The sequence below is a fragment of the Podarcis muralis genome, chromosome 1 (assembly GCF_964188315.1).
Source record: "Podarcis muralis chromosome 1, rPodMur119.hap1.1, whole genome shotgun sequence".
Lineage (NCBI taxonomy): Eukaryota > Metazoa > Chordata > Lepidosauria > Squamata > Lacertidae > Podarcis > Podarcis muralis.
In genome coordinates, this window is record NC_135655.1 from 80,386,304 (window position 1) to 80,670,805 (window position 284,502).

At 44.6% G+C, this 284,502-nt stretch overlaps 14 protein-coding genes across 22 annotated transcripts in view; 2 read left to right on the top strand and 12 right to left on the bottom strand.

Annotated features, from left to right (window-relative positions):
- Positions 1-9,674: 9,674 nt before the first annotated feature.
- CD6 (CD6 molecule) lies at positions 9,675-52,371 on the bottom strand. Of its 2 annotated transcripts, none has more exons than XM_077932662.1 (11): positions 51,658-52,371; positions 31,839-31,907; positions 26,832-27,140; positions 21,691-21,999; positions 19,281-19,358; positions 17,516-17,656; positions 15,377-15,505; positions 14,138-14,239; positions 12,913-13,029; positions 12,679-12,792; positions 9,675-11,934 (listed from the first exon to the last, which is right to left on the bottom strand). In XM_077932662.1, the coding sequence occupies exons 1-11, from the start codon at positions 51,713-51,715 to the stop codon at positions 11,831-11,833; spliced, it is 1,530 nt and encodes a 509-aa protein (XP_077788788.1). In that variant the 5' UTR covers positions 51,716-52,371; the 3' UTR covers positions 9,675-11,830. The 2 variants fall into 2 exon arrangements, with proteins under 2 accessions (XP_077788788.1, XP_077788785.1); XM_077932659.1 differs by having other exon boundaries at positions 12,679-12,795; positions 51,658-52,370.
- Positions 52,372-61,705: 9,334 nt separating this feature from the next.
- SLC15A3 (solute carrier family 15 member 3) lies at positions 61,706-78,496 on the top strand. The gene is made up of 8 exons (XM_028737528.2): positions 61,706-62,447; positions 65,524-65,822; positions 67,366-67,528; positions 70,761-70,871; positions 72,826-72,994; positions 76,387-76,545; positions 76,728-76,886; positions 77,215-78,496. The coding sequence occupies exons 1-8, from the start codon at positions 61,884-61,886 to the stop codon at positions 77,346-77,348; spliced, it is 1,758 nt and encodes a 585-aa protein (XP_028593361.2). The 5' UTR covers positions 61,706-61,883; the 3' UTR covers positions 77,349-78,496.
- Positions 78,497-79,590: 1,094 nt separating this feature from the next.
- On the bottom strand, positions 79,591-103,543 carry TMEM132A (transmembrane protein 132A). Of its 4 annotated transcripts, none has more exons than XM_028737494.2 (11): positions 103,085-103,541; positions 91,636-91,847; positions 91,317-91,535; positions 88,726-89,126; positions 88,093-88,242; positions 86,910-87,102; positions 86,666-86,809; positions 85,679-85,884; positions 83,250-83,526; positions 82,264-82,455; positions 79,591-81,633 (listed from the first exon to the last, which is right to left on the bottom strand). In XM_028737494.2, the coding sequence occupies exons 1-11, from the start codon at positions 103,155-103,157 to the stop codon at positions 80,437-80,439; spliced, it is 3,264 nt and encodes a 1,087-aa protein (XP_028593327.2). In that variant the 5' UTR covers positions 103,158-103,541; the 3' UTR covers positions 79,591-80,436. The 4 variants fall into 4 exon arrangements, with proteins under 4 accessions (XP_028593327.2, XP_028593318.2, XP_028593336.2 ...); XM_028737485.2 differs by having other exon boundaries at positions 91,636-91,850; positions 103,085-103,539; XM_028737503.2 differs by lacking the exon at positions 82,264-82,455 and having other exon boundaries at positions 91,636-91,850; positions 103,085-103,543.
- Positions 103,544-116,203: 12,660 nt separating this feature from the next.
- On the bottom strand, positions 116,204-121,551 carry TMEM109 (transmembrane protein 109). Of its 3 annotated transcripts, none has more exons than XM_077932691.1 (4): positions 121,105-121,551; positions 119,869-120,137; positions 119,144-119,246; positions 116,204-117,516 (listed from the first exon to the last, which is right to left on the bottom strand). In XM_077932691.1, the coding sequence occupies exons 2-4, from the start codon at positions 120,103-120,105 to the stop codon at positions 117,134-117,136; spliced, it is 723 nt and encodes a 240-aa protein (XP_077788817.1). In that variant the 5' UTR covers positions 120,106-120,137; positions 121,105-121,551; the 3' UTR covers positions 116,204-117,133. The 3 variants fall into 3 exon arrangements, with proteins under 3 accessions (XP_077788817.1, XP_077788821.1, XP_028593387.2); XM_077932695.1 differs by lacking the exon at positions 121,105-121,551 and adding an exon at positions 120,898-121,075 and having other exon boundaries at positions 119,869-120,132; XM_028737554.2 differs by lacking the exon at positions 121,105-121,551 and adding an exon at positions 120,898-121,073.
- A 1,002-nt stretch (positions 121,552-122,553) lies between these two features.
- On the top strand, positions 122,554-135,844 carry PRPF19 (pre-mRNA processing factor 19). The gene is made up of 16 exons (XM_028737541.2): positions 122,554-122,732; positions 127,727-127,876; positions 128,849-128,925; positions 129,302-129,443; positions 129,547-129,620; positions 129,711-129,773; positions 130,180-130,221; positions 130,385-130,459; positions 131,425-131,500; positions 131,924-132,033; positions 132,305-132,460; positions 132,800-132,869; positions 133,487-133,572; positions 134,691-134,861; positions 135,125-135,230; positions 135,382-135,844. Exons 1-16 carry the CDS (start codon positions 122,714-122,716, stop codon positions 135,477-135,479), a joined length of 1,515 nt encoding a protein of 504 aa, XP_028593374.1. The 5' UTR covers positions 122,554-122,713; the 3' UTR covers positions 135,480-135,844.
- A 1,518-nt stretch (positions 135,845-137,362) lies between these two features.
- ZP1 (zona pellucida glycoprotein 1) lies at positions 137,363-155,796 on the bottom strand. Its single transcript, XM_028737575.2, has 12 exons — positions 154,872-155,796; positions 152,829-152,944; positions 147,210-150,885; positions 145,410-145,553; positions 142,612-142,796; positions 142,426-142,523; positions 141,650-141,777; positions 141,370-141,559; positions 141,125-141,275; positions 139,557-139,641; positions 138,710-138,832; positions 137,363-137,526 (listed from the first exon to the last, which is right to left on the bottom strand). Exons 1-12 carry the CDS (start codon positions 155,056-155,058, stop codon positions 137,405-137,407), a joined length of 5,205 nt encoding a protein of 1,734 aa, XP_028593408.2. The 5' UTR covers positions 155,059-155,796; the 3' UTR covers positions 137,363-137,404.
- Positions 155,797-159,017: 3,221 nt separating this feature from the next.
- LOC114600844 (acyl-coenzyme A amino acid N-acyltransferase 1) lies at positions 159,018-165,134 on the bottom strand. 2 transcript variants are annotated; one of them, XM_028737588.2, is made up of 4 exons: positions 164,852-165,134; positions 163,215-163,686; positions 162,296-162,498; positions 159,018-161,262 (listed from the first exon to the last, which is right to left on the bottom strand). In XM_028737588.2, exons 2-4 carry the CDS (start codon positions 163,675-163,677, stop codon positions 160,666-160,668), a joined length of 1,263 nt encoding a protein of 420 aa, XP_028593421.2. In that variant the 5' UTR covers positions 163,678-163,686; positions 164,852-165,134; the 3' UTR covers positions 159,018-160,665. The 2 variants fall into 2 exon arrangements, with proteins under 2 accessions (XP_028593421.2, XP_077788834.1); XM_077932708.1 differs by having other exon boundaries at positions 163,215-163,565; positions 164,852-165,132.
- Positions 165,135-168,656: 3,522 nt separating this feature from the next.
- CCDC86 (coiled-coil domain containing 86) lies at positions 168,657-173,047 on the bottom strand. Its single transcript, XM_028737597.2, has 4 exons — positions 172,739-173,047; positions 172,131-172,260; positions 171,012-171,086; positions 168,657-169,228 (listed from the first exon to the last, which is right to left on the bottom strand). Exons 1-4 carry the CDS (start codon positions 172,969-172,971, stop codon positions 169,109-169,111), a joined length of 558 nt encoding a protein of 185 aa, XP_028593430.2. The 5' UTR covers positions 172,972-173,047; the 3' UTR covers positions 168,657-169,108.
- Positions 173,048-173,669: 622 nt separating this feature from the next.
- Positions 173,670-184,915, bottom strand: LOC114600859 (membrane-spanning 4-domains subfamily A member 15-like). Its single transcript, XM_028737608.2, has 7 exons — positions 184,778-184,915; positions 181,632-181,804; positions 181,281-181,400; positions 180,162-180,218; positions 179,350-179,502; positions 176,936-177,055; positions 173,670-176,519 (listed from the first exon to the last, which is right to left on the bottom strand). The coding sequence occupies exons 2-7, from the start codon at positions 181,800-181,802 to the stop codon at positions 176,511-176,513; spliced, it is 630 nt and encodes a 209-aa protein (XP_028593441.2). The 5' UTR covers positions 181,803-181,804; positions 184,778-184,915; the 3' UTR covers positions 173,670-176,510.
- A 5,189-nt stretch (positions 184,916-190,104) lies between these two features.
- Positions 190,105-194,325, bottom strand: LOC114585141 (olfactory receptor 9G4-like). Its single transcript, XM_077932715.1, has one exon. The coding sequence runs from the start codon at positions 193,856-193,858 to the stop codon at positions 192,908-192,910; it is 951 nt and encodes a 316-aa protein (XP_077788841.1). The 5' UTR covers positions 193,859-194,325; the 3' UTR covers positions 190,105-192,907.
- Positions 194,326-200,530: 6,205 nt separating this feature from the next.
- LOC144328663 (olfactory receptor 9G4-like) lies at positions 200,531-206,936 on the bottom strand. The gene has a single exon (XM_077932729.1). It carries the CDS (start codon positions 202,747-202,749, stop codon positions 201,799-201,801), a length of 951 nt encoding a protein of 316 aa, XP_077788855.1. The 5' UTR covers positions 202,750-206,936; the 3' UTR covers positions 200,531-201,798.
- Positions 206,937-212,079: 5,143 nt separating this feature from the next.
- Positions 212,080-224,047, bottom strand: LOC114584119 (membrane-spanning 4-domains subfamily A member 12-like). The gene is made up of 7 exons (XM_077932809.1): positions 222,572-224,047; positions 221,305-221,543; positions 218,398-218,517; positions 216,958-217,014; positions 214,146-214,283; positions 212,976-213,098; positions 212,080-212,558 (listed from the first exon to the last, which is right to left on the bottom strand). The coding sequence occupies exons 2-7, from the start codon at positions 221,509-221,511 to the stop codon at positions 212,445-212,447; spliced, it is 759 nt and encodes a 252-aa protein (XP_077788935.1). The 5' UTR covers positions 221,512-221,543; positions 222,572-224,047; the 3' UTR covers positions 212,080-212,444.
- An 8,131-nt stretch (positions 224,048-232,178) lies between these two features.
- LOC114584123 (uncharacterized) lies at positions 232,179-278,349 on the bottom strand. The gene is made up of 23 exons (XM_077928567.1): positions 278,026-278,349; positions 276,262-276,511; positions 275,167-275,289; positions 274,833-274,889; positions 273,420-273,533; positions 271,971-272,084; positions 270,658-270,750; positions 269,610-269,699; positions 260,981-261,032; positions 259,896-260,158; positions 258,780-258,902; positions 257,524-257,580; positions 257,018-257,146; positions 255,060-255,167; positions 253,357-253,445; positions 252,277-252,352; positions 249,316-249,487; positions 247,779-248,011; positions 245,736-245,858; positions 238,342-238,398; positions 237,034-237,171; positions 235,399-235,518; positions 232,179-232,317 (listed from the first exon to the last, which is right to left on the bottom strand). Exons 2-23 carry the CDS (start codon positions 276,487-276,489, stop codon positions 232,204-232,206), a joined length of 2,673 nt encoding a protein of 890 aa, XP_077784693.1. The 5' UTR covers positions 276,490-276,511; positions 278,026-278,349; the 3' UTR covers positions 232,179-232,203.
- Positions 278,350-283,330: 4,981 nt separating this feature from the next.
- The window catches only part of LOC114600877 (membrane-spanning 4-domains subfamily A member 8-like), a 13,296-nt gene continuing 12,124 nt past the window's right edge, over positions 283,331-284,502 (bottom strand). For both annotated transcript variants that reach the window (XM_028737648.2, XM_028737658.2), the window contains exon 7: positions 283,331-283,981. In XM_028737648.2, coding sequence (XP_028593481.2) covers positions 283,853-283,981 — 129 coding nt within the window. In that variant the 3' untranslated portion in view covers positions 283,331-283,852. The remainder of the gene's footprint in view (positions 283,982-284,502) is intronic.

Genomic DNA, 284,502 nt, shown 5'->3' on the forward strand with positions numbered 1-284,502 from the left:
CTGGATAGTAGGAAGAGTTTGGATTTGATATCCCGCTTTATCACTACCTGAAGGAGTCTCAAAGCGGCTAACAATCTCCTTTCCCTTCCTCCCCCACAACAAACACTCTGTGAGGTGAGTGGGGCTGAGAGACTTCAAAGAAGTGTGACTGGCCCAAGGTCACCCAGCAGCTGCATGTGGAGGAGCGGAGACGCGAACCCGGTTCCCCAGATCACGAGTCTACTGCTCTTAACCACTACACCACACTGTCTCTGTCACTGTAGGGAGACTTAGAGTGTCTGCGACTGAGAAGAATTTGAGAAAATGCTGCAAAGTTTTCTTCTTTTTCAAGGGGGGTGAGGAAAAGAAAAATATCAGAACTTTTTTTAGAAAACTACACCTCCAGGATAGGCTCGTGCATGAAACCTTGAAGAGCCACTGCCAGCTAGCACTGTGCAAGATGTTCCAACTCAGTATAAGGTGTCTTCCTGTGTTCCTGGATCTAATGAGAAATGTCAGCTCAGCTATCATTTGAAGGGCTGTACAACCCAGATCCGGTTTAAAGATACAGAACAATAAGAAGTGAGAAGGTCTTGAAGTTGAACATCAGCAGTAATCCCCTGGACAGCAAACCGAACAGGCACACAGGTCACCTGCTCAGTCTTCTCTGCTGAGTTGTATATATTTATAAATTATTAAGTAATTAGGCATTCCTAAATTTTCATCCATAAGTATAAATTAACAAATGCAAATCTCTGTTATATTTGCCCTTCTGTTGTTGTTTTTTAGTGATGCATTTCTTCTTCTTTTTTTGATGATATCTAAATGGCCATCTTATGCATACCCCATTAAAAGTGATAAAGTGTGGATGGACAATGTCTCTGTTTGAATGTGCATCTGAATTTTGACCATCTGCGTAGCAATATCCTCAGTAGGATGTGATTTTTGGATGCATATTACATTCCACAACTGCCCCAGCTATGCAACTATACTTGATTGGATGAAGGCAAGAGAAGCATCAGTTTGTTGCATCAATTTGTATATTCCATTTCTGAAAATCTATTTCCATTTACTATATGGTCTGGGTGTTTTGTTTTGTTTTAAAATTACTAGCTAAGAGCGAAGGCAAGATACGAACTGGGGATTTTGCAGCTGACACTCTTAAGCTGCTATGTTAAAGGTAAAGGTACCCCTGCCCGTACGGGCCAGTCTTGCCAGACTCTGGGGTTGTGCGCCCATCTCACTCAAGAGGCCGGGGGCCAGCGCCGTCCGAAGACACTTCCGGGTCACGTGGCCAGCATGACATCGCCAGAGCCGCACACGGAAACGCCGTTTACTTTCCCGCCAGTAAGCGGTCCCTATTTATCTACTTGCACCCGGGGGTGCTTTCGAACTGCTAGGTTGGCAGGCGCTGGGACCGAGCAACGGGAGCGCACCCCGCCGCGGGGATTCGAACCGCCGACCTTTTGATCGGCAAGCCCTAGGCGCTGAGGCTTTTACCCACAGCGCCACCCGCGTCCCTCAGCTGCTATGTTACACTAGTGCTAGTATTTACTGTGTGGGAACTTCATCACCTTCTTCTGAATCTGAAACCATTTCTACTTATTGTTGTAGCAGAACTCCCCCTGAATTTTACAAGGAGCTTTTTCTTTCAGCTTCAGGTCCCTTGAATGCAACATGCTCATTAACATGCACTGGTTGGAGTCAGAGTCAGGGTAACCATTTGCAGGAGTTGTTTCTGATTGATTCCTGTGATTTATCCTAACTGAAGCTCTGGCCTGCTGCTACATGGACTTGCTTGTTAATCTCGTCAGCCTGAATTGCTCACTTACAGCCAGTGCACACAAAACAAACATCTGTCACCACCAGGAGACCACTTTCAAATGGCTCTTTGCGGCACCTGCTTCCTTCTGGGCGACTGCTTGTGTACAGAGGTTGGTTCGCCACAGGGAATGAGATATCTGAATGGTTGCAAAAGCAGGCATGAAAACCTAAAAATCCCTGTGTCAGGGCACTGCAAAAGTAGGGAGGGAGGCATTCCTCATAAGGCCCAACAGGGAAATATGTTACATTCAGATAAGGTCAGGAATACTGATGCTCCAGAATACCTGCGCCTTTAAAAAAAATTTAAAAAAATTAAACTGCAGCACTTACAATTTATCATGGTGGTAATGGTGGACCGAAACAAAATGGCTCACATGACCAGGGAAGGAGCAACTGAATGAGAGTGGGAAACCGCCCACCAGATTGGCATTGCCACACCCATCAAAACCTTAGCTGTAAAACTGCTCTGGTGCACCCACATCTAAGTTTTTGGTGCTGCTATTCCAGATCTTTCCCAAAAGCCACATTATCTGCAATTGGGGGGAAATGGATGGCAGCAGGAGGGCAGAGGTAAAGGATGAAGATGGGGATACAGATGCCTTGTTAAAAATAAAATCCTGTCAGAACTACTGGGAGAAATGCTGTAAAACAGTCTTCACCAATCTGGTGCCCTTCAGGTGTTTTGAACTACATCTTCCATCAGCCTCTGCCACTATATTGGCCGGGGCTGATAGGAACCATAGTCCAAAATACTTGGAGGGCACCAGGCTGACAGAGTCTGCTATGGATGCACTCTAGTTGTCTATTTAGCCCTCCTCTGACCAACATGTAATCTTCCAAGGGTAGAGATGTCTTTCCTACACTTTTTAAATGGAGCTGTGGAGGATTGAACCAAGGACTGCCTGAATGCAAAGGAGATAATTCAAATGTGCAATAGCTTGCTGCAAGTGTGGCAGACCTAATTTTCCTGTTCTGATGGAAGGTTATTAACTCCACCATCAAAACTGCGGAGGAGGTGAAACCTGCTATTTTCAGTCTTTCTGGGAAGTGGTGAGAGAACTGAGTAGCTGATTAATCAAGCTCAGTAGCAAGGCTTTCGGGTGTGCATTAGACGTGCAGCATGCCAGATACATTTGCGTTAGTTAATGTACTGTATAATGCATATATTTTAAACAGTGGCAGTACAGACCAGTCGTACTTTGTTCTGCTACAGAGCGTAGGGGGTTAATAAAGTCTAATTGTCATAATCATGTCGCACACGGAAGCACCATGAGTTACAGGGAGCAATGTGTGCATCAGGCACACTTTATATTAAGGCTGTGAGCCCCAACGATTGAGCCGTTTGATCAAATATTTGCATGAAAAGGCTGCTTTGAAAATTCAAATAAATATTCATAACCAATTTTTAGCTGCGTTCGCATGGATCTTAACCAGATCAACGGAATCTCCCGGAGTTGCTCTTAGCTCATTTCCGCAGCTATGCTGGAGTCCACTAAATGTATTGGTTTGCCCCACATTATAATCTGAAAACGTCAGAAGCGTGAGCTTTCTATATTCATGGCCCACAGCTAAGGCACAGGCTCTTTATCGATTTTCTGGAAGCTTCTGCCGGCTGAAGCGTGTGTCTCTCTCTCTCTCACACACCCACCCACCCACACACACACACCCATCTGTAGGCTTGACACCGTCATTGCTAAAGCAGGGAGGAAAATGAATGCTCTGTAGAAAATAAAATATTTCCCACACAAAAAAATCCTTACTAATCACAACAGTCCCCACTATAAGCCCATTTAAGCTCAATGAGACTCCGGCTCATTCCCATTGTAAATATTGCGTGCTTGAGTGCTGGGAGCGCAGAGCTGCCACATAAGAAATTATGCAAAAATAAAAGAGGGAGGGGGAAAAGTAGAAATAAATTACAAATTGCAGATCATTCAAAATTGCACAGGTAGTCATGGGAGAGAATTGCGACACATCAGAAAGTGGCGTGATGGGCTCTGTTTCAGTGGTGTTCTTTATTTATTTATTATTTGTACTTATCACTCCCCCCTTCCCTAGATGGTCACAGGACAGGTTACCAAAAAAATAAAAGGGGTTACAATTAAAACTAGTGCAATTTATACTGAAATAGTAAAATCAAACCACATTATCCCAATCACCCATCACACACACCCATTTTAAAATTGCACTTCATGTAAGAATTTCTGTTTCCTAGCAACTAGGGTTAGTAGTCTGAAAACTGGAAAATGGAGCTTTCTGCAATGGAACTGCTTGCTGGTTTGATGTCTGAGGTAGTTTTGTGATGGTTACACACAGAGCTGTCCCTGCTATTAGGCAAATTGAGGCAACTGGCTCAGACAATGTTTACTGGGAGACTAAGGGGAATGGCAACTCCCTGTCATTTCTTCTGAGCATCCTAGCTGTTCCGCTTCATAGGAAGACAGAAATGTGTGTGCCCTGCAGCCTGCTCTGTGTCCCCACAACCAGCCTGATTTCAGGTATGGTGGAAGACGGTGTCCCATCACCACAGTTAAAGTAAGAGTTGACTTCCAGTCCAGCCAGCTTCCATTTGTGGAATTGGGGTGTGGGGGCATAATTTTGTCCTTCACCTCAGGCAGCATAATGTCTTAGATAAAACTGATACCCTCCAAGATTTATCTGATGAAAATAGGGATATCCTATCCCACACCCTCCAACAATTCTCCAATGAAAATAAATGTCCCCTCCAATATTTCTCCAATGAAAGTAGGGACATCCTACTCCACATCCTCCAACATTTCTCCAATGAAAATAGGGATGTCTTAAGGAAAAGCGGGATATTCCAGGATCAAATCAGAAACCAAGATGGCTTCAGTAAATCCAGGACTGTCCTTGGAAAATAGGGACACTTGGAGGGTCTTGAATGAGAGTTATTTGTTCTAATTAAAAAGTCTATTTTTGCATATATCCTGTATAGATAATATGAAAACACATTTGAAGATCTTACATTACATAAACTAGGGTTGCCGTATTTCAGAAAGTGAAAATCCAGACACAAAAGTTGTTCAGCTTTTTTTGGCAAAGTTGCTGAGGATTTTACTTTGGCAAAGTAGTAGAGGTTTTTGTTTTTTTTAGTTTTGCCCAAAGTTGTTGAGCTTTTTTGAGCTATATTTAAGGAAATTCACTAAAATCTAGACTTCCAGCATGGGACATTGCAGTGATTTCCACTTGGACACTGTTTCTGACTGCTGTATTCCAGCTATGCCCGGGAAGTCCTGGACGTATGGCATCCATACATAAACTTTAAGGATTTTTCAAATGAAATGTGATATTAAACACTTGTATGAATTAGTTATAAAGATATATTATTTATTTATTTATTTATTTATTTATTTTTAAAATACGGTAGGTGGCAGAGTGATTTTAATAAAATGATTTCTACCTAAGACAGGATATTGCACCTGTGTTGCTTGATAGGATTTTTTATATATATATAGTGTGTATGTGTGTAATTACTTATTTACCAGGACTAATAATTGTATTTTTAATAAAAGAGAGTGTGTACAACTGAAAGAATGAAGTAGGCCAATCTTCTCCCACCCAGTCCCCTCCAGATGTTTTGGGGCCTACAACTCCCATTATCTTCTGACAGCACACCACTCGCTGGATCCTGTCCATGGTGTGGAACCTCCTCTCGGCAGTTAAGACATCAGTTGCTAAGAAATTGAAAATTAGTAATATTCCATGTCGTACTGAGACTGCATTGACCTGTTATGTTTGCATATGTCAAAGAGAAGCAATGAGGCAACCATTTGTTGGCATGTGGAATAGTTTAACACAATACATAAGTCTACATGGTCATGTCAGCAGTTCAGCCTAGCAGTTTGAAAGCACGCCAGTGCAAGTAGAAATGGCGTTTCCGTGTGCTCTGGTTTCCATCACGGTGTTCCGTTGTGCCAGAAGTGGTTTAGTCATGCTGGCCACATGACCTAGAAAGCTGTCAGTGGACAAACGCCGGCTCCCTCGGCCAGAAAGTGAGTGGAGTGCTGCACCCCATAGTCACCTTTGACTGGACTTAACCATCCAGGGGTCCTTTACCTTTTTTTACCTTTTTTTAGCTTGTAATTATATTTGAGGTGTGTGTCTGAGAGAGCTAGAGAGCAATGTAAAAATGGTATTTACATCACTGAAGAGAAGAACCGTATTATAGCCTATTATAGCCTATTTCTTGGTGGTTGTGGGTGATGCTGAGTTTTTGAATGGGCACTTCCTATCCTTTACTTTTCTGGGCTGCAGGTGTTCTTTGGTTCTATTTCAACTCTTCCTCAGGCTTGTGGTTTGGGGGCAAAGCTTCTTTTGCTCTCAGTCTATATGAGAACCCATCTGAGCTGATAAACAGCTGAAGGATGTGGGGCACAAGGTGGTGAATTTTCCACTGAAGCTGGTTTGCACACATGCGGCCCTTTCTCAGCACCCTGCCCTTGGCTCCCTCCCTCTTCTGGTACGTGCGTGCGTGCGCACATGCACACACCCTTACAGAACGATCTGGTAGATGCCAGCGATTCAGATGGGTGCATAGGCTTAATTGAAATGAAATAACCTATTTATCCAGCACACAGAACAGGAGGTGAAGGAGCCAAAGGAGGGAAACTGTAACCCGCAGATGGAGATGATAAAAAGGGGCAGAAGGTTTGAGGAAGGAGATGCAGATCAGGAGTTGAGTTTCAAGTGGAAAGAGGCAACCTTCATTTATTTATTTCCTTTGTCATTAAGATGTCATTTGATGTGGCAAAGGAAGCAGCAGCAGGAAGAGGAGCACGCTAGGCTAAAAAATGTCCACACTGTCCTGGACTGAGAAATCTGGAAAGCAAGCTAATTGGAAGTGGCTATATGAAATGGTAATGTAGCACCCAGGTTCACCGAAGTCCCCTGTCAGGCTGCCAATTGTTTTGTAGAGCAACGTGAGCCCTGAATGAGTCCTGTCCTTGTTATAAGCTGAAATATGCCTTCTATCTTCTCAAGCTCTGATCAGGCATGTGTCAGTGTTTTCACACAGCCTGACGTTTAAGTCAGCTGGGCGTCATTTTAAAAAGTCAAATCTCAGTGCTAGGCGATGGGCCATTTCAGATTTGCTGCATCTAAATGAGCTCAGATTCACAAATGACCAATTATAAGTTGTCCTCCCCATCACCACCCTGGTAAGCCACGGCAGCACTTTGCATTGTAAATTCCTGCAGTGTCAACTTGTCGCAATCGATTTGAACGTGACACCAGGAGGGTTAGGAAAACTGACCCGTACAGCGTATTGTGTAGCTGACGTCTCGTATAAACTGAGCTCTCCTGCTATGTGTGCAGAGTTAGCATGCTAACGCAATGCCTGTCTGGGCCACACATCCTTGGCATTATATGAACTCATCTGGAAACAAAGAGACCTGGTTTAAATGAGACACCAGTTGCTTGGAGTGCTTGCAGTAGCATCAGCGGCGTAGCGTGGGTTGTCAGCACCCGGGGCAAGGCAAGTAATTTGCGCCCCCTAACCCGTGGATTTGTGCCCCCTAACCTGTGGATTTGCGCCCCCTAACCCGTGGATTTGCCCTAACCCCAGATGTTGCGCCCAGTGCGGCCGGCCCCCCCTGCACCCCCCACGCTACGCCACTGAGTAGCATAGGACCAGCCCAGTGCCAATAGAAAATGTAGCACTCTGCAATGCTTGCACAATCACATCTCATACAGTTCTTGCAGTGGCAATGGACATACTAGCTGGGGGAAGTGCTGCATGTTCTCAGGAGCAAAATATTGTGGTTTGACTGCTGGGTAAATGCCATTTCATGCACAACACTTGTGATTGCAATGGATATACTTGCTGGGAGGGCCGGCAACCATATTTCCCCAATGACAACATCAGTTGAGGGCAGCCCATGTGGAGAACAGCTCAGCTGCACTGAAGTTAACTCCATTTGTATGTAATGGCTTCAGCACTTTGTTTGGGTGCTATTCTCAAAAGTAGCAACACAGCAAAATGAGTGATCTCTCCTACTTGGTGCAGCCCCACCCAATTTAGCATGATCATCTTGTACCAAGTGTCTAGTTCCTTGTCATCAGCAGAGGTGGGCAATTAGCCTTAATGCTGTTCTGCACCGAAAGTTGCTTGGCTTAACCTGGACCACTAGGTGGCAATACGGGCTGCAGGACATCACAGGACAAGAGACTCTGCTACAATGGGAGAAAGGAACCATACCCAAAATCTCAGAATTCAGAGTGGCGTTCTGCTACATTTGACTCAGAAGAGACCCACTAAAATTAATGACCATGACTAAGTTAGGCCCATTAATATCAGCAGGTTTACTCTGAGTAAAACTTAATTGAATCCTACCCTTAGATTAATTTTTAATGCACTATAAAGCACTTAATTGCTTTAGGTGGAGGATTGTCTTAAGCACTACCACACACTTTCAGTAAATCTTCCATGTTTAGAAGCATTGTGCCTCTGATTACCAGATACTTGGGGACTCATAACAAGAGAAGGAACTCTTGCTTATGAGCTCCCCAGGGGAAATTTGCTGATTATTGTTGGAGACAGTGTCCTGGATTGCATGGGCATCCAATCTGATCTCCAAGGCAATGGTAGAATCAGTGCAGGCAGTTCATAGCACCTTATGATGCTTCGATGCACTGAATCAGTATCTCAGAAGTGGGCACAAAATCCTATCCCATCAATATGCAGGAATTGTTAAACTCCAAACAGGAGGGGGTTCTGTGCTTCTCTTTTCTTTGTCTTCTTCTTTTTCTGAGCAGTGCCTTCTGAATTGCACAGATCCCTCCTGTGTATCATCTCAAGAGACTTAACTAGTGGAGAAACTCTCTCCCTTGGGGGAAAAGGTGATGCTCAGCATAAATAGATGTGAGGCAGTATGTATATTATTATGCTGGACAGCATCACGAGTCTGCAGTGCTTCTGCTGTGGGGGATATGCAGCACAGCTCTGTTCTGGAATGCAACTTTGAAAAAGGTATATATATTTGTACTGACTTGACATCTGCTCCCTGTCCATAGGGAATCTTATCCGCTGGCATTCCTGAGCATTCTCTTCATTTGGAGTAACTCTCTTTGCCAGGCATTTACAGTCCCCTTGTCACATCTGTTATATCAGGGCTGGGGCTTTGTTTCAGAGAGACATGTAGAGGAAGGTGGGAGAAATGGGTGCATTCTAGAAATCATCTCATGCATTTTGCAAATACTTATATTTCTTTCGATCCCTTTGGAATATGTAAAATTAATCCCAATTTAGTTCTCATTTATTTCAGTGGGAACGAATTCATGGTTAATTTTGCATAGATCCTAAAGGGACCCAAGTGCAACTTACTTATCCTGGATCTAATCTTGAGCATTTTAAAGATTGGAGTTATATTTCTTGCAAATATCGGACACGACATGTGCTGGCCTGAGGAGCATTAAATGCAAGAGAAATGCCACTCAGTGCTAAAATGCCCCTAAGTCAGCCAATCATGTCTCCCTGCTGAGTGCATATGGGGTAAGAGTTGACCACCAGTGAGAGCAGGGCTTCTTTGGCAGAAGCTCCAATTTCCTAGAATTCCCAGGACAGACTCACACAACCTCTTCCCTCTTCTCTTTCCATGGAAGCTTAAAACCTTTTCGAATTTCAGATTGCATTAACTAACTGTTAAGTTTTATCGATTGGCGACTGCTATTTCTAACACTCTTTAAGTTTGTTGCTGTTTGATTGCCTCTCTCTTTTTAAATTTTGTGTGTATTTTTATTGTTGGTTCTGTTGTCGGTTGTTATCGTTTGGTCCTGTTGTAAACTGCTGTGGAATCCTTTTTGATGAAATGCAGCATTAAAAATATTTTTAATAGAAAATAAATAGCATGCACGGTACACGTTTGTTGCATTCACTCTTTTCATTCTTATGCGTAGACATCAAAATATTTTTAAAAAACGACTTTGTTGAAAAATGAAATGTGCTAAGGGAAGAATCCTAACCCCACCCTAGAGCTGGCTGAGGAGCCTTAGAAAGTGGCATAGCATTACGTATCTCTGCTGGCAGAGACAGACGTTTGCTGGCAGAATGGCATTACATTGCTAGAATGTCCCTGGCACACCAGTGAAGAGCACAGATGTTCCACTGGTGGGAGTGGAAACAGGGCAGGTTGGACATAGGCACAGATATGCCACCTTTCCCCCAACCACAGAAATGGAGAAAATCCACAGCAGCCCCTGGGGCTGGTGCAATTAACCCCCTATAATGTAGTTAATGGGAGGGAAGACGAACAGGCTGCCCCCATCTTCCGCACTGCCCGCAGCAATAATGGCAAAGCAATGGATGTGGTTGACGACTCTACAAGCCAATCTCTGAAATGCCTCCCTGCTCTAGCATAGATGTAAATTAGGGTTGCTCTACTTAAGACCCTCTTATGAAGATCTGAAAGAGACAGGGACCAGACAGGGCCCTTGAGAACCTCACAGACAATGAGTGCCAGAGACTGGGAGAGCTCAAACAGCAGTCGCTCCCTGGCTCTTGATTCTGGCTTCTGGGTGCCCAGCAGCCCCCTCCCCCTCCCTCGCAGGCTGCACCTCCAATTCCAAAATCTGTAAGGAGAATAAAAAGCAGATATTCAAATCGCCATCATTACAAAAGTGCCACTGTCTACCTTACCATGCTGGGATGAGTAATAAGAATTTGATCCCCGCTTCAGGAGAATGCAACTCTCTTAATAAATAGAAGATGCTTGTGCTTGGGTTTCATCAGATACATTCATTTCTGCCATTAGATGCTTCCGGTCCTGGCTACAGTGCAGCACAAAGTGCTTTGGGGGGGGGGGGAGCCTTACAGTTAACCCAGACAGTATACTCCCAGACACATAGAGCAGTTGTCATTGCTGTGTGTGGCTCTTTGGAAATTGCAGAATTCCCATCAGCCCCAGCCAGCATGGCTGACAGTCAGAGTTCTTCGGTGGCCCACAGGTTTCTCAGCCCTGGCCTTAGAGCATATATGAAGCTGCCTTATATCTAGTCAGAACGTTGGTCCATCTAGCCTAGCATCAGCAACCCTCCAGGGTGTCTGGCCAAGGTCCTTCCCAGCCTTGTTACATGAGATGTTTTGAACTGGAGACACCATGGACTGCATCTGGGCCTGACTGCAGGCAAAGCTCTTTGCTGCCAGTTGAACTCTGGTTCTTCCCCAAATTTGCTTCTGTAGCAGAAGGAGCTGCTGTCCTCCTTTCATCTCAGGAGCTCACAGGCCTTCACAAGCCCCAGAGCGGAAAGCTAAAACTGCTGTGAGGTGGGGCTAGTCCTGGCAATCAGTGCTCCATTCCCCACACTGAGGAGAAAGCAGAGCCCCTGAAACAGCAGTTCTGGCTTTCTTCAGGTGGAACAGCCTTGACTAATCCCATCATAAAAGCATCCCACCCTTATCCAAGCCTTGCATTTAACTGAGAGCTCTCCCCAAGGAAGAAACTGTCAGAGAGGCTCTGATTCCTAGAGCAAGGACTTTGTTTTAGATCCATCCTGGGTAGCAGCTATGGGGAAGTCTGTGTTGGTGATGTACCACCATTCAAGGGGACTGGCCAGTGCTTATTGCCAGAAGCTTCTGCTCCAGCTGCTTGGATTTTGAAGCTAGAAGTCAGCCTGCTGGGGTGGTAGGAATGTCAGTGTATCAACTGCTTTGTGACAGTACACTGCTGGCTGGCCATACAAACTGGGGAAAGGAAATCTATCTGAGACCTCAGTTCTTTTCTTCACCCCCATAGTTATTCTCACAATAGCACAAGTTGGAAATCTCAGGCAGAATAAACACATGGCTCTGTGACTGCAACAAATTTCTAGTTGGTCCTGGGAATGGAGTTGGACACACACGTATCTTTGTGGGAATTGGTCTTCTTCCAAAATGCTGAATCCTTGAGGCCCAGACTGTGGGAACAGGTAGGTCCCTTTCAGTTCTCAGCCTTGCCATCACCCTTGGCTGTTTCTGATGGAGGCGTTGCTGACGACAGATGAAGCAGCAGCATCCCAGCTGCTTCCCTGCCCTTTAGGCCCACATGTCATCATAATCGCTGCTGCTGCTGCTGTCAAATGAGCTGTTCCCAGGCCCAGCCTTGCAGTTCACCAAAGGTCTGGGGGAAGCTGTCGAACCTGAAGCAAAGAAATGAGGGCATTTCAGGTCAGCTGCCAAGAAGAAGGAAGAAGCTCAGAAGGAAAAGATGCTGAGGGGAAAGCTGAGGTGCTTGGTGACCTAACTATCCAGCTGCGAAGCCTCTCTCTGGAGGTCTTGCTGGGTAATGAGGGAGAAAACTATCGGCTTCTCAGGGTGGAGAGCTCTGGCCCCCATGCTTCTCTCTTCAGGCGATCTTGCTCTGCTTGACCATGACTAGAGCCCTGCATTGTCGGCTGCAGTAATTGGCAGCCCTATATTTAGATGAGGATGTGTGGCACCCACAGCCCTTAACTGTCCCACAATAGGAATCCATTTTGTCTAAGCCACAGATGGCCACCTGGCTGCCTAGAGGTCAGACATGCACCCCCAAGCAATGCTATATGGCCCCTGTCAGCTCTACTGAATTTGAATCAAATGCCTGGCCATGGTTTCATGTGGAATATTTTTCTTTAACGTTGCATCTCTCTTTTGTATCTAACATGCAGGTACATTAGCAAACGTGTGTGTAACACAACGCCTGGCCACACATGCTCCATAACCGCAAAGCCTTAATTACCAGATGGTGTCAATTTCATTACAGAGAATGACCTCACTTTTGAAGGGATCAGTTTGTGCTCGTCTCTGACGTTCAGAGTAGATACAACCTTGTTTTATTTTGCGATGACCTTTAAATGTGCTAGCTGACTAATTAAAGTTCCATTGATAACAATCCTACGCTTCACCTCCAAAGGAAGGCTCGTTTCCTGGATGGCTTTCCTGTTGCTCTGGTTTCTGGATGTTCTCATACCAGTCTGCGTCTCCAGATGAGGTGCTGTCACTGTCTTCAGCCGCAAGTCCTGCTGGAGAAAACCATGGACTTCATATGGCAGTGAGGAACTGGATCCAGCACAAGAAAGCAGCAACAGCATCACAATTACTATGGTCCCCCCCCCCGAAAGATACAGAAAGGCCCTCACCTGCTTGTGGATAGGCCTCTGAGGTGGGGTGCTTGTTGTCCCCCTCCTTGTGCATAGCTGGCATTGCAAAATTGTAACGGGGAGGGTCTTCATCAGTCACTCGGTTTCGAAGAGAATCTGAAAGCAGGGGCCAAACAGACTTCATCATTCAAAACATGGGTAGGAGGATCCACAGAATATCACTGTCACCCCCCCCCCCCCACCAAATGACTTAGAAGCACAAGTTGATTTGTCAGGAAAGTAGGCTATTATATATGCTGTATTCAAACAGCACACCTCTGAACCCTCAGCCTTGCAGATCCTTTAACCCTAAGTTCCCACAACTCTTAAAGTTTACAAGGTTTGCCCCTTGTGGCTTTTTGTGTCTCCCCCCCCCCCTTCCGGGCACACCAAAAGGGCAAAATTCCTCCTCAGGTCTGCCTGGGTGCCTTCCTGCTCCCTCCTTCCCCAGCCCTCTCCTGCTGCCTCTCTGCCCTCTCTCCCAACCTTGCCCCAACTAGCTGGGAGGGGCCAGTTGAACCCATGGGCTGTCCCTGCAGAGCATTTTCTGCTCCCTACCCAGTCCCTGCACGAACCCATTGATGGGATTTTATTGGGGTGGGGATGAAGAAACACACTGGACACATACTCAGCTTCCTAAATGCAACCCCTGCAACAGCTAACAAACATTCAATTGCCTCTGAATGTGGATTGCATATAGATGTGGGGCACAGAAGTCTAACTTGCATCTCTCAGTAGAAAACCTGCACTTAATCTGCTTTTAAAGTTTGCAGTGGGAAAATCTTGGGGACTGTGGAGGGAGGGAGTTAGGGAAATAGCAGGTAGGCCAAGTGGCACCAAGGAACAGTAGTGGTGGATAAGGAAGTGTTTAAAGAGCTTAACTAAATATTAAAATCAAAAGTGTGGCATGCAGTTTTGTCTGCATTTTTCCTTTAATACTGATCTAAGTCAGACTTCTGAAACTGCTGCTAGTCAAGCAGAGGGGTGTGTGTGAATATATACTGGGATATATGGGGGGGAGGGGAGTGGGTGGAATTTTGATTAGGAAAACAGCACAAAGGAAAGGGTTAAACATCCCCCAGTCCTGATCAAATCCTTTTGGCTCCCTTAAAGTAGAACCACAAAGGATCACGAGGGATTATCATGGATGTACAGCTTGGTCCAAAGAAGCTGGGAAGTTTCTGACAAGAAAGCAGTGTGTGCCTGGCAGTGGTGAGATGCTCACTGTAGAAGGTAGACAGTTGCACAGGTGGTTTGCTGCTGAAATCATAGTGTTCATAGTCGGAATCAGAGTCTTCACTAAGGGGTGTAGGCAGCACTGCCGTTGCTGAAAGGGAGAAAGAAACATGAGTCCACTCGGGGAGAACCAGCTAGTGGAGCTATCAGCCAGGACTTCAGGGCACAAGTCCAAGGTCAACTCAGGAATGCAGCAGGACTGACTTACTCTGGGCTACACCCAACCTTCTCTATCTGCTACTGCCAGGGCTCTTGTGCCAGGGGATAGGAGAGTTTTATTGTTGCACAACAGAGGAACCCAACACAACAGTTGCACTAGTTGAAACTCACATCACGGCAGATTGCATGATCCATCGTGCAACAAAGCTGCCAGCAACCTGCTTATGAATTCTCCAGCATAATAGCATTTCACTGGCACAAAATATTTCAGCCATTTTATCAGATGCATGAAATGCTATCTTTGCTTGGCAGAGTAGATAGATAGCTTGTAGATAGACACAAAGACAGAGAGACATGAAGGAGAAATGTAACCAGTAAAATCAGAACGAAACAAAATTTTAAAAATTACACTCTCAGACACTTACATTAGGTAACCATTCACAGAGCATTATTGATGATATACACAAAAGTCTTGGAATGGGTACTGGCATTTATACAATATTTAAAGTACCGTACAGTAGATTTTCTAGCTGTAGGCTTTTTTTGGAGTTATATTGTCTATTTAAATGTTGTTGGTTTTTTAAAAAATAACTATTTTTATGAAAATAAAATGGTTAAACTGAGAGGAATCCTTAGGGACAATGTTATCAAAACAAACAGTCACTGGTGGTGTGAGGCTGGTAATAACTGGGGTTCAGTAGCAAATACCAGCTCTGAGGTAGGGGCTTTCCTCGGGAAAACTGCCTGTTGTGATCCTGATAATTATAAAACACATCCAACCAGCAGCATTATTGGATAACTGCAGCAAAGAAGAGATTGGAATCGTTACTGTGTCTCAGTAGCCATTATGAGGTGGAGACACATGAGAGAAGGGATAATATAGTGCTACCATTTCGCTCCCAGCAGCCCATCAAGGACAGCCTTATGGGCTACTGTCTCGTAGATTCTGGTCCAAACCATCAAACATGGAAACTAGTAACTGCCAGGAAGACAGGAGAGGGTGGGGAGACAGGTGGTCGGTGGAATAAGGGAGATACAAGTGATGCCAGCAAGCTATAACTTCCCATACCTTCTTCTTTGGGGAGGTTTGTGGGGACTTGCTGATAGTTGTTGCGTGTTCCAGTGGCTGAGACTTGCATGATGTGATTTAGAAGGATGGGGGCAGCAGCTGAGGCACAGGGATTGGCACTATCTGCAACTGAAAACAGATATTTCATTCTGTAAGGATTCCCTTCAAAGGGACTTTGCACGCAGATAGGAGTTTGACTCCCGCTCTGACAACAGTGGAACTGGTGAGCCTGCGGCTTTCCAGATGTTGTCAGACTACAGCTCCCATCATCCATGACCACTGGCTGGGCTGAGCTGATGGGAGGAGTCCAGCAACATCTAGAGGGCCACAGGTCCCTCATTCTTGGCCTATACAGGCTTCCCTTCCACTCCTCAGAGGGTGCTGAGGTGGCATTCTCACAACCAACTTCCACATGGTAATTGTATGAGTAACTATTGCGTTATCCAGGGCAGGGGGAAACCAACACCCATGCTGCCAACTGAGCAGTGGAAAAGTGAAATATTCCTCCAACAGATGTGCTCTGTAAGAAAAGAATAGCATCTGCACATATTTATTATGGAAAGAGATGATAGTTTGGAAAGGTCCAAAGGAAATATAGGCCCTCCATAGTAACTAAAGACAGTTTAGACATGACGTATCTGATTTTGCCGAATTTCCTTGCTTGCTCAACAACTTTGGGCAAAACATTTCACCCTGCTCTTTCTAGGTACAGTGAATTTTTAAGAGTGGGGTTTCGCAGGAAAAGCTCTGAAGCAAAAAGAAAAAAGGGTGTGGGTGCTCAGACACTGAGCTTTAAATTGCAGGCTGTGGCTGGAAAAACCAGAGGAAAGTTAAGTGTTTATAAGCCCAAAGTTGCATGCCCGGGTAACATCATTCATTCACGTAAAAGAAGTAAACATGAAAGCATTTTCTGGTCATCGTACATAGCAAAATGACAACAATAAAATCCAACTGCACCCTCCCCCCAAGAAATCGTGATTTGACACAATTTCCATCTCATATTAAAAGCTTGGGAAAACAAAGAGGGTTTTGCCTGGCACTAAAAGGACAACAGAACAGGCACTTAGCGAACTTCCTCAGAGACAGCACCCTAGAAATGGGGCACCACAACCAAGCAAGCCCCTTTCCCCTGTCTCAACCTGCCTCACCTCTGATGACAGGGGCACCTAGACAGGGCTGTCCTAATACCTTTTGGCCCCTGAGACAGACCCCAAAATGGCAACCCCATCCCTGCCAAGGAAGGAGGAGTGAGAGAAGATTGGAAACAATTGGGGTGGGGGTGAGGAGACAGATCAACGTTGGGATCTGCTGCTCCTGTGGATCCTGCCACCTGAGCCAGTTGCCTCACTTTACCTCATGGGCCAGACCTGCACTCAGAGGATGGTCTCTGAAGGACATTATAGGTGTGCACCAGCACTCTGAACTGTGTCTGGAAACACACCTGGCATCAGTGTGGCTTTTTAAAGCAATGTGGAGATATGTTCTGTTCACCTGGTTGCAGTTAGCAGCTTTGCGATTGTGTGTAGTACATAATAATAATTTTTTTGCATGTAAATGTTTCAAAAGGGGGCCAAGAAGTAGGGGTATGCTACTAAACTATAGGGGCAAACATCTGCCAAAATGATAGCCGGCAGGCTGGCTGAATGTTGCATCTTTAAAGCAAACGAAATGAGTTTCAGACATGAATCCATATACTGTAACTAAATGCCCATAACAGGGTAGAGATAGAGCACCGAGAGATAGTGGCTCAATTATGCACTTTTCTCTGAGAGGCTTCTAAGTCTCATTTGCAATCAACCCTTCTTCTTGAAATCTATCTGCACTCTCCTTCAGATTTCAGGAAGCATTATAGACTTGTTATAAAGGAGACTTCTGGAAGTGGCAGGGATACACTGAGGCTGAAAAACATTTGACAGCTCATGACAGCTTCTTGGTGGCAATATGAATTCATGGCAAGGACATTTTGCAGCATTTCTGATTCCTGCCAGGAAGGAATCTGGCATCTGTTTCGAAGACTTCCTATAGTAGCTGTCCAAAACACAGTATATTATATCCACTCCACCAAATTCCCCATAGCATTATTTATACGTAGGTTTCCTCCCTCTGTAGTGCTGGTGATGCCCAGCATACAAATGGTACCGTTTTTCCTTCGCCTGTGTCGCAAAACGGTGATAATTAGAGTCAGAATGGCCAAAAAAAGGAGAAGACCCAGGACGATGCAGAGAATTTGCAGTATCTGGTATGATGGTCTAACATCTAAGTTCTCAGGTGCAGTCCAACCTGCAAATGGAAACATTAGCAATTGTGGGTAGGTAGTAAAGATGGACAATTTTAGAAGAAGAAGAAGAAGAAGAAGAAGAAGAAGAAGAAGAAGAAGAAGAAGAAGAAGTCAATTTCAGTTTCTCTCCATTTTCCCAGTTCAGTTCATCCCATGATGATTTTTCCCCCCAAGTAGGCATTAAAATATATAAGCATTTTGTGCAAAAACATTATCCTAATATAGCTATTTTTGTTCACAATTATGCATAGTGGATTTATGTTGCATTTGTGATGTCCTATTATGTCCTCTTATGTTATTGTTATTTATTGTTTGTAAGGTGTTTTGGGATTCATTTGAATGAAAAGTGGAATAGAAATACAACCAGTCAATCAGTTTCCCCCAGCAGAATGCATTTTGCATGCTATTTTCGGTGAATAAGCACATTTTTGTATGCATTCTTTGGTTTGCGAACTGCATGTCAAAATTGAAAGTAGTGCAGATTTCAAAGGAGAGCTGTATTCTGATTTGCTAATTGGTTCAGGACATGTGAATTTGGAAAATTTGCATTAAATGCAAAATAAACAAATCCTCAAGCCACCCATCCAACCCCACCTCTAATGTGTGGAAGGGAGAAGGGCAAGGAAGAGGGAAACAGCCTTCTAAGCTTGTGTTTGATTTTGTGCCATTTCTGTGTTTTCTTTGTTCTTATACCATAAATGTGTTGCTGTTATTGTTGTTGCTGGTGCTGTTGTTATGAGTTTGGGAAGGGGGGAGTAGGCTGTATGCCAAGACGCTTCCAATGTCTGGGGCCCCTTCTAATTCCTGGAATAGCCAGGCTTGCTTCCTGGTGACGTAATGGGCCACTAAGGAGTGGATCTGGGTCCCCCCCCTCCCTGAACTCACAAGTAGTTAGAAAAACAAAGGCCAGAGTTGAGAGTGGAGTTATGTGTGCTGGAAGCTGGAAGCAAGGCAGCCGGCTGGGAAGGCAGAACATCAGAGCCATGCCTGATTTCTCCAGGAATCCAAGGCTGCAGCTATGAGAGAAGCAAGGCCTTATGGGGAATGTTAATGCTGAGAACCCCTCCATTGAAGGCTCTGGTTGTAAATATGTGCAAATAAACCATATTAACTCTCCAGTCTCCACTGCACCTCATTCCAAAGGACACACTGAGTAAGTGCCTGGAACCCCCGGAATCTTGCACCACTCAAGAGATTGGGGTGGCATGTAACATCATCACAATGATTATGATTATGACTATTAAATTTATTAACCCTAAGGTCCCAGGGCAGGTTGCAATGTTAAAGCACAACACAGTATGGAAGCCAATCTAAAACAACTTAGTAGCATGGCATCACTGTGGATGAAGACTAGTCTTACTATGGTTTCAGTTACCCAGCTGTGCATAGTCCCTATGTCACCTAGAGGACACAGACCAGGAACAAGGGCTATATAAAGATAACAGCAGGTGTGGTGTGGAAAGTTTAGAGGCTGGGTGTTTGTTCAGATGGGTACTGATCACACAGGCAGACAAGACCAAACAAGCTGAGATCATGATTTTATGCTACCTCCTTTTGTAACGCCTGAGCACAGACGGAAGATGCAATATTGTCTGCAGGAGAAAGTGCCTTGAGGCTTGAACTTACGTGGACTGGTCAGGTGGGAGACTGGAGTCACTGCTTCTGTCGCTTGTGTGTTTGCAGGGCCTGCCAAACCCTGTGAGCCTGAAATCCAGAAAAGAGCACAGAAGAGTAAAGAACCACCAACACCTAAGGACCATATTAGTTTTTGGGTTAGAGAGCAGGAGACAGAGAAAGAGGGTCTAGATTGCATCTTCTTAGGATCCTGGGTGGGTGAGAAGGGACCCCCCAACTCCTGCTTTTTCCTCTTATTCGTTCCCCCCCCCCGCCCGCGTAGTTCTTACGATTCTGTTTTATTGTATTTTAATCATAGATTTTAAGCAAATCAGCAGCAGCACAGGGAGAGCCAGAGACCCTCCCTCATTTGCAGATACCTTTGTATTGAGCTCAGGCAGACTAAGCAGCCTGTGCTGGTTTCATGTCAGCACCCGGCAGCCATGCACATCAGCAGGAAACAGTGTTGGGTAAAGCACATCGAAGGCTTGGGGTAAAACAGAGAGAACTGGAAGCTCCTTTAGACTGTGAGACATGTTGTGACAGCGGCTTCTGCACCATCAAACCAGTTACCTAGCTACTCTGCAACGCAACCAGGGCATTTTCAGGTGGTGGGTGGGTCTGTTGCCAAGTGACATCTCAATCACCCCCTTCAGAGAAGCCAAACAGCATCATGGCATGAAGTCCCTGCTGAAGCAGGGAAACCAGAAGGGACCCCTTGCTTGGGCCCTGTGGCTACTATCTGTATTGGGCTGGCATGGCATAGATTTCAACCACTCCTCTTTCCATGCAAATCACTGCAAATTGTGGTGAAATGAATTCAATAATGGAAAAATGAGAAACCAAGAAAACGGAAATTGACAGATCCTGCTACAGTGGAAGCTTGGTTGTTGAACGTAATCCGTTCTGGAAGACGGTTTGACTTCCGAAATGTTCAACAAGCGAGGCACAAAGGGCTGTTGGAAATTTCCACTGAGAAAATTGAAAAACATGCAGCGGAAGCCATTCGGCTTCCGAGGTGTGTTTGAAAACGAAATCATTTACTTCCGGGTTTTCGGCATACAGGTTCCAAAGTATTTGGCTTCCAAGACACTCAAAAACTGAGGTTCCACTCTATTGCTATGTGTTGTTCACTCATGTCAGCAATTGACACCAGCCTGCTGCTGTAAAGGGTTTAATGGTGTGCCTCGTTAAGCTCTAATTATCACTCGGTGAGATTTCTGCACCTGATTGCTATTCAGCTCCGGCATTGCCGTTTTTCTTCTTTATATACCTACCAATTAAGATTTTATTTTATGCATCCAATGAAGGGGGCCCGAGTTTATGAAAGGTTACGCCATAATAAATTTGCTAGTCATTAAGGTGCCTCATGGAAGCACTTGGATCATTTTTTGGACCGGTAGCAAACGGGGAACAAATGGCCCAGTTCACCAACATGATTGGCTATGCCTGCAGGGGGAAGAACCCCAGGCTCCAGGTGGGATTTCTGTCTCCATTTCAGCTAGTGATCTAAATCTGGCCTGTCTTTACTCTGGAATACTTTTAGGCACGTTATCTATTCTTGGCTTCACCTTCTGCAGATTGTCCACAGGTGAGAATGTGTTAAATGGATATTAATGTCTGGCAAGGCAAAAATGCAGGCAAGTCCTTAATCTTGAAGGGAAGTGGTGGTGGGAAAGCTCCAGGCAGATGGTGGTGAGGACTATTAATGGACAATCACTTGTCCCTGGGGATCTTGTAACATCAGAACAGGACATCCAGGGAAGCTTAATGTTGAAAAATTCGGGACAGACTGCACCCCCAAAGCAGTACTTCTTCACGCAGCACATAGTTAAAACTATGGAACTTGCTCCCACAGGAGGCAGTGATGGCCACCAACTTGGAGGCTTTGAAAGAGGATTAGACAAATTCACAGAGTTTATCAGTGATGGCTACTAGCCATGATGGCTATGTAGTTGGAGGCAGTAATATGTCTGAATGCCAGTTGCTGGAAACCACAGGAAGGGAGGGTGCTCTTGTGCTCCTGTTCTGCTCCATGGTTTCCTATGGGCATCTGGTTGGCCACTGTGAGAACAGGATGCTGCACTAGATGGGCCATTGGCCTGATCCAGCAGGATCTTCTGATGTTCATATCTGCCTGTTTCAGTTGCTCTCGGTTTCTCTTTTCCCCCAGACTTAAGTTCAGGACTTGGTCGGAGAATGGCATCGCAAAATTGAATTCCCAAGGAGGGTGGCATTTTGGTTCACACGGCACTTTGGAAAGTTCAGATGACATAGCTTTGCCTTTAAACGCCAACTGAATCAGAGTTCTCCCCTGTCCTTACCTGTCCTTACCATTAACTACCTCTGTGGTTGAAATCTGCACCAGAGAGAGGGAGAGAAAAAGAGAAGGCATACTGGAGACACCAGTTAGGGCAGTTACCATTGCAGATCACACCAGCAGCTCCAAACTGGGCAGCGCACACATTGCTATTGTTGTAGAGCCAGCTGCAGCTGGCGAGCGAGTTTTCTGTTCCGGAGCAGTCATAGTACATCTTGCCCATCAGCGTGTGGTTGAAAGGCACTCTCGGGACTGAGGCCTTCTCACTGCAGTTCAATGAGTGACAGAGCACATCAGCCTCATCCTGGTACCAGTTACCATCACACACAGTGTTCCAGGTGCCCCGGTAATAAACCTCCACTCGGCCGGCACAAGCATCTAGTCCTTCTGACAGCCGCCACTCCTGGTGCTCTGCGGAGGTGATGGGAGTGAGGGAGAGAAATAGAATCAGAAAAGATAAAACAGATGGGGAAATGCCACTCTTATGCTGTAATACGCTGCTACATTATCAGCACCAGTGATTTCCTTTTCTTGTAGGCCAGAGCTATATCTGTAACATGGAAGGCATTTTCATGTGTGATGCTAAGAACTATAGTAGAGCAGTTTCCTGTATTTGAGGACTGAGATTGCCACGCTGATCAGAACATGTCTTCAAGTTTAAAATGTCTCTCTTCTGTTTGCCAAATCATAACATTCAGAAACAATGGACCAGACGGAGGCTAAGGACATGGTAGGATGCCCATTTGGTTTCAAGGCTATCATCTTCCATTTTCTGTCCCACAGTAATAAATGACATTTTCCCTCCTTTGTCTTCTTATGATATTTTTAAAAATGAGCTCCCATCCAAAGCAGGGCGTGGGGAGCTTTTTGATGTTTCAATTCAGCAATGAAGAAGTCAAATGCTACCATGTGTCTCAAAGTCACTTTAGGTGTCATGTGTGAAAACAGCAGGGATGTGCTTAGCATAACTTATGCTAATGTGCTTTCTGGGAAACATTCCGAGAGGAGATTCCATGGGAGGTGTGGAGGTCAGCGCAGGAGATCTCCCCATTCTTGCTAAGTGCTGACACCCTGGTGTGCAGGCCAGGCATTAGGAGGAACAGGGCTACATGTTTTTCAAGGGAGCTACATTCAGTACACATGGTTCTCAAAACACTTACACTACTTGCTTGGGCCTGGGGTTTCATCAGAGACATAAAGTTTGTTTCACGGTTTATTACTGAAAAAAGATAAAGGTGGTCCTCCTGATGTCTCCAGCAGCCCCAGAGAAAAATCCAGGACTTGAGGGACATTTGGCCTGATCCAGGAGGGCTCTGCTTCATATATTTCTACTGATCTCTATTAAAAACAAAAAGCAACACAACCTGCAGGGAGCAGCAATTTCTCTTGAGATGGTACTGAGCTCCAACTGATAAATATGTGTCAATCTTTGAGGAATAGATTTCTGCTTGATCTTTCCTATAGCTCTGCACAAGAGATGCACTTCTGTCACACGGCTGTCGTAAAATATATGCACGGGTTTGGAACTTAACAGGTTAAGAAGTTCCCAGGATGCCTCAATTCTGACGTCAGCTTGTAGAAGCTGGGAGGAGCCTGGGAGGAGTTTCTGTTCTGTTCCCCTCTGGTCGTTGAGGGAGAAAGACGTAGCCGGTAATGGCGGAAAGGAGCCCAGGAGATTCCTGGGGGAATGTCGGAATAAAGAGCTGAAATGGACAAACCTGGACTCTGTGTTTGTTTGGAAGCTAATTGAAGGACATGATAGTTTCACCGCTGTGCTCAACTCTGCTACTGGCGTGACTGGAGCTGACTGAGAGCGTGCGCAGGGGAAGTGTGCCGGGCGGCCATAAAAAAGCTAATTGTGGACCAATAAATCAATTAGCGGGGGTCGCGGGGTCGCGCCAATATACCAATTTCGCCACAGGTTATGGGTACTAATCACCGCTTGTAAAACTGTCACTCAAGAAGTGCCGGAATGCGTTTGAAGTCGGCAGGAGTCTTTGCCTGGTGCTAAGAGGCGAAGGAGCAGCTGCGGAGTTTAAAAGCGGCTGGCAAAAGGCCACAAAGTGGCTGCCTGTGTTGCTGAGTGCTGGGACCAGCTGGAGCTCTGGATCTGAGAGCTGAGAGCAGCAAGGAATCGTTTCTCCACGGAAGGGAGTGCCAGAGGAGCTGTAACTGACTGTAAGTACAGCTTGGGGCCCCTTGGGAGAACGGAAGAAGATGGCAGGCTGCCAGGTCTTGGAGGACATTCCATGCTCACTTTAAGAAGTTGGGCAACCTGGCTGCTGACCTGAGGTCTACTGTTCTGGGTGCCAGGAAGCCAGAGGCCGTTTGCCTAGTGCTCCAGGGAGTTTTGTGAGGCTGGAAGCGGAAAGCAAGGGCTGGGAGATGGCTGCTTCAGAACAGAAGGCAAGATGGCGCTGACCACCTTCGTGAGAGCCGGTGCACAGCTGGGAAGGGCTGTGGGCCCCAGAGGGGGGGCAAAGGGACTATTGGCACTTGGAACTGTGCTGCATTTGCTGTGAAGCTTCAGCAGGAGGCCAGAGCCTGGAGAAGGAATACAAAAGCCTAAAAAGGCTGGAGCCCCTGTCCCTGATGCTTTAGCCACAAGGAGTGCTGCTGAGCAGGTGGGGGGGGGCGGACTTTTCCAAAGGCACGTTCAAAAAAAAGTTTCCGTTGTACGTGCTGGAATGCACTGGAGGTTCAGAGGGGGCGGAGCTGGCAAGGAGTGCTTTTCCGGAAGAAGGAGAAGGAGGCCAGCGGGAGCAGCCCAAGGCAAGCTGCTGGGAGCCCTTTACCTACCACTGGGGGTGCAGGAAAGCGTCCTGGGAGCCCTGGGAGCAGTGGGGGGGCGGTGAGCAGTAAAAGCACAGAAAAGCCTCTTTTTCCAAAGGCTGCCAAGAGATGTTTGCGTCGAAAGTCGAAGCCTGGGAAACAGGACACAGCTACAGGCTTCAAGGCCGGCCATCTGCTGCAGCGGGAGATACGTGCTGCAGAGTTGTCTGGGAACTCTGAGATAAGTCCAGTCTTCAGAGGCAGCGGGACGTTTGTTGCTTCTATGGCAACTGTGGAGAACAACTCCAGCCAGGACACAGTGACACGCTGGGTGTTTTGGTTTCTGCTATCAGGCAGCACCTGATAGGCAAACTGCGGAACTGCAGGGCTGTTTTCGACAGGAACAATTGTTTTGTTCGCAGACGGAATTGTTTTGTTCGCAGACGGAATGAAAAATCAGTCTGTGGTGTGGCTAACGTGTTTTCTCTCCTTTACAGGAGGAGCAAGAGGTCTACGTGGTGCCGGGACTGAATTGTTGTCGGTTATCTGTATCTGCTCTAATGACGCAGGGGTTCAAAAAAGTACTTTGAAAATGATACCTGTTCCATTTTCAGAGGGGGGCGACAACGGGTCAACATGAAAAGGGAGAATAATTTCTTTGTTCTGGAGACACCTCTGGAGGGTGGTGGGAATGCTGGAAAAGGTGCAGTGTGCTAAGGTTCCCAAAGATGTGCAAAAAGTTGCACAGGTGCACAAAAGGGTACAAACTCCGGAAATGTGGGAGGTCCCAAGGGTGCAGGGCATGCAAAGGTGCAAAGGTGCTTGGTTTTCCCGGGTTTGGGAGGGTAGCCAAGGAAGCTTTTGAGCTTGTTTACACAGATCTGTCAGGACCCAGGAAGTGTGAGAGTCTGGGTGGGGCCAGGTTTGTGCTGACGCTGACAGATGGCCACAGCCAGGTTGGCTGGTGTCTCTCTCTCAAATCACAGGGGGAGGCGGCGCAACTGATCCAGGTTTGGGTTGCGGAGGTGGAACTAAAGTTTTCCACCAGGGTGCAAGGGTTCAAGAGCGACCGAGGGTCACAGTTTACTGGGTCTGCTCTGGAGGAGTTTTTCAAGGAAAAGGGAATACGTCACCAGGTGACGGGTGCAAAGTCTTCTCAAGGGAGAAGGGAGGCTGTGGCTGAGCCCGGTGATGGGGATGAGGTCCAGAATCAGGGTTCAAAACCCGGTGATGGGGACCAAGTCCAGGGTCAGGGTTCAGGGCAGGTTTGGGCATCTCCAAGGGTTGTGAAAGGAGTGTCCAGGTGTGAGGCTTCATCTCCGGTAATGGAGAAAGCTCACAAACAGGGTGTCAAGTCAGAGGGGGAAGAGTCTGACGGAGAAGACACAACTGCTGGCCTTAATGGGTCAGTAGGGTATCAGGTCACAGGTGCGTGGAAAAGTGTCGCACAGTGTGATTCTGGGAATGTTGAAGGGGTTCAACAGGTGCCTGGGAAAGATGCCGGGAAGTGGCACAAGGCAAAGGGGAAGGTGTTGAACTCAGAAGGTCTTGCCAGAATGTGAGGCATAGAGGGGGTGTCAGGTTTGGAACTTAACAGGTTAAGAAGTTCCCAGGATGCCTCAATTCTGACGTCAGCTTGTAGAAGCTGGGAGGAGCCTGGGAGGAGTTTCTGTTCTGTTCCCCTCTGGTCGTTGAGGGAGAAAGACGTAGCCGGTAATGGCGGAAAGGAGCCCAGGAGATTCCTGGGGGAATGTCGGAATAAAGAGCTGAAATGGACAAACCTGGACTCTGTGTTTGTTTGGAAGCTAATTGAAGGACGTGACAGTTTCACCGCTGTGCTCAACTCTGCTACTGGCGTGACTGGAGCTGACTGAGAGCGTGCGCAGGGGAAGTGTGCCGGGCGGCCATAAAAAAGCTAATTGTGGACCAATAAATCAATTAGCGGGGGTCGCGGGGTCGCGCCAATATACCAATTTCGCCACAGGGATGTCCCAGTGTCCACATGCAGTTAACATTAGGCCAGCAACATCACTTTATCTGGTACTATACTGGGAATTCCTTTCTGTACTAGTTCTTGGCTGCTCCACCAGGGTCAGAATACAGACAAAAAGGAAAAGGGATTGAAAATGCCCTGGCTGCTTCTTCTGACATGTTTTAATGAGGTCAGTGGAAAGACTTCTGCTTCCCCTTGCCCTCCGTTACCAGTCTTGGAATAGAGGGAAGGAAAGCAATGGTGTCAAGCAACTTCTACCCTGTCTCCTCCCACCTCCACCAATACTTCCACATTTGGTGGAGTCTCCAAGTATTAGCATAGCAATGTGAGTCTGGTCATTAAAGCCTGATCATGGGATAATGAGAGTTTGTCTCCTCCAGGATCAGGAAATGGACAGTTCTTTGGGTCATCTGTATGAGTAGACACTTGTATGCATGCACATGTGCACACACAGAGAGAGGAAAATATCTGTGCTGACCTGAACATATTACACCGGCATCTTCCTTGTGTCCACAGTCATGGTTCCTCTCAAATGGACAGTCCCACAGAAAAGACTCATTCCCCAAGCATTTCACTTCATCCAAATAGATGGGGCCTGTCCCCTTCTGGAAATGAGAGGCAATAGGAGCCTGAAGAGCCCAGCCGCAATGCAGTTGCCGGCACACAACTCCAGCATCAGCCAGGTCCCAGTTGTCATCACATATGGTGCCCCAGGTACCGTTGTATTCAACCTCTACTCTGCCAGAACAGTTGCTTCTTCCATCCACCAAACGTAGCTTCCGTGTTTCTGCAGGAAAGATGCAGAGAAGAGTTGGATCAGAAGTCACACAGTGGGAGAACAAAGAAATAGAAGGATGGATGGTTGGATGGATAGATAGATAGCTAAATTTACAGATCTAAATTTAATATAGTACAACTTGCTAAAACAGCAAGGCAAAGAAAGCCCATACATTCCAAAGCTCCAAACATCCTTATGTTACTTGGGAAATTCAGATCTGGCGTGGATAAACACATGTATGAAGCTGATGTGTTGAGTTGGTTCATGCATGCATGTCCATCACTTGATGACTCACATGTAGGAATGGTCCTCACAGATATATCCATCTTACTATACATTTACACAAGTGCAACAACTTTCGGCTGCGCAATGTAAGTTCCCCACCCTCTCCTCTCCCCATGCAGCCCCACCCAAATCTTCTTGGGTTTTCCCCCAACTCGGGGCTGCATGGGGAAAGGAGAGGGTGGGGAACTTACATTGCGCAGCTAAAAGATGTTGCACTAGCGTTACTGTTTAGTTGGATACCTCCCACAGATAGAACTTTCATATCCCCTCATTTCCCCTCACTTTGCAATGAGGGCTTCCTTCCCCACAAATGAATCAGTTTGTCATATTTAGCTGCCAATTATTCAGGCCCAGTTCACACACACAGCAGAATGAGATGGGGGAGTCAGGTGATTGCATGGACTGTAGCTCAGTCTGCATGTATTAAAAAAAGAAAGAAGAAAAACCAACAACACCAAAACAAATGCTTACTGACAGAAAACCAGTGCAAAGTTCTTGACTTAGAACCATTCTCCTCAGTTTGCTACGTGCAGGAAGTTAAAAGCAAATGTGTGGAAAAGCCATTGAAAATGGTATCCCCACCTGCAATTTGAGGATTCTACCAACTCGTTCTGTTGCATAGGTAGAGGCAGCCACATTGCTAAGTAATCAAGGTCTGGTGTGCACATGCAGCAGAATAAGGTAGCAGAATTCTGGAGGGGCAAGGGGGATTGTACCACCTCAGACAGTAGGCAGAAGGATGGCATTTTTGTTTGCTTTTCCATGTATCAAATTTCCTGCAAGTAAAACAACAACAACTAGATCATCAGGGAGAAAGGTCTCGGCCCTACCCTCTGCTGTGGCACTTTCCTGACTGCAGAGTGTTCAGGTTTGGGATTTTTTTAATATACATATTGAAAAATATGGTTCCCCCACCTGCGGTATGAAATGATACAGCTCATTCTACCACCTCAGGACACTTCCAGCTCATTGCCACATCATTCTGCTCTGCATGTACAGTAGGTCCAAGTTATGAGAAATCAAGTGATAGAATTGCATGTGGGAATGTTACCAACCCTGTGATGTTTCCAATTCTGTAGCTAATGAGACAACCAGAATCCAAGAGTTGGGGAAATACAGACTGGTCCACCCACTTTTTTTTCTATCTGAGAGGCATTCTCAGTATAGCATGGCGAAAGAGAACGCTGTAGCTCAGTGGAAAAGCATCTGCTTTGCACTCAGAACTTCCCTAGGTTCAATCTCTGGCATCTCCAGGTAGGACTGGGAATTATCCCCCTGCCTGAAACTCTGGAGAGCTGCTGCCAGTCAGTGTAGACAGCACTGAACTAGATGGACGGGCAGCCTTACTGTGTATAAGACTGCCTCCTCTGCTCCTATGCTCCTAAGGCATCTCGGCCTGAGCCTGTCCGGAGGGGAGGCCATTTGTTTCCTTCAGAGCTCTGCACACAGATACATCTTTCCTCCCTCAGTCATGATTCATGAAACTAGTATGGGAGAAAAGTATGTGTGGGTTGAACACTCATAAAAAATACTATTGGCCTGCTCTCTGTACTGTATTCAGAGATTTACAGTATTTCCAGGATTAAAACACACACACACACACACACACACACACACACACACACACACACACACACTGATAACCCTAAAGCTCACAACTGTCAGTGGGGCCTCAGTATGGTACAGGCTCATTGAAGACAGTGACAATATTGGTCCTGCCAAAAGAGCCAATCCTGGCTTATGTTGCTACAGAAATCGCCTGAGATTCAGCCAATCAGTTCAGGATCGTGGGGTCCATATGCCTTTTTTTTTTTTTTACAGTCCTCCGTTTGAAGGCCTGTCAGAAGAGAGTCCCCAACTTGGTGGCCTTCAAATATTTTGGACTACAGGGATGGTCCATGGTCAAGGGCGGAGGGAGTAGCAGTCATGCAACATCTGAAGAGCACCAGGTAGGAGAAAGACAGTCCTCTGTTTGGCTGAGTCCTGTACATGAAGTGCTGTCTGGTTTAAAAGAACCATAAGAAGGGAAAGTGGGGGTGCGGGAGGCTTGAGGTGGCTCCTCAGCAGTTAAAGCCCCTGGACACCAGAAACGCATCTCACCTGGTCACAATCTTCCCCACAGTGGTGAGATGTACTTTTTTTCTCTTTAGATTATACCCCTATAGATGAATTAATATATGCAAATATTAGGCAGATTTGCATCCTCTCTTTTTTTAGTGATGAATAAGTGACTCCCCTAGTCCAGGAAGTGGGTGCTAAAGGAAAAAAAAAAGCACATCAACCTCAACTCCGCTCTATCTGTGGGATGGGTGCAACACAATTTGCCACCCACACAACTTCCTGCCCCTTTGATGAAAATGTCACTGAGGTGAGTGCACACGGAGCTCAGGTAACCTCAAAAACCAGTGATGAGGTAAGCTCTGCTCCCTGGAAGGAATCCCAGCAGGTGGGGGCTGGCCTGGGCCATTTTTGCACAGCCTGGAGACTGTTGTAAGTTGACTGCCCCACCCCGTCTCTGCCCTGCATGCAAGCAGGCTAATGGGAACTGAATACAAGACCATCCAGACTCCAAGACAAAAGATGCAGCATTATGTCTTAGGGTGGTGTCTACTCTGAACCGTATGTGTTCCATCATCTCCCAGATCCAAGAAGTGGGGTGAAAGATGTGCTGATCAGAATCTGTACATCCTCATGTCCTTATCTTTGTGAAGAAGCCAATCCACTCTGAACATCATTCCTGCAGTTCTTGATAGATGAGCCCTTCAGGATATCATGCTTGCTCTTCATATGTAAGTTAAGGCGTCTGACATTTGCAAGCAGAGTTAACATGCCGCTGTGAGATGTAGTGTGTCTGGTTAATAAGGCTGTGCTTTTTGTGAACCTGACACCACGGGCACATGCAAGGATGTATGTACAGAAACACTATTCCTAATACTATGCCCATCAAACGATAAATCAAATTGTTTACTTCCTAATTACCTGGCCCTTCTCTAAGCAATCCATTGCTTATTCTTCTTCCTCGATGTACCTGTTCTTGCCGACTTGGCAGTTAGACTACCCATTGCTCTGCCCATCAATATCTGATTCAGTCCCTTCAAATTCTAGATAAGACTTGGAGTAAAAGAAAGATTCAAAAGCACTTGCTTTGGATCAGGGCAGTGTTTTGTAACCACGGTGAATAGAACTGGTTAACTTATAGCCTAGGGAATAGAGAGGCTAGAAAGTGGAGAGGCATAGCTCTCTTAAGAGGGGTCTCTCAATGCAAACTGTCAAAAGGTGAGTTACCTTTCTGTTTATCCCCCATAGAAGCAATCACAATTAAGAGAGTTAATATGGATAGACAATGGGCGGCCTACAGGGAATTGCTGGACTTTGCAAGGGGCAAACCCAGACTGAAACCTATGGAGAACTTAAGAAGTCATGTTACGGATTGGTTACAATACCACCAGATATATGACAGGTTTAAATTAGACCCCAAAAAGGGGGAGGGGTTGGGCCAAAGCTCACAATTTGAAAAAGAACTGTTACAAAATAAGGATAAATATCTGTCTAAAATGTATATTTTCTTATTAGAATGGGAAACAAAATACGAGCTAGTTAAAGCATCCATGACACACTGGGCAATAGATATAGGACACAATATAGACCTAAACCTCTGGGAGAAACTTTGGAAAAGTGATCTGAAAATTTACTGCGCGTTATTTGCTGAAAGAGAATTATTTGAAAATGATTCCTAAATGGTATTTAAAACCAAGTAGGCTGGCAAAGGTGTATAAAGCAGAATTAGAAACATACTGGAAATGTAAAGAAATGGGAGGAACATTTTTTCTTTAGGGGTGGACATGCAGATAGGTGAAAGAATATTGGGAAATGATGTATAATGAGCTGGAAAAAAATGTTTAAATTTACCTTTCCCCCAAAAACCAGAGTCCTTTTGTTGGGAATAACCCATACAGAAATTCCCAAGTGCCAGAAAAGTTTGTTTATGTATGCAACAACAGTGGCCTGTGTTTTGTTGGCCCAAAAATGGAAAGTGGGTGAGGTCCCTTTTACAGAGGATTGGCAACTTAAGATGGTAGAATATGCAAAACTATGATATGTAATATGAACCATGGAAAGAGAAGAAAGGAAGTTATTGGATATTTCAAAGTTTGTAAAATGTTTAATTTGTTATGTAGAAAAATGAAAATTCAATAAAAAAATTATCTTTAAAAAAACACTGTCAAAAGGTGAGTTGAAGGAGGAGGTGATTGACAGTTGATCCTGGTGTGTTCACCATGTCATCACCCACACCAAATTGGATCTGCCCAGCACCTGACACTCAGCTGCTACTGAATAAATATACAGTATTAGTAGTAAAAATGGCCTTTTACTACACACCACAGATAGAAAAGGGCTTAGCCTACCCTTTCGTATTCTTACCTGGCTCTGCTGTTGGGCTGCCTTCAGTGCTGTTTCCAATGGCAGGAGACCCGGTTGGCTTTGCCTGGACTGAAACAAAAACAGACAAGATTTGGAAGTGAATAATCACAGGTATCTGATTCCAAGACTCCAGCACAGAAAGCGCACATCATCTGGGTGGGGTGGGGGGAAGAACCAGGGAGCAACTCCCTAGGTGATATGAAGTGTCTCTGCTGAATATAATTAAGTGCTAGTTAGAATTCGTATGACTGGTAAATACTTCTTGAGAGATCAAACTGTGCAGCTGGAATGTTTTTGGAGGCTCTTTTCTAGCTGGAGAGCTAGTTTTAGGGCAAGCTATCCATTTCAAGGTCACTCAGTTCCTCAATTTTCAATTCTTCAGTTCATCCACATCAGTACAGTGGTGCCTCGCAAGACGAAATTAATTCGTTCCGCGAGTTTTTTCGTCTTGCGATTTTTTCGTCTTGCGATGCACGGTTTCGGAAAAGTTTTGGAAAAGCTTCAAAAATCACCAAAGTCTTCAAAAACCTCAAAAAAGACTACCACACCGTGTGCTATGAATTGCTCCTCGAAGTCAAGTCACAACTGTATTAACGGTTTTAAGAAAAAGGAAACAAACTTGCAAGACGTTTCCGTCTTGCGAAGCAAGCCCATAGGGAAAATCGTCTTGCGAAGCAACTCAAAAAACCAAAAACCCTTTCGTCTAGCGAGTTTTCCGTCTTGCGAGGCATTCGTCTTGCGAGGTACCACTGTATGTGAATTATCCCCACCCCCACTTCTCTCCAGGCCTCATGAAAATTTGTCAGCACTTTTGTGTTCATTTCTGCTAACATAGACACTTCTGGGTGTAATTTTGCCTAATATACATGTTGTTGCAAGCACTTATATAATGCATTTTTGTATATTATTTTCACTGATATATGCATTTCGCCTTATATAGGCATTTTCGTACACCTTTTTCAGTTGAAGAACCGCATCGCAAATTTTGAGAAGTGTGAATTTCAAAGGATGGCTGTGTTTCAGTTTGAACCACTTTCTGCCCCATTTCTATTCCCTCAGCTGATACTGATTAAATGTACAGTAGTTGTAAAAATAGCCTTATGAAACAGCCCTGGAAAAACTACCAAAGATATAAAAGGGTTTAGCTGTTCAGTACGTAATACAGTGGTACCTCGGTTTACAAACTTAATCCGTTCTGGAAGCCCGTTCTTAAACCAAAACTGTTCTTAAACTAAGGTGCGCTTTCCCTAATGAGTCCTCCCTTCCACCGTTCAGCTTCTGTTCTTAGACCGAGGTAAAGTTCGCAGACCGGGACACTACTTCTGGTTTTGCGGAGTTCGTAAACCGAATAGTTCGTAAGCAGGACTGTTCTTAAACTGAGGTACCACTGTATCTCTTTTCATAAATATCAAAAGTTCAGTATCTTCTTGCATTCAACAAGCATATAAAACCCATAGGGATAAAATACAATGCTACCAAAATGCAGTTCCTTGTGGAAACTGCACATAAACTGTTTGTTCCAAAAATCAATCTTAAAAGTAGAGATTGCAGCAGGAGGAATGACTCTTAGATACCCATATTATTAACACAGAGTTAAAATACAGTCTCAGTGGAATCTGATTTTTGATACATTTTTCTTTTCATTTTTTTCTGGAAATTTATTTTTTAAAGTATGTTAAGTGATCATATTTGTATTAATAAATGAAGTTTTCAATTTAAACGAAACTGCCTTATAAATACAATCTTATTCTTGACTATTCAAATCCTTTATATTTATTCCAGCAGATTTGAAGCCAGCATCCTGTTCTTTTATTTTGTCTGTTGCTGAAAATCAGAAAATATTTTGTAAAACAATATTTACAGTTTACACCAGCCCTGAATTACATGAAACGTGAAATGACAACATTAAGCAAATCGGCATTGCGAAACTCAAGTGCAAACAGCATATCAAGACCATCGGTGAAATTATCATATCTGTATCAAATGCAGCTTTTAGAGCCAGTCTTCAATTTCATGCACTACCACCACAAAATTGAGTCTCACAATTTGGGGAATATTTAAAATGTTATAGGACATCTATTAATATTTACAACTCAGTTACCCAAGATGCCTTTTCCTTTTGTGACATTTCGGCCATTGTCAACGAGAATGCCACAAAAATGGCACCACATCTGTTTAAACCTCTGATTTGATGAATGATTTCTATATTCTTCATGAAATGTAGATGGATGGTAACATAGGCTGCTTCTCGACAGGCAGTTCTCAACACTATGCGTTCATTGCTCTTTGTCTACATGCAGAATTGCAGCAGTGTTTCTACACTTGCAAAGTTTTGTGCGTGCTGAACTTCATGCGATGTCCTTCTACATGTTTGCAAGGTTCCTTCCCACAATTGCTGAGGAAACAAGGACTGATCATAAAAAGATTACTATGTTGTCTGGACACCCTGTAAAAACTGTGAATTAATGACGCATGACAATTCCAAAACAAATACCTTGTCTCAATGCAACTATAGTCAGCTTTCTGTGGTCCAAGCAGATGCCCTTGGAATTCAGGGTGAGATTTATTGGCTGGTTGTGTGTGTGTGAGAGTCCGTGCATGAGCGCACGCACACACATATGCGCAGAGAGGGGTCTGGATGTAAGATTTATCCATTTATTTAAAAATTAAATGTGCGTGTGTGTGTGTACACAAACAAAAAAACACACATGTATGCTCAGCTGAATTGTACCCTTTTCTTCCCCAGCCACAGGACTATGTCACATCCACTAATGTGGATGGAACATTAGATGATGTTCACATGCAAAGCTGTGACACTCCTAGCAGATAGGCAAGTCTGTTGCAATTCTGCACAGAGCTTACAATGGAAGAGTAATGAATGAATAGTGTTAGGAACTACCCATCTGGAAGGAACCTACATCATGTGGACCACCCCACCACTGCTGTAAAATATGAGTGAACAAGGTACAGTGGTACCTCTGGTTAAGAACTTAATTTGTTCTGGAGGTCCATTCTTAACCTGAAACTGTTCTTAACCTGAGGAACAACTTTAGCTAATGGGGCCTCCTGCTGCCGCCGCGCCGCCGGAGAACGATTTCTGTTCTCATCCTGAAGCAAAGTTCTTAACCCGAGGTACTATTTCTGGGTTAGCGGAGTCTGTAACCTGAAGTGTCTGTAACCCGAGGTACCACTGTATAGCAAATCCACAATGAACACCTCATCTGGAAGCAGTAATAGACAGCATCGCTTTTCTGTATAAACCAGCGACAAGGGTGATTTGGGGGTTGGGTTATGTATTAAATTAAGCTAAGTCAGGAGTTTAACACTCCTGTTTTCAAGATGTTCTGGGGCAAATGCCCTTCTTTTCCCAATCAAAGTGCAGAGAACCCAAAAGGTGCAGCAGATCAATGAGAATTGACTTATTTTCTTTGGCGTTTGGGTCCACCAGAATTAGAATGGCTAAGTTGTGTTCAAGGGAGAAGCAAACAGAAGTTGGTGTGTGACAGTATAGACTACACACAAAAACGGCATCATATACCGGTACTTGGCAAACCCACTCCCAAAATGTACAAATCAGTTCTAATACACAAGCAGTACCTGCAGATATAAAACAGGTAATTTTTTACTTATCAGATTTTCTGCAGGGAGGCAAAATCCAGATCATTTTTTTAAATAAAAAGAAGTTTGGTTAGCACTTTGATAATGACATTGTATGGATGCTGAAAAAACTTGTGGGCATGAGTACTACCATTTTCGCAAGGAGCTCCCATCTGAAAACATCCCAATTTTCAAATACAAACTCACAGATGAAACTGCAAAGAGAAATGCAGGCTAAACAACAAGATTCTCCTTGTGTCAATGTCTTTTACTTTAAACTTATACTAATGAAGCATGCTAGGAGCCAGCTGTAGACCAAATTTCACAAGGACAACAGGTCATTTGATTCTACGCTTGCAAGTTTTACCCCCTATTTGTATGAATAACAAATCCAACTATTCAGGTGCCACCACTCTTGCATAGTAATCAAACCACTCTAGGTCACAATGGGAATTAATTTTTTATGTGGTTAACTGTTGAACTCATAGCCCCCCCACCCCATGACCTGAAGAGTGTTTAAAATGACTGACATGAACTGAGTGGCATTCTTATAGAATATTAATATATGTATGGATCGGCTGATGGTGGATTTTGCTTCACTGCTGCATAGACAGAATAAGAAATAAGAACAATACTTTTTCAGAACACAGGTCAGTTTTATGAATTTATAGTGGTGCCTCGCAAGCTTCAAAAATCACCGAAGTCTTTAAAAACCTAAAAAAAGGCTACCACACCGCGTTCTATGAGTTGCTCCTCGAAGTCAAGTCGCAACTGTATTAACGGTGTTAAGAAAAAGGAAACAAACTTGCAAGACGTTTCCGTCTTGCGAAGCAAGCCCATAGGGAAAATCGTCTTGCGAAGCAGCTCAAAAAACAAAAAAACATTTCGTCTAGCGAGTTTTTTGTCTTGCGAGGCATTCGTCTTGCGAGGTACCACTGTATAATGTACCATAACCTGTTTGAATCAGTAGCTCCTGTTGCAAACAAGGAGCTCAATCCACCAACCACTGCTGATTACACAGATCTTTGTGTGAATCATCCCACACGTCTTTCTGTCCATGCAAACTCCACTATAATAATAATAATAATAATAATAATAATAATAATAATAATAATAATAATTTATATCCCGCCCTTCCCAGCCGAAGCCGGGCTCAGAGCGGCTAACAACAATAAAAGTGACAGTTTACATAAAATCACAATCAATTAATTGAAATACATTCTAAAATCAATTCATTCTAAAATCAATTCAAAATCAAATTAATGACAACCATTGGGCTAGAGTTCTGTGAGGATTACTGAAGGAGGGGGTCAGACTGTGCCTTAGCCAAAGGCCTGGTGGAACAGCTCTGTCTTGCAGGCCCTGCGGAAAGATGTCAAGTCCTGCAGGGCCCTAGTCTCTTGTGACAGAGCGTTCCACCAGATCGGGGCCACGGCCGAAAAAGCTCTGGCTCTGGTTGAGGCCAGCCTAACCTTGCTGTGGCCTGGATCTCCAAGATGTTTTTATTTGAAGACCGTAGGGTCCTCCATGGGACATACCAGGAGAGGCGGTCCCGTAGGTATAAGGGTCCTAGGCTGAACTGAAACCGTACAGCAGCAATGCCAATCACCTAGATTCAAGGAGGCCAATCCACATAATGGATACTTCTACACACAAGTATCAGCTCCATCCCGGTGGTCCAAAATACCACTGTAGGAAGGACCTGCATCCTGCATCCCGTATCCCAGACTGCAGGACAAGTGCTTCTGCTCCATATGCATCCTAAGCACTTTAGGCTCAAATGTCTCTGATCACTTAAGGACCACTGATATGACTGACATGGTCGCTCCTCTAGTAGTGTCTGGGCAGTTCATCACTGATGCCATGCTATGCCCAACAGGAAGCAATCAGAGGCACAAGTTGCAAGGAGGCAATGTCTATTTAAAATTGCAGGGGGCTTTGATGACCAAGACTTGCTTCTGAGAAGGGAAATGGGCAAATATGTCAATTTCAGTTTCTCATTTTTCCAATCTTAAGCTCACTTCTCCACATTTCTACAGGAGTTTATGATTATTAATATTTTTAAAAAGTATTCATGAAAATTCATCAGCTTTTGAGTATAGTTTATTGTGAAATGTGATCTCGACTGTCTTTTCTGATATGCTGTTAATTATTAGTCCATGAAATCTGGGATACAACTCATAGAATTGTAGCCTTGGAAAGCATCCCAAAGATCATGTGGTCCAACCCCCAACAATGCAGGAATATGCAGCTGCCCCATACGGGGATCGAACTTGCAACCTTGGCATTATCAGCACCATGCCCTAACTGATGGAGCTAGGTAGATCAATATTTTTATACAATGCTTTCTGGGGTAGAAAATGAGGTGCCGATACCCAGATATTCAGAAAAGCGCCATGGACGCCAGAACAAAATAGCTGTCATGGTCAGCAAAAAAGGAAATAGTGATACTCCATACTGCCATAGAAATCCCTGTCTTTAAATATATCTGCTGTAAGAAGCAGTGAATTGGACTTGTTTTTCTCGTGATATTGATTATTTTTATTGTTTCTTTATTATTTTTTCAGTGCTGTTTTTCTAGAGAACGAGGTGCCAGAACTCACTATGAATACCTCCCTCGTTCTCTTAGAATCGCAATGGCACCCACCTGAGAGGTGCCGTGACTGAGTTCCGGCAGGTTCTGGCTGAGAAAAAGCCCTGATTTTTATCACTGCAAAATAAAATCCAATAATATTTTTTTTTTAAATGATAGAAAGTCAGATACAAAGTCAATGGAGAAATAAAGCCCACCCTACTGTTTGTTCTGGCTCTCTGCTCAGCAGGTGTATTAGCAGAGGATGTGGGTTTCCTGGGAAATCACTTAATTGGGCATGTTCAGCATCAAGAACGTTTTACAAAATCATCATTAAAAATGAGTCGGAAATGCACAAATGGTGAAAAAATCAGCGGGACTGATCTGCTGCAGACATATACCACTGAAGAGATGCTGTACCCCTTTTGTCACATCACCAGCAATCGCTATTCCCCTGTCAATTGATTCAAAGCAAGTAGATTGGATAATTGAGCTTCAGATAATGAGAGTTGTGCTATATATGCACCTTTGCTAGATATATGCTGTCAAACACTGAAGGAAACAACAGGATAGGAAGGAAGGAAACCTTTTATTAGTCTCTCCTTATTTTACTTCTTCTTTTAAAAATAATACTAATCCTGCTATTTTAAAATGATTCATAGCAGCTTGCAACTAACTCACTACAAACAAGGAAACAATCAAAATCACACAACAAAACCAAAACTGCACATCTGCAGAAACAGAAAAATGCAAATCAGTACACTGTAATCAAAGCAGCAAAAAAACACAAGAAAGTAGGAACAAATCGGTAAGTGTACACACCATACAGCTAAAGCACATTGCTACATTGTACCACTCACAGTGCTACAATTCCCAGCACCCTTATCAAATTATAGTTCCCAGGACTCTTCGGAGGAAGCTACGTGCTTTAAATGTTTGGTGTGTACAGAGGCAAAGGCAGGATTCACTGACCACAAAGCCTCCTTCAAGCGTTAAGTTTTAACCTGGAGTCTGAAGACTTTCTTGCCTGGGCCAGGTAGTGTCGTGGGGAGGGAGTGTGTTTAAGGCTGGCACCACTACTCAAAAGTCCCTGCTCCTAGTGGGGACCCACTGAACTTGATGGGAGCACATGGTGCAGCACCTCAGATGTTGAACCAATTGCACAAATGTGTTACTCTCTAATTTATGTAGTAAGGAAATGTAGCACGCACACAAAATGCAATCCGTGGAATTAATGAAAAATTGTCAGCTTTGTACAAATGTTGTATGATCGTTAGATTAAAGATCAGCTCCCAGTTGAATTCACGTACTGTTTGTAGGCTTTCCAGAGGAATTTGGAAAGCCTTATTGAAAACAGGTGAAATTTACTAATCCAACAAGTCTCTTATGCAGATTTTGTCCCAGATTATTATAGACCAAGCTCTCAGTGAAATACTGACTCAAAAATACTTTCAGAATTAACTTGGTATCTCTTGACTGATCACTTCCTTGCACCACTGTGGGGTAATGGTTTGAATGTCTGCCTAGGAGGCTAAGGTTCAAGTTCCCACTCAGCCGTGGAGTTTGCTGGGTGGCTTTGAGCCTGTCACTGTCTCTCAGCCTTCCTACCACAGCGCTGTTGTGAGGACAAAGTGAGGAGAGGGAGAGCCATGTAGGCCTCCTTGAGCTCCTTGCAGCAAAGGTGAAATGGAAACGCAACAAATAAATAATAAATCATATCAATGTGGACCAAAATAGTTTTCTGAGGGAGGAATTTCCTTCTGACAATCAATTTTGGGAGGGGGCGACCTTCGGCCTTCAGGATTTTTGCACTTCCATTTCTTGTGTTAGAATCATAGAGTTGGAAGGGACCATGAGGGTCATCTAGCCCAACCCCCTGTAATGCAGAAATCTTTTGCCCAACATGCGGCTCAAACTCATGACCCTGAGTTCAAGAGTCTTTTGCTCTACTGACTGAGCTATCCCAGGTTATTGCTGGGCACCTATTCCCATTTACCAATAACTACTGGAGAGCACCACACTGACGGCCTGGGCAGCAGAAGATAATTAAATACTGGAGTAAAATCAAGAATAGCTAAAAAAGATCAACATCTATTTTATTTGAGATGCATATAAAGCATTTGAATAGATTATAAAATGGTAATTCTGTCCGTATTTATTTGGACATTGAGTCTTAATGTTTGTGTCTAATGTGGCTTTCTCTTGAGCCAAGTGTGCTTAGGATTGCAGCCTAAGGTAAATTATCAGCAAGGGACTATCCTAGGATCTGGTGTGCAGCCCAATCCTGTAAATTCTTATTGAGAACCTTCCCTCCCACTTTTTTCCAAAGAAGAAGAAGAAGAGTTTGGATTTGATATCCCACTTTATCACTCCCCTTCAGGAGTCTCAAAGCGGCTAACATTCTCCTTTCCCTTCTTCCCCCACAACAAACACTCTGTGAGGTGAGTGGGGCTGAGAGACTTTAGAGAAGTGTGACTGGCCCAAGGTCACCCAGCAGCTGCATTTGGAGGAGCGGAGACGCGAACCCGGTTCACCAGATTACGGGTCCACCATTCTTAACCGCTACACCACACTGTTCACATGTTCACATGACTGCTACTTAACAAACAGCGCAGATAGTGTTCTACTTTACAGAGAACACCAGTCTATTTCAAGGTAACCACTATTTAAAGGGCTGTTGAGTCCAAGTCTGTTTTAAGAAAGGAGAGCGGGGTGGTGGTGGTAATTGCTCATCCCCAGTCAGCACCTGGGCAACAGACTGAGTAGGCACTCACAGGTCACTTGAACATAGCCTTCCCCACTATGGTGAGGTGTATTGTTCTTCTATTTAAATTACTATAATTCTTTCTAAATTTGCATTGATGCACATAAATTAGCATATGCAAATTCTACACACATCTATGCCCTCTTACTTGGCAATGCATGTGCTTATTTGATTTGCAATTTTCACTGATGTTCACTGAGCTAGAATTATTCAAATTGTTTTCGGTGACAAAGCAGTAAGCAAAATGGCCGAGGATGTTCCATTAACCTTCATGCTCCCATTAAAGTCAATGTCTATCACAATTAGACAGGAGCAGGGGATATAATAAAATGTAATCTCTTTATACGCTGATAATGCGGCTATTCCATCTCTGATCCTGTTGTATCTCTTCACAAAACCCTACAGATTATCCCTAGTTACAGCCTTCATCACCCAGGGCATAAAATCAATGAGCAGAAATAGAGATTATTGGGCATTAACTATATCTGCTCACCATACATATCCATGTAAGCAAAATTGCAATTTTTATCCATTCCTTGGAAATTTATTCTCATAAAATACTTAGGACTAAAAATATATGCAGACTTGTTAGTGAACGATATAAGCTGAGTAAATAAAACAATAAAAAAGCTCACAAACCAAAAGAAAAACCACAGGTGGTTAGGGAGGATCACTATAATTAAAATAAATGTTGCCTCAAAATTAAGTTCTCAATGAATACTATACCAATATTTATCTGACAGAAAATTTTGGAATTATTTGTCTAAAATAATTTATACTGGTGGGGGAGAAAAATCTCAGTGAAGGAAAGAAAATGATTGACTAGGGGATATATATATATATAGTGTGTGTGTGTGCGTGTGTGTGTATGTATGTATGTATGTAAGTAAGTAATTACAACTCTGAATATTTTCATTAATATGTTTTCAAAATGAGAGCAGAAGACTGGACAGCTATTCCATTGCAAGCTCCACTATGAATGCTGAATAAGAACAGATTAGCCTCCATTACAGATAAACCAATTCTTTGGCTAGCAGTGTGAACTCAAGACAAACAGAATCATTTTAAGCTCCATAATCCCCTCATTTGCATCCATGCTTTATAGTACAAACTTTAATTGGCATGAATAGCATAAGAATAGAATGTTACTGGGAGCATCAAAGCCTTTTTACAGTGTAATCCAATACATTTCTGCTCAGAAGTAAGAACCCACTGACTTCAATGGACCATACTCCCGGGTACGTGTGAAGAGGATTGCCGCCTGAAATTCGTGATTTCCCTCCCTCTGCTTGTAATTATGTTTTAAAACAAAAACTCTAACCAATGAATCAAAGCCCTCCTCTCTTCTATTTTTCCCACCACAACACTTTTTGCATGAAATAGATAAAAGAAAAGCTTTATTAGGAAGCACACATATTGGGGAGTTATTTAATTCAGAATATTAAAATAATTTTATGTTATAAAAATGCTTTTCCTAACACAATTTGGAGTTGGATGTTGCAAGGGAGATCTACTCTTATCGTTATAAGAATAGTCACTCGTTTTATGTTTGTTCCAGTTTGAAAGACATAATCAAACTTTCAAGCTTTCATATATAGGAACAACTAGCTTCTGTAATCTTGGGTGCCATTCAACTCTCCAGATAGTGATCCAAAAATCAGAACAATATTTGGATGCACAACCTAGCCCCCTTATGGGTAGTTAAGAACAAAGTAGACCAGGGATAGGCAACCTAATCGCCTTCTCAATCTGGCCCGCAGATGGTCCAGGAATCAGCGTGTTTTTACATGAGTAGAATGTGCCCTTTTATTTAAAACGCATCTCTGGGTTATTTATGGAGCATAGGAATTTGTTCATTCCCCCCCCCCCAAAAAAAAATACAGTCTGGCCCACCACATGGTCTGAGGGACAGTGGACCGGCCCACGGCTGAAAAAGGTTGCTGACCCCTGAACTAGATGAAGTCCCAGTGTGTGTGTGTGTGTGTGTGTGTGTGTGTGTGTGACTGGGGATGTAATGCTGGGGTGTGTGGTTAAACACTATCCATGGCATTTTCCTGATTTCATATCCCCCCCCCCACATTGACTATTAACTGCAGGGGGGAAATATAAGTACCGGTACCTGTAGGTCTAAGAGCAGCTACAGTATGTGTGTGGTTTAGATCAGGAAAATAGCCTTGGCAGGACATTTAAGGTAACTAACTAACTAACTAACTAACTAACTAACTAAGTCAGGAGATCAGAAATGGATTTAATCTGTTTTGGCACTCAGAAACTTCAAAATTGACACATTTGGTCAGACATCATAATGGACAGCAAAGAATTAGCTACTTCCAGGTGAGATGAACTTATTTTCACTTTCATAATAATTATCTAGGACAGCATAATAATGTGGTTGCTCTTTCTCAGTGAAATATCAGCATCCATTAACTGAATATTTTAAATAATACATACATTGATTTTAAGAATAAAATGAATTAAATAAAAGATAGCCATCACTCAAGAAAAAAGTCCTAGCAAATGGAGAAAGTGCTTCAAGAAACCATGAAAACACAACATCAACCCCAGTGGGTCAGACACTGGACCATCGAGTCTAAAAGATCCAATCTTCTACAATGTTTGGGCTTTTTGTTCTGGCCTGAGCAACAGCTGACACTGAAAGGAAAAGGCTTTCATCTTCCTTGGTCACTTATCCACCGGTTTCTCTTCTTATTAACCATCTATTTTAGTAATGGGTGTCATCTAAACCTCCGCGGCTGCAAAAATAACCTGCAGGCGGGCAAGGCAGGGAGGAAGAAATAACACTTTCTGTTTTGGTGTGTCTTGTTCTGGAACATCTTAGGCCAGCATGAAGGCCTCTTTCTTCTGTTTTCCGAAAAACCATCCTTGGGTGATACAGGAGCGGGATGCTGCTGGAGGGTAACAAAATGTTAAGATGGATCAAATCCCATCAGCAAAATATCAGCTTGGGAGGGTGTTCCCCCTTTGGGGTTAGTAGATTAGCTCTTTAGCTGTTGTAAATAAAACAAGTAGTCAGTTCTGAAACAGTCAAATCAAGGACAATCAGGATGTCTACTCAAGGAGCTTTTGGTCTGCTTAAGAATGATGACACTTGAAGCCTTCTCTGCCAAGAACAGGGGAAAGGTCAGAAACCAAAGGTCTGATGGATCCAAAGTCTAAGGTCAGGAATCCAAACATAAAGGTACTTGAAAAATGAGAGTGAACCATATTAAACTGAAGAACTCAAAGCACCTGGCAATAAAAACAGCCTCTGATATATTGTGACCATGCACATTGGCCGACAGACAACCTTCCAGGCAGCTGCTTCAGTTTTTCCAGGCTGCAATTGTTTGCACCAAAAGGAGGGCTTGGCTCCAGAAATCAGGTCACTGTGTCTGCCCGTCCGCTGCACACTCGGGTATTATTCTGTATAAGCCACTTAAGTCCAAGCAACAGGGCACCATCCCTGCTTTCCTACAGCCTAAGAGAACTCATTGTTACAACTGGGTTATTTTAGGCTAAACATTTTTGTCTCTCTCCCCACCCCCTCCCCTGGAAGGCTGTGCCCTGCGGGGCTTGTGCCATTTTAGTCTCTCACTCTTTCATTCTAACCTGACTGTCTCTCTGCTGTAGCCTATCAGCTTTCTTTCAACATAAAAGCAGCATCTTTTCAGAACAGGAAGTAAATGGCCTCGGCATAGTATGGATTCTCCCCAGCCCTGAAGCGCTTCAATGTTTATCATCATCTAGCATCACATGGCCTGAATTAATTACCCCAGTTCCCATTTCTGAAGACTTATCCCACTGAATAAAGCCAAACTGCTTCCACCATGATATGAACATAATCATGTTCTTTTAGGTTAAATCGTACCGATTTACCTGCCTCGTATTTTCAAAAGCGAAATCGCAACCACAAAGTAAGATCTGATCCCATATGGCCTTACACGCACAGAAGCTGCCAGCCACGCCGCTCCTATCAAGATAAACTCACAGCGTTTGGAACCTATTACAGCTCATCTGCAAATCCCTTTTCACTGATGTGCTACAGATCAGCCAGAGGGCAAGATTCCTGGCACACCAGGAGGAGGGAAATACCATTATCTTGTTCACCCTGACTGAAACTTGTTCCTAGCAAAGGTTTACTGCCATCCCAAAAGAACTGGCTGCACGTCCTTAGAAAAGCCCGATTTCCATAATCCACCAAAGAATGAATCATATGGCCAGAGGTCAGGCCCCTGGCTGATCTAAACTGGCAGAGCTTGACTGCTGCTTACTTAGCTGTACAAAAACAAACCGGTAAATGCGAGACAGGAACCTTGAAACAAACAAAGCATCAGGGATGGCAATTGTCTGCTGTTTCAAAATGCTCCAGATCTATTTGAATCTCTCGGCTCCTGGACTACACAGGCAAGGAGAATAAAATGTACTGTGCCAGTTCGGATGGCGGGGAAGGGATGCCTTTTTTCTATTGCTCTGCCATGTAAAAAAAACGATTGAAAGTCGAAAAGAAACTCCTCCCAGAGAATATTTCAAGCCTAGCCTTGGCCCTGCTTTGCTAGCTTTCTACTTGTGGTGAGTTTCTGGACATATTACATATCCTCCAACATTCTCCAATGAAAATAGGGAAATAATAATAATAATAATAATAATAATAATAATAATAATAATAATCCCCTGTCCATCTGACTGCGTTGCCCCAGCCACTCTGGGCAGCTTGCAACATACATAAAAATGTAATAAAACATTAAGCATTTTTTTAAAAAACTTCCTTATACAGGGCTGCCTTCAGATATCTTCTAAAGGTTGTATAATTACTTATCTCCTTGGCTCCATACCCTCCAACATTTCTCTGATGAGACTAGGGATGCCCTAAGGAAAAGCGGGACATTCCAGGATCATATCAGAAACCGGTATGGCTTCTGTAAATCCGGGACTGCCCTTGGAACATAGGGATACTTGGAGGGTCTGACATTAACCTGTATGATTCTTCACTTGTAGTGGAGTATCCCATTCTGCCATCTCAGGGTTCTGCCACCTCATTTAGTGGTATCAGGGCTGCCCTTACCATTAAGCAAAGTGAAGTGACCACATCAGGCGACGGGTGCCAGAAGGCAGGGGGTATGTTTTGGAGGTGTGCCACATAGCACACCCCATAAGGCAGCCTACCACCTTCAAGTACAGTGGAGGACCTTGCCTCATCATCGGTGTTGAAACTACATTCAATGGCTTGTTCAGCTCACTTCTGTACATAGAATGTGGGAGGAGGGCGCCATCTTGTTATTTTGGTCAGGCAGCAAAATGCCTTAGGCCGGATGCAGGCCACACATGAAGTCCCTACCTGCATAAGCTTTCCAGAGGCACAAGGTACATTTACATGTACGTTGCATGAGCACTGACCTGTTCGTCTCTAATGCCATCACTCATCGATGGTGAGACCATAGGTAGAAGGCTGTGTGCAGTTCTGGTCTTCGCCTCGCCTCAAAAAGGATATTTTTAGAGACAGAAAAGGTTTCTTTAAAGGGCAACCAGAATAATCAATGGGTTGCAGAAGCTCTGCTTTGAGGGGAGATTTACAACATTTGGAACTTTTTTAGTTTAGGACAAATGATAGAGGACTATAAGATTGGCTACAGAGGTGTTTTTCTCTCACCCTCGTAATACTAAAACCCAGTGATGCTGAATTTTGAAAGGCTCAGGACAGAGAAAACAAACTACTTTTTCCAAAGAGTGCTCTCCAGCTACTGAATTCACTCTGACAAGATGTAGTGATGGCCACCAACTTAGATAGCTTTCAAAGAGGACTGGACAAATTTGTGGAGTAGAAGGCTCCCAGTGGCTAAATAGCTGTGATGACTATATCTTATCCCCACTGTCAGAGGCACAATGCCTCTGAATGGCAGCTGCTGGGAATCACAAGTGGAGAGTGTGCTGGCAAACTCAGATCCTGTTTGTGGGCTTCCCATAGGCATCTAGCTGGCTGCGTTGAGAACAGGATGGTGGACTTGATGGGCCTTTGGCCTGATCCAGCAGAGCTTTTCATATGGTCTTTCATAGTACTCTAGTGGCACACACACCTAGGCCACTGATCACTCTTAGATATAATTACTATGTGATAATGCACATATATGTTAAGTGCATTTAAAAGTGACCAGGCCCATGTAGGAAGCTTATATAAGTAAGGGTTTCCCCTGTGACCTGCTTCAGGCCATGGCCTCACCTAGCATAAATGGACAAAACGATAAATGATTTGATGGCCTTCATCAAAGAAGAAACGACTAACCTTCTTGCCAGGAATAACTGCACAAGAATGTTAACGGAGATAGTAGAAAGCAGGTATTCCGCTACTGGTACGGTACACCAGGGCCCAGCCCTACCATAAGGCAGAGAGAGGCAGCTGCCTCAGGTAGCAATTGTAGAGGAGGGGCGTATGGCTCCAGCCCTTACCATTCCCCTGAGTCTGCTAACCTGCTACCTCCAGGTGCGGTGTAGAAAACACTGTACTATCACCAGTGATGAAGCAAGCTAAAACTGCCAGTCCAATTGGATTTTATGTATGGGATGGGAGGGTGCCATTTTGTCCTTTGCCTCAGGCAGTAAAATATATTGGGCAGGACCTGCTGTGCATTCTGCATATGTTGACCATCTTATTCAGGGCCAAACTAGTCAGTATAGGAAACGTATGAGCACATTCTCTCCCATGTTGTTTTTTTTAAAACAAACAAACAAACAAACAAACAAACAAACAAACAGCAACCATAAAAAGTCAGGGAGCAGAATCAGACCCAGGCAATAAAAATGTCCCCATGCATACAGCAGCTTTGGGTTAGCGATTTTCACCAGGATCATAGCATAAGACGAAGGTGTTACACCTTCTTCACCACGCTGAGAGGTCCCGATCCTGACTGCTGTCTCCCCCTGCAATTGCTGCTTATTTTTAAAACATGAAGTATATTTGTACATTTAACTAATTGTCTAGTTTGTCTGGGCTTAAAGTAGCTGCACAACAGAATGAACTCAAAACACAAAAAGTAAATAAGCCTCAGCTAATTAGCCAGAGCTCCAAGAAACAAAAGACAATGGTCAGATCATTGGCTTGGCGGGTGTTTAAACAAATTTCAAGGAAGCTGGGATTATTTACCCCTGTTGCAATTGAATCTGGCCCACCATTTCCCAAGGAACTTATTTTAGAACAATTCAGGATTCATCACTACCCCCCCCCCACGCTACACACAAGCCTGCAACTAGGTTCAGTTATGGATTTTATTATAGTGTTAATTTAAATGCTCATTTAAAAGGAGATGGAGATGGAGGCTCAAGCAAGGAATGTTGTCAAAAGACAGTGAGCAATAAAATTAAGCAAGTATATTAAATTAAAACATGAGTTTTGTATTGGTAGAAATAATTGTATTTACAATCCTGGAGATTAAAAAACCCATTTATGTACTGGAAAATTGATCTACTTTCTTAATGCATTGATCAACATGCCCTTGTAGTTTATGTTGCAGGAGGGATTTTTCATTTCCCTGCCCCTTCTCTTATGTGGCCCCAATCCAGAGAAATATTCCCAAAGACTTGTGCACGATGTTGCACTTACCATTTCAAAGATGGATCTAGTCTGGACTGCAGAAGTTTCTGTATGGGTCAAACTAGACAGGACACTAGAAAATGCTTCATTTTTTGTAAACCGCTTTAATGTATTTTTAAACAATCAAACGGTACATAGAATTTTACAAGATAAATAAATTAAATGTATCAGAGTAGTTTAAAATTTGTAGTAATAGACATGCCCCCCCCCCCAAATTTCATTCAGATTGCAATGTATAGGGAGAATTTAATCCTTCCCTCCTCACCCATGTTCCTGACAAAAACTGCTTTTCATGCTGCTATTTGCCTTAGAAAACACATTTAATTGGTCCAAATTAGATTTCTGTTGAGATCATGGCTGCAGTGGGAAGAGCTAAATATCCCCTCCCTGCACTCTAAGATTCCAATGAGAATCCACCCAGCCATTATTACAATTTAGAAATTCCCGGACCTGCTTCCAAGTTTGGCCGTCACCCTTAATCAGCTCTCAGGTGAGACAGGTATTAGGAGAAAGGTGTGTCTTGGACATGAAACAATGTCAAATGCAGCCCTTCAGTCATGTATGGAAGCCCACTAGGGACAGTATAGGTGTTTTGGGTTCTGCTGCTTGCCTGAACAACAGACACTGTCAAGTGTCTGGCAGGACAAAATACATGACTGTTGCACTGCAGTTGACTTGATGGGTCATAAGTTGTTCAGGCCTGCATTTAAAAAATCAGTCAAGACCAGATTTTCAGTCACTGTAAAATGGGAGTTCTGCATTAGTTGGTGGCTGGGGAGTACTTAAAAAAAAAGTCTTAATCATAAGCTCAATGAATAGAATTCCAACTAAATCTCCATAATTTTGGGTGCTCCCAGACTGCTGTTATTTTCAGGTGGGATTTACTCACATACCAACAACTTCAGGTTGTGCAATCAAAGTTGGTTTGGTACTTTTGCTCAACAAACTCCCCACCCGCCCACCCCAACCCGCAACTGGATTTTTCTGCAATGAGGAAAGTGGTGTGAAAATGCCACAGAAAGTGGAGGATAACAATTGCTTGAGGCAATGTTGTATAAGCTCCCTACAAATAAACCAGAATGAATGCTTCATAAACAACCAACATGAAAAAGAGCTCTAAAAGCCAAGCAGCAGTGTGATCAAAATTTTCCTTCTACTCTGGATGAATGAATCTGTAATAATGACTATGCCCTGGTTGGGTGTTCACAATGGCTAGTGCTGTTTCAAATCATTACTGTCTCCCCACTTCCCCCCATACAGGCATCCATCAATAGAGTCCAAGGAGGCTAACAGTAAGCTAAAAACAAACAATCAATACAACACAACATCAAAACCAAAAATCCAATAAAACAGTTAAAAGAACAGTGCTAGCAATAAGTACAGTGCTAGCACTAAGTCCAGCAACAGTCCAAGACATTTTGCTCCCTGAGGCAGAATAACTAATGGCGCAATATCGCTCTCCCCACTTTTAAGGTGCAGAGTGCCCAAAATTGGCTGAGTAATTTGGGCACTTTATTTCAAACAATGCAGGCAGAAAATCTCATAGGCTTTTCCTCTGACGGTCAAAAATAACAATAATAACCTTTTCATGACACTCAAAATCAGCAGCCTGAGACAACTACTTCACCCCACCTAATGTTAGGGCTGGTTCTGCATCAGCCACCAAAGGCTCAGGAGAATAAGAATTAAAGGACTACAAGATTGGCTTGCATGAGTGTCACTGAGGAATTTATTCTATAAACAGGGTACAATCAAAGAGAAGGCCCTGCCCACTGTTGCCTCCTGTGTTATTTATATAAATGGTATTAAAGTGATGCAGTACTTAATTCTGTTAATATGATGGTCTAAGCCAGGAGTGGGGATGGTGTGGCCTTCCAGATGTTACTGGACTACTACAACATCTAACCATTGGCCACGTTGGCTGGCGCTCATGGGAGTTGAAGTCCAAGAATGTCTGGAGGACCACAGCTTTGTCACATCTGGTTTAACCAGGCTAGTAATATGCATATATGATTTTTTTATTTTTTATTTGAACAGCACAGTGTTCTCCTGGGACTACTTTTATGTCCTTTCCTGCCCCGCTTTTTCCAATAGGCTTTTGCCCTTTAATCTTCATAGTGGGTTCACTTTACATGCAAAGCTGGATAGTAGTTATTAAGCAATGTAGACTAGGAAATTTAGCAATTATGGGGCAAGAATTTAGATCACCTTATATATTGGTAACAGGCTGAAAAAAGGCAGCAAAGAGTAGGACTAAAATAACAGGCCTTACAACGGAGGGAAGTAAGCAGTGGTGTTCCTCAAGGGTCTGTATTGGCTTGGGAATCCACAACTACTTGTTTATACATGATATAATGTTTGGGGTGAGAAGAGAAGTGGTCATGTTGTGGCCAGCCACCCTTGGTACAAGGTGCTAGACTAGGTGGATTCTTAACCCAGCAGGGCTCTTAAATTCGTAAGAAATCTCTAGTCAATTCCCTCCTTCGTGATTCAGGCAGTGATAATTGGAGACATAAAGCTAAATTCATGAGCTAAATTTTCAAAAAATGGCAAACAGCTCCTATGCTGAGAGAAGGAGGAATTTAAGACAGATTCTAGTATCCATCTGTTTCTACTAAGCTGAAAGTGGGCTTCTGAGTTCAGATGCACATCTTGGGAATAAATGGAAAGGTGTCGCCTTTTCAAATTACAGCAGGCATAACCGCCGCCCCCCCAATGTTTCCCCATATTTGGAAAAATAGTGAGAACAAGTGGACATAAAATGCCAGATTGGTTTCTGAATAATGAGGACACGGCTGTTGGTCCAGGACCAGGACAGGAGACCTGTCATCTGTAGGCCACTTGGTCTGATATGTCAACTTCACATCTCAAAGATGCTGACATTCATTGTCATTTGATGTCCATTTTAGAGATGTGAGTAATGAGGGTGAAAATTATTTTCTTTTCCCATCCTTTTGGGTATGGGTATTAACCAAAATCCCCCCCTCACTGCTTTTCGCCAGCAGAAAGTGGGATCACAAATGAATGGTCTCTTCTTGACTTGAGAGCAGAACAAAGAAAACAGATACGTGGGCACCTGAAAGCCTCAGGTGCTGCAAACTGGTATTGGCCTCAAAGAAGGCAGCACCAGATGAGTATTCATCTACCACAGAAAACCGGTCCAAATGAAAGGACGGCAGAGGGAGAGATGCACTGAGCTGTCATCACATCTAAAGGACTTTCAGAGAAAGCTGAACAGAGCCAGAGAGAGCCAGCATGGACAGATATGAAAATACAGAACCAAGCGAGAAATCGAGAGAGGTACCTTTTCTGATCACCATTAAGGAAAGGGTCATTAGCAGCACATCCATCAGGTCCATCATGCATGAGCGTGCACTGAACAGCAATGATCTTCAGAGCGGGGGAGAGGAAAAGGCCCAGCATGCTCTTCATTTCATTCTCCTCCTGACGTTGTGATTAGTTTCCATACAGTAGTTTATTTCGTTTGCTTGTGGTTTCAATCGTCAGGAAACTGTCAGTACACTCTTAGTCCTGGTGGCAACTCAAGCAGACTGAAAAGTGCAGCAATGTGAGAAAATGGTACTGGGGGTGGGGAAGGGGCAGGAAAGCAATATGAAACCCATGTGAAATAATACTGGCGTGTAAGATACCACAGGCCACCAGCATTAGGATGCCCATCATCATGGCCAGAGGACACACACAAAGAACCAAGGTCCTGGTAGTTATACACATCATTCTTTGTCTCATAAGTAGATGCTACTGGAGTTGTCTTGTTATTTTGGCTCCAGGACCTTCATGTTCCTCCTCCCTCTAGATGCCTGTCATATGAAAGAATAGTGTTTTGGTTTTTCTTCCTTTCAAAATTAAGATATTGATTTTTTTAAATACAGAGCAAGAAACAAATCCCCAATCACCACCTTCCTGCTCCCTGGTCAAACCAGCTAGCGATATACAAATCATCCCAAAGTGCTTTCCCACATATGTCCCTGTGTGCCAGGCAGGCAGAAAGCATGTTCTTTCGTTGTAGCATATATAATAAAACTGGACCAAATGATATAGAATTACAGATGTGTATCAGATTTATTTGTATACGCAGCTTGTGGGTCAACTTTTCCATTAATGCCAAGATCCAAGTTTGGATAGTCCAATCCCATAACAAGTTTCCAGCCAGGGTTCTCCTGTACTTGGCAATCATCAGTCTAGCTGCTATGATGGGATATATAACTAAGTCTTTACGAAGCAATATTTCAACCTTGGCATAAAAAACAGAAAGGAGAGGAAGCCTGGTGTCAGGTGAAAGTTTTTGTTTAGCTATATGTTCCATTTCCTGAAAAACTTCACCCAAGTAAAGCAACTTTGGAGCAAGACCACTGCATGTAATTTAAAAAAGCTGGTGGACCTGCATTCTCTCCAGCTGCTGTTATATCCGCTACTCAATATCCTGCTAAGCCGCTGTAGATAGAAGTGCCAAGGATGGGTAGGTTTAATAGTGCTTTCCTTGACCCTAGCTGAATCTGACCAAAGAAGCAGAGCAACCCAGATTGCCTGCCATTCCTCATCAGATATAGGCATCCCTGTACCACCTTCCCAAAACTTTTTCAATCCATAATTAAAACCTGTAGGAGTCTGAGCAAGCATTTTGTAAAGCTTCTTTTGAATTCAAAAGAAGATCTAGTAGCATGGCTTTTGATCTCAGGGTGAGTTATTAAGTAGAAAGTATGATAGATATGTATGAATATTGGTCACTGACCATAATGAAGAGATTGATTGATAGACTTATGGATATGTATCCGATGAAATGGAACATCTTTTAATTTGGTTTGAATCACATCACCCTTCAGAAGTGCTGGCCTCGTTTAAATCACCACTTTCCCATTTCCTGAAAATTTATCTATCTGAGTTCTGAAATAAAGGGTGTTCAGTAACGGGTCATGGAAGAAATGGAAGGTCCAAAAATCTAACCATGAGATCTGCAGATCGCCCTGGATCATTAACAAAATATTTTTAAAATGAGAGCCGTTGTGCTATCACTGAAGGGTTGGCAAGGCCAGATATTTTTAACGGTTGGAGCAAACCAAACTGCCTTTTGAAGTCACAGCTGCTTTTTACCATTTATTGAGGTATTTATTGTGTATTCACAGGAGAATGGTTTGAAAAAGAAAAAGTAATATTGGAAACCACATCATTTTTATGGCTGCTGTCTAAGCCAGGCAGGGCCAAGTGGCAATTTTCTAATTTTGTGATTGGAGTTTGAATTCTGAAATCAGCCATTTGTAATTTAAGGTAAAGTGTCCACAGAAATGCATGTATTAGTGAAAATAACATAAAATATATTATATTAGAGCAAATTACTTGCAAAAATATTTACGTTAGGCAAAAATGGATACAAAAATATATTTAATTAGGAGAAATTCACACTAAAATGCTGACAGATTTTCATGAGATTTTTTAAAATCACAAATTCTTGTGGAAATGTGGAGAAGTGATTTTTTAAGATTGGAAAAATGAGAAACTTAGGGGACTGAAATTGACAGATTCATCTATCCCTAACCACAAGCCTCTCTCATCAAACCAGTGTTTTTTTTCTGGGGGGAATGCAGGATTACGCATACCCCTAAACATTTTGTGAATCTTTGTACTTTTGTCCATTTACTGTATTTCTTTTTCCTGATTTGAACTATAAAATGGTGATTTTCTTGAGTCAAATTGAGAGTACCCCTAAACATTTTTTAAGAAAAAAAAGCACTGCATCAAACCATTTGTTACCTGTAGTAACATTTCCATTTGAATGGACAGCACATCCTGTGGCCTTTAATCTGGTGCTCTTACCCAGATAAATTAGAAGGAACCACAGACAGGCAAAAGTATCTCACCTCACCCCACACTTTTAAAGTTACTTCTGCCCTAAGTCCTCTGCACAAAGAAAACCACCACATGCAAGGCCCATGAAGTTTGACTGCTGCCCTCTAATGGAGAGCAGTCAGCACTACAGAAATGCATTGGTGCATGGGGCTGCAGGATTGGCATGATATCGGAGACATATCAACCCACAGCAAATCAATATCTTGACCTTACTTTGGACATGATCTAGGAGGAGGCTGCCACACTGTTGTTTATTGTGAACTTCTGTGCAGTGTCCACACAACCTTGTACTCATCAGAATGCTCTCTCTGCCTGTCTGTCTCTCACACGCAGTCCGTATTTACCATTTCTGCCTTTTTTCCTTTTTGTCCCTTATTGATTTCCTGCAGATATGGTAGACTTCTCACATTTTGATGAGGATGTTGTGTGGACACTGTGCAAAACATGCATGCATTAGCAGCGCCAAGTCCACTGCTGTGAGGAAGTCCCCCAAAGTCAAAATAAAGTAATGGTCGTTTCCCTTAACCAATGGAACTTAATTTGAGAAGACCATCTGAGAATCACTTGTCACTGTAAGGAAGCAGACAGTGTGGCTTCCAAATCTTGCGAGAAGTGCTGGCAAGTGGATGTGCTTCTGCTTCTTGCAGTTCCATTGTACTATCCAAATGGAAATACATGGGGGCGGGGGGCGGGAATGTGCAAGCCATATGCTTGAGCCAGTGCAAGAGAGTGGATTTTGCGCCAGGAGACACATGGCCCCAGTCATACACAAACACAATCTGTTGCGGGTATCAAGCTGCTTGGTTGTAACTCAGCCACAGAGGAGAAGAACCACTGCCATTTTTTAATTTGGAATGAGATTTCCATATCAGATGTTCCCCTCTTCCTCTTTATTTGCTTGTTAAATTAGTGCAGGATACGACTGCCAGGCAGAAAAGGGCAACCCAAATAATCCATAGGCTGGAGAAACAGATGGTAGATTTCTACAGGCACTTTCAAGCCTGTCTTCACAGACAGAAACAAAAGATGAGAATTCTGCGCTCAGAAAAAACATTGTTCTGCAGACCTTTGGTACTGTGGCTTTCATTCTGCCCTTCCCTCTCTAGATGTATAATCTAGATTAGACAGGCAAATCTGGAATAAAGGCAGGAGGTGGAGGATAAATCTTTCCACCTAGCAGCACCGTGATTGTTCCTCCGGTATGTTCAAGGCAGACATGGTGGATCTGTAGCCCTACAGATGTTGATGAACTACAACTGCTATCAGCTCCAGATAGCACAGTCAGTGGTCAGGGATGATGAGAGCTGTCATCCATAAAGATTGGGGGTCACACAGGTTGCTCACCCTTAGTGTAATGTTTTAATAGCAAGGCTGGCATTGGGGTAGAGAGAAGACATGTGACAGCAATAGCCATGAATGACTCCCACTGCAAGCTACATGATGACCCAAAGAGAAGCTCTGCCTATTGCACCTGGAGACTAGTCCCTCCAGAACGTCCACCACAGCTATAACCTCGCAGCTGCCTTGCACCCCCTGCAGCTTCATTCACATCAGCATTCCTCCCTCCCCATGACGCCCAAAAGGAAATGTCACTCTTGATTATTTGTTAATTACTCACCACCCAGAGCCGATTATTGTGGAGGCACAGTAGTTAATGGCTGAGTTGATTTATACATCTTTCAATTTGCCACTTAACAGCCCCTAGCAATGACTGTCTTTACAAATGCCTCATTAAATTTCATTTAGTTAAATGTCTTTTGCCTTGTTACAGAAAGGATTTTTTAATATATTTTTTTAGAAAATAGTTAACTCAGCTGGTCGGTACCTATTTTTCTCGTTATGTCTACAGGTAACAAGTGTATATGGGATTTGTAGAGGAACCTGCCAACTTTGCCTCTCACAGTGCCTTGTTACTTGGAAAGAGGATCTTCTTGGTACATGTTAAATGCTGAAATTGTGGAAATTTTAGAATTTGTGGAGTGGGACACCCTGAGCAACCCTAAAAGACACCCTGAAATGGAAAAAGGAGAGGCAGCCTCGGGAATGTGTCTTTTGAAGGTCACGTGTATTTCAAAATGTGTTTTCTTTATGTTTTCATGGGGGCGGGAACTCTGATTCTCTGCCCTATTAGCACAGCTTCCAGGGTGGTTAACAACCATAAAAGCAATCAGAGCAATGAAACGAAAACACCAGCACAATGTAATTGGCAGTACAACCCTATGGATGTCTACTCAGAAGTGCACCCTGCTGAGGTCGATGGAACTAACTTCCAAGGAAGATGATTATAGAATTGCAGCCTAAAAGAGCAAAATGGAAACAGCAGGGGAAGATAAAAATAAGTGAGCGTAACCAGCAGAAGACCCACTCAGCTGGCATTTAAGAATGCTGGGGGAAATGGAAGAAAGCTCTCTGACTGGCAAAAGGAAGGTGTGAGAATGAGGCACCAGCCAGGCCATCCTCTCTGAGGAAAGCCGTCCAGAAGTGAGGCAAAAAGAGAGAGAGAGAGACTGAGAATGATGGGGGTAATATGTTTTAGCAATGGGATATGTACAGTCTTCAGAAGGGAAGAGGATAGGATTACTGACATATATGAGACAGCTACTGTACTAGTTTCTATTTTCATTTATTCACAGTATTAATAAGCTACCTTTTGAGGTCAAGTAGTGTACAAAAGAATGTATGAGACATGTCATAGTGGTATATATAAGAAAGCTTGTCTGAATTACATAAGCCCAGGGTAGGGAACCCTTTTTATTTCAAGGGCTGCATTCTCACAGGGTAATCTGTTGGGGGCCACATACAAGAAGTATGTAGGGCCAGAGGCAAACTGCGGGTGGAGTCAGAGGTGAGTAGCATTTGTAGAATTATAGGATTGCTTGGTCTCTCTCTGCCATCACATATTTTTTATGGGCTTGCTGAGTAGCCTTCTCTCTCTCTCTCTCTCTCTCTCTCTCTCTCTCTCTCTCACACACACACACACACACACACACACACACACACACACCACAGAAGAGGGATCCAGCAAGGGAAGATGGGCTTCATTATGGGCTGAGTGAGAACCAATTGACTCAGAAGGTATCAGTGGGATCTGTTGCCTGGCAACTACCAACATGGAAAGACTTGCCTTCACTGAGTGAGATCCAGCTGCTCAGTCCCACTCTCCTGAGGAGAAATGTCAGCAGTAGCTCTGATGCCTAGTTGGCAGAGGCCAACCATCAAGGAAAACAATGGATATGAACAAGAAATGCCACCAGTATAATCCTTACACCCTATAGAAATCATGTTAATTTTGTTATTGGGGTGGACAAATCTGTCAATTTCGGTTTCTCTCAGTTACTTATTTTTCAATAGACAAAGTTTCATTCATTTGTTCATTTTTCTGACCATAAGTTCAGTTCTCTGGATTTCTAGATCTGTTTGCTTTTTTTTTTTTAAGTCCCAATGAAAATTCACCAACATTTTAGTGTGAATTTTTCCTAATATACAGGTTTTGAACCTAATTTTGCCTATCATGGACATTTTTGCAAAGCAATTTCTTTTACAGTGCATTTTTGTATGTTTCGTATGCATTTTATTCATGCTTCTTCCCAATATTTGCATTTTTGTACACATTTGTCGGCTGAAAAATGTTGTTGCAAAATTCGGAGAAGTGGCCATTTCAAAAGATGGCTCTAATTTGGTCTGCATATTGCTTCAGAAAGCGTGAATTAGATAGAATCACCTGTAAACTGAATCAAATTTCTCCCTAACCCTACTGACAACAGACTTGAATGTGATTTTCATTGTGATAACATTTTGTGAGCTGCCCTGAGAGCTTCTGTGTGTGGCAAATCTGTATATTCTTATCAGTATGAATAGATAAGAAGTAGTGATTCCCAGTCTGCAGAGCAAGAGGGGGCCCACAGGCTCCTGAAGGCCTCATGCGACCTCCCAGCCATGCCTCAGGTCCATTGCCACTGACACAGAGAAGGCCTTCTGTGCTATAGAAAGATAAATTTTACCAGGTGCAACGTCTCCCACCACTGATGTATTAGGACAGGCAAAGAGGTACCCATTAAAATCTGCTAGACAACTATTAGAAGACATCTGAATGCAGCCTTGTTTAGGGAAGCTTTTAATGTTTGATGCATTACTGTTTTTTAATATTTTGTTGGAAGCCGCCCAGAGTGGCTGGGGAAGCCCAGGCAGATGGGCGGGGTATAAATAAATAAATAAATAAATAAATAAATAAATAAATAAATGGCACAATAGTCCTGCTCTGTTTGACATCTGACCTTCACAAAGAAGGACATATGGGGAATCTCTGTGTGTCTGGTTTCTTCACTATACAGCTTTTGGCAAAAGCTGAAGACAGAACCCTTTAACCGGGCCTTTGACCCCTCAGATGTGCGCTTCCAGGGCCCACCCTATTCCTGTAATTTGACTACTTTTGACTAATCTGTTTTGACTACTTTTCATTTGCAATTGTTGTAATAAATGGCAGCAGCAGCAGCTGTGATGTGGATCTCCCTTTGCTTCCTTCAGCGTTGGATTTTCTACTGCTCTGAAGGAGGAGAGGAGCAACCTCCTCCCTTCAGCATCATGAAGAGTAGGAGAGGCTCTCCCATGGCACTTGTGCAAGTATTTTGCCCTAACACACTAAGGAATGAGAGAAGATTGTTTTGAAGCGCAGCAGACCACATACTAAGCAGATAACACGACCAGACAATTGAAACAATACACAGAGGACTCTTAATTGACACATGAGGATTAGTCAGTTAAAACCTGTGGTGATTCCAATTGTCCAGCCACATTATCCACTTTAAAGACAGTTTATCTTGTAGGGCTACTTTAGTATTGCTTTTCAGAGAGGAATTTCCAGCTCCAAATGTTCATTGCTTTTAGCATTTAATCCATACACCTCTTTCAGCTACTTTAATTGGAACATATAGTGTTTTGTCCATCAGCTACTGAAGAAAATTTGTGTTTGAACATGCACTTTACTAATTTAACCACAATAATTTCCATAGGAATTATGCTTAGCTTGGTAGATCTGTCATTTTGTCAGCAGGAGTTGAGGAATTTAATTCCTGGGTTAAATGATGCCTGCTTCAAGATGGACAGCTCCTAAAACTATTCATTTATTCTCTTTCTCTGTGTGCTACACATGAAATTGCAATTGACTCTCCGAACTGCTGGGGGTATTGCACTTTTTGCATGTGAACATCTTATGTTCCATCTATCCTAGAGATGTGAAATCACCATGTGAATGGGGAAGGGGAAGGTACAATTCACCTCCTAAGCAACATATATTCTTTTTTCCCTTCTTTATTTTTAAAGGCAAGCATCTGTCTAGGTTTCTCCAATATGGTTCTGCTTGGGATGTGTGCTTATGGCTGCAGCCTTTTCTCAGTGACTAGCATAGCAATCTGAATCAAACTGCTTCTTCAAAATGCTATTTTGGCTTAACATTGATAGAAGGTGCTCTGAGTCTGCTGGGAGGATATGGGGTTAGGGGCAGTATAGAAATTGAAATGAAGTTCAGCACAAATTTCAGAGGGGCTTAAATTGCCCAGGAAAGGTCCCTGGGATCTGAACAACTTTGTCCAGGTCAGCTGGTTCCTCCCAACCACTCTGCATACAACTCCTTTATTGGACTGGACTTTGCTCGTTCACTTAAAAAAATACTGTAGTTATGCTGTTGTGCAAGAGGAAAGAGCTCTTTAAGAGCTCTATAGGAACTGTGCACTTAACTGTACAAACAAACGTCTGTGAGGGCCCTAAACCTTGTTTTGTTTTTGGCGTCAGTTTCCAAATATGACTTGAAGGAATGCAAATATTAAAACAGTTGCATTTGGAGGTTTTTGTAAAGTGTTTGGGACAGTCCAATGGGCAGAGAAAGAAGCAGATTTCAGAATGAGAGGAAGAATTTTTTTAACTTAAAAAATAAATGGGAAGGAACACAATTCTTTATACCACAGGCTCTTGAAGTAAAATGCCAGCCTAGAAGTGTCTCTTGGCTACCTCCCTAATCCAATGCTTGTGCAGTGCTGGACAGAACAGTAATCTACCCTCTTCCAATTGGTACAAACCACACCTGCCTCACTTGTTAATTCCGTGCCTCTTCTGCAGGCCAGTGGTGAATAACCCTTTCCCCGACATACAAGTTTTTAGATTCCCTAAAAGTCCATCTTTCAAGAACATTAATACACATTGCTGGTGTATATGGGACCAATAATTCCTCTCTTTCTTTCCTTTGGGGTCACTTGCGTTCACAGGTTAGGGGTGAAAGTGAGCATTGTCCCACTCTGTTGATTTCCATCATGCAGCTATGAGGAAGCTTAATGGATTGATGTCCCAATGAGGGATGTCCCACTGAGAGAGCTCTTGTCCAGAGTGCTGCAATAAGGGTGTTTTGCTGACTCATCAACAGAGGGGAAGGAATGAAGAACATAATCATTTCTAGGCCTTGTTATTGAGGCAGACCACCTCTCTTTGGCCTGCCATGAGCTAAAGCAGATGTGCATCACCATAGGTAACACTGAGCCCTCAGGACACTTCCAAACCCCTCTCTCCAGCTACACACCCCTTGAGGTTTTCTGCCTGATTGCAAATGTCTCCTTGAGGTATGATAATGACTCTTGCTTGTCTGGATGGAGAGCAGAGAGGGGCAGGTGAGTGTGTACAGTAGCATCCGTCAGGGCTGCATGGGTGCCTTGCTCTCCTGACTTCCCTATGCCATGCATTGCTGCAGGTTACCAAGAGGTGAAGGGGGAAGTCAGTGGGGATCTCCGCACGGTGCAGTGTGCATCGGATTGGCTCTGCTGCTGCACCGCACCGTGCCAGGCTCCCTTTACCTTCTTGGTAACCAGCAGCAACATGTGGCGTTGGGAAGTCAAGAAAGGCATGCAGCTCCACTTGTCAGCCACTACTGTGTGTGTGTAGAAACTAGCCTGCTGTACAAAGGCACACATTTGCATTAATTGCTCTGCTCACTTTGTCTGTCTCTGGCCCTTCCCATCACTGGCTCCCGGAGGTTTGCTCAAAAACGAATTCTGCCTGTAGACTGAAAAAGGCCCTGCATTCCTGGGACACAAGGAGAGACAAATATGGAGATCTGGAGGGAGCTGCTTATTGTTGGTTCCCCCTGGGGATTCCCTGGGTTTGGGAAAGCCTTGAGCAAAATGCCCTCATGTGTGTGTTGGCCGGGGCGGGGAGGGAGGTACTGTTGTAGTTGCCCATTCTCCTTCGTCTCATCTAGTTGTGAGAGCCTCATAGAAAAAGGCTAAACTTTTGGTGGCTGAGGGAGCCAAAGAGCAGTTTTGCTTTGTTTTTAAAGTCAGATAAATGGATTAAAGAGCTGTTGTTGTTTCAAAAACCGCTGTGAGAAGGGATGAAAGATTGTAAAGTGGGAGGGAAGAAAATATGATTGTGACTCATGGGAAAAGGGAACCAGCTCTGCCTCGCAGAAAATGAAAGTTTCCTTTCAGAGAAAAGAGCTGTCATATGACATCTGTATTTGAGCAGAGAAATGAGGAAGTGCAAGGAGCACTGAGAGGCTCTGGAGTAGAAAGAGGATCCCTGGGAAGAAAGACTCGGAGGAAAAGACACGGGCAAGAAAGGGAGAGGCCGAGAGAATAGGCAGGTAGCCAGGCTGATAAAGAACTCGGATCCCAAGGCAGGGCTTGCATGGCCTCGCTGGGGGCCCGAGAGGAGCGGAAGCCCCTCATAAGGCAGGAGGAGGCCCCTGACAGGCCTGCCACATCTCCCTTTGAGGGCAGGAAGACTGCCTGTGCTGCTGTGCTGCTGGTGGAGATTCTGGAGCGAACCGCTTTTTTTGGCATCGTCTCCAACCTCGTCCTGTACCTCAATAGCAGCAACTTCAACTGGGGCGGCGCCCAGTCTTCGCGTGCAGCGTTGCTCTTCTTGGGGGCTTCCTACCTGTTTTCGCCCATCGGGGGCTGGCTTGCAGATGCTTACCTGGGCCGCTACTGGACCATCGCATTCAGCTTCCTGCTCTACTTGCTGTCAGCCTGCCTCCTGCCAGCTGTGGCCTCGCAAGATAGTCGGCTCTGGCTGTGCGGGGAGATGCCAACTTACCCAGTACAACCCGCCTGCAAAAATGGTAGTACGGACTGCAACCAGCAATTGCCAAGTCAATATTGTGCCCCTGTTATGTACAGTGGTCTACTGGTCCTGGCCCTGAGCATCAGCTCTGTCAAAGCCAACCTCACACCATTTGGCGCTGACCAGGTAAGCAGAGATCTGAGCTCACATCTACCCTTCCTATTTAAACAAGAAGGATACCGGTGCACTTTGCTCCTTGTTTCATGGGCTCCTTCTGTCTTTAATATACGTTGTTTGAGTAAACACAATACCTCTGAAATACATTCGAAATGGTTTGGGTTTTTTCCTTTTAAAGAATTCTGGGCACTTTGATTTATTAAAGGTAGCTGGGAATTGTAAATCTGTGAGGGGGAAACCAGAGAACCCAGAATTCTTTGAGGGAAATCATGTATTTTGGATGTGCTTTAAAGGCAAAGTATATATGCAGCCTTTGGCTCATTGTCTCCTGACTCTTGTTCAAAGCAGAATGCATTATTTTAGTTTATTTTTGCATATTACATGATATCCTGCTTTTCAGTACAGATTTTCAGCAATAGCAATACAGTATAAGAAAACGCAACATAAACCTAAATGAATTAAATCAAAAATAGAAAAGGCCTCCAGAAATTGACAAAGTTTTTACCAGCGGCTGAAAAGATAACAGGCTCAGTGTAAAACAAACGTCTCTGGGGAGGGACTTCTAAAGTAGGGGCCCTGACTAAAGCATCTTTTTCAGTATGCTGGCTTTTCTTCTTCTTCAGTAGTTTTTCAATTAAATGTAGCTTTTATCTTTCTATGTGATATTTTCTGGAAAAAAACAATAAAAGCGTTTTCATTTTTTAAAAGTAGAATTATTGTTATTATTATCATCAATAATACTAACAACAATCCACCCTTCACCCTAAGATCCCAGGGTGGGTTATAACAATTAAAACACAATGTTAAAAACAACTTGAAACAACTTGCAATCACAGAAATATAGCAGGTCTTCAAAATAAACATCTAAGCTGTGAAAAGGCAGAAAATCCAAATTCAGGATTCAGCAAAAGTTGTGTAATGAAGAGGCCTCCTCCATGATAAGGGAATTCCTTCTCCTGGGTCTCCAACCCCCTCCCCCCCTAAAAAAAACCTCTGAGGGAAAGAGGCGTTCTTTCAGGTATTTGGGGGCCCAGATTTAGGGCTTTAGCATGAGAATGGTTTCTGATGTCTGTACCAATAGGGTCAGTACTTCTGCCATGCTCAGTTTCTACCCAGAACACCATTAAAACCAAACAAACATGTGTAAAAGCATCTGCAGCCAGGGGTCTTTCAAATTTGTAGGCGATTAGGCAACTTCCTGACTGAGCTCCTTACAAAGAACGAGGAAGAGCAGTTTCTCCTTCCCCCTTGAGAGCGAATTGAATTTCCCTTATCCTGGTCCTAGAATGGAGCTACTTGTCTGCTTGTGGCAGAACTAGAGCTAAACCGGATTATTCTCCCCAAGTTCTCCATGCTATTTGTGGGTTGCAAAATTGGGGGATGGGGGCAATATTACCAAATATTATTGGTGGGTTTATTTATTTGTTTTATGACCTGCTTCCCAGCTTTGGATATTGGTGGGTGAAGGAAGCAGTGGGCTAAGAGAGGACTGGAAGGAGTAGGGGCCAAGCCCATTGCTTCCTTCAACTATATTAAGCAACACTATTTTATTGTTTAATAAAATCTTAAATGATAGAAGGGTGTAGCTCAGTGGCAGAGCATCTGCTCTGCATGCAGACGGTCACAAGTTCAATCCTTGGCATCTGGTAGGACTGGGAAAGACCTTTAATGCTAGAGAGGCATTGCCAACTGGTGTAGAGACAATACTGAGCTAGATGGACAAGTGGCCTTACTTGGTATCGGCCAGCTTGCTGTGTTCTTATTAAAGCTAGATCCACGGCTGTGCCAACATTTAATGGATAACAAAATTCAGGAGGCCATTTTGGTAAATATCCTCCAGAATACAGCTGAAATTCCCCAACAAAACACAAAAAGAGCTTGCTGGATTAGGCCATTGACCCATTTTAGTCTAGCATTCTGTTCTCACAGTAGCCAACCAACAAGCAAGACTGGAACACAACAGTCCTGTCCTGCAGAGTCAGAGCATTGCCATCACAAACCCTCCAAGTGTCTCTATTTTCCAGGGACGTCCCTGATTTAGAGAAGCTGTCCTGGATTCTGATTTGATCCCAGATTGGCAATCCTGTATAGAGAAGGTTTCTTTTAATGTTAATGTTTTATTGTGTTTTTATATATGTTGGGAGCTGCCCAGAGCGGCTGGAGCAACCCAGTAAGATGTGTGGGGTATAAATAATAAAATTATCATGGAATGGGACATCCCTATTTTCATCGGAGAAATGTTGGAGCGTATGGCATAATGGCTGGTAGCCTTTGATAGCTCTTTCCTTCGTGAAAACAAAAGGGCCAAGCTTCAAAAGGAGTTTGAAAAATAGAAACCATGTAAGAAATTTATTTTCTGAATAAATCTGGCTTGGTAGACAGACCAGTAGAATGGCTTTGCCCCCCCCCCCCAAAAAAAAAATAATGCAGGAGAGGTTCAGTGTAGCTCCTGCAGTACTGATTGTCCCACCTTGTCCAGAACATTCGAGGTTAACCTTTCATCACCTCTAGTTTTTAGATTGCGTCTTCACAGTTACTTGGTAGCTCCAAAGCCAGCACCCTCAAAATGTGGTATAGGGAGATGCTAAAGAGACGATATAGTGCTCTCCTCCTCAAACTCCCACCCACCATCCAGTTTTTGTGCATCTTCATCAAAGCTGTCCTACCCCACCCACTTCCCCATAATTGTTCACAAGCCAAGAAGAAGAGTCCTTGCCTCCCTTGCAGTGGATAAGTCTTCTCCTCACCAGGGTTTGGTGTGTCAGGATACAGCTGCCTCTGTCAAAATCGACCTCAGGGCCCCCTTGGTTTGCACCTCATTCAAATATCTTTTGTGGTATCCCACAAAAGAGTTTTCCATGTGTGCACATCAGCCTTGCAAATAAGACCACAACAGTTATCAACCCCTGTAAATGTTTACTAGTCCTAGTCCACTTATACTTGGATGGAAAGGACCCAATGTCTTTCAGGTTTTAAATATATCCCTTGTTGGTCACATGGAGACAATTCTTACAGGGATAAGTCACACAAGCAACTTGTCTGTCAGAACATGGTCTCACTCCCCTGTGCTTTTAAAAATTTGAAGGTGACGGACCGTGGCCGGGATGCCACCCGACGTTTCTTCAACTGGTTCTACTGGAGCATTAATATTGGGGCTGTGATCTCTCTGCTGGTGATTGCCTTCATCCAGCAGAATGTGGACTTCCTTATTGGCTATGCCATCCCTGCTGGCTGCCTGGCCCTGGCCATCATCGTCTTCCTCCTGGCTGCCCCCACCTTTGTCACAAAGCCTGCGGCTGGCAGTCAAGTCTACCCCATGTTCCAGTTGGCCCTCCAGAAAAGCTGCTGTGGCCAAGCAATCCAGAAGATGACCACCAAAACCAGGTAAAGCAGAGGATATCTCTTTCGGCTGGCCAAGGCCATTTACCCTATGGAACTTTCCTCTGAACAGTGCTGGATATGCGCTTGGGACTGGCATGAGCACCACTCAAAAAGCATGTGTGTAGCAGCTGGTTTAAAAAACAAAACAAAACTTCTTTAGATCAGTCAGAAAGGGTTAAGCATTACCTTCCGGCAAGGAGTTACCCTTTACCTAGACGGCATTAACACAGTGCAGGTGTACAGATACAGCAAATGAGATGGCAGAATCTTGAGGGAATTATGGACTTTACCACTTTAGGATGCAAGTAGGGGGTGATATTAAAAAAACAGGGTCCACCAGATAAAATGGTTCTTGTTTGGTCTGTTCTCTATGATGCTAGCTTTCTACTTTCAGAGAGTTTCTTAAAAACACACACACACAAACAAAATAATTTTTTTAAATGGCATCCCCTGCTACAGTCTGAAGTAATACAGCCTATTTGACCTCTTTATTCTGCTGCATTTTGAGACAAGGCCACATAAACTTATCCTAAGGGAATAGCTTCTTAATTAATTTAATATTCTATTTTTTTCCATAATCTAGTGGAAAAAAGCACAGTGAAAATGTGACTAGTGAAGCTGAGCCCTGAAATCATTGGGAGCTCTCATATTATTTGGTTGGTCCACTTGTGTTGTGTGGAAAGGGACCATATAAAAAGACCCCTCAAGAAGGGTGGAAAGTATCTTCCAGTTGCAGTAGGTGAAGCAATGCATGCTTCTCACTCACCAAGTGCACTGGAATCTGCCAGATAAGATACTGAGTCAGGCCATTAGTCCTTCGAGAGCAAGGGTTCTCCAGATGGTTCTCCAGATGGTGTTTGAGTTCCCATTATTCCTTACTACAGACCATTTCTGAAGGGTCTGATGGGAGCTGTAGTCCAACAACACCTGGAGGGCTACAGGGTTCCCCATTCATGGACTAGCCCAATATTGTTTGCACTGACTGGCAGCAGGTTTGCCAAAGTTTCGGATGGGTTTTTCTTTGCTCTGCCTAAAAATGTCAGGAATTGAACCTGGAACCTTCTTCATCCAAAGCATATGCTTCACCACCCACAGAACTCTCCTTACAGCAAACATGGGAAACATGTGGTCCTCCAGATGTTGTTGAACTACAGTCCTTGACCATAGGCCGTGCTGGCTGTGGCTGATGAGAGTTGTGGCCCTCTATGTTATCTGGTGCCAAGTTTCCTATCCCTTACAGCAGGGCAGGAGAAGCAACAATTCTCACTCTACTTCCAACCCATAGGAATGCACTCCCAGGGCCAAGGCTGAAAGGGACTGTGGTCTTTGTGGGAAATAGATGGGTGCTTTGTCCAACGTTGAACAGGTTGTTGAGTTCTGGGAAATGTCACTTCAGGCTCTGTAATAACAGTCTTGATTCCTATAAATGAAGTGAAACTGCTATTTGGGGATAAGAAGCCCACAAGAACTCATTTGAAGCCTGGAGTGTGACCCTGGTCATGTTATAAAAGCCCTGAAACACTTTTGCTGTTCCTTTTATCTACAGAACACACAGTAACCAGTCAGAAGCCGAGGCTAATGGCTCACTTCCAGGCCCAAGGACCCAGCCTGTGGGGATGTCACATGAGAATATTGCCAACTTCCAAGTGATCATGAAGATCCTACCTGTGTTGCTCACTCTCATCCCGTACTGGATGGTCTATTTCCAGGTAGGGCATGGCACTGTTTCCCAATTCTGGTCTGAAGCCCTGATCCGTTTAGTGCAGGTATGGGGAAGCTGTGGCCCTCTGGATGTTGCTGAACTACAGCTCGCAGCATCCCTGACTGTTGACCATGCTGGCTTGGGCTGATGGGAGTTGGAGTCCCAAAACATTTGGAGGGTTACAGCTTCCCCATACCTGGTTTAGTGGCTGAAGTTAGAAGGAGTGGAAGGTTAAAGGATGTCCTTTCATTGCCAAAATGTTCTTAAACCATGTGTGACTTCATACTTTCATAATAATAGCACATAATAGTAATAGTGTGGTACAGGAACTCTCTCCATTTGGTCACTTTGCACTAAGCATGAAGCTTGGTCTTTGGCCTACATAAGCTCTGCCCCATCCTTAGCAGGGAAGCAAATTCAACTAGGATTGCAACCCACTGTGCATTCATGTGGGCTCAAGTCCAAACTTAGTTCCAAGCAAACTTGCATAGGGTGATCAGACTGCAAGGTTCCTAGCAGGGCTAGATTTGGACCTTTAGAGGCCCTAAGCACTTAAAGGATTTGGGTTCCCTCTTCTATATCTAATTCAAAATATGAACAATAAAAAACCATAAAATAAAATTTATTTTTTGAAATGAAATGAAAGATGGGAAATAACGTTTAGTTTTATATATTTGTGTAAATAATGTTTGTGTTTGTTCAGCTGCACCATATGGTCCATGGTAAATCTGGCAATGGGAAATTTCTGTGGTGACCCCCTTCCCTTGGTGCCCTAAGGAGGGGCTATAGAAAAAACAGGGTGTCTGCCTGTTTCATTTCCCCCTTGGTTCCTGTTGGCTTTTACAGCACAGCTGTAAAGTTGACAGGCAGTTACTATAAAGTGAAATGAAATGCACATTAAAAGCAAAGCTATGGAAGCAGAGGTGTTTCTATTCCCGTACATTTTTTCCAACAAGGTCATAAATCCTTGTTTGTAGGTGAGTAGGTTGCCAGGAAAATGTGAAACCATTTATCCCAAAGAGATATTTGCGAGGGAAAAGGAGCAAGCGTGGCGACAACAATAAAACAGATTATTCTAAATGTTAAAAATTGCTTAGGAGGATGTCTGTTTTGATACAAGCTCATGGTGTTTCCATACTACACGGTTTCGCTAATCCACTCTGAGGTGCTATGGCACTAAGTCAGCTGTTGAGAGAGGTCTTCCTTCTCCAAGTCACCAGGCATCTCAGCAGAGATAGGGAACTTCCAGGTGTGGCTGGACTCCATTTGCTATCACCCCTGACTGTTGGCTATGCTGGGTGGGCTTAATGGGAGTTGGAATCCAACAACAGAGGGCTACAGATTACCTCCCCCTAGCATTCTTTTTAATGAATCCGTTTAATAATATGCCTTTTAACTGATTAACCAATTCATAATTAAAATCAGAGTTGCACCAAAATGGGACGAGGATACACATTGCACAGAATACATGGCCTCTTATGTAATCAAACACACCTGGACACACTTTCACTGATTGCTGGGGATAGGTCTGCAAAACAGTGGGGAAATGGTACCTCATTCTGAGTAAAAGTAGGTGCCCTTGCTGTGGTTGGCTTTGTGATGTCATCATGTAGCTAAATCTGATTGGCCAACTATAAGGCAACCAATCCCTGAGGTGCTCAGATAATGAATTTCACTGTTCCTGCAGCATCTGCCCTGCAGATGGCTGGGAGACCAATGTGTATTGAAGACCCATGGATGGATAAGGGCACATCAAATAAAACCCTGTGCATCTGTTTATTTATAAGGACTTTCAAAGTTTGTTAGTTTGTGTAGGCATGTGCTACATTTACATCCCTGACTTTGCTCTATGACGGAACTCACGGTGGCATACAAGGGTTCTCCCCAGATGTTCTCCTCCAGGTGTTCTTCCCATCCAAGCACTGACCAGACCCAGGCCTGTAAACATAGCCACCAAAATTTGGTGCCTTGGTGCCTTGGTTCTCTGGGTGACTCCTGGGGGCCAGGGCATTTCGGGGCTCCTCAGTGGTTTTTTTGAGGGGGTGGGACCCTCAATGTTCAGAGGGCCATGCACATGACATCAGGAGATCGCATTGGGCCCCCTCAAATATCTGGAGAAGCTGGCCCTTCTGCCTGCAAAGCTTCAACTAAGTGGCTGCATAATGGGACTCAGACCAGAACTTGGGCCCTACGTTCCTGTTTTCCGTACTTTATTAGTGTTTCAGGTCTGCAACATATCCTTTGCTTGCAATGGATGAATAAGAGTTTATTGCAAATTCAACTAAGTTGTTTTGGGGTTTGTTTGTTTTTTGCAGTTGTGACCCCACTCCTGTGTTTTTGTTTCCCTTACTTAAACCCTCTTCTGGCCTCAAGAGACATTTCTTCATGGTTCTGGCTGCTTTATAGGACAGAAGTTAGGGGGTTTTGTACCATGCACAGGATTTGGGTGATAATTTCCACTTTTGTAGCAGAGGCAGCCGAATATGCAAATACAATCAGATCTGCATATCTAGCCACCAGGGAGAGAACACATTAAATGTTTCTTATTGGCATTTAATATGATCAGGGATTTAAACAGCTCTGGCTGGCTTTATTAGATGCATTATTTGTGAGTTTCAGGGAGACTTGTTATCACTGACAATGATTTAAGAGTTCCTGAATTTTACAACAGATTCATCTGTTTGTAAAGTTGGTGCGAAATTGTTTCCTTATTTCTTCACATCAAGGAATAACACAAGAATAGTTGTCTGTATGTGGTGGGCATTGCCAATGACGTCCAGACATTTGATCACCACAGAGCTTATACCAGTGGTTCCCAAACTTTTTTGGTTCCATAAACTCACTCCCAGTGCTGCTTACTCTACCATAGGAGAAGCTTTATTAGTACTTTGCATGCCCCACTAAGGAAGATAATAACACAATAAAATTGAAAGCAGTAACAATTATTTGCAAATTTATTAAAAATCCAGTATTAACTATTTAGTTTAGTTAATTCAACGAAATTGATTAGCTTGATCCAGATATATCAGCTGCTCAAAATCTGATTGTCATTTACACTTCCAGTGCTTCCCTGCTGCCCCCTTGCCTCTTAACACCCCCCCACACACACTAATCCCCCCCTTTGGGAACCACTGGCTTAGACCTTGACAGTCAGCTGGGTTGGGGTCAATCAAAGACTCGAGATCTTTCTCGCTGAGCATATATACCTTTAATGGCATTCCTCTTGTCTCGCGTTTTAGATGCAGTCAACCTACTACCTGCAGGGTCTGCACCTCTACATCCCCAACATCTTTCAGAAGAGTCAGCAGAACAACAGTGCTTTCTCAGTGGCCACAGATGGTCACTACACGGTAGGCCATGAAAACAATGCTGTGTGATTTCGTTAGACCTTGAGAAGATGGTGTAAGACTGTCCAGCCCAGACGACAGAGCTTGTGCCAAGCTCTGTGCTTTAAGAAGGGGACAAGCTGTGGTGACTTGGGTCACATTGTGACAGATGTGGCACCCATCACAACAAATGTCTCTTATAAGTGGAGGAGATATGGGTGCTCAACAGCTCCAATAAAGAGGCTGATCCTGTGGTGAATGTGTTAAGGAACAACAGGGCTTCTTCAGGGAAGGGACATAAAGCAACAGCCTGGTTCTGCCCAGAGCAACATTCCTCCTCCTCTGCAACAGCCCAGGCACAACCCCTGTTTTTATAGGCAGAATAGCTGCTGACAAGCTGCATGTGACTCTGGCAATGATAACAGGCCTCAGACACCACAAACAGAAGAGAAATTGTTCCACTTCCCCTCAGGCCCCAAACTGTGTTGTGCTAAGCTAAGGGGAAAGTTGAGATAGGAGTAAGGATGGGAGGCATATGCAGGAGAGAATGAGGGATTTTGGGAACAGAACTCAGGCATTCATGTTGGCTTTGGACTTCTTTCTTAAGGGAATGCCCTTCTATTTCATGAATAGGAAGAAGTCTCTTTTATTTGAAGGACTTAAACTGCATTGATTTCTCCCTCCTCCCATCCTTTTCTGATTTTGCTTGCCCATCTCCTCAGCTTGGTAGCTGTGGTGCTTTTATTACTGTTTCTCAACTTCATTCTGGGGAAAGCAACCTTAGAATATGCAGCCATGATCCATATAGTGGTCTCTGGAAATCTGTTGAAAAAATGTATGTGTGGGTCCATTTCCTTCTTGCAGGGAGCCAACCATACGCAGAGATTGCCATGAACAGGACTCTGCTTTTTGCACACTCTGTAAAACACTCTGTTGTGGGGAATATGATAAAAGCATGATCATGTAATTGGATTGCTTGTATACAACCAACCCATGATAATCAGGGGTGAGAAAGCACACAGTGATATTGGGCAGCCACTACATGTTTAAAAGGGATGCGGGTGGTGCTGTGGTCTAAACCACAGAGCCTAGGGCTTGCCGATCAGAAGGTCGGCGGTTTGAATCCCCGCAACGGGGTGAGCTCCCGTTGCTCGGTCCCTGCTCCTGCCCACCTAGCAGTTTGAAAGCATGTCAAAGTGCAAGTAGATAAATAGGTACCGCTCCGGCAGGAGGGTAAATGGCGTTTCCATGCGCTGCTCTGGTTTGCCAGAAGTGGCTTAGTCATGCTGGCCACATGACCCGGAAGCTGTCTGCGGACAAACGCCTGCTCCCTTGGCCTATAGAGCGAGATGAGCACCGCAACCCCAGAGTCGTCCATGACTGGACCTAACAGTCAGGGGTACCTTTATCTTTACCTTACATGTTTTGAAGGTTGTACCAATAGGCCACGGCAGTCGGGGTCAGTTGACACAACCAGATTAGAGCATTCAAAAATGTTAGTTGAGCAGAAGCAGTCCTGTGGTTCCTTCATCAGTTTGCAACTCAACCCACTTACCACAGCAGGGCAGCCATTCCTAGCACAGTAAATAATGGTGGGATTGTGAGGGGTGAGCATTTGGGAGAAGCAATGACACCAGGTGTTGAAAGTGTTGCTGAACTCTGCATGGACCCACTCACTGTGACAGTATGGTGGTGTGTAAAGTCCATTTGCATCTCCATAGAATCCAAGCCTATTGCAGGACATCCCATCAAACAGGTGTTCCCACATCCTCTAGCTCCATAGAAGTGTCAATGGTATCTGTAAGCAGAGCTTTTTTCAGCTGGAACTCACTGGTACTTAGTTCCAGCACCTCTCAAGTGGGCACCATAGCCATTATAAGAGAATAAGAGAGGCATTCATGGTGAGTTCCTGCACCTCCTCTTCTAGAAAAAACAACACTGTCTGTAAATATATCTGAAGTGTGCTCTCTCTCTCCAGTTCCCAGATGCCTGGCTCCTTCTAGCTAATGTGGTGGTTCTGCTGGTCCTGGTCCCACTAAAGGACCGGGTCATAGACCCATTCCTGGCAAAGAGGAAGCTATTGCCTTCAGCACTGAAGAGGATGGCTCTAGGCATGTTCTTTGGGCTTGCCTCAGTTGTTGTTGCAGGTGAGTCATACATTCATCTGTATCAATCCCAACCGCTTCCAGACAGGCAGGGCCATAGCTAGGGGGTGGTGAGGAAGGCCCCTGTCAGGGGCACAGGCAAGGGGGTGCACACACAAAATTGGCTAAAAAATATGTCCATAAATAAAAATATTGATTATTGCCTCATAAGAAAAGATTTTAAATAAAGGGTCTTTATATGAAGTGTGGGGCCCTGTTTTCCCCTATTTTTTTCTGTCCCACATTCCTTTTTCTTTAAATTTCTGTGGCTAGGGGGTGCAATCTGGACAGTTCTGCCAGGGCCACAAGATCACCTAGCTATGGCTCTGCAGGCAGGTAGCTCCAGGGGTGGAGGAAGGAGGGTGCTGTAGTGGTGGACCGTCCTGGGTGTCATTACTGAGGGGGGTGACAAAATGCCAGGCACCACTCACCACACGGCCTGCAGCGTGCCCGAGCCACGCATCTCTCCTGGGAGAGACACGGTGGCTTGGGTGCACGCAGGCTCCCACACTGCCCAAACGGTCCGCCCACTGTGGGGCAGCTGAGGGGGAGGAGGCAGATAGACTCCTTTGAGGCCCCACAGAGTGTCCTGCCCCGGCTGGTCCTGCCCCATGGACGGAATGCACGCCGCCCCAGGCACCCAACTGGCTTGCTCCACCGCTGGGTAGCTCCAAGTGCCACCCAATCATTGCTCTTCCATTGTATCTACCACTGCAATTGCAATGGACTTTATGTATCTCACTGTGTTCTGTCCTCATCAGTGGGCATGAGTTTTGTGAATGGAACCATTTGAAACTTAGCACACATTCACTATAACCCTTGTGGGTGCCATTATAACCCCATGTTACTTTTTAAATTGATGTTTTAATTATATCACTAAAACACCTTTCCAAGTTTTATTAAAAACATTGAAAGAGATAACAGGGGTAATACACCATACTGCCGCAATTCTTCAATAATGTTCTGACCCTACATTACAGTGTTATAATGCTAGATCTTTCTTTCCTGGATCCCCCCCCCCAATGTTATCCCTGGAAACACATTTTAGTGATAATTAAAACAAAAACAAAAACAGAGTAATAAAATGGTCTCACCACAAATATTATAAATAATAAATGAATGTGAGCAATGACAGGTTCAATCTCTCAGTATGTTACTGTCCCACATCAAACCCCCACTCTTTAAGAAAGATGGAAGAGTAGCACTAAACGCATCTGCACATGTGGAGATTGTGCTGCTTTCCCATTCTTCGGGCGGGGTGGGGGGAGCTTGGCATTCTGTGTTCTGAGGGAAGATGGAAGAATAACAGGAAAAATAGAGGAAGACAATAACGGGATGGCAATGCTTCCTGCAGAAAGTGATTGACTAATGCACGGCAATTCTAAAGTAAATGCCTCATAAGGGAAGCACTCCCCCGTTCCTATTTTTAGAGTAAAACCAGTTGAGCCCAAAGCATAAAAGATAATAGGTTTATCAGCCACCTTGCTCCAGTAGAATCAGAAACAAGGCTTCAGGAATAAGGAATGCTATTTTATCAGTTCCAGGAATCGATTTGTATTTCATGAAATAGCATGCATTACAGTTGTCCTGTGATTATACTACTTCACAATGCAGATGGGAAATTGTACTCAGTTACCAGTACTTAAAAAATAGCACCCTGGGGAGAAAGCTAGGCTGTAACCCTGCATTGTGACATGTTATCCTTCCTTGGGAAGGGAACCTTTGTTACAAAGTGCATTCAGTCATGCCTTACACACACAAATACATACTACTCACTTACTACTAGAAGGACTATACAATCTGATTTTTTCTGAAGACCTGCCCCGAGCGTTGCAGTCCAGATGTCCAGGTTGCAATGCAAATGTCAGGATGCTTTAGCCAGTGCTGATTGCCCACTAGGCCTGGCAATCATCAGCACAGGCTGTGCAGTCCATATAGCTGCTTCCTTACAGTGTGCGCAGGGGTGCCCCAGGTCAAAGACGCCAATGTTACCCTAGCACATTTTCTGCCTAATGAGCATTACTGTGGCCAGTTGACATCATCAGGGCATGCTCACAATATATAGATATAGATTCATTCCAAACCCTGGCAAGGCTTTGTAGAGCAGCAGGGCCATCTTCCATGGCTGGAAGATGGAGAAGGGCAGGACAATTGCTGCATCAGCCCAGCACAAGGGGAGGGGGAATTAAATTGCTCTCCCCCTTGTTAGAAATGCCCGACCCGGAGGCCAGTTGGAAATTCCTGCAGAAGCATCTAATGACCCAGTTCTGGACATTTGCAGCATCTGGGAAACTCCTCTAGAACTTCACGCTGTTGCTGACATTTAATGTCTTGACTGGGAGCGAGACTGTACTGCTTCCCTGGTTGTCTTATGTAAGCCCAGTTTAGTCATGAGATGCCTGGCATGGTCTGAGGAGTCAGGAGCCAGGTTTGCCCTCACAATGAAAGGACAATTAGGAACGCCTCCGTATAACTGAAACACCATGTATGTTCCATTCTTCCCTCATGCTAACGAGTTTGTGGGTGCCAGGCACCTCTAATCCCTGGATCCAGGGTTCAGGAAACTTGATTAAAATATAAGCCAGGCTAGCTTCTTCGTGAGGTAATCACCATCAAGAGAGAACAAAGGAAAGGCGACGAGCCATTAAGAAAGCAGTGGAGAGGGGGCTCTGTGCTGGATTGCAAATGGGTGGGGCTCTTAGATAGTGAGAAGGACAAAGCCTGTTTCTTAGAGAGCAGAGCTTTTTGAGGAGTGACCTAGAATAGGGAAAAGTTGCAGACTGGAAAGGCAGAGCGAGAGAGAGTCATGGCTGATTTCTGCTTGAATCCAAGGCAATGGCTATGAGAGAAACAAGACCCTTTTGAGGTGTTAATGTTGTGAATCTCTCTATCGTAGGCTCAGGTTGCATATATGTGTAAATAACTATATTTCATAAAGACACCACAGTCTCCGCTGTGCCTCATTTACAAAAGGAAACAGAGGCACCAGGTAAGCACATGGAACCCCTGGAATCTCACACTGCTCAGAGATTGGGGTGGCATGCAACTTTATGTTCCATTCTTTCCTGATCCCCTTTTGTGCTACACTCCCTGTCTCTCAGTCATTATGACCCTTAAAGAACCATTTACACCTCTTGCAATTGTGGCATGATAAGGACTCATTGAAACAGCAATCTGAGGAGGAGGGGAGATTCATTTGAAGCATTAATTGGCAAATGGGAAAGTGCACAGAAGTGTACCACATGGCTCTCTTTTAAGCTGTTAGCTGGTGGAATACTCTCATTAAAGGAACAGCAAATGGTCCTGTACACACAGAGGCATGGCCTATGATTAAATATATCCCATCTGTGAAATGCATCATTCCTATGGGTCTAAAGGTTGCTTCTGCTCAATAGGTGTTCTGGAGTCTGAGCGTCTGAAATACGTGAACAACAATGGGACCATCTCACAGAGAATTGGGAAGGATGTTTACAATGCAGCCCCGCTCTACATCTGGTGGCAAATCCCTCAATACCTGCTCATTGGAATCAGCGAAATCTTTGCCAGCATTCCTGGTAAGCAGCACAGAAGAGTTTTCTATGGCACTAGCAAGCTTGGAACTGCACACAAGGGGAAAAGCTGCTGGGAGGGGGTCAATGGAAGCCTAAATACTGCTGTGGTTTATGGAGCCTTGAACAATGGTTTAAAAATAGCTGGTACCTTGCTCTTCGGGTTAACCAACACTCCTTTCTCCCAGGGCTGGAGTTTGCCTACTCAGAAGCTCCCAAATCCATGCAAGGAGCCATCATGGGTCTCTTCTTCTTCATTTCCGGTGTGGGATCACTTTTAGGATCTGGCCTCCTGACATTGCTCTCTTTGCCGGCCGATGGCTGGATGCACTGCCCAGAGGATTTCGGTAAGTGATACAACATCTGCTGCCCTTTAGCTACAAGTAGCGGGTAAAATCTGACTGCAAGGAGAGTTAAAGGGCCTCTTGACATGCCCCTCCTAGGGTCTGGGCTTTGGCCTATGTCCGAGTTATAACGGCAGGGCAGTGTAGGCAAGAAAGGAACCTGGTGTGTCTGAGAGGTTGCAAAGAAGGTATGTTGTCAGGAGGCTGCTGTAGACAGAGAATACGAGGAAAGAATTGCCTGGAGTGGTGAATGCTGCAGTCCCTGGCAATGGGACTCCCTGCTGCTAGCCTGCTTTGTATACACTAATGGGTCTCCCTTTTTCTCCCCTAGGGAACATTAACAACTGTCGGATGGATTATTATTTCTTCCTGCTGGCCGGGATTCAGACAGTAACCTGTGTCCTCTTTGTCTGGATCTCCATCCGCTATGAGCGCCTCCGCTCTGCTGGCCGTGAGGGCAACTAACATCCTCTGCCTTCTTCTTCCACCGGGACTGCAAAGAGGCGCCAGAGTCCCCTGGATCTCAGCATGCTGCAGAATCCCCACCACTGTAGCCTATATGGTTAACTGCTGGGACGTTGCAGAGGCCAATGGTATATAAAAGGATTAGAGAAATTAATTGGGGATAGAGCCGTCAGTGGCAACCAGCCAAAGACGACAACCGCACGTTCAAAGTGTCATTAACGTCTTAGTCCTTGAAGCTGAGCCCGGGGAACCCAAATTAATTATCCCGGGATATAAGCCACTGTGACTAAGTCCCACAGACCTGTTCTCTGACCTGGCAAAGCTGCTCTTGCTGCTGTGAGTGCTTAACATTCCTTTTGCAGCTCAGCTGTCCTTTTTGGTGGCAGGATTAAACCCAAAAATAAGAGAGGAGTTCTCCCTGTATCTCTCCTCCCTCTACCCCCTCCCCCCATGCCCAAGCCAATGACAAAACCATTCTGTCTTTAAGCCACTGTGCAGCCTTCTTGAAAGTCACCTCCTCGGGGAAATTATTCTCTCTGGCCAAGGGTGAGTATAGCAAATGGAGATGTGGCTGGTGATGGGTTAAGACATCAGATATATACAGCAAAGCTTTTCAGGCAACGAGATCTGGTGTGGAGGGATCCACAGTCCTCTTCTGAGAATGGACATGGCCTTTAAGGTGGGTACCATCAGTTACTAAGAGCCAGTTTTGTCACAGAGAAAACAACACCGGTTGCCCTGCTTCTGGGGGGCATGGCTTCTGTTGCATGAAAAAACGAAAGTGGTGGGCCTGGGATTTGAAGAGCACAACAGTGTTCATGGGATGGGCCCAGAGAAGATGGAAAGGAATGGCACCTGTGGAATGGGGACTTCCTGACTGCTCCCTCCCACCTCACGGCATCCCTTAGACACAAACATCCAGCAATGGCAGGGACTGCAATGGGACACGGAAATCAGAGGAACCTGACAGGGGTGTCTTGGGGAAGCTTTAAGTACTTTAAGACCTCTGTGGATCCAAGCACTTGTATTTTGAACTTTTGCAATGTGAACCTATGTCACTTCATTTTACATGTGGGGAATACAGGGATAGATTTATATTGTGGAATGGAAACATTGGTCACTTTCAATTAAAAAAAACAATCACCCAATGTGTTTCTGATCCTGTCACTTGCAAACGTGAGCCAGCACAAAATCTATAATAATGTTTCGATAACTGCTTTAGTAAGCCTTCTTGTGGCCTTTTAAGTCCATCTCAGCATTCCTTTTGGAATGCAAAGAAGAGTAGAATTATCTTTGCAATGCCAACCCCAAAAGTGGTTTCTGTGTGGAAGAAGCCTGGCATAGATGTGGGTCAAAGGCGACAGGTTGTTCCTAGTGTGGCATCTTTAACTTAGCAAGGGCTTTGATCTGGACCACAGTAGCAATTGCACCCAGCTGGGCTGGATTCCGCTGCAGCTTGTGTCAGCTCAGTGTGTTGGATTTGCTCTTCAGCTGTCGTTATGAATTTTTAAAATTAAAATCAATGCCAAACTCCCTATAGAAACATTCTGTGCTTGACAAGACTCCCGTAGAATCCCAGAGAGAAGTTCCATGGGGCCTCGTCTTACTTTTCCTGGTAATATGAAATCTAATCCTAAATGATTTATGACCAGTGGGCCTGTAGCTTATTGGCATATTTGAGGAGTGACAGGAGGACGGAAGGTGGCAGTTGGAAGGGCCTCCCACAGAGACAAGTTTCAACAGCGCAGAGGAGGAGGGGGCTCCTGTCAACTCAAAATGCATGGAGGAGGGTTTTTTTGGCAGGTGTCTCCTGCAAGGATGGGGAAACGGTACTTGCTGAATGTCCTTCCATACAGGGAAAAATTGGTGGTTGGATAGCATCAGTTCTAGGTTGGGCAAGACACCCCTTCTGCATTGAGTCCAGCCCCTCATCACAGTTCTCACCAGCTGCTGCCCCTCTTCCTCTTCTGCCTCCTCCTGCTACCACCTGCTTGTTAGCTGCAGAAAGCCAAGGAGCACCCAGGCAGGTGAATAAGCAAGTAGGTTGCAAAGCTGGAGAGGAGGAGGTCCTCTGGCCACAGAGGTGTGGCCCCCTGGCAGACGACTGACTGCGCCGATCCCTCAATGCCGGTCCTCCTCCTGAGTGCCTGACCTGAATCTGGCTAGCAGGGAGTGTTGCCCATGACCAGCCAAGCAAGGAAAGCACAAGCAAGCCATCAAGTCCAAAACACAGAAACCTTCGTCATTTTCAATTATCATTTATTTTTTATTAACAATGTAAGAATTAAAAATCTTCCATAAATAAAAGGACTTGCCTGGCAGCCTCCCAATACTACAGGTATAAAATATGAGCGATTGTACAAAACTGTTAAAAGACACCAGGCACACAGCTGGGGTGAAAAAGGACCGGCCGGTGCTTGCTGGAGTTCTGCCCTTGCCCGGCTTGTTTTTCTTTTTTTTGGAGGTGGGGTGTGGGAGTTGCGGGGAGGGGAAGAGCCCCAGGCTCAAGACCACAGGAAGGAAGGGACACTCGCTGTTCAAACCACCACAATGGACACAAACTGGCAATGAGGGTCAAAGCAATAAGGGAGGTCTGGGGGAAGGAAGGCACCCCCACTGGCCCCCAGGAACACATTGCAGTTGGCTTGCTCTGGACAGCTGATTTCCAGCCTGCAAAGTCCTCACCCCCCCCACTCTAGTTAGAAACCTCCTGGGGTGGGAGTAGGGGAGAAGCAACGAGGGCAACCCAGGTTCTGTCCCCGCGAGGGAGAGGTAGCTCCACTGAGGTCATAGCAGGAAGGGGAGGACTCCAACCCAGCACATCCCTCTCCGGCATGAAAAGAGAGCGGGCTTAGAGGTGCAGCCAAGGAAGGAGATCTCTAACATAGAGAGAGCAGCCAAGTATCCCTGGCCGAGTAACCCAAGGCTGGTTTCCTGTTGTGTAGAGCCCTCTTCAGAAAGGGGGGGGGGGGAGAGAACGCCCAGCTGGATGACCCTAGGAGAGCACCCGGGGGGGGGGAGCTTGCAGGTGCCAATCCCTTATTGGTTTGCCCCTATGGGTACAGGTGGGGCACGGGAGAGCCAGAGGTCAGGAGCTGCCCCGGATCCTCTCCATGTAGCTGCGCAGCTCGTCTGGGTCGTGCAGCCCCATGTCCTCGCACACCCAGCGGATGTCGTCTTCGCTGGCCACCAGGATGGACTGAACGGCAGGAGCGGAAGGCGGGGGGCTGGGAGCGGAGCCAGGGGGGGACGCGAAGGTCACAAACTCCACACGCTTCCGCCGGCCACCCACCTCCCTGCCCTCCTTCTTTCTAGACAAGGTGGTGGTGAGGGCTGGGCTCCCAGGGGCAGGCAGGCCCAGAGTGCTGGCAGAAATGCCCGTCTCTGGCCCCGGCGGTGGCAGTGGCGGCGGACCTGGGCTCTCCTGAGCCACAGCCTCCAGCTTCCCTTCTGGACCCGCACAGCAGCAGCACCCGTCGCTGGTGCCAGAAGGGCCCAGGGGTTGGTCCTGGCAGTGCTGGTGGCGCAGATCCAGCTGCCGGCTAAGCTCCTCTTGGTCGGTGCCCAGCCAGACCCAGTTGTGGGGCTGCGGGGCGGAAGAAGCCAGCCCCGAACCAGCGTCGGGGGGCTCCTTGCGCTGGTAGCGGAGGACAAAGACCACGCAGTTGATGAGGAAGATGAAGATGGCGAGGCAGAAAACCCCCAACAGAACATACATGCCTATCTCCAGATCTGTCACCTTGGCAGGGGCCTTCACTATCTCGTCCTCCTCCACCACCTCCACCTCCTCGGGGTTGTTATAGGAGCTGCCGCCAGGCTCCTCAAATTTGGTCATGGGTGGCCCCACTCCCACCGGGCTGCGCCTCCGTGACCCCCTTCCGCTTTCGGTGACGGTTGCAACCGTCACTGCTTCGCCTGACATGGCGCCTTCCGCTCGCTGGAAAGGGGGCTCGCCGTGGAGCCCGGGGTCCTGCTGCTGTGGGCTGCCTGTGGTCGGGAGGTGTTGGCCAAAGTTCACTTCCAGCCACATGGTGCCCTGGGAGAGGGGGGCCCTATGCTTGCCCTTGCGGCAGGAGTCTGGGGGGTGCAGGCTCAGCTGCAGGAGGGATCCTCGGCCCGGCCCCTCCGCCACGGCCACGGGGCGAGCCTGCTCCTCATTCAGCCGCACGGAGACCACGCGAGGGTTCAGCGAAGAAAGAGAGAGCACCGCATCCCGCCAGCCATAAAGCTCTACGGGGGCCAAGGTGTGGTCAGTGAATACCAGCCAGATGGTCAGCACTGCTTCCTGCAAGGAAAGGGAATGTGGGATCAGGAGGTGGAGGAGACCACACAGATTAGACACAGCCCTGAGTTTAATATGAGGTGGGCTTGCCATATCTGGAGCAGTGCATGCTGGGACTGACCCCCTGTAACCTGGGTAATTGCCCCCTCAGGGCTGGAGGTCAAAAGTCCTTAAGAGGCTGGCTTTTATATGAATTCATGCTCGCCTGATTTGTGCCTCTTTTTTTGGTGTTGCTTTGGTGTTGATTCTGATGTTTTTTAAGTCATTTGTACTGAAGCTTTTTTATTTATTGAATTGCATTTTGCAAATCTGCCTGGAGGACTTTGGTTGGTTCCCCTTTTTCAGGTCCTCATTTGTGGAGGCAAGGAAACTCACAGCACAACTGTGCCAAGCCACATGTCTGTACAGGTAGATTTTGCCAGACTGGAGGAGGAGACACAAGGCTGCAGGTTTCAGTGGCAGCCATGAAATCCAGCTCCTACCTGGGTGGACCACAGCAGGATGGGGGCTTCATCTTCCATGTGCACCCTCCATCACTTCCTTGGACCAAATGGCTGATGAGCCTTAAACTTGCCACACCACCAACTGCCCAATAGGGCCCTTCCTCTGCTACCTACTGCAGCATCTTCTCACCTGCTTCAGGGAGCGCAGAGCAGAGAGTCCCTGACACGTTGCAGTGAAGACATTCAGGTGTCCTGGCTCCACAGAGAGTGTCAGCGAGAGGCCTGAGACTAGCTGGGCCTGCAGCTCTGAGATGGAGACCTTCTCCTCCGTCACTACCAGGGTCTGCTCGCCCAGGATAGAGTCAGAAACAGGAGAACGCACCTGAACCAGGGGATAGAGAGGACCTGATGACCCTCAAGAGGAGACTTTTCGCAGAACCAGTACCTTTATTCTTTGATATTCTTTTGAATTGCTTCAGCTTGTAAATAGATGACTAGTACCAAGCGTCCTCTGGTGTGTAAGGGAAGCTGGTTTCCCACTAGTGATTGACAAATATATGTAAAAGGAAAATGCTTGTGGGCTATTTGCATGACTGCCATATTCCCCTTTCTTTGTAGCTTCCCTGCATTCACCACTGGGGCATTCACACATTACATTCAACAAGTGTAGAGTATGTGAACTCAAAACAGTTGAGCTGCATACTTGCATAATTATTCACATGTAATGTTCAGCGAACGTACCATTTGTGTGCCTGTGTACCCAACAGCTGAGCTGTACAAATAAACAAGTGTACACAGGTAACGTTTCACACAAACGCTTGTACATGTGTCAATACAGCTTGTGCTTGTACTTGCCATCCTACCCTGGGATCTTTCCCACTTTGTTCCCCACTTCAGTGTCCTGTCTTCTGACTCCCTCCTCCCACAGCAAACCACATCACCTATCCTAACTGTGTTCAGATCACATCCACCTGTTCCTAGGCGTGCACTCTTCCCATTGCTCCACCTTTTCCCCAAACACCTCTGCTATCCCGTAACATCCAAAGCACATGCCCAGACTTCTAGGCGACCCATCTGAGGTTACCATCACACATCAAGCAAGCTTCTCACCCCACTTCATCTCAGCAGCCAACAAACAGCACCCCCGCCTCTCTTCCCCCCCGGCCAGCTCCTTACCTCCACCGATGTCATTCCTGGTTCCTGGCCAACCACTACATTTCCACCTTCCAGTGTTGCCACTCGGGGGTCCTGGATTCTAGCGTGCTTTTGCACCAGATGAGAGACATCCAGCAGCCAATCAGAGCTTGGCATATAGGTCAAGTGCCGGCCACCATCTAGTGGGTGAGCCACGAAATGGGCAAGGAAACGGACTCCGGCACGCTGGTACTGGAGGCGGCAGCCACGAGCTCTTCTCTCGGCTTCCTCTCCACCGTCTTCAGGCTCTGTTGGGCTGCTGCTCGGAAGAGGAGGGACAACTTGTACTGAGCATTTATAATGGCACATTTCAAGCAATGCACTCGAGGTGCATTATCTCAGTAATCCCGACAAAAGCTTTATAAAAGAGGCTGGATTTATCCCCAAGAAAACCCTTACATGAAATTAACATCTAATCCACCTTCCTGCAAGAGTACCAAGTGCTCCAAGTGTGCACAATGTAATTCCTACCATTTTTAGATTTTATTTTAGCAGTCTGTATCAACACAAGACCTCTAAGAAGTTTAGCAATGAAAAATCCCAAAATATTCATTTGAAAAAAATCGATAAAAAGCAAAGATTAAAACCAAGTAAACATAACAAGTTAAAATTAAATCTGAACTTTTAAAAGGTACGTAGTAGAATTACATGCTAAAATTATATGCCTGGGTAGGGTTTCTGAAACAAATAAAAGTTTCAGCAGGTGCTGAAATGCGACAGCAAAGTCACCTGCCCACATCAATGGGCGGGGAGTTCCAAAGATTGAGATGACATTTCCATTATAACTTGAGTCAGGTGGCCATCCTGCTGTGTAACTTAGGTACTTTGCACCTAGGCAAAAAAAAATTGTCTCCTTGCACACTCTCATGCTTCTCTTCCCTTCTCCTCCCTTCCCCTTTCCCCTCTGTGTGTTATTTTAGATTGTGAGCTCTTAGGGAGAATGATGTGTAAAGCACCTAGTAGTTTGTAGGCACTATATTATACCATAATTAACATCATCATCTCTTGCTTGCTGTGCACTGGGTATTAATCAAGGCACCACCACCAGCCATGCTTTGTTTGTTCGTTGATCATTAAAGATGTTCAAGGAACTTCCAGACAATACAATATGTCTGGAGCACTGTCGCCATTAATCTCTCTGCCAAAATGCAAATGGAAATAATCAATTTCCCAAGTTATTTTTCAGCGATTTAGGTATCTCCCCAGCAGCCACCTGACAGGATAACAGGAACCATTTATTAAAGAACCGTAGAGGGCAGTGCCAGAAAAGGTACCGACACAGGGGAAAGCCTCCATGAAGAGAGGAATCAAAGGGGAGGGGAGCAGAGCAGTGCTCTGTCTTGCCTTAGAGGAGCCATGTATTCCCACCATCAACCAACAGGTTGATGTCGACAAAGACTATGGTGCATTTTGAAACCATGCTCCTAGACCATCCATGAGCAGAAACTCAGATATATAAGCTAGGTGCCAAATGGCACCTTAAACCTAGGTTACGGTTGCCACAAAGGAATGTCTATTCGCCAGAGGGTTGGACTAGATGACTCTCAGGGTCCCCTCTAACACTACATGATCCTACTATCTCAACTACACTGCTTGACTGTAGCTTGCTCTTACAACAATTCACTTGTCTCGGTATGCAAGAAGGAGAAAAACACACAGTGGAAATGGAAAGGGTATTAACTACAGACTAAGACAGAGGTTTTTAAGCTGTGATCTGTGAGTCCATTTGGGGGTGTCTGTGGAAAGACTGAAGCACAGTCAAATATATCTGTACTCAGCCCTGCACTTACTTTCCTTGATGTGAATGATGGAGGACTAAGATGCCCAACAAGGGGGCCATGATTTGCACAGAAGAACAAGACTTTGCTACGCACAAGTCAAGGCTGGATGGAGATGTCAGTCACCAACCTGGCGCCCAGAAAATCTCCAGGTAGTTGCAACTTGATCCGCGCCAGTAGCAAAACGTGGCTGGGGAATTTTGAACACTGTCCATGAATACATCATTCTGTTTTGCATTCTTTGTTCTCTTTGGCCCACATGACAATAGCTGTCTATACAGAACCACTGGGTTTGCATGGAGGAATGAGAAGTTGCCCACCCTACAAGTATCAAAGCTCTGGCCGTTGACTAAATCAGAGATGGGGATCCTTTGACAGCTGCCTGCCAAGATGTTGCTGGATTGCAACGTCCACCACCCCTCACCACTGGGCATGGTGGCTGGGGCTGATGGGAGTTGGGAGTCCAACAACAGCTGGAAGGCCACAGGTTCCCCATCCCCATTCTAAACACTCCCTTGAGATTATCCCTCATATCTTCCCTCTCCTCTTGCTTAAGCACCGAGAGCACACAGACCTCACTCTGTGGCGTAAACACGGGGCTCAGTCAACCCAACTTGGTTCCACAGCACTTACCCATCTGGGGCCGGACCAGGTACCCTCCAGCCTCGCACCTGCTCTAGAGAGGTGTCTGTCAGCTCAATGCGCAGGGGCAGCAGTGGGGCCCAGACAGTAAAGAGCAGTGAAGCGTGCAGCCGACGGTACCAGAAATCCACCCGTACGCCACGTGCCCCTCGGCTCTCTTTCCCCCCTACGTAGACAGCGTCACACACGTCGGATACCTGAGGGAAAATTGAGGAACACATCAAGAAGGTCCACAAATGCAGAGACAAGCGCCCAGGTATATGCTGGAAGACCGCATAAGGGTGCAGAGCAGGCGAGAAGAAAGATGTTCAGGTCCCATTTCTGATTATGGACCTGGCCATAGGCCTGTTATATGCTTCCTCTTCCCTCCCCCTGTTGTGCAGTTCATTCAGCGACTGTAGCCAGGAACTCTTATGGGGCTCCACCTTCTTGTAGCCTCTGATGAAGGCAGATCTGGCAGGGGCCCAAGATTTGTGGTAGGGGAAAAAGGAGAGTGGGGGATTTGAGGGGGGCAGGGAGAGGTACATTTGTCTTTCCTGTGGCCCAACATTTTTCACAGTCACTTTAGCCCAACCCATGAAAAGACAGAGGAAGAGGACAGAGTAAGCTCAAGACCCGTCATGGAGGCAACTAGAAGGCTGAGGCCTACATTAAGGAATGGGACAAATCCATGGTTTGCCAAGTCTGAAGCTGGGAGGCAGGAGGAAGGATACTGTGTAAGAACAGATGAAACAAAGAGGAGGCTTACAAGGAGCATAGGAAGACAGGTGCATAACAGCACTGCATGTATAAGGGGGACAGATAAAAACACCAGATTTACACAAAATGGGCGCCTGGTCATTTTGGGGGCTACAGAGACTTGTCCCAGAGATATGGACAAAGAATGAAGCCTGGAGTTAAGACCCCTAGGAAGCAGATTTTAATCCTGTGGCCACAGAGAGGGAAACAGACCCTTTGTGAGGCATATTAGCTTCTCACCTGCAGGACCTGCTTGTTGGAAGACTCACAGCCCATCTGGTCCGTGACCTCGGATACTGCTCCCCCAGTCTCTACCACAACCAGCTTCACAGGCACTGAGTGGGGGATTCCTGTGAGGAGGGCAGTGTTCACAATCTCCTGCTCCTGAAGAGGGTCAAGGGGGGAAAAAAAGTGAGGAACCAGTGTTAGATGCCCCTCAGGGGTACCTTATGAGGAGGGGGAGCACAGCCCTTCTAGGCCTCACCTTCACCAGTGGAACCAAGGCCCGCACATCTCGCTCCGACACTTGGATCTCCCACACCATCTTGTCCTTCTCAGCCTCGGGGTCCTGGCCAGGATACTCCACTTGCCAGGTGACAGGACGGTTAGAAGCTAGGCCCCCTGTGCCATTCTCCACGGCAAAATCCAGATACAGGAACTCTGGGGAATCTGCTGCCCTAGATGGCGATAAGGATAGGCAACAACACACTAAGTGTAAAGCAGAAGTAAACACAGAGCCCAGGAGAAGCTGAGTAGATCATAGAACTTCACTGGGCCTGTTCAACTTAGATCAGTGACGGAGGCCTTTCGAGATTGTCCTGCTACTATCAGAAGCACAGTTGGAAGAAGCAGGGGGTGGTGGCCACTCTCTTCTGTGGAGCCCAGGAGGTGGAGCACTTTGCCCTGGGCCCCCTCAGTCTTGGTTTTCTGTCATGACCTGAAAGGTTTTTATTCCAGCAGGCATTTGGCTTAACCTCTGGAACAATGCTGAGATTTATACTGTCTCTTAATGCTTATGTGACTTGTTCTCAATTTTTGTTCATTACAGAGTGGAAAGGTCGGATAGGAAGAAAAACACCCAATGATTTTTTTCAAATAAATTCCTGAATTTCTATTTAGCTGGCTGACCAAGCTTACAGGGGGACAAACAGTTAAGTTTCACACGTCACCAGACCCAGTCTTTTATTCAGGCTACAGCAGAGAATAAGGAGGAGACACTATAATCAAATATTTCTTAGAGACAGTCTGGACCAATGAAAGTTGCTTCAGTCACCTAGTTGACATTCCTTTATTGAGGATAAGGAGAGGGTTTGGTGTGTTTTTCTGTCTCAATGTTCTCTTATCTCCCTACTTTCTTCACAGAGAGAGGTGAAGGGTGAGCCTCTCAAAACAAGACTGACTATCTACATTACTGTAGCTAAACAGTATAGTTCTCCCTCAAGAGTCCCTTGTATAGTCTTTGTGTTCAGCAGACAAAACAATTCCACTGAAAGAGATATAGTAAGGGCTGTGAGTATATTGCAATTCCACAAGAACTTCAAAAAACAAACACCACAGAAGTGATACTGGGTACAGATTCCTATTTCCTGAAAATCTCAGCTTTCATTTGAAATAAACAAAAAGTTTCTAGCCCTCATGACGCCAAGAGAAGTCCAATGAGCACCTACCTCCAGTCCAAGCCACTAGTAAGGGAACGCCGACAAGTGACCAGAGCGGTGTGGTGTTTGGCACCCTTGAACTTGTCCAGCTTTGCAGTCCAAGCCTCTGGCCTGGTAGGGCGAGCTGCCAAAACCTGTAACCCTTTCTTCACCTTGATCCTGAAAGGAAAAGCAGCGAAGTAAGGTGTGTAGACAGGAAAAAGCCAGCAAAACAGTTTCACAGCAGCTCTGGTGATAGGCTAAGGAATAAGGAGGGCCAGGCCCCAGAGGAATGAGCACCCCAAGGCTTGAACTGCCTATAATTGAGGGAAGACGGCACCAGCCAGCTAGTGTAACATAGTGGCTAACAGAATGAGCTGTGGATCAGGAAGTCCCCAGTTTGATTCTTGCCTCTGTCATGAAGTGAACTTAGATAAACCGTATTGAGGGATAAGAATACTGATGCACAAGTTTTTTTTGTAAGGATCACAACTAAATAATACATGCAAAGCGCCTGAACACTTGAAAGTGCTCTCTGGTTGTTAAGAATTAACATAACCACCGTTGACTAGAAAGCTCCCCCTAAGAATTCAGATTCCTTTGTCATTCACTGGAATGAGAACGTTATGGCTGGAATCCCAAAGCCTGGCTCCCCTGACTCACCGGAGGATCAGCAGGTCGGCCGTGAAGTTCTGCTGCAGGATGAGGGTGGCCGTGAAGAGCTGCCCCGGGCGAAGGGCCATGTCGGGGACGCGGACCATCACGTTGTCATCCAGCCGCACTTCCTGGCGCCGCGGCAGGCTCATTACCCTGATATCGACGGGGCCCACGTAGTGCAGTCGCTCCTTGCCGCCCTCAGCGCCCGGACGCGGCCTTTCCCGGGGTCGGACATGGGGGCACTCTCTCGGCGTCCTCCCGGGCAGCGTGGGCTCCAGGGTGTAGTACAGCTCAGCCCGCAGAGGAGTGATGGTGGAATCCTCTCCCTTCCTTTGGCTGCTGGCGGGTGCAGGAGAGAACCAGCGAGGGGGGAGCTCGAGTTCCACCACACACACACCCAGCGGTGCCTGGTCAGGAGAAGCAGAGAGAGACAAACCATGTGCTCCTTTTAAGTCCCTCCTCATGGTATGTGAACCCATGAAGCAGCCTTACACCGAGTCAGGCCATTGGTCTGTCTAGTCCAGTATGGCCTCCTCTGATTGAGTCTCAAGGATCTCAGGAAAGGTCTCTCTCAGACTATCTCTCTGGGGTGCTTATAATTGGAGATGCCAGAAATGGGCCTTCTGGACGTGCAGCAACAGCTCCACCATTGAGCTATAGTCCCTTACTTTGGGAGTCCAAGAAAGCTACTCTCACCTCCCCTTACTCTACAACCAGGGTCAGCCCAATACACTTTGATGACTGAAGCAGACCAAGGAATGTCGCCCGGCAGCTGCTCTTTCTCCCCGCCCCTCCTCCCAACCCGCCTTAAGTGGCAACTGCCACTCTTTTCCTCTCAATCACCTTGGTAGGGCAGCTATCCCACCTCACTTTGAAAGACACATTGGGTGACTGACCAAGAGGGCCTCAAGGGTCCCACATTTTGCTGCTGTGGTGCAAGGGCTGTGGTGCAAGCTCTTTCTGGGCCTATCTCATGCCATAATACCTCATGCTGCTGAAAGGGGATTGGGAGCAGGGTAGCTGCAGGAATATAGCTGCTGTCCACTTTGGTCCAGTGACCAGAAATTAGCTTTTGTTTTGTTCTTGTGCCACTTAGTTAGGTAGTGGTCAGTGATGGTGGCTCTGTGGCCTTGGCTGACACACACAGGGCCCAAATTTGCCAGAGGGTGGGTAGGTGACAGCGGGGTGGTGGGTGGGACTGTGGGAGGCCAGCCATGGGGGACTGGGCAGTGAGAAGACCATCTGCTGCCCTGCGCATTCTGCCACCTGAGTTAAGAGGCTCACCTTGGTTCATGGAAGGTGCCCATCCTGCTTGTCACCATATTCCATTTCCACTAGTTCTGGCTCATCGTCATTCTCTCTCCTTCTGTCCCTGTCTTTTCTGTCTCACCCAGCCCACAAATCTTCTGGTGGGGATTTGAAGCCAGAGTAGTCAGTAAAGCAGGCCCAGCATGCAGCAGGAAGCCCACGTCAAGGCGGAACTTCACAGACTCACTCTGACATTACCAGGCCACCAGCTCAAAAAAAGGCAGATCTGACAGTTACCACATGCTTGGCCTCAGGGTGCAGAGGGAGCTCTCTGCTGAGCTTGGCCACCACTCAACCAGTTGCCACCGGTAACTGACAGGGGGCTCGGGGAATAAAGCTAATGGGCTACTACAGGGAAGGCCAAGTTGAACTGCTGACATTTTGCAGCCCTTTACAAGTTGGATGTTAAACCTCCCAGGCTTCAGCAAGAGCAACGAAATGGCTTGAAGAATCACTGACTTGCTCACAAATGCCTCTCCCATGTTAACAGATTGAACTATCCCCCGCCACCAAGAGAATGCATGGAAGAACAGAATATGCACCCTCCCTTCTTCATATGAGCACCCTGAGGGCAGCTTCACACATTACAGAAAGTCCTGGTAAGTAGAGCTGTGAGTCACATTTGATTTCTGCACTTCACCTCTGGAGAACTATAATGACAAGCTTCCTCTCCTGAAATTCACTCTCCTTTGCGAACATTACAAGTGCGTGAGCCCTAATGTCATAGAATCACAGAACTGTAGAGTTGGGAGGGACTACATGGGGCTTGAACCCACAACAATGAGATTAAGAGTCTCATGCTATCCATCTCTGCTCTAAAAATCACAGTGCTGGAAGGAGCCTCATGAGTCCTGCCACCTGGAAGACCAGGGATTTGTAGACTTAAACCATAGCAGATGGATGTTTGTCCATTCTCCATTTCTTAATAATTAAAAAAAAAAAAAATCCAAGGAAGGGGATTCATATGACATCCCTGGCCAGCTTTGACATTCCACTTTCTAGTTTGTTGATAGATGCTTACAAAAGAATCCTTACAGTGAATCATACCAGAACTTATTCTGTGGGCCTGAGTCAGCCTGGTGCCCTCCAGATGTTTGGGACTACAACTCCCATCAGCCCCTGTGAGGAGAGAGTGCTGGTAAGAATTGCAGTCCCAAACATGAGGAGAGCACCAGGCTGGTGAAGACTATCCTATGACATTTCAGGGTCATGTACCAAATCTCTCCCAAGCAAGGCAGTTGGCAGGGGCGACGACGACTACCCAAAGGAGTGGCATCTCATTGACCAACCTGGAGGTGGCAGGCACGATGAACCACTTGGGCCTGGTGGAAGACATGTAAGGTGACGCATGGCAGGGCCTGCTGTCTTGACATCCAGTCCTGCCCTTGGAGGTGGAAGAGCACTCTGGTGTATGGCTCGTAAGGGGACACTGTGCCCTCAATGGACACAGCCCGGATGTCCCAGGCAGTGGAGACGTCTGTGGATTGGGAGTCATCAGCTGGTATTGCCTGGGGAAGAGAGAAAGTCTTGAGCTCTGCTGAAGCACCTCACAGCAGGAATCAAGAAAGGAAAGGGAGTCCCCTTGCACAGCTGCATGTGACTATTTACCTGCTGAGCTGTGAAAGGGGGGTAGCCAGCTTGGATGGTGGGCTTCCCTGACAGTCGACGGTGGAGGAAGAGGAAGGTCTCTGAGCGGGAGCTGAGGGAGGCATTTCCTGGCATGTAGCGGTCCGTACGCTGAAGACGGAAGTACTCTGGGCCATTTAGCACTTTTAGTTCGGCTGGAAGGTACACCGCATCAGGAGACTCAGATTCACAGTCTACTGCAAAGAGGAGAACCACGTCCATCAACATCAGCCTTTCAACCTCTCCCCATACCCCAGTCCAGATATACAAGTGCTGTTCCACAAAACCCTGACTAGCGATAGGAAAGGCTGAAATAAAGGCAGTGAATACTTGCCATAGTTCAGGTGTCCCACCTTCCGTGTGTTCAAATGGGTGCAGGGAGCATGGGTTCATATGGACTAGTCATAATCCCCACAGACACGTGCAGCAGTCATGGCCCCTGGTGTCTGCATGTCTGCCCAGTGTGAGAAGGGGCTCCATGTGCAGACCCAGCTCCTTGATGCAATGGAGGGCTCTGGCGCCCAATCAGGATGCTCCCCTCACATGGGGGAGTCCTAGACATGGTCACCAATCAGTAAATCCCCTTCACACGCTGGCTGAATGTGTGGACAGATGTGCAGCTGCTGCATGCATCAGTAACACCAGCCCTCACATGCTATTTTAATGCATTTAATCTTGCATTTAATCTTGTCTGAACCAGGAAAAAGTCAAACCTCATGTGTTCCAGTGGCCAGCCTCAGGCCTAGGATTCAAGAGCCAGAACCACGCTGACTTCCTCTGGCCCCCCTTACCCTATTACAGTGGTACCTCAGGTTAAGTACTTGATTTGTTCCGGAGGTCTGTACTTAACCTGAAACTGTTCTTAACCTGAAGTACCACTTTAGCTAATGGGGCCTCCTGGTGCTGCCGGAGCCCGATTTTTGTTCTCATCCTGAAGCAAAGTTCTTAACCTGAAGCACTATTTCTGGGTTAGCGGAGTCTGTAACCTGAAGCGTATGTAACCTGAAGCGTATGTAACCTGAGGTACCACTGTAAACTGAAATCAAGGTGTGGAAAAAGGAAAAGCAGTGACAATTCTCTACATAAATTTCACGCACATGCTGTTGTAGTACTCATACACATTCTGGAAAGCAAAAACACGACTTCCAATTTTTCTCTCGGGAAGATATTTCAGGAAGTTTCTCATCTCTCTCCAATTGATGTTCTAATAACTGTGGAGCCCTGATACCCACTCCTATTACAGTCAGATTATAGGTTTGGCCCCCAGCACAGCGTCTCTGATTCATGGCTGATCTTGGATTGTCTTATTTTTTATGATGGTGATTTCTTTCCCTCCTTAGAAACTCGATGTTCAGCTGTCTATGCAGCTGCCAAATGAGCACAGAGCAATGTGTGTAAAAAACTTAACCGAACCAAGAAAACCCCAACAGTTATTTGCATATCCCTGTATATTTTAGGATTCAGAGTTTAGCATTTAGCTATCCCATCTGTTTAGTTTAAGTGTGGTAGATATGCCACTAAAGGGGAGAAAGGGCACAGTTGTCCATATACAAAACTAGAGAAAAATAACAAGGAGAGCCACCCAAACCTTGCATTCATTTCTAGCTAAATAGTTACAGGAATTGGGGCCTATCAGAATAACTCAATTTAACTACAGTATATTGAGCCTGATCGATAATAGGTGGTCTGTCTGTAGAAGCTTAAAGAATGGGCTGCATATGGTACACCACAAAAATGGGCTGCGAGAAAAGGCACACCACAAAAATTGCCAAGCAGTTGTTGCTTTTGAATTGGGGTTATGGACACATAACCTTGGTTAAAGATTCTAAGCAGCGGTCATCATTTATTTGGTGGGGGTGAACCTAAATCCACTACTGGTACGTTTCCGAGCACAATTGAAAGTGTTGGTGCTGACCTTTAAAGCCCTAAATGGCCTTGGTCCAGTATATCTGAAGGAGCGTCTCCACCCCCATTGTTCTGCCCTGACACTGAGGTCCAGCACCGAGGGCCTTCTGGTGGTTCCCTCACTGCGAGAAGCCAAGTTACAGGGAACCAGGCAGAGGGCCTTCTTGGTAGTGGCACCCGCCCTGTGGAAAACCCTCCCACCAGATGTCAAAGAAAACAACAACTACCAGACTTTTAGAAGACATCTGAAGGCAGCCCTGTTTAGGGAAGCTTTTAATGTTTGATGCATTACTGTGTTTTAATATTTTGTTGGAAGCCGCCCAGAGTGGCTGGGGAAGCCCAGCCAGATGGGTGGGGTATAAATAATAAATGGGTGTGATTCGGAAGCAAAGTTAGTAAGAGGGACTTGCAACAAACATGTCAGTGCAGAGTGCTCCTGTTCAGAGTTCCAACCAAACCATCAAGCACTCTACCAGGATACTCCATTCCATTTCCTCTCTCCTGACCCCATTTTCAGCCTTTTCACTCTCAATAGTCAGTCCACATTCTATGTCCACTGAACACACTCAGTCCTCTATGGGCTGTTTTGAGATTCCCCTCCCTCAGCAAATATGATTTGTACTGAAAATCTTGGGGTCTGCCCAAGCCTGCTGATATCTCCCTCATGTACGGATTGTACTATTTTGGCTACATAACAATCCATACTCACTCACTATTAATATACAGGCTACATCACCTTTTAGCTTCAAATCAGTTATTTAAAAAACGGGACCTATAATTGGTAATCTAATAAACTCTAACACAAGGACAATGCTACCAATTTTTTAAAACTGCTCAATAAGCATAACATTTCAAGGTTCTAAAAGATTAAATATACAGGATTTTTTTTTAATGGTCTGGAAAAGGAGATTAAATTATGCCACATTCACGGAGAATTTTCTACGTCTCTTTGAAAATCCCACAAAGGTAGCACGGAAATGCATGCAACCAGAAAATGCATGAATGGCAGTGTGAGATGCATGACATTTGGCAGTTAGATATGAGCCAACCTAGTTCTGTTTATGGGATCAGACAGATTCCTAGCCCAAGGCAGTGCTACTCCACCTCCTGCCAAGGTCCATCTCAGGATGTCTGCATGCTTGAATGGCAGCTAAGACACAGAAATCCTACCATGTGTGTGTGTGGTTTTAAAAAAACAAAAACAAACCATATTTCTGAATGAATCCGAGAGCCTTTCATTCCAATTTACCACTGCAAACTCAAGCTGAGCTGATTTGGGCATCTCACTGATTTGGAAAAAATCAAGCTCTATGATTTTGTAAACTGCACTTCATGGTACATTATGCCTAAGAGGCCTGAGGAGGTAGAGCAGAGTATATGAGATGATAGGAAAAGTAAAGATTAGGTCATTATTCAGGATTACGGACGCCTTAACTGTCTGTATTTTCAATTCTCGCAGAGATTTTGTACCATGCTTTGGAGAGACCTAAGAAACAGATCCTAATTTCACTTTCCTCTGGCTTCTTACTACTGGTTCTCATCAATCCATTAGCTTCCCACACACCCTGTGGATTCGATTTCAAGCTCATTCAGGGGCAGAATTACATGTTACGTGTCGACCCATGATTCTTTTTAGTGGCATTTCCTTCCTCTTCTGTACACTGCAGCCGACAAAACTGAGATTTGAAGGAGAGCATTGGCACAGAAGGTGAGAGTGGCTTCATAAACCCTTTCCCTTGTGCTGCTTCCCTGCCAAAAATACCCTAGACACACAAAAAACTTACCAAGGGAAAAAATGTGTATACACCTCTCCTTTCTTCAGCTGAGGTAAGAGCAGTTAGGGAGGTAAATTTTCAGAAGTAGCACAATTCATTCATTCATTCATTCATTATCATTATTGTTTTCAATCTTATGCATTTCAATAATTTTACAATCATTTTAACATTTCAAAACTCGACTTCCTTCCCCCTCTTTCTGCAGTTCCTTAAATTCATTTTTAATATTTTCTGCATATTCCAAATTTGCTTAATTTACTCATTTATACATCTACTTTAAATAAGTGCGTATGGAGTTCCTGGGCTGCCTGGACAACAGGACTCCTCTCTCGCAGGAATAGATATTTACTAAAATGGAATAGTGCCAGGGCTCTTTCAACTAAAGACTTTCTCTCCCAATGCAGCAGTACATCAGTTTGCAGACTACTGCCCCCAGTCTTACCTGGGGCTTGGTAGACATAAGCGTACTGCAAAACGAGAGCATCGAGTTTACATCTTTTTAATTTCTTCAGTGTGTTAGTAATCCTAGGGCAGCACTCACCTGGGAGATCTCCTGCACAAGCGCCGCTGAGATGAATGGAAGCTGTGCAGGAGCCCTGCCGCACTCTTGTGTAGCTAGCCCCTGTTGTTTTCAATGGAGCCTGAACAAGAGATCTCCCGTGGTGGATTGTGCCATGAGCAAATTTAAAATCCTTAGTTGTCTTAATGTCAGGCTGTTATCTGAAACCGTAGCTGCCTTTTGGGAAGAGAAAATGCTCTCGTTATGAAGGATTTTAAACCAAGGAATTTAAAAGAATCCAGAAGCACAAGACAAATACAAAATAAATGGAATTGTAGAAGGAAAATGACATCCTTTTTAAAGACACATCCAATTATTAGGAGTACCTAGAGCTAGCAATTCTGCTTTTGTGTTCATGAAAAGCCTGGGGAGATTTTGTGTGTGTGTGTTAAAAAGTCTAAGGTGTTTGCATTTCTGCTTGTTTCCCATTAGAAATGCAAACCTCATCTTTCTCTGAATTCTCTGGACACCCAGAGAGCGGTACAAACACATCATCAGATGAGAAAATGGAATGAAAAAGCTCAAGTAGCTGAGAGAGAAAGGGATTTCAAGTCAGATCATTTAACTCTTTGGACCACACATCATAGTTGTCCATCGCCAAAGAACTGAGTGACAGTCAGCAAAAAAATAATTTTTTAACAAGCCTCATCTTTTAATCTTCTCTCCCTGGAATTAATAAACCATGATCAGGTCAAACATCAGTTGGGTGGGTGAATATATCAACTACACCAGTGTCAGAAAGACACCCCCCCCCCTGTTTTTCTTTATGAAGAGTAGTACTCAGAAGGTGGCCAAAGACCAGCATTAATTAAGCAGGGGAAAGCAGGGATTAGGGAGAGCAGATAAACATCTTTTTAAGGGATGTTCTTTATTTCCACACAAAAGCTCTGTCAAACACAATGGATGCCCCTTATTTCAAAAGGTCCAGAGAATGGACACCACAATTTTGCTCTGCCCTTTATTTTTAATTTTTGCGATTTGATAGAAGAACGGAACAAAGCCTTGGCATTCTTATAATCAAGTTTGTGCAGTCTTACATCGCATCTGTTTGGTGGGTTTCAATAAAAAGAGGGGGGGGAAACAATATGCTGGTCAAAATTGGTTAACGAGGGGTCATTTTAAGGCAGGTGTGGAACCCACCAGAATAAACCAGTAAAGAGCTCCTTTAGCACCCATTGTATCTAATGAAACTTCTGATCTGTCCGCTAATATGCTTTGTTCAGTTTTGTTAACATTTCTATCCACACCCCAGTTCCACCTGGGATTTGAGGTTTTCCAAAGCAGCCATTTTAATGCTGTAGGATGTGTGAGGGAGGGATTGCTGTTCTGTTTTGGTGAATGTTGTTTTTCTTCCCCTAGCAATTATTTTGTGTATGGGGGGAAATATTCAAATAGATTTTAGGGTTTAGCTTTAATTTGGGATTTCTCCAGCTCCCAAACAATGTTAAAAATGATAATGATGCTGCTCTTAATTAACTGAAACCTAATTAGAGGCTCCGCTGAATTATCTATCTGGGAAAAAACGGCATCATGATCCTAGCTTTAAAGGAGCCTGAGGGGGAGGGGGCACGTGTGGTGTGTATTAGCAGGCTGCCCCATTGGGAGGACAGTTGTAGCGGTCCATCGGAGGGGGGGGGAGGCGGTCATGGAAATGGCATTCAGCACATCACTCGGGATGAATCTTTTGAAGGCTGCTGCCTTGAGGTTTCGCTGTTTTTCAGCTGCCCTTCAAAAACAAGAATGACATCTCTAGCTGTAAAGACAGCCTTCCAGCTGCAACCTCAGTAAGATACAGAGGTGCCCACTTGTGTCCGAGGGGTTAGGTCAAGCACTGTTGCTGCTACAGCCACTGGGGCAGCGGATGGTAAAACTGGGCCAATGAAGGGTTGTTGTTTTTTTTTAGCAGGCAGAAAGTCCACCATCCCCTCCCCTCCAACTGTGAAGTGCCAATCATCCAAACGCCATATTCTAGCATGCAGGGGGCGGGGTGCTCTCTCAAAATGACGCTGCTCATTTCCCCAACACTAGAATATTCCTGTCCCACCATTCCTCCAGTGTATCTATTCTGGCCATAGATAGAAAGAATCATAGAATTGTAGAGTTGGAAGGGACCACAAGGGTCATCTAGTCCAACCCCTTGAAACGCAGGAATATTTTGCCCATCATGGGGCTTGAACCCACAACTCTGAGATTAAGGGTCTCATGCTCTGCTGGCTGAGCTATCCCAGTATGATAGATAGATGATAGATGATAGAGAGAGAGAGAGAGAGAGAGAGAGAGAGAGAGAGAGAGAGAGAGATAGGGTCTTTATGTACGCATTTTCAATAGATTCTGGTCACAGTTCTGTAAAATGGGTTCACACATAATGCCCTGTCCAAATGAAGCCCAGTAGGTGAGCTCCTTCTGGCTGGGTGGAGGTTTGAACCCAGGTTTCCCTGATTCAAATCCAACCTATTAACATTGTTCTGGCTCGGTCCCCCAATGCCAGAAGCTAATGTACAGCCAATTCTTCAGAGGGCACCACATGCATAGAAACTGCACACAAAGGGCGTATAAGAATAGGGCAGTTTGGGGGGACTGAATGCATCTTCCCGGTGTCCCTGATCTTGCAAGTGCCATAGAGTCCAGCCCTGCTCCCCTACCCATCTGCACTGCAGACAAGAGCGGAGAGATCAGAATGATCTATATCACCCATCTTTCTCTGATATTATCTGCATATTTCGTTTTGTGCTTGTGGTTATCACATGTTTTGTAGGGTTGGGTGGCGTATAATATCAATATGAGTTGTCACATCCCTGTTTTTTACATGGATTCCACTCAATTCTTCAGGGTTAAAGTGAAAGCACCAAAGCAGGATGTGTCCTGGCACAGCTGTGTTCGTGGACATGTTAACACCGCACCTTTTTATTTGCTCCCGCGTGCATCTAGAAATAAGGGTACAGCACAAAACAAGCTCAAAGGAGATTCTGGATGAACATCAGGAAGAACTTTCTGACAGTAAGAGCTGTTTGACAGTGGAATGGACTTCTTTGGAAGGTGGTAGACTCTCCTTCCTTGGAGGTTTTTAAGCAGAGGTTGGATGGCCACCTGCCATGGTTGCTTTAGCTGAGATTCCGGCATTGCAGGGGGTTGGACTAGATGACACTCAGGGTCCCTTCCAACTCTCCCATTATGAGCTCAGTGTGTCACATGGGTGCTGCCGTGGAGGACAAGGACCAAGCCATAGCCAGGGGTGGGCTTGAATGCATTGAATGAAGAACAAGCCCTCCCACTCCCCCATGCTATACACATTCATGCTCTGCTAGAGTTGGCCAAGTGATGTTGGGTGAGAATCGTAGAATGACAGAACTGGAAGGGACCTCAGAGGTCATGTTAGTCCAACCCCTGCTCAAGGCAGCACCAACAATGCAGGGTGCAATGACATCATCCCTGACAGATTGCTATCAAGTCTGCTTAAATGTGGAAGAGATCCCCACCTCCCAATGTAGCCTTCCCGCTTTTGAACATCTTGTACATTTCTCCTAATGTTTAACCCAAATCTTCTCCCCTACCATTTCTGTCCGCTGGTTTTAGAGTTGCCCTCTGCAGTGGCAGCAGAAAAAAAAGTCTGCTCCACCTTCCACATGGCAGATATTCAGAGTGCCCTATCCTGTATCCCTTTAATCTTGATGCTGTCCTGGGCTCCTTTGGGAGAAAGGGCAGGATATCAATTTAATACATAAATGAACCTTCTCTTCTTCGGGCTAAATAGGAGAGTCAGCATCAGTCAGATTCTAGGCATCAGTGGAGCAACCAAACCAAAGATACTGGCTGTGATTCAGGGAAAGCAGTAAGATTTTAAAAAGACTAAAAAGCCAAATCCCTAGATGGGAGCTGGCAAGTAATTCCCCACCCAAATCCTCTTGCTCTGCATATGCCATCCCAGCTCAGGGAATTAGGAACGCCCCAACCAAAATATTACAGTCTGCCATGCAGCACTACAAAGAAAATGGAAATGCAGGCACAAAAAGGGCACACACAAAAAGAAATCTTCAGAGGAGATCAGATTCCCTTAAGCAAGCAAATAAAAGACATGAAGGGACCAAGAAAGTAATAGAGAAAGTCAGAGACTGCAAAAAATAAAAATAAAATAAAAATTTGGAGATTAGGGTGACTTACAAAAGAAAGTTTATTTTAGGCTTTCTTGGACATTTACCACAAAAGTGTGTGTGTGTGTGCACGCGCTTTAAAGGAAAACTTACACTCCCCTCTTTTTCCACAAAGATAGTTTTTTTTTAAAAAATCACATTTTTTGAAAAACAGAAAATTTAAATCTACTCCTGAGAACATGTACAACTTTTTACAATTGTTGAGCAAGGATACCCTTCACTCAGACTTGGAACAGCACATTTTAATTGTGTGACAGCCATGTAGAAGTTACAAAAATTTCTTTTTGACCTAAGAAAATCCTATATCCCACAAACGGACAGTGCAATCCTGTCCTCCTCATCTTATGTTTGCCAGACAAGGACAGTATCTTGACTATATTGCACTGATCTTGTTGTTGTTTAGTCGTTTAGTCGTGCCCGACTCTTCCTTACCTAGTGGGGATGTAGAAGTGCTCTGCCCAACAGTAAGGGTCCTGTGGCACCTTAAAGACTAACTAATTTTATTATGGCATACGTCATTCTAAAAACGGCTAAGACTATAAGATGCCGCGAGACTCTTTTGGTTGTCTTTGCTGTGACCTACTAACAATACAGCTGCTCCTATGGAAACTGCCTAACAATGAAGCTGACACAGACGGAGCTGTGCATCCCTGGCCATAATGCAACCTCCGTTAACTTGAGCAGTTCTGCTCTCCCCACTCAATCCTCTGTATGTGGAGCATTAATGATATTGAGCCCTGCGGGGGATCCCCTTATCGCACCTCCCACAGGCCCTAGGTCGGGTCACAGACTTTCCCCTGAGGAAGCAGCAGATGGCTGAGAGATACCGTGACATCACACCCTGCCCCTCTAGGTTACAGAAGGAGAAAGGAAACAAGTGGTCTCTTTACAAATTTAGCTTCTTCCTCCCTTAGGGTGAGACCTCTTGTCACCTCTGCTCCCCCTCTCTGCTAATCACTATTTCTTCCATCAATTTCCCCCTTGTCAGCTTGACAACATGATCCAGATATATAACCTATCCTCTTCATTCTTGGATTGATTTGAGTTTCCCCCCTTTCCTTCCATTCAAACCTCAGTGGGTGGGTGGGTTGCTACACCTTGATCCAACTATCTCTCATCTATCTATCTATCTATCTATCTATCTATCTATATCATCTCCCTGTGTTTCTCTCCCTCTCTCTTTTGACCATCAGGAGCCTCTTCCTTTGATATGCCATCTTGTACAACAGTTTTTCTCCAGGGATGCTCCCATTTAAAGCACCCACCAGTTCTGCAATCACTTCAAAAGCAGCGGCTGCAAACAATAAATGTATCTACCACCGCTTTGAGATATTGCAGGCAATAACCATTTCCTGGTAGCCTCACAGGCTCCCCTTGAATGAACAGGACCAAGGGGAGGATTTATTCGTCACTTTTTAAATGCTTCCGACAATGACTGATGCTCAGAAACATCCTTTGCTCCAAGGAGACGAAATGAGCTTTCTGTCAAGAATTCAACACAGGAACAATCTGATCAAAACAATGTTGGGCGCCTCTTCTTCGGCCAAAACCATCAAAGATAACGTTGTGAAGGATATCATGCATGCAGCCAAAAGCCATCTGCGTTAAGGGATCGACTTAGGTCGTATTCCTTCGTCAATGGCTGTGCATATGGCTCTGGAGGCAGTTTTTAAATCAGCCAGGCACACAGTTGTGCAGTTAACATTAGTGAAGGGGCAGAAGCACTGCTTGGCACCCTCTGCTTAATAGGAATTTATACTAGAGCTGGGAGAATTGGTGCTATAATCTCAACAATTGTGCTTAAAAGAGGAAATGATGGAGGAAATGCTCGCTCTTCAGCACAGCTGAAAAGTGCTGCTACTCACTACAAAGGTATGTGGTCATCTATAAGCCTTGATACCAGATTCTAAACCAATGCAAGACTAGTGGCACATTCTGACTACAACAAATTGCCTGTGGAAAAATGACTGTAGAACATCAAAGTCAGAGAACAGTAACAGTCTCAGAGCAGGCGCAAATAAATCAGCATAAGGACCCATATTGGGAGAAAAGCTTCTTCAGAAGGCTGAAGTGAGGACTGGGGAATAGGGTGGAGCATTTGAGGGGAGAGGTTCAGCCAGAACAGGTAGAATTCTGCTCTCTCTTTCTCCACACAATATACAATTTCATCAGCTTCAGCTTCCCAAGGGAAGAAGTATCAGCTCTAAGGCTGGAATCATTTGCAAGTAGCCTACCCATCTTGCAGGCTTGGAGGGTGGGGGGAGAAACACTGTGGGGAATAATCATGTCTTGCTGAAAAAAAGGGGTGGGGGTTACCAAAAGCTAATTGAATTACAGCAGCAACTGAAGAGTCATTTGCATTTCCAGATAAGTCCTGGGGAAATCTGCTTCTTCCCTCACCCCCCCCCCCTTTCAGCAGCAGGTAGAGGAAAGACGCATAAAAGATGCGATAGCAACGGCAAAGCACACGGGGGGGGGGTCCTATAGGGTGCAGAGTGGGGGGGCCCAGAGCTGGCTCGGTTCCGAAGCTACCTTGGGGGAAACTTCTGTTTTGAAAGCCGGCATGTAAATCGGTAAACAAATAAACGAAAACGCGGGGTGGAGGGGGTCGAAAGGATGCTCCACTTCAACCTGATTGTCAGTACGGGGAGATCGAGTGGGGTGGGGGCATTGCTGGCCCGGGAAACAACTGGAGGGGCACCTCCTTGGGGATCAGGGAGCAGCGCTCAAGGGTCCGGAGAGGGGGAGCAGGGGGAGAAGAGCCCATTGGCTCCCCACGCACACAAACCCCGCGGACGCGCAGAGGTGTTCAGCTGTTTCCATGGAGATCCGAAGTGAAGGCAGTATAGTTTTTCAAAACCCGCTTTTTAAAAGAGGGTCCCTACCAACCAGGGGGAAGGGACGGCATCGGTTTCTGACGGGGGAGGGCGGTCCATCGCTTTAGGAACATGCGAGACCCCCACATCCACACCCCCATTTCCCAGCCAGGGGCAAAAAAAAGCATCTGGATCGGCGAGGGGGCTCCAGCCCCAGCCAGGACTCACCTCCGGGGGCGCGCAGGTGGAGCAGCGCGACGGCCAGCAGGAGCCAGCGGGCAGCAGCACGAGGGGACTCCATTCTCCAGGAGCAGATCCGCTCCCAACTCCGGCTCAGATCCCCACTCCCGGCGCTGTGGAGCGCATGTTCTCACACACACACAGACACACGCACGGTAGCCCGGCTCCGCTGCGGCGCCAAACTCCAGGTGCGAGCGGGTAGTCAGTCAGCGCCGCCAGCCGTGCGCGCTCGCCGGTGCGCTGCGAAAGCCGCGCATCCCTGCCAGGGCCGCCGCCGCCGCCGGGCTGCTCAGCCTCAGACAATAGAGGCAGGCAGGCAGGCAGGGGGAGGGGACCGGAGCACATGGGATCAGCGCCTTCCCGCTGCGCCGCTGGGTCCTAAAGCGCCTCTGAGAGCCCCCTCGATGACGGGCGACCCAGTGCCCCACTAGCCGCGCCGCCCCGGGCCGGCGGGCGAGGCGCGAAGCCGGCTCCGAACAAGGCGGGGCCGGGGCGCGGCGGCGGCGGCGGCGGCGGGAGAGGGCGAGTAGCTGAGCGGATCTGGGAGGCCGAGGGCAGCGAGAGCGGCATGGTCAAAACGCGAAGGAGAGGAGGAAATCCAAGAAAGTGGATTCCCGCGAAAGAGCAGGGAGAAGGAAAGGGCGATCGCGGAGGGGACTCTTCCAGGCGGCTGTTTTATTCGAGCGCGTTGCATTATCCAATACAGTACAGAACTCTTCGCACACTTCACTTCTGCTGCCGTTTCCAGTGGTTTCCAACTTCCACCCTTTCGGACCACAAAGCGGCCACGCGGATGATGTTTTGAGATGATGAGAAATTCACCGTAGTTTTCCTGAAGGTAGCCTGGGAAAATAAAATAAATAATAAATAATTTTTATTATTTATACCCCGACCATCTGACTGGGTTGCAAAAGAAAAATAAGGTGCTATTTCAATATTAATATTTTTTTACAAACCACAAAAAGCGGCTGGATACTAATAAATACTTCACACTGGTTAAGTTTCCTTAATGCCGTCTGCCCCTCCAATGTGGTTAATTTTGAGGCCTGAAGTAGATTTAACAGTTGATACAGGGTGGATTTCCAAACTTTGTTCTTTTGAACAAAGCCTTATGGAGGCATGCAAATAGTGTGCCCCCCCCTTTAAATTTTAATTTTGCAGGTGACATTATTTCCTATTCACATTAGTTTACAACATTTAGAATTGCTGTACAGGGAAATTGCCTGGAGAAGTAGAATTCAGGCAGCACACAAGGGACCTTTTAAATTCAAGACTTCATGCAATCCTAAGAAACAGAAAGAACTCTTGTCAGGTTTGATCAATCCCTCATTTACAGATTTTGACAGCCTGTCAGGCAACAGAGGAGAATCTACCTAAAATAATTCCCCAGTTCACATTAGTCTGACTATATGGAACCACCACTGTTGAACACATGAGTAAAAAACCAACAGTCTGAACCCACTGAAGTTTGGTGTAGTTTCAGCCAGCTAATCGAATGCCAGTTCAAAAGGACTGTTGTTGTTTAGTCATTTAGTTGTGTCAGACTCTTTGTGACCCCATGGACCAGAGCATGCCAGACACTCCCGTCTTCCACTGCCTCTCAAAAGGACTAACTAAAAGATCAACAGATCCCTCCTCCTTTCTACTGGCTGAATCTTCCACAGGATCTCACTTCTGCCCATGGACAGAATGAGTTCTTGCATTCAAGGAAGCCTAGTTAGCCTAGTTAACACTTGATGCACTTCCCCAGTATGTTGAAATCCACACACACCCCACATGAAATCAGTGGAACTTAACATATGAGCAAATGTCCATAGGATTGCTCTGCACAATTTCCTTTTTGCAGAAGGGAAAGTGAGGCTGACACTCTACTGCAGTGTATGATTTGTGGTAGAATAAGGGCTCAGGATTTTGTTTTCAAAACCACTGCTGAGTCCTGGAGCAGGCAAAGCAAAAATGGAGAAAATACCTCTGAGTGTTTGGATACGATACGATAATCTTTATTGTCATTGTCCCATACAGAACAACGAAATTGAAAAATCTACATAAGACATTCAAAACCCAATGGAATGCATCTCTCTCACTACTAAGCAACCTCTGCCATTTAGGATTAAGGAGTTTAGAATTAAGGAACAGGATTTCCAGAGTTGCTGAGATGGTTCCCAGGCAGACTCTATCACCATTCCATTTAGTCTGAAAATCAGAAAGCCATCAAGTGAGTTCTGTGGCGTGTAAGTTGAGACCTGAATGTCTTTCAGAAGTCAGGCATGCACCAAAATGTGAGAGTCCTTCTGTTCATATTGCCAGCCAGCCATGCTCTTTGCCAGGAAACACTCTTCCATTCCATCTCAATAGGTTTCTGTAAAGAAACCTCAGAGTCTCCCTGAACTTGCTAATGCCTTCCTTTTATGAGTGGGTTGTGCCATTTTGGCTAACTAAAGATAGGCAGTCAGAGAAGGCATTTAGGATGCCTTCATTTGCTCTGGTAATACTGGCTCACTTACCTCTACTAGTCCTTATAAACAAAAATGGAATCTCCTTACTCAGAGGCAGTAGATCACATCCCCACCTGCAGGGAAGAAACAAAGAGGTATGGCTGTCCTAAAATGGTCTACTTCTGAGTTTCCTTGGGGCAAGAGATTGGCCACTGCTGGAACCAGAGTACTACTAGCCACAATTGCTGTGCTTCACCTCCACTGCCAGAGGCATACCCATTGCTGGAAACTGCAGGAGGGAAGAATGCTATTGCACTCAGGGTGCTGCTTGTGGGTTTTCCCTAGCTCAGTGTTTCCCAACCTTTTTTGGGCAAAGGCACACTTGTTTCATGAAAAAAATCTCGAGGCACACCACCATTACAGCCCCGTGACGTCAGCGCGCAGCGTCACGCCGGGAGGGACATGAATTGCTAGCAAATTACATAATCACCTCCTTGAGGGCTGGCTCATCTTCTCCGAAGGCAGAACCCCATTAATTAACAGCACAGACTCACACCATAGCCAAGACGAGGGGGGAAAACCTCAGTCATGCACAGTCATGCACATGTGGGGGCTAAATGAGGACGAAGACCGGGCAGAGAGCAGGGTTCAAATCACCCCACCTGGCCAGGACAATCCCTGGGTGCTCCCTTGGGCCACTCGCCTGACCCACCTCGCAGGGCTGTTGTTGTGAGGATAACACGGGGAGAACCACGCGCGCCCCCAGGAGCTCCTTGGAGGAGAAAGCGGGCGATGAATGCAATGCACGAAATATATGAGAGGCGACCAGGTTTTGCAGGTGAGGGGCCCCCGCCAGCCTCCGCTTCCAACACCCGGCGCAACGACGCCGAAGTTTCCCCCCGGGCTCGGCTCCCCTTCGCCCTCCCGGCTCTCTCTGCCGCCCACTGGGGACCCCCCTCACCTGCCAAGTCCGGAGCGCCGGTGGAAGTTGCATGCATGCATGCAGGGCGCTGCGTTGCCATTGCATTGCACTGCACTCCATGCAACGCCTGCACGCATGCATTGCCTTGCACGCCCGCCAAGGGGTCTCCCCGCGGTCCGATGCGTCCCCTCCGGCGCGGATGCAGCATTGCAAAAAAAAAAAAAAACCCCGACGCAGCCCTACCTGGGGGGCAGCCTCCGCCTCCGCCGCTCCGCCTCCGCGGGGATCCCCGGGCTCCATCCTGCCGCCCGATCTCCGGGGGGCGCAGGCAGGCTGCGCGGGGTCTGCGCAGAAGAGCCCCTGCCCGCCCGGCCGCCGCCGCTGCGCTCATTCCATGGCCGGGAGAAGAGCGCTTCAAACAAAACGCCCGGCCCGCCAGGCCACGCTGGGAAATGTAGTTCGCGCACCCCGCGCGGACGCGGAGCCCAAGGGCGAGGGGACTACGGATCCCGGCAGCCCCCGCGCCGGGGACGGAGGGGGAGAGGCCGGGTGCAGGAATGGAGGGACGGGTGGGCGAGCGAGTGAGTGAGTGGCAGCCGCCAAGCCTTGGCCGAGAGCCAGGAAGGGCCTCCCCGGAGGAGGAGGAGGGAGGCGCAGAGCGGGAGGGAGGGAGGGAACCCCAGGGGTCATCTAGTGACGGCGCCCCAATCGAAAATTTGACTTTAAAAAAAAAAATCTTTCAATTTTTTAATTTTTCCCGCGGCACACCAGGCAACATCTCGCGGCACACTAGTGTGCTACGGAACAGTGGTTGGGAAACACTGCCCTAGCTATCTGGTTGGCCACAGTGAGAACACAGTGCTGGACTAGGCAGGCCATGAGGGCTAATGTTTTTATATAGTATGCAGCCCCAAATGTAGTTCGCTTTGTAGAATTGTGTTGATTACCTCAGGGGATGCTCTAGCACAAATGCACATCAAATCACAGTGCAGAAGAACTTGGCTAGCCAATTTAAACCCAGTGGTTAAGAAGGCAACCTGTTCTGTTGTTTAATATATATATATATAATTGCAAAGAAATGCAGTAAGAATAAGTCTTAAGTAGGACACATAGTAAGCAAATAGAATGTAAAATAGAGACGTCTGTACAGCAAGACAGATAGGGAAACAAATCAGTCTCTGATATTAGATGCGAATCAAGCAAATATTTATTCACTTGGGTATCTGCCAGACCAAGAAGATGAAAAGCCAGGAGTGGGGTAGGAAATTTGCATTAAAAGGAGAATTTCCACCAGTTGCAGCTTCACCTAGTGTTCACACTGCCACAGTTACCAAAGCAGTGCTGTGTTACCCTGTTAGTGTTGCACGAAAACATGTAAGAGAACAGAATGTTGGTACTGTCAGATTTCTGCTGGGGAGAACACTGAATTGAGCCTTTTATATTTTCCAACTTCCTATACCCTCTTTTATAGGATGGGGTTGAGCAGAAGTGGGTTTCATTCTCAAAAGAAAGGCATCCTGATTCAATACATGCTCAGGGACCCTGTGCCCTCAAATCCTGTTTTGGAAAATATAAACCTTTGCTGTCAAGACAACGACACTCAAAAGCTGAGTCTCTGTGACACACACACTATGCAAGATGCCAGGTTTAAAAAATCACACCAAAAGTTAGAAACCTGGAGTGAGATGGAAGACTGTATGAACCAAAAGCCACAGAGGAGCTTTTAATGGATTTCAGCATTTAGAGAGTTGAAGAGGGTATTTCCTTTGTTGAAGAGCAGCGGAGGGGTCGTGTTGCAGCTTGTCATGAACACTGAGGTTCCCTAACACCTCCCTGTGGTATTATCATCACCTCTGGGCTTTCATACCCAAGTGACAAGTTCCAGCTCGCCTGCCCCCAAGAAAATGAGTGAATGTGTTTCTGGGCCCAGCAAGAAGAATTACCAGCACAATTACATTGCTCTTAGAAAAGTTCCCCATCCTTTCAGCCTAGAAAAAGGCACTGACTGATATATTTTGGTGGTGGTGGGGCCCTCCCTGCCCTCTTTCACGTCCTGCATTCAAAACGGAAATCCAGATTGCAGAAATGACATCATGGCTGCCATTTTGTGGCTGTTGCTGCTGCTCTGGTGTACAGCACTACCAGCACTGGGTGTTGAGGACTGAGGGAAGTGAGAAGTTCACAATGCAAGATAACTTTAAATCCCAGTTCACACAATGCAGGCCGAGTGCGAATGGCACCTGCATTCCGGCGACATGCGTCAAACACGCTATGTTAAATGTGGGGTTCCATTTAACATGCCTGTGTTTTGAAAGGAAGGAAGAAGAAAGTTGCTGGGGGGGGGGGGGGGATCAGGATCCGATTGCAGGAGCTTCATTCCTGAAGCAAATACACCAAATCCTTGAAAATGTGCAATTATTTTTGAGCCCACAATTTCTAGGCAGGCTTCTGTTCAAATTTCTAGACTGGTAAATGAATTTCAACCTCTTATGTGGCAAATAAATGTTTTCTATTTTGCAATAAGCTGTCATTTGCATATCAAGTTGCGCAGAGAGGTGGCAGCGTGCAGCTGTTGCTTGTTGGAACTCGCCTGTCTGATCACCGGCTACCGCACTGCGAGTTATTCACTCATTTAATGAACACGGTTGCTGTATCGCGGCCTCACAAATCCAGGCAGCCTCATTTACATAGGATGTGATTTATTCATGATGAATAGCAACCTTATGGATGTGCACAGTGCACATGCTAAATTAGCATACTTTACTCATGCTATTTCCAGCAGATGGTTTCTCTCTGTACCAGCTGCAAACAAGGAGGAGTGAAGGCACATTCAGTGGAAGGACTTATCTGACCATTTCTCAATGTCAGGGGAGATAAAAAGCCCCGAGAGGAAGCACAGAAATGCCTGTCCACAGGATTACCTCTTTTACCCGCTCTGTCATTACGTCTCCGTCTGTTAAAACACTGGCAGCCTTATTCTCACAGTTAAAATGCAGAAGATCCCCATTATAGATAGAGGCTCAGTGCTGATTTAGCATGCTTCAGCTCATTGACTTTACAAGGTTGAATTGACACCATTACATATTGTACAAACTGGAATATACAAGTAGAGCCTGCAACAAAATGTTACAGCACGGATGCTTCTGTTCCAGATACAGTGGTACCTTGGGATACAGACGCTTCAGGTTACAGACTCCGCTAACCCAGAATAGTACCTTGGGTTAAGAACTTTGCTTCAGGATGAGAACAGAAATCATGCAGCGGCGGTGCGGGACGCTCCATTAGCTAAAGTGGTGCTTCAGGTTAAGAACAGTTTCAGGTTAAGAACGGACCTCCAGAATGAATTAAGTTCTTACCTTGGTTTACGAACTTAATCCGTTCTGGAAGTCCGTTCTTAAACCAAAACCGTTCTTAAACCGAAGCGCGCTTTCCTTAATGAGGCCTCCCGCCGCTGGTGCCCTTCCACTGTTCGGCTTCCATTCTTAGACCGAGGTAAAGTTCTCAAACCAAGACACTATTTCCAGTTTTGTGGAGTTTGTAAACCAAATTGTTCTTAAACCGAGGTAACACTATTTTATTCCATTGCCAATCTGTTTTCTGCCCCACCACCCAACAGTTAGCATTCTGTTTCCACTGAGGAGCCTACGTAGCCTTCAGTATTTTTTGTGTGTACATCTATGAATTTTATTTCCTATTTGAGGTTTTTGAATAACCGTACAAATCAGCAACAGATTAGCACACTTATTCAAAGACAGGAGGCAAGATATCTGTATACAGTATATGCAGCTGCTCTTGTTTTGTTTCTTGGTGAGCTTCTCCATCAATGCAATTTGCCATGATTTGATGTATCAACAGTCCAAATCTGCCCCTTTCAAGTCTTTCTAGTAATGTGCCATTGTCACTCTTGCTGCTAATAGCTTATGACTGATTAAAGTTTTAGAATGTAACATTCTCATGTTCTTGAGCAGGGAGGGTTTGGGTTTTTTTGTTTGTTACAATATGGGTACCAATTACCGGTATTTTGTCCATTTCCAGAAGAAAAAAAAAATCCCAAAATTTTGCTACCTCACCACAGGTTCTCCAGCACCATGCTGAAAGTGTGGGATTGAAGTATTGCATTTTCACAGGGGTTTCCCTGAGTCAGCGACATACAGACCAGCCGGTGGAATATCTGTGATTGCCATTAGCTTATAAGATAATACAGTGTGGCCCTCCATATATCACTGGCCTACACCTCCCATCACCCCCAACTATTGGTCATGCTGGCTGCAGCTGATGGGCTGCAGGCTCCCCATCTCTTCTGTACTGTTTGTGTCAAAAGTGGAAACAAAGAAAGGGAAACAAAGAGGGGGGAATGCAAGCAAATGGAGACTGAGAGCACAACCTGTTTTCTGTTCTGTGGCCTCAAATGCAGGGCATTGTGGGGAAGTTAAATTCTTGGACACTGTGCATAGCTCAAACAGTTGCAGCATCGTAGCCAGAGAAACATTTTCCTTTAACGGCTCAGAAGGATTGTCAGTTTGCAGTCCAGAGGTCATTTTCCTCATCTTTAGCTGACCCTGCACTGCAAAAGAGACATCTTTGCTTGCTCAAGTACTTTCAAGTTGTCCAAAGCAGGTTCAGAGGCAGCCCAAGACATTTTGCTGCCTGAGGCACTGCAGCAATTTCCTCCTCCGGAGGTCATAGTGCATCAGTAGCAAAGACAGGTCAAGTTATTTTGACGCCTGAGGCAAAGAAGACAAAACAAAAGCTCATAAGCATCTTTCCTGCCTCTTCTTGTAGGTGAAAAGACAACAAGAATTGTATTTTGCAGCCTTTTCCATAGGCATCCGTTTGGGCACTGTGAGGAAGCTAGCTCACTAGTTAATGCTAAATTAACTTAATCAAGTTAATTAATTAATTAATTAATTGCTAAATGGGGTCTGTTGCCTTTGGGACACAGAAAGTAACCTGCAATTTTTGACATTTTATTATTGTCTGGTTTTGCAACTTTTTATTGGGCATCAAAACTCTGCCAAATCCGATTGACCTGAGACTGGTCTTACGCTGTGCCAAAAGCAGAGAACTGACCCCATGGGCTCTGAGACACTCATAAGAACATAACAGATATGCAGGATCAGGCTAAGTCCAGCACCCTGTTCTCAAAGTGACCAACCAGATGCCTATGGAAAGTCTGCAACTGGGACCTGAGTGCAACAGTAGTCGCTATAGGTCTGATTCCCCAGCAACTGGAATATTCAGAGGCACACTGGTAGAATATAGAGAGAGAACATAGAGGTTAGTAGCCCCTCTTCCCTATGATACGTCACCTGTTTCACAGCTGAGCCCTGACATTCGAAACAGGGCAGCTTGCTAGATGCTTTGAGGGGTGACTGTAAAGTGGGCTGTACTGTACAGTCTTCCTGTCTAATAAGGCACCAGACACAGCTATGTGTTTTTGAAATGGTACAATCAGCTTTGCACTCGATATGTAACAGCCTCAGTGCAGCAAGATGAGATAAGGAGGCGCGGGGGGGGGGGACACTCTAGAACTTGCAAGCAAACTGAACACAAGAGGACAGTGGCTGCGCAGGAAAGCAATTAGAGACGGATCCGGAAAAGAGAGCAAGACTGAACACAGAGAGGATTAGAACATAAGCATCTTTTAAGATCAGAACATCCCAACCGCTGTCTTCCCAGAGCCTGTCCCTAGGGGATGGGCCATATGAGTGGCAGCAGGATATAGAGGATAGAAAGCTTTTTATCTGTGGGATGCTAGTTTAAACCCAACAAAAGCTAAATCAATATTTGAAGCCATTTGTATATTCAGCACATTTTGCTTGTTTGTTCCTGCCTCCGTTGCATTTAGAATCCATTTGGAAATGAAATTCACAAGGAGACTGTGACATTTGGCCTCAGCCAGATGTTTCCCAATAGTTATTATTTTGAGTCTTATTAATTTGCTATTTTTGTATTATGGGATTGTCTCCTCGCCATCACAATTCACAAGGCAACCTTTTATTTGATGGATGAGTGAATAAATAAGAAGTGTGGGGTGACACGACTCTAATGAGCTGAGCTTAAATATTTGACTAATCAAAGGATTGGTTTTGATTTATTCATTTATACATTAATTAATTCATTTATTAAAAACAGACAAACAAACATCTGATTTGTTAAAGGTCTGCAGAGCATGCAACATCAGTTAACATATTGTTAGCTGATTAACAACTGGAAGCTTAAAAATCCAATCTACGAATGAGAAGACGCTGTAAACCCAAGGTTGCTAAGTGAACAAAATCACTTTCTATCTTGCAAATGACCTCCTGCGGTCTCATTATTAAAAGTTGAATTGTTGATACAGCAGCGCCTTCATAGGATTAGGTCAGGGAGTTCCAGCACTGGCATGAGGGCAAAACTGGTGCTGGGAGCCAAGATCTGAGCTCAGTTCCACCCCTCCACTCCAAGCACCAGCAATATGTTCTTTGTCAGGAAACAGTAACCAACATGACTGTGGTGCATCATAGGTACAATTTATATGGTATGGCAGGGGTCCCATGTAATAACCTCCAAAGGTTGTTGGACACCAACTCCCATCATCCCTGCCCATTGGTCATGCCAGCTGGGGCTGATGGGAGTTGGAGCCCAACGACATCTGGAGGGCCTCACATTGACTGCTCCTGCAGCAGGCGATCTGGTGTGCCGGTTGGGGATGGGAAGTCTGGGTCTTCTGGCACCTCATTTAAAAATAAAAAAGACTGTTATTATTATTTAAAAAATAACCGCAAACTTGCCAAACTTTAATTTGAAACCCCCCCTCTCCACCCTGGTAACCTGAAATGTCCTCCTGATGCAGGATTTTTTAAAAAATGGCTACTGGATGTGGAGGCAGATTCAGTCCTATTAGGGTTAGCAGAACAGGGCAAAGCTAAGATCAGGAAATGGGTGGAGGTTGAAGAGCTTCCTAAACTTCTAATAAGCTATAGAGTCACAGATAAAAGTGGTTCATGGGCCCAAGGTCTCACTTGGTAGAAGGCCATTCCCTATGTTCCTAGTGTCTGCTTTCTCTTGCTGAGGTTATTCAGGTTCGAACTTGTGGGACTGATTAGGCTTTAAAGGAGCAGCTCACCACAAGAGCTATTTGCTGGTGCAGATGTGTAAGCAGTTGGGTTGCTGTATGAATGGTGGGGGCGGGGGGGGGGGGAGAAAAAAAAAGCTCTGGACTGCTTTTTAATAAGCCCAGGGATGCTGCCCAGAGGTGCCACTGTGCAAATTGCTGTTTATGGCGTGACAGCTAAAGAGAGGCTTCTGCAGCAGGCTTTGAGCCAAATTCATATTTATAAAAGGCAAAAAGGCAGGGATGAGAAAATCATTACATAACAATGAGAGGAGCAGGCACGAGAAACGAAACCGTTGAAAACTCTTTGCGTCTTCAGCTTACCCAGGAAGAGCAGAGAATTGCCAGAACTAATCTCTCATTAGGTCCTTAGAATACACAGCATCACCCAGAGGAAAGAGCTCAGTTTCTGGGCCAGATGATTTACCGGCTGGCTGGTGTTACTGACTATATTCATTTTTGCAATTTGTGGATGTGAAGCAGGTTGGCTCTGCTGAATATTACCTCTTAGCTCCCAGAGAATGGCAAAAATGCTTCCCTTCTGTGAAACTCCATCCCCTGCCCACCTGCACGCACCCCCCCTCTAATCCAGGCAAGCACACAAAAGGCTCCTGTGCAGGATGATAAAAGACACAGCATCTCTGCCTTTGACTCTGTTTGGGTCCCACATGCAGGGACTCTATAGATTTGGATGGCAAGAAATTGGGCATCCATATATTTACAGTACATTTCTACCTCACAGAGGAGGCATCTGGAGAAGGCTTAAGTTGGCAGAGTGGGATATGCATTTCAATGGTCTAATGCGTACCCTGCACAGCTCCACATTCAGATCCTGGGAATACCGGGCACACAATCCACCCAAGTGTTATCTGCTTTTTAAGTCCCATTGAGCCAACTGCATGCTGTCTGTCCAGATTCATATTCTGGCTTCACACCTGTATGTAGTAGTTTCAGGTATTTGAGGATTCTTGAGCAAAGGAATGCAGTCCCTCCCCTCCACCACCACTGTCCATTCAAGGGTCCTCTTCCCCTGCGTCTAAGCTGTACAGCCACCTGGGGAAAACCCATAAAGTGAGCAGCAGCAGCAGACAGTGACGGCAGAGCAGCAACAGGAGGGGGACCTAGAGATTGGCACAAGGCTCCAGCAAATGCCCACTCCTGGTACTAAGCCTGTCTCTATGGCTCATGTACCACACCCTTGTTACTGCAGTGTAGTGGAAGTATAGAAAGCACAGCTATTCTGCTGCAGAGGCAATGTAGGGTTCCCATAGGAATTTATCTACGGCTGACCACTGCCGCTCTAAGTGCAGATTTTCAATAATCAGATACCCTGATCCTAAGCAAATTACTCATAAATAAAAGAGCAGGGTTCAGATCCCCACTCTGTCATAAAACACTGAGCAGACCGTGTTTTCTTGAATAGTTAACTTCACTTGTGCCATGTGATTTACTGCTGACCTGCTCCTGATACCCACTCCCAACAAAGTCTCAAGGTATCAGCGTCTGCCAACATTTCAGTGCATCAAAGCCTGGAGAGGAAGCATCCGGGAGAATCCTGGTAAAAATGGACTCGGGGACATGCTGAAATAGTTATTAGACACATTCACCAAAGCAGCCCCAATATTTTCAGCTACATTGCAGTTTGGTATGAACTGTGAAAATGCACACCTCTGTGTTAGAATAAGGTTGCAATACTATGCAAACTTAAAAACAAGGGCCATTGAACATGCATCAGAACATGGGGTTTGATCAATGAACATGATCAGATCACAAGATAGCCCTGCAAACATACACATAGGTTCACCCATTTTTAAAATATTGCCTAGTGACTGGGTCAAACCAAGAACAGTTCCCGCTCATACTTTAGACATTGCTGCTGAGAGGGGCTTATAGTGGTCTAGCTCAGGGATTGACAGATTGGCAACTTTGAGGAGGTCTTCTGCAGCAAACATGAAGTCTCTGAGCCCTGCTTCCCTAGTCACTGCCCCTCTTAGTCATGTGGCAGTAGGGGTGGTTAACGTTTTATTTCTCGAAGAGTAAGCCAAATGAAGGAGGCAGCTGACATCCCATGTCCTCTTCCAGCTTTATATGCATTTCAAGGCTAAGTTTAATTCTACTGGATCCAACTTTTAGTCAGACCCCTTGGCAAAGTGGTGGGGTGTGCTTCTCTTACAATTTCTCTGGGAGGGGGCAATCTGGGGGAGAGATGCAGCCAGAAGATGCTATTCAGAGAACATGCTAAACAAAAATTTCCAAAACAAAAAAATTCCTTCCAGTAGCACCTTAAAGACCAACTAAGTTAGTTCTTGGTATGAGCTTTCGTGTGCATGCACACTTCTTCAGATACACATGTATCTGAATGTATCCGTGTTGGTCTGTGTATCTGAAGAAGTGTGCATGCACACGAAAGCTCATACCAAGAACTAACTTAGTTGGTCTTTAAGGTGCTACTGGAAGGAATTTTTTTGTTTTGACTATGGCAGACCAACACGGCTACCTATCTGTAACTAAAAATTTCCAAATGTGCCAATGGCCCTAAAAGGCTGCCAACCCCTGGCCTAACAAGTCACAAACACCTCATAGCAGATTCTGCATCACCTTTGCTTAAAAAATGAAAAGATGACTGGAAACACACACAATAAAAGCAAAGAGAAAATGATTAAATACACTTTTATTTAGAAGTGTGTAAAAATACCCCATTTGTTTAAAAACTGGCAGTTTAAAAATATATGTTGGCAAAAGATATGTGGCTTATACCATTGAGTGAGTTATATCTCCAAGCCAAAACAAGCAGAAAAAGTACTTGAGTCTGGGCTTGTGATTCCATTTGGTAGAGGTACAAATTCTGTCTGGAGGGAAGAGCTACAAACATTCACTTTTGTCTATGGCTTATTTCTGCCCAGAACAAAGCAGCTGAATGCTACTTGCCATTGGTTCTACATGAGTATCTTTGGCTTATAAGGAGCTGGAAATGAAACACGCTTTTCCAGCATATGCATGCACACACACACAAAAAACCACAACATTGTGGTTTGTTCTGTTGCCATCACAATCATGACAACCAGCTTTAGCTTTCAAGAAGGCACTGGCCTTTACTGTCCGATATACATACTGGCATGCTGGTGAAACATACGAGACCGAGATTCTCAGAGCAATCTCTTCAATACCCCATTCTTCTATCCCGATATGCAGCACTATAGAGAAACTGATATTAAAAGTAATAATTGAGTGAACAGCACCCTCACTTCACCAGCAAGCTCATCATCCAAGAGTAAGATGAAAGGTAGAGGTCTAGAAGGAGGTCTCTGAAAGAACCCAGAACAAAACACAAGACAGGGAAGTCAAGAGATGGAGAGAGCTTTTAACAGGTCACTGGAGTGACAATTGGTAAGATAGTATCCCAGAATCATCCATCTCCTGTAGAGAAGTTCCATTAAGTATTTGCATGTTCTTGCTTAGCTATGAGTGAAAGACTCACAAGAGAGCATCAACCGTCTAGGAGGGAATCAGGGAGTAAGTGAAGACAGGCAGAAAACAGTTGCCTCTTATTGAAGGTACATGGAGATAATAAGCTTCCCAGAACTTCATTCTTCATCCAGGTGCTTGGCAGAGCGCCTCTGCCTGCGCTGCAGCTCTGCCACTTGACACTTCAAGCTGCGCACTTCGGCTTCTAGTCGGGCCCCGGAGTGGTTTGACCCACTCAGCCAACCAAGCAGGACATACAGCGTAAGTAAACCTGACAGAAGCATAGTTTGCACAGAGCGATCAGGCACTGAGGTGACAATAAACATAAAGCAGGCCCCAAAGAGGACAAACTTGAGGCCCCACATGATGCGGCTCAAGATGGCGACCAACACACTCAACAGCAGCGACAACACCCAATAACCAAGCAGAGCAGCCAGGCCCCAGAGCAGCGCTGTCTGCACCTGTTCAGGGTTTAGCTTCAGGAACTGAGTTGCACGCTCCCCTGAAACACAAAGGAGAAAGGGAAAAGGTTTACAAAATCATTCAACCCAGTGTGGCACTACACCATTTCATGACTACGGCATCACTACATTCCAGAAGGAAGCATCCCTCCCACAATGCATCAGTAAAGGCTCCGCTACTAGTCCTAAGATGCTGCTGCTGCTAATAAATAATAATAATAATAATAATAATAATAATAATAATAATAATAATAATAACAGTTTGCTTGTTTTTGTTTGCTTGTTTGCTTGCCGCCCATCTGACTGGGTTACCCTAGCTACTCTGGGCGCTTCCAACAAATTAAAACACAGAAAGACATCAAACATTAATTTTTTTTAATGTGGGAGTCCACATTTTTGTCTCAATGAAAACAGCTGAGGTGTCAGAATCAAAGGGAGAAATTCCTCTGCCCAAGCAACCCAGTTCTTTCTGGGCATAGCATTGCTCAACTCAACTGTGCAGACAGAGACACAGGGCTGGCTCATACAACAAATCTGTATTTACCAGTGCACATATGCTTGACAGCACGTAATACACCTATTTGTCAAAAGGATACTGACAGACTACTCCTAAAATATATGATGTGGGAAATAGACTTAAGGCTGCAATTTGAGCACACTTGTAAATATTCTCCTTTGAACTCAGTGAAGCCTACCTCAAGAGTTCTGAAGCACAAAGTGGAGGGGGGGGGGTCAAAACACACTTTTGTTGGAAGGATGAAAGACACCAAGATATAAATTTATAAGCACATTAGTTCTCAGAAAAAATTGAACTGGGAAACTAGCTAATACCAGATCAAACTATTTAAAAGAAACTATGTGGCCCAAAATACGTTAAAATTAGATAATAAACGGCTTTTGAACAATATTTTCTGAACACTTTTTACAAAATCCATTTCACTTTTGGTGCTGTTGTCACCTTTGTCATTTTAAAAAGATCAGATTCAATTTGAAAGCTTTAACCCACTGACCCTGAAAATCAATTTTATACACACAGACAAAACACGGGGTTGGAATCTAATTAACCACTTCTGGATGCTTAAAGACTTGGATATGCCTAGAGGGATTTAAATCTGTACAACATTATCTGCCACAATCAAAAACACCATTTGGAAAGTGACATCCAGTTCACAAGCAGGAAGTGTATGTCTGAGAAATGCAAACACCTCTTTGGCAAACATGACTCATGCTGCATCCCTGAGCCAAGATAACAGTAACAACAACAATAATAAATTAGGAACCAGTATGGGTTCAATCGTATTCCTATATGCCAATCCCAGCCCTGCTCCATCACCATCACAACTGACATAAGTTTAACATCACAAACCTATGCTTTATTTGCTTGGAAGACAGTCCCACTGAGTTGAGTCCCACTGAGTTGAGTAGGGCTGCAGCCTAGGTTAGTTGCTCATGCTTTAAAGACAAATAAGTAAGAAAGGGGGACTGAATATGCGACATCTTTTGGACTCCTGGGGTGGTATTCAGCTAAGTTTGTCACAGAGTAAACCCACTGAAATGAACAAACATGGCTAAGTTATGTTAATTAATTTCAATGGGTCTGCTCTAAGTAAAATTTAGTTGAACAATACTACCCTGTCGTTCCATCCAACCTATCTCCTAGTCACTTACCAGCTATTCCAAAGGAAGTAAGGAGCTGCCCTGTAATTTCAGCCACAACAAATAATGCTGAAGAGATCCCAGAGGACACCATCCAGACCAGGGAAGAAATATTCTGCAAGAAGAGAAGATGCACACATGGGTGTTTCCTATTCACTCCATTACCAGCCGTCAGAATTCAAAAGGGCTGTCCCTTTTGTCAGAACCCATCTGCTTGGGTACCGAAATGTAGCGATGGATAGCTCCCTTAGCTGATGAAATGAGTGGGAATTAAATAAATAGCAACAAGATGACATAAAACTGGTCAAAATCAGTTTTGTCATAGATTTAATTTAGTCATCTAGAAAAAGAAGGTGGTACAACTCTCCTTGGACTCATACCAACTCTGAACAAAGCTAAAGGAATTTATGCTGGAAATGTTCCCTCTTGTTCAAAATCCCAACACAAAGTAAACTAGCATGTCAAGGCAAAACTCTGACTGGTTTCCCCATCACCACCACATAGCAAAGTGTTCAATTATGTAATCCCCAACTGCATTCTAAAGTGGTTCAATCCAGAAAGACCTGTTCACTGTGCTTTCTCCCCTAAACATTTAGCTTATTTGTCCACCAGTTAGCGACTTGCCACAGATACATGAAAACCACTAAATATCATCATCATCATCATCATCGTATTGAATTTATATACCACCCTATACTCCCAGGTATAGCAGCAGTTCACATGAACTTCTTTCTTACCTCATTCAATATTCTAAAGTTCTCTCGTCCAATCAAATCCTCCATTGTCTCGCTCATGGCACGACCCACTTGGGATAGAAAGTCCGGTTCGGCATACTTTGCTCGCTTTGGCTCACTCCGGTACTGCTGGGCATTGGTTATTCCTATGTGAGTGAGCACAAGCACTGCTACTACGGCCAAGATTGGTTTTGGCAGGGGCTGGAAGCAGCTCCGTAAGGCGAGGCCCCATCGAGTCATGACTCCAGCTGTTGTCTTTGCAACCAACTTCTCTGCAAAATAGGAGAGATCCCTAAAGTCATGTTTATCTAGTACTGCAAGCAATCTAAGGAGTGACAAGGATGACATTGTAGCCATGCAAATGTATGCCACCTCTTCTCACTACAACACCCACTACATAAAGAGAAATTAATAGAAAGATGAGCAGAGCAGACTACTAAACTAGATGAAACCTTTAGTTCCATTGCCCCATGACAGAGTCAATTGCAAGCAAGATGGATTCTGCATACCGTACAAACAAAAAGTCGAACTTCATGCAAGAGGATGACCTGTACTAAGTACATTTTGCATGCAACAAGACAAACTGTGTTGAACAATAGATGTAACTGGATGAGGCACACACCCTCTGTACAAACACTAAGCCAGGGGTTGGGAACCTATGGCTCTCTGGATTAAGTTGAGCTCCAGCTTCCTTCAGCCTGCAGATCAAGCAGCTCTCTAATGAACGCTAGAGACCATCGTACTCCTGTCTGCTCTGCAGTATTTTTCTAGCAACCTATACACAGAAGGAAGCAGGGGGTCTACAAAGAGGAAGGTGAGACTCTCTCTTGCGGGTGCAGGACTGACTTGGTCTCAAGTCACTGGGTGAAAAGTCTAAATAAAGGGCCACGACCCCACATCCCCCTCTCGTTTCTCTTACAGAGATACAACCTCACTCCGCCCCCCAAACACAATTCCCCCTCCCCTGTTTTTCTCTCCCCACTTTCTGAAGCTCCTCCTTAGCCTGACTTATTCTCCCCCCCCCCCCCGCACCTGTTTACAGAAGCGCAGGGAATAGCCTGCTGCCGCCTTGAAGTCGTTAATGGCACGAGGGAGCTCTTGCTCCTGGCTGCTCCCGAGAGATTCGCGCGAAGATTCCCACCAGCAGCGCCAACCTGAGCTGGAGGGCGCACGCGCCGAACGGGGGCTGCTGATTGGCCGCCGCCGCCGAGGAGAAAAAGCAGAGCCGGGGCTGCTTACCTGGGTACTTGGCCTAGAGGGGAAGTCCGGAGCGAGCAGCTTTATCGCCCCCCCCCCCCCTCACTCTCTCTCCCCATTCAAATATAGCTCCAAGCCCCGTTGCACTCTGGGAAATGCAGTCCAAAAGGAAGGAGCAAGGCGCGCCGCGCTCGATCCAGGAGCATGCCGGGAATTGCAGTTCTTTACAGCGACGTTCACACCAGTTAAAGCAACCACGCGCTTCCAATTATAGATACAGATACACTTTGCTGTCTGCTTCCCACGAGAGTCCTTCCCGCCGCAAATAGTGCGCCGGATCCAATCACAATTAGGCTCGAGGGTCGTTACTGGGATTTTACATTGTCATTCGGTGGGTGGTGCCGCCTTCAGGCTCGTAATTGTGGAAGATATCTAGGTTCTTATCTCGATATGAAACTTCAGGGCTCCTTAAGGCATTTCTGCTGCCGCTTCTCTTCCCTGGGATGGAAGGGGAGATCTTTTTACGAGGTCAGGAGGGAACCTGTATTGCAGCGCATGTAGCTTTAATTAACAAGAAGAAATAGCAAAGAGAGCGGCTCCCCTCTAACTTGGGGAGTTTATATCACGCGAAACCTGTGATCTGACTTTTGAGCGTTTTCTGCACGCTTAAAAAAAGGGGGGGGGATTTACGACGCTCCTGCGGTGTATTAACATCACAGGGCAGAGATGGAGTTGAGACTGGGCTGGATTTTCAGCAAAACATTCTCCTTACCAAACGCGTATCGGGTAGCACTACAGTGGTACGCTTCAGGTTACAGACTCTGCTAACCCAGAAATATTACCTCGGGATAAGAATTTTGCTTCAGGATGAGAACAGAAATCGTGCTCCAGCCGCGCGGCAGCAGCAGGAGGCTCCATTAGCTAATGTGGTGCTTCAGGTTAAGAACAGTTTCAGGTTAAGAACTGACCTCCGGAACGAATTAAGTACTTAACCTGAGGTACCACTGTAGTTACCTCGTTAAACTGCAGAGGACAGCAAAAACCACTTCTGCTCTCCTGTACAGCGTTCAGGCAGGTGTCTTTGTGCCCCGTTGCCTTGGCGTGCGAACACGCCGCACTTCCCAATACTTTAAAAACAAAATACCCACGAATTAAGAGCTAGAAGGAGCAGCAGCTGCTGCTCCATCTGCTACTGCAACCGGATGGGTGCATTCAATGGATGGGTGCTCTCCATTGTTCTCTTGAATTTTGCCGCGAGAAAGAGGGGCGCGGAGCAGGAGCTGAAAGGCTTCCAAATACGGATTAGCACGCGCGCAGCCGAACGCGGCTACTCCTCGGTCCCAATGCATGCCGGGAGTTGTAGTTGTTGATGGGCACGGCTGGAGCCCTCCGGATCCGGAAGGTGGTTGCCTTTCCTGGTCCGTTTGGCCTCGCAGCGATGCCTTTGCTTTCCTTCCTTCCGGAAGTGCGGGGGCGGGAGGAAGAAGAGGAAGATTCCGCTTCCGGCCGACTGCTGGAGTCTCCCGCGCGCTGGCGTCTGGCGCGCGGTACAGTTTAAAGAAGCTGGCTCCGGCCACCGGAAGTAGAATCCTCCTCCTCGATCTCGTGGCCCGGAAGCGGCCGTGAGGCAGAGACCGAAGAGGCGCTCGCCATGTCCCTCATCTGCTCCAGTGAGTGACTCGCCTTCGCCTTTTCTCGTGCCCCTTTCGGCCTTCCGGCTCCTCACAGCATTCGGGGGGAGGAGGAAGGGGAGGGAGCAGCCAGTGGCCTACAGTTGGTGGGGAAAGCGGGGGGGGGGGGAGTTGAGGGTTCCAGCCACAGTGATGCTGGTCATGAGGATGTGTTCAATACATTGCTGTGGGCGGTTGCATGGCTCTCTGCCGTGTCCATAGAGCTCCACATGCCCAACATACTTGCCCCAGGCCTTTAAAATAACCCAGCAGTACAATCCAGCAACAGTGCTGTTCTGGCCCCCGGTGGAGATGCTGAGGCTGAGAGTGTGTGGTTTTCCCAAGACTGCCTGGCGAGTTCCTAGAAGAGATGAGGTCCCAACAGGGGGGCTTCCTGCTTTGCAGCTCTGTTTCTTAACCACCACTCAAATCTCCTCCGCTTGCGCCACTAGGGATGGTGTTTGTGATATTTCCCAGTTTGGTTTTATGCACGTTCACTCAGGAGTAAGTCTCAACATACCTGAAGTAGCTAAATCTTTAGTAAGTATGTTAAGTTTTGCAGCCTCAACAATTGAGCCTCAATCTTGAAGCACAAAACGCTGGGTTGGATCTTTTAAGATGAATCTTAATTGTCTTTCTGAGGGTCCAAAGATGTTGGAATGGCGGGTAAATAACATTCTTATGACCTTGCCTTTCATTTCTGGTAACAAAAACAATGGGTTACCCTGATCTGACAGTTCAGAGATGAGAATGGACCCATTGGGTCATATAGACTGATCTCTGCCAGAAGACAAGATGGCATATGCTTTTATGCTGTATACTGCTTTGGAACATTTTATACAAAAATGCAGTCTGTAATCATGTAAATAAATAAAAAGATAGCAAAATTTGGGCCACTGTTATCATGGACAGGTACTTAAAAGATTCGCTTGGCAATGGGCACTGTTGTTAAATTGTATTTATTAACCATTTAATTTTCTTATATTTGTAATTCTTAGTAATTAATTAAAGTTATTAATTTATGTCATATTAAGGTGATGGAGTGCTTTACAGAATTTGGTAATGATATCAGAGCAGCTCTGCAGCTGTTCCTATTTTTCAGATAAGCAACTGGGAATATGTGGGGTGCCCAAAGCTGCTGAGCTATAATGTGAAACTTGGTTATTATACATTCAATAAGCAAAATAGTCTATGATCGTATAGGCATTTCTTTGAACAGGCACCAGCCTCTGATTAAACTTTTTAATCAAACCAGAATGTAAATTCTAGTTTACCATTACTTCATAGTCTGTAATGAGAAAACCTTATTTGAGTTATTTTTAGTGCAGGAAATACATTATTATAAAGAGGTGTTTGCACACATCTGGTTAGCACTTTAAAAATACTCTAGGTGGTGCGCTATTCCTGCCCCCCCCCCCGCCCCCGGGTTATGCAAACTTGTATAGTTCTGCAGAATTAGCAGGTACAACAGAGTCGCACAGACGTCTTGTATATATGTATATCACCTCCTGCTCATTGTATCTAGAAAACAGACTTGTTGAGTTAAGTGGATTTAAGATTTTTCTTTTAATTACTCTTTCGGCTGTTTTAATGCACCTGTAATTGTGCATTCAGTTATGTGGGTGTAATTGGAATTCTGCATCTTGAGGCATTGAAAAAAGCCTGTGGGTGTGATTTGAATGCATGACTTCTCTCTCTCTAGGACTTCAGGCTTTCTCAATCATATTCTGTCAGATTCAGAAGCTCTTACTAATTCTCTTTAGAGACTATGACAATCCTAACTGAATGTTAACTAATTTTAACTTTGTGCTTCACAGGTACCACATGCCAAATATTAAAAGACATTCTTTTTATGATTAAGATTATGGAATGGCCTCCACCATCAGCTGCTTAGGTTTAGTTATAGCTAAATATCTGGATTCTTTATACTTTAGGCCAGAATTATTTAGGCTTGACTTGGCTAAGATGGACGGGTTTTTTGACTATCAATGGGAAAATCTAAATTATAACCTAAACTGTACTAGATGGGAAGCAGCAGACAGTAAAATTTTTGGTAAAGGAGTAATACTCCCTCCAGGTCTGCATTAATGGGTGGCCCACACTTACAGTTCTTACACACTTGCAATTTATTGCACATGTAGGGGATTTTAGTCCTTTTTTTATCGATACAGCTATCAGCTGCTGATTCCTTACCCAGTCACTAATCTAGTTTAGAATTTACACATTGCTCATTAGGGTGTGTGGGGAGGAGAGCCCCATTATGCTAGTGCATTTGCTTCTGCTAGAACACCAATTACAGTGGTACCTCGCAAGACGAATGCCTCGCAAGACGGAAAACTCGCAAGACGAAAGGGTTTTTGGTTTTTTGAGTTGCTTCACAAGACGATTTTCCCTATGGGCTTGCTTCGCAAGATGGAAACATCTTGCAAGTTTGTTTCCTTTTTCTTAAAACCGTTAATACAGTTGCAACTTGACTTCGAGGAGCGACTCATAGCACACGGTGTGGTAGCCTTTTTTGAGGTTTTTGAAGACTTTGGTGATTTTTGAAGCTTTTCCAAAACTTTTCCGAAACCGTGCTTCGCAAGACGAAAAAATCACAAGACGAAAAAACTCGCGGAACGAATTAATTTCGTCTTGCGAGGCACCATTGTAGTTGAATTCTGGCCATTAGTTTTTAATCTTTTATTTGTACGCCACTTTTCCAAAGTTAAAACCATGCTCAAGGCAGCTTACAGCAACAAAAAATACATAACTAGAAACATAACAAAAGTAGTCATAAACACAGTGTTAAAAATTAAGATATATAAGGTAGGTGCCAAATAGCTCCTTAACCCTAGGTTGAAGTGACCAAAATGAAATGTCTAGTTGCCATTTTGGGGCAAGACAGTTCTAAAAACTTATTTTTCAAATGATGGACTGATTGATTCTCAGTTATACATCTGGCATGGTAAGATGACAACCTTGAGCTAGGTTAAGAGCATTGAGAACTTAAAGAAGAAAAGTCACTTGATCCAGGGACAGTGCATATATATTGGCCTATTTGGCCTATTCCGACCTTTCTTTTTTTAATGATGACTGCTCCTGCTCAGGCTGCACAGAAAAAGGAATTTGGTTCCAGAAATTCATTCCGATTGTGCAGATAAAATATAACTGATAGAATTCTACAGGATGGGGTATTCGGGTGCGGAAACAGTCCAGATCCAGTGATCCTCAGATGATGGAGATGTCAGGTGCCATCCTGGCCCCCAAGCATCTTCACTTGGTCACAAGTGGTTGAAAGCCAACTGCAAGATGTGCCTGGCTAATTTCGAACACCGCATAAACAATATACACAATATCAAAAAGAGCACGACCAAATCGAACAATTTCCACATAGGTCATAAGATACAAAATAAAGCTACAAAAAATTAACAGCAACAACCCCCTCTAAACAATATCCCAGCCCAGGATTCTATTCTGCATCCTCAGCTTTTGTAACTGGAGTCATTCAGGGCCTCGCCCTCCCAGGTCAGGTAGAAAAAGGCTTCCAAGGCAGGGAGCAGGTCTCTAGGGATGGGTTCACATTATGGTCAGTTTATGAAAAACATTCCTATATTGAGTTCTCACCGGTAATGTCCAGGAATTGCTATCCATGTTGTAACATGCTCCTGCTCCTGCTCCACATAATTGGCTGCTGCTTGTGGGTTGGGGAAATGGGCAGTGCAGTGATGTCATGAGGCAGGAACAAATAGATCTGTGACATCCAATGTAACCCTTCAGCATTAGGCTGCTAGTTGGCAGGATTTTCTAATACATGTGCTTCCATGACTGAAATTTAACAAGTGGAAGGGCTAAAATTAAGCTTTGACCATTGTGCATTGATGTCTAGCAATTGTGTATTAGACATCGGGTTGGATCCATACCAAGTTAGCTCAGCTTGGGTCTTGCTGAAATCAGTGGGACTTGGGTCCAGCTAACTTGATGCTGACGCAACCCATGGTTGTGACATACTGTGCATCTCTGGTTGGTAGGCTTTGTGAAGTCTTAGAATCATTTAATTGTAGAGTTGAAAAGGGACTCTGAGGTCTTTTGATTCTGTGGTTTTGCTTTTGGTGTCAATTTACAAATATGACATGAAGGAATGCAAATATTAAAACAGTTGCATTTGATTTTTTTTATCACTATTGGGACAGAAGAAGAATCAGAAGAAGAAACTTAAATGTCTTCCTTTTTAAACTTAAATAAGTAGTAGGAACACAATCTTCTTCAAAACTTATACATGCTGCAATTTAAAGAGCACATGAATGTGTTTTTTTCTGTGGCAGGATCTGGGCACAGCCCAAATTGATTGAAAGATTGTGTAGTTTAGTGCATTGTGTTATGGCTCAGGTCAGCTTAGGCAAGGAAGAATAAGTTGCACATGAATACATACTGGAAGTTATGCCTGTCAGGAGTTCAGTGGTGGCTGATGCCCATTGAGTTTGGTAGGGCAGAGCAAGAAGTCAGAGGCCAAGGGTAGGTGGAGCCAGAGGCAATGACTAGCAGACTCAGATGATTAGAGTTTTGTCCCCATTCTCCCTGCCGAGTTCTACAAGGGCAACACAAGAGTCTAAAGTGGAGGAGGCAACAAAGGCCACCACCTTGGACTGGATGTAAGAAAGAAGGCATATGTGGTGGGGGAAGCACTGGTTGAGGGCAAACATAGGCTGCTGGTGCAGTGCTCCATTCTCCCTGCAAACCAGCCTCCATTGTCAGGGCCAGTTCTTCACACAATGCCTAAACTAGTAATTCTGGAGCTTGATTAATTTTGTAGTTAAGGTGTCATGTTCTTGTTTTGCAAAAGAATAGATAATCAAAAGAAGCACGATGTGCTACAACATTTTTACTGTAGATTCCATTGGGCTGGGATACTTCATTTCCCCTATTACTTCTGTACCTCTACTTCGTAAAGTGCTGTGAAACATGGATGGTTGAATGACTTTTGCCAATTCTTTCTATTGTCCCTTTTCTTGCAGTTTCAAATGAGGTGCCTGAGCATCCCTGTGTGTCTCCTGTCTCAAACCATGTCTATGAGAGAAGGCTGATTGAAAAGTATATTGCAGAGAATGGGACTGATCCAGTGAACAACCAGCCACTGTCTGAAGAGCAACTCATAGATATCAAAGGTGAGGGAGGACAGAAGAGTCAGAGGCACTGGAGTCTCCCTTGTGTTTGAGAAACAGTTGAGTGTGGAGTTGCCAATCTTAGTCTTCTCCTTTTAAGACCTTGGGTGGCAGGGAATTCTTGAAACCTGATTGCTGACTGATAAAGGGTGTTGTGCTTGAACAAATGGTCAGAGATGATAGAGTCTGACAATACTTGAAGAGCACGACATTAGTTACCCCTGTTCCAGGCTATGCTGAAACCAGGATGTTATGACGTACTGGTCTAGTCTAGCATATTGCACAACAGGAAAAGCTAAATCAAATATTAATAAGGATAGTTTCTCTGCCTTGCTATTTTGTTGTCTAATATGACTGTTCCAAACACATCAGGGCCTGGTGAGGTTATATATGGGTCTAGATAAAGGAAGGGTTGCTAACAAAAGTATTCGGTGGTTTAAGCCAGGGGTAGGGAGCTTGTGACCCTCCAAATGCTGTTGGACTACTTCTCTTACCATCACTGGCCATGCTGGTTGGGGCTGATGGAGTTGGAGTGTAGGACCATCTAGAGAGGGCCACAGCTTACCCACTAGTGCTTTTAACCCAAGAGCAGTCTGCATACTCGCCTCAGTAACGTCAGCATCTATGTCCTCCCACTTGTCTTCCCGCTTCAGCAAAACTCCCTCTACCCCCAGCTCTTTCTTCTCCTTAGCTTGCTTGTGGTTCCTTCCATCTGACCCACAATCCCTGTGGCCTTCTGCTCCCCCCACAGTTCACCTTTTTGACTTCTCAATGCATGGATGTCATGAGCAATGGATAAAGGCAAATAGGTGGTTGTTGATTGCAGCAGTTAAAAAAGCTTGCAAAAGGCATGTGCCTTTTGAACCATTCTTCCAAGCAGCCTTGATTTTAAAGGCGTGTAAGGCAGGTTTGTAAGGATAATAATGGACGGCTCTTTCTGGAAGTAATTCTTTCTTGTGGCTTTGTAATCCCCAGTTGCCCACCCAATTCGGCCAAAGCCACCATCTGCTACTAGCATTCCAGCCATTCTAAAGGCACTTCAAGATGAATGGGTAAGTATCTTTAAAACATATATATTGGGGGGCTCCTCCTCTGCTTGCTGAGATGATGGAACTGGAAACCATGAACGCCTAAAAACTTTTACCGCTTAGCCCACAGGATAGCAGCTATTACTTTGTTTCAACCATAGACTTATTATACTTCTACGGACTTTCAAAGATTGACAGACCTGTGTTCATTTGTTTTCAAATGTATCAGAGAGTTTACAAGTATACACATTTTGTTTTTGTTGTACTAAACCATGTATATTATGCAATAAGAACTACAGTGCTATCTGGTATACTGGTCTTTGTGTTGTTGTGTTAAGTTTGCAACACAGGGGTTTGTTGTTCTGTAAAGATCAGTTACTATGCTGATGTACTTCCTTAGGATGCTGTCATGCTGCACAGTTTCACGCTACGCCAGCAGCTGCAAACTACACGTCAGGAATTGTCCCATGCACTATACCAGCATGATGCTGCTTGCCGTGTCATTGCCCGTCTCACCAAAGAGGTCACTGCTGCGAGAGAAGGTAAAGACTCAGAAGATGATATGTTCTTTGGGTGGTGTCCAGGGAAGCAGTCTACAGTGCCAGCTTTAACCTGCCAAACCACCTTTTCTCTCTCTCTTCCCAGCTTTGGCAACTCTGAAACCCCAAGCTGGCCTCATCGTTCCCCAGGCTGTACCTTCTTCACAACCCAACGCTGTGGTAAGTCACACACATGTATCGGTCAATAATTCTCTTTGTGCTCTGTCTTTCTTCTCTGGGCTAATCATGCTCTTCATTGTCTTCCTGCAGGGTGCTGGTGAACCAATGGACTTGGGAGAGCTGGCTGGAATGACCCCAGAGATTATCCAGAAGGTAAGAAATATCCCTGGCTTGCTATTTGCCATCCAGATCATGCTATAGCTATACAGTTATGATCTCCCAATCTGAGCTTTATAGCTGGCTTTGTCTGTAGGAACATGCCACTTCCACACTGTTGTGCCTTCCCTTTCTACATTACGGCTGCAGTGTCTAACAGGACAATCAGTTGCAGCTTCTTCCGCTCTCTTGCTTTTCGGGAATCACTGATAGCACCCTGGCTGGCAGAGCAAGCAGAAAAGGGTGGGCAGACAGATGCAATAGCCTCTTCTCTGTCCTGGGGCCATTCCCCAGCAGCAACAGGCAAAAAGTAGAGTGAGTCAGCAGCATTGTCCCCTGCTTATTGATGTGCTAGCATACCATGTTTGAAGCTGGCTTCTCCTAATGCTGTTCTGTTTTGCAGCTTCAAGACAAAGCCACGGTGCTGACCACGGAGCGTAAAAAGGTGAGTGCCCTTATCTCAATATTTGCTCTACAGGTGGGGAAGCACTGAGTTATCCAGGGGTGCTTGCAGTATGTTTGTTCTCATGATTGCTGCAAAGGTGCAACTCCCTGTGCTAGGATGTTCCTGTTACAAGGAGTTTAGTTCTATGTTGTCTTTTTGGCAGAGAGGGAAGACCGTGCCGGAGGAGCTGGTGAAGCCGGAAGAACTCAGCAGGTACCGGCAGGTGGCTTCACATGTGGTGAGTATGGTGATCATAATTGATTGGGAAGGCTACCATGAAGGAATCATCTCATCTAAGCCAAACACTTCCTAGGTTTTACCAAAAATACTGTTGAGCATCCTCTCTCCATCTGAACTACTCTGCACTAGCTATCCATTGATCTAAGCCAGGGGTAGAGAACCAAGACAGGCTACTTTGACAGATGGGCAGGATTCTACTCACCTGTCAATCACCTGATGTCAGGTGACAAGCAAGACTTGAAATCACCACTGACCGGTGCTGACTTGAAATCTGCTTTCTGTAGGGGTCACCCAATGCTGGAGGGTGTGCTGTCACCACCTACCATCTGATACATGATGACAGCAACCCTTCTTTGCCAATGAACAATTAGGAGTACACTTTAAGGCTCTCTATTGTGAATTGGAAGCTGCATCTCTGCCTGCCTCACACCTGATCTCTTATATGCCAGGCTTGGACTGGAGGTTTTCCTTGTCTGCTGGAAGTTTAACCATATTTTGCAACATGCTGGCCTGGAGTGTGAAGGCTCTGAGCTCTTGGACCTCTGTTGCCTCCTCCAGCCTTTCCAAATTAACAATACTTGCTGCTTTTGCTGCCGAAGCCAAACTGGTGTTGCTCTTTGCTACCAGCTTCTCTCTTGATTCTGGAACAGCTTCAAGCTCATTTATCATTTGATTGCACAAGGAAGTAATCGATCTTGTTATTAATACCAGGATCACCACCGTTCTTTCATTACTGTTGCTGTGGGCTTGGAGCCGAGTCTGCAGATTCCTGTCAAATCATGAGGAAAGACTGTTCTATCAGGGATACAAACTGGGAAAAGTTTGGGATCAAGCCAAGTGTTTGCAGACACTCCTCTTGTATAAGATGAGTCGTTTTGCTTGAGTCTTGTTGAGGTGAAGCAGTAGGCCCTCTCTCATCCTTTGCACTGAAACGTTAATGTCAACAATGTTGCTTTTGCACAGGGACTACACAGTGCCAGTATTCCTGGCATCCTTGCTCTCGACTTGTGTCCTTCTGACACCAACAAGATCCTCACAGGTATGTTAAGACTTCTGTTTCAGTTCCTTTCCTGAGTAAAGTGTTAGGACAGTTTGAGCCAATGGGGTCCTTTGCTCTCTTCAAAAGCCACTTCTTCTCCTTTGGTTCCATGCTTAGGTTTGCATGTAGGTATGGGCAGATCAACCTATTTTCATTCCGGGTTACTTTTGCTTGTGGTTGATCTTGGGTCTATCCTGTCTGGGGTTTTGTAGATTAAAATGAAACTACAAAAACATTTCGGATATTATATACATTTGTCCTGTAAAGTACTCATTTCTGTATGCTTTCCAATGCATTTCTCCCTAAAATACTCATTTTTCTATGAATTTTGTTTTTGCAATGCATGAGTCCCAATACTAGATGTGCTGAAGGAGTGTAGGGTGCTCTCCTTCACTGGGCCTTTGTGGTCTCTTTGTTTTCCAGGTGGAGCTGATAAGAATGTTGTTGTTTTTGACAAGACCTCAGAGCAGATCCTGGCGACGCTGAAAGGTCACACCAAGAAGGTCACCAGTGTAGTCTTCCATCCTTCCCAGGTAAAGACTGTTGTTTGTTGCCTGCCTCATTCCCTCCACCCCCACGCCCCTTATACTAAAATATTTAATATAACTTTAGCGTGTTGTTGAATTTCCTCTGCAGTTGCCTGAAACAATTGTATGATCTCCCTTGAGGTCCCCTTATAGATAGAGAATGCACTCCGTAGGTCGCCTCTTGAGCTGATGATTAAGGACACAACTGTTCTGAATTCAATAAACAAAGCTCTTGTTTCAGCCTAACTCTTTGGGCTTTATTCACTCTCCCCTGCAGGAACTGGTGTTCTCGGCTTCGCCAGATGCTACTATCCGGATCTGGTCAGTCCCCAGTGTTTCATGTGTGCAGGTTGTGCGTGCCCATGAGAGTGCCGTGACAGGGCTGAGTCTCCATGCCACAGGCGATTACCTACTGAGCTCCTCTGATGACCAGGTGAGATCGAAAGCAGAGGTGGTCAGGGCCAGATTGTGTTAACTGTAAAGCTCTTCATGCTAAAATGACATCTGCAAAATGTGAAGCTGCACTTGCTTATTTGCTTATTAGCTTTATTTTAAACATTTCTTTCTCATTTTTTAACATAACAATTCTTCCAAAGTGGTTCACACTTTAGAGATAACAATTAATAAAACAATCTAGTTCACAATGAAAAGGTACAAACATTGACATTTTTTAAAAAAATCCAAAACATAAAACAGTGAGGATTAGTCAAAGCAAGCTTCCCAGAAGAGACATTTTGCCATATACAAACCCTCCACCTTTCCTCTCTTTCAGTATTGGGCTTTCTCCGACATCCAGACCGGCCGTGTTCTCACCAAGGTCACAGATGAAACTTCTGGCTGTGGTAGGGGCTCTACATTTGGTATTTTGGTGAAACCTGCTTGGGAGAGGGGAGAGTCTGCATGTTTAGTGTGGTCTTGTTTCGCCATAATGTTAAACCATAGTTTAGTGTTCTGAGAACAAGCATAGCTTTCCTCCAGCCTTGTTCACTCCCCCTCCAGTACAGCCTCAATAAGGAATCCAAAAACTGCTGCTTCTGGTTTTTGTGTAACCACAGCTTGCAGTATTGGCTGAATCTGGACAAACTGAGTTGTCATGACTGTGGTTAATGGAAACAAGTTAATATCAAGTAATAGTTTATTTGCTTATTTAAACTGAGCTTATTTAAGATTAATCACAGTTTAGCATGTTGCACAAACTCTAAACTGTGGTTAATCTAAACCAGAAGTGGCAGCTTCTAGTCTCCTTATGATTGCACTGGGGAAGAAGGGAGACTTTAGATGAGCCTTGTGTGGAGGGCTAGGCTCATTCTCATAAAGCTGAACCATAGATTAGCATCATCCCCAAGCACAGCTCATGTTTTGATACATGGGTGGGAGAAGGCTGGGTAGGGACTTCATTTCCCTATAGGAATGGCTTACTCTCAGCTTTGTGATGATTCACTATCTCCTTTCTCTGCAGCGCTGACCTGTGCCCAGTTTCATCCTGATGGGCTTATTTTTGGGACAGGAACAATGGACTCTCAGATTAAGATCTGGGACTTGAAGGTGAGAAAAGGCTTGGAATATTGAGCTCCTTCATGATATCTACCTTAAGGATAGCTGATAATGTTGTGTGACACATATAGAATATTCCAAAGTGCTTTATAAATGCTGACTCCTTGGTCCATATTATTGAATGAGAAATTGCATAAAAGCTAGGCTTGCATAGTCATTTGAGATCTCAAAAGCCTGTTCTGCAATAGCTCAGAACAGGGCTTTTGGTGTGACTGTCTCAGTTCTGTAGAAGAGCATTCCTGTTGAGATATGACAGCCACACACTATCTCCACTTTTTGGGAAAAATGGAAGACATTTGTGTTCCAACAGGCTTTCCCAGGTGGATAAATGGGTATTTGCCAGGAGTGTCTACTTGTTAGGGTTTTAGTCTTGTTTTAAATGTATTTCTTGTTTTTGTCGTTTTAACTGCTTTTGATTATATTATATATAAATTGCCTTGAGACAGTGGTTTAGAAAGTAATTAATAGACATTGATTATAATGGTACTAATATGAGCAAGGAATATTCAAGAGGTGCTACTACTGCCCATTCTAGAGCTGGAACTAGATTTAGAATAGCCAAAGATTCTACTAGTATCTTCTAGATATCTCCTGTAGTTTTTGTTAAGTGAATGGTGCCACAGATGCCTGAGTGGGTTATGCAAACCCTCCGGGGTCCACAGACCACCAGTTGGGAACCACTGAGTTAGAGACATCTCACACGGATGTCATGAGAAAGTGGTGCTTATTAACATGCTTAAATTTTCTGTACAATTTCAGCAAGAGTCTTATAGGGTCCCTACTGCAAGTTCCCCCACATCAAAAGATTCGTTTTCGTTTTGCCACTGAAAACTCTTTGGAAGCACTTCATCTTTTCTTTCAGTGACTCTTAACCTGTTTTGGGGCCCACTATCGAAAGACCAGTTTTAATTACCTGTCTACCTGAAAGTTGCTATCACTTCCTAAGAGGAGCCAGACTCAAAATGCCATGCAGAAAGTATGTCACAGGGAGGATAAACTCACTCTTTTATTCACTGTGCAGGCAGGGAAGGTGTAGAAGTTTTGCATCCTTTGGGAAGATAGGATCAGGCCTAACATGTCTCTAACACATACTGACTTGTTTTTCTCAGGAAAGGACCAACGTTGCAAACTTCCCAGGACACTCTGGCCCTATTACTAGCATTGCCTTCTCTGAGAATGGGTACTACCTGGCCACTGCTGCTGACGACTCCTCTGTCAAACTCTGGGATCTGCGCAAACTGAAGAACTTTAAGACCCTGCAACTGGACAATAACTTTGAGGTTTGTGTGACCCTCTCTTGCTAGTAAGCCTAGTAGTAGGCCTGTATTCCTTCCCCTTCTTTTCTTGACAACACTTGGAATTTTCTCAGGTTCCTCCCCTTCATTTTAAAGCCCATTTTCTCTACACTTTTGGCAGCTCTCTGAACCTTGCACAGCTGCCTCCTTTAAATGGACAGAGGTTGCTACTGCCCCAGCCTGAGAGGACTGGGCATAGCTACTTCTGAAGTGGATGTGTTCATCTCAAATACCATTTTTCTCTTTAGGTGAAGTCCCTCATATTTGACCAGAGTGGCACCTATTTGGCCCTAGGTGGCACTGATGTCCAAGTCTACATCTGTAAGCAATGGACGGAGGTTCTCCACTTCACAGGTAAGGGGGGTTCTGGGTCCTGTGTGCCATTCTTGAGGGGCTTTATATTCAGACATTTGTACTGTTGGCCAGTATCACTGTTTGTGGTGTGTGAGGTGACAAAACAATGAAATAATTTCTCACTCAACTGTCTTTGTTTCCTTTCCTACAGAGCATAGCGGCCTGACCACAGGAGTGGCCTTTGGGCATCATGCTAAGTTCCTTGCTTCGACAGGCATGGACAGAAGCCTGAAATTCTACAGTGTGTAGTTTCTCCTACCAGGATGCGTTGAGAGCAGAGCCTATTCTTCACTGTAGTGTTAAGATAATCGGGGCAACCATGGGGCACATGGGTGGGGGTGGTGGGAGGGATATGGGGGAAATAGGGTGCATCATAGCTTTTTATCTTGGTTCAGGCTACCTGTAGAATGGAAAGTTGAGCCCAGTACTAAATGGATTTGTTTTCCTCTGTTCCTTCAGCTTTGTCTGTGCTGTGATTGTAACAATACTGAGCCAAACCCATCCAGTGTTGACCATCAAATGAGGGTTGGTGGCAGGAATTAAGGCTGAAGAAAGGGATGGGGAGATGTGCAGGTTTTTTGTATGCAACTCTCTAGTTTCATTAAAAAATAATATTAAACTATTACCATTTAAGTGTCTAAATAAGCAAATGCACAGGGAAGTTGTACCTCTCTCACACACTCAAGCATAAAAACATTTCAGCCTCACTGACTTAGGTGAGGGTTGGGTTTTTTTTAAAAGTACTTTCATATCACTAGAAACTTACGTTAACATACTTATCTACCTGTATCAGCAAATGTGGAGGGCAAGACACTTTAGAGAGTGTGGTGTACAGCTAGGAAACTCCCCACCCCCAGCTGGAAAGCTAAGATTTGCTTCACATGTAATCAGGTGTACAGGTTCAAAAAGTTGAAAATAAATTCCTTGATAGTTGAGACAAAGTATGTTATAGCCAACACTAGCTCTATGAAGTAAAGACACAATGGAATGAAATATCAGGCTCTCACTTTCCCCTTTATGCACAAGAAAGTAAACGTAAAAGGGATGAGAATGTATAGTGACAGACCAAAATCTGAAAGTGGGACAGACGGTCCCCTTGCCATGCTAATGAGCTCCCGGTTTGGATGGGAACTTCTAGCTTGTTGTAGCCCCTGATGTTTAACTGGAGAGTAATGGCAAGAATTGTAAGACACTGGAGGGTTGGCCCTGCTTTTATTGCAAGCAGTACTGTGGACCAGTTGTGTTTTATCTTTGGTTGTCACCTATAAGCTTTTCTCTAAATAATCCATGCAGTGGAGAATAACTTTCAGGGCTACAATACAATTCAACTTCTTGGGAGTAAGCCCTTTGAAACAAGTGGGACTTCTATGTATCTTCAGTATACACTGATCAACATGCATGGAATGCACCATTACCCTCAATTGTTATTAGTCTACATAAGAAGAGGGCTGCTAGATTAGACCAATGTCCCATCTAGTCCAGCATCCTGTTCACAGTGGCCAACCAGGTACTTGTATGAAACCCTCAAGCAGGATCTGTGTGGAAATGGTTTTTTTACTTCATGTTCTGGATTTGTTCTAGATATTTACTCATGCTTTTATTCAAATCCATTCTGTGGAGAGGCGTTTTTGTTTCCTCTTGCAGCAGAATGGAGGAACTGGGAATAACAGTTCTACAGATCCAAGTATCTACCATGATAGGCACCATTAAGAACACAAAATACAGTGGTACCTCGGGTTACATACGCTTCAGGTTACAGACTCCGCTAACCCAGAAATAGTACCTTGGGTTAAGAACTTTGCTTCAGGATGAGAACAGAAATCATGCTCCAGCGGTGCGGCAGCAGCAGGAGGCTCCATTAGCTAAAGTGGTGCTTCAGGTTAAGAACAGTTTCAGGTCAAGAACAGACCTCCGGAACGAATTAAGTACTTAACCCGAGGTACCACTGTATTGTATTTCCAGGCTTACAAGCACAAGAAGGGGTCATATGAAGCACTGTCACCAGGGATGGTTCCACTAAAATTATGTGGGTGATGGGGAGAAAGTGAAGATGCCTTTCACTTGTCAGCAAAGAGACGGCATACCTGGTCATTGAAGCAACTGGTATGTCAGAAGAATTACTGGAAGCAATGAAAGTTTACAACTCTTTAATTCTATGCATTTTCCCATCAGTACTAGAGTTTTGTCACTCTGCTTCTCTTTTTCCAGAGTACGATCACAACAACAAACAAGATTACACCCACTAACGGCAGTGCCACCAAGCATATCAGGGCCAGATCTCCACTGGAGCTCATGTCTGTGGAAAAGAAAAGAGGCTTGCACTTATTTTGCAAGATTTATGTACAACTTAATAAAAAAAAATCTTAAGTGGTTTCCATAAAGTGGTATAGATAATTAAAAAATAGCAATTAAAACTCTAAAAACAGTAAACATAATAAAACCAGTAGATTTTTAAAACATACATGATAAAATTACAAGTTCTGAGTAGGCTTGCTCAAACAAAACCTTTTCAGCAGACATCATAAGCAGTACAGTGAAGGGTCTGCCCAATATCAATAGGCAATAGGTACTAGAGAACAGAACATAGGAAGCTGCCATACACAAAGACCAACCATTGGTCCATCCAGCTCCGTATTGTCTACATTGACTGGCTGCAGCTCTCCAGGGTTTCAGACAGGGATGCTCTTCCAACCCTACCTGGAGATGCTAGGGTTTGAACCCAGAACCTGCATGCAAACAAGCTCTGCTACTGAGCTAGGTCCTTCCCCAGCAAATACTGCTACATGATAAAATGTCATGCCAAGTGCAGAATGAACACTATGTGGCACTTGTAAGGGTGATAGTTACAGATCAAAGCTGGCACATTTGGGGTATGGCAGTCCTTTGCACCTCCTGAAACACATTTGTGCCATCCATGACTTCCCTAGCCAAGGACCCATGGTATGTTCTATTGGGACAAAGCTAGTAGAGTGTACTCTGGATAAAACCGCATTTGTGAGACATGGTTTATTATGTGCATGTTCAAGAACTGCAGTGGTCAGGGTAGGTGCTCACCTGAGACCATGTTGCTGCAGCTTGTCAGCAGAAAGCAGCATGGTGACAGCAAATGGTGTGAATGCACTTTGCTAATGCCCCATGCCCCACTGATAAGCCATGGTGCCACTAGCGATGGGAGGGCAGATAAATGCCACGTGCCCTGCTGAGTAGTACTCCTCACGAGCTAAAAAGTTGTGACATTGGTAGGAGGACATTGGTAGTCAAGTTTATAACTTGTGACCCCCCACCCCAAGTTTTAGTTGGCTGCTTCAGGCATAAATCCATACAGAGTTTGTATCTTACAAAGGACTATATATAAGATGACTGAAATTTAGTGTTGATGGCGAAACTATGTTAATACCTGTTCAAAAATATACAGCATTTTCATCATTTCAACTCACTTACTGGTCCCATGAATTATTGCTGTGCCAACCACCAATTACCTTTCTTCCATTTGACTTGTTTATCTTGAGTCTGGCTGCTTTCTTGAAAGATCACACCTCCATAAGTGCTTACTAGGTCCAAGGATTCTGTCCCATTGCCCGTCTTCAGAAACCGACGACTTCCTAAAAAGGGAGTTGAAGAAAGAAAGCAGGTATAAACTCTACTAGGCCACCTTGTGCCATATACAATTTTGAAGGTAAGAAGGAAAAGGAGCACCGCATTGATCATATTGTTAGAGCTGGAAGCCTGCAGGAGGGCTATGCCCTAGAAACCCATTTATACACCCAATGACGAGAGACAGATACAACCCTTAACATAAAGAGTATTTGCATTCTGAATGCTTTACCCCAGTAAAGAACCATAGTCAGACCCCTACACATCAGGACTGAAGCTTTATTTGGGGGGAGTGTTGCTGAGCCCCAGCATCACATCAGCAGGCCAGCACTGCTAAGTGGGAAGATTCTGCTGAGATGGATCTTCTTTTGAGGTTAGGAGTTAGCACCTGGTTGTTGGAGTGTCCTTGTAGATGGGCTGTTAGAATTGGTGGTATGTGCTAAGGTTTGTGGAGAGAGGCAATATGCTGTTAAAAATAGCACATAAGAGCCACTTGAACAGGGAGTGTGTTTATCAGGTACCTATTCATTCATACTTTGTCTCTAGTTGCAGCCCATCAGCTCTTAGTGCTCTGCATTTATGCCCCCAGTTCCAAGTTCAGTACCAAGATCTATTTTTGCTTACTAGTCATGGGCAGTAAGTGCCATTTGTGCATGCTGGAAATACTGGTGGCAACCTATCTGGATTCAAATAAGCCTTTTACGGTACGACAGCAAAGCCATTTGGACTTACTTGCAGCCACTGGCATTTGACACGTGTTCCTGCAGGGCTGCAGGTGAGAGGGGTGGCAGACAGACACACTGCAGAAGAGGTACACCTAGGAAAGACATTGCATTAGATAAGCTTGTTAGCAGAGGAGTCAACCCAAGTGTTCCAAGATATTTTAATAAAATCCTCATGGTCATTGATGTAAACATTTACAGGTGAAATCCAGTATGATTAAATGGGCACAGGATATTGGACATGACATTGAACTTGCTGACTGGGAGCAGTTATGGACCACCGGTGTTAAATTTACGGCATGTAATGCCTTAAGAGAAAACATTATGAAAATGATCTATAGGTGGTACATGACTCCTGCCAAGTTAGCGAAGATTTATCATTTGCCCAACAATAAATGTTGGAAATGCAATGAAACGGAGGGAACTTTCTATCACCTTTGGTGGACCTGCCCGAAGATTAAGGCTTTCTGGGAAATGATCTATAATGAAATTAAGAAAGTTCTTAAGAGAACCTTTTCCAAGAAACCAGAAGCTTTCCTCTTGGGTATGGTGGGCCAAATGGTGCCAAGGAAGGACAAGACTTTTTTTATGTACGCCACAACAGCAGCAAGAATTCTTCTAGCAAAGTATTGGAAGACACAAGAACTACCCACGTTGGAAGAATGGCAGACGAAGGTGATCGATTACATGGGACTGGCAGAGATGACTGGCAGAATTCGAGACCGGGGGAAGGAGGCGGTGGAAGAAGATTGGAACAAATTTAAAACATATCTTAAAAACTTGTAATTTGGATGAAAATTAAGGGCCAGAGAGATAAGAAACAAAGAACTACAGCTGTCACTAATAAGTTAAGGAAGTTAATATATGAAATGAGTAAATGATGTTTATGACTAAAGGGTTGCTGGAAAAATTTGAAACAAGGATGTAGAAAAGGGGTGGTATGGGGAGGTCCATTTTATGTTTGTTTATGTTTTTGTTGTGTTTTTTGTTTTTTATTTATGGAAAATTAATAAAAATTTATTTAAAAAAAAAATGATGTAAACATTTACAAAGTACATTATCTCCTTACAGTTAAAGCATAATTCTAAATGTGCATTAATAGGAGTGGGAGGGGAACCTCTGGCCCATGGACCTAATCTTTAAGCTTGCCAAGCCTCCTAGTTTTGCCCCACTGCTATGCCCACCTGCCGCTCACCTGACAAGTGAGGGGCATGTAAAACATGCTGCAAAGGAACATTAAGAGTGTTCTCCTGATGGTTCCTTTGCCAGCATGGCTTGCATTCAAGTAGAATTAAATTCAGCACCATTTCAATTTGGCACCTAATGCAAGCCATGCTGCCTAGGGTCAGATCCACTCGGGGACTCTTGACTGCAGCTTACAGGGGGATCAGATATCTGCCCAGAGCAAGATAGCTTGCATTTTGAGATAAATTTAAATAGCTGAATTCAGCATTCATCCTACTTCTGCTCATGTGCCACAGAGCACCTGACTGAAGCTCATGGACCACTTAAGGTCTGCAGACCACAATTTCGGAGCCCTTACTCGAGCTCAGCTGCAGTAGGAATTCTGTCTCTTACCAATCCATCCAGCACCATATAATGGGCAGAATCCACAAATGTAAACGTAGCAATGGTGAAACGCTGGTAATGGTCTGGAAACTGCAGCTGAGACGTGGCAGGCCCCATAGGAACCATCTGGGTTCTGTAGTTATCGCCTTCAAATGGGCACCTAGGGAAGAGAGGCATTGCCATTTGAGCAGAGAACAGTAGGTGGCCATCCATAGAGAGAAACCAGCAGAATTCCTCCTTCCTACTTGACTCACCCATCTATCAGAATTGGCCACTGCAGCTTCTCAAGGGGGTTAGAGGTCGGAGTAGCCCAGCATTCATGCAGAACCAGAACCAAGGACGGGTCCGTTCTCTGCAGGACGCGAACCTCCACATACACAGGGTCTCTCAGTATCTTCACCACAGGATAGTCTGCATCCGCGTAGTAGGAGCTGTAACTGTAGTCTGGGTACAAGAGGCAAAGCGAAAGTTAGCACCTATATGGGACTTCAGAGGCAGCACTGTTGGAACCAGAAGCTTTGGAAGCACACCTACCTGTAGCAATACGCAGTTCAAACCGGAGAGGCCCCATCTCGATAACCGGAGCAGGTGTGGGAGGAAAGAAGACTTCAACCTGAACTGGCAAGAAGTCAGTGGCGTTGTAGATGCAGCGAGCATTGAGGCTGCATATGGAAGACAGGATAGTGGAATGATGCATAGTCTTGCCATGTTTGGTAGCCTTGCCACATATCTGAAGTTCTCAAAAGATTCTTACGTTTTCCTGGCCACTTAGGCAGCACATCTTTTTTGATGCGTATATCCCTGTTAACACCCCTTTCAAACAATACTGGATGTGACTTAAATTACTGTCTTCCAAAAGTACTGTTGATTGAAACCACACTTTTAAAAAACCACACTTTTCCTCCACATGTCTCATTTTTGAAGCAAGATTCCTCACTTGAGCACCTGAATTATTGTGCTTATGCACCTGAAAAGTAGTTTGCAACCAACAGCTGTTACCCTACTGGAAAATCCAAATTACAGCTGAATCTTGGAACTCGAACGTCTGCTGCAGCTTCCGATTGGCTGCAGGAACTTCCTGCAGCCAATTGGAAGCCACACCTTGGTTTCTGAACATTTTGGAAGTCAAATGGACTTCAAGAACAGATTCCGTTCGACTTCAACAGATACCACTGTATAGAAGACTGCTATTCAAGCTTAGCGGTGATATGAACAGTAGGCCTGCCCTGATTAGGACCAGCATGACGCCTCTTAGGCATAGTATAGAGAGCAACCACCACCTCAGTAATGCGTGGGACAGATCAACTTACATGAAGGTGCTGTCCCGGGTAATAAAACCATCTGGCCCCCTTAAGATTTCAACACCTGAAACCAACTGGTTTTCATATATCAGTCTGCCACCAGTCATCTAGGAAGGAACAGCAGCACATGTATAATTCTTTTTATCAAGCTTCAAGGTCCAGATGAAGGGACACTCGCCTAAGATGCGTCCTCACCTGAATCGTCGTACCACAGTGTGTGAGAGGGAAGTGGAAGACCAAGAAAGACTCCGTTTTCCTGACAGGGTCACATCCTCCTTGGGCATAGGACAGTTTGACACTGTCAAGGAAGATGGGGTAGTCCAACATATCCCTGGAGACAACTAAAATGAAGTGGCCATCTCGAAGGCATTGGACAGTGACTGCAAAGCACAAACACAACACAAGAGTCACAAGCTGGAATTTGCCATCTTTTGCAGGACCTGAAACTCTTAAGTTTCAAAAGAATATGAGCTTTCTGTCTTCTCCTTGCACAAATCTGGGGCAGGCTCTATTCGGATTGAGGGGAGGACTTCATTTTTCAGCTGCCCTAAAATGTCAGGAGACAAGTTCTCTATTTGCTGCTAAGTCACACAATTCCTATTAGGAAATGCTCACAGGACTTGGTTTCTCCATGTGAATCAATATACAATTGACACTGCCAGTAGAGGAAGAATTGGTTTCCCAGGACAGAGAGAGCCCTAACCGTGACAGCTCTAGATACTGTGAACCTGCAGCATGAGCCCAGGTTCACAGGTTGCACCATAGCCATATTAAGCTGTCCACTGAATTGCAACATCACATTTCTCCAGACGATGGACATGCAATGGTACACAATTTGTTTTCAGAATTGTATACCTTCAGACATCGCTTTGTACACCAGCTTGTTAAAGTTATACACACAGCAGTGTTACAATTGCACCATTGCCCACTGAAAAATAAAAATAAAATTGGTCTTTCAAGAAAAACAAAACAAACAAAACAAACAAACAAACAAAAACAAAAAAAACCAGCAGGTACAGGAGGCAAGAAAGGGGAAAGAACAATAAAAATATTCTTCAAATCCCTTCCCTCAGGATATGGTCTCCATATCCTGCCATGCCTATGTGTGGAAGGTACTGTTTTATGTTTTTCTGAGATGGACCATGGCTTTCTGTGTTTGGGAGGCAAGAGGAGGGGTAGAATCTGGAATTTGGAGGCAACTCTCCCCCCTCTGTCATCTGGCTGTTTTTGGCCCTGGTGAGATGCTCCTCAGAGGGTTGGTGGTTCTCTGGTGGGGTAGTCACACACAATTTTTGAAAATGTGGTTTTGGCAAAATGGGTAAAAAACCCCACACGCTGTTCAATTAATTAACAACAACCCCACACATTTTGGCTACTGTGAAACATGCTTAAATGTTTGTTTGGTAGAGGTCTGTTGTTGCACAATTTCACAGACAAAATATTTCTTTATAAAATATCTGCATGCATGCCCCAAATGACCTAAGATTTCTAGAGCTTCCAGAGAATGAATGAATCTTTATTTGCATCAGCCACCAGCCATAGCAATAAAACATACAATACAATATACAAAGGGAGCAGGAAGTAGAAACAGAGGGAACCCCATCCCACAGCACAAATGAATCCCTTCAAGCAGAGTTTAGAACCCTGAAGAGCCTGGAACGGGAAGGTAACTCAAAGTAACCCCAGCTAGCATGGTATAGAAGCTGTTTCTACCCCACTTAATAAGGACCAATTTAGATGTTATTGTGCAGTCACGATGATTTACACTCATGATGCTACTGGAGCAGTCACATGCAGCCCAGCTTTCAATACTATTTGTGCCAAACAAAAATGTTGGGGGGGGGGGCAGTCATACTGCTTCATTTGCAATCATTGCATGTCCTGTAAATTCCTGTTGAAATCCCGGGTCTCTCTTCATACCATAAATGTTAATGGTTTTGTTGCTGCTTTATAGGCCCCTCCAGACAGCAATAATGTGGTAGCATCAGGGAAGCACCACAAAGCAACATGAAACCATCACTAGTGCACTATTATTGTGTCAAGAACATGTTACAAAATACACCCGTAATAAAACACTAGCCTGGAGGAGCCTTTCAGCAGTACTATACAGTGGTACCTCTGGATGCGAACGGGATCTGTTCTGGAGCCCCATTCGCATCCAGAAGCGAACACAATCCACGTCCGCGGGTGCATGGGTCGCAATTTGCCGCTTCTGCGCATGTGTGATGTCATTTTGACCGCATGCGCAAGCGGCGAAACCCGGAAGTAACGCGCTCCATTACTTCCCCGAAAACACTTATCCCGAAGCAACTTCAACCCAAGGTGTGACTGTATAGTATCCTGGTTCGTGATACCTGTACTTCGAACTGTGCTGGATACATATTTATCCTGCTAGCCTCTGGATTCTCAGCAGTAGCCAGCACAGGACAGAATCCCAGTGTGGCTTTTAGTGTCAGGTGTATTGAACTCAGCATAGCTGGGAGTTCATCTGTAGGAGTTTTTAAACCATGATACTGGGGAGGAGGAGTTAGAGTGCTCTGCTCCTCCCCCCAGCCAACCTGCTGTGCTACCTGGAGCTAAGCCATGATTTCGCTTAGCATGACATCTAAATGCAGGCTCATGGTTTCTGTTGATCTAGAGAAGACACAAGCTGTAGCCAAGGTTTGTTCCTGGCTTGCTGCCTGTGGGTTGGGGCAAACCATGAGCTCTGGTTCAGATGCAATGCTAAGCCACAAGCCATGATTCAGTAGCAGCAGAACAACTAGGGAAGGAGTGAATTGGCTGCATTTTTTTACTGTGAGCAACCGCTTATACATCCATGCTTAGCCCTTGTTTGGTTTAGCATCATATGCAAACCGGGCTATTATTTCCTTAGTACAAGCAATAAGTCCCCTTGGTAAATGAATCATTACCATGGTTGCCAGCCTAATTTACCACCAGCACGCCAGACAATTAGCAGGAAACTAAAAGAAACAAAGTATTTTGCCCTTTACCTGTGTTGCCATAGTAACATGGAGTAGTTTGGTCCCTCTCATCATAACAGCATCCAGTCTGGTAACATTCAGCTTGTCCTAGTGAACCTGCACAGGGAATCTTTCCAGATGAAACCTGGCACTGCTCCTGGGTTAGAGGAGAACCTGGGAGGGCAAGAAAAGAGCTACAGCATTATCTGGAGCATGATAAAGTATGCCCTATTAGGACTGGCTAGCATGCCACGTTAAGCCAGATTTTAAAATAAGCAATAGCTTGATGTGAATGTGTAGTGGGTCAGTCCCCGCAATGAACAAGTGGGAAGCCAAGAACAAATATTTTTTGTGTCCAATGAATCTTTAAAGGAAGTAGAATGCTCTTTTTAAAGGAACTAAAGGTCTCTCCTAGAAGCTTATCAGATATTCAGAGGCAGAAATAGATCACATTCTTCATACACAGTGGTGCCTCGCAAGACGAAATTAATTCGTTCCGCAAGTTTTTTCTTCTTGCGAGTTTTTCATCTTGCGAAGCACGGTTTCCCATAGGAATGCATTGAAAATCAATCAATGCATTCCTAAGGAGACCGTCGGGGACAGTGGGGAAGCGCCGCACGCCTTCCCCTCTGTCCCCGGACCTGTTTTAAAGCAAGGGGCAGCGGAGAGAAGATTGCTTCTCCCCGTTGCCTGCCCCGCAAACTCCGGGGACAGAGGGGAAGGCGCGCGCCTTCCCCTCTGTCCCCTCTTTTAAAGCAAGGGGCAGCGGGGAGAAGATTGCTTCTCCGTTGCCTGCCCCACAATCTCCGGGGACAGAGGGGAAGGCACGCCTTCCCCTCTGTCCCCTCTTTTGAAGCAAGGGGCGGAGGGGAGAAGATCGCTTCTCCCCGTTGCCGCCCCTTGGTTCAAAAGGGGTCCGGGGAGAGAGGGGAAGGCGCGCGCCTTCCCCTCTGTCCCCTCTTTTGAAGCAAGGGGCGGCAACGGGGAGAAGATTGCTTCTCCCCGTTGCCACCCCTTGGTCCAAAAGGGGTCCGGGGAGAGAGGGGAAGGCGCCAGCATTTTAAAAAACCTCGGGACAGCGGGGGACTTCTCCGCTGTCCGGGGCGATTTTAAAATGCTGGCGGGCGGCAGCGAAGCCTTCGCTGCTGCCCGCCAGCATTTTAAAAAACCTCGGGACAAAGGAGAAGTCCCCCGCTGTCCCGGGGTTTTTTTAAATGCTGCTGGGCGGCATCGCTGCCGCCCGCCAGCATTTTAAAATCGCCCCGGACAGCGGAGAAGTCCTCCGCTGTCCCGGGGTTTTTAAAAAACCTCTCCGCCCCCCCCCCCCGCCAGGCTTCGGAGCAGCCTTCCGAAGCCTGGCGGCGGGAGGAGGTCCGAGGACAGTGGGCAAGACGCGCTGCGCTTCCCCGCTGTCCCGGAGATTTCCCTATGGGCTTTCGTCTTGCGAAGGAAGCCCATAGGGAAATTGGTTTTGCGAAGCATCTCCAAAACGGAAAACCCTTTCGTCTAGCGGGTTTTCCGTCTTGCGAGGCGTTCGTCTTGCGGGGTACCACTGTACTTGAATCCATGCTTCATCCTTGCCCATGTGGTATAAATATAATACAGTTTCCCTGACACTCCATTTGCGGAATTAGTATGCAACACTAAATCAAGAAAGTCAATGATCAATTAATAGTCTGAATTTTATGAAGAACAACTATTACACAATATCCATTACTATTACACAATACCCATCAGTATTATTTACTTAGTTCAGAATGCTTCTGTTTTACTTAACAGCACAGATCACAGAGTTGTGCTTAATGATAACATAGCAAAATGATCACATACCTATACTGTAGAGGCCAGAAGGGTGCATGAGGCCAGGATAGAGAGGAGGCACTGGTTGCACTTGGCCGGGCTGTGGCTGAGGCAGCGGGCGGACTTGGCCGGGCTGAGGCTGAGGCAGAGGGTGTACTTGGCCAGGCTGAGGCAGCGGGAGGACTTGGCCGGGCTGAGGCTGAGGCAGCGGGCGCACTTGGCCAGGCTGAGGCAGCGGGAGGACTTGGCCGGGCTGAGGCTGAGGCAGCGGGCGCACTTGGCCAGGCTGAGGCAGCGGGAGGACTTGGCCGGGCTGAGGCTGAGGCAGTGGGCGCACTTGGCCGGGCTGAGGCAGTGGGTGTACTTGGCCAGGCTGAGGCAGTGGGCGCACTAGGCCGGGCTGAGGCTGAGGTTGAGGCAGCGGGCGCACTAGGCCGGGCTGAGGCTGAGGCTGAGGCAGCGGGAGGACTTGGCCGGGCTGAGGCAGCGGGAGGACTTGGCCGGGCTGAGGCTGAGGCAGTGGGTGTACTTGGCCAGGCTGAGGCAGCGGGAGGACTTGGCCGGGCTGAGGCTGAGGCAGTGGGTGCACTTGGCCAGGCTGAGGCAGCGGGAGGACTTGGCCGGGCTGAGGCTGAGGCAGTGGGTGTACTTGGCCGGGCTGAGGCAGCGGGAGGACTTGGCCGGGCTGAGGCTGAGGCAGTGGGCGCACTTGGCCGGGCTGAGGCAGTGGGTGTACTTGGCCAGGCTGAGGCAGCGGGCGCACTAGGCCGGGCTGAGGCTGAGGTTGAGGCAGCGGGCGCACTAGGCCAGGCTGAGGCTGAGGCTGAGGCAGCGGCCGCACTTGGCCGGGCTGAGGCTGAGGCTGAGGCAGTGGATGTACTTGGCCAGGCTGAGGCAGCGGGAGGACTTGGCCGGGCTGAGGCTGAGGCAGTGGGCGCACTTGGCCGGGCAGAGGCAGCGGGCGCACTAGGCCGGGCTGAGGCTGAGGTTGAGGCAGCGGGCGCACTAGGCCGGGCTGAGGCTGAGGCTGAGGCAGCGGCCGCACTTGGCTGGGCTGAGGCTGAGGCTGAGGCAGTGGATGTACTTGGCCAGGCTGAGGCAGCGGGAGGACTTGGCCGGGCTGAGGCTGAGGCAGTGGGCGCACTTGGCCGGGCTGAGGCAGTGGGTGTACTTGGCCAGGCTGAGGCAGCGGGCGCACTAGGCCGGGCTGAGGCTGAGGTTGAGGCAGCGGGCGCACTAGGCCGGGCTGAGGCTCAGGCAGCGGCCGCACTTGGCCAGGCTGAGGCTGAGGCAGCGGGCGCACTTGGCCGGGCTGAGGTTGAGGCAGCGGGTGCACTTGGCCGGGCTGAGGCTGAGGCAGCGGGCGCACTTGGCCGGGCTGAGGCTGAGGCTGAGGCAGTGGGTGTACTTGGCCAGGCTGAGGCAGCGGGAGGACTTGGCCGGGCTGAGGCTGAGGCAGCGGGTGCACTAGGCCGGGCTGAGGCTGAGGTTGAGGCAGCGGGCGCACTTGGCCGGGCTGAGGCTGAGGCAGCGGGCGCACTTGGCCGGGCTGAGGTTGAGGCAGCGGGTGCACTTGGCTGGGCTGAGGCTGAGGCAGCGGGTGCACTTGGCCGGGCTGAGGCTGAGGCAGCGGGCGCACTTGGCCGGGCTGAGGCTGAGGCAGCGGGTGCACTTGGCCGGGCTGAGGTTGAGGCAGCGGGTGCACTTGGCCGGGCTGAGGCTGAGGCAGCGGGCGCACTTGGCCGGGCTGAGGCTGAGGCAGCGGGCGCACTTGGCCGGGCTGAGGCTGAGGCAGCGGGTGCACTTGGCCGGGCTGAGGTTGAGGCATTGGGCGCACTTGACCAGGCTGAGGCTGCACTTCGCCAGGCTGAGGTTGAGGCCGTGGGCGCACCAGGCCAGGCTGAGGTTGAGGCTGAGGCAGCGGGCGCACTAGGCCGGGCTGAGGTTGAGGCAGCGGGTGCACTTGACCAGGTTGAGGCTGCACTTGACCAGGCTGAGGCCATGGGCGCACCAGGCCGGGCTGCGGCTGCACTTCGCCTGGCTGAGGCTGAGGCAATGGGTGTCCTTGGCTGGGCAGTGGCTGCGGCTGAGGCAGCGGGTGCACCTGGCCGGGCTGAGGCAGCGGGCGCACTTGGCCAGGCTGAGGCTGAGGCAGCGGGTGCACATGGCCGGGCTGAGGCAGCGGCCATGGGTGCACTTGGCCAGGCTGAGGTTGAGGCAGTGGGCGCACTTGACCGGGCTGCGGCTGCACTTCACCGGGTTGAGGCTGAGGCTGAGGCAGTGGGCGCACTAGGCCGGGCTGAGGCTGTGGCTGTATTTCGCCGGGTTGAGGCTGAGGCAGCGGGTGCACATGGCCAGGCTGAGGCAGCGGGCGCACCTGGCCAGGCTGAGGCCATGGGTGCACTTGGCCAGGTTGTGGCTGAGGCAGTGGGCGCACTAGGCCGGGCTGAGGTTGAGGCAGTGGGCGCACTTGGCTGGGCTGAGGCTGTGGGTGCACTTGGCCGGGCTGAGGCTGAGGTTGAGGCAGTGGGCGCACTAGGCCGGGCTGAGGCTGAGGCAGCGGGCGCACTTGGTCGGGTTGAGGCTGAGGTTGAGGCAGCGGGCGCACTTGGCCGGGCTGTGGCTGAGGCAGTGGGTGCACTTGGGCAGGCTGTGGCTGAGGCAGTGGGCGCACTAGGCCGGGCTGAGGTTGAGGCAGTGGGCGCACTAGGCCAGGCTGAGGCTGAGGCTGAGGTTGAGGCAGCGGGCGCACTAGGCCAGGCTGAGGCTGAGGTTGAGGCAGCGGGCGCACTAGGCCAGGCTGAGGCTGAGGTTGAGGCAGCGGGCGCACTAGGCCGGGCTGAGGCTGAGGTTGAGGCAGCGGGCGCACTAGGCCGGGCTGAGGCTGAGGTTGAGGCAGCGGGCGTACTTGGCCGGGCTGAGGTAGTGGGTGTACTTGGCCAGGCTGAGGCAGCGGGCGGACTTGGCTGGGCTGAGGCTGAGGCAGTGGGCGCACTTGGCTGGGCTGAGGCTGAGGTTGAGGCAGCGGGCGCACTAGGCCGGGCTGAGGCTGAGGTTGAGGCAGCGGGCGCACTAGGCCGGGCTGAGGCTGAGGTTGAGGCAGCGGGCGTACTTGGCCAGGCTGAGGTAGTGGGTGTACTTGGCCAGGCTGAGGCAGCGGGCGGACTTGGCCGGGCTGAGGCTGAGGCAGTGGGAGCACTTGGCCGGGCTGAGGCTGCGGCCAATGGCGCACTAGGCCAGGCTGAGGCTGTACTTTGCTAGGCTGAGGCTGAGGCAGTGGGTGCACTTGGCCGGGCTGAGGCCACGGGTGCACTATGCCAGGCCGGGGCTCTGGGTGTATTAGGCCAGGCACCGGAAGCTCCAGGCCAGGCTGAGGCTGGGCCTGAGGCTGTGGGCGTACTATGCCAGGTTGGGTTTCTGGGCGTATTAGGCCAGGCACAGGACGCTCTCGGTCAGGCTGGGGCTGAGGTTGTGGGCGCACCTGACTGGGCCAAGGCTGAGACAGCGGGAACTCTAGGCCAGGCTGGGAATGAGGCAGAGGGCGCACCACGCCAGGCTGGGGCTGAGGCACATGACGCATGTTGTCCTCTGGTGCTGGGACATATTCTTGTGGCTTGGGGCATATTATGTTGACATCATGGGAGACAACAACTCTTCTGTTGCTTGTTAGTTCCTCTATCCGGACTTTCAAGTTATTGCTGTTATCCTGCAAGATGCATTGAACCAGAATGTTATAGAGTAGTTGCAAGCTTCTGTCACATTGATGAGTCAGGACGGATATAGAATACTGAGGTTTTAGAGTCAAATACCAATGTACCTGTTACAAGGCATTATCATAGTCTTGCTATGACATATGAATCTTGTTTTGATAATAAATTTAAATTTATTTGGCTGAATACCGACTAAGCTAGTGGACTGGATCGCTAGGTACCAGGTGAGAAGCATCCTCCTAAAACATCTAAAAGCTCATCTTAAATGTCTATACAACAGAGCTAATTTTCCTGACAGAGGATTTCTGCTGCAGTAGTTGGCCAAGATCATGGGCAGGATACAACTAAGCGGCGTGCATGGCATGAGGTCCAATTACTCAACAGGACTTTGCCTGCTCTCCTTCCCCTCGTGGATCTTGTTCCCCTTGGGCTTCACTGAGTTCTACACCCTGGTTTTAGGCTGTTCAGTTCTCTACTGCACATGTTGCTATACTTTGGAAAACAATTCTACCCTTTCTTATACTTGGACTTTCTGCATAGCCAGCTATTTGCAAAATCACTAAAGCAAAAATCAGAAGTGACCAGGGAACCTGGTGAACCTGTGCCTCTCAAATGTTGCTAGGTTCCAGAGGTAGCTATAAATGTAAAAACTAAACCCAGCCAGCATGTCTGATGGAAACTGGCAGTTGGGTAACAGGCTCCCTACCCCCAAGTTAGGCCTATTACCTGCCTTACAGCAAGGTTTCCTGAAATTATGTGCTTAGAAGAGTGGGCGACTCAAATCCTTGCACAGTCAAGAAGTTCATGGGCTGACCCTGGGCCAATCACTCCCTCTCAACCTAAAGTACCTTACAGGACTGTTGGAAGAACAGAAGGAGCTGGGAAGATCAGCAGCCCCTTTCACATGTGCATCACACGTGAAGGGGACTCATACAGAACAGGGCTACTTCTCTGCCTTTGGAGTCCATCTGCCCAAGCTGAACATCTGCAAGCAAAAGCTTACATTGCTCTTTTCCCGAGTCCTAGAACCCCAAAGAACCTTTTCATGAGGGTGAAAGAGGAGAGCACAAAATATGATCTGAAGCTCAACATCAAAAAAACGAAGATCGTGGCCACTGGGCCCATCACCTCCTGGCGAACAGAAGGGGAAGAAATGGAGGCAGTGAGAGATTTTACTTTATTGGGCTCCATGATCACTGCAGATGGTGACAGCAGTCATGAAATTAAAAGATGCCTGCTCCTTGGGAGAAAGGCGATGGCAAACCTAGACAGCATCTTTAAAAGCAGAGACATCACCTTGCCAACAAAGGTCCGTATAGTTAAAGCCATGGTTTTCCCAGTAGCGATGTATAGAAGTGAGAGCTGGACCATAAAGAAGGCTGATCGCCAAAGAATTGATGCTTTTGAACTAAGGTGCTGGAGGAGACTCTTGAGAGTCCCATGGACTGCAAGAAGATCAAACCTATCCATTCTTAAGGAAATCAGCCCTGAGTGCTCACTGGAAGGACAGATCGTGAAGCTGAGACTCCAATACTTTGGCCACCTCATGAGAAAAGAAGACTCCCTGGAAAAGACCCTGATGTTGGGAAAGATGGAGGGCACAAGGAGAAGGGGACGACAGAGGACGATATGGTTGGACAGTGTTCTCGAAGCTACAAACCTGAGTCTGACCAAACTGCGGGAGGCAGTGGAAGACAGGAGAGCCTGGTGTGCTCTGGTCCATGGGGTCACGAAGAGTCGGACACGACTAAACGACTAAACAACAACAGAACCCTAAACATGCTCTCAGAAGGGCTGCTTATACAATTCCCCTGAGGTCTTAAGGGCACAATCCAGATGTCCATATAAAATTATATTGTGTTATTCAGAATGACAATGTTGGCCATGCATTATAGGGTTTCCAGGGAAGCCTGCAACACAAAATCCAGAAGAGCCTCACCTTATTTAGTACGTGACAGCCACCGTAGCCAGCAGAGAAAGCAATAGCCCCATTAGATGTGATCCAGTGGCGGCAGATTGAGCAATTCGAAACTTCAAAGGCTATCCCAAACTCATCTGTTGAGAGGTTAATGCATTAGCCACCAAGAGATGCAACAGCTCAAGAAAACTTATTTGCATTGGTTAAGACTTCTAAAGTTCTTCAGATGTGTGTCCCTTATTATCAGTTGGTGCCTGAACCACACAGAAAGAGTGTGAACTTTTCACTTGCTTTGATATCCAATAATAAGGCCAATTCAAGAGCTATGCCTCCAACAACAGGTGCTAGACCAGGCACCCCCAAACTCAGCCCTCCAGATGTTTTGGGACTACAACTCCCACCATCCCTAGCTAACAGGACCAGTGGTCAGGGATGGTGGGAATTGTAGTCCCAAAACATCTGGAGGGCAGGTTTTGGGGTGCTTGTGCTAGACCAACATGTTCATTACTGCTGCAATTATTTCAGTGAGTATTCCCCATAGGACCAAGGAAAAACATTTTACAATAGTTAATATGCCTGTTAACTTGAGAGGGGACTCTGCTGGAATTCATATGTGCCAACAATTGCAGGCTTAATCAGATGCCAGACTAAGGCCACATTCACACCATACATTTAAAGTGGAATCATACTGCTTCCCATCCTCCAAAGAATACTAGGAACTGTAATTAAGCGTGCTGAGAGTTGCTTGGAGACCCTTCCAGAGCTACAGTTCACAGAGTAGTTGATCAATCCCTCTTCACAGAGAACTCTGGAAATTTTAACTCTGATGGGACTAGGGGGTACCTTAACTCTACATGCCCTTAAACTACAGCTCCCAGGATTCTTTGGGGGAAGAAGCCATGGCTGTTTAAAGTGGCATACTGCTGCTTTAAATGGGAAGTGCAGATAGAGCCTAAATTATACTGTTAAGTCTCCTATTTTTTTTAACAAGTAGAACAATTGTCTTAAAACAAGCTGTTTAATAAAGCCTAGTTTGGGGAGAATGTTTGTCGTTCTTTGAGTTTCTATTCTCACCACCACGCCCTCCAAGCCTTAGCTCTAGCCACACGTACAGGAACTGCAACTCTCCCCATGGCCTCTCCAGTTTCACAGCTTTGAGCATTTTCTTCAACTAAACTAAACCTTCTCATTCTAGATATGGATATCCAAAACCATGCAAGAGAAAAGCTGCCATTGCCACAAAGCTGTCGCAGCCTATCGCAAAGGAGGTGGCTGGCAAGGAGCATCACTCCCATTACTAGGAGTGTGGGGTACACTCTGAAGTGCTCCACTGAAGCAACACAGCTTCAAATACAGCTGAGCAAGGCAGCTGCTGCAGCATTAAAAAAAATTACTACTGTGGGATTTAATGGGAGCTAAAAGCCTGCAGCTTCAATAGCTTGCCAGAAATCTTTTTTCTTGGTCATTTAGACGGCCAGAATAAGAGGGCAGCTACATACCTCTGCTTCCCTGTGACCTCTTCCTTTGAGAGGTTACTGAATCCCCTCTCCCTGGCCAGTACTAACACAGAACATACAGAGACCTGCTGTTTGGCATCCACCTTCCAAAGAACCATTCTGCCATAGGTAAGCATAAAGCAGGGGTCCTACCACTCCAACCTTTTAAGACCCAGAGACACATTTGAGAAGCCAAGGAACTATTGTAGGCGCCACAAAAAAATGCCCATTTCACAGAGGAAAGACTGGCAACGCTGGAGAAACTCTCCCCAAAGTGGAAGACACCTACACACATCTCAAAACAAATCAAACAAAAAGGCAGGCAACCATTCCACCAAATAACCCTTCCAAACCCTCATAATTAAAACATAATAAAAATAAATTGAGAGGAGCAGGAGTCTTGGCAGACACCAAGGGAGGCACAGTGGGACCCCACTGAGGAGCCCAGATAACGTTTCAAGGATTTCCCCTATATTTCATGCCCCAACAAACACACACAGCTGACCCCCCCTTCTTTCTAACAGACCAGTCTTATCATTTCTTCAAGAGGAAAGAGAGCCTTCCTTACCCACAACTTTAAAGCGGACATCTCGGCCTGGGCTAGGAAACACAAGCAGCTGCATGCTGTACTCCCCACAGTTGTAATGATATGGGGAGGGTAAGGAGCCCACCCTCCAAACGTCACCTTGCCCTTGGCACAGCCCCAGAATCACCAAGATTGCTAACCCCCCCAAATCTCTGAAGCCCCATTCCATGGCTGCAGCAGCCAAAGCAAAACAGAAGCAGAGCCCTGGCAGCCCCTCCCCATAGGAGGAAAGCTGGTAAAGACGCTGGCATTATATAGGGTCAGTAGAGGTGGGCTGGCTGAAGCAAGAACTCATCAGGGAGCAGAGCCTGCACCTGGGGAGCCACCCGCAGGGAATTAATAGGGGACCGGGTCAAAAGTGCAAAACCCGGCCAAAGGAGAAAACGCCTCTGCTCTCCCAATAGTAATCTCTCTTCCACTTGCTCTGAATGGACACGAGGCAGCAGAAATCGAGAGAGACTTGTTCTTTCACTTTTTTGGGTCACATTTGTACCCCACTCTTCCTCCAAAGAAAAGCTCCCACACCAGCCTTCATACAGTCAAAACAAGACAGTCCCTATACGCCGGCTTGCAAGCCCCACCCCCTCCAAAAAAACCTCCCAAAAATAAAACACGACGTGCAAAGAAAAGGAGACAAGGAGGGTTCAAGTCCTATGAACACTTATGTACTTGGGACTCAATCGATCTCACTGAATTTAATGGGTCCTGTATCAAGAGTTCCCAGGTGATAGCTGCCCTTTCCTAATTTTCCATCCATCTGATTGCCCTTCTGTTTTTATCTTTTGCCCCTTGTTCTTCCTTCACCTCTTTCCTTATGCTTCACTCTTCTTTTTGAGATTTCATTCTTGCCCTTCCTGGCAGAACTCTTGTATCTTTAAGGGATGTGGGAATGGGCTATGCTAGTTTTGCACAAAGACACTTCCCAAAGTCAATTAAAGGGTCATGGCATGAAAGTGTGCGCTTAACCCCATTCACAGGGAATTCAGGGCAGTTTGGTGGAACATTTATGGAAGCTCGTGTTGTCCAGAGTCAAGGGGTACTTCCCAACTGTGGCTTTTAGGGCTCCCTCACCCATTATTACTCTTCCTCTGTAAGCTACATGAGAATCTACAATTGACACTTTGTGGGGGAGATTATAGTGCTTTCTGTGTGCATGTACATCAGGCTGTGCTCTAGCTGTGATATAGGATGCAATCAGGGCTTTTTTTCAGCTGGAACTCACCAGAACTCAGTTCCAGCACCTCTCAGACATGCCCCATTGCCATTCTAAGAGAACAAGGAAGGTGTTCATGGTGAGTTCCAGCACCTCTTTTTCTAGAAAAATCATTATTTTAGTGATTATTTTTTTGGATAAAGACCACAATTTCACAAAACAAAACTGTCATAATGATTGTCTTTTATTTGAAAAACAAATTTGGAAGCGAGCAGGTGGCGCTGTGCTCTAAACCACTGAGCCTCTTGGGCTTGCTGATCAGAAGTTCGGCGGTTCGAATCCCCGCAATGGGGTGAGCTCCCGTTGCTCTGTCCCAGCTCCTGCCAACCTAGCAGTTTGAAAGCACACCAGTGCAAGTAGATAAACAGGGACTGCTGCAGCAGAAAGGTAAATGGTGTGCTCTGTTGCACCAGAAGGGGTTTAGTCATGCTGGCCACATGGCCCAGGTAGCTGTCTGTGGACAAATGCTGGCTCCCTCAGCCTGAAAGCGAGATGAGCACTGCACCCCATAGTCGCCTTTTAATTGACTTAACCGTCCAGGGGTCCTTTACCTTTTAACCTTTTATTTGAATGTTTCAAATACGTCAGCACCAAGACCTTTTGTCCTTTTGATCATAAGAAAAGCTAGCGAACACCATTGCTGCTGCAAAAATCAGCTCCCTGGGGGCATCTAGTGGACAAAAAAGGGAAATGCTAACACTCAGTTAAATGCCTGATACTTCTGATATGACTGGGGATGAAAACTCTTTAAAGTACAAATTAAAGCAGTAGTTGCTAGGCAACAACTATTAATAGTACAATCCTATGGGTCCCACTAAATTCAATGGGACTGAGGTTCTGGTAAACAGGATTAGGACTGCAACCTGGGTGTCATAGAATCAAAGAACTGAAGATTTGGAAGGGACCCTGAGGGTCATCTAGTCCAACCCCCTGCACTGCAGGAATCACAGCTCTTAGCTTTCTTTGAAACAATAAATGAAAACTGTATAAATGCAAAACAGCATCCATATAATGATACCAAAATGACAGCCCTGCTGCCCCATTTGATCTGCAGAAAAGATAAGGTGGAGGCTGGGGAGAAAACCTGTTGCCAATGACTTGCTTGCATTTTAAACAGAAGACGTCATCATTATGGGTGCTTTTAGTGTGGCACTTAATCTTGCATATTCTCACTCTTTGATTTGTTTTGTCTTTATCCACCATATAGTATCGTCTTTCCTATATCCCATAATTCACTGACACTCTTCAGCAGCACTGCTCTGCATTCCATCTTTACTTTTTCCAGTTGCTAATGCTTGCCTAAGATTCTAGTCATCCCTGGGGGAAGCCATTTGTTTGTACGTCTTTGAAAAGACCGTGCAATCTCTGCAAACTGAATTAAATCTGAAAATGGTATGCCTTCGGAGAAGGAACCCTGCATCTTATTAAGACTGAAGCATAATTCATCACTGTTCCATCAGAATCAAATTCCCTTGCAAGCTTGTTCATCGCTGGCATGCTAATCACCCACACTGGGAATATTTTGTAGCTGCACATGGCAAAATTGGCACATGTACAGTCAACGCATTTGACTGTGCACACAAAATGTATACGCTTGTGACTTCGGACTTAGGGAGGCTGCATGTTGTTATGAATATGAATAGGATCACCAAAGGTGGATTGTTAAAAAATGGGGTGTTGCTCTTTGCCACTCACTAGAGGAGGGTTTCATGGAGTTTGTTTATCCTTGTTCTTCCTTTAGCTACTTTAGTTCACTTGAAGGTTCCATGTAATTAACAGTCTAGTCTTGGTAGCCTGCAGCAGATATTTGCACATAAATAGCGGCAGTTCATTGTACAGTGCCAACACATGCGGACAATAGCTACTCTTTGCCAAGTCTTTTTCGCTACTGCCTTGGCCGTTTGTCCCTCCTCCTTGCGTGCAACAAGTAGCCACAGATTTGTTCTGGCTTCTGAAAATTATCAGGCTTTTCTGGTATTGCTAAGCTCCTAAAAATGGTCAGAAATGGTTCTACTGAGCAAGGCTGAACTGGAAATAGTTTTTGGGTGGGTTGACTGAAACAGGTAGTGCTTAATTGGGAAGAGAATTTGCCAGAGCCTTGGTAGATACTTTTTTTTATTCAGCAGAGGTGAACCAGCAGAGGTCTTTCTGAACCAGTGGGCACAATTGGAATTTAGAGAAAGTGCTATGGGCACCAGTTACAAAAATGCAAGCAAACCACCACTTCCCATCAATGGTGAGGAGAGTGGAAAGGTACCTACATCAGCCACTACCGTGCTTGCAGAGAGAGAGAGAGAGAGGGGGGGGGGGGGAGGGAAGCTCTTTGAACCTGACCTGTTCTGAACTTCCCGGCGGTCAGGTGGTGATGTTTCTATTTTACTTACTATATGTAGGGTTTGGTGTCAGCATTGCTTGTGCCGGTTCTTTGCTGTTCACTTGTGTTCCTTTGGTGGTGAGAGAGGTTGGGGTTGGCCTAGGGTGTGGTTGTTCATTTGTGGTTGGCTGTGGTGGTTTTTGTTTTCATGTGAGTGGGGTAGGTGGGTGTTTTGGATCAGGTTAGCCATATTGATTTGTATGCTGTTGGTGGATTTTTGTCGTTGTCTTGTTGGGCTGTGTATGTGATAAAGGGGAGCTATACCGGGGTGAAGGTGTCTCCTTCTATTTGTCCCCGTGTCAGTTTCAGTTTGTTGGTTAATTTTTCTAGTAGGGCTGTTTCCCATACTATTTGGTACCATTGCTGAGGCATTATGTAATTGCAACTGGTGGGCACTAGTGAGCACGCTGGCACCTACAGGAACCCGTGTGGCAACCTTATATCCCCTTCGGACACAGCCAAGTGAGAGCTGCTTTTCCATGGGGCCACCCCACATGATAGAAGGGTATACATACTTAAGATATGAATGACTTCCCTCCTGCTCTTTACATAGTTCATTTTGCACATCTTATATCCCTGCATATTTTACAAAAACTACCAGTCGGTTTTCCATTATTACATCCATCAAAACTTATTTACACTGCTGACTTTACCTTAATGGTGCCAGCGTTTTCAGCCGTACACAATTATTTTCCACATATTCAATAAACATTTTCCAATATTCTTTAAACATATGTTCTTCTTGTTCTCTTATTCTGTATGTAAAGTCTGCAAGTTGTGCATATTCTGTTAACTTCAGTTGCCATTCTTCTTTGGTTGGGACCTCGCTTGTTTTCCATTTGGGGGCTAGCAAAACATGGGCCACAGTTGTTGCACACATAAATAACCTTTTCTGACACCTGGGAATTTCAGTCTGAATTATCCCTAACAGAGAGGACTCTGTTTTTTGGGGAAAGCAATTTTAAACATTTTTTTCCAATTCATTCGAAATGATTTCCCAATACTTGTAATTATTATTTATGTAATTTCTGTGGTTTAAGAAAAACACTGTAATTCTTTTAATTTTAAGAGGTGTCATCAGGGGCTGTCATATAACTCAGTGCATGATCTGTGATCCAAATCCAGATGTTCACATTCTACAAAAACAGAAGTATGTATGCAAATGCAGAGACATACTTCAGACAGAAAGAGAAACCTCAGCTTTGCTGGTTTCTTTGTATACAGCACAATTTTGAGGAGGCTGCCACAATGGGAAGCATGACAAATGGTTTTTCTGTCACTAACACCTTAGTTGTAGCTAGTGTGCCGACATACAGGCCTAGGGACCAATCCAAACCCATGATCTACTTAGCTGTCCAATTCAGCCAGCTTCTTATAGTTAGGATTGCTTTGCATGGCTTCATATATTCCCCATGGACCATCTTGGGTGTTACGAGCAGCAGAGGGGGCCCTTTGGGTAGTTTCACTGCCCTCAGAAGTTTGGGGAGTGGCAGCCCACTCTCGTGGGCTACTTGGACAGATTGCCCACCTGCCAATCACCTGACAAAACTTCAAACGAAATAGTCTGGAGTGCGCTCACAGTTCTTCTTCATTTCTTTGCAGAGGTAGCTTGGCTTGAAACTACGCTTGCAGAAGAAAAATGATTCCCCCCACCCTTTGTAGCCCAGCTTGAATTCAAGACAGGGATGTGAAGGAAGATTTGGGAGCGCAGTGTTAAGTGCTGTACCCATAGTTCCTTTGTAGTCAAAAGTGAGTGTTTTTTTGAATCTGGTGCCTTTTCCTGTCACCTTGATCTTGTCAATCACCCTTTGTGTTTTGTAGTTTATTTTATTTCTAATGTGTTAGCTTTGCAGAGCTTGAAATGTCCCTTTCACCCAAGTGCTTAAGATCAGACAGAACGGGGGGGGGGGGGATTATTGTCCCCATTTGACAGATGAGCAAGTGTAGCAAAGGGGCCCCAATCACCCCCCCACAAAGAAGCATGAGACAGGCAGAAGGACTGGATGCAGTTCGCAGAGACCTAACACTGTCACAGGCTTCTGACCACGCAATTGTCTTTCTGATGAGTGCTCTCGAAATACCATGTCACAGGGATATTCTCACTCCGACGGTCTTCCATGTGTGGGATGATTCATTGGTTCTGGAGAACTAGAATACGTCACCTGAGCTGGCTTTCCTTCCTTCCGCTATTAGAAATTGCTCTTTCCAACCGGGCCAAGATGAAGCTCGAGGAACTTCTGGATCTCCTTCCAGGAGTGCTCTTGGGCTTTGGCGTGCAGTTCCACTTCACCTCCCCATTGGTTAGGCAAGAGGGTACTCCGGAAAGAAGAGCAGTAGCAAAGCGGGGAACCGGGGGGTTCTAGGAGGTGCCCAGCCCCCGGATACGATAGCAAAGCACAGTTCCTTTTCCCATGCTGCTTTGCTCTGGCTATGGCCGCCTCAGCAAATAACTTGCTATTTAGGCTTTGGTCGCTTTCTGACACCACAAAGAGCACGGGCCCTTGGGCCTTCTCTAGAGGGATGGCAGAGGAGTGATGTCTTTCATCCAAAGGATCTTCCATGACGTGGTAAGAGGACATTGTCCCCATTTCGGTGATGAGAACCTTCTCAACAGCATAAGGGATGGCAGGGATATAGACGTCACGAAAGCGAAGTGAGGCGCCTCTCATACCTGTGGCACCATTGATGCACACAGCAGCCACAATCTGGTCTAAGAAGGTAATCATGGCCAGTGCGATTTCCGATCCTTTGGACAGCCCAACGACTCCAAGGCCTGGGCCTCTGACCTGGCGGGGGGAGGGAACCACACATAGCTATTTCATCAACGGCATGAGAGGCAGATGCAAGTAGAGTTTTGTAAGAAGGAAGGCTATAAACAGGTTTGTTCAGAAGGAAGAGTGATTCTACACATGGTGCAGGGTGAGTTAGTAGACTGAGATGGCTGAATGCTGGATCGTACATCAGACTGCATGTAACCCTTTCTAACTGGCTCCTTCCGCACTGGGGCCCTTTCACACAGCATTGAATATAGTGGAATATTATCTAGTGGTGCCCTTCCTTACAGCCAAGCTCTTTCTAAACGGTTTATACACAACTGAGTTCTGCTCAGCAGAGATCTCCTGCCAGGCTAATGAGCAGCTTCCTCTCTGCAGCTCCTTCCCCTTGTATGTATTGCTTCCTCTTCAGCAGGGCTGGGGAATTAGCGAGGAATTACCCCTTCAATCTAACCTGAGCTCCAGCTCATGTCCTCCTACCTGATCACTGGCTGCGCTGGCTGGGGCTGATGGGAGACCGAGTCTGGTAACAAGCTGGAGGACCACAGGTGTCCCACCTCTGCCATACACAGTCAGCTTCTGCTCCCCACAAAATGTGTGTGTGTGCGCGCACTGTCTTATGCGTGTCCGTTTTTAGCCAGATCAATTCCATACAAAGACAAAATGATGCTTGGGAGATCCTACTGTACTGTACAAAACCTGGGAACTACCTAGCGATGCCTGTGTTAGTCTAGCTTTGTCTGATCAAGTGCATATCACTATATATTACAGAATCCTGTTTGGTGCCACTTTGACAGTGCATTCCTTGTGGGGACCCAGGCTTCTCCTGCACCCTCTGGGTCAGTTTTGACAGGTGGGTGGGACCACACACCTACAAGTCACTTAACATCATTATGATGTCAGATGATTGAGAGGTGGCTCGCCCGTCAAAGTTGGCCTGCCAGGCCAAAAACGTTCCTCACTCCTGATCTATTTTAATCTCTGTTGTCCCACTACAGAGTGCCCTTGCAATGAGATAGAAGAAAATATACCCTCTCAGACACACCTTGGGATGTTTTAAGAGTAGTATGGATGCTTCCTCAAAATATTCCAGGTCCACTTCTTCCAGGCTCTGTGGGAGGTCATCATAGCCAAAGAAAGCCAGAGCTAGAACAGCAAAGCCTTTATTGGCCAGCAGGACGGCTCGAAACTCAATGAGACCTCCAGACCCACCAAATAGGTCAATCACCCCTGGAAATGGCCCAGGCCCTGCAGAGAGTCCAAGAAAGGGAGAGCAACTATGAGTGAAGGTATTTGTAATTGTCTGGAATAAGAACCTCTCTGAGACCATGCAGGGTGGGGTGGAGGAAGGGGGTGACCTTGGAGAGGACAATAAAAGCAACCTGGGCATGTGAGCAATGTGTGTCCCACAATGAGGGAAGAGAAGGACTGCACAATTGTAGGGAAGGTTCAGAAACAAATGGAAAAGTTGCCTACAGACATGTGGGAAGAAGGAAAATGCAGTGAAGAGGTAAAGGAGAGGGGGCACTTCTCTTTATTCTTATAACCCAGAATGTATTATAGGACTCTCTCATCCAGGTACTGATGAAGCCCCAGCCCACATAGGTTCATCTATGCATTAAGTGCTCGCAGACCATCTACTGAGCCCACTAGGCCACAGCAGGCCCACTGATGGGGTGGTGTGAAGCATCTGCCTCACCCTGCCTGCCCCACTGCTGGTGGAATGCCCCCCTGTGGCTAGTGAGAGGGAGGCATTATGGCATGTGGTATTGCCGTTCATCTTCTCTGCCCCTGAGAAGATGCTCTGACAACAGCGGAAGTGGGGTGGGATGCAGCAGCGAGGGTAGCCCATTTCCATTTCACCACAAGTTGCGAAACAGGGGTGGGCTGGCACTGCGCTAGGCCATTCCTCATTGTAGTTAATCACCCAGGAGGGGAGAGAAAGCACAAATCAGATTTCTTACCTGGTGGCAAGAAAAGGGCGCCCCGAACTTTGCCTTCTCTGACCTGGACACGTTCCACTCCATGGGCTGCGTACCATCTCTCCACAGTGCAAGTGGCCAGTGGTACATTGTTGGGTGAAGGAACTAATACCACAGAGCCAAAGAGGCTGACCTGGACGCGGAAAGGGCTGCCTGTCACGTTGCGTTTCATCAGCCTGCGGAACTTTTTCTCTGGCTTCAGGGAGGAGAAGAGGCCCATGGGCCAAACACCTACATAGTCCCCGCCTAGAGCAGCCGCCTGCTTCACGTCCACCTCCCCAGACAGATTTGCCCGGAAGTGGGCTCTGGATTGAAACTTCTCTCCCATGTCATCTGTAAGCAATGCATGCAGGGTTACCAGCTGGGAAGGGTCCAGGCCAGAGGCGCGAATCCACACGGGTGAGTCGGCTAGTGAGCTTTTTGGGGTGACAGTGAGGCAGGCCATGGCAGCAACCTGAGGAAAGTGAATCAGTGACATTTCCAGTAAGTTTGGGAACTGTAAGAACGAATGGAGGAGGTGCTCAGCTTCCCTACTTCCCCTAGGGCAGGGGTCTGCAACCTTTAAGACAAAAAGAGCCACTTGGACCGAAGGGAAAAAAACTGGGAGCCGCAAAACCATTGCGACATTTAAAACAGTGGGGAGTGTCGGGGCACGCAATGCGTCTCCTCCCCTCGCTAGTATCCGCCCCGGAGCTGCGGCAAAGGTGTAAAAGAGCCACATGCGGCTCCGGGGCCGCGGGTTGCTGACCCCTGCCCTAGGGCAATTCTTGCCCTTAACCTCTGATTGAAGATCTCGCCTTTATATCCTGCCTTTCCTCTTTTACACACACACTTTTATCCTCTGAACTTTGTGAGGTAGATTGGGATGAGCTTAGCAACTGGCTGAAGATAATTCAGTGAGCTTTATGGCTGAGGAGAAAATTAAGACTCCACTTTGTCCTAGTTCAAGGTTGGTAGTCGACCAAGTTTTACAACAGAGCTTTCCAAACTGTGTGTTGCAACACATGAGTGTGTTGTTGGCTACAGTGTGCGGGTGTGTCGTTCAAATACTCCCCACGCTCCTCCTGAGACTGGTAAAGGGTGCAGGCAGCCCAGTGGATTGCCAGTAAAACTGAATTACTGTGCTGCAAAACGATGCATGTCTAAAAAGTGTGTAGCTAACATGAAAAGTTTGGAAAGTTCTGTTTTACACAGAGCAGGCCCACTGAAATTAATTGACGTGACTAAGTTAGCTTGATTAATTTCAGTGCATCTACTTTGAGTAAAACTCAGCTGACACAGGCTTTTAACGAAGTCCTTTTCCTCCTTGGAGCTGAAACTCCTCCATGCACTGAACGGTTTGCTCACTCGCGCGCTGCAAGAAGCCCGCCTGCCTGCGCACGCTTGCAATCGAAGCTGCACTTGGAAGCAGGGCTTTCGCTTCCCGCTGCCGCTGAGGCCGTGCTGGCTGCGGCTGATGGGAGCTGCACAACAACCCCGGCTGGGAGGTCGCCGCTTCCCGCTCCGCCCGCCAGAGGTTTGGGGGAGCGCGGCGAGCGGATCTTCCTTCCCCTCCAGGCGCCTGCAAATCCTCCCCGCCTTTCCCCGCGCGCCCAGGCGACGGTGGGTTCTGCACTCACCGCGACTTGAATGGCTCAGGACCCGGAGGAGTTGCAGCCGCCAGCTCCTCTCTCTCGCTGCTTCCGCAGGTGCCCAGTACCTTGTCGGATCCTCGCCAGGGTAGTGCCTCCCCGGGCAGGGCACGATCCTGTGGAAGGGCGCCAAGCGGGGAGTTGCTCTGTCCTGCGCCACGTGACTTGGCGCGGCTCCCTCTGGAGCAAAAGGAGGACAGATAAGGCGAGGCAAGTCGGTGCGAGAAGTGAAACCTCACCCCACACCCGCGCTGCCTGGTGTTACTCAAGGAGAGGATTCAGGGCATTGGGGGTGGGTGGCGAGGTAGCTGCCCCTCCTGACCGCCAGATGAGCCGTCCTCCCCACATTTCCAGCTTTCATGGCCTTTGGCTCAAACATATGTAAAGTTATTTCCTTTAGTTTTCCAGATTGCTGTTTCTGTCATGGTATGCTTTAGATGACATCCCTGCATTGCAAGGCGTTGGACTAGATGACCCTGGAGGTCCCTTCCTACTCTGCAGTGATTCTGCATCTCATCCGATTGTTTCAGTCCTTCCCCTGGCCTTTGAGAGAACTCTAAACAAATGTACAGGGTGAGTCCTTTGAAAGAGGCCCCCCGTGGATACAGAGTACACATGTTCCAGGGGCCTCTTTTAAAAGACCCACCTTGTACATGCCAGTGTGAGAAATGATTCTGTGTGAACTGCCGGTGCTTTTTAAATTGGTAGCTTCACTTTGTCATGTTTGTTGTATTTATCAGTTAGCTAGATGGCATTTTAAAGTATTTAACCCCCATCCTTCCTTTATCGAGGGTGCAATGAGATTAAGGGCCACTATCTGAACTATCTTGGCCATTTGATTGCCCTTTTTAGCCATTGCTGTCTTTTTTCATTTATATATATTTTATTTGTATATATTGCTTGTTTTATGTTGTTATGGCCGTTGGCTAATGCAAATAAAGTTTATCTATGTTTAAACCCCCATTCTATAAGCTGCCTTGAAAGGTCAACTAGCTCAGGGAGACAGCATAGAAATTGATTAAATAAATAAAATACAGCTAACATTAGTAGAGAGGTGGTATGTGATTGTTCTAAACATTATTGACCCTGATTTAGAAAGCTTACCTTGCTGGCTAAGAAATTGTGTATGCAGTTTAGATACAAACGTGCAATTTGATTTGCAACTCCCAGTGTCACATGTGGTAAACACACTCACCCAAGAAAGAAGGGGTGGAGGTCCAATTCTAGAAGCAAAAGGTGGGCACTTCTACTCTGTGCATCCCATTTGCTGTTAAAGTCAGACCTCTAATTTTGCAAATGATAGAGCTACAGGGGAGCTGTGAGGTAGGTAGCCAAGTTTGTTGAAGAGACCAGATTTTTCAGGGTGTATAAAACAAAAAGGAATTGCAAATGAGCTACAAAGGAATTTATCCAAACTGGGTGACTGAATCCCATTTGCCAGTGTGAACTTAATTCAAAGTGGTCAGGGTCATTTTGGTGATCTATAAATGGCTTTTGATGAAATTGTTTTTCTGGAGCTTTTTAACAGGCTGTGTCAGAGAGTGAAGATGTTGTGTATTCTCTACCACAGAGCCTTCTCCCCCTGTAACTGTAGATAACTCACATACATAGCTCACATGTAACATTAACTCTGTCCCTCTCCAATATTGTTCTTTGGTAAGATGGTTCATTCTGAATAGAAATAATATTTTAGCCAACTATAAGGTGTATTGGATGAGGAAATCATTCCCTCTAATAGCAAACTCTAGGAGGGATGTTTGACGCTGTCTTTAACTGTTTTAAAGCATCAGACAAAGACTTTCTCTTTTCACGGGTTTTTGGACCTTAGTTTGAAGTGAGACATTGTGGCCTTTTTGAGTGGGGATGGGATCTGTAAATCCTCATTTTTATTTGTGTAGCTGTGTTTTTATATTTTTATCAGATGTTCTTAATTGGTTTTAATAATGTAAGTTGCTTTGGGTCGTCACTCTGTGAGAAAAGTGACATATTTTTTGTTACTATTATTCTCAGCAGAGGGCTTTATAGGGCTTCTGGGAAACAAAGAGAATCCCAAGGTTCACAGAAGTTAAACTTTTTGGGGGGGGGGGTTATCTATGGGGGGAGGAACACCCCCCTCCAAAAAATGAAAACCAGGGAGGGGGGAAGGGAATGAAGAATCTTGGGAAGGGTCATGGCTGGCTGGAGCCTTCAAACAAGAGCACTCCATGCTACGTTTAGGTGTGCTTATGTTGTGATATTTCACACTTGATGAAGATAAAGCTGTTTCCCCCTACAAAGGGCTGTAAATGATTTTTGCTCTAGTTTCTGCTCAGGAGCTGCTGCTTTGGACAACTCTGGGTCTGTTGCAAAAAGGTCCCTTCAGGAGGTAGGGGAAATTGGGCATTGCGGGACCTCTGCTGTTTGTCCCTCAGAACCCAATATTTTCAGTAGTGGAGGGGGCTGCCCATTTCCACCCTGCTCCACACGAATTCTCCATGAGACCTAACTCATGTCGATATTCAAAGCCCCAGATCAGTAAAAAATGAGACTTTGCTCTCTGCAATTAATTTGCAACTTTTCATGTTGGGCAACCAAGTACAGGGTAATCATTGACAGAGACATTGGTCCAGGTGAATGAACCTTAGTTTTTCATCAGGCAAGATCAGGATCATGTTATACAGTGGTGCCCCGCAAGACGAAAGCCTCGCAAGACGGAAAACCCGCTAGACGAAAGGGTTTTCCGTTTTGGAGGCGCTTCGCAAAACGAATTTCCCTATGGGGTTGCTTCGCAAGACGAAAAAATCTTGCGAGTCCCCGCGGGTTTTTTTCGCTTTCCCCCCCTTTTCCTAAGCCGCTAAGCCGCTTATCAGCTGTTCCGCTGATAAGCCGCTTAACAACTGATCGCGAAAAGCCGCTAGACCGCTGTAGCGCTAATCCGCTAAGCTGTCAATGGGCTTGCTTCGCAAGACAAAAAAACCACTAGACGAAGAGAATCGTGGAACGGATTCTTTTCGTCTTGCGAGGCACCACTGTACAGTGTACAAAAACTGAACCACTCCCCTCCCTTATTTTCTGAAAACATCAGAATCATACAACAAGCTCTTTCTGAAACTGGAGGCTTGTACAACAGTTACAGATAGGTAGCCGTGTTGGTCTGCCATAGTCAAAACAAAAAAAATTCCTTCCAGTAGCACCTTAAAGACCAACTAAGTTAAAACTGCTTGTACAACAGTTCTTGTTCACATCCCTTTCTCTGCTCATAAGGAGATTTGCTGGATTGGAGTCTTAGCCTGGTTGAACGTATGCCAAAAAATATGCCGAAGCTTAAAAATGTTCCCAGCTAATCAGAACCTGGGTGTCCCCCCCCCCCCCAACAAAAAGATCACTACCTACTTCAGAAGCTTACAGAAAAAGCTTCTGGATTTGAGCCAGTGTGCTGCAATAGCTAGACAAGACCAGGAGACTGAGGTTACCCTTTGCTCTGCTGAAACCCATTTAGCCATGAAGCACATTTGATGACAATGGGCCATCTTCCAGCCATTCTGCCTAATATGGCTGTTGTGAGGAGAAAAGTTCCACATAAGCTGCCTTGATCTCCTTCAAGGAAAGTTTAAGATAGCAATGCGATAAAATAAAAACAAAGCGTGTTTTTAGGGTGACTTGTGCCATTAATAAAAAATTCTGAAGCCTGAGGGCTTCCATGAAAGACAAGCGCCCCCCCCCCATATAAATACAGATAGGAGACTTTCATCGCTAACCTTGACAGTCAAGTCGTCTGACACCACAAAGCTAAAATATCACACAGGTGCATAAATCCAGAAAGCAATGGTTTTAATAACTGCAGAACCAGTCAAATGTCCCATTCCATCCCTAACCCAGAAGAATACCTTTACAAGAGCAACCAGGTTATTTATGATCTTTTATATATAACCCTACAGTCTGGAAGTTGTGAATCCTCAGACAAACCCCTTTAGGGCATTGCCCTATTTCATAAAGTCTGGGGTCTGCTGCTATCCTGGAGAACGTTTAGTTTTTAAAAAGACGTCTAAGCACTTCACGCTGGAGGATTCTGCTTCGCCATCACCACAGAAAAGCAAAAGGGAGGCTTCAGCTAAGGGGCATCTGGATGCAAGGTAGCCTTCTCTGGAAGAATCTGATCTCCAGGGCCAAGAGAAGCCAGGGAGCAAACCAGCAGTGCATCTGGCCAGCGCATCTCAAGAAGCCATTTTCTATTCACGGAGAGTAGGAGGGAGACCCGTCTCGGCCTCATTCCTTGGCTGCTTTGCGCTGCGTTTGGCGTTTCTGCAGCAATGCCAGTGTATCCCTCTTCTCAATGCGACGCAATTGCTTCTTCTTTGCACGCTTCAGTTTTGCTGGATTCCGAATCTGAAGGAAGGAGCAGAAAAGTAATGACAATGGTGCTGCCAGCACTCTTGTATATGAGACTTAAGAACTCTCAGGAAGAACAAGTCTCCTATCCTCGCCAGAGGCTTCAGAACAGGGATAGACAAGACTTTGGACTTGGGGATACATTCTTTGATTTTTACTGGATCCAGAAATCCACCAACAAGAATGCCAAGGGCAAAAGATATAGTACACTTTGAATGAAAGGATTACGAGTGCAGGAGATTGATCCTGAGTACCAGAACTGAATTCACAGTTCTCCCATGCACCTGCCCTCCTCCAATACACACTCTTCATTTCATCAGTATAATTTAGGATGGATGGAGGGGTTTTTTAAGGTATGTGTGATATCACTAAACAATTGGGGGTCATGCATCTTTGGAGACGGCCTTCAAATTATCCAGAGATCTGCAAAAGAATCTTGATCTATCATTTGGCACGCACCATATTATGTCCAATATTGTTTTACAACATGAGACTGAAGATTTTGTGAATACATCATTATTCTTACTAATAAAAGGTAGGTAAAGGACCCCTGGACAGTTAAGTCCAGTCAAAGGCTTGTGGCACTCATCTTGCTTTCAGGCCGAGGGAGCTGGTGTTTGTCCACAGACAGCTTTCCGGGTCATGTGGCCAGCATGACTAAGCTGCTTCTAGCGCAATGGAACACCATGACGGAACATTACTATTTTTAATATAGATCAATTATAACTGGTATGCATGAGAGAACGATGAGTGAATCTTTGGAAAGCAGCTCTGCAATGGTGCCAGTCAGGAAAAGCAAAATATGGTGGCCAACTGCTGTAAACAGGACTGTTTTAAGCAAAACATCAGATCAACGACATCTCTTGAGAGATGAAACTGCACATCCAGAAAAGCTGTGCCCATTTGCCTAGACCTGAAAGGCACCATGATAAGGAAACAATTTATGAGCCACACAACCTGAAAAGGCCTTGCAATCCTGGGACCTAGAGGTATTCAGATGGGCATCCGAAAGATGATGCAAGTGCTTTGCGAGCCCAGAAACTGTCCATGTCAGTCTTGCAATCCACAGATTTTAAGAATGGGGAAAATGATCCATTTATGAAACAAAGTCCTTTCAGCACCCCAAGGACAGGAGCCGTAGTCATCTGGAGGGCACCACATTGGCTACTCCTGAATTAGATACTATTCTTGCAAGATTTTGGCTCCAGCCCATTCTTGCATTGATCAGCAACTAGGATTATAGATTTTCATCCACATTCACATGGTATTAGTCTGGCTAGAGTATCACCCATTTTGCTATACAACATTATATCTCCATTACTACATTGGGCAAAAAAATCCTGCGTTGTCTTGGCTCAATAAGTGGTGGATATATAGTAATTGTAAGGTGAAATAAGCAGCCTCTCCATCATCCAACCACCACAAAGACAATTTCTAGCCTACACCTCTCTTGGCTCACTCTCACTGGAAACAAAAATGGCGTCCTAGTTTAAGCAGATTTATACGTAAAACGAGTGTGTTAGGCTAAACTCAACCTAGGGTAAGTGAGGGTTTGGATAAACTTTGTATATTTGTTAGATGAAAACAGGCCCACACCTCCCCTAAACACTCCTCCTCGATTAGCGGCAACTAGGAAGCATGGTCTAACATGCCATTTCTATCAAGCTAAGCACAACACGGAGAGAACAAATGATCTGTTTATTGCAGCAGTGCTCCTCTTCTCACAGAAGGCAAGTTTCTTCTTCAAGAGAAAACTAAGGACTTAAAAGGGGAAACTCACCACTTGCACAACCTCTGCCTTCCGCTCATTCTCCAGTCGTCTTCTTAAGTTTTCTTCCCTTCGCAGTTTTTTCTCCTGAAGGAGAAGACAGTGAAACCAGTTATATGTATTATTTTAGAGCCACAGCAGTGGGAATCTGAACCCTGATCTCCCAGGTCCTAGTCCAACACTCTATTCACCACAGCACACTGGCTTCCTAGAGTACTTCTGCTATGGGACAGCTATATATATTAAATAGGCAAATAATGGGGAAAGCAAAATGTCACTTAGAGGATCTGAAATATTTTCCTTGAAGCTTGAATTTGTTTTATTCTGGATTATTTTATTTGATGTTTTAATGTGTTGGGGAAAAATCCCAAAGCAGTTTATTTTAAAATATAAGCCAGTACAGAAATGAAATGAATAATAATAATAAAGTTAATTGGTGCGTAGATATTCTGTTGTGGCGACCGTAACCCAGGTTTAAGGGCACTGAAAATTAGCTTATATACCTGAGTTTCTAACACTGCCCAGAAGAGAGGACATGTGTCACAGCAAAGAAGACCCTCTAACTTAGTATTGCATAATGGATAGTCCTTGAACATGAAGGGCTTATCCAAATATCTTAACCTGTCGGCAGGACAATACTGGAGTGGGGAGGTGCTCTTTTAAGTATTTAGGTCCTAAATTTTATAAGATAAAATATCAATAAAACTTTTGAGTTCAGATTAGTAATATCTTGAAAGACAGTGCAAGTCTTTCAGTACACGTATGGCTTCAGTCAGCTGCTGCACTTAATAACCAGGGAGTTGCCTTGTATGCTAACTGTAGCTTTCATGTTGTCGTCAAGGGCAGCACCGCATGCAACACACTGCAGTAATCTAAGAGGTTATCAGAACATGTATAACTGTGAGAAGTCTATCCCAGGTCCAGGAATGGCAGTACCTGGCGATCTAGTCAGAGCGGGCACTCCTTAAGACACTTGGGTCTCCAGCGACAAAGATGAATCTAGGCACATCCTTGGGTGACACACCTCTTCTTTCGAAGGGGACCGACTCTATTCAGAACAGGCCACCTGCCTGCTTCCAGACCTAGGAACCACTATTCAACAGACCACTTTATATCACCATTTTCTCTCACCTCACGCTCCTTTCGTTTTTCTTCCACCAACTGCCGTGCAAAATCTTTGACTAGTTTCTTTTCCTGATGTTCCTTCATCTTGCGTTCCCAGGAGGTACGCAAAGGCTTATCCAGAGTCATGAGAGAAAACCTAGCAAGGAGAAAACGGAGCCATTACCAACCACTGCCATGAGCGTAAAACCATACAAAGGCTTCAAATGTATAGGCTTTGGCTTTAAACATATACACTTTTTTTTCCTTTCTCTTAACTCTTTTTAGTTATTTTTAGCGTGCATCGCCTTGATATGGTTGTTTAGAAGGTGCTTGATAAATAGATGATGATAACAAAAAACTCAAGTGAAGCTTGTTTCTAAGTTCCTGTTCATCAGACGGGGCTACACACTTCGCAGGCCATGCTCTCCACAGACTGGCAAAGACACTGTGTAGAACAATCGAACTATTCTGTGGAAACGATTGGAGGGGGCTTATTTAAGCACTGCAAACCACCTGCGAGTCAAATTTGTTTCAAAATCAGAGCAAAAATTAACTGCACGCGACTTGCTTGTTAACCTTCAGTTTGCACCACACGCAAACGTCCCGCCGCCTACAGGCGAAGATCAAACTCTCACCGCTTCTTGCCGGTGTCTTTCCATACCCGCCCCGATTTAGGCTTTCCTCTGGGGATGGCGGGCGCCTCCTTCCTCTTCGTTCCCGGGGCAGCTGCCTGCGGTTTCCCTGGTCCAGCTTCTACCGAGGCGGCCGCTTCCTCGCCGTTCCCGGGCTGCTGGACCTGCTCACCTCGGTCAGTATCGGGAGGGGGCTGCTCACTCAGCGGCTCCGCTTCAGAAACAAGCGCCGCCATAGCCTACTCGCCGGATCCCCCGAAAACTGCTGCTCTGCCTCCCTCCACGTGGGAGAAATACAGGGACGTCGCCCTCGGATGACGTTTCGTCCTCGAGTATATGCGTAGAGCAACGCGAGTGGTTTGTTGCGCCCAGGCGCGTGAGGGAAACGTGGGCGGAGACAGCCATCTGACCACAATTGGCCAATTGTCCTTCGGCTGCGAAGAGATGCGGTCTTACCCGTTCCATAACAACAGTTCCGGTTTCCGGTTGTATTTGGTGTGATTTTTGACATGCGGGGCAACAGCAGCGGAAATACATGGAACTCAAAAGGGTTGGAAGTTCACCTTCTTGCAGCGCATTGAAATGATCGAAAAATGAATAAAATAAATAAATGAAAAGATTTAAAAAATAAAATAGCCCTTGATGACTGGCACACACTCACACACCCGCCAGTGCATTGCAGGGGTTGGACTAGATAACCCTTGTATGCATACTGTCTTAAAGGGACTGTTGTGATTTATTTATTAAAAGGAAATTTGGCTGCAATCTACAAGTTGTTTTACTTTAGCATAAAAAGGAGTGGAGACTGTAAGCTAAAGTTTTCACTGTAGCTCTCAGCAGCACTAATTTTAATCGTAAACATTTCATTTCTAGATCTGAACACCACAGAAGGAAGTAGCAGAACCTGCACACGAGCACCCAGAAAAGAACAAACCACGGGGAAGCATTGACATTTATTAACAAACCACTTCACACACCAAAAGATATTTTAGTCTGAATGCAGAAGGCACATGGCAGGTGATGTATAACAACATTCAATTCAATAATCAGACCTGAGATACTATATAAAAACTAGAATGTTGATTTGGACTAGGCACAAAAAGATTCTGATAAACACACAATGCCAGCAATATATTTATCCAAATATATATATATATATATGTGCAGTAGTTTAGGATAGGAGCTTATTTCCATACACACTTTAAATGGATGCAACAATTCATCTTTCTATACTTGGTTATAAATTGAAAGGTTCTCTTTTATTGGTATTTTCTGTTAAAACAAGTGCTTGCTCTTCAGTTTCACTGCTATAACAAAAATGATAACAATAGAAAAACTAACGCATGGGCTGTTTTCATTTTGATCATATATTTTGTGGTTTTTCATTTTGATTTTGTTCTGTGAACTGCCCTGAGATCTCCAGCTATAGGGCAGTATATAAATCCAATAAATAATGATGATGATGTCTCCTAAAGTGTGCACAGTCATTACATGGACTCTGGGCTCTTTTTCTATAACAATAATGAGACATGAGAGGATGGCCTGCCTATGCCCAGCACAGTGAATTCACTGAGAAATCAAGTTATAAAGCCTATCCTGGTAGGTAAAAAAAGGTAAAGGATGCCTGGATGGCTAAGTCCAGTCAAAGGTGACTATAGGGTGTGGCGCTAATCTCGCTTTCAGGCCAAGGGAGCCAGTGTTTATAGACAGCTTTCCAGGTCATGTGGCCAGCATGTCTAAACCGCTGCCATGACGGAAGTCAGAGCACATGGCAACACCATATACCTTCCCGTCACAGCAGTACCTATTTATCTACTTGCACTGGTGTGCTTTTGAACTGCTAGGTGGGCAGGAGCTGGGACAGAGCAACAAGAGCTCACCCTGTCATGGGGATTTGAACCGCCAACCTTCCAATCAGCAACCCGAAGGGGCTCAGTGGTTTAGACCACAGCGCTACGCATTCCCTACCCGGTAGGTATGCTTTTAGGATGTAGAGTGGTGATAGCACTGGCATTCTCAAATGCTCCCCAAGCTGAACAATTCCTTGCAACTACAAAACTAGCACCTTAGGAAGAACTATTCAACCTTGTCCCCCGGAAACAACCCTTTTGACTTCATTTTGCTGATTGCCCAAACTGCCCCACAAAGATTTAAACATTTTTTTCTGCCTCTGGAAATAATACTGTATGCTATCACAATGTGGACAAGCTTTGACAAACTTGTTTGCATGCTATGAAAACAGAATCTCTCACACTGTCCTACCAATTGCACTTTGGTCAACATCTCAGTTGTTACAAATGCAACACATCATCAGTGCATCTTACTACTCTTTGATCCCATCCCTTTTTATAGTGTAACAAAAGTAAACAAATTTAAGCAGATTTCTCTCTTTCAAATATCAACCTTTAAGCCTCCAGATGAGGTTTCTGCATAACTTTTTTTAAACAGCATCTCCTTCATAATCTATTGAGTACTTTCATGAAGTAACTGCCTCCCAGTTACAGTAGAGGTGAGCTATCGTAATCTTACCTCTAGTGAATTTTCTCAGGCAGATTTTCAGCTGTCTAAGAAACATCGCTGTGGGAACCAAGGGGAACCAACATGTAGGAAGATTGGAAGCTTTTTCATACCAGTCAGAATGTTGACCTTTCTAGCTCATTATTGTCTAAAGTGACTGAGAGCAGATTTTCAAGGTTTCAGACAGCAGTTTCTGTCTGGAGATGCCAGCGACTGAGCCATTTGCATCCTGTGCTTCAGAAGCCCATCGGAAAGTCTGATTGTGCTCTGGAGAGGTAAAAGAGAACATTGTGTTCTTCTTCCCTTAACTGCCCCTGATTCTATACACTCAGAAAGAAATCACATTCTTCACTGGTATTTATTCCGAGATTAAGCGTCCATAAGATTGCAGCATTACAGTGCAATTGTATGCATGTCTACTTAGAGGTAAGATCAATTGGGTTCAATGAGATGTACTCCCAGGTGTGTACAAGACTGCTGCATTCGGGTACCAGGGCAACCTGAAGAATGAAAGGGATATAGCGTTTGGTATGTGGGCGAAGACTTAATCTATCTTTCTTCTCTGGTTGCAGACAGGCTGAGATGCTGATGAAATGTTTTCCAGTGTGAGAATGCTTGATTTAATGTGAACTGTTCCTGTGGAAGAATATGTGTTGTGCATTCATTAAAAACCCACATCAGTTTTCCCTGCAGGAAGATCCACAAGCAGTTTTCTAACCAGCTCAAAGAGCTATATATTTTCTCAAAAAATTCACAGCACTTTCCCTTCCAATATAGTGTGTACTTATATGAGTCTCATCATCACCACAGTGTCCATTTCATTACCACAAACCTAAATTTCATGTTGGAATAAGCGCAGACAATCTGTTTGGGCTCTCTCTCCTCACCAAACCCAGGAGAATTTAGAGATCAGACTGTTGTCTTCCAGGAACACACAGGAAAGGCCCAAAATGGAAACTTTTTAAAAGGTACAGAGATTTCCCTTTCTTGATAATGCACAAAAATGAAGAGAAGTCTTGGATTTGGAAAACCTTCTTTTCAGCTTATGTGGCAGGACCCATAGAGGAGGGTCACAGGCAAGTTTATAGTTTGTTTTCTCTTTCTAAAGAAAGCCAGGCAAGAGATTAGCAGGATTCCTGCAGTCCATCTTGGAAAAGGTGAAGTATCTGCAAGAAGTTCACAGCTGTGTAGCTCTAAGCAAGAGAGACCTCTATAATTGCTGCAAATGGTGTGCCAAGAAGTGCCAAGAGAAGCCTTATCACGATGCCTGGAAAAAACAAGAAGAACAAAGTTGGTAATTGTTCTCTGCAAGCTTTACCCATCCTCTACCCAGACACAACTTTTGCCTCCTTCCATTATTCTAAGAGAAATGTAGGAGCCAGCCCTTTCAGGGGAGAGCCAGATACCACTGAAATCCCTGCAAAGAGGGAAAGTGAGGATCACAAAAAATTGAAATTATTACTGTACATTGAGATCAGATTCTGTTCAATATTTGATGGGAAAAGGGCATAACTCAAAGCCATGTCAGGGAGGGAGGAGAGAACACACTTGAAATTTGCAGGCTACTACCAAGCTTATGATTTTCTTTCCACATAGCTGAGTGAGGAACAGTGTTGATTTAGGGGTGGGTTTTCCCCAGCCACAGCAAACCTGTGACAGAAAAAGGCAGGGATTCACCCTCACCATCTGCCGATAGAGTTGTTGTTGTGCAGATCTGGATCCAACTACCAGGGCAGCGACAGCTATGCACAGTTCAAGAACCGAAAAGATGATAAACACCGCGTTCAGACCATATATCAGCGTCTGTGGGGAAAGGCAAGAAACAGTTGCACGGGTTGCTATTTATACAGCTCCAGAACTGAAAGCACAATCAAAACCCAATTGCTTGGAAGTGCAAGAGTTAACATTCCAAAGCAGCTAAGTCCTGTGAGGTCTCTTTCAGTAACACCGATTTGAAAGATCTGAAGAAGATACTGTACACAAAATCCTCCAGGGACAGTGAGGTGAACAAATCAAAAGAGGGTCTCCATGCTGAAGCCTAACGGTTGAAAGGTTGACTTAGGCTGTGTACACATGACTAGTTTAAGACACAGCCAGGTTGTCCTTTTAATCAACTGAAGCTGGTTTGAGGTGAAAAGTGCATACAAAGTGCATCATAAGAAAGGACAGGATAGATAATGGATTGCGTCTAGTGTCGTGTGCACACTGTTTTCCATTACTTTCCATTAAATGTTTGTTCTAGACCTTGTTGGAAGGGATAGTTTAGGAATATCCCTAAATAACCTTAACTTCATTCCTGAGAATTAGGAAGATTGCAAAGGAGCTCCCCCCCACCCATCTTCTACCCTTACTCCAGAAAAAACAGATACTTGGGGTCCAATCACATAAGCAGGATTTAATAACTGGACCCTTGGCAGGAAAACATGGGAGGAATAAACCTTCAAATCCAAAGAACCATGTACATTATGTCTTTTTTTATAGCAAGAGACCTGTACACACATATAATTAAGGAACTATAACCGCCAGGCATCAATCAATTATTTCCCTCAACTACATTTTATGTAGGCTAGTGCATTTTCCCTTTGAGAATGTTTCCTATTTCTGTGCCTACTGGAACGGTAACTCGCTTTTATTTATTTTCAGTACTGATACTCCATGCTTTTGATCCGCCAGGACCCAAAGAGATGTAGTATGTTAAGACAATGCAAAATAACTTTTAATCTCTATATTTGCATCAAGAAAATGGCACAACTACATCAAAACCAAAGCATATCCAGTTAACACCATTCTAGCCTGACAGCTCATTCAAAACATCAGATTTTGATCTCCAGTTGAAAGACAGGCACAGTTCAGGCCAAGGCAGCCCCCTTTTGAAAGGTCACCCCAAAGCAGCAATGCTATAACTGAAAAGGCTCTGAAAGTCAGGAAGGACATGAACCTCAGGGGCAGACTTGAGTGTACATGGGCAGGCAGCTGTGGGATGAAGTAATCCTTCAGGCATCCTGGACCCAGGTTAGCACCACCTTGACTTGGTAACAATGCAGCTGGAATGATACACTTGATACAACAAGTCCCAATTAGAAGTGTGGCTGCATCATTTTTCACCAAGTGACATTTCTTCAAGGCCAACCCATACTAAGTAGCTCAATAAAACACCACCACTATTCTTTCCAAGCTTGCCACTAACCTCGGCCCAGTATACCTGAAGGAGCATCTCCACCCTCATTGTTCAGCCTGGACACTGAAGTCCAGCGCCGAGGGCCTTCTGGCAGTTCCCTCACTGTGAGAAGTGAGGTTACAAGGAACCAGGCAGAGGGCCTTCTCAGAAGTGACGTCCGCCCTGGGTAACACCCTCCCACCAGATGTCAAGGAAATAAACAACTATCTGACTTTTAGAAGACATCTGAAGGCAGCCCTGTTTAGGAAAGTTTTTAATGTTTGATGTTTCATTCTGTTTTTAATCTGTTGAGAGCCACCCAGAGTGGCTGGGGAAACCCAGTCAGATGGGTGGGGTAATAATAATAATAATAATAATAATAATAATAATAATAATAATAATAATTTCATTGCCTCATTTGGACAATTCTTTAATTTTGTTTGTTTGAAGTTGAAAAGGTGATTGAGCCAGCTGTTCTTTGCAGCTAATCCACAGATAGGTGCAATATGTCTCCATACTGTGCTAAAATATCATACCAAAAAATAAATTTTATACAAAATGAATTTTGATCCGCTGGGAGACACTATGTCTTTATGCTCCTTGTTGGTCACTGACAAAGTCTTGTGAGGGTTAGTAGAGCCTCTCACTTGTGAATTAGCTATTTTTGGCTTCCTATAAGCCAATGGTAAGGCAGAATTTTTGACCAAACTGTGGGAGGGAGTGGAAGACAGGAGTGCCTGGCGTGCTCTGGTCCATGGGGTCACGAAGAGTCGGACATGACTAAACAACTAAACAACAACACAAAGGCAGAATTGGTTCATTTAGGCACAAAACAGTTCTGAAGAGTCTCTAGATGCCTGAAGCCTTTGCTGAATCAGATCACTTTTAGCAAATTATGGACTGCTACTACATGCACATGAAGAGATGGGGAAAAACTTACCTGAATAGAACTGAAGCAATAACCATAATGCATATCAGAATCATCACACAAATCTCCTTGTTGATGGGTTTGTGCAATCTCAGTACTATGGAGGATGACAGCAACCAATGCAGCGACACAAACTAGCAAGTTGGCAGCGGAACTAGCTTTCACCTATATCAGTACATTGAAATAAAATAAATCAAGAGTTGCTCTATTACATCACTTCCATGTCTCTGAAAAGTAATCACCTATAGTTGGTCTCATAATTTACAGCCTTGATTTCTTTGGAGCCCTACATATGCATTCCTGAGCGATCCCTGTGCTCTAGAAGTTTGCTTTCCTGATTGCCAAGATTCACAAGTTTGTTTTTTTTAAGGCCACAGATGGAGAAGCTGTGGCCCTCCAGATGTTGTTATTCCCATCAGCCCCAGCCCAAATGGCCAATGGTCAGGGATGTTGGGACTTGTAGTCCAAGAACATTTAGAGGGCTACATTTTCCTCACCCCTGTGCTAGGCAGATTGCCTGTGATACATTGCAGTGAATGTCCCAAATTTGGACTTTCTCACAACAACGTAGACATTATGATTGTATTAGAGAATTGTTAAACTGACTCGCATATCCTACGAAAATAACCTGACCACCTCTTAGCAACTTCACCTTGCCTCCATTACAACAATTATATTTATTCGAACTTTGTCTTAAGGCCTTGGCCAGAACAAACCAAGGATCTGTTTGCCCAGCAAACAACCCTGAAGACGTATTGGCAACAGCTTTAGACACACCTTTATCATGTCAATTTTTCGAAAAAGATACTTGGGAGAATATTTACCAGCCATTGAAGATCTCTTTTCTCCATTTCTACCAACAATGACCCAGAGATCAGGAGCTACAAAGGGAAGGAAAAACTCATCAGGCTGAGTCTCATTCCATACAGAAAATAGAACACAGAGACTCTCAAGTCAGGTTGCATTGGTCAGAAAGGCCAAAACCTTCTCTAACCCCACCACCTCCTAAGCTCACACCAACCAGAGGCTTTTTTACATTACCAACTGAGGTTAGTAACATGTGAACCAACTCAAAAGCTACCTCTGTAAAGAGTCCTAAGCTTGAGTACTAAACAAACATTGTCATTTGTGAAGAAGATGCAAGTACCTATTAGACAGAATGGCATCTCCCCAAATAGATTTGCAGCAGAACAAACACTTGGGCAGACCACAGGCAGGAATGTTGAGTTTTCTTCTTTGGCGATCACTCGTGGCTGAGTAAGATTGCTTTCCATGAAAACGATCTTAACGGTGAGCCCGTGTGGAGGCCAGTTCTGGATCCACATGTCCTTCCACCGTGGGGACATAGGTTTCTGGGTGGGATTTGATCACAGTGAGGGTTTGCCAAACATGCCTTCCTCTTAGCCCTTTTCATGCGTCTTCAAAGTCCACGACACCTTTGGTAAAGGCTGTTCTCCAATTGGAGTGCTTGCAGGCCTGTGTTTCCCAGTTATCAGTGCTTATACTACATTTTTAAAGATTTGCCTTGAGAGCGTCTTTAAACCTCTTTTGTTGTCCACCAGTATTTCACTTTCCATTCTTAAGTTGGGAATACTTAGAGTAGTTGCTTTGGAAGACGATAAGGCCACAGGCAGGGGTGATGAGTACCTCATGTCTTGGTGCACCTCAAGGACCAACAATTTTTTATGGCAGACGCTTTTGTGGATTGTAACCCACAAAAGCTTCTGCCATAATATTTCTGTTAGCCTTTTAAGGTGCTGCACGATTCATTGTTGTTTTTGCTACAACACACCAACATGGATACCCCAAAGGGAAATGGCTACCTTGGTTTAGGATTCAGCCTCTTTGTGGCTCTAGGCCTCTGTGTCTAAAATTAGAGAGGCCTCCCCAGAAGCTTTGGTAGGTGAAAGAGCCTCCAAGCCTCTCAGCCAAAGTCTGCTTACCAAGATCCCGAACCAGAAGTAGAGCCCACTCTTCACAGTCAGGGTCTTTGAATCTTCTTGTGCGACTGTCAGGGCAACTCCAAAACATATCTCTATAGCCCCCACGACGATCTGCACAGTCTGGAGGGGAAGAACAATGGTATTGTGGATCAGTAATCGTGGACAAGTGCTATAACCCTTGCCAGCTTCACCACCACTCTCCTTCTCCACATGTTAGAGTTGCCTACAAATTGTTCTGTTTCTAATCACCTCCCTCATCACTATCAGGAACATAGAAAGCTACCTTATAGAGACAGAACATTGGGTCCCTCCAGGATTTGGGCCTAGTTTGACAAGCCTATAGGGCCTTACCCCAAGGGCCTTGGGAAGCATATTCTTGGTGTTTTTGCTATAGGTTGATGCACCGTGTGATACAGTGACAGTAGTTCCTGACGTATTTGCTGTGCCTGCTTCCTGCTGGCCTGGCTGAACGACTTTTGAGATGATCCTCACGTTTCCGCATTCTGTTACAGTGGTGGACATTTCTGGACAAAAGAGAGGATAATGGACTTAGTAAGCAGGGGATGAGCAGAACAAGGCAGAACCAGAGGCTGCTCATGACATGCACATGTATGCTCTCTACAGAACGGCGCAATGCCCCTTCTCTGCTGGCACCACCAGTCTGCAGTGGGAGCTATGTTCCATACATATTAGGCAACTCATCCTCCAAGTTCCTATACTTATGTGGCCTAGATGGTACCATTCACACAAAAGCGGGAGGCTTAAGGGAACCTCGAGGTTTGCAGAAGCACAACTCTAGTAAGGACCCCTTGCTCCCCCATGCCCCCAAAATGACCAGCCAAAGGAGGACTAAGCAGACACAGTGGACACAGAATGTTACCTGGCTGTCGGCGGGTGAGACAGAATGCAGCATCTTGAAAAAGGGTGCGGCTGGCACCTTGACTAGGAGCGCTCTGCACTGCAACATTTTGTCGCAGGATGCACTGGTAGCACTCACGAGTGGATGGCGTCTCTTTACCTAAAAGGAGGTGTTATCTTCCTGGTTCTGTTCAGTTACACCTGCAAACTCTCAAACCGATTAAGGCTGCTGGTTGGCGGCCCTGAGCTATATGGCTCCACTGCGGTCACTCTGGAGAGCATCATTTAATATACAAGAATTGTGACGAGTTTCTTATGTCGTCTCCTCTCCAAAATACGCTAAAAACCTAAGAGGCCTCCATTCTCACCTGTAGCAGCAAGAGCAGTTCCCTCTTTGGGGCCTGCTCAGCATTTTAACAGAGGCTGAATAGACTCCAGTTTTACTCTCACTTGCCAGCTTCGGACACTGTTGTCCATGAAAGGACATCCTTCAAAGGAAGACCTCCTGCCAGTATACTTGGAAGCCCCTTCTCTGGCGAAATATGGGCCGCAAGGGATGACTGGTGCTCTCTCACCCTGCTAACCCCAAGAACATTCTCTGGTTTCACCGAAAACCATGATGGGCTCGTCACTGTGGTCAAAAACTATCATGATAACTAATTCCTCCCTATTGCCTCATATTCTACATGCGATTGCTCAATTTGTTCTAATGTTGCAGTCCTAGCAGGAACACCCTTGGTTCCAGAGGGGATGGTAACATATTGTAAAAAAACAACAAGTTAGGAAAGAGCAAAAGAGCAGCATCATCACAACAAGGGCCTAGCTCTAGCCGACAGAGGAGCAATTCACACACGTTAGCAATTGCATGAGTGGCATTAAAGAAATAATGCTGATTTAGCAAGCAGACCCCTGTGACATCTTAAGGGGACCAATTTATATATTTCTTCCTGCCATTGTTGCTGCCACAAAAGCCTTCTTCGTAAGGGCAATTTCCACAGTAATGCGCATGCATGAAACATTTGTGCACCAGCTGCCTTTAGTGATATGTATGCAACACCAATATTGCAGCTATGGTATCAAAAAGCAGCTGAGAAATGTGGTGAGAAGAACAGGGTCACACTCCCTGCCTCTCTCCCCGAGGTCATCCATCAGGGCAACCAAGCAAGAGTGGCCAGGGTGGGGGTGGGGGTCAGAAGCGCACACCCGGCTTCTTGTTGGATATTCCGACTGAATATAGCCTGGATATTCAACTTTCACTTGTTTTAAAAAGTCTGTTACCCTTTCACTTATGGTGATGAAAGCAAAATGTGCAGGTCTACAGAGAACTTTAAGACTGTGTGCACACTGCACCCAGTATATACCACCCCTGCTGATTTGGGAAGTGACAGGCACACAACATTAACCAAAGTCCACACCTATCTTGCCCTTTCTAAAATGAAATATTTACATTTTGATGCATTTCCCCTCAAAGCTGCACAGATCAGAATTGGGCGGGGTGGGGTGGGGTGGGGGAAACTAAAGAAGGATTTACGTGTGTTTTAAGCTGGTAATGCTTACACAGCCTAAATGCGCAAAGCTAAAATTCTGGTACAAAATGCTGACACTCTTGAGTCGCTCTTCTACTCTCTCTTTCTTCCTTTGTGTTTTAAACAACATTTTAAAAAGGCATTGATCTCTCTGGCGCAGATCTCCTCAGACTGGGGTGCAACCCAGAAATGGGTTATGACAACAACCCACCTGTCCAAGACCCCTGCTCCAAATTATATATGAGGTGACTAAGACATGGCATAAAAGGAGGGCGATTTGACAAGGGGACTCTTACGAAACTGGACAAAAGCAAGCAGAGAATCAGCACAGAAGCAAATACCCTTCTGCATTCTACATAAGACAAACAAGTCAGTCTCCAAGCAAAAGAACGCACAATTCTGACATCAGTAACGGCAATATCTAAAAACTGGGGCTGGGCATTTCAACCACTTTGTAACTGATTTTAAAGTGTCCATCCTTGAACAAAGGAATTGCAGAGGGAGGCAACAGGTCATTAAGAGGTTTAATGCTGTTTAATACCCCCCCCCCCCCATTAAAACAACGGCCTGTGATTCATTAGTTTGTCCATGTCGAGATAATGCATTACCATCAACAACTGTTTTGTGAATGGCCACGGTTAACTACGTACTTATCCCTGCTTGGACTGCCAGTCTTGCATTTCTCTGTGACTTCACTGTTATGCTCTTCCCCCATGTACTACGGAGAACACTTCACGAATCCGATGAATGGGCTCTAGCCCACGAAAGCTTCTGCCAGAATACATTTGTTACTAGTCTTTAAGCTGCCGCAACACCCTTGGCTGCTTCGGAAGCAAATGTGGAGCAGTCTATTTTTTTTTTTAAAGGCAACGATGATCAAAGACGGGAATTGATTTTCTCACGAGCTGTCAAATTCTCCTGTGGGTTTTCTTCTTTTTAGGGCGGGGGACGTTTCCTCAACTGTATCTGATGCACACACTTCCCTCCTGCCTTGGGGTTTCCACTAAGCTGCAGATTTACCCCCCCCCCCACCTGCCACTCTTTTCCTCCCCCAACCCCCCAAAAAGCACGCTAGTGTTGGAGCAGGGCATGCAAACAGGAGGACAAGCTCACCTGCGATGAAGCCGTGCTCGCCTGCAAAATGCGGGGTTTGCAAAGGTTGGTCTCGCCCTTTTGGAAGGCGCCAGGATCCGTGTCTGGATAATGTTTACCGCCTCTGCTTCTCTCTTGGTGTCTCCCGTGCAAATGGTCGCGAGGGATCCTCCTAGAGCTTAGCTTTCGCCTGCCTTTCCCTCCCTGGAAACGAATGGCCAGGATCCAGCAGGGGGCAGAATGGAGCTGATAGTTGGCGTTCGTGAACTGCTTTTCTGCTCCCGGAGTTCTTCTTGTGCAGTAAACACATTCTTGCCTACTCGCCAGAACCGTTACAATTATAGCTTTGTCAAAATCGGGGGCTTGGAGAGGGATAGAGTGAGGAAAAAGAGAGGGACGCAACCTTACCGGTAGGCAACATTATTAGCATCGATAATGGTGCGCAAACGTTGTTTTTAGGGCGTTCAAAATGCTTTTCGTGCATTATTAAAGTCATTGTTGCAGCAGCAGCCCTGCAAGGTCGGGTAAGTATTATCCTCAAGTTGCAGATGAGCTGCGTGGTTGCTGAGGCTGAGAGGGGCTTCCCTAAGGAGTTCCTAAATAGGCTGGAAAGTTGAACTAGAGGCATTTGGTTCACTCACTCTGAGCTGTTATTCAAGAACAAATTTGTTTACAAAAAGTGATCTAATTCGTAAGGCTGCAGCCCTGGCAATTGTTAGGATGTGGCCTAGAGTCTTTAGAACAGGGTTCTGGATTTCTTGTCTAATCCCTCCCTTTAAAATCTTTCTTTCTTTCTTTCTTTCTTTCTTTCTTTCTTTCTTTCTTTCTTTCTTTCACTTTGCTTAAAGGGTGGCTGGGCACACTGTGTACACAATGTATATTTAAAGCACCTGATCCCCATGCAAAGTATCCTGGGAATGGTGGTTTACCTCTCACAGTTACAACTCCTAGTTCAACTACAGTTCCCCAAATTATTTTGGGGGAAGTCATGTGCTTTCAATGTATCGTGTGCATGCAGCCACAGAGCCCATGAGACTTCAGGCACCTGTCATCCTAATATACTCAGAGGCAACTTTACGTCATAGGCGTGTGCCCCAAGCTCCCAGAGTGGTTTTACAGTCAATCCCTGTTCACCAGGAACTCTTGGAATTGTGGTTCTCTGAGGGGAATAGGAGTGGTATCGTGGTGCTTTAAATGTATGGTGCGATGAAGAACTTGAGGGGATTGCCTCATGTAATAATTGCTCAAACCATGGAAAAAGGAAAGAGATTTCCTAGATATTCAGAGGAAGGCAAAAATGAAGAGTGGGGAGAGAGAAAGCACAGCAAAAATGGCGAATGATTCAATGCTACTTTTTTCATTAAAGTTTTTATTTGCAATTTCAACATAACAAAATGTCAAAAACATATCATATTCATTATTTCCCCCCTCCCCAATATACCCTCCCTCCCCCCGAGACTTCCCTCAGCTCTTCTCTCTGATTTCTCATCAAGTTATTCTCTGCATATTATTGAATTGTATAGATCTTTATATTATCTATCTACCATATTATCGATCAATAAATTTGTGTATGTTTATTCAAAGCCTGCCAAGAAGTGCAGTTCATTTTGTTGTCTTTTTAAGTAATTTGTAAAAAGTTCCCATTCTTCTTTAAAGTCATAGTTGTCCTTATCTCGCAGTTTGTATATCAGTTTAGCCAATTCTGCATAGCTCATCTGTTTCTCTTGCCATTGTTCCTTTGTCGGGATTTCTTCATTCTTCCATCCTTGTGCTATCAAGACTCTTGCCGCTGTTGTAGCATACATGAATAAATTCTTTGTTTTCCTTGGCAGGTCTTGTCCTACAATCTCTAACAGAAATGCTCCTGGTTTTTTTACAAATGTCATTTTAAACATTTTCTTCAATTCATTATATATCATTTCCCAATTTTTAATCTCTCTACATTCCCACCACATATGATAAAAGGTCACTTCCTTTTCTTGATTCAATGCTACTTAAGGGCTCAAGTGGAGGATAGGACAGCCACTTAAAGATCACCAAAGAAGAGGACAAAATAAGACACATGTTTACAGCTTAGGGGGCAGAGCATGAGACTCTTAATTTCAGGGTTGTGGGTTCAAACCCCACGTTTGGCAAAAGATTCCTGCATTGCAGGGGGTTGGGCTAAATGACCCTCGTGAGCATCTTCCAAGGGACAATTCTATGATTCTACGATATGTGCACATGCTCATTTTTTATGAACAGTTGGAGTCAATATTGCCTCTCTTCATATAAAGAAACTTCTGATCAGTTATTGTGATGACTGAATCCATTATGTTCCATGTTCCATGTTTCTGGTACACAAGAATATAGTATGTAAATTTATTGTTTAATGTTTATGTTATGTTACTTAGTTTTATATAAAATTACATTACATTATGTTCGTTTATATAATCCAGGGTATGCACAGCTGCCGAAGCCCGGTTGGGCGAAACAAGGAATTATCCTGGAATCCTTGTCTTATTTTCTGCATGTGCCATACTTTCAAGTTTTTCATCTGATACCTACTTACAAGGAATGCTAGAATTCTCAAAAGCATCGACACGTGGAACACTACAAGATTGAAATAAGCATTCCACATCGTGGTTATTGCTAATATAAGAACTGAATAGACTGTATCTCCTGATCAATCCACTGGACTTTAATCTCTCAGAATATGTTCCACTCATATGATAATTTGGTCTATGGAATTACATATTGTGGCATGATATGTTGAATTGTTTTTTGAAATAGAAGTTATACTGTTACATACAGCCTGTTACGTCATGTGTGTCATTACCAGAGGCAAAATCTAGCAATAATTATTAAAGTTTAAAAAGAAATATAATTCATCTGTTTAATGGAAGCACATCCTAACTACACTTATTAGGGTGTAAGCCCTAAAGGAGAAAGTAAGGACTTACTTGGGAGTAAAACATGCCTAGGCTTATTCTCTCACATGCTTGCATAGGTGTGCAGGCACCTGCACGCAGCCACATCATTATGGCAGATAGCGCAACAAAAGAGGAGAGTTGGAAAGGAATAGTCATTAAGAGGGAAGTCAGGGTTAAATTCAGCGATTTCGTAAGAAATGTACAAAAAGGAGTTGGAAGGGAGAGAGACGGGAAGTGAAACAATAAGCAAGTTTCTGATCCTCATTCTGAAAAAGACCCAAGCCGTTGAACTTGCTAAATGTGTTTCCCAGAATCCTTTGCAATGTTCTTTAAATCCGCTGTTGCTGTGTTCCTCTTGTGGCTGCTAATTCTGATGGATTGTCCTTGATTTGTGGCCTTCTTTCTGCTACAACCTTTCCCCCAATATCCATTATGCACTGGGATACAGGTGTCAGGACATGGACATAGCCAGGGAAGGCCCCCTAAATCAAGTAAATAAATAAAAATACTTAAATGGCCAATTGCCCCCCCCCCCAAATATATCCATGTGTCAGGAAAAGGAAAAAGGAGGACTGTCTTGCCAAGCAGCAGTTCTCTCTGCTGATTTACTGAGTACACATTGCAGACTTGATTCTTGCAAAACTGTCCCATGCGGAAGTGAAGGGTTTCAAATCACTTGCTTTCCTTTGCACTTCTTTTCTTAGAAATCATTAGCTGTAATTCAGATGGTGAAACTTACAGAAGAAACCACAAGAAAGGAGAAGATGGTTACTTCTTCCCAGTATTTAGTGACAGGGGGAAAAGTTTGTTACTGAACAAACTATGAAATTTGTTCAGGTTCATGTTGAGTGCTTCTTCAGATGACCTGTTTGTTGAGCATTTGTACTGATTTCTTTTTCTTTATTTTATTTAACAAGATTGTTGATCGTCAAAATAAACAAGAAAATCTATGCTGTAGAAAACACCCCTCTAAGCAGTTTGCTTGCATAAATGTAAGGCAGAGGCTAAAACAGATACATAAATATATTAGGCACCAGGTGAAAACATTTCTCTTTACCCAAGCCTTTAGCCATTACATTATCTATGTCCTATTAAATGCGGGGGGGGGGGGCTGTTATCATTATGCTTTGTATTATTATGCTGAGAAAGTTATATTCTTTTTTAAAAAAAAAAATTTATTGAGTTTTACATTGCAAATTTAAATTCAAACAATAAACACCACCATCATGTAGGATTCCCTGAATCCCTTGACTCCCCTCCACCCGTTCATGGTTTCCATTTTCAAACTTTTCCCACTGCTTCACTAACTTTCTCTATTTTTCTTATTTAAAACATTTTTACCTTAGTTTTTAGTACATTACAAACGTTACTCGAATCCTACCGAAGGTTTTAGTTGTTTACAGTGTTCTCTTAAGTACAATATAAAATTTTCCCATTCCTTTTTAAAGTTCTTCTCTTCCTGGTTTCTGATTTTCCCGTTCAATTTCACCATTTGGGCGTAGTCCATCATTTTCACCAGCCATTCATCTCTGGTCGGGACTTTATCTTCTTTCCATTTCAGGGCCAGTAGTATCCTACTACTGCGCTGCTGTTGTTGCATATATAAATAATCGTCTCTGCTCCTTTGGTATCTCCGCACCTAAAATTCCTAGTAAAAAATCCTCTGGTTTTTCCACAAATGTTGTTTTAAACATTTCCCCCCAACTCATTATATATCATTTCCCAGAATGCTTTTGTTACATTGCATGTCCACCACATGTGGTAGAATGTGCCTTCCTTCTCCTTACATTTCCAACATACATTTGAAGCAGTTCTATACATCTTAGCTAATTTTGTAGGTGTTAAATACCACCGATATATCATTTTCATATAGTTCTCCTTCAACGCACAGCTTGCTGTAAATTTTAAGTCATCCCTCCATAACTTTTCCCAAGATGAAAATTGGATATTGTGCCCAATATCTTGTGCCCATTGTATCATTACTGATTTAACTTCGTCATCCTTAGTATGCCACCCTAGTAACAATTTACATATTTTAGAAAGTAACTTCATATTATTTTCCAATAATTTTTTTTCAAACCTTGAAATTTCCTAACTAAATCCATTTTTCTTATCCATTTTAAACACATCATTTAATTGGTGATATTGCAACCAGTCTGTTACTAAATGTCTTATGTCCTCAAAGCTTTTCAATTTCATTTGTTGTTCTACTTCCATGAGCAACTCTTTATAGGTTGCCCATTCGCTTTTTGCCTTAGTCTTTTTCAAGAATATCGCGTCCAATGGGGAAAGCCACCACGGTGTCTTCTGCTCTAACAGGTTTATATATTTTCCCCATACACCATAAATTGATAGTCTTACCAAGTGATTAAAAATCCCTTTATGCACTTTCGTCTTCTCATACCATAAATATACATGCCAAGTAAGTTATATTCTTAATGTTGTACACCGCCCTGGGATCTTTGGATGAAGGGATATTAACAACAACAACAATAACAACAAAATTTTATTTTACTCAGATTTTGAGGTGGATGATGCACACCCTACAACATGTTTGAGCCTTTTAAATATAGGAATTGCTGTGTACATGGACCCTGGTGAAGGATAGACACCTGGTGACTTGGAGGTTCATTTACCAAGGGCTTTCTATGTCTGCCCCCGCCAGCATGGACCTCTCCCCATTCCATAGATCTCTCTCTTATTAAGCACCTCAGCTTTTTCTCTCTCTCATCAGCTGCTAACCCAAGACAACTGGTTCCCTAACACACACACACGATCTTCCTCCCCACCGTGGGCAGAGGTTTCGACAGACACCAATGTGCTTTGGCTGCTGGCCCAATTCTATTTAGAAAACTTATATCCTTCCCTTCAGTGTACTATTATTCTATGCCCAAGCCAAGAGACAAGCAAATGTAGGTGGTCAGCTGAGGAGGTGCAGTGCAATGTTTTTCTGCTTGTATTGACAGCCGGTTCCCTGTTGTTTCAAGAGCAAGAAGTTCCTAAGCTGCCCCCCCCCCCCACACTCCCTGGGAAGTAATGAATTTGTCTGCAACATGGAACAGCTCTTCATTCAAACAGGGACAAAAGGCTCTGCTTAACTAGCTGTGAACTGCAGATAATCTTTTGCAGTTATAGATTGGGATTAATTCACTGGTTCTGCTATAAACTGCACACCAGCATTGGGTTAGGCTTGGAATTTCTGCTATGCTCATTTCCCATCTGTAATTACAATAAATGTTTTAACGAACAAGATGAGAATGGAGAACGTGTGTGGCATCTCTATACCAGTCAGTATGGACAATACTGAGCTAGATGGACCAGTGGCCTGTTTTGTAGAAGGCAGCTTCCTAGGTTTCATATATTTCTCCTCTCCAAGTAGGAGCCACGTTCTGCGGCAAGAGGATTTGGGTCCCCCAGATGATAATGGCAGTAGCTAAGGAGGGCCTAGCTATGTGGAAAGTATCACCATCTATTTTCAGCCACTAAGGTGGAATCTACACACATATAAAAAACGCTGTGAAAATGTATTTCTAGAAAACGTTTTGGAAAATATGTCAAATTTGCTATAGCTCACTGTCACCATCTAGTGTCACATTTATATATTGCACTTTACAACACACTTAAAACATTTTATATGCAGCTGTATAGCTGAGTCCTAGGTCACAGATTGATAGTTCTTTTTCAATCCAGGTGGAGGCAGGAGCTTCCTGATCTGGTTCAAGAGAGACAAATAAAGTTCCTGTCTAGTTTCCTGACTGGTGTGCCCTCTACTCATTCCAATACACCACTTGCTATTTTCTTTACAGTAGTAGAAAAAGCAGCACCAAATGCCAGCTTTAGACAACATGTGTGGCTCTTTTCCATGACGGAAAGAAGCTATAGCAGACACTGTCTCCCTGGGCTTTGAAGAGAGAACTTCTGCACCACTCTCCTCATGGGTTCTTTGAAGGCTAAACTTGGGGTGACGCAGGAGACCTGTGGATATTAATGAATATTACAGGAGAGTCATGAATATTCTCCTGACATTTTATATGATTTAGGGTAGATGTTATAGGGTGGAAGAAGGACAGCTTGGAATCTTGGTCTTGAGTTGGACAGGAGTTTTGAAAGGTGATTTCAACACTGGGGAGAAACAGTTTGGAGGGAGGAGTTGGAGGTAGTTTATGGAGAGACAAGGTGGCAGGGTTATAGTCTGACAGAGCAGGGTCAACATTGCTGTTAGTCTTTGTTCTATAGAATTAAAGTAACCAATGAGAAAGTACAACCTGAAACTATTCCTAAACTAAGCACCACTTTAGCTAATGGGGCCTCCTGCTGCTGCCGCTCTGCCGGAGCACTATTTCTGTTCTCATCCTGAAGCAAAGTTCTTGACCTAAAGCACTATTTTTGGGTTAGCGGAGTCCGTAACCTGAAGCAAATGTAACCTGAAGCGTATGTAACCCGAGGTACCACTGTATAATTAAAGTAACCAATGAGAAAGTACATAACTGAAACCATACTGAATTATCATAAAAGCTTTTATTCATTTGGCTTCAACAAATGGATGTCTCATTCACACATTCACTTGACTGCCTACGCTAGAGGTGGAAAACATTCAAATACTTGGTATCTGGGGTGGCAGCGGAAATTAAAAAAAGAGTCTGGAAATACCTATCAGAGACCCAGCTCAAGGCAGTACAACTTACGGGGAGGGAGGGAGAGAGAGAAGATGATGCCCAAGGACCATATAGCTGAAGAATGGGTGGCATGACAAGCGAGTTGGAAAATGGCCCATGAGTGTCCACCTTTCCCAATGCCTAATAGGTCTCTACTGTCCCATGATGGCTTTGTCTCCCTCTTTCTCAGGTGCTACAAAACTGTGGATGTGGCTATGAGGAAATAGGACAGGAGGAGACAAACCATCCATGGAGGGTGGGCAGGGAAGTATTGAGAAGTAGAGCACTAGATGGTGCCTAACATACAGCATCACCACAAAGTTATCAGTTTGGTCTCCTGCTGGTTTCTGCTGCCTCTTAAATTAATAAGGATACCAGAGAGTGGTTCTTCATTCTCTAATCCAAAGTTATGGCCTGTGGCCCACTAAGATGTTGCTGGAGTACAGACCCCCATCGTCCCTGAGCATTGGCTATGCTGGGTGGGGCGGATGAGAATTGGGGTCCAACAAGATATTGAGGGCCACAGATTCCACATCCCTGGTCTTCTGCGTACTTTGTGGGAAGCTGAGCAATGTCACTGACATTCATTTGGGTGCTATGAATCTTCCAAGGACTTTCTTGAAGGCTGCCTTCACATCTTTGTTGCGCAAGCTGTAAATGAAGGGGTTGACCAGGGGGTTGACCACGGTGTAGAAAAGAGCATTTGCCTTGTCCGCATTTGGAGTGTGTTGTGAGCTTGGTCGGGAATACATGAGGAGGATGGAGCCATAGTAGAGGGAGACAGAGAGTAGGTGGGCAGAGCAAGTGGAGAAGGCCTTGCGCCGCCCTGAAGCTGAGCGAATGCGTATGATGGCTGTCACAATGCCTGTGTAGCAGCCCAGGATGAGGGCGGTGGTTGCCAGCACATTGCAACCAATGACTGCAGCCAATATGAGTTCATAGACCCGGGTATCATCACATGCCATCTTCACGAGTGGTGGCGCATCACAAAAGTAGTGGTTGATATAGTTGCTCCCACAAAAGCTTAGCCGGAAAGTGTTTCCTGTATGTACAATAGCATTAGCAAAGCCAGCTACATAAGACCCAATGACCAACTGGGTGCAGAGCTTCTTAGGCATAGCAGTGGTATAGAGAAGTGGTTTGCAGATGGCCACATAGCGGTCATAGGCCATGGCAGCTAGCAGGAAACATTCACTGTAGGCCAAGCCAGCTGAGAAGAAGAACTGAGCTGCACAGCCTGCCAGGCTCATGCCGTTGTTCTCAGACACACAGTCGTACAGGATCCGGGGAGTGTAGACGGAGGAGTACCAGATATCCAGGAAGGAAAGGCTGCCCACAAAGAAATACATGGGCGTGTGCAAGCGGGAATCTAGGTAGATCAGTGTGATGAGACCCAGGTTTCCAGTCAATGTGAGAGTGTACGAGAGCAGGAACAGAACAAAGAAGAGGATCCTCAGGAGTGGATCTGTTGTGAAACCCATCAAGATGAAGTTGGTAAGATGCGTGCGGTTGCCTTCAGTTTCCATCATCACCATGGATCTCACCAGTTGATGTAGGGAAGAGAAAGAGGAATGCTGTCATTCCCCTCATTGGTATTATATAGAGCACACCTGTGATTTGGAGGGATGGATTTATTAAAACGACATACAAAATGGAAGATGTTATTTCCCCCCTTGTTTTACAATAGCAAAAGAAGATAGACTTTTCTTTTTCCATCCGGCAATGTGAAACTCAGCGCAAATCAAGCACTACTATCCAGCGAAAGATGGATAGGCTCTCTCTGCCTCAAATATTATGGGACCAGAAGCTTTGGTGGTGAGATACAGAGAATAGCTGGGGAAAATGAGGTGAACGGAGAGGACATTGTGCTGAGGCAATGAATCTGAGGAGTCATTTTGAGCCTTTCCAGGCTGACTTTGGTCACCAAACCAAAGTTGCATGACTCAACTTGATAACAGCTGTAGCAGGATATGTGCAATGCACGTGATGGGCTGGCTGTACATTAGTGTGCTACTTTTGGTGGATCATTTGTCCATTGCTGGACATTTGATGTAGTTGACTATGCTATGCCATGGTTATTGACAACCATGCTGGTAAAAGCAAGATGCCTTCTCATATGTGGAAGGCAGCACAAACATCTTCTGTTCTGTTCTGTTCCAGGTACACGCATAGAGAAGGCACTCACCAATGTGTTATGGAGGAAAGTAACATGTGAAGCAATTGCTCACCTTCTACTGAGATTATACGCTAAGGGGAGACATACAATTTGGAACGCAGACTCCTTGCACTCACCTGATCAATTCTTAAGGCACATTTTGTAGATATGAATCATGAAGATGAATGATGGAGTTGATGTCACAGGGAATCCTGCAAGTGACAAAAAGGGGAAAATGTATTTGCAGCAATTTGGCCTTGTCTATAGTTATATCAGTATCCCACAGTCTATGATTGGGGTTGGAAGACCCTGGTGGCCTTCAGATGTTGTTAGACCCAACTCCCATCAGTCTAGGGCTGCCATACGTCCTAATTTTCCAGGACATGTCCTGGAATTCGCCTCCGAAAATGGCCTCCTGGATTATTTTTCAGAAATAGGGGAAATGTCTTGGAAAACTGGCACTCGGGGTAAAATCGTGCCAAAATTGCCTTAAAAAGCTCCGGAACCCAGTCAAAAAGTCCCAGCTAGTACTGCTCAGTGATGATGGGAATTGTGGTCCAGCAACATCTGGAAGGCCACAGGTTGTCCACCTCTGGTGTATTACATCCCTCATCTTTTTACCTTTTAAAATATATACTGCAGGAAACACTGGCGTATTGGCCAAAGTCAGATTAGTAGAATGGAGTTCACCTCCAACTCTGATTAAATAGTATATAACAGCCTTCCAATCCCTTCTTAATACTGGATATCTCTAAATAACTGAGTGTGGAATATTCCCACCCACCCTCCAGTTGAAAGGTTATATTAGAAAATGTAAAACTCTTCAAAAGTGTTTTTCCCGGGAGCTAAATCGAAAAAGTTTACTGTGGTGTAACTGTCCAGAGTATGGTTTATAAAAGAAATGCCACAAGAGGAATTACTGCAACTCAGCACCAGAGAGCATACTCAGGCAAGGAATTGACAAAACTATGTGTAAACAAATAATTCTACATGCCTTATCAAGAAACAGTTTAACCGGCAGCATATGGCTGTGTACACACAATACCGTTAAAGCATATCTGAAACACATTCTCTGCCTGAAAGAATTCTCGCCTCTACAGTCTGTTAAGGGTTGCTGGCAAGTGTAACTCTGTGAGGGGTAAAATAAAATGCACATAATTCTTTAAGGAAAAGAATGTGCTTTGAATATGCTTTCAAGGTTGAGTGTGTTCACAGCCGTCAGGGACTGCTTGGTCACAGAGGAATGATAGGAGGCACCAGTTGGGGAACCTCCAAGGGAAGACGACTCAGAGCCCAGGGATCGGTGGTAGGATGACAATGAGTGGTCAGAGGGAGAAGAGGGAGAAGACTAGGAAGAGGAGGTGTCAGAAGCTCAAGAGGTAACAGGGTTTAGTGAGAAGGGAGAGTCTGTGGAACAGAGAAGTCCAGAGTCAAAAGCTGAAGCTGAAGCTGAAGCAGAAGAGGAGGGAGGCCAAGAGGTCCTCTATGGCCTATTCATGATGATTTGCTCTCAGGGCAGTTATACACAATCCTGTTTTCAACGCATTTTGCATCTGCATGGGATGGCCACACTACTCTATTCTGAACTTAAAAATGGAAAGTGTAATGCTGGTGGTCAACAAAAGAGGTTTAAAGACCGTCTCAAGGCAAATCTTAAAAAATGTAGTATAAACACCAACAATTGGGAAACTTTTGCCTGCAAGTGCTCCAATTGGAGAACAGCCTTTACCAAAGGTGTCATGGGTTTTGAAGGCACTCGAACTCAGGACGCAAGGGAGAAATGTGCTAGGAGGAAGGCACCCTTGGCAAATCTACACTGTGATCAACTCCCACCCAGAAACCAATGTTCCCACTGTGGAAGGATGTGTGGATCCAGAATTGGCCTCCACAGTCACCTACGGACTCACTGTTAAAACTGTGTTTATGGAAGACAATCTTACTTGGCTACAAGTGATTGCCAAAGAAGAAGACTTCACTTCCTGTCAGTTCATATTCCATAAAAATTTCCTGCTGAAATTCTTTTTATACCACATATGTTCTATTTTATTTCTTCCCCACCTTTGTTGTGCTAAAGCTTCTCTGGACAGCAATAGTGCTGGGGAAGCATTGCAAAACAACTGATAAAACAAAATAAATCCATTTGCAGTTCTGAGCCATTTAAGAGCTTAGAGGGTTTTTTTTTAGAAAAGCATTTTGATTTAGTTCCAGAAACAAATTAGCAAACACTGCAGGATTGGTTTGATATGCTCATATCCCCTTGCCCATGTAAGCAACCTGACTGTTGAATTCTGTACCGGCTGAAGTTTTCAATCTTTCTTTAAAGGCAGCCTTACGTATAATGCATTGCAGCAATCTAACCTAGGGGATACCAGAGCACAGATGACAGAATTTAGGTATCCCTGCCCAGAATTAGTAATTCACCTGGCTATATAAAGCCATTAAATAGCTCTTGTATAAAAAGAAACATGTCATTTGAACCCATGAAATCACTTAGTGATTTTACAGCTGCTTCAGGAGCTAACTGCATTGGATTAAGTTGGAAATTAGGTGGTTTGAATGACAAATCGTGCTTTGTTTTTGCAAGGACAAAAATGTGAATCAAAATAATTTGGTCTTCCATGGGGCAGACTGAAATCCTTTTTTGGTTTTCAGTTATTTCTGTAAACTTAAATGCTTTATTATAACCTATAGCCAGAACTCATGAAGGATTATGGTTATGATGAAAGTCATATATTTTCAGTTCTTGGAAAAAATTACTCTTGAGAAGAGAAACTGTTTTACTGCTGGTCAGTTGGGCTTCTGATAAGGAAAGAACAGGAAATGAGTGTGCAGGCAGTGGGGATGGGGGGACAGACCTCTCAGTTTCTCATCTTTCTAATTTTAAGCTCAGTCCTCCACATTTCGATGTTGGTTTGTGATTTTAAAAAAACCCTCCTGAAAATTCACCAGCATCTTAGGACAAGTTTTACATACTATATATTTGTATGTAATTTTGCCTCCTATACATTTTTTTTTTTTTGGCAAAATAATCCTCCCAAGCACACTGCATTCTTATGTTACTTTCACCAGTATACACATTCTTATGCACACTTTGGCATATGCTTTTGTGTATACATTTCCTGAATGCACATGGGAATGTGGTGCAAGAAAAGTGGTCTGCTGCCCAGCTGGGAAGTTTAAGCTGAGCAAAGAGTAGCATGGAAACCGCCTAGGGGGACATCACTAAGGTCTTACCTGTATGAAGCTCAGTGAGTTTTCCTGTTGCCTGCAAAAGGTGGCTTATATTGAAATGTTCCCCGTGCTCCAGCCAAGCTAAAGTGACCACAGTTCTTCCCCAAGAGTCTCCCCAAGTCAGGATAACTCAATAAGCTCCCTATAGAAACAATTAGAATGTTTGCTTCTTCTTGATGATTTGATATGGGAATAAGGACGCAAAACTATTTTCTCTCTCTCCTGCTCACTTGAGAATTTCCACCAAAAGGGAAGAAAACACCACAAACATAACAAACAACTTGGTTTGTGAGTTCTCCATGTCGGGGTGCCATATTTGAAAAAGTGAAAATCCGGGCACTTTCACAGACGGCCGAATCCTGGCTATGTCTGGGAAATTCTGGACATTTCTGTCCGGGCGGATTTTTTAAATGTGGCAAAATGTCTGGGGTTTTTTCTTTACAGTAACCCAAGAAAAGTTTTCTAGTGCATTAGACTCAGATCTAAGGCACCTGGCTAAGCTAGTCTGCAGCAGAGAATTGCAACAGAGAACCTGTTCCTCAGTTCCACACAGTGGAAGTGAGGAACAGGTTTAAGGATTTAGATTTGCTGGACAGAGTGCCTTAAGAACTATGGATGGAGGCTCACAACATTGTACAGGAGGCAGCAACGAAAACCATCCCAATGAAAAGGAAATACAAGAAAGCAAAGTGGCTATCCAACGAGGCCTTACAAATAGCGGGGGAAAGAAGGGAAGCAAAATGCGAGGGAGATAGTGAAAGATACAGGAAATTGAATGCAGATTTCCAAAAAAATAGCAAGGAGAGACAAGAAGGCCTTCTTAAACGAGCAATGCAAAGAAATAGAGGAAAACAACAGAATGGGGAGAACCAGAGATCTGTTCAAGAAAATTGGAGATATGAAAGGAACATTTCGTACAAAGATTACCATAATAAAGGACAAAAGTGGTAAGGACCTAACAGAAGCAGAAGACATCAAGAAGAGGTGGCAAGAATACACAGAGGAATTATACCAGAAAGATATGGATGTCTCGTACACCCCAGGTAGTGTGGTTGCTGACCTTGAGCCAGACATCCTGGAAAGTGAAGTCAAATGGGCTTTAGAAAGCATTGCAAATAACAAGGCCAGTGGAAGTGATGATATTCCAGCTGAACTATTTAAATCTTTAAAAGATGATGTTGTTAAGGTGCTATACTCAATATGCCAGCAAGTTTGGAAAACTCAGCAGTGGCCAGAGGATTGGAGAAGATCAGTCTACATCCCAATCCCAAAGAAGGGCAGTGCCAAAGAATGCTCCAACTACCGCACAATTGCACTCATTTCACATGCTAGCAAGGTTATGCTTAAAATTCTACAAGGTAGGCTCAATCAGTATGTGGACCGAGAACTCCCAGAAATGCAAGCTGGATTTAGAAGAGGCAGAGGAACCAGAAACCAAATTGCAAACATGCGCTGGATTATGGAGAAAGCTAGAGAGTTCCAAAAAGACATCTACTTCTGCTTCATTGACTATGCAAAAGCCTTTGACTGTGTCGACCACAGCAAACAATGGCAAGTTCTTAAAGAAATGGGAGTGCCTGATCACCTCATCTGCCTCCTGAGAAATCTCTATGTGGGACAAGAAGCTACAGTTAGAACTGGATATGGTACAACTGATTGGTTCAAAACTGGGAAAGGAGTACAACAAGGCTGTATATTGTCTCCCTGCTTATTTAACTTATATGCAGAATTCATCATGTGAAAAGCTGGGCTGGATGAATCCCTAGCCGGAATTAAGATTGCCGGAAGAAATATCAACAACCTCAGATATGCAGATGACACAACCTTGATGGCAGAAAGAACCTTTAAATGAGGGTGAAAGAGGAGAGCACAAAATATGGTTTGAAGCTCAACATCAAAAAAACGGAGATAATGGCCACTGGTCCCATCACCTCCTGGCAAATAGAAGGGGAAGAAATGGAGGCAGTGAGAGATTTTACTTTCTTGGGCTCCATGATCACTGCAGATGGTGACAGCAGCTGCGAAATTAAAAGACATCTGCTTCTTGGAAGAAAAGCAATAACAAACCTAGACAACATCTTAACAAGCAGAGAAATCACATTGCCAACAAAGGTCCGTATAGTTAAAGCTATGGTTTTCCCAGTAGTGATGTACGGAAGTGAGAGCTGGACCATAAAGAAGGCTGATCGCCGAAGAATTGATGCTTTTGAATTATGGTGCTGGAGGAGACTCTTGAGAGTCCCATGGACTGCAAGAAGATCAAACATGTCCATTCTTAAGGAAATCGGCCCTGAGTGCTCACTGGAAGGACAGATCTTGAAGCTGAGGCTCCAATACTTTGGCCACCTCATGAGAAGAGAAGACTCCCTGGAAAAGACCCTGATGTTGGGAAAGATGGAGGGCACAAGGAGAAGGGGACGACAGAGGATGAGATGGTTGGACAGTGTTCTCAAAGCTACCAGCATGAGTTTGACCAAACTGCGGGAGGCAGTGGAAGACAGGAGTGCCTGGCGTGCTCTGGTACATGGTGTCATGAAGAGTCGGACATGACTAAACGACTAAACAACAACAAGCATCTTAAATTAGCTACATACTGTATAAATCCCTTCTCTTGTGACTGAACTAAAAGGATGCTGGCCCAGCTGCAAGATCTTGGAGGAGTCTGGGAGGGCAAGGGTTAACAACACCCTGCCCATAATGAGAGCCCATATGTACGTGCTAAACAGTTTAATACATTGTTCTTTGCACACTTACGTTCACAAAGATGTGAACATGAGCCAAAATACTTTCACTTGGCAAACGAGGGAGTAATATGTATTATTATTATTATTATTATTATTTTGTTGTTGAAAGTTAAGAACATTGTAGGTGTATTTAAAATGAGAGTTGTCATAGTGACCTGTAGTTAAAAGTAGAAGTCAGCAACCATGTCCTCTTTTTTGCTCTCCAAAATATGGCAACCCTCTGAAATATATATTGTTCTTAAGGGGGCAGCATACACTTAATTCACCATCCACTAAATATGCCACAGGATCTGATGTAAGGACTTCTGTATCATGCACCTTAACTTTGGGCAAATCTGCTGTACCTGGTTAAAGTGATGTGATGATTATTCCCTCTTCCCAGGAGACCATGGGAATTGTAGCTCTAGCGCATCAGCATCCCAAACAGAAAATTCCCAGCACCTCACCAAATCACACTTGCCAGTTTTATAAAAGTAAAGATGGGTGAGCTTGCCAAATCTGTGCTAGAATAAATTTGAAGTGTGATGGGGGTTAAGAAGCCTTGTGGGGAATTATCTGAACCAATTCTTTTATTTTTAATTTTTTTACAATTAATTTTTCAAAAGCATACCTTAAATGCAAATACCATGTGAATAGCAGTGTCAAGCTTGGGAAATTCTTTCCTTCCCCAGTAGCGTTAAGGATCAAGGAAGAAACAAGAAAGTTTGTATGTATGGTTTTATTCAGTCATTGAGTTGCAAGACAAAGAACCCAATTCTTAACTCCTTAGTGATGTTCCTCACTCTGAGCTGCTCCCCTTCCTTGCCCAGCAACAGTACTTGGCCCTTTGCTCTTGAATTCTAATTGAAAGTCGAGTCCATGGGGATGGCGGCGCTTCTATGCTCTCCAAGGACGTCTCTGTTGGCTGTTCTCCCCCTCCTTCTCTTAACACCTCATAATTTGGCAACTCTGAGTTCTGCTGTAATTCATTCCTGTTCCTCTTCTCTTGAAACTACTGGGGGGGGGGCAAGCAGAGGAGAAGGAGGGAGCGATCTTCAGCCCTCCTCTTCAGTCCAGCCCCTGACATGTAGGTGGGATGCTTAACCATTTATCCACTGGCCATCTTTTCTAGTGCTTCCCCTTGTCCACTACATTCTTACCTACAGGAGACTAGTCTCTAATCCAGAGGTGGAGAACCTGTGACTTGCCAAGATTTTGCTAGACTACAACCCCCTTCATCCCTGAGCAGTGGCCATGCTGGTGGGACTGACGAGCATTGGAGGCCATCAACATCTGCAGGGCCACCAATTCACCACCCTTGATAAAAATCTGTATTATGTGGGGAGCTGAGCAACGTCACTGACATTCATTTGGGTGCTATGAATCTTCCAAGGACTTTCTTGAAGGCTGCCTTCACATCTTTGTTGCGCAAGCTGTAAATGAAGGGGTTGACCAGGGGGTTGAGCACGGTGTAGAAAAGAGCATTTGCCTTGTCCCCATTTGGAGTGTGTTGTGAGCTTGGGCGTGAATACATGAAGAGGATGGAGCCATAGTAGAGGGAGACAGAGAGTAGGTGGGCGGAGCAAGTGGAGAAGGCCTTGCGCCGCCCTGCAGCTGAGCGGATGCGTATGATGGCTGTCACAATGCCTACATAGCAGACCAGGATGAGGGCAGTGCTTGGCAGCACAGTGCAAACAATGACTGTGGCCAAGATGAGTTCATAGATCCGGGTATCCTTACAGGCCATTTTCACGAGTGGCTGCACATCACAAAAGTAGTGGTTGATAATATTGCTCCCACAAAAGCCTAGCTGGAAAGTGTTACCCGCATGCACGATGCCAACAGCGAAGCCAGCTGCAAAAGACCCAACAATCAGCTGGGTGCAGAGTTTCTTGGTCATGGCACTGGAATAGCGGAGTGGCTTGCAAATGGCCACATAGCGGTCATAGGCCATGGTAGCTAGCAGGAAACATTCACTGTGTCCGAAGCTAGCCGAGAAGAAGAACTGAGCTGCACAGCTTGCGTTGGATATGATATTGTCCTCAGATACACAGTCGTATAGGATCCGGGGAGTGTAGACGGAGGAGTACCAGACATCCAGGAAGGAAAGGCTGCCCACAAAGAAATACATGGGCGTGTGCAAGCGGGAATCTAGGTAGATCAGTGTGATGAGACCCAGGTTTCCAGTCAATGTGAGAGTGTACGAGACCAGGAACAGAACAAAGAAGAGGATCCTCAGGAGTGGATCTGTCGTGAAACCCATCAAGATGAAGTTGGGAAGATGCGTGCGGTTGCCTTCAGTTTCCATCATCACCATGGATCTCACCAGTTGATGTAGGGAAGAGGAAGAGTAATGCTGTCATTCCCCTCAATGGTATTATATAGAGCACACCTGTGATTTGGAGGGATGGATTTATTAAAACGACATACAAAATGGAAGATGTTATTTCCCCCCTTGTTTTACAATAGCAAAAGAAGATAGACTTTTCTTTTTCCATCTGGCAATGTGAAACTCAGCACAAATCAAGCACTGCTAAAGTTATCCTGTAAAAGAAGGGTAGGCACTTTCTGCCTCAAATATTGTGGAACCAGAAGCTTTGGTGGTATGATACAGTGAATAGCTGGGGAAATTGAGGTGAATTGAGAGGACATTTTGATGGCAATGAATCTGAGGAGTAATTTTGGTTTCTGGGCCATGTCACAATTTAATGGCAGTAGCTCTCCACTGTCCTCCAGGGAGGGGAAAGCCAGGATTTATGAGGTAAAACTCCTGACAATGTTCCCCAGTGGGGTCTGGGGAGTTCATTGTATCCTACTGTGCCGCTTAAGCCCGTGTCCACCAACTGGAAAGGCAGAATGGGTGAGACCTGGGAGTGTGTCCCTGCCATGGAGGAGCCTCCATCTCTGGCATGATTTGTAATCGGTTTCTCATTAATTTGGAACATTGGTGTTAATCAAGAGGTGCTCCTGGACCAACATATACTAATGGGCTGCAATGAATGAATGATTTATGCTCAATGAGGAATTTAACAAGGTTTTATTATGCCCTCCCCACTCGATTGAGGTGGAATGGACTTTATTTAAAATTATCTCTGGACTGGACCAGGAGTGTGAGGGAACAATGCTGATTTACAAGAATGAATGGCTGCTGCATAGATCTGGCAAGAGGCTGTATTTGAGAATTTTTTTAAATCTTTAGCTGTGTGTCAAGGAAGAACTCCAGGGTGGAATTTTAATGGCAGAGATTGGACATGTACTCTGTGAGTTATTTATAGCCACAGCCTGTACGCAAGATGGAATGTGACCTTGAAAACACTGCAAAGGACTGAAGAAAGGAAGATAGTAATTAACCCTCCCAGCACACCGGGTCTGAGACAATAATGTTTATGAAGGAGTACACACCTGAAATGGATTTTATATTTATAAGAAGTAACAGAGACTATCAAGGCATATTAAATGGAATGGGATAGGTCTATAAGAAGAAGTGATACAAAAGTAGGGAAGCTATCCAAGGCTCTTTTTCAGATGACAGAAAATTTAAGTTTAGTTGATATACAAAGAGAAAAACACCCACTGGATAGACAATTCACATCTTTTTCATCCATGAATAATTCGGTGAGCCGAAGTGATTCTGTGTGGACATCTAGAAATTTGTACATTATGGTAAAGAAGGTAGAAATTCTACCCAGGATACTTTCAGATCACAACTCTATTATTATGGAATTAAGAACTGGGCAAAATTCCCCACTGAGATGGAGATTAAATGAGAATTTATTAAACGATCAAGAAATATTAGAAAGGGGTGGGGGAATATTAAAATATTATTCTGAAATCAATTTGAATCAAGAGACAAATTTGAAAGTGGTATGGAATGCAAGCAAAACAGTGTGTGTGTGTGTGGGGGGGTGTTATCCAGCAAAGTGCATACCAAAAAAGAAAAGAGAGTTGGAAAAGCAATAAATTCTACAACAAAGAAAACGGAAAGAAAAATAATTGATCAATTCTCCTAGAAAATAGATAGTTAAATAGGGTATTAAATTATTGCAAACACTTAAGGACGAAGAGGTGAAGGAAGTGATGGTGAAGTGGGCACATGATGTTGGATATCCAACTGAAATGGAAAAATGGGGAAAACTATGGGGGAAAGACTTAAAATTCATTGTGTGCTATCTGATAAAATAAAACTTTATGGAAAGGACTTACAGATGGTACCTGACCCCATCCAAATTAGCCAAAATAAAAAAGAACAGCAACAAGAGATGTAAACAATATGAAGGAACCTTATTCCACATGTGATGGACATGTCCCCAAATCAATTTTTTGGGGGACGTGATCTATGAGGAACTAAACAGAATGCTAAAACACACATTTTTAAAGAAACCTGAAGCTTTCCTATCAGGCATTCTAATGATAAGCATCCCAAATGAAAATAAAATAGTGTTTCTTTACGCGACAACAACGGCTAGAATGATAATAGCAAAATACTGGAAAAGTGAGTTAATACCAACAATAGACGAGTGGCAATTAAAGTTGTGTGAGTACCTCGAACTAGCCAAAATGACAGAACTAATAAGAGATTAGGAATGGGTTTGCTTTAAAAAATACCTGACAAAATATGGTTCCAAAAATAATACTTGGTTGTCCTTAGATTAATTTCACAGATATAATTGAAAAAAACTGATCTTAATAAGTGAATATAGAATATCTGTCACTTAAGAGAAGTGTCAAAACTGCAAAGAGATAGAGGGAAGTCAACTAATATAGCAGGGATTCAAACTAATCTACTGGAACAGAAAGAAGGAAAGAAAAGAAGGATTACAAATGTAATTTCTTTCTGAGAACCTGGCGTATAGAATATTCAAAATGCTGTTTGTATCCTTTGATCAATTTTGTGTTCTTGATTAATTCTTTTTCATTTTTTATTAATTATTATTTTGCCCGTTGTCACCTTTGTTGTTTATAATAGTTTTAGAAGTATTGGCACAAAGAATAAGATGTAATCAAGATATTAAAGGCAGAGTGGGACAAAGACAATATAAACTGAAAGCATTTGCAGAGGACGTGGCAATATCTGTAGAAGAACCAATAGAGTAAATCTCAAAAGTATTACGAAAGATAACAAATTTTTGAGACATAGCAGGTCTTAAGATTAATAAAGATAAACCAAACTCTTGGTAAAAAATATGAATGATGAGAATAAAAACAAATTACAAGATGTATCTGGCTTAAAGATTGAAAGAAAGGTTAAGTATTTAGGTGTATGGGTAACAGTAAATAATATAAAATTGTATAAAGATAATTATTTTAAAACTTGGGAAGATATTAAAAGAAATTTGCAAATTTGGAATAGAATGAATCTTTCACTATTAGATAGAGTGTCGACTATAAAGATGAATGTATTACCAAGAATGTTATATCTGTTTCAATCGATTCCAAGTGATTGGCAAGACAGATTGTTTCAACACATGGCAAAAATTTCTAAATATATTTGGCAAGGGGGAAAAACCGAGAATAAAATATAAAATATGATAGATGCAAAAGAAAGAGGAGGCTTTACCCTGCCGGATATGTCTTTGTTGGTTGAAGGAATGGATGACATTCGAGAATTCACATATTCTAAATTTAGAAGGTCATGGGAATGTTTTGGTTGGCATGCTTATTTATGGTATGAAAAGGTGAAAGTACATAAAGGATTTACAAATCATATAATTAGAAAAAAATTGTATAGTGTATGGGATAAATATAAGAATTTATTAGAGGTAAAAGCACCACTGACCCTCACCGTTGGAAGCTACAGCGGTAAAGAAAAAGAATATGATAGAAGGATGGACAGCATAGAAATTTATTAAAACAAGAGGGAGGAGAGTACAAATTAAAAGAATTTAAGGACTTATCAGGAGAATTAACAACATGGATACAATATCACCATTTAAATGAAGTATTTAAGAAAGGTAGGATATGAGGGCTTGGGGAACAAATATCACAACTGAGAGACCTGTTGGAATGTAATGTAAAAGTGCTGTCTAATATGTATAAAATATTATTGGAATGGGAGACAAAGGATGAGTAAGTAAAATCCTCAATGATACACTGGGCAATGGATATTGGTCATAATATAGACATGGAAGCAAGGGAACGGTTGGGAAATATGGATATAAAATTTACAGCATGTTATGGTCTAAGGGAAAATTACAGTGGTGCAGACGCTTCAGGTTACATATGCTTCAGGTTACACACTCCCCTAACCCAGAAATATTACCTCGGGTTAAGAACTTTGCTTCAGGATGGGAACAGAAATCATGCTCTGGCAGTGCGGTGGCAGTGGGAGGCCCCATTAGCTAAAATGGTACCTCAGGTTAAGAACAGTTTCAGGTTAAGAACGGACTTCCAGAACGAATTAAGTGCTTAACCCAAGGTACCATTGTATATGAAAATGCTATATCAATGGTATCTTAACACCGAGTAAATTGGCAAAAATGTATAAATCTATACCAAATAAGTGTTGGAAATGTAAAAATAAAGAAGGTTATTTTTATTATATGTCTTGTAGTAAGGTTAAAGCTTACTGGGAAATGATATATAATGAAATTAAAAGGATATTTAAAACATCCTTTGTAAAAACAAACAAACAAACAAACAAACACCCAGAAGATTTTCTTTTGGGAATTATAGGGACAGAACTACCTAAACTGCATAGAAACTTATTCTTATACATATTACTTTCCCCAAAATAGCAAGACGCAGAAGTCCCAGCAAAGGAAAAATGGGTACAAAAACTTATGGAATATGCAGAAATGGCGAAACTTATTGGAAGAATAAGAAATCAAGATAACATTTTTTTTTAAAAAAAGAATGGAAATGGTTTATTGAATATTTTCAGATAAATTATAAACAGATAAAAACATTGGCAGGATTTTTGTAATAACCTGCAGAGTATGTATTTGAAGAAGATGAATAAATGAGCAAATTAAGTTAATTCGGATATGCGGAAGATATTAAAAAACAAATGTAAGAAAATGCAAAAAGAGGGGGAAAGGAGTCAAGTTTTGAAATGTCAAAATGATTGTAAAACCAATGAAATGTATAAAATTAGTGAAATATATAAACTTGAAAAGTATAAATAAATAAACAAAATACACACACACACACACACACACACACACACACACACGAGCCATTAAACAGCTCTATATTAAACAGCTCTTGTACAAATTGTACAAACATGTCATTTGAACCAATGAAAACACTTAGTGATTTTACAGCTGCTTCAAGTTTTAACTGCATTGGATTAAGTTGGAAATAAGGTTGTTTGAATGACAAACCTTGCTTCTTAACTATGAAAATATGACAAGATAATTAAATTCTATGTGATGGCTTTTTCTAAAGCTCAGCCTGCAGTGCTCTTGATAGTTTCTACAGGGACAGTTTGTATGTGGCAAAGATATTTGATCACTAATTGTGGTATTCTCTTTATCTAAGGATTTGCAGTTCTGTATATAAGAATCAAATACTTAAGATCATTTGCTGTTTCAAAAGGAGACCTAGTCCGAGCAACAGCAAGAAAAACCCAGCAAATTCTTGCAGCTTTTTTTTGCAGGGACAAAAATGTGAATCAAAATATTTTGGTCTTCCATGGGGCAGACTGGATTCCTTTTTTGGTTTTCAGTTATTTCTGTAAACTTATATGCTTTATTATAACTATAGCCAGAACTCATGAAGGATTATGGTTATGATGAAAGTCATATCTTTTTAGTTCTTGGAAAAAGTACCCTTGAGAAGAGATACTGTTTTGCTGCTGATCAGTTGGGCTTCTGATAAGAGAACAGGAAAAGAGTGTGCAGGCACTGGGGATGGGGACGACGACGACGACGTACCTCTCAGTTTCTCATCTTTCTAATTTTAAGCTCAGTCCTCCACATTCTTATGTTACTTTCACCAGTATACACATTCTTATGCACACTTTGGCATATGCTTTTGTGTATACATTTCCTGAATGCACATGGGAATGTGGTGCAAGAAAAGTGGTCTGCTGTCCAGCTGGGAAGTTTAAGCTGAGCAAAGAGTAGCATGGAAACCGCCTATGGGGACATCACTATGGTCTACACCAGGAAGAAGCAGACTTACCTGTATGAAGCTCGGTGGGTTTTCCTGGTGCCTGCAAAAGGTGGCTTATATTGAAATGTTCCCCTTGCTCCAGCCAAGCTAAAGTGACCACAATTCTTCCCCAAGAGTCTCCCCAAGTCAGGATAACTCAATAAGCTCCCTATAGAAACAATTAGAATGTTTGCTTCTTCTTGATGATTTGATATGGGAATAAGGACGCAAAACTATTTTCTCTCTCTCTTGCTCACTAGAGGATTTCCACCAAAAGGGAAGAAAACACCACAAACATAACAAACAACTTGGTTTGTGAGTTCTCCATGTCAGGTTGCCATATTTGAAAAAGTGAAAATCCAGGCACTTTTACAGATGGCCGAATCCCAGCTATGTCTGGGAAATTCCAGCCGCATAGCATCTTTCCTCCTCCTCTTCCCTCTTTCTTCTCTTTGTCTAGTACTGAGGTCACCAACGCGGCTTCCAGAGATGTACATGTACCCACAGATGCCTTCACGGGTGCCCACAGGGGCCTCTCCCCTCTTAGAAAGCAGACTTGAAAGGATTCTATTGCAGCCAATGTAACAGGTTGTGTTGTTTGCTTGGTAAGCGTGTGAGACACTTCCCCCAATTTGCAAAAGTGTCCACAGGCCCCAAAAGACTGGACTCCTCTGGCCTGGTGGACAGTCTTTTGGAGGACAGGGTTTGCTTTTATGCCACTGTTTTGATCTTTTTAGGTGGTATTTTTGTTTTAACGGTATTATATTGTCCACAGCTTAGATATTTTTAAAATATTAAGTGTCTGATAACTGCTTTGAAATAAATAAACTATACAGAGAGGGAAGAATTGTTTATCTGTTTAATCACAACCGGTCCAATAGCTTTGCTCCTATGAATTCTGAAGCACTAGTTTTATAACAGTAAGCTTAAAGGTGAAAGCAAGTGAATGGAACGTAGGGTTGCCATATGTCTTCCTTTTTTCCAGACACGTCCTCTTTTTCAGGATTAAAATTTCTATCCAGGCAGATTTTTTAAATGTGGCAAAACTTTTGGGGTTTTTTGTTTACAGTAACCCAAGAAAAGTTTTCTAGTGCATTAGACTCAGATCTAAGGCACCTGGCCAAACTAGTCTGCAGCAGAGAATTGCAACAGAGCAGCATCTTAAACTAGCTACATACTGTATAAATCCCTTCTCTTGTGACTGAACTAAAAGGATGCTGTCCCAGCTGCAAGATCCTGGAGAAGGAGTCTGGGAGGGTTAACAACACCCTGCCCATAAGGAGAGCCCATATGTACATGTTAAACAGTTTAATACATTGTTCTGTGCACACTTACGTTCACAGAGATGTGAACATGAGCCCAAATACTTTCATTTGGCAAATGTACTCATCAAAAGGCAGCAAAACCATTCCACCATTTTATTGAAAAAGCTGCATGGATAAACATTTTGTATGGGCACATAAGAACATAAGAGGCGGCTGCTGGATCAGGCCAATGGTTCACCTAGTGTAGCATCCTCTTCTCGCCTGTGGAAAGCCTGCAAGCGAAACAGTATGGCTGACCCCCTATTATGGTATTGTGTTCAGCCATTCATATATCTGCACATATTTGCATACGAATAAAACAATAGTTCTTGAAAGAGAAAAAAAATCATTCTTCACTTTTAGTTGACGCAAAAAACAAGCAACAGTTTAGGGCATGTATTCTATACAATGTAGCAGAAGGAGGGAGATCTCTTTAACATGGTATCTGTTATGTTGAGGGTTGCCAGGAGTCATGGGAAAGGTAGGTTCCTTAATCCCCTGGATACTTCTATATGGTGTGGAGGGCTCCACAGGTAAAACGCCCTTTGTTAGGTCCTAGATACATGGCAGCACCATAAGAACTACATTCTCCATTGTTGCTAGTTGTGCAGTGTCTAGTGACTAATGGTGGCTGAAGTTCCTTTGGCGCTCTCCGTGCTGCTGCCCATTAGCTTTGATGAGCAGGAAAGAAAGGGACAGTGGAGACCATTCAAGAGAACCTGAAGAGAGATCCATGTCAAGACAGAGTGGTCTTAACTTGAGACTAAATCTAAGGAGAGCTCATCAGTGGAGCTGCTTCCATTGCATCCTCATCAAGTCGCCTGGCAGAGCTTTTTCGGGTTGTACGGGGCCTTTTACAGGCTGGGAGAACCAACGGTAGTTCGCTGTGACTTGTTTGCAAGGCATTTTGAGGATAAAATTGCTTGCATCCACTAAGACCATGAATCTGCTGTTATAGCAGATGAATCTCATGGGGTGTCCAGAGCATAGTCTAGTCCTCTTGTGTTGGATGAGTTTCAGTTGGTAAGGCTCGAGGATGTGGACAAGGTGCTTGGATTGGTCAGGGCAACCACTTGTGCTCCAGACCTTTGCTCCTCTTGGCTGATAAAAACCAGAAGGGAAGGAACAGTTGGCAGGGCCAGGGAGGTGATCAGTCCCTCTTTATGAGAGGGGGTAGTCCCTGTCTGTTTGAAGGAGGCAGTGGTAAAACCAATCCTTAAGAAGCCTTCCCTGGATTTGGAAAACCTAACTAACTTGCGACCAGTTGCTAATCTCCCTTTCCTGAGCAAAGTTTTGGAGCGAGTGGTTGCAGACCAGATCCAGGTGCTTTTGGAAGAAACTGATTTTCTGGATCCATTTCAATCAGGGTTTAGGCCCAGTTTTGGCACAGAAACTGCTTTGGTCACCCTGTATGATGACGTCTGTTGAGAGAGACAAGGAAAACATGTCCCTGTTTATTCTCCTCGGCCTCTCAGTGGCTTTTGATACCATTGACCATGGTATCCTTCTAGAGTGGCTGTCCAAACTAGGGGTGGGTGGCACTGCTTTGTGGTGGTTCCAGCCCTACATGGATGGTCATTCCCAGAGGGTGTTGCTTGGGGAAAGCTTTTCAGCCCCATGGAACCTTCAGTGTGGGATTCTGCAGTGTTCAATCCTATCCCCAACGTTGTTTAATATCTACATGAAACCGCTGGATGGGGATTATGTTGTCAGCAGTATGGTGATAACACTCAGCTCTATTTCTCCTTTACATCTGCAGGTGAGGCAGTGGAAGTGCTGGACCAGTGACTTGCCTTGATAATGGACTGGATGAGAGCCAACAAACTGAAACTCAATCCAGATAAGACTGAGGGACTGTTAGTGGGTGGTTCCCTAGACCAGATGGGTGGGAGATTGCCTGCTCTTGATGGGGTTATATTGATGGGGTTACACGACCTATAACGCCTTAAACAGCTCAGGACTGCAATACCTCAAAGACCGCCTCTTTCCATATGAACCTACCAGGACCCTGAGATCATCTTCTGAGGTCCTCCTCCATGTACCGCCTCCTCGAGAGGTTCGGAGGGTGGCAACAGGAGAATGGGTCTTCTCTGCAGTGGCTCCCTGTCTGTGGAATGCTCTCCCCAGAGAAGTTCACCTGCCGCCTTCATTACACACCTTTAGGCGTCAGGCAAAAACGTTCTTTTTTAACCAGGCCTTTGGTTGACCTGATTGACATCTTATGCCCTTTTAAAATGTGTGTGGGGGGGTGGGGGGTTATTGGGTGGTTGTTTTAATTTTGATTATGGATTTTGTGGTTTTATATTTTGATTTTATTCTGTAAACCGCCCCAAGACCTGAAGGTATAAAGCGATATATAAATTCAATAATCATAATAATCATAATAATAATCAGGTGTGCAACCCCCACCCCAACATCTGTGGTAATTCCATACCCTAACATTTTAGACTATTAATCAAATTGGGTAATCTACTAAAAATTGCAGCGGCAGCACATAGCCTGGGTGGATAGATATATTTATGGTGGGGGGGGGGGAGGGAGTTAATACATCAATAATATTTCACTTCCTGGCTTCTTGGAAGTGATATTTTTGATCACTTTTCTCTTGGGTTCTTTAGCAAGCCTCTTCCTTGGAAGAAAGTGCAGCACTGGTGGCTGGAGGAGCAGGGTTGCCTTCAGCAGGATTCATACCACCTTGATAGATGGTGTACTGCATGAAAGTTATGGCCTGAAACACACACAAACATACATGGTTATGATGGTGTCCTTTTTCCCATGTCACCATGATCTAAACAATTGCTCTAAATTCTTAAATCCCTCTGTAGCTGAACTCTACCAGTGCAAATGATACCACACTGATAAGGAACAGGGTCATTCAAGCCTTTTGCAGCCATATCAAATGCTATTGCTGTACATGGGGGGGGGGTGCATGAATAAGGAACAGAAGACTTCCTAGGCTCCATCAGACTCGTGGTCCAGAACCATTGTCCTCTACTGTAGAGGTGCAGCAGGTGATTCCAAGAGAGATGCAAAGGATCCTGTGGGAGCCTGAAGGCGTTTCTAAAACCCACAAATCAATATCTCCTCCATACCATATTTTCAATATGATCTGCTTAATTTCTGAGCAAGGCTTTCCAATGCTTACCCTCTCACTGTTACAGCAGACGGCCAGGCACCCAAAATGTGTTGTGGAAACTGCAATGCAGAACTCCAGGGAGGTGAACAAGAAGAGGAGGATTCCGAGACCAGTACCTATTTGGTAGCTTAGCTGCAAAGCAGAGGAGAAGGTGACATGACAACACGGACACAGCTCTGGGTACTAGAAAATCATCTCAGTGGTTTCAAGGCAGCTCATAAGAAAAATTCTGACCTGACAACACCAGTGAAAAATTCACGTGGAGAAGAGCTGGAGGCAGTGGTGACGACTATTTAGAATCGTTTGGGCAAGAGGTCATACTGACATACATCTGCCTCTTTGAATATAACACAGTAAGAAACAGGGCTGTGCAGCTGGGACCTTCTTAGTATGTTTGGATTTTGCAGCCTCACAAAGCAAATCTCCAGGCATACAGTGAATAGGATTTAGAAGGCCCCGATACGTGTGGTGCACACATAAGGCTAAAAACCTCATTTGTGCCTTGCCACCTGCATGAAGGCTGCTAATAGAGGATAGAACACAGAAGAACTATCCAGTGTACATTCTGATTGATATATTATCATGTTGCATGGCAGGTGAATCAGAAAAAAGTCTACTTAAGCTACACATATTAGTTTTGCTATTGACCCTTCTGTATCGTTGACTTTTGCCTCACACTTTCTTTTCAAAAGAAGCAGCTAAAGAGAATATCTTTAGCGCTGCTCTGGTTCACCAGAAGCGGCTTAGTCATGCTGGCCACATGACCCGGAAGCTGTACGCCGGCTCCCTCAGCCAATAAAGCGAGATGAGCGCCGCAACCCCAGAGTCGGTCATGACTAGACCTAATGGTCAGGGGTCCCTTTACCTTTACCTTTAAAGAGAATATCTGGGAGTTACTGTGTCAAAAAACAAAGACGCTATCAGCACTATACATTTAAAGCAGTACCATCCTACTTTAAACCATCACAACTTACCCAAAGAATCCCAGGAAGTTTTTTTAAGGGTGCCGAGAGTTGTTTGTCTTCCCAAAGAGCTACAATTCCTAGAATTCCCAGAGGCTGGTCTCTTGATGTGGGAACTGCTTGCAGCCCAAGCAAAGCTCAAGGTGGGTCTGGGTTTCTCTCCCTTTCTAAAGATTTTGCCCACAATGTCAACATTTTTTGGAACTTGTTCACTTACCTCACAAGAATATTTGCCCTGATTAAGATGACCACAATTTTTAAAAGCAGAATTTAGGGACAACTCCGTCAAATAGAGCACGATGCCAACTAATGCCATTATAGAACTTGTGATGTTCATTCCCACACTGCATTTCACCTGAAAGATACAATGAATCAGGAGACCCAAAAACAGAGGTCCATCTTCAAAGGCAAATAGTCTAATGAAGAGAGTCATACCCAAACAATGTGAAGCAAGATGCCTGTTTTGCAGGAGGCCTGAGTTCAAGCTGTAGTGAGGTTTTCATCAGAGGAAATAGAAATCTAAAGACCAATCTGAAGCAGTGTGAAGGATCTGTCAACCACACAAAACTGTGCAGGCTTCCTATTATTTGTATTTGTACTGAAGTTTGGAATGAACTAGTTCAGTTCAAATGAAGTTCACTGAATTAGTTCAAAAATCTCTAAACTTCACCTGAAAGTAGTTCCCATAACTGCTAGGTGAACAGAACATGAACAAAGTTCAAACTGGAGGTGCAAGGGAAGGAAAGAAGCCCCTGGGCACACATGGAGAGTAATATAACTGAGGACTCAGCTACACTGGCAAAGAAAAAATGCTTTATATGTGTTGTTTATGCATTCTAACACTAGATGGGGCTGTGGAGTCCCGCTTTTGCCAACCCAATTTCTCATACAAAATTTGCAATGCGTTTAACTGAAACGCTTCTTTGATGTGTCTAGATCCAGTCTGAGTCTATGAAACTGGATTTGATGTGCCTGGATAGCTCAGTTAGTTAGAGATCATGGTGCTGATAACACCAAGGTTGCAGGTTCAATCCCTGTATGGGACAGCTGCACATTCCTACATTGTAGGAGATTGAACTAGAAGATGCATAGTTCGCAGGTATGAGAACTTGCAAAGGGATGTCTGCAAAAGTGTTTGAGAAAACCCTCAAACAGCAGTACTTCAAGGACTGAGGTCTCTGTGTGTAGTTAGGCAAGCAAGGAGGGCATGTGTTCTACATAAAAAATTGCCCCTTCGTGCTCCCCTCTACCGTGTAGCCAGCAAGCAACGGTTGACATTCTTAGCCCCTGTAAACTCTACCAGGCTTTTATGCCCCCCCCCCAGCAACATAATGACACCCTCCCATGATTACCACCTGATTTACTTTACTTCTGCTGGATGCATTTAGGATTTAGAACCCCACTTATCTGGGAGCAAGTCCAGTTGAATTCAGTGGGGCTTACTTCTAAGTAGATGTGGTTAGGTTTGCACTACAATTCGCATTCACGGATGGAAAGAGTATGGTGATGCTGCATAAGGGCACTTTTAAAAAGTTGGGTAACCAAAAGCAGGAGAGAAGTGACAGAGAAGCTATGTTTCTGAGCACAATTCAAAGTGTTGGTGCTGACCTTTAAAGCCCTAAACAACCTCGGTCCAGTATATCTGAAGGAGCTTCTCCACCCCCATTGTTCAGCCCAGACACTGAGGTCCAGCGCCGAGGGCCTTCTGGCGATTCCCTCACTGCAAGAAGCCAAGTTACAGGGAACCAGGCAGAGGGTCTTCTCGGTAGTGGCGCCTGCCCTGTGGAACGCCCTCCCACCAGATGTCAAAGAGAACAACAACTACCAGACTTTTAGAAGACATCTGAAGGCAGCCCTGTTTAGGGAAGCTTTTAATGTTTAATAGACTATTGTATTTTAATATTCTGTTGGAAGCCCCCAGAGTGGCTGGGGAAGCCCAGCCAGATGGGCGGAGTATAATTATTATTATTATTATTTATTATTATTATTATTATTATTATTATTATTATTATTATTATTATTATCATCATCATCATCATCATCCCTCAATGGGCTGCTACCTTTTCTGTGATTTCCTAGGGAGCTGCAGTACCAAACGGCACGGCACTGAAGATCAAGCCAGTGGCGGAGATTCATGCTCCGGCATGGGGGGGGGATGGGGGTGAAGAGCAGGCGGGAGCATGGCTGGCACGTGTCCTGGGGGGGGGTGACGCGCTGCCTGCGGGGGTGTGGCCGCGATGGGTGCCTGCGGGGGTGTGGCAGGGGGGCAGCCGCAATGGCACCCCACCGGGATCACGCTGCTGGGGGCGGTGTGCTCCCCCTGCACCCCTCTTCCTCCACCAGTGGATCAAGCCACAGGCTCTTCTTTCTAAGAGCTGCTCTGGTGCTCAGGCAGCAAGGGGTCTGGGCCCTGGAACAAGATCCCCACTTTGAATCTCATGGTAGCACCTTCCAACCAGGGTTAGGATCAAGACGCGTTACTTGAAGGAACCTCGGCTACCCTCTGTTCTAGGCTGGCTGCAGATCTCGAGCACCAGTCTGACAGGCTGCTTTGGTTTATGATAAATGCACATAAGAATAGTGTAGACAGTTACTATAGTGCCCCTCCAGAGAACCTTTCAATTGCACATTCGTTATTATTTGTTCTCATGATGCTGTTGGGACAGTCACACATGATCCTGCTTTCACATGTTTGCACGTGCAAACATTTTGAGGAAGTAAGACTGTATCGTTTCCAATCAGTGCATATCTTGTAACTTCCTGCTTGTAACTTTTGCCCTGCTTTTGCTATGCTATAGCCATTCAGACAGCAATAGTGCAATAGCATTAGGGAAGCACCACAGAACAAACTCATGCAGAATAAACCCATCACTAATACACTATTATTATGGCAAGACCACGCTGCAGAACCACCTGCAATAAAAAATCGGTCTGGAGGGGGCCATATACCCAGACATGTAACAAGAAGGCTAAGTTATTTGTTTGTTTACACAGCAACACAAACGAGGAGGGAATGGTGTGTATCTCACCAGGCTTGTATTAAGATGTTTCTCAGCTGACACAGCCAGGGATCCAGAAACAATGAACTATTCAGGAGAAGAAAAAGAAAAGATCATTTGGGTTGTTCACTAAAAAACAACAACATTTTCCTTAGTCCCAACATCTCAGTGCTTTGGGACTGATGTCAGATAATAGAATACTTTCTTCTTTTACCAAAGAACAGCCAACTATTGGCTTTCTGACTATCTCTCCAACATAAATGCATTGAAAACTGACAAGGAGATTTGTTCATTGGTTTTAATTAAAATGTTCTTGAACATGTGAATACGGCTTTGACATAAGATTCCCCTCTTCCTGGTGAACCATGTGTGCCAGTCCTTTGCAGTCCTGTGCAGAGAACTAAGCACCATTGCTGCAAAGGCTTTGCCCAAGTTTTCCTGGATGGGGCAGGATGACTTATCTGCGTCAACCAAAAGCATTGCTTTTGGTAAACAAATGGAACTAAAAAAAACTTTCTACATTTCTTGGGAAAGCCCTCCCGGGATAGTACAACTTGGTTTCAATCTGCACTATATATATTTAAAACTGTGTTATAGTCACTTTAAATAGTCATGCCCCTCCATCAAAGACTCCTGGGAACTGCAGCTTGTCAAGGGAGCTGAGAGTTAAGGGTGCGGTGCACAGAGCTACAATTCTCTGAGTGGTTTAACAATCAGTTCCTCTTCCCATGGAACAGTGGGAACTGTAGGTCTGTGAAGGGAATAGGGGTCTCAGAGGCCTTAGCAAAGCATTTTTGTTTGCCAGACAGAATAACCCCTCCTCTCTTGCTCCCCTGCACTGTTCAGGGGGTTATTGTCACCTTTTTGAGCAAATTTGGGGAGGGTGGGGGCATGGGAAGGTGGAGAGCGAAGGAAGTCTCATTGTGCCAGTATGAATCCTGACACTGGCTTCCACTAGTGCAATAGCTTAGTTGACTCCAGCCTACAGACTTCACTTCTACATGAAAGAGCAAATGCTTTTGGGGACACCACTGGGGTGGAGGCAAGCAGGTTTCCTGCATCAGCACATTTCCTTCATCTATGTCTATTCCATTTCGCAGAACTATAAGGATATGTGTGCGTGCACACGCATGCATGAGAGAGAGAGAGATTATGACTTATTACTAGCTATTAGTTCTCAATACAAAAAAAGTCAGCAATTGAATAGGAACATAATGGAGACTTCCTCTCCAAGGTCAAAGCTGTGTGCACACATCATACACCTAAAGCACCCCCCCCCCCGAAAAATGGGAACTGTAGTTTACCCTGCATGGAGCTACAATTCCTAGCACCCTTAAACTACAATTTAGGATGGTTGGGGGTGTGTGGAGGATGTGCTTTAAATGTGAATTATATGTATGCAGCCCAAAATTTCATGACCATGGACACTGAAACAGACTGGTTCTCAAAGACAAATAACCAACTACTTACAAATAGTCCAGCCCAGAATGGATAACCTCCAAGAGCAGCAAAAACCCTATGGTAAGGTAAAAGGACAAGGGAGACCGCCCCAAAGCCAATGTGTACCAATCCAATCATGATCTGGATAACCTGGGAGAGAAAATTACACAAACAAGATCAAACAGTTTCCTGAGCCCTGATAAGAGGTAAAAAAACCCAAACCCTGAATAATGACTTCAAGCTGCCACACAGAAAAATAGTAAAGAGCATCTCAGGTCCCTAGATTGTGTGAGGAATATCCTCCTCTAAGTCCTTGTAATGGTGTCTGATAATTTGAACCTTTTCTATGGTTTATTCCTGTAGCTCGTGGCATCAATGAATGTGGCATAATTTGATATAAAGAGACCCCCATCATGGAGCTACCTTTAACCCTGGTTACTAGTCTTTATTTTAAACATGCCCTGGAAGGTATGAGTAGATATCCTGACCTTGTAAACACTTAATGTAAATATCAGCACACAAATTCTGTGTTACAGGGGTGCCAACCTTTTTTTTTGGGGGGGGGGAGGTAAGCTCCACCCCACATAAAGTTGCATGCACAACATTTGAATGGCAATGCCCATCAACTGGGGGGCAGCCCCCTCAAATATTTTATTGGGGGCAAAAAGAATTCGGCCCCTGGGCATGGGCTCCTATGCTGTGTTACTAGTAATGTTCGACTATTACCTCCTGTAGGAAAAAATGGGGTTTTGCATAGAATCTTCCTCCAAAGGTAAACAAAATAGCAAACAGGCAGAAACTTGGATATAAACAATGGCATAAAGCAGAAGTTTTCAACCTTTTTGAGTCCATGGCTCTCTTGACCAACTGCATTCTTTCTGCAGCACCCCTATGGGACTCAGGAGCCCAGTTATGTCACCCCTTCCTTGCAGAGCTGGCAGCCTCTCACCCTTTTTCAAACAGCCTCCCTTGTGGAGTGTTCCCTCAGCCTCCTCTCCTCTCCCCTAGCTGCCACCCTTGGTCTCTGAGCTGAAAACAGAGGTGCCTCCCTGAGGCACCATTCGCTTGCAGAGCTCATAGCCAGGGCTGTTGCAACAAACAGCTGCACAAGCCTTTGGGAGGCAGAGAAGTGAGAGGGCATCAGAGGAGGCAGGTAAGGAAAGAAGGACAGAAGCCAGTGTTGCCCGTGGCACCCATGATCATCATTCAAGGCACCCCAGGGTGCCATGGCACACTGGTTGAAAAGCACTGTCATAAAGGAATAAAGGACACTCATCCAAAAAGAACCCTCTTTTTTGAACATTGGTTCAACCCCCCCCCAAAAAAAACCCCCTTAAACCCCAGGTTTTCAGTGGTTGGGTAGCTGAAAGCTACACCAGGACCCCATCTTTGCTTCTCAATGATCTCAAGGATCAGTTGTATGTTTCACTGAACACAGACCAAAAGAATGAGAGATATTTTAAGGGAAGTGCTTAACTCTTGCAGGAGGCACAGATTTCTGATCTCTGACTTTGTGTTTGATTAGGCCTCAGGATAAGGTATGCATTGCTTTTTCTTCATAGTATGGATACCATGGCAAATTGTCATGCCCACTCTTGAGGTTTTGGGGATAGTTAGGGATCCTATTAGCTCTCAAGATCAAGATGCATATGCTATGTGATTTGCTGCCCACTTATTGTGTAACTCTGCTGTCTGAAAGCAACACCCATATACTGTCACATTAATTTAAATTAATAAATCAATCTTTGTTTATTTCCTGGTGTATGAACTTCTTTATGGTACATAAGGTTAAGGGTAAACACATTTATAGCAGAAAAACATTGCATTCCAGCAAATGTTCCTAAACCTCTTGGGGAATACACATGAGTGCTGGACACAAATGTGGGTTCAAACACACCCCACATAACACCCTGTTTTTCCACTGGCTGACAACATTATTTATATTCTTCTCTTTTAAAGCAAGGAGTAGTGTCATCACTTTGTGAAGTAAGGCTATGTCCCTAACAGTTCCACAATTCTGAAACAAATGGGTTCACTAACTGTAGCACCAGAAATGTGATTTATTTAATTGAATGCTCTTGTCAGTTGATATACATTGATGCCTCTACCTGCCCTGTTAAGACTCGTATTTTAGAACACTGATCCCACATTAGAGGCAAAATCAGAGAGGCTCCGTTGGTTGAACACTTCATTGAACAAAACCACGCTTGTGATGTCTTTCACTTTTTTGTTGTAAAGCACATATCTTCAGCTCACATGTTAATGTGTCCAGATTACTTTCCCAGATGGAGTCCAAGTATATTTATAAACTCAATACACTAATTAAATTCAACATTAGAATTTGCAGGATTCATGTAATAACATGCAGCTGTGTTTGTGGGCTTTCCGCCGCTATGTCTTTAAATTCCACCGCCATGTTTCCTAAGGAGATTTAACCAACTGAAGGATATCGTGCTCTTTCTATGCTCCTTCCAGTGGAAACATGCAGATGGGGACAGGTAAGTTTCTATAGAGATTTCTTGTATTAGGGGGACTGGGGGTATTAACTATGTATGTGTGAATAGACTACTTATTGTCTCACCTTTATTCTTGTAGATATACCCCTGCGTTAAGTCGTTTACATACTGTCTTCTCCTCTGTTTTGTAGAGGAATATTGTCTTCTTGTAAACTGAACACTTTGCATTGCCATTTGCCAGGGACTAGTTCATCAGTAATACTCTTTACTTAAATATTCCATTGAATAAGTCACCCAGCCAGCCCAAGCATTTTTAAATACATCTAACAAATCCACATTGGGTAAGAGAATAATTAAGACCATCCTTTGCATTACCCTCTTGAACCTGTTGATAAGATTAGTCTTTTCTGCACTGACATCACTCTTGCAGGGAAACCACTGAACATAAGCCTGAACATGAGCAAATCTCAATTTCACTTACCCCCAGAGATTTGGTCTCTACATAGCGGAGTGTCTCCATGGCTCCCAGCTGCCCGTTCTGCTGAGGCTGGTTATCAGGGCCTCCAAGCTGCTGACCTCCATAGAGAGCTGTCTCTGGTAGTTGGAGAACAGTATTTGAGGCCCCCTGGCCTGCCTGGTTTATGTTGTTACAATTTGGGGGAAGGAACACTATGGTTCTGTTAGCCATTGCTGCTGGATCTGTTGCCTTCTCTGAGATGTCTGTAAAAACAACCCTTATCAACAAATAAATGAACTCTGAGGCTGTAAAATGGAGGGGTGGAAATGGAAACAAGAGGAGGATGTGAACAACCAGGTGTGAAAGAGGACAGAGTGTGAAAGAAGGAAGACAAAGAACTTGGAGGAAGCATGAAGGGCCGAATGGTCTGAGGAAGAGGAAATACTAATGTTCCTGCAGCTGCTACTCTACCATCTTACTTCTCTGTTTCATTTAATTTCATTGTACACAGGTTGTACATTGACAATAAAGGTATTATTAACACACACACACACACACACACACACACACAGCCAGAGGCGTCAAATTGTGCCCAACATTGGAAGGTAAGAGAGAGGAGGATGGATGGGACGAGCTGGGTGGAAGGGCTCGGCCTCTTCCGCCCCCTCAAGATTGGGGTTGCCCAGCCCCATCCCAAAGACTTGGTGGGGGGGAGGTTGAAGATGCCCTGGCCCTATAGACCTTGTGCCTAGGCATTTAACACTTCCACCTCCAGTTCTCCTTTCCCACCAGGTCTGCTGTTGAGCCAGGAAGACTCACTGAGAGAGAATCACCCTCCACGGAAGCTATAACTGCTTAGAAACTTGAACACCTACTCGAGTAAGCACAACTGTTGTGGGTGCATTCACTTGAGGGTAGCCCTTTGTACTGGTTCCAGAGGAACTAGCAGGGATGCCACCTGAGACAGAATCGTAAGGTGCGTCACAATATCTGCCTATACAGGCCATTCCCATTTTGATTGGCCAATACCTCCCCAAACTGAGATTCTGGAGAGTGACCACACTTGCCCAGTGGATGAATTCTCAGATAAAAGACCTTCTACATGCTCTGCTTTGGTTGAACTAGTAACTTCTGTTCCCTAGAGGGGTCATGGCTGTTCAGTAGTGAGGAGAAAGACCTCTGCATGTTATCACAAGCACCCTGTTATTCCTTCAAGCTTTTCAGAACTGAGCCCTGGATCAAATCAAGCACACACACCCAAATTCATTTAACTCAGTCAAACTGTACTTACACAACACTTCTGGATGAGCTTCTTCTCAGCCTGCCAGGGTGAATGGGATGCTGAGAATAAAATGGAAGTGGGGTGGTATTTATTCAGTTTCAGGCAGAACCTATTCAGGATGTGGTCACATCATCTACCAGCACAAACCACCTGTGCTTCCTGACACAGGCCCTGGAAACATTGCAGCCATCCATTCTTAACCAAGTTATTGTAAGTGAAGTCAAAGCTGTAATATCTTCAAAATAAGTTTCCAGGTGTTCTTCCTCCCTGCAGAAGAATTGTTAGCACAATAAGATCCTTTTTCCAACTGTCAATTTACATGCTCTTTTCACTTAAAAACTTGTAGTGAGGGTCAGCTGACAGATGTCTATTGAGTTTCTTATCAGAAAGTTCACAATATTCATAGTACTGAATGCCCCCATACCTTCTGCCATTGTTGTGATCAAGGTATTAACAGACAATTTAATTTGATTGAAAATTCTTTAGTTAATTATCATAGCTAGTATTCAGCACCCTGTACTGATTATTCCACTACAGCTGAGCTAAAATTTCCCAACAAATAATTTTCTGACAATTTTTTGATAACTTTAAGTGAGCTGAAACTTCTCAGAATAAGTTTTAAAAACAACAACAATAACTGTTCATAAATTTTACCAACCCTCACAAGAATATTTGACAACCCTTCCTTTTCACTCTTTCCAAATGTCTGCACAGGTGTTCAGTAGTTTAGGATGCAAAAAAGAGAGAGTAAAGAACCCCTGGATGGTTAAGTCCAGTCAAAGGCGACTATGGGGTGTGGCGCTCATCTCGCTTTCAGGCCAAGGGAGCTGGTGTTTGTCCACAGACAGCTTTCCAGGTCATGTGGCCAGCATGACTAAACCGCTTCTGGTGCAATGGGACACCATGACGAAAACCAGAGTGCACGGAAACACCGTTTACCTTCCCGCCACAGCAGTACTTATTTATCTACTTGCACTGGCGTGCTCTTGAACTGCTAAGTTGGCAGGAGCTGGGACTGAGCAACGGGAGCTCACTCTGTTGCGGGGATTCGAACCGCCAACCTTCTGATCGGCAAGCCCAAGAAGCTCAGTGGTTTAGACCATAGCGCCACCCGTGTCCCCTCCTAATCCAAACCATGTTCCAAGTAGCCATTCCACGAATCTGCTTCTCTCCAAGACATAGGCCATTTTTTTCTACAAAAGTTTATTGCATGAAAAATATTCAAGCTGTACATGCACTCGAGGTTGTTTTCTGTACTTGACTTTGCATCAAGCTCTTTTGTTGAAAAGCATGAGAAACTCTTTTAATAAGCACTGTAGCAAGATGCCCATTCCCCGTTTTCACTGCTTTATTTGGTGCTGACTAAAGGAGCAATTTTCACTATTTTCAGGAGACAGGGGAAAGTTCAACAGCAGGGGACTCACCAGTCCTCCTCTGTCTCCTTCATTCCGCCTAGGGCCAAGCTGAAATTTCTCTAGTGCCCCAGAACAACATAATTCTGTGGGACATCTTGCATTTCTTAGTACAGAAAGAATGGATCTGATGTGTAGAGATTTTTCCTGTTCTGATTAATTCAAGAGTGTTCTAGAAGGTTTCTTTCTATGTGAAAGAAACAGGCAGAAGGTTTCTCTTGTTTGGGTTATCCCTTCCGAGAAACTGAGTACAGCTAGTTTAAACTGCTTCTGTTATCTTTCTCTCAAGGTCATGTTGACTATAATAGTGAGGTCAGAAGGAGCCTGAGCTTTCAACTCACTTTCTATCTCTCTTCCTTCTGATGTGGTGTTGTGTACATAGTATGCTTAGTGTTAAGTTTTAGCCTTGTTATAAGTTTATAAGTTTTTGTAAGTGCTGCAACTGGATTTTTTTATGTGCCAATCCTGAATGTATTGGATTTGTGACCATTACGCTCATTTGCCTTCAGTAGCAGTAAAGCTCTGCTGGATGAAGTACAATTGCCTCTGGTCTATTTTTTGGAAATCCTGGAATGTGTTCAAGTTTGTCCTCCTCCACACAGCACAGCATTCTGGTGGGTGGGTGGGAGGGAGATGGTATTATCTCCCCATCCCAACTGTTCCACAAAATGATGCTACTTTATGACATAGGCAATCTGAAACCTGAAGATTGAGACCCAAGCTATCTTGAATGTCTTATTTTGAACTACTTTGTTTTCTTTCTTATCTTATCTTTATTATTGCTATTATTATTCAAACAAGCAAGCAAGCAAGCAAGCAAACATAACATCAGGCTAAGAGTAATAATAAGAACAGTCATAAAAGCAGGAAGAATAAAATTACAAGATAATAAAATCATAATCATAATAGAAAGCTTAAGAAAGAATGATGGGTGTCTATATATTCCATAGTGGAACGTAAGGTTCATATTTGTACCAAACATAGCAAATAATCATGAATGTCAACAAATAAACTCATATTTAGTGGGAATGTGCCATCCATGAGATTGTAACAGAAGGATGGATTTGTACATTTCAGTTCTCTCAGTGTCTTTATATTCTAATATTAATTTCAGTTCACATTTGTGCATCAATTTGTGATAATTATTATTTTTTAAATACTCATGAAAATATTGCAACATTTTAGTGCAAATTTCTCATAATATACACATTTTTATGAGTTTTAAAGTACACATTTTTGCAAAAAAAATCTCATAACATAATAATTTTTTATATAGCAATTTCACTAATATTTTAATGCACATTTCTCCCTAATATATACATTTTTATAAGCATTATTTGAGGGGAGAAGTGCATCACAAAATTTAGAAAAGTGTGAATTTTGAAGGATGACAGTGGTTGTTTTTGTTTTTGGTTCTTATATCATTTTGGAAAATGTGAATTTGATAGGCTTTAAATGTGAACTGAATCAAATTTTCCCTCCATCCCTAATAAGAATACATATGCCATTCCTTCTAGTATTTAACCCAGAGAAGCTAACAGGAGAAGCAGTAAAAACAAAACAAAACAAGGTGCAGTATAATCATAAATGTACAGGTGAAACAGATTATTAAAATATGTCACACAGAGGTTGGAAGATTTTACACATTAAAAACTAGCAGCACTAAGACAGAAAGATGTTATGTGATAGAAGGTTGTCCAGACAAAAGCATTTTCAGTTTGTGCTGGAAAGATGCAGGCAGATGTTGACAGGGAGAGCATGATAGCATATAAATCTTCTGTGCAAAGACACATTTGCAGGTATCCTCTTCCACCATCCCACCCCTGAAGATGATTCCCTGGTGAAACAGCTAACACAACATCCAATATCGTTAGCCAAGATCGCAAATTCTATTAAATCATTCAGAAGCAGAAGCAGCATAAGTTTACTCTTGTAAAAGAGAATTGTCTAGCAAGACTGTGGAATCGTAATCATAACAACATACATAAGGAATGCTCTTGGACCAGACTAGTTATTTCCCAATCTGATGCCTCTCCAAAGAGATCTGCTCAAGAATGATAAACATGGACTTGGTTTCTTAGGCAGCATAAGATACCATGTTGTTATGAGTTTGGGGAGGGCAGACCCCCCTCCCCTAATCTCTACGTTCAGTGAAGGGTCAGACATTGAGCAGACTCATATATTGATGAATTTAGCAAGGGCTGGGCATAACACCAGGATAACTTCTTCATGAGCCTACAGATGACTTGCTGAGGATGGTTTGTTGATGCAACACTGGTGCTGATGGACTGCATGCCATCAGCCAGGAAGAAGGCTCTGCCAAGCACACAGGGAGAAGTTGCCAGGGTAGCAGGGAATATGAGTCACCACAGGGAGCGGTGCCCTTTGCGAGAGGCTTTTGAAATGGAGGTTACAGAGAGACTGGAAGCAGAAGGGGAGGAGTTGTTTTCTACAAAGGCTGCTGAGAACAAGATGGAGGAAGCAGGCAGAACTTCATGTGCGCTGGCTGTGAGAAGCTGCCCTGCGAGGCTGGAGGCCATGACTGGCTGCTGCTCTGCTTTGGATGCAAGAGAGGAGCAAGAAAGGACACTCTTGGAATGTAATGTTCTTTTTTAAAATATTTTTTATTTATCAAATTTTTCAAAAATAACAATAAAGGAAAAACATTCCATCCAAAATTTACATCCAGTTCTAGTCTTCATACTTTTAGACTTCCCTCAGCCTGTCTGGAAATTTTCCATATTATCACAATTATTCACATTTCTTCTATCATATTGTTTTTTAACCCTAACCATAATAATCTTAACAAATTTATAAAACAATATTTCTCTCCATTATTATCACAGAGCTTCTTGAAAACCTACAAACGTTAATTGTCCTTCACATATAGAGGAATGTAATGTTCTGCCCTTCTTCCGTTGAAGGCTTCAGATGTAAATATGTGTAAAATAAACCATATTTCTTATCATCTCCACTGTGCCTCATTCCAAAGGAACACAAGCTCTAAAGTGCCAAGACTTCTGGAATCTCTTGTAACAATATAGTTTATGCAACATCTTGCAAAAGTAGATAATCAGGAAGCCTGTTATCTGTTCTACTTCTTTCTTTTCCCTTTGTTGGAATTATATAATTTCAAACGTTATTTACTGTCTATGTTATGACAGTACAGTCAAGCCTCTTCTTACGTCCGCCTCCGCTTGCGTCCATTTCGCCCAACATCCACGGCAAACCAGGAAATAACCGGCGGGTTTGCCGCCATTTGGGAAAGCACAGAAGTGGGCAATCGCCGCCCATGCCTGGGAACAATGGCGCCTCTCCCAGCAACCCATTTCGACTTCCAGATGGGCCTCTGGAATGGATTGTGGTCATGAGTAGAGGTTCCACTGTATGCTATTGTGCATTTTTATTGGTTATTTTCTTATCATGTAATAATTGAGAGTAGGGCAGGTGGAACTGAGATCATCCTCACCCATTAGTTAATATGTTGAATTGAATTTTCCACACACTCAGACAGGAGCAGGCAGCTTCTGTTCTATAGAAGGTAGAGGCTTCTAAATGTGGCCAAAACACCCTGTTATTCAAACCTTGCAGAACTGTGCCCAAGATGAAAATTAATTTGACTTCCTCTGAAAGTACTGATGTACATTTCTTGTACATTTAGTACATTTCTTGGTGTTTTTGTTCTCAGCTTCCAAGCATATGTACAATCTAACCAATAAATAATAAGAAGTGAAAGCAGTGCTTCAGGTGGTACTAAAGTGGAAGCAGGATGGCTTTTAAAAATATATGCAGGAACCACAATTACCACACCTGACATTTTCTAGAAAATGACCTACAGGAAAAACACGAGAAACTTCCAGTAGGCTCAGCCAGAAGAAGGCTTAAAATCACAAGCAGGTTATTTAAATATCATAAATGTGTTGTTGGCAACAGGGTTCCCCTCCCCAAAGGGTAAATCTGGATTAGATGGGTTAAAAATACAGGCTAACTGATGATGTTATGTGAGTGCTGTGAAAAACTTGCATGAGGGGCACCGATCTCAACACAAACACCCATCTAGAAGCACCCTTAGACTGAATTTGAGCACTGATTCTTTGCTTATTCAGAGATATTCTTTTTTCATCTTACCATACAGCAGTACCTCGTGTTATGTTCTGAGGTTCTCACCCTGGGCCAGCAGGGGGATACTGTAGATAGTTATGCAAATGAAGGATCAAAAGTGACGTTCAGTGATTGGATAGTTTGTATGGAAATGAAGGATCGAAAGTGATGTTCAGTGATTGGATAGTTTTAGAAAGTTGTTACAGTAACGAGGTTCTGACTGAGCAGGCTGACTGAGCTCTTCAGTTCAGTTCTGTTCCAGCTTACAAATAAAGAGCTGCTTTGGAAGAATCGCTGTGTCGTCTGATATGCTCACTCACAACTTAACACTGGCGACGAGGATGGGATCGATGGACATCAGAGCACAGCCAGATGCGGCCACCCTCTGAACTGAGCTGAATCACTGAGCTGAATCACTGAGTGAAATCACTGAACAGAACCAATTCAGAGCTGACTGTTCTGGCTAGAGCACTGTGTTCCATCCATCACCCTTCACGCCGGCATCGGAATCATGGCTTCACTTGTGCCTCTACCGCCGTTTGCGCCAGCCTCTGAATCATGGGACTCCTACCTTGCTCGGTACAGGCTAACTGATGATGTTATGTGAGTGCTGTGAAAAACTTGCATGAGGGGCACCGATCTCAACATAAACACCCATCTAGAAGCACCCTTAGACTGAAGTGTGGGGGTGGGGAACCAAGTACACCTTAACAAAATTTGCCATATACTAGTTCCCCAAATCTGGGCGGACTAATTTGCATGATATGCAAATTATTTGCTAATTATACAAATCATGTGTTGGGCTAGGAAATGTTTAAACAGCCGCTCTTAGCTCCCAGACTCCAACGCCAAACCATTTCTTGAAACGGATGGTTCAGTTTTCTTTGACACTTTTGGATGCAACATGTATTTGAACTGTGGTTCGGGGGGCTTGGCCCCTGATGTGTGCCTGCCAGGTGCTCTGATTTGCCAGCCTCCCAGGGCAGTGAGTCTTTGAAACTAAGAGCCTCAGTGTGTCTCTTGCGATGTCAAGTACCCTTTCGTCCCCAATCTGTGCTCAAGCCAGCAACTGAGTGCTGCTGTGTTGTCTAATTCAACCCCGCTTAAAAGAAAACTTATTGCCCTTCGAGTTTACGCATGTATGGTAACAGATGTGAAAAGTCCTAGTCCCATTTTCGCTCCAATATGTGTGGTGGTCAGGGGTGGAGCCAGGAGGTGGAATCACACTCCTCTTCAACATGTTCACTCCTCACCTCAGCTGTATACAGTGGTACCTCAGCTTAAGAACTTAATTCGTTCTGGAGGTTCATTCTTAACCTGAAACTGTTTTTAACCTGAGGTACCACTTTAGCTAATGGGGCCTCCCGCTGCTGCCGCTGCCACTGCACAATTTCTGTTTTCATCCTGAAGCAAAGTTCTTAACCCGAGGTACTATTTCTGGGTTAGCGGAGTCTGTAACCTGAAGCTTCTGTAACCTGAGGTACCACTGTACTCATGTTTGCTCCATGCTTATAATCGGCTGAGATCCAGCTTCTTCGACATCTTTTAGAAGTTGTGGTTCTCTTGACTGGTTTTGTTGTCCTTGTTCTTGCTTCTACGAGCTCCTACGAGTCTATCCTTCCTAGTGGAGATTGGATAGGCAGACACTTGGAAACACAACTTCCGAGTCCTTCAGCTGAAGTGCCATGCACAGGGGAGCCTATTAAACACTTTGCTGGATTTGTGGTCCTTGGAAGAAGATGAAGCTGTCTTCCCACATGCCTGCCTCACAGCTCTGGAACAGTCTGGGCAAGAGCCTGCAGTATTTGCATCTAGCCTTGCCTATAGCCTGTTGTGGAGCTGCGAAAGAGGCAAGCATTGGAGACAGCTTCATCTCCCACCAGCAATTAAGGCCCCAAATACAGGAGAGTCTGTGTCCATCAGAACTTGTCCAGGGAGGTGCAGGCATCTAAGCACGTTTAGCAGCTTTTTGTGATACTGGTGGCACTATGCTCTGTGTAACCAAGTAAGGTGGTTTTATGTTTACTGAAAATAGATGGGATAGTATTAGATCCTCCTTAATGAAGGAGGAAGGCATCTTACTCTATCCCAGCTCTATTTGAGCACTGATTCTTTGCTTATTCAGAGATATTCTTTTTTCATCTCACCATACAGCGGTACCTCAGTTTAAGAACAGTCCTGTTCGGTTCGGTTTACGAACTCTGCAAAACCTGAAGTAGTATCCTGGTTTGCGAATTTTACCTCAGTCTAAGAACAGAAACCGAATGGTGGAAGAGCACCAGTGGTGGGAGGCCTCATAAGGGAAAGCACGCCCTGGTTTAAGAACGGTTTCGGTTTAAGAATGGACTTCCGGAACGGATTAAGTTCGTAAACCGAGGTACCACTGTATTTATTTTCCAGTTAACTGCTCACTTTCCCCCTTTCTACTTGTAGACTTAAAAAGGTAAAGGTACCCCTGCCCGTACGGGCCAGTCTTGACAGACTCTAGGGTTGTGCGCCCATCTCACTCAAGAGGCCGGGGGCCAGCGCTGTCCGGAGACACTTCCAGGTCACGTGGCCAGCGTGACATCGCTGCTCTGGCGAGCCAGAGCCGCACACGGAAACGCCGTTTACCTTCCCGCTAGTAAGCGGTCCCTATTTATCTACTTGCACTCGGAGGTGCTTTCGAACTGCTAGGTTGGCAGGCGCTGGGACCGAGCAACGGGAGCGCACCCCACCGCGGGGATTCGAACTGCTGACCTTTTCGATCGGCAAGCCCTAGGCGCTGAGGCTTTTACCCACAGCGCCACCCGCGTCCCACTTGTAGACTTAGATGAGATAAATAAACTAATGGTGAAGGATAGAAGGATCTGACAATTTCTGTTCCCTCAGTTTCTCTTTATCCCAATCTGAAATTCATTTCTCCACATTTCTGCAGCAATCCACATTAAGAAAATCCTCAGGAACATTCTTCAGTATTCTAGTGTGAATTTCTCCTAATAAACATATTTACTGTATGCAGTTTTGACTAGTGTTTACATTTTTGCGAGCAATTGCTCCAAATATAATGCATTTTTATTTGATTTTCACAAATATATCCATTATAATCAATGTTCCCCCCCCAGGGGGTAGTCAAGGGTACGCAGTACCAATACCTCTACCTCTTTTTGTTGTTGTTAAAAAGTGTGGCACTTACTGTAACAACTTCATTGTGAGTATCAGAACCTGTTTTTCTAGGGAAAAAGCACAGATTAAAATGCACTTTCCCCTAAAATATGCAGTTTTGTAAGCATTCATTAGTTGAAGAACTGCATCACAAATTTCATATAAGTGAGAATTTCAAAGGATGTATGTGTTTTGGTCAGGTGCACTGAGTTCTGCCCAACATTGTGTGCGCCTGATGGAGTGCCCCACTCCAGCGCATGACACGTTGGTTCACCCAGCCAGGCACCCACAGTGAAAGTTTTGTGGGTGCCTCAGCCCCCCCCCCAGTCATTTTTCAGTCATTTTTATCTGATTCTCATAAGCAGAAGACAGGGGCAGAAAATCTGTACCATAAAATGGCATATGAGATTTCACATTGTTGAACTTTTGCCCATACACAAAATTCCACATTACTGGCTGCAGTCATGAACAGTAGCATATAGGGAAACTAGGGAACATGGGAACCACACTTTCAAGCTTTCATTGCAACCCTTGATGCTGCTACATGGTGGGGAGTTATGTAGGTAGCAGAGCATTCATTAGATCCTTTCTGAGCAAGTGCAGCAGAGTCTAGGGATGGTAGATGTGGAACTACATTTTCCATGATGCCTGGTGGCCTTGAATATACTGTAGCCCCAAATTAGTTACTACAAAAGGCAACAGCATCCATAGAACATGAGAAGTCAGGGAATGAGAAAGAAGCTACAGTAGAGGAACCCAAAACGGAGCCATTAGAGATTGTTCTGGTGTCTGGAGGAATCTGGGTTTGAGTTTAAATGGATCCCCCACCCCCCAATTATCCAGCCTTGGCCCATCCCTGTTAGATTTGGAAGACAGATATAGACATAATTGCAGGTATTGAGCAGAATCAATATTATTTTATTTCTGGAATTTTACTTCAGCTTGATTTCTGGTGAAGCACTTCCCATAACCTGTCTCTCTTTACTAACCATCAACACTTGGAGAAAGCACTATATCAGAATAAGTTGGTGGAGCTCGATTGTTTTCAGCAGGGGCCACATCATCTCCAATGATAACAATGGGCACAAGGTCCATGTCCTGAAACACAGGGGAGGTAGATCATTCCAAGAATTTATTTTCATCACTGGCATCATCATGGTGACTGTCTTCAGTGCCAAGACCTTTATCTTCATTAAAGTAATTATCCCAAATTATTACAAAGCAGAACTCTAACTGCATGGCTGATGCCACACATCTTCATTTGTAGGTATCTCCCTCCACACCAGACATTCTCAAAAATGCACATGATTCTTATTATGTATTTAATTGATTGCTGGTGTTTCTCAGCAGTGTACATAAAAATGTAAAAAGCATACAGCAGATAAAAACAATCCATGCAGAGGTTTTTTGGCTACGTCACCAAACAATGGTGGTCGCTCCTCGCTGCCCTCTGCAGGCAGCGAGGAGGTTCAGGCAGAGGGAAGCCAGGATTTATGAGGCAAAAATCCTGGCAATGTTCTCCAGTGGGGTCTGGGGAGCTCACTGCATTCCGCTGTGCCGCTCAAGCCCATATCTACCAACTTGAAAGGCAGAGTGGGTGTGACCTGGGAGTGTGTCCCTGCCATGGATGAGCCTCTGTCTCCAGCATGATTTGTGGTCGGTTTCTCCATAATTCAGACAACTGGCATTAATCAAGAGGCGCTCCTGGACCAACATATGCTAGTGAGCTGCTGAAAGGACTGGGCGTGGCTCTTTGAAGGTATCTGAATATTTTATTTGAAGCTTGAGAATCTTTACAACAGCCAGAAAAGGAAGCGGGAGGACAAGGTGCTTTGTGCTTTCTTAAGCTTTCTTGTGGTTTTTCAAATGGTCTCCTTTTTTCCTGTCCTCCGCTACATAATGAAAAGGATGTGTGTAGCCACTGCTTTGTTATTCTGTTTGTTACTTCAGAAAAGAGGGGGGAGGCTTTAGATTTATGCTCAACAGGGAATTTAACAAGGTTTTACTATGCCCTTTCCCCTCAACAGAGGCTGAATGGACTTTATTTAAAATTTTTCCTTGATTGGACTAGGCTGAATTTGAGAAGAGATCTTGTTTTTAACTCTGTGCCAAGAAAGAACTCCAGAGTGGAATTCTGATGGCGGAGTTTGGATATGCACTCTGTGCGTTATTTATGGCTGCAGCTCATACGCTAGTTGGTAAACAGTGGGAGGAATGGAATGTGACCCTGTACGATCCAGATAAACACTGCAAAGAACTGAACAATGGAACTGAACAATGGAAGATGGTCATTAACTCTCCCAGCACACCAGGTCTAGAACAACGACGTATATGAAGGACACGTGAAATGGATTATTTATTCATAAGATGTAACAGAGATGCTGTTTGTAAGGTGAAATAAGTGACCGGTTGGAAGAATGGTTTAATGGCAAGTGAAGGATGTCAAATGGACTCTAAATAAGAAATTATGTGGCTATGTGAGGAAATGATGATGATCATATGTTTGGAACAGGAGTGGGAAACCTGATTTTAAGAAATTGCATTAAATTAGATTAATTTGGTTTGATTTGTAATAATTTGGAAAATGGGGGGGGGGGTTGGGAAAAACCCCTCAATCTGTGCAGAAAGCAGGCTTGATGAGCCCACAGCTGATGGTGTGTGTATGACTTCAATCATATACAGTAACTGACCCTCAAGGAAAGCAGGTTTGAAGTCACTGCCCACCAGCTGATAGGTGATGACTTCAAGCCTGCTTATCAGTGGCACTTCAAAGCATGGTGAAGGGCCCTTTGCAAGCTCTACATCTTGCTTTGAAGTCCAGGCGATCATCACCTGACATCAATGTGACATCAGGTGATTGACAGGTTGGCACTCCCATCTACCTGTCAGATTTGGCCCACAAGAAGTATGAGAGATAAGGATCTGGTGTACTGGCCAGATCAGGTTCCCCATGTCTGATTCAGCAAGTATGAAACACCAGGAGCCACAGATGTAGAAGTGGAAGTGCCTCTCCTGGTGGATATATACCCTCTTTCCCATTCCCCCTTTAAGCTAGTATCACACCACAGATACCAGCTGAAGTTTCTGAGGAAGCTACAAATGCCTGATGCTAGCATAGCAGCATTTTTCATTCAGGTTCATTTGTTTGCATAGCTCAGCTGTGGTTTCCTCTAGACTCTGTTGGGCTGCAGTCTTCCAAAGTAACTACTCTATTCCAAACTTAAAAATGGAAAGCGTAATGCTGGTGGTCAATAAAAGAGGTGTAAAGACTGTCAAGGCAAATCTAAAAAAATGTAGTATAAACACTGACAACTGGGAAACACTGGCCTGCGAGAGCTCCAGTTGGAGAACAGCCTTTACCAAAGGTGTCATGGGCTTTGAAGACACTTGAACTCAGGATGCAAGGGAGAAACGTGCTAAGAGGAAGGTGTTAGGAGCGTCCTACTCTCGTGTAGGACCTTATCAGAGACACATGCCTGACTGGCATGTTCTCTCCCTCCTGATCGATCGTTCAGGAGCTTCAAAAGCTTTCTTTTGCCCAAACATCACAGTGACTATGCCAAAAGGCATTGGCACACTTAGGGATCCACAGAGTATTCGCAGTTTGCATAACAGAACCAATAGCGCAGCATTTTGGCTAATCTACTTTATTTACATATAATACACTCAGAGCATTTTGACTTAGCTCCTGGCTCTTTCTCATCAGACAGCAAAGAGAGAAAAAACAAAGGACAATAGTCCCACTTCACGGAACACAGTAATACCAAAACATCCTATCTTTGTCACTACCCACACTGTGGGATGAAAACATACACCGTCATGTGAAAGACAACAATCCCATGACTGCAGACACGGGGAATGAATCTCCAACATCAGGTACGCTTTGCAAATCCACACCATGATCAACTCCCGCCCAGAAACCAATGTCCCCACTGTGGAAGGACGTGCGGATCCAGAATTGGCCTCCACAGCCACTTACGGATTCATTGTTAAAACCGTGTTTATGGAAGGCAATCTTACTCAGCTACGAGTGATTGCCAAAGAAGAAGAAGAAGAAGTTCCCACCAACCCCAGCCAGCATGGCCAGTTGTCAGGAATCATGAGATTTGTAGATCAACAGCATCATATTGTCTAGCCCAAGCATTTTCATCTTGCCAGCTTTCTAAAACAAATGCTTACCATCTTGTTACAGCAGGTTGCCTGACACCCGAAATGTGCTGTTGGAACGGTGATGCAGAACTCCAGCAAGCAGAACAGGAGATGCACAGTACAAAACCCGTTACCTACTTTGTTTAAAAGCTGCAGAACAGAGAAGCGGGTGAAATGACAACTCTTATATTAGTAAATCAGTCGTGAGGATAAAATGGGTCTGAGGAGAGCTTCTTGGAGGAAAGGTGGGATATAAATGTAAAAATTAATGAATTTTTAAAAATGCCTCTGTGAAAGGGTAGGACAGAAACGTTCTAAAATGAATGCACTAGCCTGGATAGTAAGACATCAGGAAGTAAGTTCATCAGGAAGTAAGACTGTGCAGTATATGGAGTTATGAGAATAAAAATGGGAGATTATCCTACGCTACATATCTCTGTGTCTTTCCTCATCAACAGAACCTCCTCTCTTCTCCCCAGTTTCTAACTTTCAGCCAACAAAGGGACTCAGCTGTTTTTGAACAAGGATGTCTCCAGATAGGCATCCTTCCGAGTTGGTGTTTCAGAAATAATTTTGAGGTGACATATGATGGCATAAGATGAGAGGCAGCCACCTGAAAATTTTCTCTGAAACACCAACCCAGGAGGTTGCCTATCTGGAGACATCTCTGTTCAGTTTCTACTTGCCTTATAGTAGGGAGAAGGTGTGGAAAGAGGTTCTAAGAAAACTCTCCACTTTCATGTGAAAGACCCAGTGTGGCTATGAGATTATAGCTACAATCGTATACACAAGTACCAAAGTTTGACGTGGCAAAGGGCAAGTATACAGGCATCAGAAAGCCCAACCACTAGCTCATAACACCATCAAGTTTTGAATACTGGGAATGGGATGGGTGCTCAACCATGGATTAAAATATTGATTTCTCAATTGATTTCCATAGGACGGTTCTTAATTCCATCCCAACATTTATTAATATATTCCCGGTGTGAACCTGGAAAGGACCTAACCAGACAATTACGTGATTCTCTCTGGCCTTTTAATATCGAGGTGGGTCCTCTTTTGATAAGGAAATGTCGTGAACTGGAAAAATGAGAAACTGAAACAGACAGATTTCTCCATCCCTAGTCCCTGGGCATACCTTGGGTTTGGTTTCTTTGAAATGATGGTCAGTGGAAGTGGACAGGATTTATCTCTTCACACACATATACAAGCCAAGGTCCCGCTGCTTTGTTTGGTTTACAGTGATAACACTGGATTCTCACAGAAAGAAGATCAGGCCTCTGTGCCTTTATAGCCCAGTTCCAAGAATGACAGGCTACTGCTTCCTTACTTACACACACACACACACACACACACACACACACACACACGGCAAGAGAGAAGGAAATAAGTCCTGATCCCCAAATGGCTTTCTCCTTTCAATAGAGCCAATGGATTGAGAGACAGGGGCACTGACCACTCTTGCCAGGGCCATGAAGATAATATCCAGCAGTCCTGCTTGTTCTATTAATCCTCTCCTGGCCAAATCTCAGTCTTAGAATCAAGAGGCACAGGGCTGTAAGAGACACTTCAAATGACATCCAAACTAAACCTCCCAAACTTACAACATTAAATTATGATAATGATGTTATATGATCAAAGTTATTGTGGGACTTGCTCACTTACCAATGTTCTCTCTGGATAAAGACCGGGATAGCCATAGAAAAAATAGGGTTGATTTATACACAACTGTGCTGTGTACAGAATTATGCCAATTGTTGCCAATGTAGCACTTGCGACATGCATTCCCACATTGCATTTCACCTGAAAGAATGATATGAAGGATCAGTATACCAAAAAGTACACACAGGGTGTGGGTGTGGGTGTGTGTGTGGAGGCCAGCCAATGCTCATGTCAGGTGTGGCTACTGGGCCTGACAGGAAGCTGTCTTAGTCACTAACCATAATCAGACCATTAAAAAAACTTACAAAACATGGAAGATGTCTTATATACAATTAGCCTTTAATCTGTACTAATTGTGTTCTATTTTTGTTTGAATTATGGTTTGTTATTGTTTCAGTGTCTCTAAGAAAGGTTGTCAATGAAACGCGTTGGGTAATTTACTGTTCCCTACATTTTTCAGTGCTACCCCCTCCCCCCTCCACTCATCTACACTTGTGGTTTCTTAATGCTAAAAATGGGTTTTAAAAGGGTTATGATAATCATATCGCCACATGACATTCTTTTAAAACATCAACAATGTGTTATTAAAATGTGACACCAGGTGACACTGCTGAGTTCACCCTGTCAAGTAAGTGGGTAGACCAGGGGTCGGCAACCTAAGACCCATGGGCCTGAAGTGGCCCACGGAGGCTGTTTAACTGCCCCCCGAGCCGCCCCCGAACTGAGCCACCCACTCAGCGAGTCCCCACGTGCTGCGCTAAACCAGGTGACTCTCTTCTGCAGCTCTGGAAATCACTTCTACGCATGTCCAGACACCGGAAATTGCATCTGCAAGGGCGCAATTTTTGGCATCTGGGCATGGGCAGAAGCGATTTTCGGTGCAGCTGACATGTGCAGATGCAATTTCCAGCATCACGCTGCACCTGTCCGGCCCACAGAGGATCTCCGTGGGAGTGATCCGGCCCATGCCTGGTAAGCCTTGCCAACTGGGGTAGACTGCAGAAACAGAAGCGGAGGAACCAAATACTTCTTTGTTTTAGAGTATCAAAAACATCATTCTAGGAACGTTTAAAGAGTGAGTATAGATCCAGCCCTGATGCTCTCCAGATGATGTTGGAATTAAATTTTTTATCAGCCCCAGCTAGCATGGCCAAAGGTCAAGGGTGCAGTACTGGTGCAGAATAGTCTACTAACATATGGAGGGCACCAAGTTGGGGAAGACTGATCTAGAGGTATAAGAAAAACAAAATTTATGACCAATACTGGCTACATCCAATATTACAGAAGAAGAGAAAAAGGTATATAGCTCACCAAACTGCGGTTCCTATATTTTGTAGTTGACACAGAGATGGATCCAGTAACAATGAACTGTTCAAAAAAAGGGGGGGAGATGCATATAATAATAAATAATAATAATAATAATATCTTTATTGTCATTGCCCCCTCTCGGGGACAATTCACTTCAAATTTACAGTAAAATACTCTCTACTTTGAAAAACCTGGTACTGTGGGAGTCTTGTCAGCAAAACATTTTGGCACCTGAGGCAAACCACAAAACGATGCCTCCCCTCCCTGCCAAGGAAGAAGGAGCAAGTGAAGATCTAGATCAGGAGCAAAGTTCTAGATCAGGATCTGCTGCCCACATGGATTCTGCTGCCTGAGGCATTTGCCTCACATGCCTGTGGCGTTTGCCCTCCTAGGTGGGTCATAAGGAAAGGGTTAAATGAGTGTGAAGTGATTGGCCAGTGGGAACCCAAGGGGAGGAGTTAGAGTTAGAGTTGTGTGGAAGTCAGTTGGGAGTTGGAGAAGGAAGAGGGAGGATAAGTCTGTGGGTTGGTCGAGTTGTGTTGTGAGAGAGTGAGAGGAACTGTTAGGTGGAGTCAGATAGATAGTTGGTGTCAGGGAACTGCCATCGGAAGGACAGGAGGTGCAGAGGCTCAATGAGGTTGAAAGAGGTGTTGCAGCTGAAGAGGGAACCAGTAGGGGGCGAGCAGTAACTCCAAGGGAAAGTGAGTCGGAGGGATGGCTCAGAGACGGTTCCAGCGAAAACAGTGGAGAGGTCTCAGGACCTCCTATAGGGACACCCACTCCTCGCCGGAAACTGTCACGCAGGGAGGCCAGGAGACGTGTTTCCGTTAAGGAGCTTCTATGTTGGAAGCGTTTCCGAAAACAACCACTTTCGGATTCTGCCAGCGATTGACGCAGCCATGCAGGAGGGGCTCCGTCACAGGCAGAGGTTTGAAAACCTGGTCAAACTCTGAGGGATCTGGATTTTACACACAAGCAGCTTATCATCCCATCACAGCAATCCGAAAGTCTTCGAAAGCCAGCTTGTGCAGGCAAAGGCATCATGAGTGAACCAGCCGGAACCGGAGGAGCAGGAGCAGCTGGAGGAGGTCCAAGCCTGGAAGAAAGGTACAGGGCGTTGGAGCTCCAGCTTGCCATGCAAACGGCGAGGCTTGAGGAGAGGAGGGCTCAGGATGCAGAAAAGGGAAAGGAGAAAACCACCTCGCTCGCCAGAAAGGTACCGGGGTTGGTGCAGAAATTTGGGGGGGACCCCAGAAGTTATCATGCCTTTAGAACTGAAATGCAGTACGCTCTCAACCTGCAGTATGATGACTTCCCTGACGAGGAGTCGCGAGTGGCTTTTGTTATTGGCCATCTCGAATCGGGGGCGAAGGACTGGGTTAGACCCTTGATGGCAGTGAATAATGAGATCCTAAAGGACACAAGGAAGTTTTTTCGTGCCATGGATCTGATGTTTTCCAGCGACATTGAGCAGGGAGTGGTACGAAGACAGTTAATGGCTTGCAAACAGGGGAGCCGATCTATTCGAGAGTACTGGACTGAATTTACTATGTTAATTCATAAATTGGGGTGGGACCTATCGGCGGAACCCATTCAAATGCTTTTCGAAGAGGGGCTTTCTTCGGCCGTGAAAGATGAACTGTCCCGGGGGCCCAGGGCGGAGTCTATGGATCAGCTGACCAAATCCGCGCTGGCCATAGGAGCGCGCCAGGAAGCGAGGGCTTTGGAAAGGCGGGAAGGGAAAGGAGAACGTTGGAGGGAGCTTCGCATTCCGGACATTCCAGAGCCACCTTTCCCGCCGGCAGAGCCGATGGAAGTTGGAACAGCGCGGGCGCGCACAGTTTCAAATCCCAGTGATGGGCGGAAGAAGGAGGGAAAGAGCGCCAAGAAATGTTATCTCTGCCAACAGCCAGGGCACTTTGCCAGAGTCTGCCCACAGAGAAAGGAGTGGCAAGGGATGGCAGGGGCTGTTGGGGGAAAAGAGGAGGAGAGCAAGGAGCAAGTAAAAGCCAACGCCTGGCTGCCACCGTCGGGGCACAGCAGCCAGGCCAAAGAGCAGTGAAAGTGCCCACGCCAGAACCACCCAGACCCGCTTTAGTGATAGAGGTGTCTCTAGAGTTGCCAAACGGGCACCCGCTACAGATCAAGGCACACTGAACAGATAGCGTTTAATGTGGCCACCTTGGGAGGAGCTCCCATCATTTTGGGGATGAGCTGGCTGGCACTACACGATCCACTAGTGGGTTGGCATCAGAGGGTGGTCTCCTTTGGGTCAGCGCATTGCCTAGAACACTGCAAGCAGGGGAAGGTTCCGGGAGGAGCCAGAGTCGCCCTAGCCGGAATGGAAGTAATGGATAAAGGGAAGGTGCCCCCGCAATACGCAGATCTCAGCGACGTGTTCAGCGAGAAGGAAGCTGACCAACTACCCCCGCATAGACCCTTTGACTGTCAAATCAATTTACTCCCTGGGGCACAGCTTCCTGTAGGCAAGTTGTACGCCATGTCAGACAGAGAAATGCAGGAGCTAAGGGAGTTCATTGACAAGAACCTGAAGAGAGGTTTCATCAGAGAGTCCAGAGCGGTGGGAGGTAGCCCAGTGTTTTTTGTGGATAAAAAAAACACGGATAAGCCGAGACTGGTGTGTGACTTCAGGGGGTTAAACGCAGTGTCAGAACCTTTGGCCTTTCCAATGCCCAGGATTGATGACATTTTGACCAGGGTACGGAAGGGAAAGATTTTTACAAAGCTGGACCTAAGGGGGGCGTACAATCTGATACGTATAAGGAAAGGGGATGAATGGAAAACCACCATGTTCACCCCTTTAGGGGCATTTGAATATTTAGTTATGCCATTTGGATTACAAGCAGGGTCGGCGTGCTTCCAAGCTTTTATGAACCACGTACTGGGGCCTTTGCTGTACAAGAATTGTGTGGCCTTCCTAGATGACATGTTGGTGTACTCTGAGAATGAGGAGCAGCATGTAAGAGACGTCAGAGAAGTGTTGAGCAGGCTGCAGGCCAACCGGCTGTGGGTGAAGCTGGAGAAGTGTCAGTTTCATACCAAGGAGGTGGAGTTTCTGGGGTACCGCCTGTCCGACAAGGGATTGGCCATGGACCCCGGCAAGGTCCAGGCAGTACTGGAATGGAAAACACCCAAAACAAAGAAGGATGTGCAGAGGTTCCTAGGGTTTGGGAACTTTTATCGTAAGTTCATTCGAAACTTTGCCCACCTGACGGCGCCCATTACGGACTGTCTCAGCAGTAAAAAGAAATTCGTTTGGACTGAGGAGGCTGAGCGAGCCTTTGAGGAACTGAAAAGGGCCTTCGCCTCGGAGGAGCAACTTCTGCATGTGGACTTACAAAAAAAGATGAGGGTCGAAACAGACGCATCAGACCGAGCCATAGGGGCGGTGCTTCTTCTGCAGCCAGGGAAGGAGGAGTCAGAGTGGAGACCGTGTGCCTTTTTTTCGCGGAAACTGAACAAATCCGAGAGGAATTACACGGTGTATGACCGAGAACTTCTGGCTATTCATGAGGCCTTCCGGAAATGGAGGCACCTGCTAATTGGCGCACAACATAAGGTGCAAGTGTGCACTGACCACAAGAATCTAGAGTATTGGAGAACGGCACGAGTGCTCAACCAACGGCAGTTGAGATGGGCTCAGGAGTTCTCCAAATTTAACTTTGAGATTTGTTACGTGCCAGGCCCAGAGAACGTTAGGGCGGACGCTCTCTCACGGAAACCTGAATATTTGGAGGGGGAGGGAGCACCCGAAGAAAGACATGTCATTCCAGAGGACCGCTGGGTGTGTGGGGCGGCATTGGTGGGGCAAAGAGAACTGGTAGAGGGAACGGAGAATGATGAATACGCCCAGGACAAACTCAGGGGTCTCAGGAGGGAGGGAGACAAACCCGGAGGTTTTGAGGAGAAAAACGGGGCGTTGTATTACAAGGGAGCGTTATATATACCTGAAGGAGATTTGAGAGAGAAGGTACTCAAGCAGCTGCACGATAGCCCCACAGCAGGGCATTTTGGGCAACACAAAACCATGTGGCTGGTTACCAGGGAATTTTGGTGGCCCAAGGTCAGGGAAGATGTGCGGGAGTATGTGAGAGGGTGTGACCAATGCCAGCGAGCCAAAGGGGAGAGGCGGGCGCCGGCAGGGTTATTAGAACCGCTACCCACACCTGAAAGACCATGGGAAGCAGTGGCAATAGATTTTATGACTGATCTGCCAAAGTCCAGAGGGAAAACAGCCATCATGGTTGTGGTAGACCTGTTAACCAAAATGGCCCACTTTATAGCCTGCTCACATGCTGTCACAGCGGAAGAAACAGCGAAGTTGTTTGTAGAACACATCTTTAGGTTGCACGGGGCTCCATTGAGGGTGGTCTCAGACCGCGGCAAACAATTTACTTCCAGGTTCTGGAGAAAGCTCATGAGCTTGCTGCACGTGGAAGTCAATTTTTCCACTGCCCGGCACCCTGAAACCAACGGGCAGGCGGAGAGAGCAAATGGCATACTCCAACAATATCTGAGGTGTTATGTCAATGACAGAGAGAATGACTGGGCCGAAAAGTTGGCGCTGGCAGAGTTTGCCTACAATAATGCAGAGAATGTGTCCACAGGGATGAGCCCCTTTTTGGCTAATTACGGGTGTCATCCCAGGGCATTCCCAGGGGATGGAGGGGAGAGATGGAGCGTCCCAGCGGCCGAACATTTTGTAGAAGAGATGGAAGCGATCCATCATCAGCTCCAGCTCAACTTAGAAAGGGCCAAGGCACAATATAAGGAGCAGGCAGACAAGAACAGAAGGGAAGGTGAGGCCATAAGGGTGGGGGATCAGGTGTGGCTGTCCACCCAAGGGTTGCCGTTCAAAGGGGGGTGTAAGAAGTTGAGACCCAGAAGATTGGGACCCTTTGAGGTCATTCAGCAGGTCAACCCAGTGGCTTTCAAACTCCGGTTACCCAACCACATGAAATTGCACCCAGTGTTCCACAGGTCGTTACTGTCACCATACAGGGGGGGACGTGAAGGGGAGCACACCAGGGGACCAGCCTTGGAAGAGAGGGAACGCAGCAACCATGTAGCGGAAATCCTCGATTCCAGGTGGAAGGGAAATCAGGTAGAGTATTTGGTGGCGTGGGAAGGGGAACCGGAGTCAGAAAACACCTGGGTGACTGCAGGGGAGGTCAATGACGAGGTTTTAACAGAAACGTTCCACCAAAGATTCCCGAGAAAACCACAGCCGGTAGAAAGGTTTAGGAGGGAATACTTCGGCACCACCGACGAGGAAGAGGAAATGGAGGGATTCGCGGAGTCGGATTTGGAAGAGGGAATGGACTCTGATGACGAGGAATACCAAGAGACGAGGAACAGCAGCAAGTGGAGGGAAGTGTTCGAAACTACGGACGATGAGGAAGGTTCTTTCAGGGGTTTTACCTCCTCCCAGCCAGAAGGGGAGGGGACGGGAGGGGGTGAAGGGGGCCCTGGAGGGGAGGTGGATGTCAGGGAACTGCCATCGGAAGGACAGGAGGTGCAGAGGCTCAATGAGGTTGAAAGAGGTGTTGCAGCTGAAGAGGGAACCAGTAGGGGGCGAGCAGTAACTCCAAGGGAAAGTGAGTCGGAGGGATGGCTCAGAGACGGTTCCAGCGAAAACAGTGGAGAGGTCTCAGGACCTCCTATAGGGACACCCACTCCTCGCCGGAAACTGTCACGCAGGGAGGCCAGGAGACGTGTTTCCGTTAAGGAGCTTCTATGTTGGAAGCGTTTCCGAAAACAACCACTTTCGGATTCTGCCAGCGATTGACGCAGCCATGCAGGAGGGGCTCCGTCACAGGCAGAGGTTTGAAAACCTGGTCAAACTCTGAGGGATCTGGATTTTACACACAAGCAGCTTATCATCCCATCACAGTTGGGATAATCAGTTTGAAGTTGTTAGGAACGTATAGATCAGTAAAGAAACTAAGATTAAGAAACCGACAAGAAAAATTAACTGAAACCTTAAACTTGTTCATGCTTATAAAAATAAACTTGATTATTTGTTAATGTTAACAACTGTCTGCACTCCGTGTGTACCTGAGAGAAACAGGTTGGTGGCAGCGAGGAGGCAATCACAGTGGTGGCACCGTCAAATGTCCGGGGACCCTGTGTGATCGCCACAATGCCTCATTAGTGTAGGCGGTGTGGTGACAGATGTCACCCAGCAAACTGTCAATACACACATAAAAAACAAAAAACCCAGCCACACAATGGCTTTTTTGTTGGATTTCCCCCCTGTATCCCGTTTTGTCCATGGACTGGAAAAAATTGAAACAAATGTTGGGGGGGAGTGCGGATGACACCCAAAAACATGCACGCATGGGATGCATCAAATCCACTTTAAACTGCCATGTGTACACAGCCCCAGGCAGTCACGTTGATCCTCCATGTGGTTTCCTGTTTCCCCCCAACAGCCAGTCAACATTCTGCGATTACTCAGCATGCTTCGTCTGCTCGGCTGAAAAACTTGGGGTTTCAGTAAGCCTGATAACTCCACCTTGTGAATGGATGGTTCCATTTCCCTACACACAGCAGGAACATAGGAATCTGCTATATACTAAGTAAGACCCTTGGTTCATTCAGAACTATCTACTGGGTGAAGTTCTCCAGAATTTCAGGCAGGGGACATCTCCAGCCATACTTAGAGATGCTGAGACTGAAATCTGGCATCTTCTGCAAGCAAAGCAGATGCTCTGACACTGAGATGTGGCCCTTCTTTATACATGCAAGAGAATACAGTGTTCAGTTTTGTTTATTAAGCAACTGTAAAATCAGCATGCTAAATTAGATCTCAAGCATCTGTTCGGAACTGGAAATTTTCCAATGCAGATTACCCCAGTTTGCCTCAGAACATTTTCCAGAACCAATTCAAACATTTCTAGATCTGCATCACTGACTTGTAGAATTGAGGTTGCTGTTAGTATATACGACCATGACCAAAACCTTCACTAAAAAAAACATAATAAAATCCACTAGAAACATGTAGCCTTAACAAGACAAGAAAGAGAACAAGGATAAAAAGAAAAAAAGTTTTTTGTTACTATTCAATTCTTATTCTTTCAATGATTTTATTTAAAAAATGTTAAGTACACCTCTCAGAAATGTTGAATATTAAGTAGCATATAAACACCTTAAATAGAGAAAAACCTCTCAAATGCATTACAGCAAAGGAAAGAGATTACCCCTAATAATGTTCTGGCATTTCAAAATAATCCAAAGGGCTCCTATTCTTTTATGTTAACTTTCACCACCTGCCTCCTTACTTGAACACATGAGGAAATGTTTTTGAAAATTGCCAAGTCCCAGAGTTTAGCATGCTGGATTCTTAAATGCGAGGCAAAGAACACGATACTTACAAATATTCCACCCCAGCATGGAAAATATGACACATTGACCAAAGGGGCATAGAATGAGTCCACAAGAAAAAATGAGACTACCCCAAAGCCAATTTGTATCAATCCAATCATGATCTGGATGGCCTGTAGGAAGAAAATACACAAACAATATTATTTTTAAACTGTTCCTAGAGACCTGGAAATATAGAATGATAGTTTTTGCTACTATTTTCATTTCACTGTTTTATTTTTATTTTTTCATTTCTTATCATTACTAGCTGCCTTGGGCATGAATCCTGACAATACTGTGCATTAATATTTAATGGAAACCAATAAATCTGATATGCGCTTACTCTTTGGCACAGTCCAGAAATATCACCTGAACAAAAGCTAGATGAGGTATTTTGATCACTGCAAAAGTAAAAGAGGATCTCTCCTTAACCAGATTTGAGCCTAGAAATGTGAACACCCAATTTTCAATCTGAGGGATTGGGATATAGGAATTTGATTAAGTTCATATTTAAAGGTGAAACTGCTTTAAATGCACTTTCTGAAACAACATGGGCATCGAAACACTTCTCTGAATTTTGCAATGCAGTCCTCCAATCAAATAATGTTTACAAAAATGCATATATTGGAAGAAGGGGTGTGTATAAAATGAACATATCAGTGAAAACAACACACACAAATGTATTATACATGAGGAGACTTGCAAAAATATGTACATCAGTCAAAATGTGTGCATTAGTCAAAACAGCATACAATTCACAATTTTCATGGATTTTTTAAGATTAAAAAAATCACAAATTGCTTCAGAAATAGCGAGAACAGAATTTAAGACTGGAAAATAAGAAACCGAGAGAACAAAAATTGAGAGATAGATCATTCCTAATCCTGATACAGATGAAATACAAAAAGTGACAAATGAGTTCAACCCAGTCACCAAAGAGAAACAACACATAACTTTCTACAACCTGGCTTTACAAAAGACAGTGCTTAGATTGGTGTGCCTGCAGTAAGCCTTTATAGGTCTGTAGATCTTCCCTCAGTTCCTTATGCCCTGATTACCCCCAGAATGGGCTGCTCTAATGAGCTTTGTGTGAGTCTGGCTTTGAAGATGGGTTGAAGCTTCTTTTGGCAACTAAAAAAATAAACTAAGCACTTTTAAGTTCATACACACACTTTCCACACCCCCATGAGTCATAATCTTTCACTCTGTTCTGCTCATTAAAATGCACTTGCACGTAATGTCCATGGCAGCAATTCCCTTCTGAAGGTTCCTCGGGCTGGAGGTGGGACAGCACAACTACAGAGGACCTGCTTAAAAGCCCACCAACTGCAGTAGTTTGGAAGGTGGGCACAAGAGATCTTAACCCTCCCTGACTCTGCTATTGGCTCAAGCCAGCCATTTCCTCCATTTTTTCAGTTGATAATCTCAACATTCTCTGGCTCCACTTCCCTCAGTGCTCCATGGGTCCTAGAAGTTCACAGGACCTTGCCATACTTTCTTAGTGCTTAAAAACACACACCTGTTTTTTCTTTTAATTTACAAACTTAATGTCCTTCCTCATTCCTGGAGACAAAATTGAGAATGCAGAAAGCACTTCCTTAATTGAGGGTTGTCTTGTTTTGCCTCCAAACTAGTAGGTATGCAGGTACATTGTATACCTGGGGCTCTCAGGAGGAAAATCCTTGGAGTTTCCCTAAAAACATATCGTTAAGGGTAGGCTGTCCCTCATTCATTCCCTGTACATGGGCATTCAGCACCAGAAAAGTGCTTCTCTCTAGGCTCTCCCTGACTCTCCCTGCTCCTCCATCTTCTCCCCACAGCAACCCTGTCAAGTAGTTTAGGCTGAGAAATGGTGACTGAACTCTATGGCCAAGTGAGGGGGTTCAATCTGGGGCTCCTTAGCTTTAGTCCAATGCTCTAACCACTACACCACACTGGCTCATGATATGAGAGCTCTGCCTGTTGCATATTTGAAGTGTTGAACTGACAATTGCTCCTGGTGACCATTGAAATCACCAGGGACAGAAACAAGAGCAGATGGCATCTGCACTTACCCCTAAAGTCTTAGCCTCTACTTTTACGTTCTTCTCCAGTTCCCTCACCCAACGCTTCCGCTCAGGTTGGTTGCTTCCAAGCTGCTCGTCTATATATTGTGCCACTCCTGGTTGTTGCCCCATGGTAGCATGGATCCCCTGGCCTGCCTGAATTATGTCGGCTCCATTTGGAAGAATGAACGCTATTATTCCATTTTGTCTTCTCACTGGATCTGTTGTCATAGCTGAAATGTCTGCAAAAACCAAGCAACAAAAACAAATCAAAATAGCAAACAACCTTCTCTCAGATTTGGACAAATATAACAAACTTTCCCCTACACATAGAAAGAGGAAGTTCCACTGAGCTATGGCCCGTCCATCTGTTTCCATGAACCCCTCACATGTTTGATAAAACCATGTGGGAATAGCACAAATGGCCTGTTCGGCTTCTGAGAAGACAATCCCTCCCCTCAGACCAACAATCTGAAAGGCACAACCCAAAAAAGAAAAGGGCTGAGAAAGCACCAATTCTTTGTCATAGAGGTCTTACCGATAACAGCAGGAATGGAAAAAATTATAGAGGGGCCAGTCGTTGCTGGTCTTTCAGTAGAGCCAGTGGAGAGTGTAATAATTTTAAGAGAGTCCCTTGTACATTGACTCAAGCAGTGTTACACCGCCCCGTTCCCCCTGCACCAAGAGAACTACCAAATAGTTGCTTCCTTAAGCAGATGATAAACAGGACAAGATCTGAGGCCAGATGAAACACGTACACCATTAATCCCACACACTGAGTCATAGAAGGAGCCACAGTTGCAATCAGTCTTCTTTTACATGCTGTGTACAAGATTCCCTTTCTCAACCCAAACAATTCCCAGAAATAAACCAACGTGTCACTAGACCCAAGCTCCAAAGATTAATCTCCTTTTACACGCTATGTACCACATCCCCTTTCTCAACCCAAACATTTCCCAGACATAAACCAACAAGTCAATGGGCCCAGGCTCTGAATATTGTGAAGTCAGATATTACAAGTGCTCAACTCACTGATGGGAAGTGAAGCCTTTACCACCAACCCATAATGAAGTCATGATACTTTGCTGGCATATGTCCTCAGAGTCCGTGTGGTCCTTTGCTTTTCCTCTAGTTCAGGCAGAGGTCCCTCCTGCTGACATTGTCAGGGTGATGTTCCACTGAAGGCTCTCGTGAAGAGTAGTCAGGCTGCAGCACAGCTGAAGCATGAGTTCTCCTCAGGTGCCTAAGGTTCCTTCAGTAGGTAGTTCCTTCCATAGGCTTTGCATTGTAGGAACATGGCTTAGTTCTTTTGCACATCACCATTGCAGGGACCGATTCCTTCTCTGCTTGCATCCAGATCTGGCCCCGTTCCTCAAGGAATGCATAAAGCATTGGTATAATAATGTTGCTTATGGCAGCCTCCAGCTGCTCATGGGCTCCAGTAATGAATAAAAATAACATGACATAAAGTAATCCAACATCACAAATACAACATAAACCATATAGAATAATTAACAAATAATCAGTGAAACAATTACAGTGGTACCTCTGGAGGCGAACAGGATCCATTCCGGAGCCCCGTTCGCATCTTGAAGTGAATGCACCCTGCGACTGCACATCTGCGTGTGCGTGGGTTGCGATTCGCCGCTTCTGCGCATGCGCGTGACGTCATTTTGAGTGCCTTCGCATGCAAGAGCGGCAAAACCCGGAAGTAACGCGTTCTGTTACTTCCAGGTCGCTGAGGAGCGTAACCTGAAAACGCTCAACCTGAAGTGACTTCAACCTGAGGTATGACTGTACAATTTATAAAACACTGTTTACAAAGCAACAACTAATAAAAGCTAAATATCGCAAGTACTATTATATGATTAACAAAGCAAGGCAGCATTTTTAATCTAATATTGTAAGCAATATGAACAACATTAACAAAATAACAACTAAAAAAACAAACTAAGCACTCTTAAGTTCATACACACACTCTCCCTGTGATTCATAGTTCTTCGCTCTCTTCAGTTCCATAAAATACACACAAAATACACATAATGCCTGTTGCAAAGCCATCTCAGCCAGATGCCATGACAGAAGGGGTCCTCTGGTAGTGGGCCCTGGTGGAGAAGGGGCTCTTGGGCTACCACCAGTGGTAAGGTGGTTGTTGATTCTGGGTGGACTGTCCAGGTGCCACTGATGAGAAACTCACCCACATCGGTCCCAACAATCAGGGGGTCCTGATTATCAGGATAATAGCGATCATCAGGAGGTTGATTCCCAGTCTAGGAAGTCCAAGTAAGCCTCCAGATTGGAGAGAAAGGGAATCCTATGCCAGATGGCACTTCCTTATGTAAAAGACTTCAGGATTCCCATGCCACCTGCCCTTAAAATGGGTTCCGGTTATTAAAGTAAGGGGAAAGCCCTCTGCGACTCTTTGAGAGGACACCAGTATCCTTTACAAAGATGTGTCTTGGATCAATTAAGCACCAGCCCCAAATAAAGTTAATTACCTCTAAATGTACTTACGTTGCCCTGCTTCCTTCACTCTTTCTCAGTCTCTCAGTGTGCCAGAAATCTCACCAGGAAGTAATCAGCATCAGACTTAACCAGCAGATGTCCTAGGTTATTGAACTACTTTAGATAGACAGAATGAATGGAGGGTAATATATTTGTAGGTAGGAGGAGACATCACACTTTGTCAAGGGGACAGCATAGTTTATTTCTGAGACTATTTTATAGCATAGCCAAAAGACAGGTAACCCGTTGCTGCCCTAAACAAAATCTGGAAAAAAGCTGAAGCTGCCTCGGCTATAGTATCATTGTTGCAAAGTATGATTGGAAGTGATGAGGTAGAAATGTGGTTCACTTTGCATGTATAGGCAAATCTACTTAATCTGCCTTTTCCAAAACACCATGCGATCTGAAACATGCAAGCCTTTGAAATGTGTGCATCTCTGAATTTTGTAATGCAGTTCTCCAGTCACGTAATGTGTACAAAATGCATGTACTGGTGTAAGGTGTGAAAACCCCCCCACAAATTAGTGAAAGCACGCACAAATGCCTTGTATTTGGGGAAGTTGTGCTTTGCAAATTTGTGTAAATTGGGCAAAACTGAATACCCAGAAATTCATGCTAAATGCTGCTGAATTTTCTTAAGGACTTGCTTGCTTTGGGGGGGGGGGGGATCGCCCCTGTCTTCGCTTGGAGTATTTGTGTGCTTGGATAAAAACTTGAACATGCCTATTACTCAATGTTCTGTGTTCAGAGTTGCTCTCTGATGGAAAATGCCTCACTTGACTGTTTTGTATAACTTGTACAGTAAAATCGCAACTTATGTGCATTTAACATCTGCAATTTCAACTTTATGCAATTGAAGGCTGTCCGGTTGAAATCACACAAATTAAAGGCATAATAACAAATATTATATTAAATTATTCATACAGGTTGAATTAAATCATACAAATTAAGTTGAATTAAATCATATAAATTAAATTAAATCAATCACACAAATTAAAGCTATTTTGCACAGGTTTTCCTGGCACGGTAAGAGCTTTTAAAGTCTCTGCCTTGCTTACCAGGCTCTGGGATGCTCTCGCAAGATCTCGCAGGAACTTGAATGACCCCACAAAATCTCAAAGAGCACCCCAGAACCTGATAAGCTTGGGGGTGGGGGGGGACAAGGCCTGTTTGGTGCATGGCTCCAAAAAGGTAAGGCTGCTTGTGCTGGGTTGACCTTTCTGCCTTTACAAGCCATCCCCAGAACATAACCCATGTGATTGTATTGCATTGGTTAATTGTTCATTCAGTCGTAGAAACAGAAACAGTTCCTAGGATACCTTTGAAAAAAAGCAGATTGTGTAATGTGCTTGCCTGCTAATTTGAACATTTGTGTTTGTTTCTCAGTTTCACAGATAACCCACAAATAAGAGAACATCCTGCTGCTTATACGTGTTTTCAGCCCAGTACAGGAAGACAGTACACAGACACTTTATTATTCACTGGCTGGAGAAAGCTGAAGAGTGAAAACAAACAATACAGGAAACACACCAATTTCCTGTGGAAAACCCCCAGTCCAAGGGTAGGACTTGGAGTTTAGATTTTGACCCAAGGTGTCCTTCATGTTTATCAAGGGATGGGGATGAGGGAGAGATAAGCTATGCAGTAGATATACTTTGTACAATATTGCAACATAAGGAAGTTCTTTTACTGTTTCTAGACATCTGCTGCTATGCATATCATATCTAGTAATGTTTCTTCTGGGGTTATATGTGCCTTCTGTAGTTGACCTTTGTAATGTTTTACTTTGAAGTCTTTATGACAACATTTTAGGTTCCTGTTACTTCAAATGTATACACATATTTGACTTTTTCTGTCATGTTTTGTTCTGGATTGTTTTATTTGATGTTTTAATACAGGTTGCAAACCACTCTGAGATTCCCCCTCCCTTAAAAATATAAAGCAGATTAGAAACGGAATGACTAAAAATAATTATCGTAGCTTTTAATAAACAACTCTAAACAGTAATAGCTGCTGTCTTCAATAGCATATCCTCTTTTACTATTTTGCACTTCACATGTTCTGGAAGGGATTGTTCCCTAAACACAGAAAAGAAGGTTTTACATGTCACTATGGGACACGGGTGGTACTGTGGGTTAAACCACTGAGCCTAGGGCTTGCCAATCAGAAGGTCAGTGGTTCAAAACCCCGCGACAGGGTGAGTTCCTGTTGCTCGGTCCCTGCTCCTGCCAACCTAGCAGTTTGAAAGCACGAAGTGCAAGTAGATAAATAGGTACCACTCCAGCAGGAAGGTAAACGGCGTTTCCGTGTGCTGCTCTGGTTCACCAGAAGCAGCTTAGTCCTGTTGGCCACATAACCTGGAAGCTGTACGCTGGCTCCCTCGGGCAATAAAGCAAAATGAGCGCCGCAACCCCAGAGTCGTCCGCGACTGGACCTAACAGGGGTCCCTTTACCTTTACCTTTATGAGGTATACATCTGAACCTACATGTGTGTCCACCACATTTCCAAGCGGCTTAGAATCTTTTGCTGGAGTTAAGACGTGTGTGCATTATGAACATGTATTTCTGCCCTTGATCTTATGCCCAATAAGGCGTTCACACATCAGAGGAATAAAGGAAGATTGGTTTATTACATGAAATGAAAGTGACATTAGTATATGGGTGCTATTTCAGATAGCAAGGTTACAAATTTAAGCATGCAGCAAATCATACAGCACACAGACCTTAATTAGGAGAATAAAAGGATCCAAAACAATCCGAAAGCCTGAAGGGCAGGTGCAGCCATTTGCCACAGCCGTGCACTAAAAGTAAAGTGAAAGAGAGAAGGGAAGGATATGCCTGTCCTGAAGTAAGCAGAACCCAAGTCGGGGCTCAGGGGTCTGTCCCTTCCATTCGGGAGTTCTACTCTCCCTGTCAATATCCTATACCAAAGATGCAGCCACAGCACATAGCCTAGATGGGCAGATGACAAAGAATGTTAAGAAATTGGTAATGTTGTATTTTTGAGATTGCTGGGTTGTTAGTGAGATAGCAATGAAAACCTCTATCTTAGCCTCTTCACAAGGGTTTGTGGGAAGACTACGCGTTGTTGTTATTGGCTGGAGGATCAGGATTGCCTTCTGTGGGACTTACATCTTGTTTGAAGACAGGAGATGGCGATACAGTTGTGGCCTGAGAGACACACAAAATTAATTTACTATACAACAATAATTAAATAAATAAATAAATAAATAAATAAATAATTTTTTATTTATATCCCTCCCTCCCCAGCCAAAGCTGGGCTCAGAGTGGCTAACAACAGTAAAATAATACATATGAAATTTATTCATTGTTATCATCTTTGTTTTCATCCTAGCATCATTTCCTGCAATATTCATCACTGCAATATTCACCACAGCAATATTTATTAAAACAATTTCCCTTAATTCTTCCAGTGTGTTAGAACTCTTACTGGTCTCCCTTCTTTAATGACTGAATGACCAAACATGTTGGAATAATCCAAAGGATTCTTACTGCTAAGGGCCTGAGCCGGCTTGATTATGCTGAACAATTTTTAAAACTATGTTACGGCATGATTGGAAGGCAATTGTGATGCTATGTGTCCTAATAATTAAGTGATGCTTTGTGTCCTAATAATTAAGTTATGCATCATTTTAACAGCATCTAGGGTCTGACTGAGGTTACAATATAGTTCCTATTAGCTAATAAGAGGGGGGTCAGTGGTACCACACATATTTTGAATCTAGAAAAGGTCTTAGATTCAATCCAGTTAGAAATATTACAGGTAGCAGTGCTAAAAAAACTGGAGAACCAATTCTGGTCACACTGGACCAGGAGCTCGAACTCCCACCAGTCCCAGCAAACATGACCAATTGTCAGGTTGATGCGGAGTCCAAAAATATCTGAGGCACCATGTTGGCTGTCCCTGCACATTTCCAAACAAGGTACCAATTTGTTTTAAAAAGGCCCTCAGCATTTTATTGTGCATTTACCCTTATAAGAACATTTTTGCAAGCAATTAGTGCTCATATAATGCATGTTTGTATATAATTTTCATATGCCTTTTCATATGCACATCCCATTAATATTCACATTATTTTGGTAGGAGAACTACATAACACTTAGAGATCTACAAATTTTGAAAAATAGCACCTCTCAGTTGGGCACCATTGTCATTATAAAAGGACAAGGTTGCCGTTCATGGTGAGTTCCGGCACCTCTTTTTCTAGAAAAATAGCACTGCAGCCCAGGGCTTTCATGAAGTGTGAGTTAGGAAGGTTCACATTAAAATATGAACCAAACCAAACTTCTCTCCCACACCTAATGGGGACTGATTCAGAAATCAAAACTGAAATGAACGCATCTTCTCATAGAGAATCACACCTCCCCATGTACAAAATTGTTGATTTCAGTTGAGGAGAAACTATAATCTTATGAACAAGAAGGGTAACCTTGAGAGAAGACTTGCCGTCTACTCTTGGGAAATGAGAAATAAGTGCAGAATAAATGAGTTGCTTGAACAAGACACAAAATGTCCTCAAAATAGCCTGTGGCCATGGATGATGAGAGTCAAAATTCAACAACATCTGGGGGCCCAGTGTTGAAGAAAGCTGTTCTAGGCTGCAATAGACTCAGGATCCAGACCCAGCATCTATGACGGAATACCCCTATAGATTGAAGGAGGCTATTCATATCCACAAATAAATAAACTCTCTGTACCATTTTCTCCTTGGACCTTTAAGAATGTTCCTCTTAAAACTTGAAAAAAGATATTGAAATGCTTACCATGTCGCTGCTGGCTGCCTTCATCCCAAGATGTGCTAAGGAAACAGTGATGGCTAACTCCAGCATGGTGAGCAGGAGGAGAAGGACAGTGAGAGCAGTACCTGCAGACTACACAGCAGAGAACCATGAATTGCATTATGTACTTGTCCCTCCTACAAATTTGTCCAGCTGTAGCATTGAATTACGTCCTGCCCTACAACCTACTCTTAAAAAGCAGCTTGGGAACAGTTGGGGACAGTGAGGTGGTGACCACTGTGATCTGTTTGATTAAAGCGGCAAACGCACACCTGACAAGATTTGATAGTCTGCTATACTTGGAACACACACATGAAGCGAAAAACATGTGAAGGCTCTTAATTTGGAATACGACACATTCTTGTTGATTCATTTTACACTGCATCACATCGTATTACATTGTACTACATTGTTAAATCAGCTGTACAGCCAAACCTCAGATTTGACAACTGAGCTTTGACTGTGTTATGGATCCACTAAAGGCAAGAGCAATCTAAGGAGCCCATGGGAGAGTACCCTCACATAGCAACCCTCCCTTGGCATTTGCCTCAAATGCTTTTAAAACCCAAGGGCCTGCTGATGACTAGCATCCTGCAGAACAGTGTAGCGAACTACACATGTCACACCATTATTTCAGAACCAGATTAAATGGAAGGAGTCCATCATAGCTTTGAAGGACAAGCACAATTGCATTCTCTGTTGAAATGGCATGTGAACACCAGTGTACACGATTCTTTCCTTCACCCCCTACTAACAATGTCAGTAGTACTCTTCATTGCGTACATCTTTGCCATCCTTCAGTTGTATCGGGTTGGCTAACCTTTGGTCCACTGGATGTTGCTGGATGACACCTCCCCTCACAGCTTTACTGTTGGGCATGCAGAGTGGGGCTGATGGGAATTGGAGTCCAAGGACATCTGGAAGGCCACACCTTGGCCAAACCTGTCCCACATCCCTTGCACAAAGGTGACAAATGCCTGAGCAATGGCCCATTCAAGAGGTGCCTTTGAATCCCATTACAATAGTTGGTTTGGAGATCTATGCTCCACCAAACACAGTTGGGGTTACGCTGTAAAGTATCAGGTGTTATAGACTAATAAATGCAAGAAAACATGGCTTTAATATACCAAGGCACCCAACAATGGCATTCAACCATGTGATGGTTCTGATAACTGGAGTTGCACTCAATGCTAGCACTGTGGGTTGAACCACAGAGCCTAGGGCTTGCCTATCAGAAGGTCGGCGGTTCGAATCCCCGTGATGGGGTGAGCTCCCGTTGCTCAGTCCCTGCTCCTGCCAACCTAGCAGTCTGAAAGCACGTCAAAGTGCAAGTAGATAAATAGGTACTGCTCCAGCAGGAAGGTAAACGGCGTTTCCGTGCGCTGCTCTGGTTCAGCAGAAGCGGCTTAGTCATGCCGGCCACATGACCCGGAAGCTGTCTGCAGACAAACGCTGGCTCACTCAGCCTATAGAGCGAGATGAGCGCGCAACCCCAGAGTCGTCTGCGACTGGAACTAACAGTCAGGGGGTACCTTTACCTTTACCTATAAGTTAATCCATTGACTCTTAGCTGAAATAGAACAAATATCTGATGTGCTGAAAGTGCAGAAATTTCTTCCAGACTCACAAGTTTGCCAGAATTCCACATTTCTAAAGGCACAACCCAAAATGCAAAGAAAGGACATGCATGGTCAAAAGAACCACACAGGCAGTTTCAACTTTACTTGCTGTTTTCTCCACAGTACTCCCCACTGCCTCAGAGACAAGCTGTCTTTCAAACTAAGCAGTGGCTGGTCTCCTTTGCTGTAGGAACCTGTGCTTTGAAAACAGGAAGCGAAGCTCAAGGTAGGTGCATGAGTCTTTCCCATTGACACACGCTCTCATTACTGGATGTTGCCTGTAAAGTCAATGTTTTTCATACTTGTATTTGCTTGTTAACTTACCTGCAGAAAAAAGCCTTCAGAATCACTATAATCTCTTTTATTATTTATATCTATCTCCATTGCATATAGAATGATGCCAATCGTGGCCATTATAGCACTTGTGATGTTCATTCTCACACTGGACATAACCTGAGAGAGACAGAGAGAGAGAGAGAGAGAGAGAGAGAGAGAGAGAGAGAGAGAGAGAGAGAATGAGTTTACCAACAAGAAACTTAACTGCCTTAAATTCAGCACACCCTCTACCCTTGATTCCTAACCTGATTTGCTGGTGAGCTGTACTATTCCTCTGTGGACATTATCTAGTTCACACTGCAGAGCAGCAAAGGCCAAGCCAATAGACCCTTCTGTCTTATAAGTAACCTGGTGTCCAGGGAATAAAGCATCTGTCCCGTGTTTCCAGATTCCCAATACCCTACCCCCCCACCCCCTTGGGATAAAGGTTCATGGAATCAAGAGTAAGGATGGAGAAGAAGGGAAGAAGAAAGAGAAAACATTCTACATCTCACCAAGGCTTTGTTTGGGTATTTCTCAGCTGCCACAGACAGTGATCCAGAAAAAACGAACTATCCAAAAGAAAAATAAGAAAATGCATTTTGCTGCAGTTCACTTAAAATTGCAGGAAAATCAATCTACTTCCAACTACATAGAACTATGGCATAATGGGAGTGATGTCAAGTGATAGTATATTGTGCGGACAGGCGGAGGCCGCCCAACCCCGGGCGACACCCAAGTGGAATAATGACTCAAGACAACATGCTATGGGATTTACCGGTAAATTTGGCCACAACTTTCTTAAAGCTTCAAATGTAGGGAGACCTTGGCTTAGGCATTGGGTGTTTACCCCTCCCCTGGCCAGGGATCTGGGGAACATTAGCATTATCCAGAATGTGTGGGGATTGGGCTGGCTCTGGAGAACGTCTGTTCAAGCAGAGAGCCTGCCCTCCATTTCACCGCCATAGCAGGGGAGAGCAATGACAACCTATTGGCGTATGGCCTATGCCTCCCCTCAAAACAACCCCTTTAATGGGGAACCCTGGGATTGCCACCGCAGGGGGGGGCGTGGGTCATCATTTCATGCCCCCCCTCATTTAGGAAAGATAGACTAAAGGATTCAGCCCAAGGCCTGAAACCGCCAAAGTTGTGACATTTTGATACGGGGAAGGCAAAACCTGCCAATGCAGGAAAATTCCTTTAGCAGTGCCTGTGTACCTGTGAAGAAGAGGTTAACCTGCAAAAGAAGCCTTAACTGAGGGAGGGCGGGGTGGGAGAAGCTCTGGAGCCGACTGAAAACTCCCAGGTAAGTTCCACCCACAATAGTGGGTGTGGACAGGGCGGTCCCTCCCCTTACCTGGCCAACTGTCTCCTGGCAACGCCTCCCCAGCTGGGACTGGTTAACTGGCAGAGGTAGGTGTCCAGCTGGGGGGGGGGGGGTGTGAATCGAGCCTGTACTGCCGGGAGCCGCATGGGATGGGGGGGGGGGGAGGTCTGCACATATACATGCATTTCTGTCATTTTTTTTTAGAACTCAGGGCATGACACATTATTTCCTTTCCTTTCGCTTCATAATAATTCTATGGCAATTCCATTTTGCAGAAACAAAGCAAAGGGTGACAGTGGCTTATTTTCCCTGCTGTTAGGCATCTGCACCCAAAAAGCCAAATGCTGAATAGCCATTCTGATGTAGATCTCTTCCTCAAGGTTCAAAGTCACGGAACCATGGGCACTGAAACAAACTTCATTCTCAAAGGTGCGTAATACTTACAAATATTCCACTCCAGAATGGATAGCCTGTAATAGAAGTGAAAAGTTTGTAGTATCGACGAAAATGAACAATTACAATTGTCCCCAAGCTAATGTAGATCAGTCCCAGCATGATCTGGATGGCCTGTGAGAAAAAAGTACAGACAAGATCAAACATTCCCCTCCAAGGTGGCTTACATATTAAAACAAGAGTACTGGTACATCAACTGTGAGAGAACAAAACAACATCCTTGAAACTCCCAAGTATTCTATAAAAATTCTGCTGCTCTTCAGATATTGCTGGTCCCCAACGCCCATCAGCCCCCATGGTCAATGGTCAAGTATGGTAGGAATTGGGGTCCAACAGCCTCTCAAGAACCACAATTTAAACACACTTGCTCTGAAGCACGTTTTATTAATAAAAAAAGAGGAAAAGTAAGAAATCCCCTCTAAAAGCTGCTTAAAACAACTTTCCAAAAAGGTGTGATTGTGGTGGTCTTCTGGATGCCAACGTGTAAGAAGTTTCTGAAGCCTGGGGCCACCACTGGAAATCCCTGCTGCTGAGTAAGTAAGTGTCCATGGGTCAGGGCTGCCATACGTCCAGATTCGGCCCTCAAAAAGCTCAACAACTTTGCCAAAAAAAGCTTTGGATTTTCACTTTTTGAAATATCGCAACTCTACCATGGGATTGAAGATTTGCTCTGCTCTTCTCCCTCCCCACTCCTGCTAAGAAGAGGCATAAAGACAGATAACAAGAGAGATACGAGAAACCTCCAGATGTTCTTTCTATCAACTCCAACTCTCTCTTGGCCTAGAAAACTCGACAGATACAACTTTCACACGGTGAATATAATGGGTGCCTTGGACTATCAGTTTTCAGAACCCAATCTCATCAGGAATTACCCTGAAAATTTCACTGTTCCTCTGTATGTTTGAGTCAGTTGGCCAGTCAGTTAGTGAGGGCCGAAAGTATTGAAATATAACAAACAAAGTCACATTGGACCAGAGGATAATCTGGTTGAATCTTTGTCTGGTAGTACCCTGGTAAGATACCCCCGTGAATCAATTTAGTCCTTCCTACACTCTTGGCAGGAAAGTACCACCATTCCATGGACCTGAACATATCAAAGAAACTTACCCCCAGAGTCTTGATCTCTATTTTATGGAGTTTCTTCAACAAATCTTCTTGAATCTGTTCGTTGTTGGACCCTCCAGGCTGTTGGCCTACATTTTCTATACATTGCACTGTCCCTGCTGGTTGAAGTCCAGGGAAATCCTGACCTGCTTGGATAGCACCATCAGAGGGAATCAACACTACTGTTCCATTAGACTTGATCACTGGATCTGTTGCCATAGCTGAGATGTCTGCAAAATGCAACCCATTTGGGGTGGGGGGATGAAAATTTCAGCCTCAATTTCCTAAAATATTAAAGGGACACGGAGTACCCTTTAGTTAAGGCAATTGGCAAACAAAAATAACACCCTTGCCATGATAAGCCTCACAATCCTATAGCTTATAAAAGTGATGCCTGGAGAGCCAAGGATAATCTTTCATTAGGACCATCAACATGTCATAAGTCAATGCAGGATAAAAAACAACATAGGGTATCTATACCGGTCACAGACATTTCACCCTCCACATTTGGATTTAGGCAGATGGACCAAGGAAATTTGTGGGTACATGGAGTCATAAGAAAGCACAATTTGTGACATTGCACATCATTACTGATCATGGAGTCTGTTAAGACATCAACCTTAGCTTCCAGTCTTCTAGCTGTGTAGAGCTGGAGTCAAGATGAGAGGTGTTTTCACCATAATCTCTAGTGCAGTACACAGTTCTGACTTCAGTGAGAGAGTCTGCTCTTGAAATCTGAAACCCACAGCAAAACGCTTGACTGTTAACAAAGCTGGCCCAACACCTTTCCATAATATGAGAATCAGGGTCAGCCCAAAAGGTTTTGCTGCTGGAAGCAGACCATTAATTGCTTATCCAGCACTGTTAGGACCAACTCTAGTAAACACACAAAAGTAGTGTAGAATTCAAACCTTCCACAAACTCCAATAAGGTCAGATGTACCTTCAGTTCTTTGAAAAGGTTCTGGTTATTCAGCAGTGAAGGGAAATCCCTCTGCACGTGCTCAGAAGTACTTGGTTATTCCTTCAAGTCCTTCAGAGCTGAGCCTTGGATCAGATTAACTACTCTCCCCAAATACCTTAACTCACATCTAAGCACATTACACTCCCTGATGTGCTTGTTCTCAGCCTGATAATCTCTCTACAAAGCAATAATGAAAACAGTGCTTATTGTTGGAAAATAGGAAGTAGGATGGTGTTGTTTCAAGTTATTCTTTTTAGGATGTGGTTTATCCAACCAACCAAGTATTTGCAAACTTGCATTAGTGCAATAAGCCTAATATTGCAATAAGCCTGATATTGCTGTAATCTTCAATTTGTAACTACAGATAGTTATAGTAAATGAAGTCAGCTATTATTCAGATCTAATGTAACATGTGACATACCTTCAAAAATGCTTTTCAAATATATTTCCCTCATTGTGCTGATGTTCTTATTATATTTTTTACCTGCCCTTCAGCAGCAGGCCCAGGGTGAGTTGCAACAATTCAAAAATCATCATTATTATTACTTTATTTTGTCTAGCTGAAGCCATTATAAAAAAAGAAAAATACATAAAACAGAATGAACATAGAAAAGAATACATTACACAGTTAAAACAATTATTTAAACCAAACATTTGCCCAGAAAAGAGTTTGCTCCCCTGAAGAACTTATCATCTCCACAAATGTTTCTCCTTAAAATTGCTGCTCTAAAGGCAAAACAGGTCACTTTTTTTAGAGGTATAGGGGACTCATCCCCCAAGAAAAAGTTAATTCAGTATCCAATTGATCTCTCTATATGGAGATTTAAATCTTTAAACAAGACTGCTCTTAAATTTATGTAGATTAAGGCAAACCACTAAGTCTTTGGGTAAGTCTTCAGGCACATTACCTCCATATGAGCAAACTTTCTCTTCATAGCAACAGTGTCCTTCAACTATGGCAGAGTGGATTGACTGAAGCCGCAGAGCTGCAAAGTCTTTTCTTCATTTGATATTCGTGATGCTGGTTACATAGTGCGGGCATGGAGTCTAAATGGGAAGCTTGGCATACAAAGCGGCACATTTAGACAGCCAGGCAAAAGTGTGATCAGCACAAAAACCATACTTTGAAATGTGAGATTTCATGTGGTGAGATGCCATCTCAAAGCCTAACAAATTCAGAATGTCCAAAGAGTGGCCGTATTCGCTCAATAACTTGTAGCATTTCTTGATTCCAAGATGGGACCACTCTAATGTTAAAATTCAGTATCTCCTTGAAAGCAGAAATTACTCAAATGGGCCTTATCCCCCTGACCTTTGAGGCATAGCTTCTTCTCCCAGTTCAGATGGCTCTGCCTCCAGCACAGCCACTTTCCCCCACAGGGTCACCACCTCGGCACTCAAAGATGGAACTTCAGACATCCTTCAGCTTTTACTGCAAATGCAGCGGCTGAACAAAGCAGGCCAGAACCAAGCAACCGTAATGACTGCTAGTCAGTACCCACAACCCCTCAGCGCCCCTCACAGCCAGACAGCAGCCTCGTGGAAGGCCCCGCCTCCTTCACTCTCTCACCCACCGCTTTATTTATAGGCGACCCACCAAATGAGGTATGGGGGAATGGTGGAAGACTTTCTTAGGGGCATTCAAGTGACCCAGATCTTGTTTTCATAACAACAGGAAGTGCTACCATATTGAATGGGGTAGAATGTGTTAGAGTGAAGCACAGATCAGAACTTCCAGTAACACGTTGAAATGCTGTACTGAAGTGAAGACCCCGTGGGAATTCAGACCTCTGTGTGACAAAATGAGAAACAATAATGGCTTAAGGGTTTTCGTTAGAGTTCCAGCATTTTCAGGGCAGTTGGAGACTATGCAATAGCGAAGGGCAAGGATACATACTCCAGCCTTCACGGAACAAAGACCACCTTCCAAACAAAGCATGGAAGACTCAGTTCCCTTGGAGTTCTCAAAAAGAGCAGGAAGATATTTATTCTGGAGAATTTCCAGATTTGTTTTTTGAAGAGTTTCCCATATTTGTGCACCATAACAGATTTGTGAGAAGTCTTTGCCTTCAAAAATTTTGAGGGCTGGGGGAATGTCTCTACCTCCTTTGCTCCAATAAAACCTTGATAGAGAGTGAAATCTGTGTAATAATTTATACTCTAAAAAATGGGAAGGCACCTGGGGAAGAGGGAATAATTGGAGAAGTGTATAAAGCCAGGGGCAGATCTTCTATAAAACTAATGAATCTTAGTTTCAGGGCCCCTAATTCCAGAGGGCCACCAGAAGCGACTTTAGTCCACATTGCTTAAAATTTTGAGGTCTAGTTGACCCAATTTGAGTTGCACGACTCAAATTTATTATTTTGTTGTTGTATATATTTCAACTATCCTAAAATTTGAGAGTCAGTAGCACATATGTTGTAAAGGTGTGGTGATCTGTCATGCAACAGCCCCATTGAAGAAGATAACAGGGGTTACCCAGACCTTGTTGCTAGTTGCAAAGGGGTCCCCATAACAGTTCAAGCTTCAGGGCCCCCAAAATGTAGGTCCACCACTGTATAAAGCAGCTGTCTATTGATGGACCTCTATCCTAGCAGCTCTATTTACAGAAATTAATATTAGCAGTCACTTTCCCCTCAATGGAATATTCGTATAGTCATTTCTATATTTAAGAAAGATGATCCTAGCAAATCAGCCGGTTATTGCCCTATTAGTTTGTTGCACATCTCATTGAAAATATATTACAAATACTTGTTAAATAAATCACATTATCGGCTTGAGTCTAGTGAGATGATAGCAAATGAACAGGAGGGTTTATGTTGTAATCACTCAACTACTGCTCACTGCTTTGTACTTTCCCGTCTGGTACATAAATATGTAAAACTCAAGTGCAGATGTTTATTTGGAGTGTTTACTGACTTTTCAGCAGCTTTTCAAATCAGTATTAAAAACACATAAAATAATTTACTGTCACAGGAAAAGGGAGGGTTCTGTTGTGTGTAATTCCTCAGGTACTGGAAGAAAGAGGAAGTGCTGTCAGCATGGCAATGTCCTTTCCTCATAAACTTGTTGAAATCACTGTAGTTCTCAATTACATTTGTACGTACAGTTAAGAGTTACGATAGTCAAAGAACATTCAGATTTAATGTTACACATGACATATCTTCAAAAATGCTTTTTAAAGCTATTCTCCTTGTTTTGTTTATGTTCTTATTAAGCTTTTCACCTGCTCTTCAGTAGCCGGTCCAGGGTAGGTCCAAACAATTTAAAAATCAGTATTAAAAACAGTGAAAATAAATTTACTGTCACAGGAAAGGGGAGGGTCCTATTGTGTGCAATTCCTCAGTGGATGTGTGTAAATCATCACCACAGGAAGAAACGGAAAGTGCTGTCAGCATGGCACTGTCCCTTCCTCAATCGCCCATCTGACAAAATCTTCTTGCTCAACCTGTAGTGGAGGGCCAACGAAAACTCACACTACATGATTACAGGAATACCAAGTTCCTCATACGAGACATGAATGCATGCTCATATTCTACCACTGATATGCTCAAAATATTAGAAGTGTATTAAGCACTTGAAGGTTCTTCGGTTAATTGTCAGTCAACACTTACCACATACTCTCCAAATGCTTTAGACAACGTTCAGGCCTGCTTTGGTTATTTTTTTTGTACTGAAATGTGTTGAATCAAAAATCTTCATGCAATGCACTAGTTCACTGTACATTCCCCCGATTGTGTGTTATGTGCTTTTGTTGAACAATATGGGAAACCCATCCTAGAAACCTACCAACTAATGCTATGGCCATTACATCCCCACTCTATATATGACTTTCTCTGACGAGAAGGGCAAAGTTTGGGGGGGGGGGGACTCATCATATAGCTGGCTACCATTTCAAGATCCCTTCAAAACGACACCCCTTCATAACATTTTGTGGCATTCTGTTAAGAACACCATCCCTGACTGGCAACAGCCATTAAAAATGGGCTTGATTCCCTCACTCCCCAAATAGGGGAGCCATGCCTTGGGTAGAGTGAGGCACCAAGATATGTTTTTTCCTTTTAAAATATTTTTAAAAAAACAGCTGCTACATGTGAGGACAGTGGAGGGTCATCGTTTCCGCTTCAGCATTTAAAATTAAAGCTGTGGCAGCAGGAGTCTCCACAGCTCTAATTATAAACATGCAAAGGGGAGAATGAGAAAGGAAATAGAGTAAAAGAAACCGTCTCTTTCACTGCCACTCTGGTGAGATCCCCTCCACATTAACCTCCAAAATGACTGCCTCAGCTTGTCAATGATTAATGGGATTATTATGAAAAACTGGGTGTGTTTTTTACTGTCTGCCTGTGTCATTTCCTTTGATTTGAGAAATGCAAATAACTATTCTCATAAACATGCTTATGAAGAACCTGAGGTCTTGATAGATCATACACAGTTTTGAAAGGCTTTGGGGAAATGTATTTGTAGAAATATATTTAATTACAATGCAAACAGATACCATGACTCCAGGATATGTTGCAAATTAGAAATAAAGAACGCACAATACAGCTATTAACTACTGCAAGAACAACCATTGCCAGGTCATGGAAATAATTAGAACTATTGACTTTGGATCAATGCAATTTGGTAAACAGCACTATTGGAAAAACTGACACAAAAATTAAAAGGAGCAAAAGGCCCAAAGAAACATGACAATTTTTATGCAATTTGGTGTGATGTTATTGATTATATGAATAATGAGACATATGGAAGAACAGTACCCATAGTTAACAGCACAGTTTGGAATGCATGAAGCATATATTTTAATTACTCCCTATGAATTCCTATAAATCCCTGTACAGTGGTACCTCGGTTTTTGAACATCTTGGAAGTTGAACATTTTGGTTTTTGAATACTGAAAACCCAGAAGTAAATGCTTCCGTTTTCAAACACACCTTCTGTTGCGTGTACATGTTATTTTTCTTAATTTTCTGCGGACTGCCCTTAGCGCCTCAGTTTTCGAAGTTTCAGAACTCGAACGGTCTTCCAGAAAGGATTACGTTTGAAAACCAAGGTACCACTGTAAATTAAAATTGTTATTGATACAAAATACCTTTTACTGTTAACAATCTAAGCATGCACATTATTATACATCATTTCATATCTGTAATAATTATGCTATATATATTTAACAAAACACTGTTAACAAATTCAGAAATGTTTATTTGCACATATACTGTTGTTTTATTTTAATTCTCAATTTATGTAACTGTTGCATGTTGTATGTCTAAACGTAATAAATATAATTATTATTTTTAAAATAAAAATATATGGTTAACCCTATACAGATACTTGATTTATCCATGTGATCACTGTCATTAACTTCTTTAATGTCTATGGTACACAGTGTGGTATGTGGGAGCAAATAACTGCACACAGACACAAGGTGGGGTTTAAAATTGCCACACATTTACTGGTTACAGGTTATAGAGATCTGCATGGTAACATAGGTGCCATCTTGCACTGAAGATTGTGGGTGCCCACAACGAAGGGCTTCAGTTTTGCCCATTGACTTTGTTATGCCCAGTGCATAACTGTCAACTTACAGACTTGAAAATAAGGGACCAGCAGCCTCAAAAATAAGGGATCAGCAGCCAAAATAAGGGATTTTGCTTAGCTTATACAGAAATCCGGCACTCATGGAGCCATGCTGCTTTGGCTGCAACTGACTATGTTTTGCAGGGGGATGGACTAGATGATCCTAAGGGTCTACGACTCCGACCAAAGAAGAGTGGTGGACAAAACTGATGAACGACGTCGAGATGGCAAAGCTTACAGGCAGAATTAGAAACCAGGAAGAGGTCCTCTTTAATAAAGAATGGGGAAAGTTTATCATTTATTTGAAAAGCTATTGTAAAGAGTTACATACATTGGTAGGATTGACAGAAAACTTGTAGTAAAAATTTGAACTATGGATGGACAAATGAAAGGGATGCCGAGGGGGAAATCACTACATTAAGATGCTGCACTGGTTGGAGGGTATGCTAAGCAGCACATTGGGGCTGCCATCGTCCTGGCGTGAGGAGTTCCATCGGCCCTTCCCCGCCTGAGAGGGAGGGAGGTAGAGAGACTCTTGCCCACGCCACCTGCGAGCCCGGCTTGAGGCGGTTGCGACGGCGCTGCAGCCTCTGAAGCTCTGTCCTTCTGCGTACCTCCCCATCCCCTCCTCTTCCTCCTCCCTCAGGCCGCCTCCTCGGCTCCACCACCACTGGCCCCTCCGGCTTCCCCTGGCAGTGCGGTGGAAGTCTTGCAAGAGAGGGGCTGCCTGCCCACCCACCGCCACCTGTCTCCTCACGACGCACCCCTGAGGGGGAAAAGGGAGAGACAGAGACGCGGCAGCTCGTGCGCACGCTCTCTCAAGGCGGAGGACCCCGAGCCGCTGCTTCCCTCCCAAGCCAGGCGAGCATGAAACCCAGGAAATTTAAGGGACATCATCAATAAGGGACAGCAGTGGGACACTGCTCTGGGATAATGGAGTTTCCCGCCAAATAAGGGACGGTTGACAGCTATGGCCCAGTGCATGGTAAGGAGTAAAGATTCATTCATGAAGAAGAAGAAGAAGAAGAAGAAGAAGAAGAAGAAGAAGAGGAGGAGGAGGAGGAGGAGGAGGAGGAGGAGGAGGAGGAGGAGGAGTAGTAGTAGTAGTAGTTTGGATTTGATATCCCGCTTTATCACTACCCTAAGGAGTCTCAAAGCGGCTAACATTCTCCTTTCCCTTCCTCCCCCACAACAAACACTCTGTGAGGTGAGTGGGGCTGAGAGACTTCAGAGAAGTGGGACTAGCCCAAGATCACCCAGCAGCTGCATGTGGAGGAGCGGAGACGCGAACCCGGTTCCCCAGATTACGAGTCCACCGCTCTTAAGCACTACACCACAGCAGTTTGGTTGCTGGCTGATGTCCCTATCCAAACCCATATCCTGGGATAACATTAAAGGGAGTTGCATTTTCCATGCCCCACCCCCTGACACTAAGGACCCACCTTATTTCTATGACTGTAAATTTCTTTGAAATGTTATCAATATTGTGCTTTAATTGTTGTAACCCTCTCTGTGGCCTTTACATTAAGTACTAGGAGGTCATAATATTTACTCATATCTTCCAGGTCATATTTAAGATGAATACTCATACGTGGGTCAAGATAGTTCAAACTGGGGGCCTCTTTTTATATAAAGTTATGCCAACTTCACTGATCCACAGAAATAAACCACAGAATAAATTTAGATCAGCACCCATCGTTACAATGTATATTGAGACGCATGTCCTAAGCAAGCATGGTGAGACAAAAGTAATTATTTCTATTCATTAATCTAACAAAAGTTGCAGCAATAGCACATAGCCTTGGTGGACATATTGCAAAAACGTGGTAATTCTATTTTTGAGATCGCTGATTGTTACCATTAGGCATTCTTACTGGATCTGTTGCAGTAGCTGAGATGTCTGCAAAAGACAACCTACGTAAACAAATGAAAACTCATGCCTCAGAATTTTTTTTTGGGGGGGGGGGGAGCATAGTTACCCCTTTTTTAAAGTGAGTTGTAAAAAGATTTTTTAAAAAACAGTGCCAGTGCCCAGCTATTTTGCACCCTAGGCAAGGCTAACTACTTGCACCTCCCCCCATTTTTATTTTTACTAAATTCAGTTTTCAAAAACAGATGTCGTTTAAAAAATACGAAAAGCACAAAACTTGAAACTGCTAAATTTATTTTAAATTGCAAGAATAAGTAATACGACAACATTTGGTTACCTTTCTGAAATGCATTAAGTACATAAACCTGTTGAAATCACTGCAGCTCTCAATTATACTTGTATGTATAGATAAGAGTTATGATAAATAAAGTCAAATATCATTCAGATTTAATATTACACACGACATGCCTTCAAAAATGCTTTTTAAAAGCTATTCTCCTTGTTTTGTTTATGTTCTTATTAAACTTCTCACCTGCTCTTCAGCAGCAGGTCCAGGTGGGTTCCAACAGTTTAAAAAATCAGTATTAAAAACAGTGAAAATAAATTTACTGCCACAGGAAAAGGGAGGGCCCTATTGTGTGCAATTCCTCAGGGGATGTGTGTAAATCCTCAGTACAGGAAGAAACAGGAAGTGGTGTCAGCATGGCAGTGTCTCTTCCTCAACTGCCACTTTACAAAATCTTTTTACTCAACCTGTAGTGGAGGCACTGAAACTCACACTGGATGAATGTAGGGATATGGAATTCCTCATCTGAGACATGAATGCCTACTCATATTCTGCCACTGATAGACTCAATATATTAGCAAGTGTATTAAGCACTTGAAGGCTCTTTGGTTAATTGCCACTTACGTACTTTCAAAAGCCAAGTAGTGATGGATGTATCCACAGATTTGTAATGTTTTAGCCAACAGTCAAGCCACAAGCTTATTGGTTACAGCTTACAGAGAGACCGGCACGGTATTATCATCAGATAAAATCTATTTTCACCAGTTCCCAAATCCAATAAGGACACACAATGGGTGGAGAGGTTCAAGTCTTTATTGCTATAGGAATAGTGGCTCAGTTTGGGTTTCTTTCCAAAAAGACTAAACAAAAGCAACACTCAAAAGTAGAAAGCATTTATACAGGGTTGCAGAGCACGGTGCCACCCATGCCTGATTCCTCCCACCCCTCCCAAGCTTGCTCTTGACACATGGACACTAGGTACCAATTGCTGATAAGGCAAAATGCTTGCTTGAAGCCCTACCTGATTTGGTGGTTGCTCTTCTACTTGCAAAGCAATTGCTTTTAATACAAACTTTTGTGCTTGCTGCTGGGCTGAACTGGTGGTTTTAGGCTGGAACCAGAGAACACAGGAAGTTAGGCCACTATACAGAGTCAAATCATTGGGTTCATCCAGCTTGGTGATGTCCACACTGACCAGCAGCAGCTCTCCATGCTTCAGAACTGGGTATTTAAACAGGAGCTTCTTAAAGGCTTTCCCCCTTCCAGCATGGGGGGGGGGGGGGAGTTCAGGCAGTTCTAGACATGGTGCTGTTGCTTGCTGCCTCCACTTAAGATGTTTCACTCTTTGACACTGATAAGCGGAACTTCTCAAGTACAAACCAGGACACCCAATTTTTGGATTGACTTGCCTAAGATCCAGGACAAAGCGCAGCCTTTCGGAAATTCCCCCGGGACATCAATTCCGCCTTTGAAACCTGGTAAGATCTGGGCATATGGCTGCCCTAGTTTACAGGGAAGGGACAATTGTCTCCTTATCTGAAATCTGACAGCTGCTAGTTTATCAGACTGCTGCATAAAAAAATATTTCTGGAAACAAACAAACAAAAGGATGTCAGGAACTGGTGTCTGTCTTGCCATTTGCCCAACCATGCTGGGTGCTGACACTGGGCCTGATTATTAACCAATCAGTCAATCAATCAATCAATCAATCAATCAATCAATTAAATTTCTATACCACCCTTCATCCGAGGATCATAGGGCCTAGTGGTGGTTGACCTCTGTGGTGCCACTCCTTGCCATCGATAAATTTGGGAAAAGGAAAGGTGGTGAGAAGGGTTTAGGAGAATCTGAAACTAGAGGCACCTGCTTCACCCCTGTGGTAATCAATTAATCAATAGATTAATCTACTAACAATCGCAGTCCTAGCACATATCCAGACTAGATGAATATATGCACCAGAAAGAAAAAGCAATTGATAATATTGATTATTGTTGCTTTGCTGCTGTTGCTTTGCTGCAGTTGCACTTCCCAAAACTTCACACTTGGGTTCTTTATTCTGTCTATGGAGAAAAATCCATAGGATCATAGCGTGGAGGAGCAAGATTGTTTTCTGTGGGAATCAAGGCATCACTGCTGACAGAGTTTGGCACAAAAACCATTGCCTGCAACATTGAAATTCAGAAATTCAGTATAAGAAATACAGTCATACCTCAGGTTAAAGACGCTCCAGGTTGAGCGTTTTCAGGTTGTGTCCCATGGTGACCCAGAAGTAACGGAACGCCACTCGTGCATGCGCAGACGCTCAAAATGACATCACATGCATGCGCAGAAGCGGTGAATCATGACCCACGCACACGCAGATTGCGTTCTGCTCAGGTTGAGAACGGGGCTCCGGAACGGATCCCGTGCGCAACCAGGGGTACCACTGTACTTTTCTTGTCATCATTTACTTACCGTTGTCATCATGATGGATTACCTCAATACATTTTGGTTTCTGTTTTGTGTGAGTTTGCCTGTAAGTTCGCTCTATCACAGTTCTGTACAAAGTAATTTAGGTGTAGTGGCATACCTATCAGCTGTGTATGTATTACCATTTACTCTGGCTCCAGAGTGCTCACACTGCTGGTGTTTGAAGCCACGGTCACATGACATTAACCACAATCCATATCTACCCTGTGTGGTTTCTTGAGAAATGCTGGTGTTTGGCGTGTTTCCCCTCAAATCCATCTGACTGGAAAATGTAAGTCACAGTTAAGTTAAGGTGTATACATTTGTAATAGCCAATGTGCATGCACAGATGACAGTACATGTGCAGGTGACAGCTTTTAGTGAACAAGAATTGCAGTGGGGGGGATTGCAGATGTGGGGAGAGCGAGTAGGTAATGTGCATTGAATGAATACATCCTCACACCATTTCTAGCACATAATGCAATAGGGGGGGGGGGATGACCTCACTGCATTTTTCGTTAATGTCCACACCACCATGTTGATATTTATTTACTTGATTTATTTTTATTATATATTTGTTAAAAAACAAAATGAGAATATAAATGGCACAAAAACAAACCAATAACCCACAAACACATTTAAAAGGCCACAGAATGTTAATCAGCCAGAAGCCTGGTCAAAGAGAAATGTTTTCGCCTGGCGCCTAAAGATATATAATGAAGGCTCCAGGGATGTGTGTGTGTGTGTGTGTGTGTGTGTGTGTGTGTGTGTGAGAGAGAGAGAGAGAGAGAGAGAGAGAGAGAGAGAGAGAGAGAGAGACCCATGCCACTCCTTAAAGGCTAGAATATATAAACATGGGAAACGAAAAGTCAACTTTTCATTGGGATCCTCAATAAGATCTGCTTGAACTCCAAGCAAGTTATCAAGCGCTTACCGTCTCAAGATTATAGAAGTTCTCCTGGCACCCAATGTGTGACATCAGAACGGTGATGCAGAACTCCAGCAAGCTGAACAAGAGGAGCAGGAAAGAGAGACCAAAGCCTATGTTCTGCAAAATAAAAGAAGTACCTTTAATCTCTCTCTCAGCCCTTGTAACTAATTCAGCCACAACATTAGAAAGTGTGCAAGTAACCATCTTCTGGACGCTACTGAGTTGAAGATGTAAGTGAAAAGTCCGCCTTGGAAAGGGCTTGGGAACCGATGACAATTGTCTGGTCATGAGTTATGCCTGACATAGATGGAAAAACCTACTGTATTGGGGTGGGGAATTATAATGCTGCACACAGTGCTATTTTTCTAGAAAAAGAGGTGCTGGAACTCACCATGAACTTCTCCCTTGTTCTCTGAGAATGCCAATGGCATTCTATCCAGACAGGTGCCAGAACTCAGTTCCAGTGAGTTCCTGCTGAAAGAAGCCCTGGCTGCATCTAACACTGTGCTAACTAGCACAAGCTCTTCCACAACAAAACTGCCAGTAGACCTGTTGTTGGATTCCTTAGATGTGCAACCATGAGAAAATAGGTGCCTGGTAGCAAAAGGTTTTCTGAAACAGCAGGCAGCGTATCTCCATTCTAGTTGATTATTATAATAACCTTGTTAACATTAAGGATTTGGTGCCTCAGTTGATGTATCCCTCTCCCCTGCCTAGCCTTTTAAAATTTGTATTATGTCTTTTGATAGTCTAAGCCTGAGGGCAGAGGAGGTGTTGCCTTCACTGACCTATAAGCCACTCTGGGAGCAAGATGGTTCTGTCCAGCTTGCCAGAATGCCTAGTTTCTAAAGCTGCGGCCTAAAATGCAAAAAAGGGGGATGCATGGATAGAAGACTCAAAAGTGCAGCTTGAACTTTGCTTGCTATTTTCACTTAGAACTTGTTGGAAGGACAACGGCAGAAATCATTCCATGTGCAACTCAAGGATAAATTCTGTTACTGTTAAACTCAACTAGCTAAGATGGGGCGGTAGAGATGTTGCTTAGCAACCAGGCAGAGTGGCATGATATTTGCTGAGGTAGTATATGCCCTGATTGGCTGTGTATTTCTGAGGGAGCTTTTCCTCTGCATGTTTGTTTGAATGTCTTGAGGGTGCAAGTTTTGTCTGGCTCCTAAAACTGGACAAAGCGGGTGCCAGATGAGCCTCCCACAAGTGGGGAGCTACCACTGAAAAGGCCTGGTAATGTGTTGCTACCCTCCAAACCTCCCAAGGAGGGGGTGCACTGAGCAGGACCTCAGATGATGATCGCAGGGTCTGGGTCTTATGGGGAGGTGTGGTCCTTGAGGAACTGGGGACCTGAGCTGCATAAGGTCAAAACAACCACTTTGAATTGAGCCCTTCTTGGATGCTACCCAGAAAATAAGTTCTGCACGGAATGCTGCATTCACTTACCTGTGACCAGTAATAAGGATTGCCTCGATTGAAAGCCAGATCACTTATATATAGAATGGTGCCAGCTGCTGACATTACAGAGCTTGTGATGTGCATTCCAACACTGCATTTCGCCTGAAACAGACAGTCAAAGAGCCAGTTTACTAAAAATTACAGAGACAGAATGCAGGTCTCCTAAAAGACAAATCATTTATTACTTACTGACTGACTTTGTTAGTTGCTTTATGTTGCCTAGGGTAACGCAAAGCAACGTAAATCAATTTATCCAACAAATAGAGTCACGCTCAGTTCATGAGAAGCAAAGCACCTGTTCTGCAAGTAGCCTGAATTTCAAGCTGTATTGGAGTTTTCCTCAAGGGTCATTTAAACCCAGAGAAAAACTGAAGTGGCTGCGGGCACTGTGGTGGCAGTGAACTAAAAACACAAATACAAATTAACATAAAAGCATATCACAATTTAAAAGCAATTTAAGACAACCCCACCCTACCCCAAGTAAAACGACACCTAGCCCCATTAAACACTAACTTAAAACTATCAAAACAATTAAAAACAGTTTAAACGTTTCAGATAGTTGGAGCCATGGAAGCATACCCCAACCCCAAGGTCCGTTCAGCTGCCTCAGTTGTATTTCATCAGTCAGTCTGGGTCTCAGCTGCCCTCCTAGGCCAGATGGACATGGTCTGCCTGCCAGGCAGGGGACAGGTCAGGCGAGGCTTACAGCCACAGGTCTCAGGCCAGAACAAGGTGGGCTCTGAGGCATAGGGAGCAATGGGAGGCATGCTGTAGGAGGCTAAGGCAGGCCAGGACCCACAGCCCAGGTGGGGCTTGCTAGCTTGAGGAGAAGGTGAGGGTCAAGCCCAGATGCCGCAATCAACATGCAAGACATAAAAGTGAGGCAAATTTAGCCAGGCCATTTGGGTTTGTGGCACAAAACCAGCACAACACTTTGGCACTACTTTGGCACTTTGGAGTCAAATAGGACGAGGTTGGGTTTGTTAGCTCTTTACTTGTGACACCAGTTTGAGTGTCTATTACTCAGTTTAGGGGGTGGCACAAAACGTGGGCTTGCAGCACAAAATGGCACAAAAATAGCACAAAACGTTGGCACCTGTTTGGAGTCAATTCAACAAGGTTGTACTTTTTGGCATTAACTTGTGAGCCCAATTTGCTTTGTCAGTTACTTGGTTTGGGGGGCAGAACAAAATGTGGGGTTCACAGCAGAAAACAGCACAAAGCTAGCACAAAACTTTGGCATTGGTTTGGGGGGGATGCAGAATTTTAGGGTCACACATAAATGAAGCTGCATTTATCATTACTGCTAAACAAATTAATATTTCTCCTTTACTATCAGTAGAATGATCAGTAGTCCTTCCCAGCCATTAAGATTGACTGTTATAGATCTTTCTCTCTCACCAGACAGTGTGTTTGATGTTTCTCTGCTGACATCGACATGCTTCCTGAAACAATGAACTGTACAAAACAAGGGGGGGAAATATGTGTTTAACTGCAGCTCACTTCAAAAAATCCAAAACATACTCTCTACTGAGAAAATAAACTGAATTATAATGAGATAACAGTACCTCTTCTCTCTTTATTTTATTGTGTAGATTAGTCACACCAATCACTCATTCTCTACATACGAAAGGTCAACAGCTTGATAAGAGTTAGAAAACAGATACCCTTTCAAAACTCCGGATTCATAACCAGAAAAACAATGGCTCTCAAAGGTAAATGAAATACTACTTACAAATGCTCCACCCCAAAATGGATAACCTCCAACAGCAGCAAAAGATATATAGGAGTGACCAATAAGAAAAAGTAGGAGCGCTCCAAAGCCAATTTGCATTAATCCAATTAAGATCTGAACAGTCTATGGGAAGAAAATGTACAAACAAGGTAAAATAATTCTGCTCGTTCCTCAAAAAACATGAATTTTTACTCTTTAGCACAATCTGAAAAACACCCAGAAAGATTGGTCTGTCTGTTCCTTTGGGTAAATAAAAATTTTAAAACAGGATAACTTCTCAAGAGGCTAGAGAGAACACCAAGTGCATATAGATATATAAGTGCATAAAGGTGGGGTGAGAGAAATTCAGAGAAAGACATTAGATATTATAGCCAGACTAACTGATATTGGGACTAGTATCTGCCTCATTGTGAGGTAACAAACACAAGCCAGAAAGAGAAGGGAGGAAATCAGCATAAGCATGCATAGGATTGGCATTGCTACAGATTGGCTATGTTTGAAATGAACTGATTAGATCTTTGGATTATCTCTTTTGGCACCACCTTTCTGAACCAATTTCTATGTAAAAATGTCTGATTATCCTTCCTATTATATTTTTGGCACCACCACCCTTTTAAATTAGTCCCTGTTGATCAGTGTAATAATATCTGGTGTTTGGTCCTTCCTGCACTGACCTCACTCTTGAAGGAAAGGCACTATTGTCATTTTTTCAGCTGGAACTCACCAGAACTCAGTTCCGGCAGCTCTCAGGTGAGTGCCATTGCCATTACCATCGTACCTTGAATCTCAAACGCCTTGGCTCCCGAACAAATCAGCTCCAGGACAATCGAAACCTGGAAGTGAGTGTTCCAGTTTTCGAACAATTTTTGGAAGCCAAATGTCTGGTGTGGCTTCCGATTGGCTGCAGGACCATGCTTTGGTTTCTGAACGTTTTGGTAGTCGAACGGATTTCCGGAACGGATTCCGTTCGACTTCCAAGGTACAACTGTATAAGAGAAAAAGGGAGGTGTTCATGGTAAGTTCCGGCACCTCTTTTTTTTAGAAAAACAGACTGTTCACGATGCACCTAAATGTGAGCAGATCTGACACACTTACCCCCAGAGTCTTGGTCTCCATTTTGAGGAGTTTTTCCCATGTCTTCATATGCTGAGGTTGGTTGCTGGGGCTTCCAACCTGCTGGCCAACATATGGCATGTATTGTGCTGCCCCTGCTGGTTGGATAACAGCACCAGGGATCTGCTCGCCTGCCTGGATTATGTTCGCAGCAATTGCAGGAATGTACACCACCCTTCCGCTAGCCATTCTCCCTTGATGCGTTGCCATTGTTTAGATATCTTCAAGCAAACTAATAAAGCAAAGATATAAACAAAAGAAAAGGTGGTGGTGGGGAAACTCTCACATTTGGGGACAAGTTACTAACGTACCCCCAACATGCACAGCCACATATTCATACATGATGCGATATATATACTAAAACTGAACCCATGAAATTGTGCTTCCTAGCAGTGGGTTGACTCATGAGTCAATGGTGCATTATTTGTGAGCAATTCCTATGCTGCTTTTTGTGCCTCAGGCAGCACACACAGGAAAATTCTTGGACAAGGGGAGATAAGGGACAGAAGGAAATAAACACCGGTCCCAAAAACTGTTTAATTAATGCCAGGAATGACAATCAATTATTAGTAATTTCTTTTTTGTCTAAAACAGAGTAGCCCAAACTACTAACACAGAACTTCCTTGTTATTCAGCCCTCCTACAGTGGGAGTTTCAGTTTTCATACCATACCATATGAGGTATTGTCTCCTCTTTAGTCAGGATTGCATTTCACAACCGTAATGCTGCATAGTAAGTTTAAGTTTCAGAACAGTGGGAGAGCGAGTGTAGCAATAAAATGCATTTTGCGGTTAGGGGAGATTCACAGCAAGGAATCAAAGGCAAATTCTTGGCTATATTCAAGATTCACCTGCAAAAAAGGTGTCTTAAAAAATTTTAAGAGGTGTTTGAGGTTATTTTGTAATACTGTACTTCTCTCTCTTTCCGGGTGTGTAATTGGCATTCTTGAGGAAATTATCTGTATATATTTGGTACGCTGTGATGAATGCAGCTACCCTCAAACACTCCCTAAACAGAGTTCCTGATTTCAGCAGAGGGTTGCCAACATTTTACTGTGACTGTGCTCTTGTGCCTTTCATGGCAGCTTCACCTAAAGTGATTAGGAGGGGATCCTGCCCATGCAAGGCCACCATGTGCCTGTGCCCCATGTTGTGAAAAGCTCCTAGCGATTTCAGCAGATGTCGGTAAAGGCACAGGTGTCATTTTAAAAATCAGTTACTCTGTCGCAGGGACCCATTGGGGAGGCGTCCACATTATTCTGCATCCATGTTGGCTTTCTCTTCTTCTGATCCGTTGAAACTTTTCGCCACACAGGCCTCCATGCCCGAGGTGGCCACAGATCACAGCTTTAGCCGTTATCTTTACGAGGATTTCCCATGGGGGAGAAGGAACTTCAGTGGTTCAATCAGTCACTGTATAGCTTTAAATCCTGACTGTAAAGATTCTTATCGGAAGAGTTTGGCCAGCTCTCTCTGCCACTAACAAAGCAAAACTAACAATGCATCTTGTGTGCCGTACAATTGCTGGGAAGAACTGGCAGGAAAGGGCACTTAAACCTGTCCCAGCTCACTGCCTCTCGCCTCTAAATGCCCCCTACCTGCATTTCAGGAAAGAATTGGTAGGCATTTTAGAAAGGGTGAAGCACCCCTCTCTGCCCACAGTTCCTCCCCAGCAAATTATCCCTCCCTTGCCTCTCCCTTAGTAACATCCATAGCTGCAACACACACCTAAATATTTTTACAGTACCTGTTTCTGCCCTTCTGCTTATTCAGGAGTGAAGGCAGAAGCTCTTAGCTCATGTTCACGAGCTCCTTCATGCCTTTCAGAAGAGGAGAGTTGCGGATCAAAGGGAAGCACTCTTCCCCAAATTAAGATAACGCTCTCCAGATGTACTCATGTTACACCGGCAGCTCCGTGTTCCTTCAGCGGGGCGTGAAAGGCACAACACGAAGAATTTGGCCAGCCTCGTCTTGGCCTCCCCATCCATTCCCCTTTCGGGGAAATTCGCTCCTTTTGTTGTGACGCGCATCTGGCTGCAGCCTCTTTCCCCACCCCGGAGAGTCTTTCCATTCCATTCCTGCCAGGGAGATTCTGAATCCGGACCAGAGACAGCCTTGAGGAGCTGTGAAGCTGCGCAGGGGCCTCTTGTTTAACTTGTCAGGCCCCACATAGCTTTGCAAATGTGCCAGCAGTTTTATTGCTCAGATGTCCCACTGAAAATGGGGTGGTTGGGGGATGAGGGTGGGGAGATATCCTGCACCACAAGGTTTGATGAGGCCCTAAGCTACTGAAGGTAAAGGGGCCCTTTATATGTCCAGCTGTCCTTTGTCAACAACAAATTGTCGCTGTTTTTTGTGTTGAATATATGCTATATGGTAATGCATGGACCTAATAGGTATCTAAAGCCATTTGCACATGTAGAATGTAGGCACCTTATATATAGTAAGGAGCAAAGCAGTGATATTTTAGGGAGCAGGCTAGCCCATTACTTACATCATAGAATCATAGAGTTGGAAGAGACCACAAGGGCCATCGAGTCCAACCCCCTGCCAAGCAGGAAACACCATCAGAGCACTCCTGACATATGGTTGTCAAGCCTCTGCTTAAAGACCTCCAAAGAAGGAGACTCCACCACACTCCTTGGCAGCAAATTCCACTGTCGAACAGCTCTTACTGTCAGGAAGTTCTTCCTAATGTTTAGGTGGAATCTTCTTTCTTGTAGTTTGGATCCATTGCTCCGTGTCCGCTTCTCTGGAGCAGCAGAAAACAGCCTTTCTCCCTCCTCTATGTGACATCCTTTTATATATTTGAACATGGCTATCATATCACCCCTTAACCTCCTCTTCTCCAGGCTAAACATGCCCAGCTCCCTTAGCCGTTCCTCATAAGGCATCATTATATAAGGCACCCCTTAACCTCCTCTCTCCCCTCACCTGCAGATTTGGAGGGGGGGCACACGGGGAGAGGAGAGGAAGGGGAAGTTCCATCGGGTTCACATAAGTTGTTCCTCACATACACTGATTAGTCCAAAGGCCAAAGTTCTGCATAGCGTTCTTTTCACTTACCTTTGCCCAATAATACATTTGCCCAGTCTCATAATCATATGGATGATAACCAAAAGGACCTACAGACAGCTCTACCAAATACAGAATGATGCCAACTAATGCCATTACAGCACTTGTGATATTCATTCCTACGCTGCCTCGCACCTGAAAGAAACAAAGAATGTCATTTTCAGGCTCCAAAAAGTACAAAGCAAGTACAGTGGTACCTCGGGTTAAGTACTTAATTCATTCCGGAGGTCCGTTCTTAACCTGAAACTGTCCTTAACCTGAAGCACCACTTTAGCTAATGGGGCCTCCTGCTGCTGCCGCGCTGCCGGAGCACGATTTCTGTTCTCATCCTGAAGCAAAGTTCTTAACCTGAACCACTATTTCTGGGTTAGCGGAGCCTGTAATCTGAAGCGTATGTAACCTGAGGTACCACTGTATAGTGTTACACGCCACCCCAGTCTCCACGCAGTGTGAGATTCCAGGCGTCCAGGCGCTTACCTGAAATACCTGGGTTCGTGTTTCATTTAGAAATGAGGCACAGCGGAGACTGTGATGTCTTTATGATATATAGTTTAATTACATGTACATATATACAACCTGAGCCTGCAATGGAGAAGCTTCTAGGATTACACTCCAAATCAGTCCCATTTCTCCCATGACTACCACCTTGGATTCACACTGACATAGTGCTCTGACTCCCCGTCTCTTCAGCTTGCTGTGTTTGCAAAATACAACTATTTTTCCTCCCGCTTACAACAGGAAAAATGCAATCCTCCCAAAAACTGCTCTCCCAAGGCTTTGTCTTTTTACTCACCCAACTCGGGGAGGGGCTTTCCCTATTTGCCTGCTGCTACAGAATTTCTGCTTTGTTACTGGCCTGTCTACCTGTCCTTTATTTGCTTAACAGCCCAGCCATTTCCTTCCTCCCCCCCCCCCCCTTGATAGTTCCTCTGCCAGGCAGATTTCTGGTCAGGGGAAAACTGGTTTGGCCTATATTTTAGCACTTTCCTAAATCCAGTGCCTGACATTCCATTTCAATATTCTAAGTAGTGATAAACATTAACATTTACTAACCTCAAGAATTAGAAGAGGAGCCCAGGAACCCCACAGACTCATAACACAAGGTTACCTTAAAGTTAAATTATCTGATAAGAACATGAAGCTGCCTAACTTGACTCTTCTGTGGGAGAGCTTCTAGCAGTTCTGGCAATATTTTGAATTAAGGTAACCTCCATAAAACAATTCCATGTTAGTTACTGAGCTCCTTCAAATTGTGTCATTTTTGTTGTATACATTATACGTATATAACATGTGTCGTACTATGGATTGTTCTACCTATTTTGATGTTTAAAGGAAAGGAAAGTAGTTGTCCAGGAATGTTCATCTATTGAATTCTTAATGTAAATTAAATGTCAACACAATTCCTGAGTTGAATTGGGGGGCGGCAGTATTTCCCTTACAGAAAAATAATTTTTAGTTTGTTGAGCAATCAACCTTCACAAACCTGGCACCCTCCTAATGTTTTCACACTCCAATTCCCGTCAGCCTCAGCAACTATGGCAAGTTCTGTTGTGTTTGGAAGTAGCTGTTTCAGGCCTGCTGCAAGTCATTCCGATTTGATTTATTATTCGGGTTAGTATCTGATTAGTGAAATCCAAACCTGTTTTGCCCCCATGGCCTATAGTGGGGAATCTAAAAATGGTTGTAATTTCTTTTGCTTTCCACATAATGGATAGAATTTGCATATGCCAGTGAGGAATATCAGAAGGGGCACAGTGAATGCACAGTTCCTTGCTAGAGTCCTGAAAGAAGGGCAACAGGTCCAGCTGGCAGACTCAAGGCTGCCTCTGCATTCTCCATTGGTCAAAGAAGGTCCTCATTTCAGACAAAGGCTGGTCTGGCCAAGATGAATGTTTATGGGAACAGAGGGAGGGACTTGATGGAGGCTCCTTGTTCCAGAATTTGGGCTTACAATAAATGAAGATCTACAGAGGAAGCTGCCAATAGGGCCTTGGATTTGTAATAAGAAGGAAACATATTAATATTTCTTTCTCTCTCACCTGACAAGGAGTTGCATATTTTTCAGCTAACACCGACATGGTTCCAGAAATAATGAACTGCACAAAACAAGGAAAAAGACACATTTGACTGAAGTTCATTTAGGAATTTCAAAAACATGCTCTCTACTGTAAAAAACTGGGTTATATCAGATAACAGAACCTTTTTCCTTCTTGAAGTTCACTAGTTTATCCTTCTAGGAAGAGGAGCATTATTTTTATCATATTAGAATCACATACATGCATAATTACAAATACAGTGGTACCTCGGGTTAAGTACTTAATTCGTTCCAGTGGTCCGTTCTTAACTTGAAACTGTTCTTAACCTGAAGCACCACTTTAGCTAATAGGGCTTCCTGCTGCTGCCGCGCCACCAGAGCACGATTTCTGTTCTCATCCTGAAGCAAAGTTAGAATCATAGAATCATAGAATCATAGAATCATAGAGTTGGAAGAGACCACAAGGGCCATCGAGTCCAACCCCCTGCCAAGCAGGAAACACCATCAGAGCACTCCTGACATATGGTTGTCAAGCCTCTGCTTAAAGACCTCCAAAGAAGGAGACTCCACCACACTCCTTGGCAGCAAATTCCACTGTCGAACAGCTCTTACTGTCAGGAAGTTCTTCCTAATGTTTAGGTGGAATCTTCTTTCTTGTAGCCTACACAACACAAAACACTGTTGCTGTATGTAGGTTTTATTTTATTTGTTTTTTATCTTGTATTTTAGAGATGTACATCCAGTTTGTTTCCTTTAAATGTTTTTTGGGGGCCCCAAGAGAGTGGGGCCCTAAGCTATAGCTTGTTTAACTTATACATAAATCCCACACTGCACAAAAGCATGCTTGTGTTCTTTACAATTTGCAGTCAACTGAGTTAGAGGCAGCACTTAACTCCACTAACCAGAGAGGGGCTGGGCCCTTGATCTATGTCGAAGTATCAGTTGGTATCTTGATTGGATTAGACATTATTTTTGTATATGCAATTAATTAATGTAACTCTCACCCAAAGTCCTTGTGCTACACTTGTTTTTATGTAGGGAATCATTTTGGCTGTTTTTTATACATCCTGTTGTGAAACCACTTCAAAATTTCACTTAATAGAAAGCAGTTAATAAATGAAATAAATAATAATATTAAGCCCTGCTTCTACATGTTAACTGTGTCAGAGGACGGAGGCTGTGATTGTTCAGTGTGGGGTGGGGAGCAGCAGCTCAGCAGCACTTTCTCTTATGTAACTGTTCTTCCTCCTAAATAAGTCTGGCCTTCAATTCAATAGCTGTTCTTGGGAGGCTCATGTGAGGAATATGCTGATTTTCCATTATTATTTTTTAATATTCAGGATGCTTTTAGCAATGCCTTTTGTAAAGGCAGGTCTAGAGACCTCAGTCCCTAAATTTGCCATTTTAGAAGGATATTTTTAAGCAGCTACCTGATAGAATTAGGATGCACAGAATCTGATAAGGATTGCAAAAGCTCTATGATGACAGATATACATAGCAGAACTCTTGGCGAAAATGCTAGCCTGTGGTTGAGACCCAGATATGAAGGCTGCATATACCTGTGACTAGTGGTTAAAAAGGGGTTTGTCCTTGCTACTAGGGATGGGAGAATATAAATTTTGGGTCCTCTCAGTTGTTAATTTCTCCAATCTTAAAATTCAGTTCCCCACATTAGTTTGCAATTGTTTAAAAAAGTCCAGATTGGAGTGGTACTATTATTCCCCTTGATGTGGACACTATACTTCTGTTGATGCAGCATAGAATTGCATTAGCCATTTTTTGTTGCTGTATCACACTGTTGACTAAGTTTTGATCTACTAAGACCCCTAGAACCTTTATTTCAATATATGATTGCGGTGGCAAGACTTTTATATGAACAAAGATGGGAAAACTCATAATTACCAACAACAGAGGAATAGTTATTAAAATTATTGAACTTAGCTGAGAGCGCAAAATTGACATGTTTAATCAGAGAAAAGTCATTGTTAACATATACTAAAGACTGGAAAACTCTTATAGAATTTTTGCGTGAAAAAGAAAATGAATAAATGACATTTGGGTTTGAGAACTGAAGATAACGTTGGTTTATAGAAAGTAGATTTGACAGGTGTTATATTGGAGTGGATGAGTTGAATAAAGTTGATATAGAGCTGATAGACGAAGAATCAGAAGTTCTTTATTTTCTTAACTCTATTTTTTCTCTTTCAATTCTTTTTCTACCCGTCTCTTCTTTCCCCCCTTTCCTCTTCTTTTCCTTTGGGTTTGTGTTTTCATCAAGATTAACATTTTAGTTTTGATTTATTTTAAAAAGATATTTGATAATAATCTTTGCATTCCTCTTTCTAAATTCTCATAACATTTTATTAAAAATGGATATATGTGCCAAAAAAGACAGAAAAGCAAATGAGTATTAATTTCACTCCTTTAGCAGCATCTCCCATATACAACTTCTCCTTTAGATTCTTCACTCATTCTTGGGGAAAGAATCCACAGTACTGTAAGCTGGAGGAGGAGCAGAAGCTGGAGGAGGAGGAGGAACACAATTGCCTTCAGTGGGAGCCGTATCAACAGTGTAGGGAATATAAACCATTGCCTGTAGAACAGAAGAGTAATTCATCAGAAGAAGACACTTGCCATGTCATCACCATTGTCATAATCGCCATCCTGGCAGCATTCAGGGGCCGCCACCACTCTGGTCATCATCATGAATGAGGGCGAGAACATCACAGAAGGGGCAGGGCCAGCGAGCAATTCTGATTGTGTGAGGATCAGTGTTAAAATATCGGGAAAGGGCTGGAGCTGGCAGATTATCAATTTGCAACTGCACTTCCTGCTCTGCAGTTCTCCAAATCCTTCTGTTTTGCTCTAAAAGTTGCATGACAGGTAAATCCTGCCTAGGCAAACTGGGACAAGGAATAAAGCCTTTGTCCCCATATTCTACTACTGCATAGTGTACCGCTACATGTTGGTGTAATGTGAACAGTGGGTTTAATCACACAGTGCTTGGGCTCATGTCTTGAGGAGCACATCCCCCACGTCTGGATGTTCTGAGATAAGGGTGCCAGACTTCGGCAAGATCTTACCAGAAGTCAGCGCTGGCACAAGTGTTCTGCA

What these genes read in the sequence shown, in the direction of transcription:
- LOC114600859 (XM_028737608.2), bottom strand. Translation starts at nt 181,802, where the DNA reads ATGTCCACCACTGTAACAGAATGCGGAAACGTGAGGATCATCTCAAAA. An exon ending in ACTTCTGGTTCGGGATCTTG is followed by an intron (nt 180,219 to 181,280) that starts GTAAGCAGACTT and finishes TTCCCTTTGTAG; the next exon opens with CTCCTGATCTCTGGGTCATT. An exon ending in AAAGAGATCTTCAATGGCTG is followed by an intron (nt 179,503 to 180,161) that starts GTAAATATTCTC and finishes GTACTGATATAG; the next exon opens with GTGAAAGCTAGTTCCGCTGC.
- LOC114584123 (XM_077928567.1), bottom strand. Translation starts at nt 276,489, where the DNA reads ATGGCAACGCATCAAGGGAGAATGGCTAGCGGAAGGGTGGTGTACATT. An exon ending in GGAGTGTAATGTGCTTAGAT is followed by an intron (nt 260,159 to 260,980) that starts GTGAGTTAAGGT and finishes GAGGCTGAAATT; the next exon opens with TTCATCCCCCCACCCCAAAT. An exon ending in AATACCCAAACAAAGCCTTG is followed by an intron (nt 257,147 to 257,523) that starts GTGAGATGTAGA and finishes TGTCTCTCTCAG; the next exon opens with GTTATGTCCAGTGTGAGAAT.
- CD6 (XM_077932659.1), bottom strand. Translation starts at nt 51,715, where the DNA reads ATGATGGACCTGATGGATGTGCTGCTAATGACCCTTTCCTTAATGGTG. An exon ending in CAGCCCAACAGCAGAGCCAG is followed by an intron (nt 27,141 to 31,838) that starts GTAAGAATACGA and finishes TCTTTCCTGCAG; the next exon opens with AAACACGGAAGCTACGTTTG. An exon ending in AAACGAGCCTTCCTTTGGAG is followed by an intron (nt 11,935 to 12,678) that starts GTGAAGCGTAGG and finishes TCTTTGCTTCAG; the next exon opens with GTTCGACAGCTTCCCCCAGA.
- ZP1 (XM_028737575.2), bottom strand. Translation starts at nt 155,058, where the DNA reads ATGGAATGGGGCTTCAGAGATTTGGGGGGGTTAGCAATCTTGGTGATT. An exon ending in ATGTTACTATGGCAACACAG is followed by an intron (nt 142,797 to 145,409) that starts GTAAAGGGCAAA and finishes TGTGCTTTGCAG; the next exon opens with TCACTGTCCAATGCCTTCGA. An exon ending in TGGCCAATTCTGATAGATGG is followed by an intron (nt 141,276 to 141,369) that starts GTGAGTCAAGTA and finishes TCTCTTCCCTAG; the next exon opens with GTGCCCATTTGAAGGCGATA.
- LOC114585141 (XM_077932715.1), bottom strand. Translation starts at nt 193,858, where the DNA reads ATGGTGATGATGGAAACTGAAGGCAACCGCACGCATCTTACCAACTTC.
- LOC114584119 (XM_077932809.1), bottom strand. Translation starts at nt 221,511, where the DNA reads ATGGCTAACAGAACCATAGTGTTCCTTCCCCCAAATTGTAACAACATA. An exon ending in TAGAGACCAAATCTCTGGGG is followed by an intron (nt 218,518 to 221,304) that starts GTAAGTGAAATT and finishes TTTCTCTCCCAG; the next exon opens with GTTATCCAGATCATGATTGG. An exon ending in AGGGCAAATATTCTTGTGAG is followed by an intron (nt 213,099 to 214,145) that starts GTAAGTGAACAA and finishes TCTGCTTTGCAG; the next exon opens with CTAAGCTACCAAATAGGTAC.
- PRPF19 (XM_028737541.2), top strand. An exon ending in AGGCACTTCAAGATGAATGG is followed by an intron (nt 128,926 to 129,301) that starts GTAAGTATCTTT and finishes GTACTTCCTTAG; the next exon opens with GATGCTGTCATGCTGCACAG. An exon ending in AACTGGACAATAACTTTGAG is followed by an intron (nt 134,862 to 135,124) that starts GTTTGTGTGACC and finishes TTTTCTCTTTAG; the next exon opens with GTGAAGTCCCTCATATTTGA.
- CCDC86 (XM_028737597.2), bottom strand. Translation starts at nt 172,971, where the DNA reads ATGGCGGCGCTTGTTTCTGAAGCGGAGCCGCTGAGTGAGCAGCCCCCT. An exon ending in AAAAACGAAAGGAGCGTGAG is followed by an intron (nt 171,087 to 172,130) that starts GTGAGAGAAAAT and finishes CTTCTCCTTCAG; the next exon opens with GAGAAAAAACTGCGAAGGGA. An exon ending in AGGCAGAGGTTGTGCAAGTG is followed by an intron (nt 169,229 to 171,011) that starts GTGAGTTTCCCC and finishes TCCTTCCTTCAG; the next exon opens with ATTCGGAATCCAGCAAAACT.
- TMEM109 (XM_077932691.1), bottom strand. Translation starts at nt 120,105, where the DNA reads ATGACTCGATGGGGCCTCGCCTTACGGAGCTGCTTCCAGCCCCTGCCA. An exon ending in ACTTTAGAATATTGAATGAG is followed by an intron (nt 119,247 to 119,868) that starts GTAAGAAAGAAG and finishes CTCTTCTTGCAG; the next exon opens with AATATTTCTTCCCTGGTCTG. An exon ending in TACTTCCTTTGGAATAGCTG is followed by an intron (nt 117,517 to 119,143) that starts GTAAGTGACTAG and finishes TTTGTGTTTCAG; the next exon opens with GGGAGCGTGCAACTCAGTTC.
- LOC144328663 (XM_077932729.1), bottom strand. Translation starts at nt 202,749, where the DNA reads ATGGTGATGATGGAAACTGAAGGCAACCGCACGCATCTTCCCAACTTC.
- SLC15A3 (XM_028737528.2), top strand. Translation starts at nt 61,884, where the DNA reads ATGGCCTCGCTGGGGGCCCGAGAGGAGCGGAAGCCCCTCATAAGGCAG. An exon ending in ACTGGATGGTCTATTTCCAG is followed by an intron (nt 67,529 to 70,760) that starts GTAGGGCATGGC and finishes CTCGCGTTTTAG; the next exon opens with ATGCAGTCAACCTACTACCT. An exon ending in AATCTTTGCCAGCATTCCTG is followed by an intron (nt 76,546 to 76,727) that starts GTAAGCAGCACA and finishes CCTTTCTCCCAG; the next exon opens with GGCTGGAGTTTGCCTACTCA.
- LOC114600844 (XM_028737588.2), bottom strand. Translation starts at nt 163,677, where the DNA reads ATGGCCTGCCTCACTGTCACCCCAAAAAGCTCACTAGCCGACTCACCC. An exon ending in CGCCCTTTTCTTGCCACCAG is followed by an intron (nt 162,499 to 163,214) that starts GTAAGAAATCTG and finishes GACTCTCTGCAG; the next exon opens with GGCCTGGGCCATTTCCAGGG. An exon ending in TACTCTTAAAACATCCCAAG is followed by an intron (nt 161,263 to 162,295) that starts GTGTGTCTGAGA and finishes TCCCCCCGCCAG; the next exon opens with GTCAGAGGCCCAGGCCTTGG.
- TMEM132A (XM_028737485.2), bottom strand. Translation starts at nt 103,157, where the DNA reads ATGGAGTCCCCTCGTGCTGCTGCCCGCTGGCTCCTGCTGGCCGTCGCG. An exon ending in CCTTGGTTCCACTGGTGAAG is followed by an intron (nt 86,810 to 86,909) that starts GTGAGGCCTAGA and finishes GACCCTCTTCAG; the next exon opens with GAGCAGGAGATTGTGAACAC. An exon ending in CTCTGCGCTCCCTGAAGCAG is followed by an intron (nt 81,634 to 82,263) that starts GTGAGAAGATGC and finishes CTTTCCTTGCAG; the next exon opens with GAAGCAGTGCTGACCATCTG.